This window comes from Notamacropus eugenii, chromosome 5 (assembly GCF_028372415.1).
Source record: "Notamacropus eugenii isolate mMacEug1 chromosome 5, mMacEug1.pri_v2, whole genome shotgun sequence".
NCBI classification, from domain to species: Eukaryota; Metazoa; Chordata; class Mammalia; order Diprotodontia; family Macropodidae; genus Notamacropus; species Notamacropus eugenii.
In genome coordinates this window covers 279,748,197-280,033,952 of record NC_092876.1, presented here as the reverse complement: position 1 = coordinate 280,033,952, position 285,756 = coordinate 279,748,197, and the positions used below count along the sequence as shown (strand labels likewise).

Sequence of the window (285,756 nt, the reverse complement as noted above, 5' to 3'; positions counted from 1 at the left end):
TTAGATGGTTATTGTTAAATTGTATTATCTGACAAATGTTATAATTTTGTTTCTTTTTTTAATATGCTTATTCCGTCAATTTCTCTTTCTTATCTAGAGAAACATTTCTGGTACTACGTTAAAGGTTCAGGTTGCTTAGTCTTTTTTCAGTTGTGTCTGACTCTTTGTGACCCAACGTGGGGTTTTCTTGCAAAGATAGTGGAGTCGTTTTCCATTTCCTTCTCCAGCTCATTTTACAGATGAGGAAACTGAGGCAAACAGGGTTACATGACTTGCCCAGGGTCACACAACTAGTAATTCTCTTAGGCAGATCAGAAGTCCTGAAGATGAGCCTTTCTGACTTCAGGCCTGGCACTCTATCCACTGCGCCACCTAGCTGTCTTATATTTTATTACACTAAGTAGTAAGTAGGTAGTAATCATAATGGGAAGTCTTACTTTACCCCTGATCTTATTAGAAGAGTCTTTCTCCATAACATATCAATCAATCAACAAACAATTACTAAGCACCTACTGTGTACCAGACACAGTGCTAAGCACCAGGAATACAAGAAACTTACAATCATATGATGTTTGCTCTTGGTTTTAGATAGATATCATTTGTTATATACAGGAATAGTCTGTCTATTCCAATGATTTCTAGAGATTTTCACAGAAGAGGGTGTTCTGTAAAAAAAAAAACAAAACAAAAACACCCCAACTTTTTCATAATTTATTGATATAATTACATGTTTTTTTGTTATTTATATTATTAATGTAATTTTTATTTGTAGTCGTCCATATGTTGAACCACACTTGAATTTCTGATATAAACCTGACCTGGTTGTAGTATATAATCTTTCTAGTATGTTTTGTAGCCTATTTGCTAAAATTTTATTTAGAATTTTTGTATTGTTATTAATTAAGGATATTGGACTATAGTTCTTTTTCTTGATTTTGTCTCATTTGTTTAGGCACCAAGAACATATTTATAGGAGATTGAACACTGGAAGAACATCTTCTTTTCCTGTTATTACAAACAGTTTGTATGATCTTGAAATTAATGGTTATTTGAATGTTTAACAGAATTTGCTTGTAAATCCATCTAGTTGTGGAGTTTTCTTCCTTTGGGAATTCATTTGATTCTTTATGACTCTTTCAATTCTTTTTTTCTGATATTGGGCTTTTAAATAGTCTATTTCTTCTGTTATTAATCTAGATACTTAGTATTTATATAAAAGTTCATCTATTTTCTCTATGTTATAAGTTTTGTTAGGATATTAGACAAAGTTGTTTCTGAAAATTTCATTTATTCCTTCTTCAATTTTTGTGAATTCTTCTTTTTCATTTTCAGTATGAACAATTTGTTCTTCCTCTTTGTTTTTAGGAATCAAATTAGCTATTTCTCTAACTTCTTAGTTTTTTCAAAAACCAAATCCTACTCATAATTATTAATTAAATTTTGATTTAAATTTTATTAATCTTTTCTTTAATTTTCAGAATTTCTATTTTGGCCCATATTTGGGAGGGTTTTTTTAATTTGTGGTTTTTCAAAGTATTTTTTAAAGTTGTGTGCCCAATTCATTGATTTGTTCTTTCTCTCTTTTGTTAATAAAAGCTTTTAGAGATTATCCCCAAAGAATTGCTTTAGCTGCATCCGTAAGTTTTGGTAAATTTTTATTATTGTCATTTTTATTGGATGAAGTTTTCCATTGTTTCTATAATTTGTTCTTTGACCCACCAGTTCTTTAGAATGTTATTTGGTCTCCAATTTGTTAAAACTTCTTTCTTCAAAGACTCTTTGTTGAACATAATTTTATTATATTGTGATTAGCAAATGATGTATTTAGTATTTTTTTTTTTACATTTTAGATGTGGTTAATTTTTGTGAGGTTTCCATGTACAGATGAGAGGTTTGTAAATTCCTTTCTATTCCCATTCGATAATCGCCAGAGAGCTATCATGTCTAATTTTTCTAAAGTTCCATTGAGATCCTTAACTTCTTCTGACTTCCTCTTTTGTTATATTTGTCTAAATCTGAAAGGGACACATTAAGGTTTCCCACTATTACAATCTGAATTAGGGAATTTTATTATTTCTTCCTACAAGTCAGTTAATTTCTCCTTTAAGTATTTAGATGGGTTAGTTGTTGGTGGGCACGTGTTTTCGAAGAGGACCAAAATGACATCACCATGATAAAATGAAGTTTCAGTGTGTCGGACTATAGCTGATCAGATCAGTACAAGCTTAGAATGCTCTACCACAGGTTGGGCACACATAGTCCTTGTGAATATTTGGGGTGAATACTCTAAATTTGTGCATCCCATATTTACTTTGTGCTATCTCAATTCTCCTTTGCTCATAGAGCACAGCACCCTTTCTGATGTGGGCACACCATGCTGAGCAGTCCTGTGTCAGTGTCTCCAATGTTGCACGGTCAAATCCTAGGTTCTTGAGAGTGTCCTTGTATCGCTTCTTCTAGCCACCATGTGATTGCCTGCCCCATGTGAGTTCTCCATAAAATAATCTTTTTGGCAAGGGTACATTTTACATTTGAACAACATGGCCAGCCCATCAGAGTTGTGCTCTCTGAAGCATAGTTTGAATGCTTGGCAGTTCAGCTCAAGCAAGAACTTCAATGTCTGGTACCATATCTTGCCATGTGATCCTCAGAATCTTCTTAAGACAGCACAAATGGAAGTGATTCAGTTTTCTGGCATGGCGCTGGTAAGACTATCTATGTTTCACAGGCATACAACAATGAGGTCAGCACAAGAGCTCTGTAGACCTTCAGTTTGATAGTCAGTCTAATACCTCTTCTCTCCCAGACTTTTCTTTGGAGCCTCCCAAGCACTGAGCTAGGTCTGGCAATGCGTGCATCAACCTCATTGTCAATGTACATCCCTACAAAATAACTACCAAGGTAAGTGAACTTATCCATAGCATTCAAAACTTCTCCATTTAGATGCTATGCTATTAGGTGAATATATATTAAATACTGATATTGATTGTTGTCTATGGTTTCTTTAAGCATGGTATAATTGCCCTGCTTATTTATTTTTATCATCTATCTTCACTGTAGCTTTATCTGAAATCTTGATTGGAGTTTACTGAGTGGGAGAATGATATGGTCAAACCATAACCTTTTATTGCCAAACCTCTAGAAAGATCGCTTTGCAACTGAGTAGAGAATGGATTATATTGGAGTAGGAAGATCACCTGAAGGACATTTGCAAAAGAGAAGTAAAGAGTGCGTGAACTAGTGTGGTTTTACTAGTATGTATTAGTGTAGAAGACTTCTAGCAGAGATACGAAGGTAGAAATAATAAGATTTGACCATTGGTTGGATATGTAGGGTAAGTACAAGTGAGGAGGAGGTAGAAATCTAGCAGCACCCCTTCCAACACCAAGATTCTGCGATTCTGTGATGAAAGGTAGAGTTTAGTCATCAAATAGTGCATATGTGATAACTTAGAAGAGCATGAGGTCCTTGGAAAGTAGAGGAAGGGAAAGCCATTTTGAGCCATCCAGCATGCCCAAGGCCACCTAAGCCTTTCTAGATAGAAGGCTAAGAACAGAGATTTGTAATAGATCAAGAAGAAAAACTTCTGAGTGATAAGATGTGTTTAGGGCATGTCTCTGACCTTTTAAGGAGGACATTTAGGAAGGCTGGGTCATCATCATCATCATCATTAACATGAAGCACATTAACTGTAGAAGCATCATCAGTAAAGAAAAGTGTAGTCACAGTGTACCTATCCTAACTCAGCTATGCTGAAACCTTACTAAGCTGGATTTTAGCTGGGAACTAGGAGAAAGCAAAAAGGTTCTGCCAAAATAGGAATGAGGAATGCTGATGATGACGCCAGCTAACATTCGTATGATGCTTTAAGGCAGGGGTGGGAACCTGCAGCTTCAAGGCTCCTTGTGGCCCTCCAGGTCCTCAAATACAGCCCTTTGACTGAATCCAAACTTCACAGTACAAATCCCCTTAATAAAAGGATTAGTACTTATTAATTACAATAATTAATAAAAGGTTCCCCACCTCTGCCTTAAGATTTGTAAAACACTTTGCAAAAATTTTCTCTCCCTTTTTTTTATCCCCACAACAATTCCACGAGGTAGGTGCTATTATTATCTCCATTTTAAAGCTGAAGAAACTGGGACAGACGGAGGTCCAGTGATTTGCCCAGGGTCACATAGCCGGGTCGTTGCTGGTTTGAACTCAGGTTTTTCTGATTCCACATCTAACTCTCTATCCACTGTGAAACTTATTCCTTGCTGTGAGAGACACTCCCCTGGACCTTCCCACAGAGGATCACGTTTATCTTATATATAATTAGAACAGATTTGGTTAACTGCTAACAACAGTTTAGAAGCATCAAATCAGAAGGGGGAGGAGAGGGAAAGTAACTATAAATAGGCACAGTGACAGAAGGAAAAAGTGACGACAAAATTATAAAAGATAGGCATAAAATAAAAATCAAATACCCCCAGAGCATTCCAGAGTCACCATGCAGTAGATCCTGTATCATCGTATCACAGGGTACTATTAATGCTTTTGAGTCAAAGATAGGTTAAGTTATGTGTCATGTATTCTGTTTACGAAGGTAGGATATGTGTAACAAATACATTTCAGAAAGATTTCTGTCTGAAATGCATGTTCCCCAAGGAGGTCAAAGTTCTCATTTCATACCAAAAGATTCATAGTAGAGGGTACAAAAAAGCCCACCGCATTAAAAAAAGGTGGAGAATAGCTAAATAAATCATGATATATGAATAAAATAAAACATCATTGTGCCGGGTCTGTGATTTGGCTGATAAGGGAACTCCTGATGTAGTACATCACAACCTATAACTAGGTTATGGCATCTATAACTTACAGTGGTGAGAGCTGTCTGAGGCAAAAAGGGTAAATAATTTGCTTTGGGTTGAACAGTGCATAATTGTTAGAGACAGGCTTTGAACCAGTCTCCTTAAATCCAAGTCTAGCACCTCTGTGCTGCCTCTATCATAGAAATGAAAATAATACCAAATGATAATGAAATAGAAACTAAATGAAATGAGCAGTCTGTTGGCTGATTAGAACATACCTTTCGTGTTGTTGTTCAGTCATTTCAGTTGTGTATGACTCTTCATGACCCCATGGTCCATGGGGTTTTCTTGGCAAATATAATGGAGTGGTTTGCTATTTCCTTCTCCAGAGGCAAACAAAGGTTAAGTGACATGTCAAAGGTTACACAACTAGGATGTTGCTGAAGCTGGATTATGAACTCAGATCTTCCTGACTCCAAGCTCAATGCTGCTTCTATTGTGCCACCCAGTTCCCTCTTGGTAGAGAGGTGGTATACTACAGGTGGGAAATGTGACCTACTCTGCCAGGTGCAGTCACTGTATTAGAAGGTTTTGCTTAACTGTTCTTTTTTTCTTTTTCTTTTTATATTCTAAGGGAGGATTCTATGGAGAATAGTCATTGCGAGGTGCTCATAGTGGGAAAAGCAAACTATGTTAATAAAAAATTCAAAAAAATCTTTAGTTCTTTTAAAAAGTAAATTCTTAGCTATTGGGGAAAATTAGCTCTGCAGAATGATTCTTGTTACCCAAGGATTTCAGAGAGCTAGACATACCCTGTGTGAACCACACTATAGAGACAGAGGCAGTGTGGTCAGTGGAATGAATGCTAGATTGGAATCAAGAGGTCTGGGAATGGCTAGCTCTTACACTTACTAGCTGTGTGACTTTGGGCAAGTCCCTGGACCTTCATCTATTTGGGTCTCAGCTTTATGTGTAAAATGTGGCTTATAGGACCTTCTTCACAAGATTGTTATGGGGAAGGTCCTTCGTAGATTTTATGCAGAATGTGTGTTGTATGTGTGTCCACAAAAGGTTTGTATAAGTGCACACACTGAAATTATTATAAAAATGCTAAATATCACTACATTTATCCCTTCCACATCATGGGGGTTAGTGGCACAGCACCCCCACAATCTGGAAAATCTGCATAACATTTTTTGGCTCTCCCATTGTACCAGAGAAGGTCTGAATTATTATTGTATTGAACGATAAAATATGTTGATATTATACAATACTATACATATATTTATGTATTTCTGAGTTTCTAACCTTTTTCTGTGTCATCTGCTAGCCTTCACCTGTCATCCGTGGCTTCCACAAAACTCCCCCCAAATTCCCATTTAATTTCTTATGTCGATCCCTGATATATTGAAACTGTGATAGAGAAACTCATGATGTGGAAGGGATAACAGTATTATTCTATGAAACATGGTCCCTGTTGTCAAGGAGATTATATTCTACAAAGAGGGAAAATACATATACCAAAAAAATACAAATAATCATACAAAGCAGCCCACAGTAATTATCAAATTAGTGGTTAATAGACAACAAATATCACAACTCAGCCAATCCACTTGTGCTAAGTGTCAGAGGAAGAACTGGACTGGATTAATCCAAAAATCTGACCTACCAGAGAACATTTAGCCTGGAGAGGAGAAGACTTAGTGGGGAGCATGATAGCTTTCTTTAAGTATTTGAAGATCCTTCATGTGGGAGAAGGAATATGTTTATTTTACTCACTTTCAGAGGACAGAACCAGGATCAATGGATGGGAATCACAGAGAAGCAAATTTAGGTTTGATGCATAGACAAACTTTCCAACAATTAGAATTATCCCAAAATGCAACAGACAGCCATGGATTCCCTCTTATCAGAGGTCTTGGAGTGATGGTTGGATACTGGTTGATCACTTTGTAAAGGAGGTTCCTGTTCTTATTAGATTGGATGCCTTCTGAGGTTCCTTCCTACAGAGAGATTCTGTGAAATATTATGATTTAATTTGAGCCATGCTTCTCCCCTTGGTCACCATCCCAGCTGTACCTTTACTCTTGCAGTATGTTAGTTATAGAAATGCTTATGTGCATGCCATCTTGGGGAGGGGGACCAGTGGGGAGGAGAAATTTTAGAACCCAAAATTTTATAAAAGCAAATGTTGAAAACTAAAAATAAATAAATATATTTTTTTAAAAGAAATGCTTAATCTGTGTATAGAGGTATTTGTTCAGTTTTGTATAATCCTCTTCTGTGTATAATCCTGCTTCTGTGCAAGTCTGGGCAGTTTTGTGGAAGGATAGCTCCGTGCTCTGTGTTGCATAAGGAGGGAGACTCCTGATTGACAGAGATCATACTGACAACAATGCAGTATACTTGTGTAAGAGACATCTATTTCAATGTGGAGGCTTCAGGGTAAGAGGTTTCAGAGAGAGATTTTGGGGGCACACATGGAGAAAGGAACCTCTAGGAAGGCAATTGAGAGAAACTTGAATGGCAAACTGTAGCCCTTGGAGCCATGGACATGTATGGAAGTAGTCCCATCACTTTCTTTGGCTTCCAGAGCTCGAGATACCAGAGCCTGCTATGAGTAGATCTCCCTTGAATGAGATCTTTCTGTCTTCTCATGTGTCTCTGAACCATCCCTCTGAACTCTTTCACCTGGAAGATGTTCCTTCCTGTTCCTTTCACAGGAACACGAAACTGCACTAAGAATTCTTTTTGCAAATCAGGAATCACACCTTCCTCCAGTAAGTCACACTAAGTACAGGACTGTCCCTCTGCAAAATAAACCCAGATTTGGGGCAGAAATGGGATTACACCGACTTCCACGATGTGTTTCTAATTTCCTGGAAGACAAAGGCACTGTTAGTATTTCCTTGTTCCCTGTGACACCCAGTAAGAGTAGACCCTAGATACCTGATTTTTACTTTGATGATGACTGCAATGGAGAAAACATTTTAACCCATCTTCCTTTCTTGGTGCTAGAGAATACCAGCTCTGACACTCAATCCAGAATCCATCTGTTGCTTTGAGATCCACTAGAGGTTTCTAACAGCAGTTTCATGTTTCCTTGGCTGCAGGGAAATCCCATTCCCCCATCATTCTGTATAGTATAATGGTGAAATCACCTGTACTGTCAGCTGGCTAACAGAAATACCTACTCTATATAGTATATGTCCTTATATCTTTTCCTTAAAAGGAGATAATACCGGGTTTTTATATGTGTATGTGGGCTGGGGAGGAAATGGGTTGGGAGAGGCAAGAGGAGATAACAAGAAGGGAAACTTTTAATAGAGACTCTATTTACTGATGTTTTCCAACTACATGTGATCCCTTGAATTATTTTCTTTAGTACTGAGACTCTAGCCTAGTTCTTCATCTGAATGGCTCATTTGCCATGCCATAGGACTGTCCTCAAAATATAAGCCATTTGGCACCAACCTGCCTAAATTTAATGACTGTCTTAGTGGTCTTTGGTGCTATGTATATTCCTTCCCTATGAGGCAAGTCACTTAACCCTGTTTGTTTCAGTTTCCTCATTTGTAAAATGAGCTGGAAAAGGAAATGGCAAACCTCCCCAATATCTTTGCCAAGAAAACCCCAAATGGGGTTAGAAAGAGTTGGACATGACTAAAAAATGACTGAGCAAAACAACATAGCAATAATTGACATTTTTATAAAACTTAAAGCATTACAATGTATTTAACATATATAATCTTCTCTGAGCCTCAAAACAATCCCAGGAAGTAGATGTTACAAACAGTGTCATCCCCATTTTACATCATTTTACATATGAGGAAATTGTGACTCACAGAGGTTAAGCAACTTACCTATGACCACAGTGTCTGTAAATACCCAAGAATGGATTTGAACTTAGGTCTTTTTTTTTAATTAATTTGTTTTCAGTTTTCAACAATCACTTCCGTAAGTCCCAAATTTTCTCCCCCTCCCTCTACCCTCCCTCCCCAAGATGACTTGCAATCTTATATGTGTTCTACACATACATTCTTATTACATACATTTTCACATTAGTCATGTTGCATAGATGAATTAAAATGAATGGGAGAAACCATGAGAAAAACCAAAACAAAGCAAAACATAACATAAGAGAAAATATTCTGCTTCATTTTGCATTCCGATTCCATAGTTCTTTCTCTGGCTGTAGGTGATATTTTGCATCATGAATCCTTTGGGAATGCAAGGGAAGGTCCTTGCTTTGCTGTGAAGGGCTAAGTCAGTCCTCACACACTATGGCCTCACACACTATTACTGTGTATAATGTTCTCCTGGTTTTGCTCATTTCACTCAGCATCAGTTCATATAAGTTTTTCCAGGCCTCTCTGAAGTCTTCCTGTTCATCATTTCTTATAGCACAATAGCATTCCATTATATTCATATACCACAGCTTGTTCAACCATTCCCCAATTAATGGACATTCCCTTGATTTCCAGTTCTTGGCCACCACAAAGAGAGCTGCTATAAATATTTTTGTATATGTGGGACCTTTTCCCTTTTTTATGATCTTTTTGGGATATAGGCCTAGAAGCGATATAGCTGGGTCAAAGGGTATGCACACTTTTGTAGCCCTTTGGGCATAGTTCCAAATTGCTCTCCAGAATGACTGGATCAGCTCACAGCTCCACCAACAATGAATTAGTGTTCCAACTCTCTCACATCTTCTCCAACATTTATCATCTTCTTGTTTTGTCATGTTAGCCAATCTGATAGATATGATATGGTATCTCAGAGTTGTTTTGATTTGCATCTCTCTAATCAGTAGTGATTTAGAGAATTTTTTCATTTGACTGTAGATAGATTTAATTTCTTCCTCTGAAAAGTGCCTGTTCCTATCCTTTGACCATATCAGTTGGAGGTACTCAGGTCTTTAAAAGGCCAGATTCAGCACTATATACTGCACCAGGCTGCCTCTGAATGAAATTTAGACTACATCTCTAGAAAGATATTTTCAGGAAATAAAGCTTATCTCAAAGTTATTCCACCCTCAAATGACTCAATCAGTATGGATATAGGATATAGACAATGAATATAGGAGAGAGTGCACCGGACTGGCCTTGAAGGAAAAAGATCCATTTATAGCTGTGTTAGACCATTCAAAGTATGGTCCTAGTCACTTCTTTGAAACTCATCTCAAAGACAGGGGGAACAATACCTGTTGCACCTACCTCATAGAGTTATTGTGAGGATCAAGAGAGAATTTGATCTATGAAGCACTATTCAAAGGCTTTACTTTGTATCCCCTGCGCTTAATAATGACACATAGTAGGTACTTAATAAATGCTTGTTGGCTTAACTAGATTTGGAAGCTGACTTCAAAAATTATAAGTAGGGGAACATGGAGGCATTCAGACACACTAAAAAAAGTTGGTTGCGTTGGAAAGAGTTATTAGGAGAAAGAGGCAGTGTTTACAGAAGTAGTGCTGACTAGGACATGTTGTTTGTTGTTTGTCCTTCATGTTCAAAGAGGACCAGTGACATCACAGGATGATGTCCTGATTCATGGGTGAATCAGATTTAAGTGAAGCAGAGTTGAGTCATCAAAGTCTAGTGGCAAGGCAAAAGTTAAGATGACTGGTGATACCCTGGAATGCAGTGGGTGACCTTGGTATCTTCAATGTCTGACCAAGCTCTCAGCCCTCCAAAGCACTTGCTTCAGCTGTCTTCATGGCTGTTGGAACAAATTGTTCTCATCCACTCATTCCACCAGGGGAAGTCTTCACATGCTTGGGATAGACATTCCCCAAACTCACCAACAGGCTTAAGACATGTCAGTTACCCTCAAAGTACGTTATAAACCTTAAAATCTATGCGAAAGTCAGTTATTATTCTAAAAGGAAAGGCAAGAAAAACTACAAATATTTAAATTCTCCTCGAATTCTGTCCGTGGAAGTTTCCTCAGAAGGCCTTTTGGTCTACCTCTAAGATCCAAGGAAGCAATTAACCAGTCATTTGAGAGAGCTGCCCCCAAACCCCTTTGTGTGTATTCATTTTTGCCTACATCAGCTGCTTTTAGAGTTTAACCATTTAAATAACTTTTCAAAAGATCTTGGTGAGTATGAAATACATTTGTGATAATGGCCTTCCTTGTAAAGGAGTCTCTTCTGGGGACAGGGAGATGACTGTCTTACAAAGAGGTAGACTGGAAAGAGCTCTAAATCTGGGGTCAGAGGATTTGGGGTCAGATTCCTCCTTGCCCATGCTTACTTCCTGTGTGACCTCTGGCAAGTGACTTAAGCCACTTGGCCATTGGTTTCTCATCTATAAAATGAAGAGCTTGGAATAGATGATCTCCAAGGTCCTTAATTTTTGATCCTTTGGCCTCATTTTCTTCCAGTCCTAGAATTCTATGAAATGAGAGAATCACAAAAAAAGAAATAGACACTCTGCTCATGGAAAATGCTTATGATTCTCAAATGACATCCCCAAGGAGGAGAACTGCCTTCTCTTTCTTCCAGACACAGACCATGATTCCCTTTAAGGAACCTTCCCAGACTAGGTTGGAGGAGGGGATGATCTCCTCCTGGTTCAGCCAGACCACCACTGCATCATTTCCTTTTATGATATGCTTACATAGATATACCCTTATCTTCTCCACATTTCATTATAAGATCCTTACAAAGGAGTTTCTTGTATGTCTTCTGCAATCTGTAGCCCTCCAGAATTTATTAATTTGATTTATTGTTACTTCATATCCAATCATATCACTTTGCCTTCAAGAGAGATGAGAAGTTAGACCAAATGAATGAGGAATACAGGGAGGCCACATTGAAGCATGGCTTGGACATAGAGAGTTGGCCTTCTTAGGAAGATCTCTGACATGTAGGCTGAGTGACCCTGGGCAAATACTTTAGCCCTTAGGCAACTCTCTAAGACCAAGTTATAGAAGCATCTATAAAGGGAATTTCCTTATAGGAATTCCGTGAGTCAGAGAAGTCACAGGTCTGGGCCAAAATTAAAGGGAACACCTTATTAGCAATTAGACTAATCCAAAAATAGAACTGGCTGCTTTGGTGGATAAAAAATTCCCTCCAAGTCGTTAAGTTAAAACTGAATAATCAAGGGGTCATGAGCATCTCATAGAGGTCAATTCATGCTTTAGTTATGGGTTGAACTAGATGACCTTTGAGGTTCCTTTCAACTAAAAAATGCTATGATTCTGTCACACATATGTAGTACTCTTTTGGGCAATCCCCCCAAACTTACACTTGCATATTGGGCCCCCTAGAAATAACTACTGTGGTTCTGTGTTCCTAAAACCATAGCTCATGAGCCCCCACCAATGTATTATTTACTTTCAGCCTGAGGATACAACTCAAAGCAAAGGCACTTACTGGAATATCATGCTAAGAAAAACAGCAACGAAACACCCCCTCCCCCATACACATGGGGTATACTCTTCCATAAACACACACTGAGTCAGTAGGAAGATTGGATGCCCATAGAGTTGACAAGTGGAAGGCACATCCACATGATGAATGTATGTTATTAAGACAAGTTGTATCTCCAGAATTACTGTTGCCCTAATGTCTTCTTGGGATGTCCTTGCACTTTTCCTTTTGGAACATGGCATCTCTGCTGGGTAAGTCATTCCACTAGATGCCCTGGCCTTAGTCTTGAGTGAGATGTGTGGTCCTGATGCTTGGTTGTGGTGTCTCCAGTATATTCAGCTTCAGGATCAGCTAAAATCTTGGCTTATGTAAATTTGGAAGGAACATAAACTCATAACTGAGCACCACTTAGACTCAGCTCTGGGGCTTGCTACCCTAAACAAGACTCTAGCTCTAGATCATGGACTCTCAACTCCTCTTGCCAGCTCTACTTAATTAGACTCTGTAGTTGGACTCCCTGGGTGCTCCCAGGTGTTTCTGTGGCTAGATGCCAAAATCAATAAAGCTGGGGGTTAGATACAGGAAAATTTTCCCTGCCCTTTGTCGTATTCTTCAATAGGTGAAGGAAAAGGAAAGGGTAATGAGTAAAGTTTTTTCAGAGCTAACTGTTGCTTTTTTAAAGGCTACCAGGGGTGGAGCTGATCCTTCAGCCTTCCCATTATTAGAACTTCTGTTTGTACTGTCAGTTGCCTTTATCCAATGGCCACTACCATAATTCCATAAGAACGATTAAGGAACTTCTTTATGCTTTATTGTCAGGCTGTTTAAGTAACTGTTTCATGCTTAATTTGGGGGTTGTTTAGGAAAATTCCTAAATGTTCATGAGACTTAAAATCCCCATAAAAACCTGATTTGCCATGGCCCAAAGAAATTTTCAGTCTTGTCTATATTGTTAGCAATACAAAGGCTATAGGCAATAAACATTTATTAAGCACCTATGTGCCAGGCCCTTTGCTAAGCCCTGGGTAAACATATCTAAAAGAAAAAAGATAGTCCCTGAACTCAAAATGCTTACAGTGTCATGGGGGAAGACAAAATACAAAAGGAAGCTGAAAAGCAGGAGGGAGGCAAGCAGGAGAGAAGGTACCTTGGGCAGGGTAGAATTGGGGAAAATCGTGGAGAATTAAGTCAAAGAAGTCCCAAAGTAGTGTATCCAGGTGGAAAATGAGTTGTTTGAGCTGGGTTCTCCCCTTAAATGGAGGTTTGGAATTCATGGCCCTACTCTTCTGTCAGGGGCTGAAGGTAGGAGTGAGGTGGAGGACTAAGGATGATAGAACCTTATAGGATGATGAGATTATCTTAATAATGAGCTTCCTGGGCCATGGTGGAGAAGTCAATAGAAATCCCAAAGTGCTATAGCCAGGTGAGAAATGAGGAGTTTCACTTATTCTCAGGCCTTTCTCTGGATTTGACTCATGTCCCTGGGGATTAGATCTGCTATCTAGTGTCTTGGTCAGTCAATCAACTCTAAACCCCTACCTCTAACCCTGTACTAGATACAAGGGGGAGATTACAGAGGAAGGAAATAAAATCCCTACCCTCATGAAGTTCATAGTTAAATAAGGGAGGGAAATCACACAATTCAATTAAACAACCATGTATTGCCTCCAATATGGCTCTTCAGGAGGCTCTGCACTGTGGGAGATGTGAAGACTAAATTGAGTCTTGCCTTCGTAGTACTTATAGTCAAGTAAGGAAGATAAGAAGGCCAACATGGAATGATGGAGGTGACTGGATTAGAAGTCACATGATGATAGATTTAGAGCTGGAGGGAATTTAGGGGTCATTAGAAAGGATCTCAAAGGCCATCTGGTTCAATCCCTACTTCATCCCATTTTATAAGTGAGAAAATTGAGGCCCAGAGAAGTTGAGACACAGCTGGGATCTGATCCTAGGTCCTCTGACTCTAAAGACATGCTCACCATTGCTCTTGTTGTTCAGTCATGTCTGACTCCTTGTAACCCCATGGATTTACTTATTCATGGGATTTTCTTGGCAAAGATACTGGAGTAGTTTTTCATTTCCTTCTCCAGTGTGTCACTATTTTACAGATAAGAAACTGAGGCAAATAGGGATGAAGTGATTTGCCCAGGGTCACACAGCTAGTAAGTGTCTGAGGACAGATTTGAACTCAGATCTTCCTAACTCTAGGGCCAGTGCTCCATCCACTGTACCACCTAGCTGCCCCGTTATATTGTGTTATATTGCTTCTGTTAGAGGTTCCCATCTCAGTTCTGCCACTTACTGGAAGTGGGACCTGGTGCAAGTCACTGAACATTTTTGGATATTTCTTTTTTTTTTTATTTTATTTGTTTTCAGTGTTCCACAATCACTTCCATATAACTTGGATTCCCCCCCCTTCCTCCTTTCCCCCTCCTTCCTCCTTTCCCCCTCCCTTCCAGTTCCCTCCCTGAGACAGCATACAATTTTATATAGATTCTACACATACATTCCTATTAAATACATTTTCACGATATTTCTTTTTTTTAAAGAACTAAATTTTATTGTTTTATGGTTACCTTTTATTTTTACATCACCTTTGTTTCCCACCAGTTTCTTCCCCCTATTGATCATTTCCAATTTATCCTGCATACCACTTTTCCTACATAGTTAGCTCAGCTTATTTCATTTTGCATCAATTCATGTAAGGCTACTCATTTCTAGATAATTGTTTCTTAGAGCACGATAACATTCCATTACATTTATGTACCATGATTTGTTTAGCTACTCCCCAATCAAAGGGCATTTACTTTGTTTCCACTTCTTTGTTCCTACAAAAAGGGCTACAATAAATATTTTGGGGTCTATGAAGACTTTCGCTTTATCAATGAGCTCAAATATGTGCCCAGTAATTGGGTCAAAGGGTATGGATCTTAGTTGTATACATATAAGTAACTTTATTTGCATGTTTCAAAATTGTGTGCCAAAATGATTGTACTGCTTTACAGCTCCACCAGTACTGCAGTAGTGTGCCTATATCTTCCTATAACCTCTCCAGCATTGACTACTCTCATCTTTTGTTATCTTTGCCGATTTTTTGGATGTGAGGTTAAATCTTGGGTTCCTTTGATTTATGTTTCTCTTATTATTAATGATTTGGAGTATTATTTCATATGGTTGTTAATAGTTTGCAATTCTTTTAGAACTATTAATATCCTTTAACCGTTTAACTATTGGGGAATAGCTCTTGGTTTTATGTATTTCTCTTACTTATCCATATATCTTGGATACCAAACCTTTATCTGAGAAATTTGATAGAAAGATACTTTCCCCTTTCAACTGCTACCCTTCTAGAAACCTTTCAGTTTCATGCAATCAAAATTATCTATTTTATCTTTTTGTATTTGTCTCTATCCATTGTTTGGTTAAGACCACATCCCCTACCCATAGCTGTAAAAGGTATGTGGTTCTCATTGTTTTTATGATATGATCTTTAATATTCAAGCTATATATCCCTTTTGAATTTATTGTGGACTGTAGTGTAAGATGTTGGCCTAAGCTTAATTTTTGCTTAAAAAAAAGCTGGTAAGGAAAGCTAATGTATTGAAAACAGAATCAAGATTTTAAAAAATTTTGATAGGCTAAATTGATAAAATGAATCTCAGAGGATGAAGTTTAATGGGAAGGACATGTGTGAAGACCTTCACTTAGGTTAAAAAATCTACTGCAACAATAGATGAGTGAAGATGTGGCTTTACAGCAGCATATATGGGGGACAAAAAAGCCACAACAACCAACCTAGGGTTATGATGAACTGCAAACTCAACAGTGTAACACAGTAACCAAAAGAACGAATGTCACAAAGTGACTACAACAATGCTGAGGAAAAGATCTCTAAGAGGAAATGGGATTCTTAGGAATGGAAAAACCAGTGGAGGTCCTGAAGAACAGATAATGAAACACATCTCTTTCATTGTGATGGAAAGGTAGGGGACTGCTAGGCAGAAAGAATACCGTGTATATTGTCAGGCATGGCCTCGACATCAGTTGTTTGTGCTGAGTTGTTTTCTTTGTCATAAGGGAAGGTTCAGTCTGGAGGAGGTGGGTGGAAAATGACTGTGATATAAAGACAGAAACCAGTAAAACATAAGCCTAGCATCCAGAATGAGGAGAGTGGTAGTCTGGAGATCCTCTGTCCTGGTTAGATAACGCTTATCTGGCACATTGTGGTCAGTTCAGAGTACCACATTGTAGGTGGGACGTTGACAAGCTAGAGTGAACAGCCCTGTAAGAGGGCTCACAAGCCTTTCTTATCAAGGGCTGGTAAAGGAAGGTAGCAGTATTTAGCCTGGAGAACACTGGGAAAGGGACAATATAAATGTCATCAAATATTTAAAGAGTTACTTATCATTTGAAAGAGGATTTAAATTTTTTTTTGCTTGATCCAGAGGACAGTATTAGAATCAATTGGTGGATATTTCAGGGAGAGAGATTTCAACTCATTATAAGGGAGATTTTTTTTTTTTAGAGCCAGACAATGGAAAGGACTGTCTCAGGAAGTAATGAATTACCCATCATTGGAGGAATTTGAGCAGAGACTGGAGCTATGTAGTGCATTGGAGAGAGTTCTAAATTTTGAATCAGAGGTTGTTGTTATTCAGTCATTTTCAGTGATGTCCACCTCTTCCAGACCCCATTTGGGGTTTTCTTGGCAAAGATATTAGAGTTGTTTGCCATTTCTTTCTCCAGCTCATTTTACAGATGAGAAAACTGAGGCAAACAGGTTTGCCCAGGATCACACAGCTAGTAGGCGTCTAAGACCATATTTGAACTCAGGAAGATGAGTCTTCTTGACTCAGGCCTAGCACTCTATTCACTGCCCCATCTAACTATCCTGAGTTCAAATCTAGACTCTGCCACTTACTTCCTGTGTTCCCTTTGGCAAATTGCTTAAGGTCTCAGAATCTCATTTTCTTCTTCCACGTAAAAAGGGATTTGGACTAGGTGGCTTATAAAATCCCTTCTAACTCTAAATCTGTATGATCTAGTCATCTTGTGACCACTTAGAGATACTGTAGAGATGAATCACACATTGGGTAGGGCATTCACTCCAACTGTAAAGTTCTGTGATTCTGTGGATAGTATTTTAGATGGAAATAAAGTAAATGAATAACCTTTTTAAGAATTAACATGGCAGCAATGTGCAGGTATGTTGAAAGAAGGGACAGATTGGACTGTGGAGATCAGTTAGGTGGCTGGTACAAATACACTCCATGAGAGGTGATATAGATAATCCCTAAATCAATTTGACTTGAATTACCAGTGCATTATATGATCATTTTCCTTCAGCTAATTTAAATGAAATGAAAAGTATTTCATGTCTTTTATGTATCTAGTGCTGTTATATGTTACTTAAGCTAATGTTGCCATTGATTTTCTTCCCATTCATTTGCCTTTCCTAGTTGGGAAGAAATTAGAACTAGAGTGAAAAATTATCTGCATATTTTTCACAGGTAAATAATCTAGAATTGACTAGTGTGTATATGAGTTTAGGATATACCAGAACAAGAAGATCTGGGCATAGAATTATAAGCTATTAGAACTATAAGGGGCATTGAAGTTCACTGGGTCCAACCCATTTTTTTTTCACAGAGAAGAAAATATAATCTCAATGAGGTACAAAATCATGCTGGTTCTAAGTAACAGAGCCTAGATTGGAACCAAGGTCTTTCAGTTAAATCTAATATTCTTTCTTTTATGCCTGTCTTCCTAGAAGATGTGTGTAACAGGGGTTTGGAGGAAGAGAGGGACTCAATTTTGTTTCAGGAAGAAAGAATTGCTATCTTGTCAGTAAGTCTTTTTCATCAAAGATTTGTCTACTAGTCTGTTTTATTGTTCAGTTATTTCAGTCATGTTTGATTCTTTGTGACCTCATTTGGGATTTTCTTGGCAAAGATCCTGGAGTAGTTTGTCATTTTCTTCTCCAGCTCATTTTACAAATGAGAAAACTGAGGCCAACAGGGTTAAGTGACTTACTTAAGGGTCACACAGCTAGTAAGTATCAGGCTGGATTAGTTCTTCCTGACTCCAGGCTCGAGCTCTATCTACTGCACCACCTACCTGCTCTAGTCTGTTTCACTGACAGGTATTAATTCAGATTCGTGTTATGGAAGGAACACTGAATTTGAAATCAGGAATCCTAATGAGGTCAAATCCTAACATATTTCCTACCTTTAGAGTTTATAGTATGGACAATTGTCATAAGGCATAGTAAGTAGTTGATCTACCTGTGTGACCTTGTACAAGTTGTTCCATCTCTCTGGGATTCAGTTTCCTTACCTGAATAGACTGAATAAGATAATAATATTAACATTATTGTTAAAACTAACATCTATATACAGCTTTAAGATTTGCAAAGTTATTTCCAAATGTTATCTCATTTGATCCTCATAATAACTCAAGGAGATGAATACCTTTATTATCCCTATTTTATAGAGGAGGAAACTGAGGCAAATAGAGGTTAAGTGACTTAAGGATCTCACAGTAGGTAATGTTGGAGGACAGATTTGAACCCTGGGCTTCCTGCCTTCATGTCTGACATTATCCACTGTATTACCTAGCAGTCACAAAATATTCTCTAAGGTGGTAGGCTCGTAAGACTTGATCAAAGCCATGCTGGGTAAAAAGAATAATTTCTAAGTCTGAGTTCACTGACTTTTCCACTCCATCATACTACCTGTATCTTGTAGCCCTAATATTCCAGAATTCTAGTATTTTACTCTGTGTAGGTCAAAGGCAGCAGCCTAAGCTGAGGTGTCTAAGATCATTCACACGTGCTAGCTGCATCTCTACCTCACTGAACTGTAGAGCAGACAAAGTTACCCAGCACTTGTTTGGTTACCACCAAAGAGATCCAGTTCTTGGTGCCTGGGTCATCCTGGCTGTGCAGAGGGAACTCAAGGGCATCTAGAGGTAAGAGGGGTAGAGAATTTCAAAGCAGTAGTTCACTGTAGCAGGAGACCAACAGACCAAGCAGTGCTTCAGAGAGGACCATTATGATAGGAGGATGGCCTAGGGCTCTCTGGAGTCTGGCAATAGGCAAATGAGGTTCAGGAAAGCCAGAGGGAAGAATATTTCTCTTTTTGACCTCCTCAGACCAAGAAAGAATCCCTGGAGCATGACCCAGACAAGGAAAGTGCAGTAGAGTTCTGGCCCAGGCCTCAACCTGGGGCTCAGTCCACTCCCCTTGAAGATGGGCTTTCCCAGCATCCACTACTTCTACCTCTGGGTTGCTGGGCTTTCCTGTGCCCATCTATCATGTCCGAGGGGGCTGGCTGGCCCCTGCTCATGATTCAGACTGAAATAGAGGCCTGTTTTGCATGGCTGCCCAGATGATATTTCAGTTCTTGTTTCTGTAAAGAGGTTCTGTCAGGGGTATAACTCAAAATGTCAGCTTCCGGTTTGGTATTCCCCATATTGCCCCCACTCCTACTCCATGGTGGGGGACCTTTACCATGGGGACCACAAAAGAGAAATGTAAAGTTCCCACACTTGGGGGGAACTTGTCTAGACCAGAAACAGCTGGCTGGTGTTAAGGATGGGAGCATCCACTTTTCACATGGTGAATCCTTGGGTTGGCAAAAGTCCAGAGAGATCATTTGTGACATTCTACTATCTTTTGGATCAGGATTCTGGGGTGAGGGTGGAGGAGTAGTTGTTAATCTCTTAAAAAAATCTAGAGGGAAATTATACTCTTTCCCACAGTCACCTGATTCAAAAACTCATTATTTTGAGTAGTTGGGAAGTCCTTCTTTATGTCTAAACTAAGCACCCTCCTTCACAAAACACACACATTCAATATTAACATTGAACAATATTAACATTAACATTCTATTCATCATCCATATGTTCAGTTCATGAGTGGATAGGGAGTGGGCTTTCCCAGGAGGACCTGAGTTCAAGTGTGGGCCACTGAAGCCCTCGCTGTCCCAGGCAACTCTGACTCTAAGCTGCAATCTGCATTCAAGTTTCTTCACTGGAAGTTCCTGGTACCACTGCAGTCACAGATCCAGTAAAACAAAACAAAACATCTATTAAGCAACTCTTTTGTGAGAAGCGCTCTGCTAGGTATGGGGTACACAAAGACAAAACCAAAACAACCTCTGCCCTACAGGAACCCCATATTCAACAGGAAGATGAAATAGATAAGGAGTGCAAAAAACCAATTACAAGGCTGGCATAGAGGCATAATAGAGTAGAGATGGGGACCTGAGTCAGCCAGACATGTGTTGGAGCTCCCCCTTTGCCAAAAATGGAACACTTCATGGCTGAAGGACTTGCTGTGATAATCATTTCGTCCTGTAAAAGGTACAGGAATCAACAAGAGATTCTATTTTGGATCTGAGTCTGACTAACAGGGAGGAATTAAAAATGATGGGAAGCTTAGAGGGAAGTGACTACTTCCTTCCAAAATTTGTGATAGAGGAGAGGAATTTCCAGATAGGCACCCTAGATTTTGGGAAAGCAGATTGCAAAGGGATCAGGGGGCTGATAGGTATCATCCTATAGATTAAAGTTCTATAAGGAAAGTAAGCCTAGAAGGGATGGGAAACTGAGGAAAGAAACTCCGAATGCAAAAAGGGAAACAATTCTTATAAGGAGAACCAGAAATTGCCTCGGAGACTAATATGGGTACAGGGAGAACTCAGCAACTAACTTAGATTTTTTAAAAGATATGTATGGAAAATGGAAACAAGTATTGGTAACAGAGGATGAGGAAAAAAGCATAGCACCAATTTGTAAGGACAGTGTTTTTTATTACTCAATCATAAATGACTCTTTGTGACCCCATTTGGGGTTTTCTTGTCAAAGATATGGAATGGTTTGCCACTTCCTTCTCCAGCTCATTTTATGGATGAGGAAACTGAGACAAACAGGGTTAAGTGACTTGCCCAGGGTCATACAGATAGTAAGTATCTGAGGCTGAATTTGAACTCTTGAAATGAGTCTTCCATAGGACCACCTGGCTGCCCCAAGGACAGCATTAGGCATGCTAAAATGCAGGATGAACTGAGTGAGGTTTTTGAGGAAAGTTCAGATCAATAAAAAGAGTTGGGGTTTGACTATTCTTTAGCTTTCTCTTGGAATTCTTACCCTTCTTTAAGACTCAAATGAAGTGTCACCTCCTATATAAATGTTTTCCTGATTCCTCCAATTATTAGTATTCTCTCCCATTTGAAATTGCTTTGTGTTTAACTGTTTATATTCTGTATCTCTGGGTACAAGGTAAGCTTTGAAAGTTGGCACCATTTTTGGTTGTTTGGTCTTTGTAGCCTTGACATCTACCAGATTATGTACCAGTATGTGGTCTAGATCAGTGACTTAACTGTGGTGAGAACTTCTAGTGGGGAAACACCCTCTAGCAATGCATATTAACTGGTCTGCCACTTGTAGCCTTGGACTTGCCTGGGACACTGAGGACTGAAGTAATTTGCTCAGGGTCACAGAGCTAGTCTGTTAGAAGCAGTACTTAAATCTAGGCTCTTCTGACTCCAAGTCTGGCTCTCTCTTCACAACTCCACACTGCCTGTGTGATTCCTTACCCATACATGATAGACCCTTATCAATGTTTGTTGAATTGAATTAAATTGAAAAGAATTGGACAAGTCATTTCTCTCTGGGCTTCAGTTTCTTCATCTGTAGGATCATTGAATCACAGACCTAGAGTTGGTAGGAATTTCAGAAATGATTGAATTCAAACCCTACCAAATCATGAATCCCATTTCCAACATACTAGACAAATGGTTATCCAGCCTGAATGATGACCTTTCTGTTGCATCTGACACCACTGGCCATCTCTTCCTTCTTGATGGTCTTTTCTGTGTTAGTTAATATGACCCTGTTCTCTCCCCATTCTCTGCCTGTTTATCTGACCTCTTTGTTGGTTTCCTTTCTTGGTTCATTTTCCTCTTCCTGGCTTTTAAGTGTGGGTATCCCTAAAGTTGTCTTATGCCCTCTCCTGTTCTCTTTCTTCATTCTTTCCCTTGAATAATTTCATCCATTCCCATGGCTTGAATCATCATCTCATTGCATATATCTCCCCAAATCAGAGCCCTGATCATTCTCCTTAGCTTCAGTTTTCCATCTCCACTTGCATACCAGACATCTCTACCTGGATGTCCCATAGTTACTTCAAATTTAACAAGTCCCAAACTGAACTCAATGTTTCACTCACTAAACCTTTACACACCCCACTTCCTTATTTCTCCTGATTGCATCACCATCCTTCCAGTCAGCCAGGTTTGAAATGTCAGAGTCATCTTTAACTCTTGCCTTTTCCTCATTCCCCACAATCTTCTGCCCAGTCTAGTCAGTTCTCCCTTCAGAAGGCCTCTCTTATCTGTTTCTTATCTTTTCTCCCACAGCCACCACCCTGGTTCAGTCCTTCATTACAATTCATTTGCCCTGTTGCAATAGTTTCCTAATTGAACTCCTTTTCCCCAATTTCTCCCTTCTCCCATTCATTAACCATTTTATGCTGCCACTTTTTAGATGCTCTGAACTAACCACACTGGACCCTTAAGCTGTTTCCTTATGTATTCTTCCATCTCCCTGCAATCACACAGGTCATGCCCAGCCTGGGATGCACTTCCTCCACATCTCGGCCTATTAAAAATACTTTTCAACTTACATGAACCACGAAGTAAGTAGAATCAGGAGAACAGTTTATATGACAGCAGCAATACTGACAAACCAACAACTTTGAAGGTTTGAAGAGCTGTGATGAATACAATTACCAACCATAATGCTGCTCAGAAAGGATACTACCCATCTCCTGACAGAGAGCGGATGGGTTCAGGGAGTAGAATGAAAGAGTCCAGTGTTTTCTCTTCTTGAAGCTGGATAAATTTCACCATAAAACAAATAAGAAAGAAGTTAAGGAGTTGGGTAGAATCTTAGAAAAATTAGATATGACAGGTTTCTGGAAAAAAAATGAACAGGAATAGATGAGAGTATACCTTTCCTCAGCTGCACATGGCACCTTCACAAAAACTGACCATGTATGAAAACCTCACAAATAAATGCAGAAAAGCAGAAATATTAAATGTACTCTTTTTAGATCATGTTACTACAAAAATTATATTTAATAAAGGGCAGTGGAAGCATAAATTAAGAATTAATTGTAAACTCAATAATGAAATCCTCAGGAACAAGAGGGTCAAAGAACAAAGCATAGAAACAGTCAATAATTTCATTAAAGAGAATGATAACAATCATGTAACGTACCAAAATCTGAGGGATGCATGTAAAAGTAAAAGTAAAAGATGCACAGTAAAAGAGAGAAAGAGCAGAACAGTGAATTGGATATGCAACTAAAAAAAACCTAGAAGAAGAACAAATTTAAAACTCCCCAATTAAACACTAAAATGAAAATAAAAGGAGAGATGAATAAAAGTGAAAATTTAAAAAAATCCATTGAACTAATAGGAATTGGTTTTATATTTAAAAAAAAACCCACCAATAAACTATTGCTTAATTTGATTTAAAAAAAAAAAAAAGAAGAGGCATGTCCAATGTGGGAATTTGTTTTGCTTGATTATGCACATTAATTACAAGAGTTTTTCTTTTTTTAAACCAGGAACAAGAGAGAGACAAATAAGAATGAAATTAAATAGAAGATGAAAGAGGAAAAAATAATTTTCTTCCTTGAAGGCTCAGTCCATACACCACCTCTTCCATGAAGTCTTTCCTGATCACCCCAGATAAAAATATTCTCTCCTCTGTTTTTAAATAACATTTTGAATCTCTCCTTTGCCCTTATTATACTCTACTTATATTATGCTTATTTGTGTAAGCTCTTTGAGGGCAGAAGTGATGTCATTTTTCATCTTTGTATCCTCAGAACTTAGACTAGTTCATTGGTTGTAGGATTATAGATTTAGGTCTGAAAGGGACCTTAGAGGTAGGTTATCTAGCTAGGCAGCTAGGTGGTACATGGAAAGAACAGTGGACTTGGAATCAGGAAGACATGAGTTCAGATCTGACCTCAGACACTGAATGCTAGAGGTAGTTATGTGGCACAATAGGTAGAGCACTGGATATGGGGTCAGTAAGATGAGTTCAAATCTGCCTTCAGGTACTTCATTGGTTATGTGACCATAGGCAAGTCATTATCTGTCTCAATTTTCTCATTTGTAAAATAGGGATTATAATAGCACCTTCTTCCATCATGGGGCTGTTCTGATGACAAAATGAAATACCATATATAAAGCACTTTGAAAAATCTTAAGACTAAAAATTACATAAATGTTAGTCCTCTTCCTCCAACTCTTTCATTCTATAGAAAAGGAAAGTAAGGCCCACAGAGATGAAATGATTTGCCCAAGGTTACATAGGTAGTCTTAGTGTAATATCCACTAATAAAATTTGGTCCTTTGTGATTAGATTGCTAGCATTTCTGACTCTTACCTAGTAACAGTCATTTCTATTCATGTTAGTAACTGAGAAAGCAGTTTTTTTTTAAAAAGCAAAAAGTGAACTACATTTGAGATTATTTAGCTATTTATAAATTTAGCACAGATTGCAAAATCTATTTACTCATCAGATCAGTTATATTTACCAATAAGTAAAAGCTGGGATTATTTCAAGAAGAAACTATGGTTTAATTTCAATGTAATAATTATATTTCTTTGAAAATAGCTCCTGACATTTAATAAGCTATTGAATCAATAACTAATATATTAGATTAGAAAATCAGGATTAAAATTTACCTTGAAAGGCCACAATGTTTGGCCAAAATCAAAAAGATCACATTTAAAATTGAAAAGATGAAATTTAAAATTGATTGTGTAAAAGAAGCTTACATTTAGGTTGAAAAAATAATCACCCAAGAATATCATATAGAAACAACCTGATAACAAGTATGGTATGGATTTGATGTGTAAAAGGCCTGGGGGGAGTTATTTGACTATAAACTCCACATCAGGGAATCATAGGTCCAGACTCATTCACCTCCCCACCTCAAAAAAAAAAAAAAAAGAAAGAGCTTAATGAGTGAATAGCAGATGGGTGGTTGTAATGACTAAGCTTGGTCCTGAAAGATTTGAGAAAATAAATCTCCCTTTCCTACTTGTAGAGGTAAGGGACTACAGACAGTGGTTAGTAAATGTCTAACAACCAGATCTGGAGGTAGGGGAGGGGAAGTACATATGGCACATTTAAAAATTTAATTTGCGTCATTAACATTTGCTCCATCACTTTCTTAAATCAGGCAATCAGTAAAATAATATGTCAAATTCCAACTTGTAGCATTTGAAGTTTTCAAGGGGTAAATGCTCATGCTGAAAATTAAATAATCAGTTCTTATGAGCCAATTCCTGGTTCCAGCACACCCCTGTGGAACAACACATATACGGTCAGACATAATTAATGTTGATTGGTTTGGCTGAACTGTTTTTTTTTCTTTCTTTAAAAAACCCCCGAAAAACTGGTTACAAGGGATGGCTTACTGAATAGGAGAGGGGAGGGGGATATATTTGGAAAATATATTTGGAAAGTGATATAAAAATGAAAGATATCAATAGAAATAAGATTTCTTAAAAGAATCACCAACAGAGCTATAAGTAGGAATTATGGCCCCAGAGGGAAATTTAGTTGAGCTAGTCGAGAGAGGGGTGGGGGCAGATGGAGGATGAAACAGACCACTTGTGAATGGGCAAGGTAGATTGGAGAGAGAAGTCATGGGAGTTTAGAAGGTTAAGAAAATGGGAAGCTAAATGAGGCAGAGGTTACAGTAGAGGAGAAGATTTTACAGTAGAGGAGAAGATTTTGGGTCAGATACTGAATGTACTGGGAAGGAGAGAGAGTGACCTGATGGTTCATAGATGACAGCAACCATGGTCTGGGCTGTGGTGACCTTTAAGGAAGTAAAGGTGATTGCTGAACGGATCTGAAGTATCCAATTTTTCCTCCTGGCTTTGTGTAAGTTAATATGTCAGTAAGGGGGAGAGTAGCAGCCTGCTCTTGGGAAAGGTGGCAAGAGGGCTGGTGACTTCAGGGGAAAGCTAGGTTTCTGTATGCACCAGAAGATGGGGACAATCTAAAGAATATGAGAGAATAAATGACAGGGCCAGGAGTCAAATTTAGGTCTGCTATACCCAATGACCTTTCAACTATACCACAGAAAGCTCTCAGAAGGCACAGTGGGAAAGGAGGGAAGGAGAGGTTAGTCACTGGGGTATGGGTAGGTCTGTCTGTTATCAGTGGTAGAGTCTGGGTGCCCAGTGGTGAGACACTTTTGCGCCTGCCTTCCCCCAAGTTACTTCTGCATGGATCCCAGCTGCGCCTTGAGTCCTCAGCTGGTAGTGGTGAGGGCACACAGTCTGCTTCCCTCTGGTAGGAAAGCACCCAGGGGAATGTCTCAATATCTATGGTGCCACAGAGTTGGCAGTCCTGGCCTTTGAAGGAGCAGGTTGGTAAATTGGCTGGCACCAGGAGCTGACTGGCAGAAAGAAGGAATGCCCTTATCCACACCCAGGAAGTTAACATGTAGGGAATCATCCCAGTTGCCTTATTCTAGCTTCTCTTCTGTCCTCTCTTCCCTCTCCACCCTCTGAAAACCTTCCTCTGTTGCAGTGCCTAATGGAATCATTGGATTTAGAAGGTGTTATTTGAAATCAAACTCTAGGGTCAACCATGTCCTGCAGCTGCTGAAAAGATCAGGTACAATATTCAGTGGCAATAATGAGCTCCTTGAAGCAAAAGTTCCAGAGTATCCTGCATATATGTAAGGAATTTATTCAGGCACTGAGCAAGACCTGTCCCTATGCCTGGATGCCACATTTGAAGAGGGCCATTGTGCAAGTAGATGATACCCAGAAGAAAGTAACTGGGGTGTTGGAGAATCTGGAAAACATGGCATATTCTAAACACTTGAAAGAACTGAGGATGCTTAGCATGGAAAATCTGGAGGCAGATTTTAGTTCAATATGAGGACAAATCATATTTAATCAATATGATTAAAAATGAAACAGTATTAAGTTCCCTATAACTGGGGGTGTCTGAGAGGAGACTTGTTGGCCTAATTGTCTAGAATAGTGTAGACAGCATGGCTATTTGGTGTTGAAGGGCTGAGACTTTCAAGGGTCATTTCATCTCTAAGACTTGGATTAAAGCAATGACCTGCAGAGATCTAGAGCTAAAAGATTCAGCAGAACTACTACCTAAGATCTCCTTATGTCTAAGCCAGAGTATGTAGTTAGAAAACTCGAGAAAAAGGAAACCTTAACTTTAAGCTAGAGACAGAACTATTTCTATGCATGACTAATGTAACCTGTAGCCCAGAGTGAAGGTCTGAATTTACAGGGACATGACTCAATCCTAGGGGGAAGGTGGGAAGAGATTTTCAATAATCTTATTTTGACTCAAGCCCCTACCCAGGGTTTCCCCTGAGAATAATAGAATTTATTGATTTTACTCCCAATCCAGGGTTTCCCCTAGAAACATCAGAATTTACCTTGTATCTTAGATGTGTGTGTGTGCACATGCATGCATGTGTGTCTCAGATCTTTACGAAAAAAGGAAAGGGAACTCCAATGCAAAGAAAGCTAGGTGGCACAGAGGATAGAGTGTCGGACCTGAAGTCAGGAAAACTCATCTTCCTGAGCTCAAATCTGGCCTTAAACACTTCGTTGGGTGATCCAACTGAGCAAGTCATTTATCCCTGTTTGCCTCAGTTTCCTCGTCTGTAAAACGAGCTGGAGAAGATGGCAAACCACTGCAGCATCTTTACCACAAAAACCCCAAATGGGGTCATAAAGAGTTGGACATAACTGAAAAATGACTGAACATATACAACTCTAATGCTTGGGCTAATAAATTTAGGAAAGGTTTTATTTAACCTAACTAAAGAACAAAAGAGAAGACTATCATATACCAACCCTATAAATAGTCAAGACAACTTTCTCTCCCTCTCCCATGAGCCTAGACTTTTCTCAGGGTATATAGAGTCTCTATAGTCTTATATAATGCCTGGGGTTGAAGCATTCCACAAGGAGAAAGTACATGGAGAACAGGAGAATTGAAATCTTTGAATAACTGGAGAGCTGAATTTCTTTCCTGGACCTGAAAGGCTTATATAAATTTATATATGTGTGTGTACATATATAACATATATATGTATATATATATACATATACATATAAAGTGTTACAGAAGGTACTATTAGGCCTGGATTTACTTTTCCAACCCATCCTCTTTTTCTTGAGTTTCTTTGGATCTGGTTCCTCCCTAGTCCAGTAACCCTTCTGTAGCTCTACTTCTGCCACTCCAATGATGGCCCAGGGTTGGGCCATCTCCATCTGCTGCCATCTGCAGGGTCATGTGGTTCTATATAGCACATGGCTCTGGAGGGATCTATATCTTCACAGGCTTCCTTCCAGGGAAATGAATAGGATGTAAATGATGGAGGGTCACCTACCTCCCTTTCTCCTCTGGGAGTCATCTGGGTGCAGTGGCAAGATATAGATCAGGACTACTGGAGATGCCCCCACCCCACTTAGCTTCTTAATCAGGAGACAAAAGAGGAGATCAAAGGACCTTTACTAGAACCCTTCTGGGCCCACTTCATGGAAAACAGTTTCCTGGTAATCAGATAGAGAGGAAGCTGACTCGAGAAGGACCATATTCAGAGCTCTCCAACTCCAGAGAAATGCTAAATAAGACAACTCCTAAAACCGAATTAGCTGGACTTGATCCCAATTGTCTATGCCTGTAATTGCCTATCTTCACAGAAATCTGATCAGTCCTCACCCTTGAGTTAAGCAGCTTTTGTAGGCTGAAAATAACTAACCCAAGTGTCTTACCATTGAGAAAGAGTAGGAGAGGGGGGCAGGGAAGGTACATTAACTAGGGCAAAGGCCTGCAGAGGAAGTCTCCAGATCCTGAGGTTACCGCAGAGAAAGAGAGTGGTCAGAACTGTCTCCTAATGGTCTGTCCTGCCCACCCACCCAGTCTCTTCTTGACATTGCTTTGCTTCCTTGCGTTATTTTCCCAATCCCGCACAAACCATCCCCGTTTCTTCCCAGCCTGTTCTGTTTTCTACCAAGTGCTAATCCCAAGGTTTCTACTTATCCTGTCTAGTAGAGAGATGACCCATCAGATAGATAAGTGATTTGAATTTAATTTCACTTTAATTTGACAAATATTTGAGTACCTGTTCGTGGACATGTAAAGTATGTGGAGGGTTGGTGTAAATGAATCAAGTGTGTTCACTGACCTCAAGGAGTTTACAGTCTAGTCGGGGAAATTAGAGGGGCATTTTTTTTCATGGCTTGTACACACATAATGCAAAACATCATGGCAGACCTCAGATTTCTAAATGGTCTGACTGAGAAGCTATAGTAAAAGGAGGGAGAAGAGGACATAGGGAAAGAAGTGCTAGAGTTGGAATTAGGAGAGTGAGCTCATCTGGCTCTGTGACCATGGACAAGCCACTTAACCCCCTGAGTCTCAGTTTCCTTATCTGTCAAGTGGAGATAATATTTGTACTATTTGTCTCACAAGGTTTCTATGATGTTTTATGTTCCTTAAGTGCTATGAAAATGTGAAACATTATTATTGTTTCTACTTGAGAATCGGAATATGCCCACCAAAGACCATGTTGCTTAGTTTCTCTAGGGTAGGAGCAACAAGCCAGAGAGAGGAGAAACATGACTCTTCTCATTGAGAGTCAGGTGCATCCTAGAGGAATCTAGGTCCATGTGAACCCAGAGGGTTCCTTTTGAAAGGAGTCTTGCTTGTTCATGGAGTTCAGATTCAGTGTAACTCCCCAACAGAAATCAATGAACGCTTAGAGGACTATGGATGAAACCAGTCTAGGGAGGGTACAAGGGAAGGAATTGCTGTTTACACAGAACAGAGGTAGGTCAGAAAGCCCATCAGACTAGTTTGCAAACATGGCCAGTTCTTAACTCTACATTTAACAAAGATGAAAACTGCCAGATGGCTGCTGAAGGTAGGCCCAGTCTAGCCCCAAGCTTGGATTTTCTATCCCACCTTTTCAGGGCAGCTCACCACAGTTAATTTACTCTTTTGGGGGAAGCTGGATACCCCAGAGCATCTTCCCATTCCCGATAGGTACCACCTAGCCTGCCTGTTAGTCCAAGTCCTTTAAAAAAGTAATATTTGTCAGATGAGCTCTTTTCCTTTTGCCCATGAAACCTAGCAATGCCCTGGATGCTGGACCCTGTGGAACACACTGCAGTCATTCAGAAGAGTCTTTTGTAGCATTTTCCCTTGTTTATTTCCTTTCAGCCTTGCCTCTTTTACCCCCCTTTCCATCTGTCCTCTGTAGTTGAAGGTTGGGGTCCTTGGACTCACAAGTGTGGAGTAAGATTTATTTGTGGGGGAGGGTTCTGTGTCCTTATGTCAACCCTTGGCTTCCCTTATCTTTTCCCTGCAGTGGCCTATGACTCAAAGCTATGACTCTTCCCTCCTCACCATTAAAACTTATCTAGCTCTCCTAGTTCTCACCTGCCTTTCAATAAAAATGACAATACTACCTAAATTAATTTCCCTATTTAGTGCCATACCAATCAAGTTATCAAGGAATTATTTTATAGCACTAGAAAAACTTATAGCAAAATTCATCTGTGCCTGGTACGTAGTAAGTGGTATATGTTACTTATTATTATTATATGGAGGTGTACTTCCTCCCACCCAGAAGCACATCATGAGCTCATGGCCCCCTAGGCAAGCCTGTGCCTGGAGTGGGGCCTTATCTTGTTTTGTCACAGGCTTAGGATGATCAAAAAAGATGGCTGGTATTTGATACTTCCCTGGCATCTGAGTAGGAGGGTGACTGGGAAGATGGTGCTGTTCTCAAAAGTCACAGGGAAGTTAGGAAGAGGGGAGGGTTTGGAGGGAAGGAAATTAGAATCAATAAACATTTTTTAAGCATGTGCCAAGGCAGTGTGCTAAACACTGGGGAATACAGAGAAAGACATGACAGTTCCTGCCCTCAAGGAGCTCACTGTCTGATGGAGGTTGTTGTGTTTGTCCTTTGTTGCCAGAGGAAGACCATGCCATCAGAGAAATGTTGACATGACTTGTACTTGACTTTGTTCTGAGTGAGGGAAGGCTGTGTAAGATCACCAGCCTCACTTCTCCCCTGGAGTCTCCTGGATCCAGTGACCAGATATTCATCAGGATGACTGGAGATGACCCAGGATGCACTGAGAGACCTTGGCCCCTTTAGGCCAAGGTCTTTGCAGGTACTCACTTAGGGTGAGGTAACACTCATTCATTGAATAGGCCTGTTTAAAGTAGCCAGGCCATGGCCCCTTTAATGAGGCAAAGAAAAGAAAGACATCTGGCTGGGAGGGAAACAGCAACAATGGGTTGGGAAGGGGAGGTCGCTGAGCATAGGATGCTTGGGGTGATGGGAAAGGATCTGAGGAGGTAAGACTTTCAGAGCTGATTTCATCTTGCAGAAGGATGAGTTTCTGGAGATGACAAAGTCCAGGAAAACAGCTGAATGCGAAATGATGATAATGAATTCAATTTTGGACATGTTGATTTTGAGATGTCTATTATTATTGTTCCCTTGTGTCTAACTCTGTGACCTTATTTGAGGTTTTCTTGGCAAAGATACTGGAGCGGTTTGTCATTTCCTTCTTCAGTTCATTTCATAGATGAGGAAACTGAGGCACATGGGGTTAAGTGATTTGCTCAGGATCATACAGCTAGGAGGTCAGATTTGAACCCAGGTTTTCCTGAATACAGGTCAGGGGCTCTATCCACTGCACCACTTAAAGAGACATCTAAGGCCATGGATTTTACTGCTAGTTTCTTTCTTAGATTTTTGTCTTCTGTGATTTTTCTGGGCATCAAATATTATTTTTCTTCTTATATGTAGTAGATAAGTGTAGTCAGTTTTCTCCATCTATCTTATCCTTTAGTTTAAAGTCCTTTTGATTAGATTTCCAAGATTATGGGTAAATACAGTTTTACCAGCCCTCATTAGGTACTCTTCATTCTTGCCCAAGAACCTATCACTCCTATATTTTGAACTGTGATTTAGAAATCTAAAACCTTCTCTCAGGCACCATCTTCTATCCAGTTCCTTTTGACTATTATCTTGCTAGAAGTCTGCCAAATGTCGATTCATGAATGATCTAATTGATTGATGTTTATTGAAAAAAGTTCTGATGGTTTTATTTAATTATGGACTTAATAGGAGCCAAAAGTGTGATTCAGCAGCAAAACGGCTGATTCAGCCTAGAAGTTTTCTATGGCTCTGTGTTTAATTCAGTGTTTCTATCAATGACTTGGATGATGGTGTAAAAGAAATATTATTGAATTTTCAAAATTTGGAGTAGTTAATAGTATAGAAGATAGAATCCTAATTCAAAATGATCTTGACTGGCCTGATCCAATAACTTTTTAATTTGATGATAGGTCATCTTATCAACATGTACTCTTTCTGCTGAGACAGTTCATGACCCTACCCATGTCTTTCTCAGCATGTAAGATTCTTGTCCATGCCCTTCCATTTTCTATCCAACAGCAACAGGGGATCTTTGAACAGTTATCTCTGAGGGTGCATCTGTCAAGGCTCACCACCCTGGAAGCTCATCAAGTTGACTGGGGAACTCCCCAGACTAGCCCCAATGGACAATAATAGCTGACATTTTAATAGCACTTTGAGGTTTGGGTCCTGCTTTATATATGCTATCTCCTTTGACCATGAATTCTTTATACCTCTTAGTCAATTCTGTGCTTATAGCAATGTGGTTGTCTGTAGGGCTGTCTGTAGGGCTCCTCATATTTTCATCAAGAGACTTTCTTTTAGTGCATACACAATAGAAAGCAGTTTGGTGGCTCTATTTATTGAGCTCTATGGCTGGATTCAAGAAGACCTGAATTCAAATCCAAACTAGGATATATTTCTAGTTGTGTGACCTTGGGCAGGTCACTGCTTGCCTCAATTTCCTCATCTGCAAAATAGAGATAATTACAGCACATACCTCCTAGGGTTGTTGCGAGGATCAAACAAGATGGTCATTTTAAATACAAAGTTCTTAGCACAGTACCTGACGTATGTTTTGTTGTTGTTGAGTCATTTCATTTATGTCCAACTCTCTGTGACCTCACATGGGGCTTTCCTTCTCTATCCCGACTCATAGTAGCACTGCATAAATGTTAGCTATTATTAGAATTGGACAACTAGGTGGTGTAATGGGTAGAGTGTCGGAACTAGAATAAGGAAGACTCATCTTTCCGAATTCAAATCTGGCCTCAGATGCTTACTAACTGTGTGTCCCTCGGCAAGTCACTTAACCTTGTTTGCCTCAGTCTCCTCATCTGCAAAATCAGCTGGAGAAGGAAATAACAAACCATTCTAGTGTCTTTGACAAGAAAACGCCAAATGGGGTCATGAAGAATTAGACGCAACTAAATATGATTGAACAACAACAATTATTAGAAGTTTGAGAACATTCTGAGTGGCATCCTGGGATTAGTAATTCAGAAAGACAAGCATTCCCTTTCAACCCCAAGAACAAGCTGAGACTATTGGAATCTTTGAATCAGAAGGCAGACTATGTGTATACCTTTAAATAATCCTAGGCATGATTCAAGTTGGTTCAAACATCTGGATAGCCCCAAATTATTCTTCGAGCTGAGAGGGAATGCTTGTCCCCCTGAACCACAAATCTCAGGATTCCAGTTGGGTTCCCTAAATCCTTATTACACATAGATGATTTTCGTAAATATTTTATGGTGATAAGAAAGCCATATTGGTCAATTATTATAATCTCTTTTCAGTCACTTAATTTTTTTTATCATAACAAGTTCCAGCAGGATCTACCAGCCTGGAAAAATTTTGTTGATGGTCCTGGTGACCAACTACATCTGCCGTCTGAGGACTAGTGCAGCTAAACAGAGAGGCCTATCATGAACAAGTTGAACATATGATGATGAATTTTTTTGGCTATGAAACAAACTAAAAGCAAAATAACCCTCAGCCTTACACAGTTTCCTGAGAAATGGTAGTGCAAAGGTAGAAAGGGGATCACTGATCCTTGGAATCACCATTTTAAAATTATCTACACATATTTAACTTTAAAAATGAGATCTTCATACAATGACTAATGAGTTGATACACTTTTGGTGGAACAAGATCGCATTCATATTGACAATCTCCCTATAAACAAACAAAAACACATAAAAAAATTGTAGCCATGTGGGAATGATGGTTCATAGGTTCTGATCAGTAAGTAAGAGGTTGTCTGAACATTCTTATCACCTATCCAAGGGCTTAGGGAAATATCACTTGATAAGACACTTGGTCATCTCACCTTGTGCTGTGGTAAGCAAGGGCAAGGGGCTCACCATGAAAAGAGTTACAGGTTCTGTCACATCAGCTACTGCAGAGGATGCAGAAAGATGTTCCATGAAGCCCTTGATAAAATCCTCCAGACCAAATCAAATAAGTATTGATACTTGGTAACTTTGATGAGAAGGTGTATATGGGAGAAAGGGGAAAAACGGGCCCAAATCTGTGTTTCAGGGCTGGGAAATGAAAGAGGCCAAAAGGTTTTAGGGCATTCAGAAGCTTCATTTCATGTCTGTGTATCCAGAGTTCTTTGTTTAAGAAGAGAATTGAGAGGGGCGAGATCGGACAAGTCCTGAAAATGACCAAAAACATTGACCTTATATTTAACCGAGTGGGAACAACTGGTGATCCATGTGGAAATTATTTGACAATCTACCCTCTGTTACAGTCAGATCATATTAGAGTAAAGGTCAAAATTAACATCAAATTAAGGGAGGGAAAAAGGATAAAACTTAGGAAAGACTGAGTGCCTTTATAATAGTTTTAATAGACCTAACCAATCTAAACAAGTTCTTGAACTGTAAAATGAACAGAAATAAAGATATTGAGCATGATCATTACCACTTCTGAGAAAAATTTGATTGATGTAAAACAGTTGACAAAAAGAAAAGAACAAAACTGTCTCAACTAGCAAACACTTTTTTTTCCTCCTAGCTCAAGAGATCTGAAAGCTTAAAGCACCAATAAATGGATATAAGGCTATCTGCAAAACCTCATGAAGGAGGGTGACTGAAGATTAGGTTATGTCTTATAAAACAGCAAAAGACTCTGACAAGGAAAAGAAAAACAACCCAACCCGATTAAGCCAAATTATCTGATGATTTTAGTGACTATCAACAATCTCCGATTTATCCTGGATATAGCTAGCTTTGTACATATTTGTTTGCATGTTGTCTCCCCTGCTTAGGTGGTGAGCTCCTTGAGGGCAGAGGCTATTTTTTGTCTCTCTTTGTATCCCCAACACTTAGCACATGGTAGGTGCTTAATAAATGTTTATCAATTGATTGATGAAACTAGAAGGGCAACAAATAGATGTTAGAACAGATTTGTCACGTTTCCAAGGTGATATCTTTTGAAAACATGTTGATAGTGTAAACACCCCATTTCTATTCTACCACCAAAATAAGCAATATGTTATTTAAGGAAGTTGAAACAGCACTGATGAAAATGAAGTCAGGAGGCAGCTGAACCTGATCAAAAACTTACAGGGGAAATCTATGCTGGAGGTGACACAATTTTAAGCACATGTGGCTATTTTGTTTTTAAGCAATCTCTAAGAGCAGAAGATCCCAGAACAAAGTCAATAACCGAAAAAATGAAATTGAAAATGCATCAGTGTAACATGCATTTGTTTTTAAAAATCAGGTTCAGAAATGCAGGTGTGAAGAGACCTAGCTTGGCAACAAGCAGTTCATATGAAAAAAAGTTCTGATGGGTGTTTTTGGATCACAGATTTAATGTGAGCCAAGAATATGATGCAACTGCTACGTTTTTCTCAAAACAAATTCATCATTTATTTATTTTTAGCTTTATTTTATTTATTTTGATTATATTTTACTTATTTTAAAATTTATTTAATTTTTTTTGATTTCCAAATTCTTTCTCTCCCTCTCACCCCTCCCACACTTATTGAGAAGGCAAGCAATATGATATTAATTATACATGTATATGTATAATTATACATATTATCTGTGTTACCATGGCTAAAAAAACAAGAAAAGGAAAGAAAGTGAAAAACTTATACATCAGTCTGCACCCAGACTCTCTCTGAACATTCATTTTTCATCATGAGTCCTTAAAAATTGTCTTGGATCATTGTATTGATCAGATTAGCTAAGTCTTTCACAGCTGATCATCACGAAAATATTGCAGTGCTGTATAAAATGTTCTCCAGGTTCTGCTTATTTCATTTTGCATCAGTTTCTATAAGTCTGCCTAGGTTTTTCTGAAACTATCCCCCTCATCATTTCTTATGGAACAGTAGTATGGCGTCATAGCCATATACCACAGCTTGTTCAGTCATTCCTCAGCTGATGGGCATCCCCTCAATTTCCAGTTGTTGGCCACCACAAAAAGAGATGTAGCTGCAAAATTAATAAACACGTATACAAACACACACACACACACAAACACACACATAAATGCAGTCTTTAGTGGTCTAAAAGTACAAGTGTCCAGGTCTTAAGAAATAATCTATGTGGTCATCCACCCTATTCTGATTAGATCATGTCTGTAATTCTGTGTTTACATTTTAAGAACAATATTGACAGACTAAAGACAGTCTCAGACAGAACAAGCAATATGATGAATGGCCTGTAAAACATCTCACATTAGGTCCAGGTAGAGGAATTAGTAACGTTAGTCCGAAAAAAGGAAATGTATAGGGGACATATAGTTGTCTTCAAAGAAAAGGGAATGGATTTGTTCTGTGTTGCCCTAGAAGGCAAAACTAGGTCCAACGCTTACAGGGAGGTAGAGATAAGAAAAACCCCCTTTAAAAAATAGCTATGACTGACCAACAATGGAATGTGCTTCTGAGAAAGTAGAACAGACTTGTCTGTCCCAGGGGACACCTGGGGCACTGCACTCATGTATGCAACCCACATTAGCTCGTGTCCATAGACCTGCAGAAAGAGGGGGTATCACTATACTACTGAACAACAAGGCAACATCATTTACTAATTTGCCTACCAGGTGACACTTTCCTCGAGCTTGCAGACCACTGAGGGGCCTCACCAAAGACTCCCTCTATGTACATGAGCAAGCGTAACAGGCCCCACTTCAAAACACCTGGCAGAAAAGAATTCTTCACTGAACAGGTTCTGAATGAATCTAAAATATGATATAAATTTACTCCTTGGGACTGTGAAAATAGGACAGATTGTAGCCCTAGGGTCCCTGTCTTGATGGTAGGAAATTTTCTAACTTAGTCTTAGCCCTCTGTGTGGATGTGCTATAGATATTTGACCTTTTTGTGGCCAAGTGGCATATTAAACATGCAGTGGTTGAGCAAAATGAAACGCTATTAACTCTTCTGGTTCCGTTGTCTTTAACTGTCCTCCAGACTGCCTTCTTACTTTGGGGGGTACCTGAGGAATAGTCATAACTCTACCTGCTCCTTCAGGTCATGGAAAGGATCAAGGAAGAGAGTGTGTATTTTTTTTATTGTATTTTTATTGCATTAGTCATGTATTGTATTGTATTTTTATTGTATTAGTCATGTTACCATGGCTGGTAACCTCCTGAATGAGAGATTATAAATTCTATATTGCAGGGGGAACCTAGGAGGCATCTCAAGCATTTAGAATGGTCTTTTCACCGGTCACTGAGATTTTTTGAAATCACTCTGGCTCTCCAGCTGATCTGGACCTGGTTCTCTGCATATTGATTCCCAGTCAGCTGGTCTTATTCTTTATTCCAGCTCTCCTGATTTGTGTTCTTGGTCTCCACAAACAGTAATATGGACACCCTTTCCTCAGGGGGGAACTCCTGACCTGCCACTGCTTTCCCTGCCCTTGAACAGTGGCCTTAATTTCCACTGTTTGTTGCCTATGGTATACATAGCAATTGGCTCCATGACTTCACCTAGCTTCAGACTACATCCATACTCCCATGTGGCAAGTAATAATCAGTAATGTTTATGTAGTCCTTACTGTGTGTCAGGCACTGTTTTAGTTATCTCATTCGATACCCACAACAACTCTGGGAGGTAGGGTTATTAGTATCCCCCATTTTGTTGCTGGTGTTCATTCATTTCAGTTGTGTCCATTTGGGGTCATTCTTGGTAAAGAATGACATACTGGAATGGTTTTCTATTTCCTTCTCCAGCTCATTTCGCAGATGAGGAAACTGAGGCAAACAGAGTTGTGTCTTGCCCAGAGCTGAGGTCTGATTTGAACTCAGATCCTCCTGACTCCAGGGCCTATACTCTTATCTACTGTGACTTCTAGCTGCCATTATCCCCATTTTACAGATGAGAAAACTGAGGCAGACAAAGGTGAAGTGACTTGTCCAAGGTTATGCAACTAGTAAAATATCTGAAGCTAGATATGAACTCAGGTCTTCCTGACTGCAGGCCCGGGGCTCTATTTACCATGTTACTTCTGTCCTCCCTCCCCCAACTATACACACATTTTTAAAAAAACAACCATCTAACAAAGATGCATAATCAAGGAAAACAAACTACTTCACTGGCTACGTCCAAAAGACATCTTGCACCCTGCGTCACTTCTCTGTCAGGAGGTGGGTAGCATGTTTCATCACTGATCTGGGATCATGGTGGCCATTGGGTTGATTGGAGCTCTTAAGCCTTTTAAAAATATCTGTCTTTACATTGTTATCATGTAAACTGTTAAGAAGAGTTTTCTCGACAGTTTATGGGCTTGAATACAAGTTTTTAGGGTTTTGCAATTTCTGTTGGATAAAATAAAGCCTGTCCTGTATCTGGTATCTTGAGAGGCTGAGCACTTACATGATTACTGAGGGCTCTTTACTTTTCTGTAGAGATCTAGATACAAACCAATCTTCATGCTCCAAGGGCAAACCCTAAGTAAGAACCCAAGCCAGAGAGATTTTTGAGAAATACCTTCTAAGGGCAAACCTGGTCAGAACCCAAGAACAGTGCACACAGTGATTAGAACACTGTAATGGAAAATAACTGAGAAAGACTCAGAAACTCTGATTGGTACTCTGACTAATCACTGGTCCATCAGAACTCCAGAAGATTGATGATGAGTCATGCTCCTCACCTCTTGGCACAGAGGTGATGAACTAGAGGTGAAGAAAGAGACACACATTCTCAAACATGGACGATGGGTAGATTTGTTTTATGTGACTACACTTATAACAAGGGAAGTTGATTTTGGGGGGAGGAAGGAAGGAGAATTATGGGGTGAGGAGGTAATGATATCAATATCAAAAAAGGGAAGAAAAAGTATCAATTATTCCTTAAAAGCAAATAAAAGAGAGCAGGAGAAAGGTTCAGAATGGAATATAAACAACCAGGGCAGTGTTGGAAATACTATATTGGATTTGGCATTTGTTATGTTCAGTTGTGTTTGACTCTTCATGACCCCATTTTCTTGGCAAAGATACTGGAATGGTTTGCCATTTCCCTCTCTTGCTCATTTTATAGATGAGGAAACTGAGGCAAACAGGGTTAAGTGACTTGTCCAGGGTCACACAGCTAGTAAGTGTCTGAGGCCAGATTTGAAGTCAGAGAGATGAATCTGACTGACTCCTGACCATGCTCTACCCACTGCACCACCTAGATGCCCCTAAATTTGACATATATTCCCCCAAAAATTCATGCACAATGTAAGGGAGATTCATGGTTTTCTATGTAGTCCTCTTTTTCTGTTTTCTATATAAGGAGATACTCATGCTTGTTAATATTCATCAAGTTCAAATTAATAAAAAGAAAAAGAAAAAAAAGAAACCAGAGAATGAGTAGACAGGCATTTCTCTCTGCAACTTGAAGCTATGCAACCTTCTGGCATAAAGATTTTGGGTTAAAAAAAAAAACCAAAAAACCATAACATAGCCAACAAGTTTTTTTTAAAAGAGTGAGCCTAGTTTGTGTAAACTCAGAGCTACTCTTCTAAGTCAGGGGTTGTATATATAAAATCAGTGACTTGGGTAGCTGTCTGACAACTAACACCATTACTCCCTTGGATTGTGACTTTCTTTCTAGGATGTCCCCATGCTCCTCTTAACCAGACTGGATTATAATGTTGAGTAGAAGGAAGGAACCTTCATAATATTTTCCCCTGGGTCCAGTACTCTCCAAGGAACAAGCCCTAGTCAGGATTTGGAGTAGAGATGGGTTGATGATACTTGGGACAAGGTTAGGTGAGGAAAGCTGCCTAGTTATCTTGGCCCAACTAAGTCTGTGAAAAATTGGTATCAAAAGAAAACCAGCACACAGAAGAAATCATTGAAAGATGAGCTCACAGTCAAATGGTATAGAAGTCCAAAAAGCCAATAAGGAGAAAAATACCTTAAAAAGCAGGATGGGCCAAATGGAAAAGGAGGTCTGAAAGCTCATCACTTTATGAGAAATCAAGAAACCATAAAACAAAACCAAAAGAATGAAAAAATAGAAGACAGTGTGAAATATCTCACTGGAAAAACTACTGACCTAGAAAATAGATCCAGAAGAGATAATTTTAAAAGTATTGGACTATCTGAAAGTCATGATCAAAAAAAAGAGTCTAGACATCATCTTTCAAGAAATTATCTAGGAAAACTGCCCTGGTCTTCTAGAACCAGAAGGTAAAATAGAAATGAAAAGAATCCACTGGTCACTTCCTGAAAGAGATCCCAAAATGAAAACTGCCAGGAATATTATAGCCAAATTCCAGAATTCCCAGGTCATGAAGAAAATATTGCAAGCAGCCAGAAAAGAAACAATTCAAGTATTGTGGAGCCACAGTCAGGAAAACACAAGATTTAGCAGTCTCCATTAAAGGATCAGAGGGCTTGGAATATGATATTCCAGAGGACAAAGGAGCCAGAATTACAACCAAGAATTAACTACCTAGCAAAACTAAGTATAATTCTTCAGAGGGGGAAATAGACTTTCAGTGAGATAGAGGACTTTCAAGCATTCTTGATGAAAATACCAGAGCTGAGTAGAAAATTTGACTTTTAAATACCAGACTCAAGAGAAGCATAGAAAGGTAAACAGAAAAAGGAAATCATAAGGGATTTAATAAGGTTAAACTGTTTACATTATTCCAACATAGGAAGATGATATTTGTAACTCATAATACCTTTTTCATTATTAGAGTAGTTGGAAGGAGCATATATAGACAAGTGGCATAGGTATGAGCTGAATATGAAGGGATGATATCTAAAAATAAAATTAAAGGGGAAGGGAGGAATGTACTTGGAGAAAGAAAAAGGGAGAGGTAGAATGAAATAAATTATCTCACATAAAGAAGACAAGAAAAAGCTTTTGCAGTGGAAAGGAAGAGGGGGGAAGAGAAGGAGGAGTAAGTGCACTTTACTCTCATCAGAACCGGCTCAAAGAGAAAATAAGATATACACTTAATTGGGTATAGAAACCTATCTTATTTACCATACAGGAAAATAGAAGGGAAGGGGATAAGGGAAAGAATGATAGAAGGAAGGGCAGATTTGGGGAGGGTGTAGTCAGAAGCAAAGTACTTTTGAGGAGGGACAGGGTGAAAGGAGAGAGATAATAGAATAAATAGTGGGGAGGAATAGGATGGAGGGAAATACAGTTAGTAAAAGTAACTGAAAAAAATTTCAAAGCAAGTTTCTCTGATAAAGGCCTCATTTCTCAAACATACCAAGAAGTGAGTCAAATTTATAAAAATTCCCCAATTGATAAATGATCAAAATATATGATCAATTTTCAGATGAAGTGATCAAAACCATCTATAGCCATATGAAAAAATGCTCTAACTCATTATTTTTTGGAGAAATGCAAATTAAAACAACTCTGAACTAAACTAAAACAACTACCTCATACCTGGTTGTTGTCCTTCGTTTTTGAAGAGGACCAAAATGACATCACCATGATAAAGTGAAATTTCAGTGTGTCTGATTGTAGCTGATCAGACCAAGAGGAGCTCAGAATGCTTTACCACAGGTTGGGGACAGATAGTCCATGTGAATTTTTGGGGTGGATATTCCAAATTTGTGCATCCTATGTTTACTTTGTGCTGTCTCAATTCTGCTTTACTCATAGAGCACAGCACCCTTTCTGATGTGGGCACGCCACGCTGAGTGATCCTGTGCCAGTGTCTCCCATGTTGCAAATTCAAACCCAAAGTTCCTGAGAGACACCTTGAAAGTGTCCTTGTATTGGTTCTTCTGACCACCATGTGATCACCTGCCGCATATGAGTTCTCCATAAAATAGTCTTTTTGGCAAGCATACACTTTGCGATCAAACAACATGGCCAGCCCATTGGAGTTGTCCTCTCTGAAGCATAGTTTGAATGCTTGACAGTTAAGCTCAAGCTAGGACTTAGGTGTCTGGTACCTTATCCTGCCAAGTGATCCTCAGAATCTTCCTAAGACAGTTCAAATGGAAGCGATTCAATTTCCTGGCATGGTGCTGGTAGATTGTCCATGTTTCACAGGCATACAACAATGAGCTCAGCACTACAGCTCTATAGACCTTCAGTTTGGTAGTCAGTCTAATACCTCTTCTCTCCCAAACTTTTCTTTGGAGCCTTCCAAACGCTGAGCTAGCTCTGGCAACTTATGCATCAACCTCATTGTCAATGTGTACATCCCTCCAAAGTACACTACCAAGGTAAATGAACTTATCCACAGCCTTCAAAACTTATTCATTTGTTGTAACTGATGGTTCCATGTACCTATTAGATTGCCTAATAGGATAGAAAAGGTAAATGACAAATGTTGGACGGAAGGTGGGAAAAATGAGACTTTAATACACTGTTGGTAGAGTTGTGAATTGATTCAACCATTCTGTAGCATGATTAGGAACTATGCCCAAAGAGCTATAAAACTGTGCACATCCCGTTACCTAGCAATACCACTACTAGCTCTGTATCCTAAAAGAGATTTTAAAAAAAAAAAAAGGACCTATATGTACAAAAATATTTATAGTAGCTCTTCTCTGGGGGTAAAGAATTAGAAGTTGAGGGGATGCCCATCAATTGGGAAATGGCTGAACAAGTTGTGGCATGTGATTATGATGGAATACTCTTGTACTATAAGAAATAATGAGCAGGATGCTCTTAGAAAAACCTGGAAAGACTTGCATGAACTGATGCAAAGTGAAATATACAGTGTACAAAGTCACAGCAATATTGTAAGATGATCAGCCATGAATGATTTAGCTCTTCTCATTAGTACAGTGATCCAAGACAACTCTGAAGGACTTAGGATGAAAAATGTTCTTCATCCCCAGAGAAAAAAACTGTTGAATACAGGTTGAAGCATACTTTTTTGACTTTGTTTTTCTTGAGGGTTTTTTCTTGTCTGTGTTTTCTTTCGCAACATGACTTATGAATATGTTTTGCATGACTACACATGTTTAATTTATATGGAATTGCTTGCCTTCTCAATGGGGGTGGGGTGGGGAAGGAGGAAGGGAGATGATTTGAAACTCAAGATTTTAAAAACAAATGTTAAGAATTGTTTTTACATGTAACTGGGGGAAAATAAAATAAAAGGAAAACAAAATCATGGATCCATGGATGGAAAAAAGAACAAAAAACGCTTGAAGAGATGGATTAATTGACCTCCAAAGGATTCTCTGAACCAAGGAGCTCCCCTTAAAGCCAGGACTCTTTGATCAGACATTTGACACCATTTCCTTCTCAGGAGACACCCACACACACACCTGGGCTGCACTTCTGACTGTATTCAGGTTACATAAAAGAGACCTTAATAACCATTGGTTTCCTCTCTCTGTATTCGTTTCTGAGAACCTCTTAGATGTATTCTGTACCTAGGTTCCCTTCAGGGGAAAATAGGGTGCTTGGAAAGCTTGAGAGGTCATTTTGGTTCCATCTCCTCATTACCCTTCCACCATGCCTGGCTTGAGATTCTCCTTCACTCTCCCTTAGCCCATGTTACTGCCCTATCTCCTCTGAAGTGATGGACACCTCCAGCAAGCCAGCTGGGCAAAGCCTTGGGTTGAACGGTTTTGGAAATATCTAGAGCAAGCATGGGGAAACTGAAGGACTTGAGGCCACATGTGGCCTTCTGGAGCCTTAAATTCAGTCTTTTGACTGAATCCCTGGAGGGCCTAGGTGCTGAAAAATGGCAGAAATGGTAGGTAATTCCATTGACTATCAGGTGTGTGATGGAACAGAAATGATCTCTCCTTCCTCAGGACTCCTTAAATAATTAATTATTCCGCACTCCATGCACTTGGGTTCCATTTCATATTCTTATTTGTATTTTTGTATTGTAATTGTATTGTAATAATTTGTATTATTATTCTGTATATCTTTTTGTGCAGGTCACCTTTTCCAGGGGGTTGTGAGCTGGTTGCCTGCAAGGGCCAAGCCTTATTTATCTTTGACATCCTGAGGCCCATCACAAAGTTTTACTTACTTAACCAATGTTTGATGAACGAATGAATGAATGCTCTCTAGAGTAAGCTAACCCTCTCTCCCAGCTTCTCCCTTGTGGTAATTGTGTTAGTAGGGTTTCAATAACTGAAGAAAGTTCAGTACACCTCTGTCTAAAACCCTTCAAGGTATTTGTTACACTCCTGAGGCCATACTCTTCTGGCTTTTGTACTGAGGTGCCAAGAAACATGTCACAGTAATCTCCCTAAAGCCTGGGAGTCCTATTTTTTTCTTTGTATCTCTTGGATCTTGCACACACTAGGTCATTAGTACATATTTGTTGAATTACATTAAATTTAAATTAATTAATAATAAATAATTAATTTAATTTTTCTGGTCTTTGAAGAATGACAGAAGATTCTAGGTTCTAACATCACTTCCAGGGAAAAACTTCTTTCTATCCATAACTCTTCTTGCTGCAATGAAGAGATGCCTTTTCTTGCTTCACTGCAATGAAGATGGTCCCTAGTAAAAATGGAATTGGGTCTGTATATTGGGATCTTCTCCTCTACTTGGGATAAAACCGAAGTCCAAATCGAGGAAGGGAAGTAAGAGGTCGTTAGGATATATCTCAAGAAGGTAGCCTGCATCTTTCTCACCAAATGGGGTTCTAGAAAAGGGAGTGAATTCTCACATTTGTCTCACTAACCTTCAGCTGCTCTGCTGCACCTGCTTATTACCTGGAAGCTAACAGGCTCTTGAGAGGTTGTAGGACTGTTACAGAGATGGTGACTCAAAAAATGATTCTTGTTGTTTTGCATCTCATTTGCAAGCTATTTCATCATTTCCAAACACAGTCTATGGAACCCCTTTTCTTTCTTCTTCAGCATTTTCTGTATCAGAGTGGGCTGGCTCCACCTGGCCTCATAGTAGTCAGACTCCAATACACTCACGAACTATATCTGTCCCTGAGGGAGAGTAAATAGGTCTTGTGGTCCATTCCCCTAGAACAGAGCCTCCTATTACCAGCATCACCACCCCATGCCCTCCCCAATTTCCTTCTTATTCTTCTCAACTATTGCCAGCTTAGCAATTCTTGTAACCTTGCCCTCAGGTGTGGTAGCTTCCATTTCTCACTTCCTCTCCATTTCTTCCAAGACCAGTCTAAGCTACCACCCTTTTATCTCTCTCTCTGCCCACTTCTCCTCCCCATTCATTCAGTTCTCTCAACTTATCCCCTAAGTGCTTCCTTGAGTGAATCTGCCCACATCTTGGAGGTGGGTGAAGGGCAAACCCTGAACCAAGCCCTCCTGTCCATAATGCTGTGTCATCTCAAACCATTTCTCAGGTATCCATCACTTGCCTAAAGACTGCTACATTGCAGCCCAAAGAGCTTCCTTCCTGAGGCAGCACTGGCCTAGTCATTTGGAAACCTCTCTCAGATGAGCTAAGCGATGGAAGGACTGATAAACCTGGCCTGGAGTCTGTTGTGCCGTCTCCCAAATCTCCGAGTTGAATTGTAAGGAGTTTCACAAGCCGCATGACCTTCTTATCTGAGGCTAGCTCACTTTCACTGAGGAAGGGAACGCTCAGAGCTTGTGGCTTTGAAAATGCCATTTCACTTTCCCATTCAGTCTTTCTTGTCTCCGAAAAGCACTGAGTCCTGGCCACACAGAGTCTCAAGTCAAGGGCTCAAAACTCACCAAAGGACTGATCCAAAGTTCCCCATCTCAGGCCCTGCCCAGGCTGCATGGACAGTGAGAAGAAATGAATGGGGGAAATGTATATTTAATTCATTTTATTCCCACAGGACCCTATGCCTGCATGAGGCAGGCAGGAGTTATTGGGGCCAACCAAACTTTGATACTTATTCTCAATATTTCCTTGTCTGTCTTTGTTTTTTATGTAATGGCAGGCCTGCCAACCTGAACATGCCTAAGACACTGACTATGTCCTTTTGTGACTCAATAACGTATAATATTTCTCAGCTTCATAGCAGAGTCGAATTAGAGATGGAGAGGATCCCTGAGGCATTCTAGTCCAATCACCTTCTTTCATAGATAAGCAGCTTGTTTAAGCAACTTGCCTATGGTCACACAGCTAGTATGTGTTAGAATTGGGATTTGAATTCAGATCTCCCTGTGTTATTACATCCAAACTCCCCAGTCTAGATTTTAATACTTCAAGGGATCCCACCACCATGTCAACAACCTCATAATGACTTACATTTATCTACAGTAGTTCTATAAGCTTCACAAATCATTTTTCCTTAAAGCAACTGTGTAAGGTAAGTAGAGCAAGTATTATCCCCATTTTACGATATAATAGGACTATCGTCATCATGCCTAGCACTTATACGATATCTGCTATGTTCCAGGCACTCTGCTAAGCTCTTTATACATATTATCATGTGAAGTAGGTATAGCAAGTGTAATTGCCATTTTACAGACATAATAGGTCGTCATCATCATTTATGTAGTGCTTCCTGTGTGCCAGCCACTCTGCTAAGCATTTTACAAATATCATCTCCTTTGATCTCACAACAACTCTGAAAGTAAGTGCTGTTATTATTCTTTTGTTTCCTACAGTTGAGGAAACTGAGGCAAGCAGAGGTTAAGTGACTTGCCCAGGGTCACAAAGCTAGTAAGTGTCTGAGGCTGGATTTGAGCTCAGGTCTTTCTGTGCTCTATCGTCTGCACCACCTAGGTGCCTGATCACGTCAGACCACATCTCGTCCAACTTCACTGCCTGCGAGGCTGATTTCTGTCTAATTCTGTTGGTCATAATGGCTGAAATAAGCAGAATTATGTACCATTTATGCCTGTACAAAGGGGTTGAGTCACAGGGCATAAACCATTTGAAAAAGAGGGCCATAGAGAGTATGCTGAAGATAGCAGAGTGTTTCAGTGCCTGCAGATCAAGACTTTCTGAGCAGGGGAGACTGGCATTGCTTCTGATAGTCACCAAGTTCAGGTTTCAGACCCGTGAAGGAGATGAATCCAGAGCAAATCCAAAGAGAAGCAATGGAGAGTCAATGGAGAGACCAATCCCTACACCCAAAAAGCTACTGTAGACCTTAATGCTGCTGCTGAAACCCAGGTTGTACAGCCACTGTGTGAGTTCCCCTGAGGAATGACTTACTTCCTCATGGGCATCTCCAAGAGGCTGCACCCTTTTTGTGTGTGGAATGGGGGACTGAAAATGAATCTGTTGTCCATACGTCTGTCTGCTACCCTGCTGTTTTGTCTCGATGAAATACTTTACTACGCCATCTTGTTTTATTTGTGGCTCCTGCCCAGTCTGTGAATTAGAAAGCACTCGCTTGGGGGCCTTTTATCATAATTACAATGAGCTAAAGCATCTAGGAAATGAAGGGTTCTAGAGTTGAGTGGGATCCTAGTTACACAAAGAGATGGGAGTGTGGTGAGCAGCCTCATTTCTCCCGACTTCCCTGTGTAGACCCTCTGCTCCATCCTTTCAAAGCTCTTGTATTCCACTATTACTCCTTGGGCACTTGGCAGCATTGCCATTGTGACTCCTACAGTTTGTTGAGGACCCTCTATACTTTCTGCCTTCAGTCTTCAGAAAGTGTCCCAGTAATTCACTGTCACAATCAGAAATGAGCCCAGGCCACAAGAGGGGGAGGGAGAAGGGAAGCTGGACATCAAAGGGAGCCAGGCACAAAGAGAAGCCAGAGAGGAGAAGAGATTCTCCAGCCTTAGAGGATATCAAGAGTAATCTATGCTTTAGCATCTAAGAACAGCTGGGGACAGAGGCTTGGCCTGCTAGCAGCAAATGGCCTGAACGAATTTATCAAACCTTGAAGAAACTGCAACCTGAGAAAAGGTTCTCAGCTGGAACTAATTTGTCTGCATTAAGATCATGACAATAACAACTGCTTACTTTATATGCATTATCTAATTTGAGCCTCATAACCCTATAAGGTAATTAAATACTATAGGTACTATCATCTCTATTTTACAGATGGGGAAATTGAGGCTCAGCAAACAAATGTCACCTATCCATGGTCACACAGTATCATAGGTGGAATTTGATCCTGGTTGCCCAGCAGTCTATCCAATATATCAACGATAGTTTAGCCCACACCAGAAGCAATTTCTTCCATCAAAATCATGTGTGAATTTCCCCTTTCTCCAAGAAACCCTCTCAGATGAACCCCATTTTATTGATCATAACCCCTTCCATCTACATCTCTTTCATTTTATTTCATTTTCAACAAACACTTATCAAGCAAGTTTCTCAGGGCAGCTGTTTCCTAAATGAATCAACTGTTCAGGTCTTGCCCTTACCTACAAAGAGTTTACAATCCAAATGCACATCGTAAGCACTTAATAAATCCTTGTTGATTGACTGACTGATGAGGGGATAGGAAACCAAACACAGGTAACCGTCACACATAATGTGTGATGAGTTCATTAGAGAGACATGAAGAAAAGTAGGAGGGAAAATCCTAGGAGTAACTGCCAGCACAGGGCATCAAAGAAGTCTCCTTGAGGCAGTTTGAACCGGGTTTAAACCTGGTTTGAGCCGTTTTGAGCTGGGTTTAAAAGATAAACAGGAATGGACTTATCAGAGAAATGAGCAAAGGAGATAGTCCTGCACAAGAAACACCATGAGTAGAGGTGGGAAGTACTTCTGTAGTCACTTTGTGCTAGACTAATTTGTCCTTGCTTGTAGTTACTTCGAATCCATGCCCCACCCAGGGGTCCAAATCTCCTTCTTCCTCTCTCTTTGTCCACTGTGAGACACCCCGCCCCCCCCCAGGAACTCTGTCTCCAGAGCTCACCTTCATCCAAAGCACTTTTTCATAATTTTAGGAGGTGATCAGCACATATTATGATGCTTATTTCACAGATGAGGAAACTGAGGGTCAGTAAAATCAGGTATCTTGCCTGTGGCAACACATTGAATGTCAGAGTTCACCTACTTGGGTCTTTATTTATTTTGGGGGGTTACTGTCTCTGAGTAGGCACTCAATCAGTCCCAGGCCCCTTCAGAGCTACTGTTCTCAAAAGTACCTTCTGCCCTAATAACCTTGTGGTAACCTTGATCTTGCCTAGGCGGCCTGTGCAGCACATTTTCCAACCCCAGGACTCTCTTACCTATAACCTGGCAAGACCAGAATGTGTGTGTGGGCGACGGATGCCTCCTGACAGTGACAGCCTTCACCAACCCACTTCCTGTGTTGATGTGCATTGTACAAGTCTTGGTTCTTCTTGTGCATTTGGTAGTTTGGGTGAGTCAGCAACAATCTGGACATTTCCTCCAACCATCCATAACCCCAGGGGGCTGGAGTAATGGGCAGGGTTTCCAGGGGCTCAGGTCACTAATGTTTCCTCCATAATATCCTTTGCAATCTCCCCAAAGTACAAAACTTACTTCAAATCTACTTAGAGAGGCACCTCAAATTCAGTGTGTTCCAAAGTGAGTTTATTATCTTTCCCCCTAAATGAGCTCCTAACTTTACTATTTCTTTCCAGTATGCTGCCATTCTCCTGGGTTTCCTATGGTAGGAATTTTGGGATCTTCTTGGGCTCTTCCCTCTCCTTTAATCATTACATCTAGTAAAATGAGTATGCCCTGACCACCTCTGCCAAAGCTACTACTTTTTTCCTTAAAAGTTCTAGGGTGGTTTCAGAGTTGGAGTGTCTTTCTGAAACACCATCAGTGTTTTTCGTCACTTTCTTGTCAGGGGACTAATGACTAGCACCCCAGTTCCATTTCACCATTTAACATCAGGTAGCTTTGACAAAGAGATATTTACTTCTAAGATACAGCAAGAACAAACCTATAAACATCTCCACCAAACTCAACTGATTATCAAATATCTCAAATTCGATGTCCAATAGACATCTTAAACCCAGTATGTCCACAATTAAACTCATTATTTTTCTCCCTCTACTCTCCTCACTTTCAGAATTCTCTTTTATTGTTAAGGTCACCACCACATCCCAAGTCCCATAGGTTCATCCTTGACTCCTCACTATTTCTTACCCTCCAGATTCAATCTGTTGCCGAGTCCTGGACATTTTACCTTTCTGATATCCTGTGATTATTCCCCCTTTTTTCCTCTAATACTGCCACTAATTTGGTGCAAGCCCACTTCATCTCTTGCCTGGACCACTGCAATAGCCTGCAGGTGGGTCTGCCTGCCACAAGTCTCTCTCCACTCCAATTCATCTTCCATTCAGCCACCAAAATCATTTTCTTAAAGTGACAATCTGACCATGTCATCTCCATACCCAATAAACTCCAGTGACTTCTTACCACCTCCAGGATCAAATATAAAATCCTCCACTTGTCATTCAAAGCCTTTTTAACCTAACCTGTCCCCCTTCTCTTGTCCATCCAGTCTTCTCACACCTTACTCCCCCGACATCTATTTTTCAATGCAATAACACTGACCTCTTTGCTCTTCCATGAACAAGACACTCCATCTCTCTTCCTGGCATTTTCTCTGACTGTGCCCCATGCCTTCTCATCTCCTTCTGCCCTTCCTGACTTCCTTCAAATCCCAACTAAAATCCCACCTTCTATAGGTCTGCATCTTCCCTCTGTTAATTATTTCCTCTTTATCTTGTATATAGCTTGTTTGCATATATTTGTTTACTTGTAGTCCCTCTCATTAAATTGTGAGTTCCTTGAAGGCAGGGGCCACCTCTTGACTTTCTTTGTATCTCCAACCCTTAGCACAGTACCAGCATAGTTAATGCTTAATAAAGCTTATTGACTGACTACTCCCCCCTATGCTACATTAGTTTCTGGGGGAGAAGACTCAAAACATCTCATTTCTTACATAGCATTGGTACCACCAAGTTCACACCCAAAGTTAACATCATTGATGGACAAGTCCTTCTCTGGGCTCCTGATGGTCATTCTGAAAGATTTCCTCCTTATTCCTTACGGCCTCAATGCCCACCATCCCCCAACTCATCTCTGAAACTGAGACTCTGGAATTCTGGGATGTGGGAACACACCCTCCTGATAACCTTTCAAATTCACCTGGTCATGAGTTTCCATACTCTTCACCTAGAATAGAAAAGAACAAATGGAAAAGGCTAAGGCTTAAGGGCCCCTTGCATCAGAGGGAGAGAAGGCCCTAAGACTGACCCTTTATAACTTGCTTTGTTACTGGGTGCCATTAGCAAAGGCATTATCAAATGAAGTGGGGGGAGGAGGGAGGGAGTAGTATCCAGGCTTTTTTTCAATGTCACCAAAGCCAGTTGTAACACCTTCACTTATTACCTTTTCTCTAAACCCCTCCTATTACTGTAGAAGGCAATATTATCTTCCCAGTCCCTCAGATTCACAACCCTGGAGTTATCTTAGATTCTTCACTATCCCTCATCCCCATATCCAATCTATTGTCTGTTGATTTCACCTTTGCAACATCTTTCTAATATCCCCTCTTACCTCCACTGACACTGCCACCACCCTAGTGCAGACCCTTATTACCTCCCACCTAGACTATTATAATAGCCTCAAGTCTCTCCCGCAAGTCTCCATTCAGCCATGGAAATGATTTTCCTAAAACAAATCATGTTACACCCCACCACATATTCAGTAAACACCACTGGCTGCCTATTGCCTGTAGGAGCAAGTACAACACATTCTATTTGGCATTCATTCATGACCTAGTCCCCTCCTATCTTCCCAGTCTTCTTACATATCCCTCCCCATCATGTACTCTTCAATACAGTGATACTGGCTTCCTGACTGTTCCACAAATGAGACATTCCATTTCTCATCTCCAGAAATTCTCTCTGGCTATTCCCCATGTCTGGTATGTTCTCCCTTCCTCTGTTCCATCTGCTAACCTCTCTGATTTCCTGTAAGTTCCAATTAAAATCCTACCTTTTGTAGGAAATCTTCTCCAGCACCTCTTAATTCTGGCACCTTTCCTATTTTAATTATTTTTTATTAATATTGTATATAGTTTCCTTTGTATTTATTTGTGCATTCTGTCTCCTCCATTAAATTCTAAGCAACTTGAGGGGAGGGATTGTCTTTTGTCTCTTTTTGTATCCCCACCATTTAGCACAATTCCTGGCACACAATAGGTGTATAATAAGTGTTTATTGATCGGTTGGTTTGCACACTGGAACCAGTACAGAATTTCCATGCATGCTACACCATCTCTCCAAAGTATGTCCCTGAGTGTCATTGCAATTTCCCCAAAGTAAACTCCCTTGCATCCTCCATGCATCAGCCAAGCAGGTTAATGGAATCTTCATATGCATCCTACCCCATTTACACTAGTTAATAGGTCCTTTTAACTCCATCCCCACATCTCTCTACTCTGTCCCTTCCTTTCTATAGCCACTACCACCTCCCTAATAAAGGCCCTTATCACTACCACATTACACAATTTTAGTAGCCTCCTAGCATACTGTCCTGCTTCACTGTCATCCCTCTTCACACAGCCAACAGACATCTTCCTTACACCCAGAAGTGTAACTAGAACAGGGCAATTGGAACTCTGTCTAGGACAGAGGTATTGAGGGCACCTGATATTGGGGGACATGCTTCTTCCTATATTTCACAGACCTCTGTTGCTGCCGTGCCCACAGCCTTCCCTACACCTATCTTACAACCCAATTTGTTCCCTCGCTTGGTCCCAGGCCATTGCCCTCTGAAGGTTTGGTCACTGTTTCCCCCCTCTCCTGGGTCTTGACCACCTTTTTGTACTGCATAAATCTCATCCCAGGATTGAGAAAAACAATTGCTACTCTATACCTTGCCCTACCATCCATCACACTCCTTCACCTGCCACCTCCTTCCACTCTGCCACTGTTCAAGGGGTTGAGATGAGGTGGCATCAGTTGTTACCAGTCAGATTCTACAGGTTACAAGCTGCTCATCACCTACTCCCCTGGGTAACTGTACCTTACTTGCGAGGAATGAACTCCATACTCTGACCACAATGGTGAAGTCCAGTAGTATCAAGAGTCCTTGACCCTGGAAGTAAGTTCTTCCCCTAAGCCAGTCTGTCTCCCAGTGACCTCTGGTGTCCTGAGTCCTTCATCTTCCCCACCATCCCCAACTAGCATTGCTAATTATGCTTATGCATTTTTGGGGATATCATCATTCTTCTGTTCAAAACCCTTAGAATGACCAGAATGTAGAATTGAGAAAGACCTTCTAATCTAATCTAAACACCTCATTTTACAGTTCAGAGAACTGAGATCCAGTGAGACTTAAGTGACTTACCCATGGTTGCAAAAGAAGTTAAGAGGGAGGCACCAAGCTGAGTAAAGTTCATACTTCTTTCTCTAGTATTTCAAGCTCTCTGCAATCTAATGCTGCCCTACCTTTCCAGCCTTAACTCATGCTACTCTCCCTTCACACACTCTTATGGTCCAGTCAAACTGGCTTCTACGCATACTCCATATTCTCCTTCCTCTAGCCCTTTGATAATGCCATTCTCTAAGTCTAGTAAGGGCAGCAAGGTGGTGTAATGGATAGAGTGCTGGCCCTTGAATCAGGGAGATCTGAATTCAAATATGACTTCAGACAATTGCTAGCTATTTGACCCTGAGCAAGTCACTTAACCCTGTTTGCCCAAAGAACTGACTAACTATATTTCCCTCCATCCTATCCTGCCCCCCATTTATTCCACTCTCTCTTTTGACCTTGTCCCTCCCCTAAAGTGTTTACTTCTAATTACTCCTTCCTCCCATTTGTCTTCCCTTCTATCATCCCCCCACCCCACTTATCCCCTTCTCCCCTACCTTCCTGTAGTGTAAGATAGATTTTCACACCAAATTGAGTGTGCATGTTATTCCCTCCTCAAGTCAAATGTGATGACAGTAAGCTTCACTTTTTTCCTCCCACCTCTCCCCTTTCCCCTCCACTGAAAAAGCTTTTTCTTGCCTCTTTTATGAGAGATAATTTGCCCCATTCCATTTCTCCCTTTCTCCTCCCAATATATTCCTCTCTCATCCCTTAATTTTATTTTTCTAGATATCATCCCTTCCTATTCAACTCACCCTGTGCCCTCTGTGTGTGTGTGTATATATATGTATGTATGTATGTATATGTATGTATAATCCCTCCAACTATCCAAATACTGAGAAAAGTTTCAAGAGTTACAAATATTATCTTTCCATGTAGGAATGTAAACAGTTCAACTTTAGTAAGTCCCTTATGATTTCTCTTTCCTGCTTACCTTTCCATGCTTCTCTTGATTCTTGTGTTTGAAAGTCAAATTTTCTATTCAGCTCTGGTCTTTTCATCAAGAATACTTGAAAGTCCTCTATTTCATTGAATGACCATTTTTTCCCCTGAAGTATTATACTCAGTTTTGTAGGTAGATGATTCTTGGTTTTAATCCTAGTTCCTTTGACTTCTGGAATATCATATTCCAAGCCCTTTGATCTCTTAATGTAGAAGCTGCTAGATCTTGTGTTATCTTGATTGTATTTCAACAATACTTGAATTGTTTCTTTCTGGCTGCTTGCAATATTTTCTGTTTGACTTGGGAAATACTTCTACCTTTTTTTGGAGGCATTTGGGGTTAAGTGACTTGCCCAAGGTCACACAACTAGTAAGTGTCTGAGGTCAAATTTGAACTCAGGTCCTCCTGACTCCAGTTCCAGTGCTATAGCTTCCTGTAGAAAGTGACTCTGGATTGAACTTTGCAGAAAGCTGGGAATTCAGAGAGCCATTAAATCAACAAGCCAGGATCTATGCTAAGGATACAAAGAAAAGTCAAAACAGTTCTTGTACTTAGGGGACTTGACCCTAATGGGGATGACACAATACAAACAACTATGAGCATATAAGACAGATACAAGATAAATTGGAGGTTAGCCCAGAGGGAAGGCAGTAGTATTAAGGAGGACTGGGAAAAACACTTCTTGCAAAATGTAGACGTTGGGCTGATTTGAAGGAAACCAAGAAATTAGAAGGTGGAGACAAGTGGGTGGAAAGAATATTCCATGTATGGAAGACAACCAGTGAGAATTTGTCAGAGTGGGAAAGAGATGAAATGTTTTGTCCAAGGAAAGGCAAGGAGGCCAGTATCAATGGATCTCAGAATATGTGGAAGGGAGGAAAGTGCAAGAAAACTGGAAAGTTAAGAAGGGGTTAAGTTATGAAGGGTAAGAAAAAGTCAAATAGAGAATTTTATATTTGATCCTGGAGGTAACAGGGAGCCATTGGAGAGTAAAGAGTAGGGCTTTAGGAAGATCTCTTTGGTGGGTGAATGGAGGATGGGCTACAGTATGGAAAGACTTGAGACAGGGAGACCAGCCAACAGAGCTATAGCAAAAGTCCATATGTCAGGTGATAAATATCTATGCCAAGATGGTGGCAGTGTCAAATGAGAGGTGACATATATAGGAGATATTAAGAAGGTAGAATCAAATGGATATGAGGACTGAGAAACAATGAAGAGTTGAAAGTGGCATTTAGGTTTTGAGGATGATAGTGCTCTCAACAGTAACAGGGAAATCAGAGAGAAGTAAGTATTTTGGGTGAAAAATCATGAATTCAGTTTTGGACATGTTGAGTTTAAGATACCTTTGGGACATCTGATTTGAGATATGCTGCAGGCAACTGGAGATATTGAATAAATGAATGTAAGAGTCATCTGCATAGAGAAGATAGTTGAGTCTATAGGCATTGATAAGATCATCAAGGGAAGTTGTAAGGGAATTGCCAACCCTCAGCTCTCTTGGACGGCGTACGCCAATCACGACTCAGGTAAACTGAGGGGAGATTGGTAAGGCATGAACAAGATGGTGCTGGGAGGAAGGGTTCCACCCCTATTTACCACCAGATACTTCCTGAAATGTGGCTGGAAAGTAATAGCAAAAACGTGCCTAAACTAGTTTAATCTTGCTTGAGCTGCTTACGGTAACTAAAGGGTACTTGAGACTATAAAAGTGCCTGAGCTAGCTGGAATAAATGGAGTTGCATCACATCCTTGCCTCCCGCCTCATCCATTACTCACAGCTTGCTCCCTCAGGGTCACTAGGCACTGCTGGTCAGACCTGGTGGCTTGGGGTGAACGGCCCCCAAAAACCCCGTTCAGAAAGTAGCATAGAGGGAAAATACAAGAGGGCTCAAGAAGGAGCCCAAAGGGGACTCCCATGGTTATCAGATGTAAGCTTCATGAAGATCTAGTAAAGGGGACTGAGAAGGAGCTGTCAGACAGGTTGGAGAACTAGAAGACAGCAGTGTTGAAAACCTAGAGAAGAGAGTTTCAAGAAAAAGAGGGTGATCCATAATGTGAAAGTCTGCAGAGAGGTCAAGAAAGATGAGGATTGAGAAAAAGCCATTTGATTTGGTAATTAAGAGATCACTGTTAACTTTGGAAAGAGATGTTTCAAATGAATAATGAAACTGGAAGTCAGAAGAAGAGCGAGAGAAGCGAAGGCAGTGAATATAGACAGTTTTTTCAAGGTATTTAGCCACAAAAGAGAGAAGAGATATAAGACTATAACTAGTTGAGATGTATGGACAAGTGAAGTCCATTTAAGGAGGGGAGAGACTTGGGTGTGTTGCAACTGAGAAACATCCAATAGGGAGTGAGTAATTAAAGATAAGCAGAGTGGTGATTATAGGGGGGCAATATGTTAAGAAGCATAGGATGGAATGGGATCATTTGTGCATGTAGAGGAGTTTGCCTTGTCAAGGAGAAGGGCCACCTCATCATGTGAAACAGAGGTGAAGTGATGTGTGATAAAGAGGAGAGGAGAAGATCTGGTGAGTGACTTCAATTTTGACAGTGAAATATGAGACAAGGTTCTCAAGTGAGAGGGTGGGGGAAGGGGAACTATGGAAGACTTGAAGAGGATTGGAAAGGTTCTGAAAAGCTGTCATGGTGAGTGGGATAGTGAATCAATTAGGGAGTGTGGTAGGGGATGGTCTTGCCAAGTAAGGGTCCACTTGAGATTATGTGATATATATTTGTAGTGGGCCAAGTCAACACAGTTTCATAATTTTCTCCAGCTTCACTCAACAGCATAAAAATGTGAGCAAATGGTGGAAATAACTCAAGTTTGGGCCTTGGTGGGGCATGATTGGCGATAGGGAAAGAGGAGAAGGGATTAGAGGATGGAAGATAGTGTAGAGGTTCACCAAGGAGTCAGAGTAAGGAAAGAAGGAGAGAATAGCCAGTGCAGGAGTGATATCCTGAAAAAGAACTGAGAAGTGGAGGGATTGGAGATCATGGTGAAGATAAAGAACAGGCTTAGGGGTCATAAGGCAGAAAGAAAGATGAAATGGTTTTTTAAAAACTATCAGATAAAACAAGGAAAGAAAGAAACAAGCATTATTAAGTACCTACTATGTACTAGACATTGTGTACAGGATTTTATTTGATTCTCACAATAACCTTAAGAGATAAGAGCTATTATTATCCCCATTTTACAGTTGAGGAAACTGAGGCAAAAAGAGAATCAGTAACTTGTACAGGGTTACACAGCTAGTGTGTGAGGCTGGATTTGAAGTCATCTCTCCCTATTCCAGATCGAGTGCTCTGTCTGCTGCTCCATGAATTTTAGAGTTCATGAACATAGCCATTTCTGACTGTAGCTGAGGTGGGGGAGAGGACTAGATCATGAGAAATTAGTCAGTTGAGAAAATGGGAAGTTAGAATTTGAGGGAGTATCTATATGGGTGCTGAAATTCCCTCATATGAGGGCAGTAGTTGATAGGAGAGCATGTGAGTCAGGCACTGAACTCATTGAGGAAGGAAAGAGAATGTCCTAGGTTTCAGTAGTAATCTTGATTGGGTGATGAGTGTGTTTGTCCTTCATTGCTGAAGAAGATCATGCCATCAGAGAAATGATGACATGACTTGCGCTTGACTTTGTTTTGAGTGAGGGAGGGCTATGCAGGTCACCAGCCTCACTTCTCTTTCAGAGCCATCTGAATCCAGTGCCCAGATATTCATCAGGATGACTGGAGATGACCCAGCATGAGACAACTGGGGTTAAGTGACTTCCTCAAGGTCACACAGCTAGTGAGTGTCAAGTGTCTGAGGTGAGATTTGAACTCAGGTTCTCCTAACTCCTGCACTGGTGCTCTATCCACTGCACCACCTAGCTGCCCCCAGGTGATGAGTAAAGATTGAATGAACTTCAGAAGAGAGGAATGATGATAATAGAGGGAGAGTCTAGAAGTGGCAATAGGAAGGAATGAGAAATGTGATAGCCCCACCATGACCAGTGAGTCTGGGGACATGAGCACCTAGGCAGCCAGTGCAGGAAAGCAGTGTCTTCCAGGGAACCAGGTCTGAGAGAGTACAAGAGAATAGAAGGAGAAAAAGGCCAATATTTGAGATGAAAACAACTTTCTTAACTATAGAGCAGGATTCCAGAGGGCACAGTGGAGGAGGAGGTGAGGAGAGAGGTAAGGAAGGAGTGCCTTTCATGGATACCCAATGCAAAGAGAGAAGGAAGGGAGATGGAATGATGTTAGGAGTCAAGACCAGTTTAGCTGGACAGCTAAGACTTGCAGAGAGGCAGCAGGGCATAGTAGATGGAGTGCTAACCTCAGAGCCAGGAAAACAGGGGTCTTCAAGGCTTACCTCTGAAACCCCCTACTCTGTAATCCTCAGAGAACCATTTAACTCTTCAGTGACCTAGACAATTCACCAACACTGTAAGTTGCTGAGGAGATGCTGACTTGTATTTGTAGAGATTTTTCTCATCTGGGAGTTTCTTATATCAGTAAAATCAGAGGTCCAATCCTTCCCTACCCCCTCAGAGTACATTAAGGGAAAAAGTATTTTTCAACATTCACTTTTATAAGATTTTGAGTTCTAAATTTCCTTCTTCCTTTCCCCCTTCCCAAGATGGCATGCTATCTGATTTAGTGATACATGTATGATCATATTAAACATATTTAAAGGAAGTAATATATAATAAGGCTAAAATGTGGAACAGAGGAGTCCCAGGGTATATGTGTGCAGAGTAGAGAAACATAGGGACCAAATAGAAAGATCAGTTTGATGCACAGTAAAAAGGCTAGACCACAGTGTAGCTATGGAAAGGGGAGTAATGTGTGAGAAGGCTAGAAAGGTAGGCTAAGGTAGGTTGTATAGGTTTTTTAACTAATTTTTTTTTCAATCAGTGAAAATCTGTCTTCTCTCCCTCTTCCTTAAGAAGAAAAAATAAAACCCCTATTATAACAATCATAGCTATTATTTATGCTACTATTATCTGTGCTAGTATTTTTACTTTAACATTTGCAAAGCACTTTACAGGCTATTTCATTTGATTCTTACAACAACTCTGGGAAGTAAGTTATTATTACCCACCCATGTTGAGAAAACTGAGGCAGACCAAGAATAAGTGCCCAGGATCATTCATTCATCTTGTGTCTGAGGTTGCATTTGAACTTAGGTCTTCTTTTTTTAATAGTATTTTTTCCCTAGTTACATATCAACAAAATTTTTAGCATTAATTTTTGCAAGATTTTTAATTCTAATTTTTCTCCCTCCCTCCTCTCCCCTCTTCTGAAAATGATAGGCAGTTTGGTCTAGTGATACATGTGCTGTCATGTAAAAAATATTTCCATATTAGTCACAGTTGTGAAAGAAGAAACAGATCAAAAGGGGGAAAAAACCACGAAAAAGGATAAAAAAAAAATGCTTCAACATGCATTCAGAGTCCTTCAGTTCTTTGTCTGGATATGGATAGCATTTTCCTTCCTGAGTCTTTCATATTTGTCTTGGACCATTTTGTTGCTGAGAGCTGAGTCATTCATAGTTGATCGTCATACAACGTTGCAATGCTATGTACAATGTTTTTCTGGTTCTGCTCATTTCACTTTGCATCCTTTCATACAAATCTTTCCAGGGTTTTCTGAAATCTGCCTGTTCATTTCTTATTGCACAATAGTATTCCATTACATTCATATACCACAGCTTATTCAGTCATTCCTTAATTGATGGCCATCTCCTTAATTTCCAATATTTTGCCACCACAAAAAGGACTGCTATAAATATTTTGGCACATGTAGGTCCTTTTCCCTTTTTTTATGATCTGTTTGGCATGCAGCCTTGTAATGTTATTGCTGGATCAAAGGTTTACACAGTTTGGCTGTCCTTTGGGCATATGAACTTAGGTCTTCTTGATTCCAGGTCTAGTATTGTATCTACTGTGCCATCTAGCATGTTACAAAGATGTACTGTGAAGCAAAACAAATTCCCTTACTGGTATGTCCTATACATATACATGTATATGTATGTATATCTGTCTGTCTGTCAGTCTATCTATCTATCTGCCCTCTGAGTCCATTACCTTTCTGCAAGAGGTGAGTGGCATGATTCATCATGAGTCCTCTGAAATAATGGTTGACCATTATGATGATCAGAGTTCCTAAGTCTTTCAAAGCTGTTTGTCTTGTTTAAATGCCAAACAGAGAGTATGTGTGTGTATTTGTGTACACGCATACACACATGTACACACATATACACATGTATATGTGTGTGTGTATAATCTTATAGGTAATTGGGAGTCACTGGAGTTTATAGAGTGGAGAATGACATGATCAGATCTATACTTTAGGAAAATCACTTTGGCAGATGTATATAGATGTATATAGATTAGATGTATATAATATAGGAATTCCAAAATATCTCTATAGGCTGAAACCAACAATATGAACTTTAAAAGTAAGTTTTAAGCAGGGGTTAGATATCTATCTATTATGTCAGCATTAAGTTTCCTAGACTAGATGACATCGAAAGTCCCTTCTAACTCTAGCTTCTATGATTTTTTTCCAATTTATTTCACAAGCATTTTTTCCATATTCAACACACTGTGAAAGAAAACACAGACTAAAAAAGAAAGAAAATTGAAAAGAAAAAAAAAACATTATACTTTGATCTGCATTCAGATTCCATCAGTTCTTTCTATGGATGTGGAGAGCATTTTTCATCCTAAGTCCTTCAAAATTGTCTCGGATCTTTGTATTGCTGAGAATTAGCTTCTCTGATGTGATCAAATATAAAGTCTTACACTGAGGTTCAAAAAATCAGTTATACAAGTAAAGGTTAGCAAGACCTGATTTAACAGTGAGAAAGACAAGGGGATTTTAATCTAGTATAAATTCAACTGGAGTCAACAGTGGGCATGGCAGAATGATGTAGAAGGAAGAGCAGTGAATGTAACAATCAGAAAGTAGCTAAACAAATTTTGATACATGAATGTAATGGTGCCTTCCCTCCTTGACTACCCCCAATTTATCCTGTACGTTCCTTCTTTGTTGTTACCTCCCCCATTAGACTGTAAGCTCCTTGAGAGCATGAACTGTTTATTGCTTTCCTTTGTATTCCCAGGGCTAGCAACAGTGCCTACCATATGCAAAGCAATTACTTAACTCTTGTTGATTGATTGATTAAGTGATCTTGCCAGTATAAATCTTCCTTCACCTGTGCACTTCTACTCTGCCCACAGTAACAACGTAATAAATGCATTCATTGAATACTCAGCTATGGTACTTGAAGTTTTTGCCATATAATTTAGTTTTAAACAGTCTAATACTTTTCTCCAGTGTTCTAGCTGGCCTTGTCTCCCCTCTTAGACTGTAAACTCCTGAAGAGTAAAGCTTGCATGTCTGTCAGATTTGTTTTTTGAAACACTCATTCTTTAGGATTGGATTATTTACTTTCCAGTTAATTTCTAATCTATACTTCCAAGGTCCCCTTAGCAGAATAACAGTGACCTGGTAGAGAGAGAGTCTGCCTCACCATCAGGAAGACCTTACTTCAGGTTCCTGCCTCTGACCCATACTAGTTCAGTGAACCTGAGTCAGTCACTTAATTTCTCAGTGCCCCTGGCAATCTCAAAAAATATAAGTAACTGAGAAAGTGTGCCTCCCTATACTGACAAAATCCCAGTTTGGGACTAAAAATTCCCCAACACAGGGCACAGGGCAATGTCAGGAAATATCAGAAAATGCTAAATTTTGACTCAGGAGAGTAAGGTTTGAATCTAGCTCTGACTCAAACTTTCTGTGCCTGGGTTCCAGTTTTGACATCTGTAGAATGGGGATAATAGTAATTTCATTACTTACTTCTCAAGCAAAATTGGCATAAAAAAAGTTTTTTGTAAAGCATGGTGCCTTGCCTACAGCTGACACTTCATTTATGGAACTGAATTGAATCTCATAGTGCCATATATACATACGAAATATGATTATTGAAGGCAAATATTCACTGATTAACTGATGAACTGAAGAAGAAAAAATATCCCAGGCACTAATATACCTTCTAATCGCTAATTTCCCCTCCCTTCTTTGGTCCCTTTCAGCTCAGGAAGGGCTCAGAGTCAAACACAGCAAGCGAACCTGGTGGTATGTACCACTTGTCCAATAACACACTGCTAACTGCCCTCAAATTATCTAGGGCTGGGGAACCTTCAGCTTCCAGGTCACATGTGGCCCTCTAGGTCCTCAAGTGTAGTCCTTCACATGTGGCCTGGAGGCTACAGGTTTTCCAGCCCTGATAGGCCATTGGTTTCAAGATCTGCATGTTTGTTTTAAGTTTCTGTCACTAATCTATTTGCTCAACTACAATCTAAATCTATTTCTCTTTACCACCAACACTTGTCAGTAGGATGATCTGAGCATCTAAACAACCCCAACCAAAAGCCGTGAAAGGGAGTTTGAGATCTAGTAGATTGTAAAGTCATTTAGCAGATTGTAAACTACTCAAGGACAGAGGTCCAGTTACTTTTTTAATATTTTTGTATCTCCATTACCTAGCTCAGTGCCTGGCATATAGCAGGCATTTAATAAATGTCAGATAAATTGAGATTTCTGACCTAGGCTGTTCGGAGATCAAGAGCTTCCAAGGGAGCAGCAGCTGCCACCATGGAGACCCTACATTCCACCCCTTCCCAGGCAGGTTCCAACATGGACCTAATTTCATGGCAGCTCCCATGGGAAAAGACCCAATATCTCTCTCAGAACCTTCCCATCTTTTCACCTTCCTCTCTGTCCCCAGGCTCATGCACCTGCTCACAAATGGAACCTGGGTTTGTTTTCATCACAGGCCAATAAACTCACTTCCAGCAGTTCCCACTTTGTCAAATCTTCCTCAGAGGTACATATAGTGGGCCAAGATTTGAGCATCTGAGAGTATCCTCTCCCCACGTCCCAGGTGAGAGACTGGGATCTAAGGACAGCTAAGATTCATGCTTTCTAGTTTTGGGATATAGACTATGTTTGGGGTCAAACATCTGCCTTTGACAGAGGCTTGGTGTTAGAGAGACTTTGTATGGGACCTCAGTCTCCATCTGTTCCCCCAGACCCTCCCAAACCCCCCGAACCTTCCCTGCTCAAGTTTAGCTTCTGGACATGTGAAAGCAGTGAACAAAGAAAGGTGGATGAAGAGAAGAAAAAGGAAAGATGAGTCTGAACAGAGGAATCAGATTCAAGGCTAAGGAATCTTGCTCATCTGAGGAACTTTCCTTTCTGGGATTGGGAGCCAAAGTAGAGAGGGAGGAGGCTAGGGAGGAAGAGTAAAGAGAGACAATTCGTTAAAGAGGATGAGAACACTGGGTAAAAATGGGAGAGGTTTTAGATAAGGAAGGGAGTTGCCCCCTCAGGACCCATCATAAACTCCAAAGCAGAACATTACCAGGAAAAAAAAAAAAACCTCAGTGCTTGGTTAGCACTGCTACTGCGGGGATTTTCCCTTTTAATTAAAAACACACACATATACATACACACACACAAATACACGAGACCCATCGGAAAAAAAAAAAGTGATGAGTTGTACAGGCAGAGAACTTTCAGCTCCAGGGACCGTGACCCGCTTGCTGATTTGTTTAAATTTGCAGCTCATTCTCCACCTCCTTTCTAGAGCCACCTAGCCAGAGGAAAGCCACCCAGTATCCCATGGTGGGGATGCAGCAGGTTCACATTCATGCTGCTATGAACTATCAATTCACCCTGGATATGGAGGCCATGAGCATAAACATGGAGGATCAGGTGAGTAAACAGGAGAGGGCAGAATTCATGGACTCTTCTTTCTATTTTAAAATTGTTTCTTGGGGAAGGAGTTGGGGGGAGACAAAGCTCAGAGGAGGATCTGATGGAAGGAGAAGAATGGTCCAGGAAACCTAACCTTCATTTCCAGTGGGATGGAGGCAGGGAAGGAAGAGGGAAGGGAAGAAGGGAGAAGGAGGAGGAGAGTTTATAGCTTATGGACTAGTTGCTGCTCCTGCTTGCTCTCCAATCTTATCAGCCCACTGGAGAGACCCATCCGTGGTTAACTGAAATAAACTTGGAAAGCCCTCAAATGGGACAAAGAGGTTCAAATCTTGGATCCATAGTGGAAAGAACGCCGAAAGTAGAGTCAGAAGATCTGGGCACAAATCCTGTAAAATGAGGGGGTGGGGGAATGGTTCCAAGGTCCTTTCCATCTCTAATGTATTTGTGACCTAAAATCTGTCCTCAGTTTCTCCACCTACGAAAAGGAGAAAATAGTCACTCCCTTTCTTTATTTCTTAGGAAGGGCTTCTTAAACCTGGGACGCATAGACTAAATTTCAAAGAGCCTAAGAACTTCGATGGGGAAAAAAAAAAATTACATCTTTGTTTTTGCTAATCTCTAACTAAAATTTAGTATTTCCTTCAATTATTTAAAAAGATAACTCTGATAAGTGGTCCATAGGTCTTCTTCAGACTGCCCAAGGGGGTCACTTAACACAAAATGTTAAGAACCCCTGCTCTAGGGCTAGAATAAGGAATAGGTGGGGAAACATTTTCTAACATCCTTTAACCTTTAGCATTTAGATTCAGTTGCCCACTGTTATACAGGACACCTCCTCTATAAAGCTGTGTGGGGCTACCCTCGAGGTGTTCACAGTTGATATCAGAAGGCAGAACTAACACATGAAATAAGTACTATAGTTCTGACTCTTTACCCAAGGGAAAAAATGGATATGCAATTCAATAAACATTTATTAAGCTTATTTTGTGCACAGAGCTCTGTGCTAGCAGCTAGGTACAACGCAAAGTTGAGATGACTCAGTCTCTGCCTTCAAAGAATGTATACTGACTGTCCGGTAAGGAAGCATCAGAGTGAGCTGGAAGAGTGGAAACCCAGTGAAAGTGAGATTTGAGACATGAATTCCTGTATTTTTAGAGGTGTTTGCCTGCCTAGGGAGAAGGTGCCCCATCATTACTTTTCACTCCCTCTACTCCCTCCCAAAGTCTCCTCCTCCCTAAGGTGTTCAAGTGGCTTAGATCTAGAAACCAGGGTTCCCTGCTAGAAAAAAGCTTTAATACCTGACTATAGGGAGCACAGCAACTCAGAACTGGACCACAAGACTCCAAGAGGGGAGAAGGGTGAAAGAGTGGGAGGAAGAAGGGTAAACCTCTCTTAAAAATCAGTTCTTGGTCTTATCTCCTTTTCTCTTCCAGTCAGGGACATTCTCCCTGAGGAAGGATTTCTCCCAAGCCGGGAGTGGGTGTGTAGAATTAAAGCTGTCCCGAAATTTGTCCCCCTTACCACCTTCAGACTATTCATGCTTCCTCACAATCCTCTAGAGTTCTAGCATTTACATCTAACCTTCCAAGGGAAGAAACTTGAGTTGTGGGTGGGAGGGAAAGAGAGGACATAGAAATATAAAAAAAGATAGGACAGGCTAACTACTACTAGTCTAAGGATTCAGTCCACTGCACCCTTCCCTGGCTTCCCAAGGTGATAGACGGTCCAAAAGTCTCAGTATAATTAAAGTCCAGATGGGAGATGGGCATGATAGCCAAATTCACATTGAATCATCCCCATCACCTTGACATTCAGTTCCCTGCTCCCACCCTATTTAGGTTACTTAAATTCAGTCTCTGCTCACAAAGACAGGCTGACCACAGGAGCCCCGACCCAGTTGGATAACATCACACTTACCAGCCTCTGGACTTGGTCTGTCCCCTGATTTCTGAGAAGTCAAGGGTTTCCCCTCCATTGTATTTCTCAACACCCAGCATGAATCTCCTGGGAGACAAGCAGTTGACTGAGGAGTGCTCCATAGAGCCCCACAGAGGGGGAAAACCAGTGACTACCTAAGCTACACAGTGAAACTAACCACCCCACCACCACCACCACCACCCCCCCCACCCCCCTGCCATGAGATAGTCCCACTCCATTTCCCAGAATCTACAAGAGGGGTCCTAAACCTTTTGTGTGAGTGTCAGGGACCCCTTGGGCGGTCTGGTGAAGATTATGAACTCTTCAGAATAATGCTTTTAAATAATTGAAGGAAATTTTAAATTTCATGTAGAGGTTAAAGAAAATAGAGATGTGATTTTTTTCCCCATCCAAGTTCAGGGACCCCCTAAAGTCCATCCAAAGGGTTTATGGACCCCAGATGAAAAACTCCTGGGAAAAAGAGATAGGAAGTTGGGTTGTGGAAAGTGGTAATGTACTAGCATTGGAAGCAAAGTCCACTCTCTAGCTGGACTCCAGCTCAACAGACCATCTTGGGACAAAGTCGTAAAGGAGACCTGGAGGTATAGCTACATCATCAGGTCAGGACAGACAAACTCTCTAAATGCCAGACTCAAGGGCTGGGTTGGAGCTGTCCGGTCTTGAAGCCTCTCTGAACATCTCCCTCCTTTTTAAAAAAAAAATTTCCCAGCATCTCCCTCCACTCAATCCTGAGGGCAGGGCTAGGAGGCTCTAGATCTTTCCAAGCCCTAGCAATGTCCTGGGAAGCTAGCCAGGACTAGGACCCAGGCCTCCCATCTCCCTTCTTTTCCAGCTACTCATTTTTCTTCAAAGGGGGGAAAAAAATCTCCAGAAAGAGTAGAGGAAATGTGAAAGGCACTAAGGTTTATTCTTTGGTTCTCTCCACTCTCTTCTCTGGATTAGTTTCCCCAGGGTGTTGTAGTCCAAGGTGAGCAGACCTCTCCCGCTACACACAGCTGGGATCAGTGGTTTTTTTTCTACTGAGGTACCAATTCCCATGGTTGAGCACTCTGAGGGAGGTAGAAAGATGACCCCAAACTGAACCTTGTGGTCACAGCTTCATTATGCTCTGTTAAGGCCTAGACTGATCTTTCTTGTTTTTTAATGTTCCCTTACTTTTCTTGGCTCCTCTCTCTGCTCAAACCAAGCATGGACAATGGGAGACAATCTCACTCAGTAGCTGAGAATGAAGAAATTAGTCCTCTTTTGTTTCCTTCTCTCCTGTTTGGAGCCTCACTGAATAGATTCAATAAACATTTATTAAGTGCCTGCTGTGTGCAGAACACTTGGGGAGGGGGCGGTTAGAGATGGAAAATTTAGGTAAGATGTGATTGCTGCCTTCGCAGAGCTCACAGTTTGGTAGGAGGTTTAGAAACTAACATAGCTGGCTGACCATGACACAAAACACTACCTGACAATTGTAGCAATGGCAGGATGGAAAGAGGCCCACCTGGATCTGGAGGTATAGAACTCTGCCTCAGCCACTTAGCAGAGCCTTCTTCCTGGCTGTGCGTGCCCCGTGCCCTTCATCTCTGCCATCTGGCTTCCTTCAAGTTCCAACTAAATTCCTTCCTTCAACACAAATCTTTCCTCATCCCCTTCACTGTGAGTACCTTCTCTCTTTTGATTAGCCCCAATTTGTCCTGCGTAGATGTTCTTTGAACATAGATGCTTGTCTCCTCCTCCCCTTGAAAGCAGGGACTGTCTGCCTTGCCCTTTCTTTGTATCCCCTGCACTAAGCACAAATGCCTGCACATAGCACTGAATGTTAGTTAACTATTTGGTGATGACCAAGTCATTTAAATCTTTCACAATCTCAATTTCCTCAACTGTAAAAAAAAAAAATTTAAAGGGGGGGGCCAGGGGAGGAATTGGACTAGATGACTCTAAGATCCTTTCCAGCTCTAAATCTCTGCCATCATGATTAGAGTTGCAAATCCAAGTGTTCCATGAGATCTAATAGGGGAAGCAAGAAGCAGAGAAATCATTACAAACTCGCTGAGTGACTCCAGCACTTAATTTCTCTGCCCCGTGAAATGAACTATACATCAAGTGCTTGGCACATCCTAAAGGACTATACAAATGCCAGCAATAGTAATAATATTTGTTATTTTTAAAATATTATTTATTATTAATAGCATTACCCTCATCTGTGAAATGAAAACAATGATAATGCTTATCCGGCCCATGGCACAAAGCTGCTGTGAAAGCAGTTTGCTGAGTAGAAAGCACTTCCAAGGAGAAGGGTGATTTTTTTGTAAATTATCATTTCCCAGAACCGTTCATCCCTATGTGCCATTGTTCTCTTTGTCCTTACAGGGACAGCTTCTGGGATCCAGGCTGATGGTGGGACGTAGGTGGCCAAGGCTAGAGGCTAAACTTGTGGCCTCGGGTCTTTTAAAAAATTGTTCCAAAGCGGTTTTTGTTGGTTTCTTTGTGCCTCTTAGCCCAGAAGCCCAGAGAGGGAAGGGATCAAAAAATTGGAGCTGAGGTGGCCAAAGGCAGAGGGGGTGGAAAGGAATGCAGTCTTGCCCTGGGCACAGGGATCCCTAGGCAGGGCTCAGCCCACAGGAATTCTGAGCTTGTCTGCTAAGAGCCTCAGGCTCCTCCCATTTCAGTCTGAGCAAATGCCAGGGAAGGGCTGGGATTGGGGAGAGTCAAGGGACCAGTTAATTTCAGAGGCTAGCCTCCCTTTCCCTCCTCAGTCACTATTGTCTCTGGTGGAGGGTCAGACCTGCCTATAGGTGAACCGATCATTGTATCTGAAATAGCGTTCAATTCTAGGTGACACAGTAGTCAATAGACATTCATTAAGTACCTACTATGTGCCAGGTACTGTGCTAAGCACTAGGGATAAAAATATGAAGAAAAAAACCAGGCCCTGTCCCCTAGGAGATTATAACCTAATTTGTTGAGTTGCTTTCAATCCTGTCTGACTCTTCGTGAGTCGATCTGGGGTTTTCTTGGCAAAAATATTGGAGCGGTTTGCTATTTTCTTCTCCGGCTCCTTTTATAAACTGTAGGAATAGAAGCAAACAGGGTTATACAGGGTTGCGCAGCTCAGGCAATTTGAACTCGCAGAGGAGTCTTCCTGACTCCAGCACCTGCACTTTATCCACTGCACCATCCAGCTAATAGGGGAAGATCATCATAAAAAAAAGAAAAAAAGCTGAGAAGGGGAAGGTGCCTGTGAAAGTCAGAGAAATCCCAAAGTAGTGAGGGCTAGGGGGGAAGTGAAGGCTACCTCCTTAAATGGAAGTTTTGATGTTTGCGGCTCTGAGTTCCAGAGGGACAGAAGATGGTAATGAGGTAGAGTACCAAGGCTGCTACCATTTGGGCAGGTGATTGGTTTTCCCAATGATGAATATCCTTGGGACATGGCATAGAAGTCCCAAAGTACTGGAGCCAAGTGAGAAAATTAAAGCAAGTTTTAAAAGTGCCCCTTTCAGCGCAGGCTGATGAGGATCATGAAGAGATAGATAAGTAAAGAACAGGCGGTGGGAAGATCAACTGAAGGGACTGGCAGTGGTGACCTTTTCAGGGTGGAGAACTAAACAGAACAAATTCCTTAATAAAAGGATTTGTTCTATAAAACTTGGACTTGGTCAAAGGGCTACACTTGAGGATCTAGAGGGCCACATGTGGCCTCAAGGTCACAAATTCTCCACCCCTAGTAGATGATCTCCAATTTATATCCTTCATGTATATTGTTTGTATGTTGTTGTTTGCATTTTGTCTTCCCCTATCACATTGTGATCTTGAGATCTGGGACTACTTTCCATCTTTCCTTTCATCTCCAGTGCTTAATACAATACCTGGCACATGGTACATTGCATAATTAATGCTTGTTGACTTGATTAGAAGAAAAAACTAAACACAAGGGGTAGAAATGACAGGTTACAGCAGATTTGGGCTTAATGTAAAGAAAAGTTTTCCGGCAAATAGAGTTGTATAAAAATGAAATGGATTGTATCAGGAGGTAGCAAGTTTCCTATTGGCAGTTAGGCAGCCCAGGGGATGGAGCACTGGACCTGGAGTCAGAAAGACCCAAGTTCAAATCCAACCTCAGACACTTATTAGCTATGTGACCCTGGGCAAGTCACACCACCTCTCTCTGCCTCAGTTTCCTTGTCTGTAAAATGGGGATGATAATAGCTTCCAACTCCAAGTGTTACTTTGGGAATAAAATGAGATAAAATTTGAAAAGTAATTGAAAATATAGCACTTAAGGTGCTACATAAATGCTAGCTATTATTACTATCACACAATATCTTTAACTGAAGACTATACAATCACTTTAGGGTGAACTTAAGAAGGAGAATTCTCCTGCTCAAGGATAGGTCAGACTAGGTAGGCTCTGAGGTTCTTTTCAATTTGGTGTTTCCATGATTCTGTAGCTCTGGGTGAGGCCAGGCCTGTTTGCCAGAAGAGCTGATAGACTGGTCCAGTCTTCTAGATACCCATAACTGGTTAATTGGATACTTCTGATCATTCCTCATGGATCACTGAAGTGTATAAAGGAAACCAAAACTGGTTTAGGTCGGCTGCTCGTGGAGAACTTGGGGCCCAGTGAGGCATCTCCCAGCTGCAGGAGAGAAATAAAATCCCCCTCTCCATACAGACACAGGGGCCCATCCAACATTGGGGCCCAAAGATCCAGAGACCTAGGCAGATTGATCCCTAACCCCCACTGGAGTCATGAGGTATGTTTATTACTGGATTCTACTTACTTTATTTTTTATCAGTTCAGGTAAGTCTTCCCATCCTTCACTGTATTCATCATTTCTTGAAAGGCAGAGCAATATTCCATTATACTTATGTTACCACAATTTAGGTAGCCATTCCCAATAGATGGACATTGGCTTTGTTTCCAGTTCTTTATACCACAAAACAAGCTACCAGAGATGTTAGAAATGAGCTAGACTTCAGGATGCCTACGATGGAGGGGCCAATATTCTTGAGTATTATAAAGCCCAGGAGCAGGAAAAGGGTGGTGGAACTTAAGGTCTAGAACTATCTCTTCTAGGCCCCTCATTCCCCTATGTCAAAGAGAAAGATCTTAGTTAAAACCAGGAGGACATGTAGGTTTCTAAACAAGTTGGGAGCTTCATAGTGTTTCACCTGAGTAAGCATGAGCTCTGAAAGTACTTGCTTAGGGAAAACTGATGAGTCCCATTATTACTGACAGAGGGTGGAGAGATTGGACAGGTGGGCACTAAATTGACGCAGACATTCCCACCAAGCAGGAGAGCTTAGGAGTCCACTGCTTAAAGCTTCTAAAATCTTCCAGCTGCCACCATGTTGCTTGCACAACCTTCTTCAAGACTGTGACCCATACTTTGCATGCAGAGGCCTCCCCCAGACAAAATGACTCAGCACTCATGGGAATTCTGAGTTTCATCCTGGATTGAGTCATGAGCCCAGTAGAGTGGGCAGCCACCCACCCCACTGCCAGGCTGATGTTGACTGATGGAGCCAACCTGGCCAAATCTTCTCACCTGCCACAGGGTGATCCAAATTGGTAAACCAGTTTCCTTGGTACTGAGCCTAGAATGAAGGTCCTGGGAGAAACATGTAGCTATAGGGAATAACAAAATATTAGGATCTAAAGAGATTTTATAAATCATCTAATCCAATCCCCTCATTGTACAGATGAGGTAATTGAGACTCAGACAGGCTGCAACTTGCCAAGGTCATATACAGAGCAAGTGGCAGAGAAAGGTTTTGAACCTAGGTTCTCTGATTCCAAATCTGTTTCTCTTTTCACTGTCTTATGTTGGCTCCATCGAGACCATTATCCATCTATCCCCTCCCTCCCAATGCAGGGTTCTCTTGACCCTCTACAAAGTCTTTGATATATAAACATTCAGCCTCTAGCCATTTCCAGTGACAGAGAGCTCACTACTTTTGTGGAGATGCCAGTTCTATATTTTTAACAACTCAAACTATTAATAAGTTCTTAAGATTTAATTACTTATTTGATAATCATTAATTTAATATTTAATTCTTAATTAAATTAACAATTCTTTATGATGTCTTTAATTCTTTGTTAAGTCAAAATCTCCATTCCCCTAATTTCTACCCATTAGTCTTAGTTATACCCTCTAAATCTATAGAGCTCAGAGGTTTCTCTGATGTTCCTGTACTTGGGTTCAGATTCTGTCCCTGAAATTCCCTACTTTTGTGACCTTGGGCAAGCCACTTAAACTCCTTGATCTCAGTTTTCTTATCTGTAAAATGAAAGACTAGGACCAAATGGTCTCAGAGGTCTCTTCCTAGTCATGGAATGGGAAGCCTTTCAAAAAATGAAAGTAAATAGATTGCTAAATCTCTTCTCCAGGGTAACCATCCCTAAGTCCCTTTAGTGATCACTATGACATAGTTTCTGTTCTCCTCAATGTCCTGGTCACTCTGCAAACCCTTGGTAAGTGCTCATGGGCAGCCTCAGCCAGGGACTTTCCTAGCCCTAGCGGCTGCCTTGGAGTCAGGGATGCCTAGAATTCCAGCTTCTACGTTTAATGGCCAAATGATCACCTGACCTCTCAGAATTTGTTTCCTCACCTATAAAACGGGCACGTGAACTCTGTATCTCAAGTATTATTGTAGGGAAAGTGCTTTGCAAATCTATAGAAATACTATTGGAAGGTTATCTATTATACTCTTATTATGCTGCATCATATTATAACATTGTATTTTGTTATAAAATGAGACAATATTTGAAAAGTTCTTCACCAACCTTAAAGAGCTATATAAATGCTAGCTATTATTATATCATTGCTATTAATATTATGATTAAGTATACTACAACTTTTTAAAAAATGTGATTCCTAAGGCGATGTATCTGACCAAAATAATTGAACTGACCTTGTTCTGGACACTTTACCTGAATACAGGCTAAGACGTCCGGGCCCCCATGTCCCATTGTTGATTCACATTGAACTTGCTAAAACCCTCTAGTTCTTTTTCATATAAATGGTTATCTTGTCATATCTCTCCTGGCCCATGTTGTGCTGCTGATTTCACTAACCTAAGGGAAGGATTTTCTATTTGGCCTTCATAAAACTCTTTTCAAGTCCCAATCTCTATGATTGTGACTACTCCTACTCAGTCTTATCTTGTTGATTTTGAATCATCCTTCTAACTTGTCAAGCAAGATATTTCTGAATCTTGGTTTTTGTCCCCCAACACAGTCATTCTCCCTCTCCCTCTACACCCTCAGTTTTGGACTCTCTGCAAATTTGACACGTGTCGTCTAGACCTTTATCCAAGTCACTGATTAAAACACAATCAACAAGGCAGGGCTGAAAGCAAGAGTCCTATGGCATATCACTAGGGACCCTATCCAAGTTGACATTAACTCATTCATTAATCAATCAATAAACATTTATTAAACATACTATATCCCAAGCTCTCTGCTAAGCCCTGAGAATACAAAGGAAAAAATGGAACTGGCCTGCTCGCGCTCAAGGAACTCCCATTTTAATCCACACTCTTTGGGCAGGGCTCAGAGTCCTTTGGCCCTGGGATAAAGAACTGAATTTAGTATCCTGATTTCATTCCACCACCTACATCTTCACGCCGATTGTGCTCATTCTTCTCTCTGGAGATTATCCATCTTTCCATTTCCTCAGGCTCATGATATTTCACTAACCAAGGTCAGATAGAACTTGGCTCAGTACTCTTGTATTCAGTTCCCTTGTTTTTTTTCTTCCTTCTATGCCAGGGCATGCCATGTGATATTCCATGCAGAGTATACATGTAGCCCATGGACATGTTTCTTTTGTGGGCATGACCATATACATATGTATAATTGTGTTGGAGTTGCTCTATCAGAGTGTGCGTGTGTGTGTTCATACATACATATATGTATGTATATATGTGTATGTGTGTGTATATGGAGCTCATGTTTCTGCCCACTAAATAAAAGTCAAATTCTTTAGCCTGTCCAGATAGTCTTAGTGGAGGATTGAGAGACAGAACACCCTTCGGAGGTCATTCAGTTCAATCCCCTCTTTTTCCAGATAAAGAAACTCAAGCCCAGAGACAGGAAGTAAAATGCTCTGTGTCACACAAATAAGAAAGGGGCAGAGTTGGGAATTGAACCAGATCCCTTGGCTGCCCACCCTGTATTCTTTGTACTGTGCCACCCTGATGTCAAGGCCTCCTGTGATCTGGTGACCACCCCCACCTTTCTTCTTTCATTTTTTATTATTTCACATCTGCTATGCTTCCGCCCAAAGGAACTTCTCACCACCATCCTCAGTCCACATCCCATGTCTCCAGTCCTTGTGCCCTCACCATTCACCACACCTCAAATCTCCTTCCCTGGATGTCTGCCTGATGAAACGCAGTGCATCCACAGCAGTAAGATACTGCCTCCTCCATGAAGCTCTCCTTGTCTTGTGGAGTAAGAATCCTTCTCCTCCAGTGTTCAAGCAGCAATTTGTTTTGTTCCACTCCAACACACTGAGCACGTTCAGTGGTGCATTACAGTCATTTTTACAGGTGCCAGCCTCCTCACTGGAGGCCCCACAAAGTCAATAATGTCTGTCTCATTTAATATTTGAATGAACGGCAAGGATTCCTGCCTGGTTTTCCATCTCCAGAGCTGGGTAGGGATATCTTTGTCACCCACGCTCCTCCAAATTTGTTGCAGTAAAGGAAACCCCTTTCCCATCCCCTGGGCTCTCCTAACATGGTCACCACTCCAATTTGGACCCTTCTCATCTCTTGAATGGACTGTGACAAATACCTCCTAATCACTCTTCTTGCATTCTGAATAATCTTTCCCTCAGTTGCCAAATCGATTTTTCCTTTAGGACACAGGTCCAACAAAGTCACTTCTCTCTAAATAAACTCCAATGGTTTTATTGCTTCGAGGATAAAATATAAATTCACCTGTTTGGCATCTAAAGCTCCTTAAAACCTCATTCCAAACAACCTTCCCAACCTTATTAGGCATCATTCCCCGTCATGCCCTCTTCATACACTCTTCACATCCCTCTCTTCACACATGGCCTTTCCTGTACTTTTGCAAAGGCCATCCCCCATGCCTGGAATACCTCCATTATTTAGAATCATTACTTTTTTTTGAGACTCAGCTCAAGTATCACCTTCTATATTAAGCCTTTCTTTATCCCCTTGCTGCTAAGTATCTGCTCCTCAACATGCCTGATATTCATTTTTGTATGTTGATATGTATGTGTATATATATATATATGTGTGTGTACACATATAGAAAGAAACACATACATATATGGGGTATATATACATATATGTATATGGGTATATATAGATTTACATATATATTACATATATGTTCTACATGCACTACTAATTGTAGTACTACAAGTCTGCACTGCTTCCCCCTATGGAATGTATGCTTTTGTGCCATCTGTATCCTCAGCCCCTAGCACAGAGCCCAGTCCATACAGACTATTTGTTCACATGGATCATTTGTGCCTGATCTATGACAGCGTTACAAGCTCATATTGTTCTGTTCAGCCACAGTCAGACACACTAACTTGACTCCAACAGTCATGGTACTTCAGTCCTCTTTGAGAATGAAGGACAACAACCAACCAGTCAAAACAGTGGGAATCATCCATATTTGTTGACTGATTGACGGATTGGTTGGTTCCCCTATCACAGCACTTTGTACACAGTAGGCAATTAATAAGAGTGTTGACTTGAGTTGCATTCTGTTGTTTTTAATACCAAAAGTTGTGTGCGAATAGCTCCTGACTGTGTTGCCTACTGCATATGTGTGTTTATATCCCATGTCCTTATAGACTTTCTGGAGGGAGAAGGGATGGATTCCTTAGGATAGTCTCTTTGGTCCTTGCCCCCGCTACCTGAACTCCCTAGCCTGGGTCAATATCAGCCTGTGTTTCTTCCGCAGAGAACCATACTCTGTGCCTCTCCTTGGGGTGTCTCCCAGAGCAGGGACCCCTCCTTCAACCGTTGGCTGAGGCTTTTACACTTGTCACTCTTCATCCCCCAAATTGCAGTTTGACACCTCCTGCTGAGACATTATATCAACTCCTCTCCCCACATATCAGCTTCCTTTCCTCCCCTCCCTTCTCACCCCCTCATTCTCCCAGGGTGTCTTCCAAATCATAACTGTATGAACCAAAGAAATCCTTCCCTTTCCTCCCACCTTCAGGGAGTTAGGAGAGAACACAAACCTATCATCTCACCTTGCCCAATTTTCAGACACTTTGACATTAAATAAATTACCCACAAAATGTAAGATAAATCTGGAGCTGTAACTAGCACAGACTGAACATGGTTTTGTCTCAGAGTACTGACATCCAGGGGAGCTAATCCCTCTTTCAGAGACTTCCCCCACCCCAATCCCAATAGAGAAGAGGGCCAAATTTCCTGGGGATAGAATAGACTACTTCCCCCTATCCCCATACTCCACCAACTGAATTTGCTCTGATTATAGATGAGGCTTGTTAGGATTCTAGGCAAATCAATATGGAAATGAGCCTTGATGTTTTGGGTCAACATTTTGGAGGTCACACCTATCAGGCAGGCCAGTCTCAGGTTCTCTAATGAGTAGTGGTACTTCACCCACTGCCAGAATTCTATCCCTATACTCTGAATCTTCATTCTCTGTCTGTTTGCCCAGTCTTCTCCTATATTCCTGGTTTTCCCTTCCAAATTCTAGTAAGAGATGATGGTTATTAGAGGACAGTGTGGGTGAGGCTCCAACTCAAGAGAAAGGAATTCTAGGCCCAGGGCACAAGGGCTCCAGAGCTTCCAGGGTCATAGGCCATCACAGGATTGAGATTTTAGAAATCATAGACCAGGGCTGGCAGGGAAGTCCAAACCCCTCATTTTACAGATGAGAAAATTAAGGCCCAAGGAGGTCAAGTAACTTGTCTGACATTCCAGAGGAAAGTAAGCACCCTACCCGCTTTTTCCAGTTAAGGAAACTGAGAAGGGAAATGAATTGGCTAGCAAAGTGCTGGCAGGCCAAGATTAGTAACCATCTTCACACTATTCTACCTGGATTTCATGCTCCCATCCCCCTCCCCACAACCATCCTTTTCTTCAGAGGGTAGAAAGACCATGGCCTAGCAGTGCCCCAAGGACCAGGAAAGAAGGGAGGACCCACTCTGGGGAAGGGTTCCTGTTTAACAAGGTGAGATTATGTTCAGATGTCACAGCTCTGAGATAAAGGGCACTGAGGCACTAGATAACTGGTAAGCAATAGAAGTTGACTGATTAACTAATCAATCAATCAACAAGTCCTTATTAAGCACTAACTACAGAGGTGCCAGGCTCTTTGCTAAATTTGAGAGATGCAAAGAACAACTGAAAACAATCCCTGCCCTCATGGACTTTCCGTTCCAATTTGGAAGACAGCATGTACATCTATGTCTATGTGAGATACATACAGGGTAAATACAAGGTAGTCTTAGACGAGCAGCAGGCCCAGCTTTTGGGGGAGCCAGAAAAGGTCTGGCTGTGGATGTCTGAGCCAAACAGCTGTCTTCCCTCCATGGGATCAGATAGGAACAATCCTCACATCGTGGGAAGATGATCATTTGAGACACGGCCTTCCGAGCAGGGAGAACAAGGGTACAATACATCCTTACCTCTCGCTCCCTGGGGACTTTGCCATTTAGAGAATTACCTTTTTTGCTAACACAGTTGGGTTATAATTAGTTATCAATTGCAAGGCGGGGTTGGGGAGGGAGAGGTAAGAAGGGGGGCCATGTGGGGCAGGTGCAGCTGAGGCAGCTGTGAGTGAAAGGTATGAAAACACTGATGAGGGCCTTCCTCTGTGGTTAGCTCGGTAAACAGCCTGAATAAAGGGGGTGGGGGAAGGGGGAAAGAGGAGGTCTGAAACCACAGCTGACATTGCCCCTCCACTCACTCCTTCCCCTGCATCCACTCTTCCTCTTCTCCTCCCTGTTTTCTGAAGTCATTTGGCTCTATTGAAGATGGAGGTTGGGATGGGAGTATTGATGGTGACAGTAAGGGAGAGAAGGGTAGATCTATTTTATCTCCATGAGCCAAAGAGGAAAACTGAGGTAGAGAAGGTAAGCCAGGATTGGGGAAAGGCCCAAGGGAGTGGGAAATAGAACAGGTAGGTGAGGCTGCTGAGAGTCCCCCTTCCCTAAAGCAAAGTGGGACCCCATCCCTAAGAAAGACTGGGTCAATGACCAGGGGTCAAGTCCTCCTCCCCAACTGGAGAGATTCTCTAAGCAAAAACTACTTTGCCACATCTTTGCATTTACTTGCTTGTGTACAGATAGATCTTTCTCTAGGAGACTATAAGCAACTTGAGGGGAGGAGTTGTGCTGTTTGGCATCTATATCCCTGGCACCCAGCACATTACCTTAGACTGTTTTACTTTGTTACGGAGAGGTGGGTGTTTGTGGCAGTCCAGGACTCTCATTTCAACCATATAGGGAATTCCTGGTATGGAAACTCTCTCCACTGATGCAGATCAGTACCTTACCAATAACTTATAGTCTTAGCAGTTTGCCTGAGGGTAATGAGTTGTTAAGTGACTTGCTGTGGTCTATCAGGGGCAGGACTCCAACCTCAGTCCTCCCTGTCTCAAGGCCAGCCTTCTGTACACAACATTAGGCTGCCTCCCTATGAACAAATGAACGAATACATGAATGAATGAACCGTTTTTTCCCATAAGACTTCTGGCTCAGCTCTTCCCTGATCCTCACAGGCATGAATGATGCCGTCACAAGAGCAAAGGGCACAGATGAGGCGACGGAGTTCTCAGAAGCAAAGGCTCGGTCCTCACCTCTCTTTCTTCTGCTTCTCTCTCCCCACCCCTCTCCCTCACAGTTTACAATTCTGGATTTCAGTAACTACAGTAACTACAGCAATGCGCTGCCAGAGTCCTGGGATGACTACTTATGCCCTGAGGTCCAGGGCTGGGAAGATCAGCTGAACTTCAAGTCAGTTTTTGTCCTGGTGGCCTATAGCGCCATCTTCCTCTTGGGCATGACAGGCAACGCTTTGGTGCTAGTGATTCTCAAGAGTCATCGGACAGCCCGAAGTTCCACTGAGACCTTCCTGCTCCACCTGGCTGTGGCCGACCTCCTCCTTGTGCTCACCCTGCCTTTTGCTATGACCGAGGGAGCCGTGGGCTGGGTGCTTGGGGCTTTCCTCTGTAAGGCTGTGAGTGCCCTTCACAAAATCAATTTCTACTGCAGCAGCCTGCTCCTGGCCTGCATCGCCGTGGACCGCTACCTGGCCATCGTTCATGCTGTCCACACCTACCGCCACCGTCGCCTCTTATCGGTCCGCATCGCCTGTGGGGCTGTTTGGCTGGCTAGTGTGCTCTATGCCCTGCCTGAGCTCCTCTTTGTGACAGTCAGCAAAATTGGCACCAATGATTCTGCTACCTGTAGTTTCGCTGGCCAAGGCCTGGCGGGCAGTGATGCGCGGCTCACCTCACGCTTCCTGTACCACATAGGGGGCTTTCTCATCCCTCTGCTGGTGATGGCCTGGTGCTACACAGGGGTGGTGAGGCGCCTGTGTCAGGCCCAGCGACGACACCAGCGGCAGAAAGCGGTCAAAGTAGCCATCCTGGTGACAGGGGTTTTTTTTTTCTGCTGGTCCCCTTATAATGTGGTCATATTCCTGGACACACTAGTGATGCTAGGTACTATCCAAAAATCCTGCCAACTAGATGATCACCTGGCAACAGCTATCATCACATGTGAGTTCTTGGGCCTGGCTCACTGCTGTCTCAACCCTGTGCTTTATACTTTCGTGGGTGTGAAGTTCCGAAGTGACCTAATTCGTCTGTTGGGGAAGCTGGGCTGTGTGGGCCCTGCTGCCCTCCAACGATTTGTCCCTAGTTGGCGTAAAGGCAGCAGCTCAGAATCAGAGAATGCCTCCTCTATCACCACCTTCTAAGGCCCAACCCCTTCTCTCCCCTTCCAAGGGTAGAGAGGGATCCCAGTCTCTTCTGGACACTATAGATGAGGATCTGCCTTGGAGTCTGATTATTGCTCTGGACAAGTACCCCCAAAGAGGATTTTTACGGGCCCAGGAGATGTGGACAAACTGAACAAACCCTTCTCTTTAAAGGACATCTCCATCTGTTCTTCCAGATCCAGGACCAAGGATTGAGCCTGGGGTGGGAATGCAGAACCTAGAAACAGAAGCCAAAGCTTGAAAAGCCCTGGTTTGCTGAATTTGGTGTAAAGGAAAGTGTCACGTATCCTCCTAGGCCTTCAGGGATAAACTCTCCAGTGGGAGCCTAGAAAAAGACTCGGGACGATTCTGTCACTTTTATTCCCTCCATCCTAAAATATTATCTCCCTGGTCATACTCTATCTCCCAAGAGGAAAAGAATGTTTAGTCTTTTGAGGGAGTTCGCCCTGGGTGTTGTCTCTGTGAATCACAAATGGAAGTCTAGAGACTATTGAGTGAAAGGCTCCAGTCTGGGCAGAGACTCTTCCACATCTGCCTTCCTTCCCCACCTGTCCATCTACTTGATTCTTTCAGCCCTACTCACTTAAGCCCGTTTCACAGTGTTGCCATCTGAGGGCCCTACTCAGGCAAACAGGAAGTTCAGATTGACCCAGTTCAGGCACCTAGAAGCCTGGCTGAACGCACCTTTGATCTTGACCACACACAGGCACCCCCAAACCCTTTCTAGCTCAGCTCAGTCCAGGCCCAGGTGAAGGCTCAAGGTTGGGATCCTGATGCTGGCCAGAAAAATGAGGAATGTCTCAGGCCAGGTATGAGGGAAACAGTTCTGATAACCTGAGTGCCACAGTTGTCTTTGTGTCAGTGGAGGCAGGGATTGAGTCTAGGTTTAGACCTATGCTGGGGGCAGGGAGGAGGACAATTCAGGGGTCTTCTACAAACAGGAACAGACTTTGCATACCTACTGCTCTTTACCCAATGGATAAATTCTATTCCACTCTGCAATTTGGGAAAAACGCTTTACCTTCCAGAACAAGGAGGAGATTGTCCTGACCTCAGAGAAGGGGATACAGCCCATCAGAGATGAACAATACAACTGTAGAGGGACCCAATAATTAGAGGCTCTTCTAGAAGGGAGAAGATCAGGAGAGAAAGTCTGCTAGAAGGGCCATCTGGAGGGCATCTGATCAGACCAGCGTCTGACCAGTCCCCTTCACAAGCAGAAAACTAGGGATCCTGTGCAGAGAACACCTACCTAGCTGGGTGATTCTGTGAGCCTCCCATTACACTGTAAACTCTTTGACAGCAGACTGATTTTCGCCTCCTTTAGTGTCCCCAGCGCTTAACGTAGTGCCTGGTATACAGCAGGGATATAATAAATCTTTATTGACTGACAGATTGATATGCCTCACATGAAACAATTCCTGAACTGGGACCTCCTCAAAGGACCATGCTCAGAGTTACTGGTACCTAGAAGGAAGGTTCCAATTTCAAGTGCAGAATGGGGAGCATAGACTGCCCCAGCCCCCCAGGACCAAATGTATCTCTACTAAGGGAAGTGAGGTGGGGGAAGGGACAGGATGGGGCCCCAGCACCAAACTCTGGGAGGGAAGTCCCCAAACCCCTAAGGAAGCAGCAGTCCACTCTTCTCCGAGGGGCCTGCTCAGACGGAACCAGAGGAAGCTGCTTCTCGCTTGACCAACTCCCCCAAGGCCCTGCTCCAGGCCTCCACACCTCTTCTACCTTGGAGATGGGGGCTGGCAAGCCTGGATCTGCTGGACAACCCCAGATCAACACTCTCTGTCTCAGAACAACCAAGGCTCAATGCTACCCTGCGGGATCTGCCTGATGGGGCAGAAAAGCTCCGTGCTCCTTACCTGACAGAGCCCGAGGCCTCAAGCCACCCTTCCTAGCCCAAGCAGCAGGGCGGATGGTGGATCCATCGGACACAAAGGCACGAGGCAAGAGGCTGGTTTTTGAAGTTTTTCTTTTTAATAAAAAGGCACCTATAAAACAGGTCAATACAGTACAGGCAGCACAGAGACCCCCGGAACAAGCCTAGAAATCGTCTCAAAATAAAAACCAAGAAGGTGTCTTCACATAGCGTATTTATATATTTATATTTATATATATTTATATGTATTTATATAATGATACAAAATGGCTGGGGGCAGGGGCGCGGCCGTGAATCGGGAGGGGGGCAGAGGCTGGAGGGTGTGGGGAGGTGGAAAAATGCCTGTTGTGGGCAGTGGGGAAAGGGGCAGGAAACACTAAGAATCGCCAGGGCCTGGGAAGAGATAAGATGGTGGTAATCCCGGGGTGAGAAATCAGACAGGGTGATGACCCAAGTTGAGCAAGACCCAGAATGAGCGGAGTGCCCAGTGGGAATGGGAGGATAAGGGAGTCTGATGTGAATGAAGGTGTTCAGAAATAAGAGAGCTATGTCCTGGACCCCCGGGAGCTGTTCCGGGGGAAGGATGGGGAGAAAGAACTCTATTAGGCTGACAATGGGCCACGTGGACAGCACCGAATGCCAGGGAAGGGGGGGTTGGGTGGAGGAGGCCATATCCCTTTGTATCATGGCTACTGACCTGGGGCCCCATCCCTAGTGGGACAGGAAAGCTGGCAGAGAGAGGGGCATGTATCCCAAGGGGAAGAGACACCTCTCCTTCTGGAATTGGCCCTCAGCACAAAAGGCCTTCCCTGAAGGCAGGAAAGGAAAAAAAAAAGGTTCCTTTTTTAGGGTAAATGGGAGACAAAACACACAGCTGTCTATGGCTTTTGATTCACCATGTCTATCCCCCCGACCTCCCAAGAGCTTTGCCCTGCTTGGGAGGATGGGGAGAAGTCACTTAGAAGAAAAGGGACAGGAGACTCTTTGGGGGTAGAGAAGGAAGAAGGGGGATTTTGAGCCTACAAAAAATAGGATCAGGAGGCTTGAGGTACAGGAGGGTCAATGGTCAATGAACTCAATGCCCGGAAGGGAGCCGTGAGGCTTTTCCTCCTCAGACAGTCCCCATGGTGGGGTGGGCTACTGACTCAAAGACTTCCCCTCTTTTCCTTCCCCCTGTAGTAAGAGGAAGTAGGGGTGGCTTCAGGAGGACATTGACGTGTGGCACAGTCCCATGGTCTTAAGTAACAAGGTCAGCTCCAGCAGGGGGCAGTTCTTGCTGGTGCTAGGACAACCTGTTCCACAACTGGTGGTGCAATGGGACTCAAGAATCCCAAGCCATCAGGATGGGGAGAGAAAAATCTTCCATGATCCTAAATGGGATTTAGGAGGGACTGACTGGGAAGCCCCTGCCCAAAGTCCCTATCCTGGCCTCTCCACTCTGGAGAAGCTTTTATGTTGGGGTTAGGATGTAGTAGGAGGAGAGGTAGCTGGGGCAGATACCCCAGATGTGCAATTTGGGGAAAACAAGGGTCTGGCACTGGGCACCTAGGGAGACACACATATTCAGATACATGTGGCTCCTGAACGTCTCAGCAGTACAGCCAGGTTTCAGGACTCCCAGAATCCTAATCCATCCTGCTGGGCACCCCGAGGATGGAAGCCTGCCTGGAGAGCCAGAAGCACATTTGGAAAGGGGAAGGCTATGGGGCCACTAGGGTCTTGGGGGGTGGGGGTGGGGGTTGACCTTGCACTAGAGACCTTTCTGCAAATGGTGAGTGTGGGTGTTTGCATGTTCCTGGGAGAGATGTCAGAGAGCTGGGTTTTCTTGGAGGGGTTGGGGGGAGGGGGGAGGGGATTGGGAGGGAGAACACAGGTTAAGGAAGGGGGGATTTCTTTTTTCCATTTTTTTCCGAGTCATCTATTAAAATACAGAAATACAGCACGCACACACACACCGGCACAAAGCGCAGGCCTTATTTACAGCAATGATGGCCAATGACATCCATCCACCTGTCTGCATGGGGGAAGCGAAGGGGTGGAAGCAGGAATAGAAGCATCAGCTACACCACTGAGGAATCTGAGGCAGTGGTGGGATGGGAAGACAGGAGGAAAAAGGGAGGGGGGCAGCAAGAGAGGAAAACTAAGAGACTTGAGAGAGACAGAGACCTAGAGGTGGCAAGTCAGAAAGACGAAGAGACCAAAGTAGAAAAGGAAGAAGACAGACCGCATCTTCTCCTTCCTGGATAGGTCTTACCCTGCTCCCAGCACAGTTTGGGACCAACAAACGCATGTTAATTCACTGATGCTGAGTAACCAACAAGCAGGGAGGAGAGTGAGACCCACAAACTCCCAGAAACTGGAATAGGGAGAAAAGGGGAGGAAGAAAGGGAGTCCTGGGGGCTGAAACCGAGTAAAAACCCAAACCAAAATTAACCAACCCCCCTCCCACCCCAACTATTTCACCCCAAGCCAACAGCATTATCTGGTTTCCACAGACGCCACTCCAACACACAAGGCCCCCCACCCCCCACCCCATGACACTAGGCCATTCAAAAGTTGTAGGGGATGAGTTTTTAAAAGTTTGTAAAATTTTCCATACCAGATCCTCCTGCACCCACATCCCCCACCTCCCTATCCCAAGATGGCTAGAAGGGTAGGTTGGCCATGTTGCCAGGACCAGGGAGGTAGCCCATCTGGCTGTCCAGAGACACACTGCGTTGTCGCAGGGGGTGGGACACCATAAGGTTCTGCTGGGGTGGGGGCCCCATTAGGGAGCCTTGGGGAGAGAGCATATGCGGGGGTTGACTGTATACCTCCCCCCCTACACCCCTCTGTTTCATCAGCATGAAATTCTGCTGGGCCATGAGGCCTTGTGGGGGGGACATGACCCCCTGATGGAGGCCATGGGGCATCATGCCTTGCTGGGGGGGCACACCTGTCCTGCCCAATAAGGGCATCTGTCCGGGATGGCACATGGACATGTTGAGACCCCTCTGAACACCCTGCTGACCTGGGATGTTGGGGGGCCGGGAAGGGGTCTGCTCAGCCATCATGTTCTGAAGGTTCATGAGGTGGAGGTTGGGGGGCTGAGTTTTGGGAGGCTGGTTCTCGCTTTTGGGGAAGTATTGCAGCGTGCTACTGGGTTTCTCCGAGGGGATAATCCGGGACAGGTCAAATTCAGGAATGCCTGTTGGGGTGGGTCGGATCACCTCACTCAGCTCAGGGTCATTCAGCACTGATGCCACACCTGGCAGCACTCCTGGAGGGTACGGCTCGCCCATTCGCCCTGCCAGCCCCTTTCCCATCAGATGTTGCTGAGGTGGCATGGGGCCTGATGGTTGACTAGGTAGGTCCTCGGGGGGCAGGGGCATCCCGGGTGGATAATGCTGCTGCATGCCGGGACCCCCACCCCCACCTCCCCCAGGGGGTATGGCACCATGGGGCTGTTGAAGCCGAGGGGGGAACACCAGCTGGTTAGAGGACATCATTTGGGATGCGTTGGGCATGGGGCCGCAGGGAGGATTCAGGGAGTCTGGGGCACCCGGGGGCATCATCATGGAGTTTGGTGGGGGGCCACCAGGCCCCTGTGCATTGGGGTGCAGCGGAATGTTGGAGCCCATCGGGTTGGGTGAGGGCAGCATGGCAGGTGGGGGCTCATGAGACAGGGGCTGTTGGCCAGGCAGGTTCATGCCCATGGGGCTCTGGGCAGCTGCCGAGTTCAGGTGCAACTGGTTGGGCTGGTTGGTGTTGATCCCTGAAAGGAAAGTACAAAGGGTCAGACATGCCTTCTGTGCTAGCAGAAGCAAGCAGCCAACCCTTCCAGCCTTCATCTGTCATCTCTCCGCTTGTCCTCCTTCCAAATCAGTGTGGTTGGCTTTTAGGGTTCTGATTCTTATCCCCCCACGAGCACCCCTAGGACAGCAGCAAGCAAGCATCTAGGTAGTCTCTTTGGACTTCCAGTATCCTGTGTCCCTAACAGCCCTATCCCTCCCTGGTGGTCAGAGGTCTTAAAAGGTTCAAATGCATACCTATGTATATATAATGTATTACTTAATTTTATATTTTGGACAGCTAGGTGTCACAGTGGGTAGTGCTGGCCTTGGAGTTAGGAGGCCCTGAGTTCAAATCTGACCTCAGATACTGTGTGACCCTAGGAAAGTCACTGAACCCTGTTTGCCTCAGTTCCTCATCTATAAAATGAGCTGGAGAAGGAAATGGCAAACCCCTCCAGTATCTTTGCCAAGAAAACCACAAATGGGGTCAGAAGAGTTTGACACACCTGAAACAACCCAGCAACAATGAGATTATATATATTTACATATATAATCGCATATACATACAAGTAGGTAGATATCTACATCTATATCTCTCTGTGCCCTTGGCAGGGAAACCCCTATGTAAATTTTAAGGATTACTAATGGTTATTTCTGTTACTGCCATAATTCTTGCCAGCATCACCATAATTCATAGCTTATACCCATGGGGTAGAGGACATTATCCTCTCCTGGCCCATTAACTCCATCTATGGTTGTGGGCAGCCAAAATTCCTTTCTTCCTATTCTGCCTCGAGGCCCAGAGCCAAAAGGCCAAGGCTCCAGGAATGTTGGTTTCCCACCTGGCATGGTCCCTGGTGGAAGCATAGGCCTATCGGGCAGGAGCTCGTCATCCGAGGTGGCAATGGTCTTGATGGCATTGTGGTATAGGGGGGTGGAGCTGGGCATGGCATATTTGGACATCTGAGACATCATCAGCGACAAAGGGTTCTGGGAGGGGGCAGGATCTGGGGAGGAAGTAAAAGGCAGGCTGGGGTTCATGATGCCTCCAGGGGGATTGGCAGGTGGGGCAGAGGAGCTACTCCGAGGGCCGCTGGGAGGGAGGGCACCTACAGGAGAGAGGAGAGAAAGAGATGATGCCTCTGGAAGGTGTCCCAGAGCTGGAGCAGGGATCACTTCCCTCCTCCCACAGTACCAGCCTGACCACTGCTCTGATACCCACTGACTTGACATCTCCTTATCCCACAGTCACCCACATGGTTTTCTAAGACAGATCCCAAAGTATTATCTAAGAAGTTCTGAAAGGGCCAGGAGACTAATGTCTCCCATCAACAATGGGGAGATTTAGGTGCACATCCTTCCTACCTACAGCCTTTGGGAAATGAACAAGGCAGTAGAAAGGCCACTAGATTTGGAGTCAGGACTTGAATCTTGGTTTTTCCATCTGTTCCCTTTAGACAAACCTTTTAAATTCTCTGAACCTCAATTTGCTCGTGTGTATAATGACTGTTCACCCAGAGTCCTTCTGACTCTAGGTCCCATGATCCTACGCATTTCTGACTCTGAAGCAAATCGACCTCCCCCTTTGAATCTGTCCCAGTGTTTCTGGGATAACCATCTTGGATCAGTCTCCAGCCCCATGTGAGCAATGAGCAAGGTCTCCCCTCTGTTTGAGCCCTGACGGCAACTCACCTTGCTCCAGACTGCTTAGAGTATTGGAAGAGTTCATGTTGAGAGGTGGCTGCTTGTTTTGGCTGACTCCTGGACTCGGCATGGCTGTCTTAGGGGAGGGCACCCAGCCTGGGGAGGGCACTGCCATGGAGGGAGACTTGAGCCGGCTAGGTGAGCCAGTAGGTGAACGGACGCTAAGGGAAGAGCTGAGGACCTGGGGAGATTTGAGGGGTCCTGGGGGGTTCGCAGAAGGCAGAGGCACCATCTGAGAGGGCGTTTGGGGCGACTTGAGGTTGGCAGAAGGTGAAGTGACCAAGGGCGAGTGCACCTGACTAAGCGTAGGTGATTTCAGGTGACCCATGCCTGGTGAGCCCATTTGGTTAATACTGATGGTGAGGTCTGAGGGCCGTCGGCCCAGCCCTCTTGCTGGGGCTGGGTGCATCTGTGCAGGAGGGGGAGGGTTCGGTGCTGGGGGAAGGGGCATGTGACTGAGCCTTGTGGTACCCAGGTTGCCCACAGGCATTGAGCCCTGATCGGGACTGAACATGTCTGGGGCACTACCCATGTCCTGAGGCATGGCAGGGTAGGGTCCTTGCCCACTAGAGAAGCCCTGTTGGCCCTGGTTGGGGAACTGGGAGGGCATAAGCATCTTTTGGGGTGCCCCCATCATGCCACTACCATTTTGGGCCCGGACACGGGCCAGCTCCTCAGGAGCCAGGCCTTGAGGGCCCATCATGTCTGCAGGGCCCCGCATCTTCTGGGACATCAGCATCTGCTGCTGAGGGGTCATCTGCACATTGAGATTCATGTTCATGTTCATGTTGACATTCATATTCATGTTCAAGTTGCCAGGCCCCATGGGGGCATCCACATCCCTCAGGCCAGACTGTCCCATTGGAGGGCTCAGGAGACCCCTACTGCCCCCAAATTCCATGCTCATGGGGGCACCTGCCAGGCCCTCTCCACCTGTCATCTGCCCAGGGAACATGGTCGGTTCCATCTGTCGGTGGGCCTGAATCATACGCTCCATCTCCATGCCCTGTCCCATGGAGTTGCCTGCCATCCCCAGCGGGCGCTGCATACCCATCGTCCGCTTCTCTAGTAACTGGTGCCGCAGCAGCTCCTCACGTGCCCTTGGGGTCATGAATCTCTCTGCCTCACTCTGCCCACCGGGATAGGGCACCGCCCCCTGCACAAAGTTGCCTGGCCCCCCCATTGGGGGCAAGTCTTCTGTCCAGCCCATGCCTGGCCTTACAGGCCTCTGCATGGCATTCATCGGCACGTCCATAGGCATGCTTTGCATACCTCCAAACCCGGATACCCGTTGCATCTGGTTGCCAGGGAAACGAGGTCCAGGAAATGGATGCCCTCCTCGGAGCTGCATTGGGTCCTGGACATCCATGGGTCCCCGAAGCTGGGCCCCCATGCCTGGAGGCCACTGATCCCCAGGTTTACTATGGTAAGGAGGTGGGGGACCCCGGACCATCATGCCCCCCATGCCCTGGGACAGCATCATCTCCTGCAGGGGTCGGCCCCCATGGAGGCCAATCTGTTCCTCTTTCCGTCGCTTCTCCTCATAATATTCCTCCTGCAGCTTGCGCCAAGCCACCTGTTCAGGTGTCAAACTGTCCTGGCTCAGCCGCTGCATCATGATGTTCATCTGCTGCCCCATGTCACTGCCTGGATGGTGACCCGGAGCTTCATGCTCCAGCCCAGGGCCTCCCAGGCTCTGGGTCTGGGAAATCATAGACTGCAGGGGTTCCTCATACTTCTTCAGTCCTCCAGGTGGAGGTGCTGGGGGCTGCTGGGATGCTGGGGGAGCTGGTGGTGCAGGCCCCCCCTCACCTGTGGTCCCTGGCGGGCCCTTGAGGAAAGGTTCAGTCTCCCCGCTTCGAAGCAACAGCCGCTCGATGTCACGCAGTGTCTGTAAAGAGCGCTCCCGGTGTTCTAGCTGTTCCTTTGAGAGGCCCTCGGAGCCAGGCAGGGCTCGCTGCCCATTGCCTGTGGGAGTGCCCTCCCCTAGCAAGGTGGGACCTCCAGGAGCACCACCAGGGTCCCCTCCTGGGGCCAGGGGGTTTGTGGCAGTGGCAGCTGTAGGGGTGTTGGGATGGGTTCCCCCTGTTGCGTTGCTACTGGTGGCACCCACAGAGTTGGGTGTTAGATCCCTGTGTGTATCTTCAGGTGGCCCCTCTGGAGGCAGGGAGGCAGGCAGAGCTGGAGGGGCACTGCCAGGGGGTGGTGGAGGTGGTGGTAGTGGGGGTGGCTGGGACTGAGGGGTGCCTGCTGAGGCTGTGCTCAAGGGAAGTGGCTCCGATGTAGGTGGCACCTTTGGAGCCTATGAGACACAAAAGCAAAGTATGAGGTAAAAGGCAATAGGCAAAGGAGCCCACCTCTCAGACAGTATCAGGCTTTCCCCCAGGACTGCACCCTGATACCACTTCCTAGAAAAGATTCTGGATTGGCCCATCTCTAGGCCTTAAAAACACTCACCTGGTCGAGCTTGGCACGGGGTACATTTTGCTGGTGGTAGGCCAGAATGGAATCAACTCGGCCTTGCAACACTGCCTCAGCTGCCCTGGATCATCACGGAGTGGGGAGAGGGGAAGGAGAAATGCCAAAAGCAAAGAGTGAGGAGGGGCTAACTGTACTTAGGAGGAACACCCTGCCCCCCCCAAGCTGATCTTCCCATGTTGTCCATGCTAACCCCTGGGCCCCCAAGTGACTGGCTAAGATATCGGGATGTATGTGCTCCCAGGTGAACTCTCAAGAGTGGCTGAACAAAAGAGATGCATTTGACCTCAGCAGCACTTACGTGTTTGCAAGGTGGGTGGTGAAGACATAGACAAACTGAGCAGTCGGCTTTCCCGGGCCTCCCAGACCGCCAGGGCCCTCTGGCCGAAGGCCAGCTGGAGGGCCATGGGGGGCCCCAGGGGCACTACTCTCATTGAGAGGTGGTGGTGGGGCTGGACCTGGGCCTAGCTGTGTGGCGGCCATGGCTGGGTCTGCTACATTACAATCTGCAATGGGAGAGGAGGAGAGAAAGAGGTAAGCAGGCTGATGACCTCTGCCCCAGCCCAGCTCCACTGAAGGAGACATTGGGACCTGGAGAAGTCAGGTACTGAAGGAGATTGGAGCTGGGGAGGATCACGGCTTATTAATCAAAACTAGGCTGGACCTATCACAAGCAGTGAAGACACCTCTTCCTAACCAGTTCACAGTGACAACCTGGTCACAAATGCCCTAAATGTTGACAGTGCCATTTCAGCTGCTTTCTCTTGGCCAATTTTTAATAAGTGGTCACCATGGTAGAGACAGAAGGGATGGTGGCTGAATATATACTGTACTCCAATCCATCAGTCCACAAACACTGGACTAGTAAATCACTGAGTGAGGAGACAGGAAGTCAGAAAGAAGAACATGAGGCAAATCAGACATGAAAATGAAGTTCCAGGCCCAGTTCCTCTCGGGGATTTGCTGTGTGACCTTGAAGAAGTCACTTGAACTCTAGATACTTTGGTTTTTCTCATCTATACAACAGTGATAATAATACCTACTCTATGCCTTCTGGGAATGTAGTGAAGATAAAACAAGTAATAGCTCTGTGGAATGTAAGGCATTATTAGACTTTCATAGCCATGACCCAGACTAAAAAAACTGGAGGAAGATCTGTGTTCGAAGAATACTAACATAGTCAGGATCACAGTTTCTACTTCAATATAGACCAGCAAAGAGAAAATTTCTGTTCCTTAACTCTTACTTTCATTCGGTCACTTCTCAAATAAGCTGATCACAAGGATAGTGGTGGTGGTGGGGAAACATGAGAGTATGGATGGCTTGGTGCCAAACCACCCCAATAGCAGAAAAACTATTCTAAGTCTATCACCTCCTAACAGTGGTTCCCAATAATATCACTTAAATCAACAAACACATCCTGAATGTATGACGTGTAAGGTGCTAAGTTAAATACTGGTGGAGGTACAGAGATAAATAAAAACATGGCACCTGCACTTAAGAAATTTGAAATCTAGTAGAAGAGACGACAGAAAGAGAGAAAGAGAGAAAGAGAGAGAGAGAGAGAGCGAGCGAATGATTATGATCCAAATGAGCACACAAGTACCTAGAAGTATCCAAAGAGTATGAGAAGATTTCCGTTGGCTGGGGTGAAAGGGGAATTATGGAGGCGTCACAGGAGTGGATTTGAAGGATGGGAGGGTTTTCATCTTTGTACATAACCTGGAATGTATGGGATTCTCCCCCTCCTCCTCTGCAGCCATTCCACATCCTGCACTACAGCCTACCTCAGCCTCCTCTCCTCAAACAAGCCTGCCCAGACTAACCAGGGGTGACCCTGCTTCAAAGGTGTTCAACTTGAGCCCTGGTAGCTAGAACAAGATTAAAATGTAATCGGAAAAATGTTTAACAAAAGAAATACAATAAAACATCAATTATGTTAATTTGTGGCTTTCTAAGATGTCTCTATTTGTGTCTGACACCCGCTGCTAGACAACATGCTCAAAGGTAGTCTGGTCTTCTAGTTCATTCATTTGGCAAATGTCTACTCTGTTGGATGGTGCCAGAGACTCCAAGATTAGAAAAAACCTGATCATGGACAGACATCACGTAGTTTACAGTCATACTAGTCATCTTTATATGTGAAAATCTTTTCTTCCTAACTACTTTGTAAGGTCCTTGACCTGAAGGAATTTGCGTTCTCCGTGCACTCAATACTGACTAAATGAATGATCAATCAAGCATCAGGCATTTAATAAATGCCTGTTATATATAACAGGCACTATATAGTAACAGGGAAAAATTTTTGTACTGGTCCTGCCACACAAACTTCAAGCATCCCTTGAGATTTTTGTTGACCCATTTCTGAGATGGTCAGAAGAAAGCAGTTGGTGCCCAGGAACAGTAAATAACCCACACCCTGGCTGAAGCCCTGCCTGGGGCTACCCAGCACAGCCTCTAACCAAATCAGAACGGGCCTATCACATCTCAAAGAAAAGCATGAGCCAGCATTGCCCTCCTTGATCACACCAGCAGGTGGCAGCATAGGCCAAGGATCCAGGGTCATCACTCAGGCTTTCCAGGGGTAAGGGTGACTCATCACCCCCAGTTCCCTTTAGACAGAGGGAAAGCGAGGACCAGGGGTGGGCCGGATGATGCCCAGTGTGTTGGAGCAGCAGCAGGGGAGGGACCTCTGGGACACCTTGGTTAGAGACAATCTTCACTAGGAGAAGTGGTGGGGAGAGACTTGCCCCTTGGGGTACCTAGGACACCAGAATGAGAGAATGTAGAAAGGGTCTTGGGGGAGGGCTGATTCTGGGCATCTCTGGGCCTGACACTAAAAGGTTATAGGTAAGACTGCCCTGTCACCTACTTTCCCCAGCTCCAACACTCTACATGGTTGGATGCAGGCTCCTGCTAGGGTCCCAGCCTCTATTTCTAATCAACACCTTGGCTAAAGATGAAGTCTCACCCCTTGTGGGAGGAGATTGGGGGCCTCTTTTCCCCAAAGCACCCTCCCCCACACACACATACAGGGCAAATGCCAGGGAACCTTTCTCTCATCTATCTAAAGGTCTGTATCCTTGCCCAAATGAGAACTCACTATGGGTGGCCCCAATGGGCTTGTCATCATCATCACTGTCAGGCCCCGAACACCATTCGTCCCCACTGTACGGCTGCTTCCTCTCCAGCACACAGCGACGTTTACTCCTCGGGGCCACCTCTATCCAGGGGAGGCAGAAGGGCAGCATCAGTGTGCAGAGGGGAGAGATGTTAGTGTCTGTTTCTAAAGTCCTAGGCATTCACCCAGTTCACTCCTGATCTGTGTTCCCTTCTCAAGTTTGCTGGCACTGCCCAGACTATTGTGGGAACCATGCCAGTCTCCCACTCCACCCCCATGCCACTAGCCCCCAACGTACTACCATTTGTTTCTGATTTTGCTCCAAAGCTAAAGCCGCCCAGAGCCCCTCCCCCCCACCCAATACCAAGCATAGAATAATCCTGACCACAACTGTTTCCAATTAGGACTGGGGGGGAAGAAGGGGGAGGGGGGAGCAGCTACTCATCTAGGCCCCTGTGCCTTCCCCAAATGACTCCCACCAGTTCAGGACACTAGGAATGCCTAGGTGTTAGCACCTACCTGAATTTTACACTTTATCCTACAGGTAGTCTCTCCCACCCCCCATGGCTCACCTAAATATACTTCCCCTATCTTTTCCATAGGGTGAGGAGAGAAAGAAGAGACAGTACTAGAGACCCCTTTACTTGAGATTCCATCATCCACAATGTGCCCCATTGGTGACTGGTACTGCCCAGATGCAGATACTATCCATAATACCATAAAACCCAGTTCCTAGCCCCTGCCTACTTCTATTCCTAGTCCCCAAACCAGAACAAAAAGAGGAGAAAATGCCCAAAACTCATAGTATGGGATGCTGGTGGCTGAGGGCGATAGGAAAGAACAGGGAGGATTTTCTAGATGAGGACTTTATAGGTACCTTTGGCCTCCGGGTCCAGGGATGGGGTCCCAGCTTCCCGCTGTTCCCCTGAGTCCACTGACACACTCCTCTCCCTCTTCACCTTCCCCTTGAGTGAGCCAAAGGGAGGAACAGATGCCTGGGGGTTCTTCAGACTGGAGTTGCTGGGGGAGATCTGATTGGCTTTGGCCCCATGATTCCCTGCCCCCACGCCCTTGGAGCCCAGGTTACAAGTGGGCCCTTGGCTCACATTCTGGTGCTGTGACTGAGCCCCGCCATTCCCCGTCTTGCCATGATTGGTCAGTTTATTTTCTGGGTGCATTGGCTTGGCTGGGGCTGGAGGGCCTCGGAGGGATGGTGGCAGGATCCCAGGGGCTCCTGTCCTGAGGTGGAGATACCTAAGAGAAGGTGAAAGAAAAAACGGACTGTTAATCTTGTGGGAAACTGACTTATCCTTGGAGTCCAAGTAGTCCTCAGGTCAACTCAACTGTATAGTTCTTTGTTTCCATCAAGACATCAAATGTCTTGAGATGGATCAAGCTAATTGATGGCCTTGATTTACTCCAGTGACCCATCAGACTGAGGGGGTATCTCCTTTGGGCAGGCATCAGCAAAGGGCCTCCAATTGTGAAGACCAGATCCCCAAGTAGGCATCGACCTCAAATCTCAAATCCACTGACCCCCTGGACTTGCTGGTTTCTGTGGCAACCCCTTCTTCATTCCCATAAACCCTCCATACATCAATGAGAAGAGCTATGTCCAGTAGGTGCTGGATCACCTCAATCAACACTTGAAAGAGAATTCAAACCCAGGCCCTCTTCCTGGACCTTTTCCCCTTCCCCTCATCAATCCCTAGTTCACTCCTGGTTTCCCCCAACCATCCCATCCCCTTCCCAGCTAAAAGGAGGAGAATGACAAAGGGGTATAAGAAGGTCTGGGATCACTGCTTATAGAGGTCTTCCTTAGGAAAATGGAGGAAATGACCTAGAGGGCAGGGGTGCACCATCCCAGTCCCCCAGTGGGAAATAGGCAGACCCACAGACAGGCGGGCGATCAGAAGGCAGGGGAGGGGCAGGGGTGGGATGGCCAACAAGGCTCCCAAAGCAAGAGCAGGGAGCCGTGAGCCAAGGATTCCTGCAGCCAGGGCTGTGGGCCCTTTAAGCCCCAGCCCTGCTCCCCCACCAGCCTTCCCCCCTCCCCATCCCTCTCCCCGGAGACCTATTAATAGCCGCTGGAAAGATCACATCACGGGGAGAGGATATTTATCCCCCCTCATTCCACACCAGTTCAGATTTATTTCAGCTCGGCTGTCCTCCTGCTGCTGCTGCTGCTGGCGGCTACAGCCGCCACTGCTCCTGCCGCCGCCTGGCCCTGTCTGCCTGCCTCTCCGGGGGAGGGGGAGGAGGCAGGTGCCCACCCGCCAGCAATATGCCCCTTAGCTAGACCGCACAAGCACGGTCTGGCACACGGAGGGGAGGGCAGTCTTTTCTCAGCCCTTGCTACAGAGCTGGAGGTCTTCAGAAAAGGGCAAAGCAGGATTGGGGACTAGGGGGGCCCCAATGGAGAAAGCCAGCACCAAGTGCCCACAAGACATTGTCCGATCAGAATCACCAGCTTCCCTGAATCCTTTGGGTTAATGCACCTAGCCGGCCGTGCCACTGGTAAGAAAAGAGGCTGCTTCTTTCCAAGGTCTCCCCAGCCCAGCCCCAGCACGTCCTGCAGGTACCTCAGGGCTCTCTCACTCTCTGAGACGTGGACATTCCTCAACCCTTTGGGAATCCCAGACTGTCTTCTCTTCCCCTTCCTCCATCTGGGACAAACGTCTGTCCATCACACACAGACACTATTCCTGTTAGCTGAGGGCCCCCTATAACGAGATAGAGGCCTGGAGGCCAGATGATCGATCTAGGGAGCTAACAAAAAGGAAACCTCCTATAAAGTTAAGGGGGGGGGGGGCTGGTGGCTCCAAACACCCAGAAGCCTCTAGGGTTATAGAAACTGGGTGAAGAGGACCCAAAAGGCAGGAAAGTTGCAGGAGGGAGAAGGGGGGTGGTCCTCATTAGGGCCATATTCATCATCATTTACAGTCAAAAGCCCCAGAAGCCCCTGAGCCTCCACAGGGTAGAAGCCCCTACCTTCAGGGAGTTTATGGTCTTAAAAAAATTATCTTGAGAAGTTAACACCTGAGGCAACAAAGGCAACAGGTTGAAAGGAAAGAGCGAATGGCTTGCAGTCAGTGGACCTGAGTTTGAATTTTGCTTTATGACCTTAGATAAATGACTTAGCCCCTCCAGGCCAGTTTCCTGTCCGTAAAATGAGGCTGGATTAGACCCTCTCTTTCAGCTCTAAATCTGTGATCCAATGATCCGTCATATTTCCTGCTATCAAGGGCTTGCTCTGCCGAACCTCACTATATGCCCTTCAGTGACGGGGCTGAGGGCAAACAATCCCACCCCACCCCAAGCCCAAGGCCTGGTCCCGGTCCTAGCCCATCCCCAGCAGGCCTGTGCCGGCAGAGAGTCTTGGCCTGGCGGGGCCCCGGGGCTGCAGCTGGGCTCCTCTGGAGACCAGTAATGTTGGCTCAGATTCCTCCCCAGCCGCAAGAATGCAGGAGCCTCCCCTCTCCTCCCTTCCCCCCGCCCGCCCCGTTAACCCCCCCTCATCCAGTAGAGCTAGAACCAAGAGCTGAGCTCCTGCTGTATAGCGAGACTGGCATGACTGCAGTATAATTTCTCAGGCCGCAGGCACGTGTGCATACACACATAGACACAGAAACACATACGGACACTGAGAGACAGACAGAGAGATACTCTAGAGACAGACTCACACATGGCATCAGGAGACTACCAGATCCAGACAAACACAGACACACATGGGAACAGAAACAAAGCCAGTCCAGGGACAGAGAGAGAGAGAGCTCCACCTGCACAAATGACCAGGGAAACTAATCTACCAGAATAGAAATCCACTGGCGGACAGAAGAGTCATGAATCCATATACTGAAAAATATAGGGGGAACTTCAACCCAAGCACACAAAAATACACAGTCACAAACACGTGGTGACAGACAGACACCCAAGTCCAGGGGCTTCCTCTCTCTCCTTTTATGTCACTTCTCAGATCCCTGGTTCTCTCCCCTGATACTCTCAGGCCCCAGGAAAAAAGAGACCACTTAGGCATACATCTCTCAGTGGTCTTCAAGCAGATTAGTGGGAGGAGACAAAGGAAGACCCTCCCTTCCCCCAACAGGATAAGTCCAGACCACAGGTCACCACTACTTTCTCCCAATTGGAAAAAGCGCACAAATGTGGTGTGCAGCCCCTCCCCCCTCCAAGACAGACACCCTCAAAACATGCTCCACTACTGTCTAGGGGAGTCTCTTTCCAGGGTTCAGAATCAGGAGCCTTGAGGCTCCGAAGAGTTGTCGTAGCTTAAAAAAAACTAACAGTATTTATTTATTAAGTACCTACTACATGCCAGGTGCTGTGCTAGGGTCAAAGGTGTGACCTGCACAGTTCATCTGAAACTGTCCATCATCCAAATTACAGATACCAAACCTAAGGTATCACTTCCAGTTCTCACATTCTATGAGAACCTTAGAGAATACCAGTCCCCTTATTTTACAGAAGAGGAAACTGTAGTCCAGATTAGGAGAATGACTCGCTACTACCATACCTCAGGTTAGATGCAAAACCTTCCCAGGAAAACAGGTCTCTGGACTCCTAGCCCAGCACCACACTGCCTTCCTGGAGGATGTCTTCGAGAAAGAGCACTCTGCGTCTACTTTATCCTGTTCCCCTTATAGTGTGTCTCAAAAGACCCCTCCCAAATTCCCTTCACTACCGTTCCCCCCATTTTAGGGCTCAAAAATAGGGAAAGAGGTGGAGGAAGACGGAAGATGGATAGCTGGAATTCGTACTATCTGCACTAGGCACATCCATTTCCCCACTCTAGTACCTGGCTAACTACCACACCCTCTGCATAAGAATGCCATTCAGGGCCCCAGTGACTAGGACCTCCAAGACTAGGGATAAGAAAACAGCTACAGGGCTAACTGATGAAAAATTGCTCCCCTCACCCTGTACCCAGCCAACCATAAAACAAAAAATACAGAGAGGAGCTGAGTGTGCCCTCCAAACCCTTCCTGAGCTGTCTTCTAGACAAAGCCCAAAGGTGTAGTGCCAACCCCCTCTTCCCAAGCTCTACCCTCCCCCTCCTCCTCCTCACCTCCACCCGGTCATCAGGCAAGTTGATTCAAGAGCAGATGAGTCAGACCTTTTCTGTCTCCCCTCCCCTTCCCTTCTTTGCCCTCTCCAGGAGCCCATCCCCTCCCCTTCGGGCTCCCAGGGTCCACCCACCCCAACCCTAACACATAGTGTGAGCACTGAGGCGATGAGGAGCTCTAGCCCAGCCACCATGGGTCAAGTTCTGAGCCCAGTTGTCTAAGTGGGAAGACTTCAACTCCAGTGCCTGAGAGGTCAGAAGCCTCCTCCATAGGTGAGGGGGAGAGGAGAAGGGCTCAGATGTCCTAGGAAGAGAAGCATTGCCTCAGCAGGGGGGAAAGGAGCCAATGTGTACATAAAGTGGGTGCAGGTGTGAGTCACCTGCGCAGAGGAACAGACTCATATCCACTAGAAGAATAAGCCAGAGGAGTGGAGAGAAAGACAACAAGAAAGACAGTGAGCTTATCTACATTTCCCTAGACTCATGAGAATTGGAGGGGGGAGATCTCCTCCCAACGTGCTATAGCTGGCTCAGTGTCTGGATCCTCATCACAGCCTGTTAGTCAAAGTGTGATGCCAAGGAAACATCAATGAATTTGAAGTCCAAAGACCTGAGTTCAATATCTACCCAAGTCACCTAACTTCTTTCTCTGGTCCATAGCTTTCTCATTTAAAAGGTAAGGAAAATTAAATTAGAATTTAGTTATTAGATAAATAAAAAGCTCCAGGCATTCTTTCTGTCTATCCCTCATGCCTGGAATGCCCTCCCTTCTTCACCCCAATTACTGACCTTCCAGGCTTCCTTAAGGTCCCAACTAAAATTCTACCTTCTACACTAAGCCTTCCCCAAACCCTCTTAATTCTAGCGCCTTCCCTCAGTTCAGGATTTTCTATTTATCGTTTATATAGCTTGGTGTGTGTGTGTCTCCCTTTGAAGGTAGGAACTGTCTTTTGTCTCTTTTTGTATCCCAGAGTTTAGCACAGTGCCTGCCTAGCACATAGTAGGCACTTAATAAATGTATCTTGAATTGAATTAGTGGCTAAAGTCTCTTGTAGCTCTGCTTTGGTGACCTCACAAAAATGATCCTGCCCGTTTGCCCTATTAGATGACAAGAGGTCTACTGGACATAGCTGCTGTGCCCTTCCCCAATCCTTCACTGACCACGCAACTATTTTCTAAGGACAGATATGAGTTGCAGGGATCTAGTCAAGTTCCAGGCAGCTCAATGTAGTGAGCAGTGCTGGACTTGGGGTCAGGGAGAACTGAATAGGAATACCACACTAGCTGTGTGACCTTGGGCAAGGCACTGAGCTCCTCTGAGCTCAGTTTCAACATCTGTAAAATGGAGATAATGAAAGCACCTTTCTCACAGGGTAGTGAGGATCAAAGAGATGATACACATAAAGTAATCTACCAAACTTAAAGTATTATATGATTGCTAGCTATTATTATTAATATCATTTATCATATTCAGCCTCCTTCCCAGGCCCTGTTCAAGAATGAACCAAATAAATTTGAGCAGAGATTTTTAACCTTTTTGGGGTCATGGCATGAAAAGGCCCTCTGGTAGTCTGGTGAAGTCTATGGACCCCTTCTCAGAATGATTTTTAATTCACAAAATAAAATACATACAATTACAAATGAAGCAAAAGTTAGTGAAAATTAAGATGTAATTCCTCTTCCACCTAAGTTTACAGAATTCCTGAAATTTAGTCACAGGTCTGTGGTCCTCAGTTTAAAAGCTCTTTAATTAGAGGGAGGAAATCAGGACCCAAGACATAGCATAGTTATGTCCCCTGGGACAGAATGCTAGTCAGGGAGGAGAGGTCACCTTGATGGGGAAGGGGGGCAGCCACCAACAACGGACTCCAGTGAGGCGTTGCTGCCCTAGCAAACAGTGGATGCCCAGCACAGCAGACCCCCAAGACAGCCAGGACTCCTGGGTCTTTGCTCTGTCCCGTGAAAGCCCCAAAGCAGGAGGTCACTTCCTCTTCCTGAGCAGGTGATGACTCAGACAGGGGGTGGGGAGGTCAAAGGACAATTAGCACAGCAGGAAACTCCGTGGGGGGCCTGGCTTGCTGTTCTGGGACCCAGGAACCTCTGCCTGGGGACTTCCAGGCTCTGGGGGCCTTCCCCTTCTCCCACTTCCCGGCATCACTCCCTTCTTACACCTAAAGAGAGCCATGCAAATGAGGGCTATTTCCATGGGAAGGCCCAGGGTTCTTGACCATGAGGGGCAGAACAATGCTGTTTTGGGGGTCCCAGCTGGGACATGGAAATTCCTCCCTGGTCAGGGTACTTTTAGACAGGAGGTTGGGGAAGAAGCAGTGGGGGAAGTTCCCCAGCTCCCACCACCAATACTCATCAACCATTCAGAAGGCCTGGAGTGAACTTGGGATTGCCTTGAAGTCTCCTCCCCACCCCCACCGGCTAGGCTGCAGTAGTGCCTTCCAGACAGACTTAAACTTTGGGGGCCCAGGGATACCCCCTGGGCCATCAGGGAATTCCCCAGTATGAGAACAATGCAGTCTACGGCTTCTCCCTTTTCTCAAGGACCCTCAAATGCCGCTGTCCAAATCCCTGCTAGCTCTCTCCCAGGGGGCTTGGTAAGGGAAAGGGTGGGGGTGGGGAAGGGGACTGGGACGGGACAAGGAAACAAGACAAGGCAGGAAACCCAGGGGGAGCCGGGTACAGCGGGCACTTGGGGCCAGGCACAAACAACCAACACAGGAAACCACAGCCCACCCCCGCCCACCCCACCCGCCCAAAGACTCTGGGACGGGGAGCTGGAGGAGACTGGTAACCCAACCTGAGACAGGGGGCCTAGGGTTGGGGGGAGGGGCTGGCTGGGCTAAGGGAGACCACGGGAGCCCAGAAGCTCCTTCCTGTTTCTCCCTAATGATGTCTAAGCAAGTTGACTATGTACCTAGGCTCTATCCTTCCCACCACCTTTGGGTGAATGGGGGGGGGGGGGGGACAGAATGGGGGGGTAGGGGAAGGAAAGAGGAGGATTTCCTCCAGCCTAAGGGTGGGGAAAGGGGCTAGCAGAAATGGCACTGTCCCTTTAAATCCACCGAAATCCTGAGCTAGGCCCAGCCCAGCTCTGGTTACACAGGAAGGAAGGGAGCTCAAGATCCAGTAGGGCAGGCAGTGGTAGCTGGAATGAATGCCCCAACCACCCAAATATATCTGGCCCCCACCCGAATGCCCCACTGGCACTTCCTGCCCTTGGCACCTTTGCCAAGATAGTGGTGGGGTAGGGAGGTGAGAACTGCCCCCAGCCCTTGCTAGGAGTTCCCTATGTTACAGCAGAAGGAAATGTCCTGGGGAATGGGGAAAGAGAGGCATGGAAGAAGACATAACCTGGCTACCTCAGCCCTGTATTAGGAGGATAAATGAGGAAGGCCAAGCGACTTCCTCTGGTATGAATGCAGAGATGATGGAGGGATAGGTAGCACCATCAACTCAGATGCCTAGAAAAGTAAGTCGAGGGAAGAGTTCCCGCTTGGCTCTCCTGCCCAGCTCCTAGCCCCTAAAGGGTTAAGCTTGCCCTGGTTTTGGGATGGGGGGATGGCCAAGGAGCCTCCTTCAAGCTGCTTGCCTCCTTGGAACAATGGAGCCATTGTGGGAGGAGAGGAGTTCGGGTAGACCGCTGGCACGGGCTGCCCGCCACGGGCCGAAATCTCACCCAACACCCGTTCTTTCTCCAGGTACTGCCCAAGATGGGTAAACCCCCCAGCAAGGCAATATGCTCTGCCAGCACTAATGGTCTACCTCTTCTACCACATCCCAGACACAGGGCACCTAGGGTTCCCCTAGGGGCCTGCATGTCCTCACATACTTTGGCATCCAGTCTGCCATGACCCCTTGTAGAAGGTGAGGGGCATATGGGCTGGTACTGGGAGAGCTGAGCAGGGTGGAGACCTGGGTCTCTCTCTTCTCTAAGGAAGATAGAAAATCTAGCAATGTCACATCCTGGAAAACTGAAATTAGGGATTCAAAGTCCATTGACCCTAACACCCACCTCTCCTCCAACTCTGCCCACTTCAGCAACCTCACATTCCCTGCCCTTCCTAAATTCCCAGGAGTGGAATCATCTCATAGGAAGGACTGTGAACCAGAAGACCATCTCTCACAGCTTAGCAGATAAGGGTTTTCTTCATTTCTTCCTACCACATCTTTACTGGTCAGCTCCCCAAAGCTCAGTGCTAACCCTTTCTGTATCTCTCCCTCTTCTGCATAGACCCTGCTGTTATTAGTGGTTCTTGGCCTCCAAGGATTCCCCCATATTCTCCAGACCTAATCATGGACATCCCTCTTTCTTCCCCTTAGAAGACTTGAGAAAGAGATTGGAATTTCCAAAAGGATCTAACCAGCCTCAAAATATAACATCAAATGACTCACAAAGCACAAAATTGTTAAGCTCTAGAAGGTACGTATCCTATCAGGATGGAAACAGTGAAAAGAATACAAGGATTTGATGTCAGAGAACCTCACTTCAAATTTCATCTCATCACTTGCTACCTATGTTATCCTGGACAAAATACTTAAATATTCTGGGCTTAAGGTTCCTCATCTAGATAATGTGGGGGTTGGAATAGATAGGTATTAAGGCTCCTCCATCTCTAGAGCCATGATCCTTTGCCTTGAACCCAGTCATCAGCAGCAGGTACTTTTGTGGACCAGCCCCTGTCTCCCATCTACCCAGTGTCGGGGCTGACAGCAGCATCTGAAGTCAGTTTTCTTCACATCTGACTTCCAGCGATAGGATTCAGGATGCCTGGTGCACAAACAATGTGGGGGTCTGACACACTGGCCGGGAGCCCCCATCAGGGCCTAACACTTTTCCTGTCATTATACTCAGGCTGCCATCAAAGTAATAAAAAGTACAGAACCTAGCCAGTCAGTTCTACTCCTGAGGCAGTAAGGAGGTAGCTGTGAAGTGCATATAGGGTCATGGCTTACACGCTGCTGCTGCTGCAGATGACGATGACAGCTACCCAGCTATATACCAGGCATTGGCCAAGCACTTCATAATTATTATCCCATTTGATCCTCACAACTGCTTTGGGAGGTAGGAGGTTATTATCCTCATTTTAGAGATGAGGAAACCGAGGCAAACAGATTAGGTGATTTGGCCCAAGGTCACGCAGTTAGTAAGTATCTAAAGCTGGATTTGAACTGAAGTCTTTATGATTCCAGGCCTGGCACTCTATTCACTGTGCTACCTAGCTGCCTCTACATATATGAATAAGAATGGGAAGACCACACACACACACACACACACACACACACACACACACACACACACGCTTGCATGCAAGTCTTTTATAATACCAGTCACTCACATTCATGTAGCATTTTAAGGTTAAAATAAGTTAGTCTCACAACCACCCTGTGAGATGCTGCTGGTAAGCAGGCTCTGAGAGGCTCAGTAATTTTCCCAGGTTTACACAGCTACCTGGCAGGATTGAAACTCAGGTCTCCTGAGTCCAGGAACAGTTTGCTGATTCCACTGAATCTCTATTGGGTGCAGAGGGTAAAGGGGAGGTCCAACGCATCCTTTCTCAGAGGTTCGCACCCTCCACTTTATGTTATGACTGCCTGTACTTCTCTAGTTATCATGGCCAATGACTACTACCCTGCTCCTCATTGGTCTTCGCAGCTCTTTTCATGCTTCCTCTGCCCCTCTGAGTATAATGGCCATTCAGATGATAGAAGTTCCTGGGTGGGCACCTCTCTCTATCTTCCCCAGGTCTCACTAAGTCTTGAAGAAAAGATGTGGCCTGAGGGAGTTTTGGTGGAAAGGTGGAAGGAGAGAACTGGGACAGGGCATCTAGACCTGACCTCCCCTATCCAGGGAACCCTGTATATTTCTGGGTGGCTCCAACCAGCCCCCCTAAGGGTTAATGAGGTCCTATAAATAAACTGCTCCAGGGTTGATGATATGAACCCTCTAGCCATCTGTTCCCATTTTCTTCTGCTAACATTGGAACATCTGAAACCAGCCCCAGTGCCCCAGCCGGCTACCAAAAATAGCCTTAGCCTGCCCGGTGAGAGAGCCTTGGGAGACAGGCACAGATGGGCATGACCAGCCCAGCAGGGAGCAGTGGTCAGCAGGAGGCAAGCCAAGACCCTGGAGCCAAGCCAGATCTCTGTCCACTCTCACTCTCACCCCATAGTGCCTTAGGGTTAGGGGAAGCACGTGATCAGGTAAATAGCTTGCTCTAGCCTAGAAGGCTAGCTGGTGGAGTCAGGGGTCTCATGGCATCTAGCCAGAGAGGGCAAGGGCAGGGCCTAGCCTTGGACAGCAGGCCCAGGTATCCTGGCATCCCAGGAGTTTCCGCCATATCCTAATCAGCTTAATCCTGAAATAGGGACACCAAGTCCTAGGGATGGGGGGGGTGGTTCAGAGCTCCAAGGCCAGATCACCTGTCTCAGCCTAGTTCACCTCATGTAGACTGACCCACCCTCCTGGGCCCTTGCTCCAAAGAACACAACCCAAGAGGAATCCAGAAACCCACAGAGAACAGAATCCTAGGATTTGGAACTAGAAGTCATAGACACAATGTAGTTCAACACTTCCATGTGATGGATAAAGAAGACTAAGTCTGAGAAAAGTTGGAGGAATGACTTGCCCAAGGCTACATAAGAGCTAAACAGCAGGTCTTGAACCCAAGCCTTCTGACTCCAAGTCACGCTCCTTGCACAGGCTACAATTTACATGTAGCTGAGGGAGCATTATTTTATTTGATCTTTACAATATTTTTATAAGTTTACAGAACAGAAAACAGACTCAGAGATTAATCAATCAATAAACATTTATTAAGAACCTATTATATGCCTGCCACTGTGCTAAACACTGGATTAAGATTAAGCAATCTGCTCAAGACCACACAGCTAGTGTTAAATCTGGGATCTGAACTGAGGTTTAGGCAGACAAATTTCAGTGCTCTTTCCACTACAATCTGTTTTGTAAACTCCCAGCCCCAGTCCCACCCCTCTGTTGCCAAAGGCCCCTCTCTTCTACCTCTCCTTCTACCTTCAATATCATTTGGAATTCTGGGAACTATGCCTGCGTTCAGTCAGTTTTCTTCCTACCCCAGAATTCCAACTAGTATTTACTCACCTGAACCCATGTTTTTCCCCACTGCCCTAAACTTCACCCCTGGGCATGAAGTGGATATCCTCTAGAATTTCCTTGCCAATGACTGGCACCCAGTCATAATCATTTTGGGCCTCCCCAAGGAAATTAGGAGAACTGGAAGGTGTCCCCAAATCCTTCACTCAGTGTTGCTACAGAGCAGTGTCTAGGCTGAGTTTTATACAATAGGTTGGGGGAGTTGTCAATCAATGCCCTCAGATGTGTTCAGTCCCAGTTCCTGGAAAGGGACAGTGCTCTGACAGTTCCTCACTGGTACCATCTCTCCCTCCACCCCACCTCCCACCTCCTACCCTTCCAGGAACAGAGAATCATCGGGGTTAGAAGGGACTTTACAGATCATCTATCCAACCTACTCACTTTAGAAATGACAAAACTTCACTCAGAAAAGTGAGTTGACTTGCCCAAGGACACACAGCTGGTTGGTGGCAGCCAGGTTTAACAATAACTCCCATTTCTATAGCCCGTTTCCCCACAACAACCCTCTAAAGTAGCATCTACTTTACAAATGAGGAAACTGAGGATCAGAGAGGTAAGATGACTTATCCATGGTTAAGCAACTACTACATACCATTGCTATATTCAGCTTGCGACTTCCTAATTTCAAGCCCATCATTCTTTTCACTTCCCCAGGTTACCAGTCTCAGGTTTAAGGTCACATGTAACTATATAGACCATGCTTCCCAGGGCAGTCTCGGGGGAAGTGGAAGAGTAGGATGTATCAGCAGGTAGGAAATGGGGGCATGTACTTCAGATATTTCTGGGACAGCTCTGAATCTAAGTAATGTAAAGAGATCTTTTAATGAGTCTTTGCAAAAAGAATGTCTTTTGTCAAACCATACATCTACAATTTTTGGTTCAAACCTAGGGAAAGTCAGTAGAGTCCTAACTCAAAAAGGAGGACCTGAGTTCAAATTCCAGTTCTTACTTTAATCAACTTAACCTCACTACAATTCAGTTTCCTTAATGGTCAAAAGTGTTGGGGGGGGGGGGGGTACTGAACCACATGGCCTCTGAGGTCCCTTCTGCTCCTAATATAAGGAACTAGGAACTTCAGAAAAGTATTTCAAAAACATTATCTAAAGTCACCCTGAAGAGGGCTGAGATGTCATGGGACAAGATTTCAGGCCTTTTGGGGTTTTGGCCACTCCCAGAATTTGACAATAAAGATGTCACCCACAGTGGTGGGAAAACTGAGGCATGAAGGAACAAAGTGTGTGTGTGTGTGTGTGTGTGTGTGTGTGTGCGTGTGTGTGTGTGTGTGTGTGTGTGTATGTAAGGTATGAGTTTCTTAGAAATCTATATTCACGGCTTCCCTTCCCCCACACCCACCCACCTATTAGCTCTTTCCCAGCTGGAATGACTGGGAGGACCACAGAGCCAGCATGTCAAATCAGCATAAATGTCCAGAAGCCATAATAATGAGGAGGAAGAGAAGAAACCTAAAGAAAGAAGAAAGGTCGGTCTCATGGGAGCAAATGAGATCAGGAAAAAAATCAAAACAAGCCAGGCTGTCCCCATTCCTTCCTTCATGCCCATCCCTGCCCAAAATGCAGGGGCCTGGGAGGACAGTGCTCTGAGGACCCCTTCTCCTCCTCCTCAGGCTCTGGTATGGGGGGAGAGCAGGGAGAAAAGAGCAAGACCAGATAGGCTTTCACTAGGGAAGGAGCCCAAGGTGTTCCTGCCCCTTCCTCCTGCCCCACCTCCTGGGTGTGGGTGTGGGTCAAAGGTCAGGCTAGGGCGGGCTAAGAGTGGTATTCCAGCCCCTACCCTGCCCCTTCCCAGGCTGCTGGTCTTCTGGATTGCCCAATACCAACGGTCCGTCCATCCTTCCAGCCCACTTGTCCCAACCCACCCCTGCCTTGCCAGGTCCTGACTTCCTCAGCCTGCTGCCCCCTCTCTTCTGACTGGTCAGGGAGGGGGAGTCAGTACCTCACTCTTGGGGACAGCTGGGGGAGGCATTTCCCTTTCTGCTCCTTCCCCCTCTTCCCCTCCAAAGCTCCTCCAGCTTTTCCTAGTCAGACCAGGAGCCCACAAGAGTGTTTGTTATGAATTCAGGGAGCTGTTGCTAAGTACGAAAGAAGGGGAGAGGGAGGGAGAGGGAAAGTAAAGGGGGGTGGGGCAGGGGCAGAAACCACGTTATCATGGCTGGTTGCCATCCAGCCAGCTTGGGCTGGGGCCAGGAGAGTGAGGAGTGGAGAAGGGGTTGGGGTGAGCAGGGAGGGACACCTTTGCTCCAACATGAGATGGGATAGTATAAGATAGTAGCTCTTCCCCCACCTCACACCTTGGGTGTAGAAAAGGGAACAGGTATGGGCAGGAAGCGCTTGATGCCCCCTGCCCTCTGACCCCTTTCCAGCTGTCTCCTGGACCCCAGTGTGGGCTGCCCTGAAGCTGAGGGAGAGTGAGGAAAGGAGGTAGAGATGTGGACACCCAAGAAGGACAGACAGAGAGATAGAGACACTACCAACCACAGAGACACATTTACACACTCTCCAACTCTGGAGTCTAAGTCAGCGGCTGGGGCTAAAGGGTGTGGATTATGGGGTGGTGCAGAGCATCCAGCCACACCCTGATGTGCCCCCTGTGGTCTCCCCCTAGGAGAGAAGGGAAACCTAAACACTTTCCTTGGGATCTGGGATTTCCTGATACTGCCTCTTCCCCTCTTATCCCCTCAACCTTCAAAGCCAGACACTGGAGGACTCTTGGGCTCCCTGCTCTCTTCTAAACACTCCATTTTCATCCTGCTCTCTCCTTCTACATCCCCCCCCCCTCCCCGACTTCCCCACCCCACCCCCACACACCCTACAGCTCCAGGAAGTCTCTGAGCTGCACAGAACCCCCTTCCCACCCCCCACCCCCACCAGGGCCTCTGTGGATTGGCTGGGGGCCAGGCCTGAGTCGGCCTCCTTGCCACACCACTCTCCCCCCAGTTCCCCCACCCCCATCCTGGAAGCAGGGAAGGAGGCAATGAAAATAAGCCTCAGTGCCTTTCTCTACTGAGAGACTGAGATGGGAGAGGCCTCTTATGGTCTGACCCAATCCAAGAAGATCGGTTAGGGGTGGGGGGTGAGGGGAGGAGAAGGAGAAGGCTAGATTGGTAGATAGCAAGACACTCGTCTCCAGGGGAAGAACCCAGGAGTTCTAGCCAGGGAACCCTCCAGGGGAGGCTATCGCACGCCCTGCTCAAGCACAGAAAACAGAGGGGAGGGGGTAGGGTATGGACCCTTGGGGAGGGGTAAGGAAGGCACCCAAGAATCCCACATCCCAAAGTTTCCCTTAAGAACTTCAGGCAGAGAATGGGCAGATGCCTGGCCAGAGAGATGCTCCTCAAAGCCCCCTGGGGTGCACATTGGCAGGGATGGAATGTTGCCCTAACAGGGCTTCAGTGGCCATGGGGAGGGAAAACATGGCGTAGGATCAGGATTGAGATGGGAGGGAGCTGGGTGAAGCCCAGAGCAGGCGGCTGGGCAGGCAGTCCTCCCTCCTCCCCTCTGGCGGCTGGGCTCAGTTTGTACTGGGGGTCAAAGGGGAGTTCTTTTCCGAAGCATTCTGGGAGAGACGCCAACTAGAGCAAGCTGCTAACCACCCCTCCCGGCACCAATCCTGGGGGTGGGGGGGTGGGGGGGTGGGAAGAGAACCAGGGTCCCAGCCAACCAGACTTAACCCTTTCAAGGACACACTGTTCCCAGTGGACTCTAGAAAAGGGGTGGAGATGGGAACGGCAAAGACGAGTAGGGATGAAGACCCTTGGCAAACCTATTTTTCCATGCCAGGTAGGAAGACAAGGGACAGAAGCCTTGGAAAAAAGGGATTCTATATATCTTAACTTGGCAGCACTTGTCAGAATGTTGATGCCAATACCACGGTGGTGATTTTTCTGGGATCAGATTCTGAAGGTTTATGAGGGTGACACATATGAGTGTCTCAGAACTGGAGGCTGAAAAACAGAGACCATCCTTGGAAGTTACCCTGTTTCCCCCTTCCTCCCCCATTCTTCTCCTAAGTCACAGGAGATGGAAAGCTGAGTTCAGAGGGTCCTCAACACTAAAACATTTTTAGTGCGGCCTCACCCTCCCAACTGTTCCCCCATCCCTGCTTTTAGGATGAATGAGGCCACCAGATTTGTCCAGAGATCAGAGAGGAAAACCAGCTACAGAAAGGAGCAAGATTTCTAGTATCTAATCCCCAATCCTCTCCCCCCCTCACCACATGGTCCTTATCAGAGAAGCTCCCACCCACCTTCTGTCCTTCCCATTTTCCCCAGCATACTCCAGTGTTACTTTCTAACTGTAACAAGAAGGAAGGAGATTAAACTGGAAGATGGACTTCCCCCTTCCCAGGGCTAAAAGCCACTAGAATTCCAGGAAATCTTTCTTTGGGAGACTGCCCCCCTCCCTCCCAAAACACACTCAATAACTTGATAGCAAGCCCTAAGGCAGTTCTTAATGAGGGGGTGGAGGAGGAGTCTGTGAACTTGAATGAGGAAAAAACTATATCCAACTGAAATTTAGCATTTTCTTCAATTATTTGGAAACACTATTCTGAAGCATCTATATAGGACACCAGACGACCAGATGGGTCCATGACACAAAAAAAGGCACATCCCCCTCAATATTTCAGGATACCCTCTTGCTATCCAGTCTGAGAATCAGAGTGCCTAACACTTTATTCTACTTTGTGACCTTGGCCTCATCACTTTTCCTCTTTGGACCCTGATTTTGCCATGGGTTTATGGATCTGAGGCTGTTACAGTCCCCCATTCTAAAGCTGCCCAGAATTTAGTAAAGGTATCCAATTCCGGAACCAGCAGGCAACCTAGTAGTTTTATAATTGCCCCCTGCCTTTTTCCTCATCCCTCTTCCTCAGGGGATATGACCACTGCCCTGGAGCTGTTGGAAGGGTGCTCAGTAGGCTGACATCTATAAATCACAGGGTGGTCGAGGGAGGGCCCCAAGAGAGGGTGATAAAGAGCAGAGCTGTGGGGCTTGAGAAGCCACAAGAGGGAAGGCACTCCCCAAGGAACAGGCTCTATTATGACCAAAAATCCCAGGCTTGGGAACAGTTCATCCCCAAATTTCACCACGCCCCACTAGGGACCACAGCATGAGCAGGCACCTCAGCTCTACTCTGGGAACCTTTCCTTCCAAAGAACAAAAGGACTCCATGTCCCAGAGAGTTTCAAGGAGACATGTGACAAAATAGCCACCAACCTCTCCCCCACCCCCACACATAAAATCCCCAGATTCACTCTCCCCTCTTACTACCCCAGTGCGTATACACCAGAGTGCATATGCTAAGTACACACACACACCTATGTAGACATACAAAATAGTTCCCCCCCACCTCAAAAGAGACATGAACTCACAGTAACCCCAACATACACAGACAGGCATCCCCCCACAGACACGTACAACCAAGAACTACACTGCCCCCTTCCCCCTCCCCACTATGTACTCACAAATAATACACAAAGACAGCCTCAGTTACACAAACATAGCAAAGAAACACTCATATTGATACATACATTCACACTCAAAAGTTGTATACAAGCAGCCACATGCTTTCTCTCTCTCTCCCTCTCCCTCTCTCTGCTTCTCTCTCTCTCACACACACACACACACACACACACACACACACACACACACAACCTTGCAATCCACAGTGGTGAAGTCAGATTGGAGGACAATACTCCTGCAGCCCCACTGGGGGGTGGGGTGGGAGATGGGGGGGTGGGGAGAAGTACTCACAGATTTCAAAACAATCCTGGTTTCGAAATCTTGGATTCAGGGCTATTCCCAGCTAGGGAAGGGGGCTGGGAAGGGAAGGATAGAAGGCAGGGGGCATAGTGAAGAGCTGAGAGAGGCTAGTCTAAGCCCATCCCCATCATCAGGCAGCTTGGAAGGAGAATGGATTGAGGGGGTGCCAGCCCCCTGGAGAGCCAAGGTTAAAGGCTGAGCCTGGGGTAGGTGGGGCAGTAGGCAAGGTGCCAGGCAGGGAGGGGCCAGGCAGGGAGAGGAAAAATCAAAAGGAGCAAATAGGCCTGGAGACAGGAAAAGTGAGAGTGGGGGGAGGTTGGGCCCCTAGGAGCCACAACTTAGAGGAAGAAGGGGAGGAAAGGAAGGGAATAAAACGTTCGGCCCCTCTGCTCTCATCCTGCTCTTTGCTGCCAAGCATTTCATGTTGCCCTCCTATTTTGTGGGCATCTAAGTATGTCCCCCCTCCGCCCCATGCTGTCATCTTTCTGTCACCACTCCTTTTGTAGCCTTCCCTGAATGACCCCAGATTGCACAGGACTCTTAGACCCAGCAAAGGGAGAATCCTGGTCTCCTGCCTCCCAGGCAGAGGACGCTTCAGCACCATGTGAAAGAAGTAGATATGTGAAGAACCCAGGACCCAGGCCTGCCCTCCCCTTGGGGAGGACTATCTTGGGCAGTTGTGCTCAGTCCTTGGAAAGGTTCCCCTCCCACAGTCTGAGCCTCCTCTTTCTCCCCACCCCCTCCCCAGCTCCAGTCTGTCCCAACTTCCCCCCACCCTCCCTCCAACCTCTGAGGAAAGGCAGCCTGAGGAAGGGAGGGGAGGTCAGTCAGGCCAGGCTGGGGGCGGGGCTACGGGCACTCGGCAAAGGAAATTCCAGGCTGTTACTCCAGGCAGGGCCTGGCACCCAATAGCTCCAGGGCAGCCAGTCAGACAGCTCAGCCCTTCAGGAACCCTCATCTCCATCACCTTACCCCTTCCTCCCCAAGCCCTCAGCTCCTTTCCTTGGGCTCCAGGCTTCTATAATGGTCCAGCTCCAAGGGACAGTAGGGAGGGTGCCAAGCAAGAGAGATGGGCTCAACAAAGTGAACTCTAATTGGATCAAAGACAGACCCACTTGTTTTATTCCTCATCCTCACCCCCACCCTGGAGCTCTTAAGTATCTTTTCTCATAACCAAGAAGCAGCCCTCTCTGACCCAGAGATGAACAGTCATCGGTCAGAGATGGGGATTAGGGGGATGGGGAGCTGGGGGAAGACAGGTGCCAGGGCCAGAGGAGGCAAGTGTTCAACAGGTTGGGCCAGTCTCAGAAACAACCCAGCCCCGCCCCGAGGAGAGCAGAGCCTGGCGGAGGCTCCCCTGCCTGGGGCGCCTGGCCTGCACCAGCCCAGCTCCCACGGCTTCCCGCTTTCCCACGGTGCCATCCCCCACTTCTGCCCCCACCCCCATGGGGTCAACAGCCAGGCCAAGGTACTGGGCTTGTGGCATAGAGGGGGGAGGGGAGTGACTTCTGAGTCACCTTTGGTGCCCTGCCTCCTACTACCTAGAGTATACACATCACAGCTGGTACCAGCAAAAGTACTTGGGTTGGCAAAAGTAGATATGCTCCCCCCAACACACACACACACACACACACACACACACACACACACACACACACACACACATACAAACACACACATTTTCTCTCTCTCTCTCTCTCTCTCTCTCTCTCCCTCTGTCTCTCTCTCTCTCTCTCTCTCCCTTGCCAGACAACAAACCATCCCCCATCCTATGCTACTTTGGTGGCCCCAGGTGGTCCCAGGATGAGCAGGGACAGGAGGCTGGGACTATAGAGAAGGTTCTTTCCCACCTAAGAGCAAGAAGGAAGTGCTCAGCATGTCCCAGCCTCCAGTGATCCTTCTAGATACCCTGGCACCTTTTTCATCCCTCTGTCAGTTCCTGATGCCTCTCCACCAACCTATTCGGACCTTCCCCACCACACCTCAATGGAACCAAGCCCTCTGATATCTGAGACTTCTTAGCTTCCTTTCTGCTCGGCCCAATGCCAGCTGGGAAGTAAGAGGTTATGGCTTCTTCCTGAACCCCCTCAGGTGGTCCCTGAACCACCCCACCCCCTTCTTCCCACAGGAGCCCCTGGGCCTCTGGATTAGGCAGTCTCCCCAAACCTTGGCCTTGCCCCTTCCTCCTCCTCCCTCTCACAGGCTCCATGCAGCTCCATCCCAGCCACTCCGCCTGCTGGCAGGCAGCCCCCTTTTACGTGGCGTCTCCTTTAATCTAAAGCAGGTGCCAGGCGTCCTGGCCTTTGCTCCTGCCATCACCACCACCCTCCAGGCCCAGACCCAGGGGCATAATGCCCAGTTCTGACAAAGGCTCTAAAGTTTTAGGAGAAGGGGAACCCCCTTCCCCATTCCAACCACACTACAACTCCAATCCAGCTCCCCTGAGCCCTGGAGTCCCTTGTGAGTGTCAGGGCCCAGGAGTCAATGGGAACTGGAACCAAGGAAAGCCACAGCAAGATTCTCAGGTCCCCGGTCCTGGACCTCTCCTAAGTCACCGTATTTCTGACCCAAGAGTTCCTTTTTTTATCACCAGATTCCTTCATCAAGATCACAAACCCTTGATGTCCTGACCCTACCCCCCACCCTTGTTCCACCTTATGCTTAGTCTCTAGATCACCAGATAGCAGCTGTGGCATCGTGTTACAACCCCCAAGTCCAGGAATCACTTCAGATCTCTGAATATCCCTATCCCTCCTCTACTATTTCCCCAGAACTCCCTGTGCTGTACCCTCCCCCACCTCCAAACCAAGAACAATCTCACATTCAAGTGGTGGAGGCCAGCTCAGGCAAGGATGGCCAAACTGCCCACTTTAATCAACCAGGACACCTGAGTCCAGGACCCCATATGAGAGTGAATACCTCTTTCTTGAGACCCAAGGCACTCTACACTGTCATCACCTTTGCCCTGCCTACCTACTCTAAGCTTATCAACAACACCTTATCAACAGCAAATTCATTCAGTCCTACCACACTGAGAGAATCTTATCATTTTACCCCTAGTACCAGGATCAAAGACCCTAGAGCATCCCTTCCCCTAGACACAGGGTGGTAAGAGCCACTGAATCCTGAGCACCAGCATTACCCTCAGAAATACTGGTTAAGTGTGGTTAGGGGGCACTGATCAGCAACATGACAGACAACTCTGTCCAGGAAAACAGCGGCCACTTCCTAGGGGGTCTCCTGATGGAGTCAGAAGGAAAGCAAAGGGACCCCTGGCCCAGCCACCCTAGGGATCTCTGACCTCCATCTGGCAGTGATAACTGAACAAAGTGTCTGTGACAAAAGCAAATGAGAGCTTTGCTAAGTAAAACAAGAAGCCCAGAGACAGAGAGGAGGCAAAAGTAAGAGGATAAGAAAAACCTCAGAGTTCCTTTCTGAAGGCACCAGGTCCATGTCACAAATTCTTCCCACCCCCCAATATCTTTCCCTACCAATCTGAAATCCTCCACCTCAAAACCCAGTCTTAGACTGACAAGATAGAAGCAGGGGGCTGCTGGGGACATCAGAAAGACTCCAAAGAAAGGAAGCTGAAATGACAGACCTTCTACTCTCCCAAGGAGAGCCTCCTCCTTCTACTTCCCAAGACAAGATGGAAAGGAAAAAGAGAGATTTCCCTAAGAATTGATCATTTCAAGTGTCCTAGGCAATGCCTCTCAGAATGCTCAACATCAGACACCATGACCTAGGGGGTCCTGTGCCCCAAACCTATCCAACCCATCATTCAATGCCCAGTCTTCCAGAAAACCTAAGGGGAGGGGAGTGAGTACCTCCCTTGTGATAGTGGGGCAAGCAGGGATAAGGTAACAGGAACCTCAAAGTGCACCAACCTGCACAAGCGTCTCACACTTCTGCCAGGCGGGACAGGAGTGCAAATGCTGAGTGGTGAGCAGATAGAGGTTACATGCCTCCTCTTCTACACCACAGGTTGCAGATGGTGGGCAGGGCCCAGGAGTGGAGGGAGGACCCCAGCTGTGCACAAGTCAAATCCATTTTCCCAAAGAGATATCCTAGTCATCAGATACAGGGGTATGGGGTATAGAGATCAAGGGTGTAGGGAAGTATGTGTGTGCTGGGGGTGGGGGGGTAGGGGGTGGGAAAAAGACTACATCTCCCAGAAGCCCCCAGGGCAGGGTTACCCAGCCCTCGGGCTGGCCCCAGGCCGGCCTTGTTCTCTGTGTTAAGGTTGCGGCTCCCCCCACCCTTCCCAAACTCCCCCCACGTCAGACCACTAGGCTGCCGACCGCCCTAGCGGGGGCCCAAGAAGGGTGCTAGCCCGGTAGTTCCATCTGGGGTTGGAGGGCACAGATGCCCCGTGAGAGCCGGAGGGCAACCCCCGGGGTGCCAGACCACAGTCCTGCTGCCCCCGTGTCTCCGGACCCCGCTTGCCGGGCCCCTCTTACCTGGACGCTGGCGTCGGGGACCTTCACGCCAGGCCGCGGGGGGCGCCCATGATCGGGTCCGGGGGCGCTGGTTCGGCTCTGGGGGGCAGTGGTGCGGACCGGCCGGAATGGGGGGGGAGTCGGTCCTGTTGGGTCCTGGGCGCTCGGAGCTCAACAGCGGCCGGGCCCCGAGGGGAGGGTCCGGGGGGCGCACCGAGCCTGGCTGCCCGCCTCCGAGCCCCGGGGCATGGTCGTGGGCACTGGGCGCGGGGCGCGGGAGGGGCCTGGGCGGCCGCGCGTCCTCTCACTTTCTTCCGCGATCCCGGGGGCGGCGCGGCCGGCGGGCCGGGGGGCCTGGGCTTCCGGACGCGCGGCGTCGCTCAAACGCCCCGAGCGCCGGGCCGGCGGGGGGACCCTGGCGTCCGGGCGTCCGGCAGGGGTCCGGCGGGCCGGGCCTCGGGCATGTCCGGCTCCCTCCTCCCCCTCCTCCTCCTCCTCCTCCTCCTCCTCCTCCTCCTCCTCTTCCTCCTCCCCCTCTCCTCCTCCTCCTCCTCCTCCTCCTCCTCCTCCTCCTCCTCCTCTCCCGGTCCCTCTCCTCTCCGCTCCGCTCCTCTCCCCAGCCTGAATAAGCATCGGGGCTCTGGCTGCCTCCTTCTGCCTTCATACCAGAGCCCGGAGAGGCCCCTGTCAAAATAAGAGCTCCACCATCTCGCTCGCCTTCTCGCCCGGGCCGGCTCCCCCAAGCCTCCCAGTGGTCTGGCTCGGTAAGGCGCCCAAGGTGGATGGCAGCTGGGAAGGGATGGGGGGAGCGGGGGGCTCTTCTCCCCCCCTCCTCCCCTCCTCCCCTCCTCCCTCCGCAGGGCTGAGCTGGAAAGCGTGGAAGGAGGGGAAGACGGGGAACCCTGCCGTGCCCCAAGCTATGCCAGGGTTGAAGAAGAGCTCCGACTAGACCCCTCCCTCATCTGTTCCCCCCGAAGCAGCCTCCCTCGGTTCGCCACGAAGCCAGGAAGGGGCAGCGATCCTCAGGAGAGAGGACCGAGCCCAAGATCCAAGTGGGGCTGATCTTGGGAGGAGAAGACTGTGCCGGGGTCCCACGGACTCCCCTCTGCCCAGCACCAGGGGCAGCCCTCCTCACCCAGCCTACACCCAGACTGTTGATCTGTGTGGCAGTTCACCATCTCCAACACATCCTGCTCCCTCTTGCCCATCTCCCAACCCCCAACCTCCTTCAAGGCCCAGTTCAAATTCTACCTCCCCCAGGAAGTTTTCCCAGACTTGGGCAGTTCTCACCGCTCTCCCCACGGCTCCAAAAGTCAGTACACTCAACTTCACACTTAGTTTATAGTATTTTGTACCATCCTTTCAAGTAAGTCTTAGCCTGGTCTCCTCACCTAGAAGATAAGTTCCCTGAGGGTAATAAAGATGGCTTACACTTTTAATAGCCTCTCATGTTCTCCAGGGTCACAGTGCTGGGCACAAACTAAATGTTCGATAGGTAGAACATGTCAGCTGATGGGCACAGCGCAAGAAAGCCCCTAAACCTAACCCTAGCTGGGAGACTGAAATGGTGACTGAAGTTGGGATAGAAAGAAGCTGATCTCTGATAGGAAGTAGGGAGTCCAGAAAACACTGAGGGCTAGGTAAGATTTCTGGGTTGCAGTATGCAGGGAAGTCCACCACCTCCAATCTCACAGATGGTTCTACCATATTGTATGTTCCACAGAACACAAATATGGAGTTAATGAACATAAAGGGGTCCTTATCAATGCATCATGAGACTTATGTGAGTTTGTTCATTATATGATGTCATGCAAGGCTAGATGGTAAATGTTATAGGAGTCCTTGGCATGGTCTATGAAACCATGTGCCTGTTCTCCAGGGTGGGGCTGTGACTCATTCCCCTAGGACTGTGGGTTCCAGGTTGGGATACAGAACAAATCTCATGGAGCAAGTAAAGCGTATAGGTGGACTGAGAGAGAGAGAAGATTGAGGGGAGATTGAGTGAGAGAGAGCAAAAGAGGAAAAAGATAAGAGAAAGGAGGGAGGGAGAGAAAGAGAGAGAGAGAGAGAAAGATTTGGGGGGGATGTCTGTGAGTGCCCATTTCAGGAACAGAGTAACCCCCTCTACTGGCTAACATGGGTCGTGTTTTCATGTATGCTAGTGTTCAAATGTGGCATTGTATACTTCACTGTGTCACTGGGTATCTGTGTCAGTGTTTAATTCTGTTTTTGCCTGCCTCAGTGCATGTGTGACATTGCAGCCTAAAGTCCTTTCCTGTCCCATGATTGTGAAATACACAAGATATGGCCACACACACACACACACACACACACACACACACAGGCATAGTTTTTCATAGTTTTCTGATGGGCTTGCCAGAGTAGCAGCTCCTTGGAACCTTAGCACCCCTGTTTTCCAGGCTTCCGCATCTGTGTTCCCCTCTAGACAGTCCCCCTTCTGGGCCCTTTGCACACAGATGGAAGAAGTGAGAGGTCTCACTCTGATGACCCATTCCCCAGGACGGACTTCAATCCCTTAAAATCACAGAGCCAGGGACTCAGAAAAGGGTTAAATCTAAGCCCTGTGATAACTCCTGTTATTGGCTCAGGGTGCTGTCAGTCAGAGGGAAAGGGGGGCCAGTTTGCCAGTTTCTTAGCATGGTAGCTAGACTGCCCACCATCTCTCAGGCTCCCCCCTTCAATATCTCCTTTCCCTGCTCCCATCATATTATGATGACACCCCTTCCTTGGAAGAACTCCAATGCGGAGACATCTTCCTGAGCTCTAGAGAAGCAGCAGAGGACCCAGGTGTCCTAGCTCTGCCACTAGCTCCTGCTGCCTAGCTAGCTTCCTGATAGATGGTGATTATTATATAATAGACCAACAGGACAGGACTGAGCCAACACTCATTACCCTTTGCCCCAGCTTGGTGCCTGCCCCAGGGCCAGCTCCTGCTCTTCATTCCCACTCCCCACCCCTTTCAAATCCCTTTATCCTCAGGGAACTGAAGTCCTTTGCCCACCTTCTTATCCTGAGGGGATACCACTACAGGCTGTGCCCTCTTACACACGCGTGCGCGCGCGCACAAACACACACACACACACACACACACACACACACCAGGGTGCCAGGCTGGAAAGAGAGGTTAGGCATCATGCCAGGTATTGAACTAGGAGCTGTCTACTGAATCAAGGTTTACTAACCCCTCTCCAGAATTCTTCTGCCAGCCTAGCTGACCCCCTCCAATTACAGCAGGAATGGTAGGGGGGAAGCGCTAGAGGAGAGGGAGGGGAATGAAGTAGGGGGGAGGCGTTGGGGGCAGGAAGTAGGAGGTGGGGGGGTTGCTGAGTAGGGGGGAAGGGACTCTTATCCTGACAGGGCTTCTGCCTTCCCCAACTGGAGGGTTTGGAAAAACTGAACAGGCAGCCAGGGCTGGGCTGGAAATCCTGCAGCCCACCCTCCTGGGGACACAAAGCCAGGGGGAGCCTGAGCTGCTGGGAGGGAGAGAGAGGGGACCTCAAGGGAGGGCAGGGCCCTTGTGAGGACTGGGAGGAAGGGGGCAGCCAGCCCTTTAGGGAAGGGGGACCTGAAGCTGTCTCCCAACAATCCAGGAGGCTCTGGCTTCCCCTTCTCTCTCCACCCCCAACCTCTCCCCCCCATCGGCATCAGTCTTACAGATTGCAGGCAGACTTAACTCATTCCATACTAGCCTGGATTCCCAAGCAGTTCTGGTGGAAAGAGACTAGAGGCATCCCAACTCCCAGACCACCTCCCTCTACTCTTTTTTAACACCTTATTGCCTGGAACTCTGATGCCATGGGGGGGAGGGGGCAGTATCCTGGCTTGAATTCCTGAGAAATGCTCCCTAACACAGAGTATCTGTGGAGAGTAATGAGGCAGTGTCCACCACTCATCTGTTCTGACCACCCTGCCTTCTCACTCTCACTCCTCAATATCAATCATCCCTCCCCTTCTCTGAGCACCTCCCTGCAATATGCCAGTAGTTGTTACAGAGTGTGCCCTGAGAGCCAGGAAGCCTGGGTTTGGTTGCTCATGCTTACCCCCAGCCCAGTTCCTGAGACTTAACCTCCCCCTGCTCCCCATACATACTCAAACCTACTAAAGATCTGGTCCCTTTCTCTGTTCTGAGGAAGCATGGTCAGCAAATCCCCCCACCCTACTGCTGCCTCCTCTTTCAAACAATTTGACCAGACCACTCAGACTGCTTTTTCTCCCCACCTCTAAAGCCTATCCTCACCTCTCTCTCAACCTTTTCTACTCTGCCACTCTCAACTCCCTCCTGATTAATTTAGTCCCACCTCATCTGGAAATTTTTTGGCCCAGCCCGGGCACGAAGGGGTTACCTGGGCTGCTTCAGGATGTACCTAGGAGCCAGGTGAGGCCTCCACCCACCTTGGCCACCAGGTGTGTTCTTTGGGGAGGGGAGGGGCTGGGGGAGGTGATGCTCCTTCACCCCTCCTGGTGGTTGCATTTGGGTTTGCAGTTGAGAAAGGCTCTTCTGGGGCTAGGCTGAAACAGGAAGCTGATCCAAAGAGAAATCCCGAGCCTTCCCTTCTGCCTGCTGTCCCAACAGTTCCTCTAGGGGGAAACTTACCTCTGGGGATTCAGTGGCAGAAACTGACTTCTGCTTAAGGGATCTTCCTCTGAGTAAAATAGCCTGCTGTAGTGGGGGTGGGAAAGCTGAATTTGCAGTCAAAAAATCTAGATCCAAGTGCTGGCTTTTCCACCCTCTATATCTGATGCATTTAACTTACCCTAGTGTCATTATTCTCACCTGTACAATGGGGACAGACAATGGGTGGTAGTGGAGAGAGAATTGGCATCAGAGTCAGGAAGACCTGAGTTCAAATACTGTCTCTGACCTATATGGGCTGTGTGATCCTGAGTGAGTAACCCTGAAACTCTAAGTGACAGAGAAGGTGACAACCTGAATTGGTCGAGGGAGCTCCCCACCCAGAGCTCTGTATGCTGATGAAACGAGAGACCTAGTCTCCCCCGCAAAAAAAGGATGATAATTATTAATAATGAATTTTTATCATAATATTTAAATATTCATTATAATATTTGACCCCTACCACTCAGGGTTGTGGCAAGGATCAAAGGAGATAAGATATATAGAGCCCTTTGGGACCTTAAACCAAGTGTTCTTAACATTTTTTATGTCATGGATCCCTTTGGTCTGGTGAAATCTGGTGAAGCCTACAACCACTTTCTCAGAATGTTTTTAATTGTATAAAATAAAATACATAGGATTCCAAAAGAAACCAATTATGTCAAAATACCTATTTTTAAAATATGTATGTATATACATGCATACATATATATATACACACATATATTTAAAGTTCTCATACCCCAAGTTAAAGATCCTAATATGAATACTGAATGAATGCTAAAATGAATTGAGTCCAAAGCTGACTGAAAGGAGAAAGGTCTCTCTTCTGCCTCTCCACTCCCACCTCCAAGGACAGAGCCTGGTACAGATACCTGTCTAGGTACTATCAGAAGACACAAAATGCAACAGACAATATTGGCCCTGCCTTAGTACAGGCTTTACAGAGTTATCATGTAAAGCACAAAAGAAATGCTATTTCTCGTGGTTACTTCTGGGTGCACATTTTATGGAGAACTAGGACAAGCCAGAGGATGACCAAGATGGCGAAAAGCCTCATAAGCAAGGCATGCAAGGGTCTGTTAAAGGAAGTAGGGATGTTTGGTTTGGACAAGAAGAGACTTAGGGAAGTCTTGATATCTGCCTGCAAGGAACAGAAGACCATCTCAAGTAGAAGAATAAGATTGGTTCTGTAACCCCAGAGGACATAACCAGGAGTGGCTGTTTCAAACAATCATATTTAGACTCAATTAAGGATACAGGCAGCTAGGTGTCACAGTGGATGGAGTGCCAGGCCTGGAGTCAGAAAATTATTATTTTTGTTGCGTCATTTTTCAGTCACATCCAGCTCTTCATGACTCCATTTGGGGTTTTCAGTAGTCCGGAAGACCTAAATTCAAATCCAGCCCCAGACATTTACTAGTTATGTCCCTGGGCAAGTCACTTAATCTTGTTTGTCTCAGTTTCCTCCTCTGTAAAATGAGCTGGAGAAGGAAATGGCAAACCACTCCAGTGTCTTTGCCAAGAAAGTCCCAAATGGGGTTGTTGGACATGACTGAACAACAACAACAGTTTCCCAGAATGATGAAATCACCTGGACAACGATAAGTTTTTTTAAATGCTCAGGGCCTTAGCAGAGGCAGAAATTTTTTTTCTATTCTCAACAAAGTCTTCATTCTGCTACTTACATACCTTCCAGTGGTGTGAGGGAAATGCTTTACAAACTTTAATGTACTATAGATTATATAGAGAGCTTATAAATATACATATAAATATATTTATAGACTAAATATTATGAATACACATAAATTATGTCATATATTGTATATAATATTTAAATATATGTTGTATATTATAAATATAGGCATTATTTTCATCACCAGTGTGTGTGTTTGTCCTTCATTGCCGAAGAAGACCATGCCATCGGAGAAATAATGACATGACTTGCATTGGACACTGTTTTGAGTGAGGGAGGGCTGTGCAGGTCACCAGCCTCACTTCTCCTCCAGAGCCATCTGCATCCAGTGACCAGATATTCACTAGGATGACTGGAGATGACCCAGGATGAGGTAATTGGGGTTAAGTGACTTGCCCAAGGTCACAGAGCTAGTGAGTGTCAAGTGTCTGAGGTGAGATTTGAACTCAGGTCCTCCTGACTCCTGAACTGGTGCTCTATCCATTGTACCACCTAGCTGACAGTACAGTAAAGTCTCTAGTTAGAAAGCAAGTCTCAAAGTCAGGACCTGAGTCCAAGTCTTGTCTCGGACACATACTGGCAATGTGACCTAGGACAAGTCACTCAATCCATCAGTGCTTTGGGGAATGGTATCTCAAGCAAGAAAGCAGGTGGTCAAGGTGGGCCCTTGTTCAACAATTCAATACCCCCACAAAGCCTCCTTTCCCATCAGGTCCCATATCACCATTGCACTTTATATCTACCTCTCTCATATCATTACCCTATATTGCTGTGTGTTACCACCATCTGCATTTGACTCATCTTCCTACTATAAATTTCTTGGGGGCAGGAACTAAGTCTCAAATTAATTTCATATCTTCCCCAGAGCCTAGTACCGAATTGAACTACTTTAAATTAGTTAGTGTGACTAACTCAGTATGTGTCTGAGGCTAGATTTGAACTTGGGTTTTCCTGACACCATACCTGGCACTCTATCCACTATACCACCTAGCTACCCATATGGGAAACTAACTACTAGAAAGCAAACTACTCCTCGATAGCTTCCATAAAGATGTAATTTCACTTCAAAGTTAAATTATGAAGCCTACAGTTAGTTATACCACCAGTGTCAGGAGTGAGATTTGACCCAGGGTCTTCCTTCCTCCAATCAACCATGTGGTTTATCATAGTAGACACTGAATAAATCATCCTTGAACAGCAGCAGTTCCCATTTCAATAGGCTTTAAGGTTTACAAAATGATTTCCTCACAACAATCCTGAAAATGCCTTTCAGAGCTTCTCTCCCAGGGGTTGTCCAAAATGGTGGCTCTATCTGTCTAGCTTTCCCCCTTCTATTCAATCCACTGAAATTAATGGCCTTGTACTTCCTTTCTCCACTTTCCTCCCATACCTCATGGTGGTGTCTCAGTTATTTTGAGCAATGTTTCTTCTTCTGCCCATGACATGGATGGCCATGTCTATCTTCCTTTACGTGAGTCTAGTGGAAAGACAGGGCAGCTAGATGGCAAAGTAGATAGAGCAGCAGTCCTGAAGTCAGGAAGACTCCTCTTCTTGAGTTCAAATCTGACCTCAAACACTTACTAGCTATGTGACCTTGGGCAAGTCACTTAACCCTGTTTGCCTCAGTTTCCTCATCTGTAAAATGAGCTAGAGAAGGAAATGGCAAATCACTTCAGTATCTCTGCCAAGAAAACCCCAAATGGGGTCACGAAAAGTCAGACATGATTGAAATGATTGAACAAGTGGAAGGTTCAATAACTTACAGACAGAAAGTACCTGATTTCAAGTCTAGGCTCTGCTACTTACTAGCTGTGTGACCTGTGTTTTCTACAATAAAAATAACTTAAATTTCTTTAAGAGCTAGGTCTCTACTATGAATAGAAAGACATCTATTCCTCCCTGTTCTAAGTATAAAGCAAGTCCTAGTTTTAGAACTGTAAAACGTATGTACCTCAGAAATCATCTTGTCTACCCTTCTCATTATCCAGATGAAGAAACAAAGGTACAGAGATGAACAGAGATTTGTCCAAGGTCACATAGGTAGTAAATTGCAGAGCCAGGATTTACAACCAGGCACTTTGACTTCAAATCTAGGACTCTTTCTACTGTAGTATGGCCCTCTCGAACCCCTTTTTCCAGTTTCCTCTCAAATTTCATTATTATTTTTTGGCAGGCAATCAGGTTTAAATAACTTACCTAGGGTCACACAGCTAGTAAGTGTCTGAGGCCAGATTTGAACTCTGGTCTTCCTGACTCTAGGACCAGTGCTCTATCCACTGAGCCACCTCAATCTTACTCTTATTTCAAGTAGTAGTTGCATAGAGAGGCAGCCTGGCAAAGAGGATACAGAGCTGGCTTTGGAATCAGGGAGAACTGATGGGCATTCAAGGCCTGCCACTGGCAGGCTAGCTATGTGTCCCTGGGCAAGTCACTTACCCAGTAAATGACAACTCTTTAACACTACTGCATCAGCTACAAACAGTGGCTGATTTCTGTGGTGAAAGGAGATTCTCCTCTGTTTTCTTTTAAGAACTTAACAGTCATCAACAAATATGAACATTTCAATGTAAAAGAATTACCAAAATAAGAGAAGACTGTAAATGAAGCCAGGAACATTTCTTATATGTACTTTTTTAAAGTGTATGTTAAATTTAACAAATAACAAAAATTGCCCAGTTTGTGTACCTTCCTGAACTTGTTTCTTCTGGCTTTTTCATATTTAATTCTAAAAATTAAACACTTCTTGTTTTTAGATTATCTGTACTTCCCCCATTAGCCCTCCCCCTCCCAGAAAGTTATCTCTTATAATGAAGAATTTTTTTTAAAAGAGAAAAAAAAATCAGAAAAACTAATTAACTTATAAAATTCTGATGCTATATCTAATGTTACTCACTCATTAACCTCCACCTCTGGGATGTGAGTACAGAGTGGGGAGAGAGATATTTTCTCACATCTCTTCTTTGGGGCTAAGCTTGCTTTTTATTATTTCAAAATATTCAATTCCAATTATTGTATGATTGTTTTTCTTTCCATTTACATTGTTGCAGTCACTGTATATATACTTTTCCTGGCTCTGCTTGCTTCACCCTGTATCAGTTCAGGAAAGTGTTCCCATACTTTTCTGAATTCAAGTTCATCATTTCTGACCACACAATCGTATTCCATCACATTTGTGTGCCACAATTTGTTCAGTCATTTCCCAACGGATGAGCATCTACTTTGTTTTCAATTCTTTGCTACCACAAAAAGTGCTGCTATACATACGTTAGTGTCTATGGAATCTTTTTCGGTGTTAGTCTTCTTGGGATATATGCCTGGCAGCAGAACCTCTGGGTTGAAGGTTTTAGAAAGTTTAGTCACTTTATTTGTGTAATTCCAAATATTTTAATGTTTGGCTGATTTCTTCTTCTCCTTCTCCTCCTCCTCCTCCTCCTTCTTCTTCTTTTCCTTCTTCTTCTTTTTCTTCTTTTCTTCTTCTCCTTCTCCTCTTTATCCTCCTCCTTTTCCTCTTTCTCCTTCTAACTCTATCAGTACTCACTAACACGTCCCTACCCCTCAAATATGGCCTCTAAATGTGACTTGTGGGTTGGCATGAACCTCTGGAATCTTGCCTACCTCTCTCCAAGTAAGGTTTTGATTCCTGCCTGAAGGAAAATAGGAGAAGAGGCCTCAAGGTTGGCCATATTGTTTTCCTCTGCTCAAGAGAGATATCAGACTAGAATTACAGCTATCCCTTCCACGTTGCAACGTTTTCCATTGCATTTTCAATATATCATGAGTTAGCATAAGAAATGAAGTGGGAATTTGGGGGGAGTTTTGCAGAAACCACAGATGACATGTGAAGCCCAGCAGATGACACTGAAAAAGTTTAGAAACTCAGAAATGCATAAAATATATGTGTGGTGTTGTATAATATCAACAAGTTTTTTCTTTTAATACCATAATAATTCAGACTTCTTCACTGGTACAATGAGAGAGCCAAAATATTTTATGGAGATTTTTCAGATGGCTGGGGTACCCCACCCCTAATCCCCATAATGTGGAAGGGATAATTGCATATTTAGTCTGCCCCCCTAAATATTGCTAGTCTAAGACAGAGCGGGGAAACCAGGGCCTCAAGGCCACAAGTGGCCCTCTCAGTCCTCAAGTGCAGCCCTGGTCTAGGGAAAAGATTTTTTTTTCCCTTAGGTCCAAGCCACTTTCTTGGTCATGTTCCTTAAAGAAGAAAGGGTACCCTAAGCTTATATCTGTATAACCACCAAATGCTAGTTACACAAAAGATCATCACAAATAGTACATAGCAAATAAACCAATTTATCCAAGCAGACAGCAAACAGAAATCAGAGAAGTTCTACAGAGTAGAGTATACCCAATCACACACAGGGTGAGAGAGCTCTTCTATCAGGTGTGAGTCATCTTAGCTCAACCAAGAAAATGGCCTCCACCTTAGCCCAGGTGAAATTTCCTTCAGTCATTAGGGAGACAAGCTGGAAATCAGAGACATTTTGAGAAGCTGGCTTCTCCCTACATATCTGCCTGCCAGTCAAAGTCTGTTCTCTCTCTCTGATGGTGTCTCCCTGAAGAAAGTCTGAAACCATTTATGCCATCTGTCTAAGAAGGGTTCAACGTCTCTCCTCTCCAAAGAACTCTACCCATCACACAGAGTTGCATCATTATTCTCTCCACCAATCAGGAAAGACTTATGTAAATGTTCCAGTTTTCAGACCTAGGTTAACACATACAAGACCCACAGTGGAGCATCCTCTTCCTAAAGCCTACCCAGATTAACCTGACATAGATAATTGAAGTACTAACATACGTCTTCATTTGCTTCCTTCCTCTGTCCTTCCCCCAAGATGGAGCTCTCTTCACCTCCCATATTTCTCCAATTCAGATGCCATACTACAGAGTAGTCAAACCTCTTCCTTTCTCACATTTTGCTATCTTCTACCTTTGACTCTTGCCCACAGACTATGAGGAAAGAAGTTATATTTATGAACCTTGGGGGTAATTCCTATGTCTGGCTAAACTAGTCTGATTTTTGAGGTGATGGTACCGTTTGCATTTCCTTTTTTTCTCTTGATTAGATGTAGGGAAGAAAGATATTGTTAGATAAATATTTCTGTAGCAATATGGATGAAACACCATGCAGCAGAGAGGCCTTCTGATTGATTGAGAGTGGGCCAGGGAATGTGAAATGTGTTAATCCACTCCCTCAGGTGGGCTAATCTCTCAAAATGGCCTTGGAGATGTTCTGGGGCCTTGCTTGTCTAGTGGCTACAAGGGAGTAGCATCTCCAGAAGAGAGAGAATCATGACAGGCTGAGCGAAATCTGGAGAACTATAAGGAAGTAATACTACTAAGAAATTAAGTACCATCTAGTCTGGGACCGGTTACAGTTCTTTTATTCTCACTTCTAATGGCCTGTATTATTTCTAAATTTGCATATTCTCTTTTCTCATATAAGTAAATCCTAGAAAATATTCTCATGTGATCTGGAACCTGTGGAGATGCCAGAGAAGAGAAAGAGGCAGACAGTACCAGAATCAGACAGCCAGGTATGATGGCGTCTGCAGGAGAAGGGAAATGGGGGAAGAGAGAGGGCGAGGTAATTAGGGATCAGGTGCAGCTGATCTCTGAACCCAAATAGTCTAAGGGTCCAAGAAAATGCAGGGGGCTTATTGACTTTGTTTGGGGTTTGCTTTTGAAATTAGTAAAGGAGAAAGTCCTCAGGACAAATGCAAAGGTCCCCTAGATAGACTTTCCCCAAGAGCTGATGAGATTATAAGACTTGGGGGTGGGGATCAGAATCCTTAGAGAGGCCATTCCCTACGTTGGAACCTTCTTCTGCCTCCTGTTTTGGGTCATGTTCTTCCTTTTCTTTAAATCCATGCCCAACATTCACCTTCTCCAACGATCGATCTGATTCTTTCTTTCTATTCCAGCATCCCCCAGGCTGTAGGTATAGTTACCATATATAGCTTAAGACTCCCCTTCCAAACTATGCCCAAAGGGCTATAAAAATATGCACACCCTTTGACCCAGCAAACTTCTTGGGCTGTATCCCAAAGAGATCATAAAAATGGGAAAAGGTCCCACTTGTGCAAAAATATTTATAGCAGCTCTTCTGTGGTGGCCAAGAAGTGGAAATCAAGGGAATGCCCATCAACTGGAGAATGACTAAACAAGTTGTGGTATATGAATGTAATGAAATACTATTGTGATATAAGAAATGATGAACAGGCAGACTTGAGAAAAACCTGGAAAGACTTGTATGAACTGATGCTGAATGAAATGAACAGAATCAGGAGAACATTATACACAGTAACAGCCACAGTGTGTGAAGACTGTTTCTGATAGACTTAGCCCTTCCAAGCAATGCAAGGACCTAAAACATTCCCAAAGGACTCTTGAGACAAAATACCATCCACATCCAGAGAAAGAACTATGGAATCAGAATGCAGAATGAAGCAGAATATTTTCTCTTGTGTTTCTCTTGTGTTTTGTTTTGATTTGGTTTTTCTCATAGTTTCTCCTATTTGTTTTAATTCATGTATGCAATATGACTAATGCAAAAATGTATTTAATAAGAATGTGTGTGTAGAGCCTATATAAGACTGCAAGCCGTCTCAGGAAGGGAGGGGAGAGGGAGGGGGAAGAAATTTACAACTTATGGAAGTGATTGTTGAAAACTGAAAACAAATAAATTAATTAAATAAAAATAAATAAATAAAATGTGAACATTTTGAGGGCCAAAAAAAAAAAAAAAAAGAATCCCCTTCCAAACCTGGGACACAGAAGCTGTAGAAAATCTGAAAAGACTAACGTGGAGCTCCAAACACTGACCTTGTCTGATAAAGAATTTCATTGGGAGATGTCTAAGGATCAGACACAACTTATCATGCATTGCCCATTTCAACTCATATCTTTTGTAAGTTGTGGAAGGCACCTTTCCAGAGGATCGAGCATGGACTAACTGAGGGACGTGGGCAAGCTATCTAATCTCTCTGTGACTCCATTTTCTCACCTATAAAATGAGGATCTCTAACATCCTTTCCAATTCCAACAGTCTATATATCTATACAATCTCCATGAGATGACCATTTACTCGGCTACAGATATATTCCTTACCCCCAAAGGTTCTGGTTTACAAGGAAAAAGTTGAAAGCCAATGGAAAGCAAAAGAGAGTCAGAATAAAAGAGATGATCCCTGCTTACTTTTCCTCTTTCTGGTTCAAGTCAACAGACTCTTTAAGCTGGACCTACTATGTGCAAGGACCTATGATCAACATTCTTTGAGATTCAAATATGACTCATTCCTGTCCTCACACTGATAATCCAGGTAAAACAATGAACACACACACACACACACACACAAATAAAACTGAGTACTTCTCCCCTGAAGTTTTCTTTTTGAAGCCACATTGTGGTAGGGAGGTGATCCCAGACTCTGGAAGGTTATACACCAATGGAACCCTAAGTTCTAGCAGACTTTACCAAGTTCAACAGGCTTCCAGTATGGGCCAAGATTAGGGGTGTATTGTTCCTAAGGACCAGATGATTTAAATTTAGACACACTCAGTACTAGAATATTGACTGCCAGATGTTGACCTTTCTTTTTCTTTCTTTCTTTTTTTAGGCAATCAGGTTGAAGTCACTTGCTCAGGGTCACACAACTAGTAAGTGTCTGAGGCAAGACTTGAACTCAGGTTCTTCTGACTCCAAAGCAGGGGCTCTATCCACTGTAATACCTAGCTGCCCCTAATGACCTTTTTAAGTCACAACAAATAATGAAATTGATATCAAGGCTTATCATCTGCATAATAGAGATCATTCCCCTCAGTGTAACCTTTTCAAATCTCAAAGAAGTGATTGAAGTCATGTAGATGTCAAGAAAAGGTAAAAGATGGAACTCGAATGATTTGTAAGTTCCCTTCCAGTTCTTCTGACATTCTCATATACTAGAAATATAAAATTCTACGTTTGGCATTCAAAGGCCTTTACAACTTGGATCTATCTACCTTGTTATACCTTACAAGCCCCATCATGTACTCTGCAATCCAGTGACACTGGTCTCTGTACTGCTCCTTGAACAAGACCCTACATCTCTAGACTCTGAGCATTTTCTCTGGCTGTTGCCCATGCCTGGAATCTTATCATTCTCTCTACCTTCTGGCTCCCCTGGCTTCCTTCAAGTCTCAACTAAAATCCTGCCTTCTATGAGAAGGCTTTCCTAAACCACATTAATGATATTATCTTTCTTCTATTTGTTGTGGGGCAGCGAGGTGGCACAGTGGATAGGGTGCCAAGCCTAGAGACAGGAAGACTCATCTTCCTGAGTTCAAATCCAGCCTCACACGCTTACTAGCTGTGTGACCTTGAGCAAGTCACCTCACCCTGTTTGTCCCAGTTTCCTCATCTGTAAAATGAGTTGGAGAAGGAAATGGCAACCTGCTTCAGTATCTTTGCTAAGAAAACCCCAGTCGGGGTCAGATATGACTGGAACAATACACTTTGTGCTGTTACACTCCCCTGTTAAAGTGTGAGTTTATTGAGAACAGCGACTGGTTTGGGTTTTTTGTTTGTTTGGGTTTTTTGACACTTTTTGTATCCCCAGCGCTTAGCACAATGCCTAGTATGTAATGGGTGCTTAATAGATGCTGAATGAGTGACTATTAATGAAGGTTGGGGTTGCCAGGGGTCAGGGAAGACTTTATGGAGAAGGGGGGATTTAAAGGATAGCTGCAATTTTGATAGAGGGGTAATGGGAAAGTATGGTGAAAGGAATATGCACAATTTAATAAACATTTATTCAAAATAATGACTCACGTTTTCATAACACTACATACATTGTCTCATCTGGACCTTACAACAACCTTGTGAGATGGGTATTATTTTCTCCATTTTACAGATGAGGAAACTGAGGCTAAGATAAGTTAAATGAGTTGCCCAGAGCCACACGGCTAGTGTCTGAAGTGAATTGAAAGCCCAGTCCTCCTTACTTCTAGCTCAGAATTCTATCTCCTAAGCCACATTGCCTGTATATAGAAGGCTATTCAGACTGGCAGGAAGATGGCACAACATCTTAGGGGAAATAGAAGCTTGGCCTGTCTAAAGCAGAGGGCATATGCTAATGAGTAGAAAGAAATAAGATCAGGCAAGTAAGGCAGAACCAGATCAAGAAAGACCCGGGTAGCCAGTCATCTAGGAAAAAGGGATCCATTCAAAGTTTTTGAGTGTCATGATGAAAATAGATTTAATCTGACACCTGCATGGAAGATGACTTTGAGAGGAGATGGGAAGCAAGGTGACTTGCCAAAAGGCCCTTGAAGTAATCTACGCTGGAAATGATGAAGACTTGGCCTAGACTAGCAACAATGGGTATGGAGAGGAAGGAATAGATAGCAGACATTTCAAAGGATGAACCCCCAAAACTTAACGACTAATCCCATAGAATGGATGGAGGACAGTGAGGCATCAAAGATGACGCCAAGGTTTTAAGGTTGGGAGGTTGAGGCTGGAAGGGTGTTGTCATTGATAGATACGGTGAAGCTGGGAAGGGGACCTGGTGTGACTGAGAGTGAGGTTGGGGGTTGGGAGGGAGAATGACGACTTTGGTTTGAGAAGACAAACTTGAGAAGAGTTGAGGAAATGCCCTTTCATCCCCCTTTACAGAGGAGAGAAAGCCTGAATGCCACATGTTGCAAGCTGACTTGTTGGTTGGTTTTGCTGAACTGATTATTTTTTCTTTATTAATCTTGGTTACAAGAGATGGTTCACTGGGCAGGTCAGGGAGTCGTATACTCAGAAATGAAGGTGATATAAAAACAAAAGATAGTGATGAAGTAATATTTTTTTAAAGTTTAAATAGAAGATAAGCTTGAGGCAAGGGTGGGATGTCCGAAAGGAAATATATAATAGTCAGATAGAGACAAGATAGATCCTTGAGGGAAAAGACACATTGAAATTATGTATGTCATCCAGTGCCTAGCACAATGCTATTAACAGCAACTAATTCATGTTTCTTGAATTAAACTGAGTCACAAGATTAGAGGATCAAGAGAGGTTAGGACTGAGGGGTAGCTACATGGCCCAGTGGACAGAGCACTGGCCTTGAAGTCAGGAGAACTTGAGTTCAAATTTGACCTCAGACACTTACTAGCTGTGTGACCCTAAGCAAGTCACTTAACCCCAATTGCCTTTAAAAAGCAGGGAAGAGAGGTTAGGGCTGGAATTAAAGCTATGAGACCCATCCTCAAAATGATGATAATTGAAGATAACAGAGGGACAAAAAAGGGACTAGGATAATCTTTGGAGATACTCACAGTCATGCAGGGGAGGGAGATAAGGAGCCATGGAGGGAAACAGATTTTGATTCCCTCTGAAGATTCGCTCATGTAATTTTCATTGACTGATTTCTGACTTTAGGGAGAGAGAGGGTACTAGTTTGTCTCTCTCCTCCCAAGGCTGGCATCCTCTTCTACTGATTCAGGGCTGTGTTGGTTAGAGAGGCCTTTTATCCTTTCATTTCCACATCCCAGCATCCTTGTTCAAAGTTTAGAGACCACAGCTGTACTCAGCCCCTGTTTCATCAGGGCTCTGTTTCTCTCTCAGGACCAACCAGAAGCACAAACCCTTTTTTGGTCTTGCCCAGATTCCCCAGCTCTGAGCTGGCTGGGAGAACATAGTAAAAGCCATGGGGTTGGGCCCTCCCAAAGGGCATCTGGGGACTGCTATGTACCAGGAGCAGGGAGGCAGCCAACAGGGCATAGAGAAGCAGAAAACTGAGACAAACTGACAGCTCCTGGGGGTTTCCATCTGCAGGGCCAGTGTCCCAGCTGGTCCCAAGGCCCAGGTTCTCCCACCCCCTATCACCCCTACCACAATCCCATCTCAAGGGGCAGTCATTGCTCTACAGCCTCCATGTGGAGAAAAAGGTGGAGGAGGAGGAGCAACAAGGAGGGAGCTACGGAAAAATCAATCGAAATAGAGACAGAAGGAGATGTTTAAAAGGGATAGGGAAGAAAGAACAAGAAAGAGCAAAAGAGAAAGAGAAACAGAGGGAAGGAGGGAGAGAGAGGGTGTGAGGGAAAGAGAGAGAATGGGAGGGAGTGAGAGAATGAGAGGGAGAGAGAAGGGAGAGAATCAGAGAGAGAGAGAGAGAAACAAAGAGACAGGAGGGAAGAAGGGAGAGAGAAAGAGAGAAAGGAAGAGGAAGAGAGGAGGGAGAGAGAATAAGAGGGAGAGGAAGAATGAGAGGGAGAGAGAAGGGAGAGAGACATACAGAGAGAAATAAAGAGACAGAAGGAGGGAAGGAGGGAAAGAGAGGGAGAGAAAATAAGAGGGAGAGAGAAGGGAGAGAGACACACAGAGAGAAACAAAGAGACAGAAGGAGGGAAGGGGGGGAGAGGAGAGAGAGAGAGAGAGAGAGAGAGAGAGAGAGAGAGAGAGAGAGAGAGAGAGAGAGAGAGAGAGAGGGAGGAGAGGGAAGAAGGAAGAAATTTCTCTAGGAAACTGATGAAGTGCAGCTGAGAAAACTGTTGCCATGGTGATGGGTCCAGAGGAGGGAGTAGGAGTATAAATCGGATTATGGGGGGGGGGGGGGCGGATGAAGGGGGTGTTTCATAGAGCACTTCTCCTGAGCAGACATAGAGGCAGCCTTCCTCTCAGTCTCCCTGGCACAACCCCAGACTCTTTTCTACTTTTCCCAAACCTGCCAGGGTGGACATGCTCCCAGGAGTCTGAGCCACCAGGCAGCTGCTCAGTGACTCTTTCCCCTTCCTCTCCTGGCACCTCCAAGAGGAAGCTGAACAAGGAGCACAGACAGCTCAGGTTCCAAAGAAGCCACTTCCAGGGCTTGGGGTTGGGGCAAGAGCCCTACCTGCTTTTTTTTTTTTTTTTTTTTTTTTGCCATTTCCAGGCTCCTTTCCCTTTATTGCCTAAGTCCTTTCTCAAGTGAGAATTTTCAAGAATTAAAGTCATCCTCATCCCTAACTCCTCATCCCTCTATTAATGTTGCTTCATCTTCCCAGGCTTCCTTGGATACCACTTATGGGTACCTTAAACCAGTAAAGGAGGAGAAGACCCCTGGCTGTCATTCCCCTTCTCCCCAAAGCCCACACCAAAACCGAGTTCCACTGCTTCTAGGTATTTCCCAGAGGTCGGCTGGGTGGGGAGTTTCCAAGACAATAAGTCAGTTAAGGGTCTTTGGAGTTAAGGGTCAGAGCCAAGGGAAGCTGGTGGTAGTCCTTTCTCCCTAGGACAGGATAGAACAGGACAGGACAGGTGGAGTTAGTACCAGTCTCTTTCCTTTCTTAGGACTGTCTCCATACCTTTGCACTCTCAATCCGGTTCCTGGCCATGCATCTTGCTCTGAAGTCTCTGAGACCATGAGCTTGGAGAGTCTAAGGAGAAACTTCCTGTTACACAGACTGGAGATAGGACACAAGTATCAGGGACTAAAGATTGTGTATATGTCTTTGGATGGATACCTGGGCTGTGTCTAAGGAGCTGGCTTCCCCAGGCTGGAACTGTGGGTTGGTATTTGGCATTAGGGTCCTGGTCCTTGCAGGAAGAGATCATAGGGACCCGAAGGAAAAGAGGAGGGCAGGGAAGGGAGGAGACAAAAGGGGAGGGGTCTTTATATTTCTTCTCTTCTGCCTTCCCGTCCTTCCTCTCTCCTACCTCAATCCTCTGTACAAATAGCAGATTTGCAAAGGGCACTGATGTCTGATGTGCATATCAAACAGGGCTCAAGGGAGACAGGCAATCAGAGTTAGGGGCATCAGCAGGGGCAGCCAAGTAGAGCCGAGGGAACCTTGCTTCAAACTCTGCACTCTCCTTTCCCTCTTGGTGGTGGTGGTGGTGGGGGGCGGGGGAAGAAGGTTGTGATCTAAACTTGACCCATTAGGTTTTTCCTGCTATTCCCAATCCCCCACAGGGAACTCTTGTTCCCAACAAACTAGATTTGGAGCTCGTACATTCTGTAGGGGGTGGCAAGCTAGCCCAGAGATGACTTGGGACTGCACCTTTGCTTCACTGAGCACTGTGAGGGAGGGATGCCTGGGATTAGGTCATCCACGATAGTGCTGGGGGGGAGGGCAGGTCTGAGACCCTCTGTGGCCTCTGCAAGCACAACTATTCTTTCCCAAACCTCTTGGGACAGGGATAGGGATAGAGATAGGGGTAAGGGAAGGATGGGCTTTCTCCTCTGCAGGCATGGACAGCAGGCTCATTAGCAGTCAGCTCACTACTCCTGCCGCCTCTGATTCACACCTTCTCCTACATGCACGACCGGACTTCTTAGAACACCCCGCCCCCTTCATCCCCATTGGGTTCCTCCCCTCCCCTCCTACAGAGAAGCTAGCGAAGCACTAACTGATGGGGAGGGAGGTCAAGCAGGACTCTAGGGAAAGGGGCAAGGGGGGTGCTACCCTATCTCTGCTGGCCTCAGATGAATGCGGAACAGTAACTGGGGTGGGATGGGGGAGCGCATAGGAAGAACCGATCCTCCCTTGCTTCCAAACGTATCCATCACCTTTACTGGACTCACCTCCACAAGCCCCAAGCTCCTTCTCCCTTGGCGCTGTCCCCTCAGACATGCAACCCCATTACCTCTGTCTCCCTTAATCCTGTCCGTCCATCAGCCCATTCCTACCCAGTCTTCTCCCCCAGTGTATACTTCTACTCTGACCATGTCTCCCCTCCTCCCCTTCCTTCTCCCAACCTGGAACCTTAGTCCACATAAAAATCTCAAGGGAAGCATCCTGTTTCAGTAGAAAGAGTGCTGAGTTTAGTTTAACATAAGGACTTGAGTTCAAATATGAGTTCTGTTACATACTACCTTACTGGATGACCTTGGATAATTCATTTATCCTCTATGGACCTTAGAGTTTTCCTCATCTGTCAAATGAAGAGGTTGGATTAGGTGGCATCAGAAGTCCCTCAACTTCTAGACCTACGTTCCCATGGTCTGTCATCATCTATCGTCTCCATGCTCCCACAGGAATTCCATGTGAAATGGAAGATAAAGCTAAAGCCCTGAACTGAGGTGTGTAGCTAGGAACACTTGGTTCCAAATTATCCAAACAGGTCAGGACTGTGTGTATTTGACATTCCTGACCTACACTGCCCAGGCCCTTATATCTTGCCTCTCCCCTTCTTGCACCTAGCTGTGTGACCCTGATCAAGTCACTTCACTCTGTTTGGTTTATCTTCCTCCTCTGTAAAATGAGCTTCAGAGGGAAATGGCAAATCACTCCAGTATCTTTGCCAAGAAAACCCCACATGGGGTCACAAAAAGTTGGACACAATTGAACGAAAAAAAGTTGCTGAGTTAGGATTTGAGGCTCGGACTTCTTGACCCCAAATACTCTTTGGGGGTCAAAGTCAGGGGTTCTGGCTCTAGTTCTTTCTCCCTAGAACAGGACAGCACAAGTGGGGTTAATCCTAGTCTCTCCCCATGAATCTCTCAGTCTCTCTGAACCAAGAATAGGCAAAAAAAAAAAAAGAAAAAGAGGTAAAAACATTTCATGTAGGCCTATGATTGAGGAGTGCCTGAATTTTTTTAATGAACATTTTTTACTTATAAAAACAATTTTTAATCTTTGTTTTCTTTACAATTCTGACTTCCAAATTCTCTTCATCCTTCCTCCCCTCCTTCCTCATTGAGAAGGTGAGTAATTTGATAAAGGTGATACATGTAAAGTCATGCAAATATATTTCTATATTAGTCACGTTGTGAAAAGAAAGTAAAAAAAAAAACCCAGTATGCCCTGATCTGCATTCAGATTCTATCAGTTCTTTCCATGGAGGTGGATAGCAATTTTCATCATAGGTCCTTCAGAATTGTGTTGGATCTTTGTATTGCTGAGAATACCTAAGTCATTTCACAGCTGATCATCTTAAAATATTGCTGTTCCTGTGTACAATGTTCTCCTGGTTCTGCTCACTTCACTTTGTATCAGTTCATGTAAGTCTTTCCAGGTTTTTCTAAAAGCATCCTGCTCATCATTTCTTACGAGTGTCTGAATATTCTAAGACCACACATTTGAGACCTCTGCCCCTTTTCAATGACTCTTCTAATTCAGGACTCAGTATCCTCATCTGAAAAGTGAGAAGGTTTGATTAGATGACCCTTCTAACTCTATGAGAAGAGCCTTAGTTTTTAACAGTTGGAAAATGGGGGTAACAATTTCTGTATCTTCTATTTCACAGGTGTTACTGTGAGGTGAAAGAGGAAGAGCAGAAGGGATAAGTTTTATATAGCATCTACTACATGCCAGACTCTGTGAAAAGTGCTTTACAAATACATTATTTAACCCTCACAACAATCCTGCAAGGCAAGTTCCATTATCCCTGTTTGACAACTGAGAAAACTGAGGTAAACAGAGATTAAGGGACTTGTCCATAGTCACACAGCCAGGAAGTATGTGAAGCTATGTTTGAACTCAGTTCTTCCAGAGTCTAGGCCTATCCTAGAGTTCTACCCACTGCACCACCTAGCTGCTTCTAACATGAAATTATGAGAATGTCAATACATGTGAGCGATTATTGTTGTTGTCGTTAATCTCAGTCTGGTTCTTACGTTTCTAAGAACAGGCTTCACAATTTTTCTTTGGGAACCTGTTGTCCCCACCCCACATCCCAAACCTAATACAAGGGGAGGAACCTAGTGGGACTTGGGAAGGCAAGACATCAGGGAACCTTTAGTTTGGAGAAAACTTTAAACTTGGATCCCTTCCATCAGAAAGCAAGGGAAACTGAGTCATGGGGCATCAGATGATCCCATGATCTCTACTAGTCCCCAGAGGAAGAAATCTCTACAGGGACTAGGGGAAGTACTTCCCCTGGTCCCTGCAGACTGACCAACACTGTGTCCTGGATCAATGTTACAAGATTATGCCTGACACTGGCAAGTTGTCCGTTATTTCCACACACTCCCATCATAAGCACATGCATCTTCAGAGACCACTTAGTCTAACCTCCTAATTTTACAAATTAGAAAACTAAGGTCCAGAGAAATAAATGTCCCTTGCTTTCCCCTTTCCTATCATTAGAACGTAGTAGTGATAATAACCTTTCACGTTCTGATAGCAATATGTCCAGAAATACTTTCACATTTTACAATCCTCACCATTTTATCAAGGGAGAAACTAAGACTCAGGAAACTGAAGTAATTTACTCAAAGTAAAAAATATTCTATCAATTCCTTGCTAGAGTGGAAAGAACACTTTTATTTCAAGTCAGGAGCCTTGTTTTAAATCCTGGTAGAAATTTTTAGTAGCTGTGTGATCACAGGCAAGTCACATGTACTTTCCAAGACTCAAGTTTCCTCATCTGTAAAATGGAGATAGCAAATAATGTTTCCCCTCCCTATCTGACTGCGGTCGTCATGGCTAGGTGGTGCCAGCGATATATTCAGGATTGGACAAGTCAGTAAGACCTGAATTCTAATTCTGCCACAGATGCTATGATGCTTTAGAAAAGTCATTTAACTTTTCTCATCCTTAGATTTCTCATCTTTAAAATGGGGATAATAATAGTTTCTTTCTCCCAGGATCATTGTGAGGATGAAATGAAGTGATATATCTGAAATGCTTTGCAAACCTTAATGTATTATATGAGAGCTATTATTATTATCGTGAAAGGCACTTTATAAACCTCAAATTACTAAGTAAATGTGAGCTGCTGCTATTAAAGAAAGCATTTCTTGAAGGCTTTTGATGCACAGGACTCTGTCACAGAGGCAGAGTGGAAAAACGAATCCTAATGACCCTGATACTTCCTAGACAGGCAAGGACCATGAGTCTCTAAGACTCAGTTTCCCCATCTATAGAATGAGGATAGTAATGCTTCCAACTTACCTCAAAGAATTTGCAAGTCTTAAACCACTAAGGTAAATATGAAGCATTTTCATTATGGGCAAAGCATTGTACTAGACTCTGGGGGACACACAAAGATGATATTCACCAGTAGGAGGGCAATGATCCCCATCAGGAACTGACACTGCCACCTCCCCCTCAAGACAAGCAGACACACAATTAATTTATCAGATACAAATGAGCCTTTGCTCTCTCCCTGTAGTAGCTGGGCAGGGGTAACTTCTCCCTTTGTGATTGTGGACAAGTCTCTTTGAATCTCTGGGCCTCAGTTCTCTTATCTTGTAAAATGAAGGGGCTGGACTAGGTGATCTCTGAGGATCCTTCCAACTCTCAAAACTGAAAAGCTTATAATTGAAAAAAGAAAATTAAGGGACAGGATACCAGAGAGATCTGATAGCTCACCTGTTAGTCTTGGCAGAACAGTATAAGCACACAAAAGATGAGGTTGGGGGTGGTGGGGTGTGAGGGGGAAGAGAGAGCAGAGATGGATATTTGGGAAAGCAGATCCTAAACAGAGGCTGGAGCTTAGACTGGGACCCCAGGAATGCAGTTCTATTTCAAGCACTCCAGGGAATCCCCCCTAGGAGCAGGCTGTGTGTCTTTAAATGACTTCAGTCTTGTCAACGCATCAGTTCCATTAAAAGAGTTATCCTTTGGCTCCTCTGCTTGGCCTCACCCCCACCCAACTCTTCCCGGCTCCCCAAACCCCTCTCAGCCACTGTGATGGGATAATTAGATGCGAGAGCGCAGCACAGATGATGCTCCAGTTGCTTAGCAACTAATGGTTTCCATGGAGACCGCAAAGCACAGCCTCTAGAGCAGCGAGTGAGCAGCCCGGCAGGGCAGGGAGAAGACAGCTCCAAGTCTCTGCTCCTCCAGAAACCCAGAGAGGGCTAGGGGTAGTGAGGAGGGAGGAGAATGAGGAGTGGGATTCTTAAAGGCACAAAACCCTCTTTTCCTTTCAGAGGACCTGAGTCAATTTGTAGCCCACTCACACATCTCAGTCCCAGGCTCTGAGTTCCCCCAGATCAGAGGCAGGTGAGAAGCACTCAACCCATCAACCCATTGCCACATTTCAGTTAAGCAGAATGATGTAGAGGAAAGGACGCTGGATTTGCGATCAGACCTGTATTTGGGTCTCAGCCCTAAAATACCCTCAACTCTGACACTAGTTGTTCTACCTTGGGTAAATCACATAAGGTCTGTGAGCAATGGTATCCCCACCTGTAAAATGGTGGTGGTAATCGAATCAAGCAGCCATTCTGAGCCTCAGCTTTCTCATCTGCAAAATGGTCTGCTTACCTTACCTCCTTCACAAAGTTGTTGTGGGGAAAGCAGTTTGCCAAAATTTGTAGAAGTCAGTGTTGTTATAAGATCTCTCCTCCCATTTGCTTGTGGCTAAGCTGAGGGTAGGTAACTCTATCCTCACTAGCCTCCCAACAGGGACAGCTTTACACCAAAATTCCTCCTTAGCTAACTGAAATATCAGCATTTATATCTGAGTTATACAATGACCTTTCCCTAAGGTACTCTTTTAAAATAGAAATGGCCCTAAGAGATATTCAATTCATTTTAACATTTATTAAATATCTACTAGGAGTGAGACACTGTAGGATAGTACCTCAGAGACAATCTAGTTCAACTCATACCTGACTAAGAACTCCCATCTAGCAGCCTCAAAGTTCTATCGAACCTTTGCTCCAAGACCCTCTAGAATGGGAGGACCTACTATCTCCTGAGGCAGTCTGTCTTAGCTTTGGACAGCTCTGATGATTAGGAAATTGTTCCTGATATTAAGCCTGAGTCTGTCTTAATTATGCCACAGGGCCAAACAAAAATCTAGTCTTCATTTCTATTTGATACTCCAAATACCTGAAGATAGATAACATATCTTCCCCAGCCCCTACCCCAGCACTCCCCATACCTTTTTTCATCTGGACTAAATAGCCCTATTTCCTTTGAGAAAGTTTTCTATGGATTTCAAGGCCCTTCCAAACACTGGTTGCCCTTTTCCTGAATGTTCTCCAGTTTAAATATGTCCTTTCCAAAATGAGACATCCAGAACTGAACATAATACTCCCTAGGTGGTCTCACCAGAACAGAATATAGAAATGTTAACACCTCCCTAGTTCTTGATACTCACTGTGCTTCTCAGTAGTGAGTTAGATTAAGAGCCATTCCCCAACAGAGAAATGGTTAAAGGATGTGAACAGAGAGTTTTCAAAGGAAGAAATCAGGCTATCAACAACACAGGAAAAAAATGCTCCAAATCACAAATAAAGAAATGCAAATTAAAGCAACTCTGACGTTTCCACTTCATACCTATCAGACTGGCAAAGATGACAAAAGATGAAAGTGACAAACATTAGAGGAGCTGCAAGAAAATAGCCGCACTGATGCATTGTTGGTGGAGCTGTGATTGGTATAGCTATTCTGGAAAGCAGTTTGGAACCATGTCCTGAAAGTTCTCTAAACTACAGATATGCTTTAACCCAGTTGTACCATTACTAGGCCTATGTCCCAAAGAGATAAAATAAACAAGCAAAGAATTCATATGTGCAAAAGTATTTCTAGTAGCTCTTTTTGTAATAGCCTCAAACTGGAAACTATGGGAGCATCCACCTAACCTAGTAGAATAGTGGCTAAAGAAATTAGGGTATGTAAATTAATAGGATGTTATTATGTTATAAGAAATAAAATGGGTAATTTCAAAGGAAACTGGGAAGAACTTTATGAACTGATGCATAGTGAAGTGAGCAGAACAGGGAGAACAGTTTACACAATAACATTATAATGAAAAACAACTTTAGAACTCTGCTCAATACAGTGGTAAACCTCAAGGCCACAGGATGGAGAAGAAGCACGCTACCTATCGCCTGCCTGAGAGCTGAGAGACTTAAAAAGTATAGAATGAGATATACATTTTTAGACATGGCCAATGTAAAAAATGACTTTTCTAGACTCTGTATATTTTTATGAGGGTTATCTTTTTTCCTTTCCTTTTTAAAATTGTTCAGTTGAAGAGGGCAATGGGGGAGAAATTATAAATGCTTGTAAAAATGTTTTTAAAAGGGGAAAATATTGAATCAAGCTAATGTATCATATTCATATTCAGCTTACAGACTACCAAAACACCCAAAAGGGATCATAAATACAGTGGGCTAGAATGATGAACTTGGATTCAAGAAGGCCTAGGTCCAAATCCCACTTTATTTAATGGTTGTATGACTATGGATGAATCACTTAACATCTCTGAGACTCAGTTTTTCCATCTATAAAATGGAAATAACCATACCTGTTGTAAGGTAGAAATGAGATCATCTATTTAAAGTGCTTTATAAACCTTAAAGTGCTCTATATAATAGCCAGATATTGTTATTTTTCAGGCAAACTGCTGTTTAATCATGTTTCTCCATCTTGTACTACTGAGGTTGATTTTTTTTTATCCCAAGTATAAGACTTTATAGTTATCCTCATTCCATCTCTTTAGATTTGGTGCCATGTTCCAGCCTGTCCACATCTTTTTGGAATCTGACCCTATCACTGAACATAATGATTATTCCCAGCTTTGAGTGATCCACAAATTTAATAGGCACATCGTCCACTTCTTTATCTAAGTCATTGATTAAAATGTTAAACACTACCAACTGTGCTAGGCAGGAGATAGTAAGGGGAAAAAAGAATCAAAAAAAGAAACAACCGTATGACGTATGTAGGGAGATAAAACGTAAATAGAGATAAATACAGTACAAGGTAATTTGAGGATGAAGAAGGCACATCCATCCATGGGAATCAGGGAAGGCGAAAGAGACAGAGGTACTAGAATAGGTAGCATGGATATGGTACTTTAAGGCTTCCTAAGCATTTCACATATTTTATCTCATTTGAGACTGGGAGTTCATTCTAGGCGTGGCTTTGAGAAGGAGGGAGACTGAATCAAGAAGGGAGACAGTTCAAGAAGTAGTTGGTAGCCACTCTGTGCATTGGTTATCATGGGTTTCTCCTGTTTCTCAAGGGTCATCAGACAGTGACTGGTTACTGTTTCAGGATCACCTTGGGGGGCAGGGGGAGGGGACATACTGAACTTATCATGGACAGCAATTGTCACTGTGGGGGCTAGTTACATTGAGCTCCTAGGGTCCTTCTCCCCCTTCTCAGTATATGAGAACCCTGAGCTGACAGTCACTCTGGCCCCAGATTTTGCCAAACTACTAGTTAATTGAAGTTTTGGGTGTGTCTGATGTACGTAAGAAAAAAGGAAGGAAGGAAGGAAGGAAGAAAGGAAGGAAGGAAGGAGGAAAGGAGGGGGAGAAAGAGAAAGGAATGGAGAAAGAGAGGAAAGGAGGTAGGGGGAAGGAGAAAGGAAGGAAGTGAAAGGAGGAAGAGAGAAGGGGAAGGAGGAAAGAAAAAAGGAGGAAAGAAGGGGAAGGAAAGAAGGAAGGGAGGGAGAATAGAAAGAAAAGAGAGAGAGAAATAAACATTTCTTAAGTGCCTACTAGCACTTTACAAATATTGTGTCATTTAATCCTTGCAACAAGCCTTTAAGGCAAGTGTCATTATTATCCTCATTTTACAAATGAGAAAACTGAGGCAAAAACTGGTTAAGTGACTTGCCTAGCATCACACAGCTACTAAGTGTCTGAGACTGGATTTGAACTTGGGTCTTCCTGATTGCTGGCCCAGTGCTCTATCCACTTCACCAACTACATGAAATGAGTACATGTATTTGAAACAGGACCTAGAAGAAAAAAGAAAGGTTCAGAGCACTTAAAGAGATGGTAGAAGAAGGAATTCATAGCAACCCAACCTTCTCATCTATGTCCAGCCCCTTAATCCCCCTTCCACTGGCACTACAGAACCCTGGACCTCAGCCTTACAGAATGTACTTCTAGGATGTCTCTTCGTGCCTTACCCCGCCCCTCTTCCAGCTCTGTCACAGTCATCTGTACACTCCCCTACCTTACATCAAGTTCCTTGATTCTCAAGACAAAAGGATGGTTCAGGGATCCCTGTCCTGCTCCCTGGGCAGGGCTGAGTCCTGTCCTTTCCCTCCTGACCAACTCAGTGATTAGGACCTGAAAGGGACCTCAGAGATGATTCAGTCCAATCTTTTCTCTTCCCCATCCCATTTTACAGATGAGAAAAACAAGGCCTTGAGAGGTTAGAGGAACTTTGCCCCAGATCACACAGGTAAAGCAGCAGAGCCAGGTTTCAAATGTAGGTCCTTAGCTCCAAATAGAGGTCTTTAAAAAATTTTCTTAAGTTAAATTTTGTTTCAATGAACAAAAAAAGTATTTTTTCTTCCTCTCTCCTCTTCTACACCAACGAAAAAAATAAACAAAATAAAATATCCAGTTGGTTTTGTTTTGTTTTTTTTACACCATACCATACTGCCTCTCAAACTCTATATACTACATGTATGACCCTACAAGTTCCTCTGGGGGAAAGGAGGAAGACTTGGAATGGTACCAAAGAGCACACAAGTAGGTAAAAGGCTACAAAAACAATTTAGATTTTTTCTGGGAGTGTCCCTGTCTCTAGAGCCAATGAGCTGTGATCTGGGTGCTGTACCTAGAGACTGCTGCATCTTAATGTGCATACCTGGAGACCTTGGGAGGCGTCCTCCTCCAAACCCTGTAAGAGACAGAAGATGCCTGCTCTCTCATAGGGAAATCCAAGTACCGGGCGTTACTTTAAAGTTTTCAAAGCACTTTCCACTGTCCCCTTTAAGCTCTACAACAACCCAATAAGTTGGGTACTGTGATCCCCATTTTATAGTGGTGAAATGACACTCAGAGAAACTGTCACCATGTGGTCAGAGTAAGTGGCAGAAAGCAGGTCTGAAGCCAGTTCTTCCTTACTTCAAAGTTCTGCTTTCTAAACAGCACCAAGCTCCAAGCTGTCCTACAATCTTGGAGTCTGACACTCCTTATTTTAAATGTTGGCACCATTCTTTTGTCTCCCTTTCCCCTCCCTCTCCCCCAGAGAGCTCTCCCACAGTTACATTGTTACTGGACAGTTACCACCTTGACTGAAAGCAGCATTACTGGGGAAAGATTCCTGGGAAAGTCTGTGGGGGTGGAGAAGCTGGGGTGAGGGGTAGGTAATGGAGAGGAATGGATCATCCCCCACCCACTGTCGAAAGGAGGTACATGTGGGGCCTCTGCCTGGGATCTTCTGTGGCATCTCTTAAAGCAAAGATCTCTGGGAGGGGCTTCCTGAGCCAACTTTTAGACCTATACTCCTTCCCTTCAGCCCTGAAATGGAGCAAAGAATGGAGGAGTTTGGACAGAATGGCTGCCCCCTCCTGTGGGGTCTTTCTCTCTTCCATATGCAAATCAATTTTTAAAAATAACTGACTGTACAGAACAGGCTTTCCTTCCATCTCTCAAGTTGCTCCAAAGGACATCTTCACCATAATGCCTGCCTAGAATCAGTGTCCCTTCCTGTTCCCCCCCACACACATTCCTTCCCCTTCCACTCAATCCAGGAGTCACAGGCAGCTTGAACAGCCCAACCTGGCCACTTTCTCCTTTCACTCTCAAGGGGCTGTGAAAAGAGGTGGGAGTGGGGAGCCATGGAAGGAAGAGGGAATGGGGCTCCCAGAGTCAGTCAATCTGCCTCTCAGAGAAAGCTCCATTACACTCCAGTCCAGGGGATGGCACAGACCTGGTCATGCCACTTCAGCTGGGCATGTTTGGCTTCTCCTCTAGGTTCTTTGTCTCACTTTTCTGTCTACTGTGGCCCTGCCCAGATTCTTCTGTGCCTATTTCAGGGGTCCCCAAGGAACCCTATTCCTATCTCCCTGAGTTTAATAGTACTGAGGCACCTGGGAACACTGGAACTCGTTCCAACATGCCTGATGTCCTGGGCACATAAAAACACCCACAGCCCTAGGGACCCAAATCAGCATGAACATGCCAGGTCCTGAGGAGACACATACAAGTGCCTGATTTCATGGGCAGACACTTCTGCAGTCCCCACATATGTGAGACTACACTTAGGAGGAATCAGACTCCAGGGGAAAGACAAGAGAAGGAAAGGAACATAGATGGATCCTTTAGTCATTCCATTCTCACTACCAGCTTGAATAAGAGCTAGCATTTCTACAGAGCTTCAAGGGTTGCAGAATACTTTACGTATATTATCTCATTTGATATTCACATCGCTGTGAATCGCTGCTGTTTTCATCATTTTACAGACGCAGAAATTGAATCAGGTAAAGAGTCTTCATCACTTAATCACAGCCTAGTAAGTGACTGGTCAGGATTCAAACTCAGTCCTTCCCGGCTAAGTCCACTATACCACCTAGCTGCTTAGGAGTCACCTACCCCATAGCTGAGCCCACAAGGGGTAGTGGAAGGGGGCAATGGTCATCACCAGAGAGAGGTCTTTGTGACCCTGGAGGCTGGATGACCAGAAAAAGGTTGGATTAGAAGTCCTCTGAGGTCCCTTCCAACCCTGAGCCTTTGTAAATCATTGCCAGGAGCTGGGGAGTCCTCCCCCATCCTTTCAGGTCCTCAGGGCCTGTTCCTCTTCCAGAAAAACCAGTCCAGGGGCCCCTGCAGGCTCTTGGGGCAGAGGGGGCAGGTTAGGTGAGATTCCCCCTCTGGCCCCTCCCATCACTCAGACAAAATCAGCCACCCCAGGGACTGAGCAGCACATGCCTCGGGGACAAACCTCCATTGACTGACTGCCAGATCCCAGCCCTTTCACCATGTTGTTTCAGATGCCAGCCCTGCTTCTACTGGTGCTGCTGGATCTTGAGGCTGCAGGTCTTGGTTCACCCTGCCCCGATTTGGGTTGGAGGGGGTAGGAATTGGGAAAACTGGCTCAGGGGAGATGGCTCTATATTTCATGTAGGGTGGGGCTGGAGATACCCTGCTTTCAGAGATGTTCTGAAGTCGCATTGGCATTGGTAGGAAGGAGATGGATAGGAAGTACTGAGAGGATATGAGGGTGCTGGGCATCCAGGTACTAGTCCAGTGATAGTGAGCACTCCCATAGTCCTCTTCAAACTAGAAGGGGAGGATGGGAGAAACAGGGAGGATCTAGAGCTGGCAGGTCCAGAATTCTGTTCTACACCTTATGTTCTGTATCCCTAGGGTTAAATCCCAATACCTGCTGTGCCTTCTCAGTCTGTTTCCCCTGTCAGAGTGGCCCAAGTCTGCCATCTGGTGGTCAGGTGGGCACTGGCTGGATGCTCTCTGCTTCCAGGGGCTCTGTCCATTACAATTCTGTGAAAGAATGCCAGTGTCAAGGATGGAAGCCAGACCCTTAGTTCCTTTGAAGTATAGTCAAGGGAGGTTTGGAGAACAAGGCCTGGGCTGTGTAACATAGTTTAGAGTCTTTTGTTGGGGTTATCCTTAAAGTCTCAGTTTCTCCATCAAGCCTTCCTTTCTCTGCCTTTCTACAGAATTCAACATCTCCAGTCTCCCTGGTCTACTGTCCCCAGCCCTGGCAGAGAGCCTTCTAGTTGCCTTACCCCCCTGCCACCTCACAGGGGGCAAAGCCTCTCTGACTGTCAGAAGAGTCAATGAAACCAAAGGTTTGGGTCCCTCCTTCTCTTGAATACTTCATCCTAACCCCCAGTCTTTCCTTACCCTGGGTACTCCCTTCCCTTCCTTTGTTCCTATCCTTTCCCCAGGAGTATCCTATCCCCATCCCACTTCACCCCTGTCTCCCAACTTAATTCCACCCCTTTTATCCCCTCTTCCTGCCCAGGAGTAACACACAACTTTACTGTAACCCCCTGCCGAGGGCAAAGGGACCTGGTGAATGTGGTACACAGCAGCAGCAGCTTCACCGTCACCCGACTCAGTGCCTACCAAGTCACCAACCTGGTACCTGGCACCAGCTACTTGTAGGTGGACTACCTGGGAGAAGCAAGCACCAGTAGGGGAAAGTAAGGGGTAGAAAGAGGAATGGTGTTTTTCTATAGGAAGTAGGCAGGATGGATACCTCTTGGGGAGCGAGCAAGCTCTGGAGGAAGGAGGGCACTGTTGGAAAGGCTGTTGTTGGAGGAGAGTCCAGAGACTGGGCACAGATCAGAGAAGGGATCTTTGAACAGAGAGACGTCTAAGAGGAACAGCTAGGACTTAGGTTCCCCTCCTCCTGAGTTCCTTCTTCCTCAAATTCCCCTTTCCCTCCAAGTGTCTCCTACTCCGTGGAGAAAGGAAATGCTGTAGAACACAGTAACAGAGTCCGGATGGCCACATTGCCTCGTGAGTAACCTCTCCCAAGCTGAACCCCCTGTCATGTGCCTCACTCTGGTGTGCAGCCGCAGACACCTCCCAGGTCTTAGGACTGGACAGAGAGCTCCAGCAGGGGAAATCCACATACACCTGCCCCCTCCCTTCAGCCTCTAAATCTCTCTCTCATCATCCCACAAAGGAAAATGTATTGAGTTCAGCTTTGCAACAGTTTCTATACATTATTTCATTTAACCCTGACAGGCAGGAAAGTGGAGACTTTGGGGCTGAGCATGGCTCGCACCGGGGGCATGATAGTCATCACAGTGCTGCTGTCTGTGGCCATGTTCCTGCTGGTCATGGGTTTCATTGTTGCTCTGGCCCTGGGCGCCCGAAAATGAGGCTCTGAGCGAGACTGGTACTCCTTGGAGACAGAGATGGAGCAGCGTTCACTCATTGCCTGGGAGCTAGAGGTTCTACTCCCAGGGACCCAGTCCTCCCTCCCAACCCTTCCTCATGCCCCCTGCCCTCGGTTCAGCTGCACCTCACCCTGCCACATTGACTTTTCTCCCCTGGATCTCTCTCCCCCTCCCCCACACTCCTCCATTCAATTGGTCTCTCATTCACTGAGGTCAAAATCAAGCCAAGCCCGGAACTAAAGAGGTCGGGGGATGGAAAGTTTAGATAAACCCCAAGGAGTTTACAATCTACTAAATCCCCCACCCCTATCCCGAGATCCTTCCCCATCTACCCCAATCTTCCAATAAAATCTTAGAATTGTCAAAGAAATGAGTCTCACACTTGTAGTCCTCCCTAGACCTTCCCGCTCCCATACTTCTCTGCAGCCCCTCCCCACCCCCTCTCCTTCCAGTACTCCCTTCCCAGATCATGACCACCTGTCCACCTTCCTCCTCAGCTGATTTCCTGTAATAAAGTATGGATGCTGCCTCTGTCTCCTAAGTCTCCTTTTTCAGTTCTTTTACTTAAATGCAGAACACTAGAAGCAGCAGAGCTTTTCCCACCTGGTGAACAGCAGCTACAACCACAACAACACCAACTCCCAGGCTCTTCCTTCAGGTTTCTTCCTCCCCATCAACCTCAATTCAACGTTTAAAAAGTTATTAGTTTGAGAGGTAGCTAGGTGGTACAGTGGAATCAGGAGGATCTGAGTTCAAATTGGCCTCAGACTCGAGTCACTTAACCCTGATTGCCCTCCCTCCAAAAGTTATTAAACTGAATGATTCCTATGTTCAAAGTTTTGGGGGTTCAAAAACCCAAATGTCCTGATCCTTAGGCTGAGCTCAGTAATGAAGGGCAGTTAAATTAGGTTGTCAGACAGGTCCATGAGAGCCCCCAAGCCTGAACTTTGGGGCATGGGAAGTCTGAGGAAAGAGAAGCACAGGTTGGTAAAACCTAGAGGAAACAAGGGACCTGGTGGGAAAGAACCCCCAAGGAGGAATGAATGGGGTTCTAGAAGAATAGGCAGGACTGGGAAGAGAGAAATTGGATGGGGGAGAGGCAACCCAGAAGACAAAGGTTGTTTTTGTTGAGTCATTTCCAACCCTCCCTGACCCCATTTGGGGTGTTCTTGGCAGAGATACCGGAGTGGTTTGCCATTTCCTTCTCCAGCTTATTTTACAAATGAGGAAACTGAGATAAACAAGCTAGCGTCTGACTCTAGACTTCAGCTCACGAATATGTCCTTCCTGCCTCCAAGCCCACTCAAAATATTTTTAGAAGATGTTCTGGACCCCAGGTTAAGAACCCCTGATTAAATACTAGACTTAAGGTTAATGACTAGGTGGAGAGGAGAGAGGAGAGGACTGTTGTAGACAAAGAAGAATGAAATAAAGAAATAGAAGACAGAGAAAGATACATGGATGTGGAATAGGGGAGGACAGTAGAAGACAATGACTAGGAAGGAGTTTTTACTCTGCTTAATCCAATCAATTTATCTTGGGACTCATTTTAGGATTGACTGCTGCCAGAGACCATAGTTTGATCCTACCCTCCCCGCCTCCCTCCTGTTTTACAGATGAGGGAATCTGAGAAGATCAAAACAGAATGTGCTTGAAAAGTCAGGCATGGTTGAAAAATTGTGATAGTGAGTATGTTGTACCATAAGAAATGATGAAAGAAATGGTTTCAGAGAAATCTGGAAGAGGTCTACGAACTGAAGAAGAATCAAGTGATCAGGAACAGAACAATTTATACAGTAACAATATTACAAAGGAAAAAACTTAGATTCTAAGAACTGATGAACGCACTGACTAATCATGACTCTAGAGTAAAGGTATCAAATACACCAGGCACAGCTCACAATATTCCCCAGTGCTGCTGAGTCAGATTAAAATGTATTTGGGAAATATTTAACAAAATAAGTAAAAATACAAGAAAACAGATAATATTACACTTTAAACTAAGTCATTAAAAGGTCCCCAGGGACCTTATGTATGGATTAGTGGGCCCCATTTATTGTAAATAGAAACCAAGGCTTGCTGGCCCCACTTTGTGTTGATTTGTACTTTTTTTTAATTAGAGGTGGGGGATTTGGGGACAAGAGGGAAGTTAACAGTTGCCAAAAGAAAAGAAATGAGGTCATTGAAATATTTTTTTAAAATATATAGAATAGAAGGAAGTTTGGAAGGAGACAAACTAGACAGGAAGTACAACTGAATTTATTACAAAATATTTTTAAAAACAAGTTGTATAAAAAAAATAAAAAAATAAAAACAAGTTGTATGTAAAAGAGATTGACATTTATACATACAATCCTTTCTCTGTTCTACTTTGTACATAGGAATTTTCTCTTTTTTGTGTTTGTTAGTAAAAAAAAAAATAAAAGGTTAAAACAAAGCTGGGTTTTGGGGTCAGGAGACTAGGGTTGAAATCTTCTCTCTGCTACTTGGGTTACTTTGGGTAAGACACTGCCTCTCTGGCCCCAGTTTCCTCAATTATACAATTAGGGGAGTTGATGAGAACAGAAGAATCAAACTCACAGCCCCCAAAATTAGCTGGATCCAGACTAATGTAATTGGGAAATGTTTAACAAATTAAGTAAAAATACAATACAACATAGGTAATATTCAATTTGTGATTTTCGAAGTCAATATGAGGCCGGGCTATTTCTATTTGAGTTTGACACAGCTGAACTAGAGGACTTTTACAGCTCTAGATTTAGGATCCCATGGTCAATCTGCTCTGTAAGGATTAACTTCACATTAAGGAATCATCACCTTTGGGATAGAACGCAACTAGACGATGACATTGAAGACCTCCCCTTAAGAAATCAGTCTATTTTATTGAGAGAGGAGGAGACAGTGTCTGGTACCTTTGCCCTAACCCACGTCTCTCTCCCTCCCCACCCCCACCTCCATTCCCTCAGGCCTGATTGTCCCAAATCAAAGAACCGAAAGGATTAGTTTTGGTTTAGGTTTGGTCACACCCACCCACTCAAGTGCTCACAGCTTCCTAGGCACCGAAGTAGAGTTCTGAACCAAGTTTCAGGGAATCCTGATCCTATGCCCCAGTATTTTATGAAATACTCTCCCTACAGACCTCCTTCTGCCTCTTGGAATTCTAGATTTCCTTCAAAACCTTCATGAGGCCTTTCCTGGGGCCCTTGACTGCTGGTGTCTTTTCTTCCAAGGTTACTTTTTAATCTGCTTTACATGTGTTTTGTGTACATTGTGTAGGTGTGTGTTGCCTATCCATAAGCTCTATGAGGAGGACTGTGTTCCCTTTTTCCTTTGTATCCTCATCAGATAGTATAGTAGATGGTAAATCAATGTTTTCTAAGGTGCTTGATTTTGTTGTTGAGTAGTTTCAGTCATGTTCAACTTTTTGAGAACTCATTTGGGGTTTTCTTGGCAAAGATGCTGGAGTGGCTTGCCATTTCTTTATCCAACTCATTTTACGGATAAGGAAACCGAGGTAAACAGGGCTAAATAACTTGCCCAGGGTCACACAGCTAGTAAGTATCTGAGACTGGATTTGAACTTGAGGCTTCATGATTCTAAGCCCAGTATTCTATTCACTTCACCACCTAGCTGCCCCATTAATTGATTATCCTTTGACAAATTACTACACAAAAAACTCACTAGGCCTTTATTTCCAAATGGGAAACATAACACACTGCTCCATAAAGTTGTTGTGAAAACTGAATGAGGGTTTTGGTGCGGATGCCCCACCAACCAATTCCAAGCCTTGGAAGGTGATGACCTTCCTAAGCTGCTGTGGCCACAAAAGTGGGTCACCTGCTGGTCAATCAATGTCCAGTTGATAACTGTTAGGCTGATTCTTGGACTGACCAAAAACTTCATCACTGACCTAAACTAGAAGTCTTCCTATCTCAGCAGAACCTATCAGAGCTTCCAGTCTGAGGACTCCAGACCATGAGGGCAGAATAAGCACTAAAGGAGGTCTTTAGAGGAAACTTAGGAGACTGTTTGGATGAATGACAAGTACCCTAAAAAGGTAATGCCAACATACAGCAAAGGGGTCATTATTATAGGACCTCCAAAAAGGGAGGAGAGACAACCTAGGAGCTTGAAGGAGGTGGGACTACAGCCCATCTGAAATACAGTCCTTGGAATCCAACTATCATTTTAAAAAATGTTTTTAATTTAACATCAAATAGAATAGTTCTTTAAATCTTAAACTCAATATGTCTAAAACCTAACTCATTATCTTTCCCCCTAGCCTAGTCCCTTCCCACCTCCTAATTTCTCTATGACTATAGAGGGCAACCTCATCCTCCCAGATGCACAGGCTCCCAACCCAGGACTCATCCTGGATTCCTCACTATCTCTCATCCCTCATATCCAAACTGTTGCAAAGTTTGCTGATTTCACCTTTGCAATGTTTCTTGAATATGCCACCAGCATCACTTTGGTGCAGGTCTCATCACCACCCACCTGGACTGTTGTAATAGTCTGCTGGTAGGTCTGCCTGCCTCAAGTCTCTCCCCACTCCCATTCATCTTCCATTCAGCCACCAAAATGCTTTTCCTAAAGCACAGGTCTGAGCACATGACCTCTCACCTAATTAAGAACTCCTGTGGCTCTGTGTCACACCCAGGATCAAATATGAAATCCTTTGTTTGGTATTCAAATCCCTTCATTACTTAGCCCCACTCCTACCTTCTCAAATGTTTTTACCCTTAGCATCTCACCTTTGATCCAGCTACTGACCTCGGCTGTTGCTCCCCCAATATACTTCATCTCTTGACTTGGGCTGTTCCCCATGCCTGGAAAGCTCTCCCTCCTCGTCTCAGCTTGCTGGCTTCTCTGGCTTCCTTAAAATCCCATCTTTTACAGGAAGCCTTCCCCAACCTCTCTCAATTCTGGTGCCTTCCCTCAGCTGATTATTTCCTATTTATCCTGTATATAGCTTGTTTGTACGGATGTGCTTCCATATTGTCTCCTCCATTAGATAGTGGAGGCTGGAGGGTCTTTTGTCTCTTTTTCTGGCCAGCACTTAGCACAGTGCCTAGCATATAGTAGATATTTAATAAATGCTTATTGACTGGCTGTATTTGCATATGCATAATGGGATAGAAGAAAAGGCTTAAGTATGAAACTACTCATCTCTATTATGCACAGCTTCCCTTTAAAAAAAAGTATATAACGGGATCAACCAGTGCCTTTCAAAGCTGTTCTGCTTATCTGGCCTTATTGGCCTTCCTTCTGCTCTTTTCTCTCTATAGAACCAAGCATTTTTACCAAAAAGCCTTTTCTTGCCCCCTTCTCAGGCTCTGTAAATTAGGGCCACTCACTGAAGCAGTTAAAAGGAAGGGTCTCTATGGGTATTCCCTGAGTTTTAAAATTAGAGCAATTGATCTGCTTCTCTGTAGGAAAAGCCCCTCCAAATGAACAATTATGTGATTACTCAGCATCCAGACTAGACAGAGAAGGGGGAAAGGGCAGTCCCCAAGACAGATGGGTCCAAAAGGGATCCTTTAGAGAATATGCTTTACACCTGTGGGCTGGCGATGAGAGCAGGGTGTTGTGCTCCTTCAAACGTCGAGACAGTTTTTCGAGATTCTCCCAATTTTTTCCCTTTGTATGGGGAAAATTCCATCTCTGGTGTAGATGTTACAAATGCTCCCTCTTTTGGGGTGTGGGGAGGGCATTCTAAAATGGTGATTGGTGGGGGTGGGGCAAAGTAGTATCTATTACTTCACTTCCAGACCTCAGTTGTGGGATCTTTGATGAAGGTATTTTGTGGTGGGACATAAGTATGGGACCAGCAAATTTCCCAGTATACCCAAAGTTGGCTAGTAACTTCCCTCACCCAGTTTCTAGTGCCTTTCCTCCCTGTGATATGTTTCACTGCTTTGTGTTTATTTCTATTTACTCTCTCTATACACATTTTTGGTATATGCTTATTACGTACTAGTTGCTTTCCCTCCTTAAAATGTAAAGTCCTTGAGAGGAGGGAATGATTCCTTCTTTGAATTATGTCAGGCATACAGCAGGCACTTAATGTTTGTTGATTGATTTGTTGATTAATTTGTTGATTGACTTTGTATTCCTAGAGCCTAGCGTAGTGCTTTGTACCTAATAGGAGATTAATAAAAGCTTGTAGCTTCTCCCTTTCAGATAGCCTGAGGATTCTTAATGTTCCTAGGGCTTCTACCCCCACAAAAATGGAAGTCAGGGGTGGGCCAACTGGGATTAAGAGGGAGGGCTTACTTGATTGAATCACACTGAAATACTGAGAAGTTAAAGGCTTTGCCCTCCACCTGTGTGGAGCTAAAAGCAGAGGCCAAAGAGGTTAGATCTCTCTGCTGGGAGGTATGTTTCTTTCCCCACTCCTCCCAAAATGAATCCAAACCTCCAGAATCGTGAGTTCTGGGAGAGCCTACATGGAAAGATCCCAGGTCTGCTGGACTGGAAGATGAATGAGGAGCTGAAGCTAGCAACCACCACTGACCAGCTACCCAGAGGTGAGTGAGCAGTCTTGCCAGGGAGTGAAGGAAGATAGGATAGGGCTAGGGAAAGTGAGATTATATGAGAAAGGAGAGGTGAAAGGAGGGAAAACTTCCTCTTGACTCCTAGCCCTTTCCTACTTTTTTGAACCTTAACATCTTAAAAAAAAAAAAAATCCTGTCCTGAGTATCAGGAAGTCTGGCTTTGTTTCCTAGCTCTCCCATTAACTTTAGCTGTGTGATCTTGAACAAACTTTCTAGGCACAGTGTAACTAATGGTACTAGACAGTGAGGCAGGCAAGTATGAGTGGCTAGACTATAAGCCCTATGAGGCCAGGGACTGACAGTAACACCTACTATTCTCTTCATTGCCTAAAATATAATTTGCAGTTGGTGTTCCCTCCACCTAAAAAGGATCCATGTCCAGTCTTACTAGATCTGGGTTAGTTTAAATGAGTAGGTTGAATTAGTTATATCGAAAGTCCTTTTCAGCTCCAACGTTCTGCCTTGCTGTTCTTACTGAGGGCAGAAATGACCCCTTACAGGATTCAATACCCCGGACGACCCCAGAAACATAGATAGTCAGTTGGAAAGGAATTTAGAGGTCACTGAGTCAGCCCTCCCCCACTCCCACTCCCTGCCCAACACATGCTCAAATCTCTTCTAGCCCAAAAAGTAGCAATAATCATAATAGCTAACTCTCGTAGAATGCTTTAGATTAAAGTTCGCATACATTATCTCATTCTGTCCTCACAAAAATCCAGTGAGGTGGGTATTCTAAATGTTACCATTTGCATTTTCTGTATGAGAAACCTAAAGTGACTCCGTCCAGGATCCAACAGCCAACAAGATTCAAACCTACATCTTCTCAGGGCTCTTTTCACTGTACTTAACACAGTGCCTGGTGTTAATACATGCTTCTGGATCGATTGTTACATCTCCAAGTCATTAGCCCCCATTCCTGACCTCCCACACCACTTAGATTCTGTACTTTACCGTTTTGCACTGGAATATCTGTCTGTCTTGTTTGGTTCTCATTGGGGTTTGACACCTTGTCTCTCTTTATTGTAAACAGTTGAAGCAAAGAGACCTTTAAAAACCCTGGAGATCAAGGATTCTTAGCCCTTTTTATGTTATAGATCCCTTAGGCAGTCTGGTGAAGCCTACAGACCCCTTTTCAAAATGTTTTTAAATGCATGAAATAAAAGTACATAGGGTTCCACAGAAAGCCAATTTTATTAAAAGTTATTTTTAATTTAAAAAGTTCAAGGACCCAGGTTAATGCTTAGTATACAGCAGATGCTCAATATGGACTTGTTGACTAATTTATTCTAGGTTTTCCAATTTGGGATTGGTACAAGGGTAGGCAGGCAAAGTGGCAGCCTTGCTTGAGGATAATAGAGATAAAGCTGAAGAATATATACCCTGGGTCAGACTTGGAGAAAAGAAAAGGGAAAATCTTTTTCACCAGCATTTACTCAGTATTTCACTGTGCGCCAAACCACCTTTGGCCAGGACAAGTAAATCCTGGTCTTGGCCCTCTGGGAACGTGTTCGGATGATCAAGAGAAGACTGTTCTCTCTAAAGAAAGCAAACCCCCATGTTACATAGACAAACAGCAAACACTCGTGTATAAAGCACTGTGTCAATCACTAGGCAAGCAATTCATTTCATCAGAATTTGATAAGCACCTAATACGTACTAGACACTTGGGATACAAAGGCAAAAATAAAACTGTCTTTTCCCTCCAAGAGGCTTGCTCTGTTGCTGCTGGAACATAATACGTACACAGAAAATTAAATATCTAATACATACAAAAGTGATTTTCAGGAAGGACAGTACAGATCTAATATGAGGGAAAGCTAATTATTAACAACGGTTAATGTTAACAAAGGAGGCACCTAGGTGGCTCAGTGGATAGAGTCCTGGTATCTAGAAGATCTGAGTTCAAATCCAGCCATAGACACTTAGTAGCTGTGTGACCCTGAGCAAGTCACTTAATTCACTGGAGAAAGAAATGTCAAATCACTCCAGTGTCCTTGTCAAGAAAATCCCATGGACACTATTGATATACTATGGTTCACAGGGTCACTCAGTGACTGAAGAACAACAAAATATTAACAATAGATATGGGGTTCCAGAAGGACAACGGTAGGGTAGGGTAAAGGGGGAACAAAGATACGATAGACCTGAAGCAGACATGGATGAGCATGATGGAGTAGGGAGCTTAGAGGAGCATACCATAAAACACAATCACAGACCACTTGAGTAATACAGGATTACAAAATAAATTTATTAGAAAAGGATCAAAGTGTTTTGTATGTGTGTGACATCTAGGAGGAGATGGCATTTTAGTTGTACTTTAAAAGGTGAGGGCATGGGGCTGGTTAGCTAGGTAGAGCAACGGATATCGTGTCATCCCTGGAGTATGACCCTGGGCAAGTCACTTAACCTCAATTGCCTCCAAAAAAAAGTGAGCAAGGATACAATAGAACAAGGTAGGGGTAGAGGCCTTCGTGCCAATATTCCCTTTCTCACATGCCCCTTCATTCTGCCCCTTTATCTACTTTCCCTGGATTCAGTTACTTCCCTGTCTGGCTCCTGCCATATCAGAAGAAGAAAAAATCCAGAGCCCTTCCTTCCTAGCTCCAAGGGGGTCAGTGCCACAGTCAATTTTAGAAGAAAAGGGCTCACAACATTGGGCTCAGGATGTCCTAAGAGACTGAACCACCAGGTACTAACACCAGAGTCAGATACCAAAAACCACCCAGGATCTCAACCTAAGTGTCATCCTCAACTCTCACCATCCCTCAGTCCCCTACATTCAATCTATTGCCAAGGCTTGTTGATTTCACCTTTACAGCTTCTCTTCAATGTGCCTCCCCTTTCTCTCTGACACTGCCCCCGCTCTGGTGTGGGCCCTCATCACCTCATACCTGGTTTACTGCAAGAGCTGCTGATGGGTCTGCTGGCCTCAAGCTTCTCCCCACTCCAATCCATCCTCCATTCAGCCACTTATGAGATCTTCCTAAAGTGCAGGTGCAAACCATGTCACTCCTCTACTCAATAAAAGCCAATGACTCCCTATCACCTCTAGGATCAAATACACAACCATCTATTTGGTGGACAAAGTCCTCCATAAATTCCTCCACCTTTCCAGTCTTCTTATACCTTATTCTTCCCTGTTTACTCAATCCAGTGATGCTTGCATCCTTGCTGTTCAAGAACAAGACCTCCATTTTTCAACTTCTAGACATTTTTCTGTGGCCATCCCCATTGTCTGAAATGTTCTCCTACCCCATGGAGGACTAATGCTTCCCCTGATTTCCTTTCAATCAATCAGTCAATCAATAAACGTTTATTAAGCACTTACTATGTGTCAGGTACTGCTCTAAATCCCAGCTAAAACCCCATCTTCTAAAAAGAGCCTTTCCTGTTGTTGTTGTCATTTTTTTCCTTCTTCAGTTCATTTTACAGATGAGGAAACTGAGGTAAACAGAGTTAAGTGACTTGCTCACTTACATCTAGGAAGTGTTCGAGGCTAGATTTGAACTAATGAAGATGAATCTTCTTGACTCCAGGTCCAGTTCTCTATCCATTGTACCATCTAGCTATCTCAAAGAAAGCCTTTCCTAACCCCTCTTAATTCTATTGTCTCCCTTCTTTTTCCTATTTATCCTGCATGTAGTTGTTTGTACAGATTTGTTTCTCCTTTGTACAGATTTTAAACTCCTTGAGGGCAGGGACTGTCTTTTGCTTCTTTTTGTATCCCTAACACTTAGCACATATTGTTGTTCAGTTGTGTCTGATTCTTTATGGCCCCATGGACCATAGCATACCAATGTAGCCCATAGGGTTTTCTTGGCAAAAATACTAGAGTTTGCCATTTCCTTCTTCAGTGGACTAAGGTTAACAGAAGTTAAGTGACTTGCCCAGGATCAGGATCTGAGCTAGTATCTGAGATCTGGATTTGAACTCAGGTCTTCCTGATTCTAGCACCAGTACTCTATCTGCTGAGCCACCTAGCTGCTTCTTTTATTAACGTCAACCATTGTTAATAATTAATTTTCTTTAAGCCAACACTGGGCTTGGAATCAGTTCAAGTCCAGCCTCAGACATTTATTAGCTATGTGACCCTGGGCAAGTCACTTAACCCTGTTTGCCTCAGTTCCTCATCTATAAAATGAGCTGGAGGAGAAAATGGCAAAATCACTCAAGTATCTTTGCCAAGAAAACTCCAAACAGGGTCATTAAGAGTTAGAACAGGACTGAAAGAACTCAAGAGCAACCACAAATGTTTATGGACTGACCTCTCAGGTCCCCTGAGGAAGATCAGTGCTTTGGAAAGGAGACTAAGTTTGGCAAAGGAAAGTTGGAGAGATGGTACTGCTGGGTAGCTAGGCAAGGAAAAGTCTGACAGAGGCCATCAACTTTCCTATTCTATGCAGATACTCCCTTGGAACCTAATTTATGGATGTGGGTGGATCTCAACATAGTATGTCCTCCTGCTGGGAGGCAGGCTTCAAAGGAGCCGGATTTGGTCCATAACCCTCCATCCCCTAAAGAGGAAGAAAATACCTCTTTCTCAGAGGACAGCTTGAAGCCCCAAGCCTCCACCAGCCAGCAGCCCGAGGCCTTCACCAGCCAGCAGCCCCAGGCCTCCACCAGCCAGCAGCCCGAGGCCTCCACCAGCCAGCAGCCCCAGGCCTTCACCAGCCAGCAGCCCCAGGCCTTCACCAGCCAGCAGCCCCAGGCCTTCACCAGCCAGCAGCCCCAGGCCTTCACCAGCCAGGAGGCCCAGGCCTTCACCAGCCAGGAGGCCCAGGACTCCACCACAGAAAAAGAGGTATGGATAGATATTCTTGTCCCCTTAAGGACAGGGTAGAATTAAGAAATATCCTCAGCCTCCTATTTCTGTCTTTAGCCCTCACCAAGGATAAGAAATGATTAATAACAGCTACCTTGTCCCATTAGACAATATTCATCCCATGGATGGTCCCATACCTGACCTGAGGGAACATTTTCTACAGAAGAATCATTTATTAATGCCTGCCCTGAAATGCTAGATGCCTACAAATATTACCTGAAGTAGAGGAGAGAGGTGTTTAAGTCAAACCAGTTCCAAAATCTAATCCTGCACCCTTACTCTCTTAGTTCACAGAAGAGGATAAAGATGAGAAGACCTCCATGAGCCTCCAATCACCCCAAAAACTAGGATCCCTTCGAGGCTGTCGGCGACAGGTGGGCACCCAGACGGGTCCCCGATGGCCCAGACCTCCCCTTAATTACTGTCACCTGATTGCCCTGGCACTGAAAAACAGCCCTTCTAGAGGACTCAATGTCCAGGAGATCTACAACTTCACCCGGTATGTCCCCAGGGTATGGGTGAGGATGGAGGGGTGGGAAAGAGAGGGCAGAGTGGGAATGGAGGAGCAGTCCAGGACATGGCCTTTGTCCTTCAGCTGCCCCAGTGTCATACATACACAGAATGGGTGACCCTCTACGTATGTGTCGTGCTGGGAAGAGACCAGACTCAGTTAGGATTGGAATTCTCAATATGGATTCATTTCTTTGACTGAATCTTTGTTCCAGGTTAAAATATAATTTATCTTTAATTGTCAAGATCAAACTAAGCCTGATTGGTTGGCTATATCTCACACAAATGAGCATCAGCTTCTTTCTTGAGAGTAGATTTTATTGAGGAAAGTCAATCAACAAGTATTTTTTTAAGTGCTTATTACTATGCTGAGTGCTAGGGTATACATGGCCCTTGTCCTTGAGGAGCTTATGTTCCAGTGGGGGAGATAAAGTGCAAATAACTGTATATAGATATAAATGGTAGAATATAATATGTATATTCTACATATGAAATATATATTCTATAGAATATCTATAATACAACACAAATATATTTACATTAAATAACATGCTATTCCAAATAACATTTTCTCTATATAAATATATATCCTATAGAACATCTATAATATGTAATACTAAATAATGTATAAGATATATTGTATTTAAGATATAAATAATATAGTCTATTTGAAATAATATAGTCTATATGCAAATATCATATAGAATATCTATAATATATAATATTATATGATAAGTAAATATATTTGATTCTAAATAATATATTCTATATATAAAACACTCCATTAAATATCTATAATAGCGTATAGAAGATAATCTCTGAGGAAAGCACTAACGATGGAAAGCACTGGAATTTAAGTTGAGTCTTGAATCAGGAAGCCTAGGAATCCTGGAGGTGAGCAGGAAGCATTCAAAGCATGTAGAACAGCTTGTGAAAAGGCAAGTCCAGGGCAAACGCTTGAGGGACAGACACAAGATTCATGAGTGTGACTTGGATGAAAACCCAGCAAAGGAGACGGAGAAGGACAGGGAGGAGAACCTGGAGAGAACAAAATGATGAAAACCTAGGGAGGAGAGAATGCTCAGAAGAAGCAGGTGGTTGACAATGTAAAAGATCTACAGAGAGATCAAGAAGGATATTGGTTGAAGAAAGGCCATAAACTAATGACCAATTAAGAGTAATTATTAATAATTTATTAACAGATCACTGGTAACTTTGAAGAAAGCAATTTCATTTAAATGATGAGATCAGAAGCCAGATTGCAGAGAGTTAAAAGAAAGGAAATGGAAGTGTCAAGTATACACAGCTTTCTCTAGGTTATTAGCCTTAAAAAAGAGACATAGAGGATGGACAATAGTAGGCATGGTTGCATCAACTGAGTGTTTTTCTTAAAAAAATAAATGTTTAGTGGTATCTTTTGTTTTTATATCACCTAAATTTTCCCCAATATCTCTATCTTCTTGCCCTCTCCCAGAGAGTTGTCCTATATAAAAAATATTTTTAAAGAAAAAGAGAAAAAGAAGGATGAAGAGGGGGGAAAAGGAAGAGAAAAAACTAGCAAAACTGATTAATTTTAAAAGTCTGAAAATACAATATAAGCAATGTTCCATATTCATGGACCTCTCACAACCACAAATGAGTAGAGCAGGGGTGTGTCTTCTCATATATTCTCATATCTGTTCTTTGCAACAATATTTGTCATTTATAATTTAGCAACATTTATTTTTGATTATTTTGTGGTGGCTCTTCTTTCCATTTACATTATTGTAATCATTCTGTATGTGGTTTTCTTGGATCTCTTTACTTCACCCATCATCGTTCATGTCAGTCTTTCCATGTTTCTTTGTATTCATCATATTTGTCATTGTTTATATCACACTACTATTCCATTACATCATGTATCACAATTTACTTAGCCATTCACCACTGGATGGATCTCTACTTGGTTTCCAGTTTTTTGGTGCCGCAAAAAGTGCTGCTATAAATATTTTGGTACATATGGGGACTTTCCTTTTATCGATGCAACTTAGAATTTTTTAATGATAGAGGAAACATGAACGTTTTTGTAAGCATCAGGAAAACAGCCAGTAGGTAGAGAGAGTGAAAATATGTGAGTGGAGATGAAAGTGAAGGCATTGTGGAATGGGATTCAGGTCACATGTAGAGTTGTTTGTCTTGGAAGGGATAATCCACTTCTCTGTGAGAGAGTGAAATTAGAGTGAGGAGGGGACAAAAAAGGGACCGGGTCCTAGAATGACATGTTTTTTTAAGTATGAAACAAGGTTCTCAGTTAAGATGGTGGAGGGAAGATGGTACCATGAGAGGCCTAAGAAGAGATGAAAAGGTTTGTAATAGCCATTATGGTGAATAGTGGAGTGAATAAATTAGGGAGCAAATAGAATCTTTGCATGGTTGCTGGGAACCCAGTCAGTACAGTTTTGTGATGTTTTTCTCTAGCTCCATTCATTAGCACATGAACAGAAAGAAGGTGGTTGATCACACAAGTAATTAAAGGTTGAGGATAGGCAAGGCATGATTCTGGGGTTCCACTGAAAATTACTCTCTCCAAAGTTACTAATGATCTCTTAGTTGCCAGATCTAATGGTTTTTTCTCAGTCCTCATTCTCCTTGACCTCCCCTCAGCCTTTAATTCTTACTCTCTCCTCCTTGATACTTTCTTCTCTCCAGGTTTTCAGTAGACTACTCTCTTGATCCTTCTCCTACCTATCCAATCACTCTTTCTTTGTTCCCATTATTGGATCCTCCACCAGATCAATCCTCACACCATCGGTATTCCTCAGGGTTCTGTTCTGGGCCTTTTCCTCTTCTCTCCCTACTATTTCCCTTGATGATCTCATTAGCTCCCATGGATTTAATCACCATCTCTATTCTGATCATTCTCAAACCTACCTTTCCTGTCCCAGTTTCTCTGCTGACCTCCATCCAGTCTTGAGTCTCCAACCGCTTTTTAGACATCTTGAACTGGATGTAGATATCTTGAACTCAATATGCCTAACTCATATGCCAACTCATTATCTTTCCACCTAGTCCCTCCCCACCTCCTACCTTCCCTGTCACTGTAGAGGGTAACACCATCCTCCCAAGTCCCTCAGGCTCCCAACCTAGGAGTCATCTTGGATTCCTCACTCTCTCTCACCCCCCATATCCAAGTTGTTACCAAGGCGTGTCAGTGTCACCTTTGCACCCTTCTCTCCTCTGACACTGTCACCATTCTGGTACAGACCCTCATTACCCTGCACCACCTAGATCATTGGTGGATCTTCCTGCCTCAAGTCTCTCCCCACTTGGATCCATTCTCTACTCAGCCACTAAAGTTGTTTTTCTAAAGTGCAGGTCCAATCATGTCACCCTCCTTACTCAATAAACTCCAGGGGCTTCCTAATCACCTCTGTTTGGCATTCAAAGCCCTTCATAACCTAGCCCCCTCTTACCTTTCCAGCCTTCTTACATCTTACTCCCAGGTATAAACTCTTCTCTCCAGTGACCTCCTGGCTATTCCATGAACAAGATACTTCATTTCCAGGCTCTGGACATTTTCTCTGACTGTTCCCTGTGTCTGAAATGTTCTCCCTCCTCTACTTGTAAAAGCAAACACCCCAACATAAACAGGGGGGCCTGTTGTACAGGTTCTTTGATCTGCTTTTCTAAAAGAAAAGGCAACATTTAAGGGGTCAACAGACACTTTAATCAAGCACATATATCATATACTTAGCTCAGAGGAAAAGTCAGCACCCTGAACTTCAGAGAAAATACAAAGAGGGAAATAAAGATCAACCCACAGACAGATCCAACTGTCTGACCATACATACACAGTTGCCAGAGAGAGAAGCACCAACATCTGGGTTTTCAAAGCTGGGGGCTCTTTACGGGCCGTCCAGGGTCTCACTAAACAGACACTTCCAATGAGGAAGCCCCAAAGTGTGTGTGTGTGTGTGTGTGTGTGTGTGTGTGTGTGTGTGTGTGTGTGTACACACTTTTCAGAGGGCAAAATCCTTGAGAACCAGTACTTCATTAACAAAAGGTGTGGGCCTTCCTACAAATTTCCCCTAATCAAATTCCCTTAATGGGAAGGCCCTTTAATGGGTGGGGAAGATCTTTAATCTTATTAGCATTACAGTGTTCCAATAATACTTACTTCCCTGGTTTCCCAACTAAAATCCCACCTTTTATAGGAAGCCTTCCCCAACCCCTCTAAATTCCAGTGCCTTCCCTCTATTAATTATTTCCTATTTATCCTGTATATAGCTTGCATTGTATATATTTGTTTGCATATTGTCTCCCCATTAGCTTGTCTTTTTGAATCTCCAGAGATATGCCTGGCACATACTGGGTGCTTAATAAATGTTTATTGATGGATTGAATGGGCATGCTGGAGCAACTCTTTAAAGACTTGGCAGAGTGGACTATTAAATTTTCACTGTGAGCATTTACACCTCTGGAATTGGTCAGTCACTACAAATCAGGGCTTGATTTATTATTTTATTGGTTTTCTAGACTTAAGAAAGTGTTAAAGCAGATTAAACTTAAAAGTGCCTACCTACATTTCATATCCCCCTCACCCCTAACCTCCAATGCTGGTTGTTGAACATTTACCAGCAAACCTCTGGGGGTGGGATGTGGAGACAAGGATAATAGTAGAGTTAGGCTAGGTGACAGAGAAGAGAATAACCAGTGCAGTGGATAATGTCCTGGGAAGGAACTGAGAAGTAGAGAAGCTTGAAGGTTATTATGAAGATGAAGAACAGGGTTGGGAGGAGCAGGGGGCGGTCACAAAGCAGAGAGAATGATGGCATTGAAAAAAAGATAATGATGATTTAAAGGAAGTTGGGGGTTTGTGAAAACATAGAAGTAGAACACTTTATATGATGGCAGGACCAGGGGTAGAACCTTCTCTGTATGTAGTTGAGGTGATATGAAGGAGTACTCCGTGGAATAAGGAACTGGAAGGTTAGGGTGTTTGGGGAGCCTCAGCGTATATGTTGAAATCCTCTGTTATGAGGGGCAAGAAATGGAGAAAAGAGCCTGAGCTGGAAGGAGAACATCTTGGGTATCAACCAATAATCACCACCAGAATCTTGGTTGGGAATGAATTTGGACTGAATAAATCTCCCAAGAGGGGAAATTACTAAGTGATAATGGTAGAGGGAGAATCTGGAGGACGCAACAGGGAATGAGGAGTGTTCCGACTCCTCCACCAAGACCAGTGAGTCAAGATGTGTGAGTGAAAAATGCAAACAATACTGAAAAAGGAAGCCAGAGGAAAGTGTATGAAGTTACTGAACGCTCTCTGAGACCAGAGCAGTTTAATAGACACAGACTTGGAGGCTGAACTTAACAAACCTCTCCTCAGCTACTACCTATTCATGTGTTTTCCCCCCTCTGGACTTCAGTTGCTTCATCTGTAAAATCAGTGGTCTAGAAGGTCCTTTCTAGCTCTAAAGTTATATAATTCTTTTTAGAAGAAACATTATATTTCCCCCCAATTACATGTAAAAACAATTTCTAACATTTTTTAAAATTTTGAGTTCCAAATTTTCTTCCTCTCTTCCTCCCATCTCCCCTCCCTGAGATGGTAAATAATCTGATATAGACTGTACATGTTCAATCACATAAAACATATATCTGTGTTAGTAATTTTGTGGAATGAAACTCAAACCAAAAGAGAGAGAGAGAGAGAAAAGGAGAGAGGGGGAGAGGGGAGGGAAAAGGAAGAGGTTAAGGGAGAGAGGGAGGGGAAAGAATGTGAAAAGTAGTATGCTTTGGTTTGAAAGCTGCATATGATTCTTAAAGCCAACATAGACAGGAAGTCTATGACTTGTTTGTGAGAGTAATGCAAGAATTTTATTTTTTATTTTTTTTGCTGATTTTTATTTTGCTTGAACTCATATTCAAATATCTGTTCCCTGAACAAGGATAAACTGATATTGAGGATAAATAGCATGCTCAGTGATCAGGGAAGCCAACTTGAACTTTTTTAAAAGGAGAAAAAAAAATACGATTAAGCCACATTTAGACAATCAAGAATTCCCTGTCACCTCTGACTACTGCTTCTTAGCATATAACCTTGTCTGAGTCTACAATGTAAAATCTCCATAAGAGTCTAGCCCTCTTAAACTCCTTCACCATTCAATAGGCAAGGGAAAATTGTACCAAGCTGGGTTTGTATGGACCAGTCCTTAGTAAGAGACTTCTGGCAATTGGGGAAAAAACTTGTTCTTAACAGAAAATATTAAAAAAAAAAATTAATACCCCATACTATTAATGAAATACAGGTCCCATCATGCCCAAGGCAAATAAAAAATTGACACTTGCACATTAAAAAAAAAAAAAGAGGAAAAGGACTGATTCTCAGAATGAAATCTTCCAAGAAATGTCTGAGTGAATACTTTTGCATAGAATAATAGTAAAAGTTGACATGACAACGAATTTATTAAAGGTAGTAGATACTAATTTTGCTATTAGATGAAACTAATGAAATGGTTAGGGTCTGAGAAGAGATCTAAAAGGCCCTCTGTAGGCGACATTTATATGAACTCAACCAGCTAACTCTAAGTCAACCGAGTCAGGAAGATTCCTCTTTAGAAAAAGAAGGGGTTTATGATGTTGATGTAAGACAAAGACATTGACATCCAAAATCATAGAAAGGTCACCTTTAAGGCAGGGCAGCTAGTGATCCAGTGGATAGAGCGCTGGGCTTGGAATCAGGAAGACTCATCTTTCTGAGTTCAAATCTGACCTCAGACACTTACTAGCTGTGTGACCCTGGACAAGTCACTTAACCCTGTTTGTCTCTGTCTCCTCATCTGTAAAATGAGCTGGAAAAGGAAATGGCAAACTACTCTAGTATCTTTGCCAGGAAAACCCCAAATGGGGTTATAAAGAATCAGACATGACTGAAATGACTCAACAACACCTTTGAGGCTTCATTTATTGATATATATTTTGCAAGGAAATGGTAGAAACTATGCAACATATCACTATTGGTTGCAAAAATTTAGCACTTATCCAATACCTCAAAAAACAGAATCAAGATTATGGAATTATATATATCAGAAGCTCACTATTTTTCACAAACTAACAGATAACAGATCCTTATACAATATCTCTGAGAAGTCAACAAATAACTGTTACTGGGACTTGAGCATCATTTAGGATGAAATTAGTATGTTGTGAAAATGTTAAAAAAAAATTTTTTTAAAGAGACATCTTCATACTAAATACTCTAAATTTCCAAACTACATGGAATGAAAAGCTTTCTTTTAAAAATTAGTTTAGTCGAGTACTGTTCTTGCTACTAGGAAATAAGAAATACAGGTAATGGGGTATAGAAAGTTATTTGGCCCTACAGGACAAAAGAGAAGATGGGGACAAGGGAAGGGAAAGATGATAGAAGAGAGGGCAGATTGGTGGTAGGGGCAATTAGAATGCTCGGGTTTTGGGGTGGGGGGAGGGGACAAATGGGAAGAAAATTTGGAACCCAAAATTTTGTGAAAATGAATGTTAAAAGTTAAATAAATTTAAAAAAAAATAGTTTCACTGAATTTTCTTTCAATTTGAAAGATTTTTAAAAATTTACCTTCTATCTTGCCTCTCTCTACCACTACCCCCACAGAAAAAGAGAGAAAAACCCACATCCTTGAATCAAATACATATCATCAAGTAAAACAAATTTCTTCATTAGCCATGTTCAAAAACAAATGTCTCAAGCTATGCTTTGAGTCCATCCCTTCTGTGTCAGGAGGTGGTTAGCCTGGTACATCATTAGTCCTCTGGAATCATAGCTGATCATGGTATTGATCAGAGTTCTTAAATCTTTCAAAGTTATTTCTTTTTACAGTGTACCCTGTTCCTTGCTTCCAGACTTTATAAAAACATGTCTCTCCCACCGGTTCATCCTGGATCTTCCCTTGGTGCTTGGGGCCTCTTGATCCTCAACATCCATCACCCTGTGACCTTCTCAACCTTGAATATTGCTTTGTAAGCCCTGACCCCTTCTCTCATTGGAGAGTTACTCCTGAGGTCTTCCTATTGTGGAGGAGCCCAAACTGGTCATCCTTTTCCTCTGAACCCTATTCTTGCCTTCCAGATTTCAAAAGCACGCTTACTCTCCAATGGAACCTTCATTCCACACTCCAACCCTCCCTTTTCATCTCCCTTCTGTAAGTTAGAATTTAAGAATTACATGAGATTGAAAGCTCCTTGAGGATAGGAAATATCTTTTTGCTTATACTGGAATTCCCAACACTTAGTACGTAGTAAGGGCTTAATAAATGTTTCCTTCCCAACATTTTTGTGCAGTTACAAAAAGGAATCATTTCATCCATCTGTGTAATACTCTGCTGAACATTAAGCACAAAAGAACATTGGTAGGGTAGCAACTTCTCCCAGGACTGTTTCTTTCTGAGCTCCATCAGATATAAGATGAGAAGAACTCCTCACTCCCGTAGCATTTTTAGGTTTGCAAAGCACTTTCCTCTCAACATCCTGGAAAGGGGAGTAGTACGAGTAATATGATCCCCATTTTACATATGAATAAACTGAGGCCCAGAGAGGTTATAGGGACTTATGTTCATACCATAAGTGAGTCTTAGATTTCTTTAAAAAAAATGTTTTGGGTTTTCTTTTAAAGTTTGATGAATGGTTTTTGTTTTTAGATCACTCATTTCCTAATGTACCACTGTAACAAAGAAAAGTCCAAACCAAAACTCAACTTATGTGCATATGCAACGTTTCACACCCCAACAAAAGGGAGGAGATATTTTTTTCCTAGAAGCAATTGGAGTCAAATGACTTGCCCAGGGTCACACAGCTAGCTAGCTTGTAAGTATCTTCAGAGAGATCTGAACCCAGGTCTTCCTAACTTCAGGGCTACTGCAAGACTCTGTCTACTGCACCACCTAGCTGCCCTTGGGAAGGTAGTCTTGGCTGGATTTCAAATTCAGATCTCCAGGCTGTGTTCTTTACACCACAATATGACAGCTAAAGGATAGCGATGGAGTTTTGACCTCCTTAATGAGTAGGAGACATTGGGGCTCTGGGTTCAGCTAACTCTTTCTTTTATCCCACTGCAGACAGCACTTCCCCTTTTTCCAGACGGCTCCAGAGGGCTGGAAGAACACTGTTCGCCACAACCTCTGCTTTCGAGGCAGTTTTGAGAAGGCTCCAATGAGCCCAGAGAAGGGAACAGGTGGTAGTAGCCGTCCTCGCTCCTACCGTTGGCGGCTCACAAAGGAAGGGTACCGGCGCTTTAAGGAGGAGGTCAGGGCTTTGGCATCAGCCCGGCTCCACAACATCCAAAAGTGTATGAGTCAGCCCGGTAAGACAGCAGGGGAGCAGGGAAGGGGATTCTTCTGGACAAGTCCTGGGCCAGGACCACAGAGAATGATCAGCCATCGGAATTGGCTCTGCAAGAGGGATGGGGATTATGGAGCTTCCTCTGGGGACCTGCTTTGTCTGAGCTCCTGGTAGAAGGCAAAGAAACCAGGAGACCTGACCTCGCCCACCAGAAGGCAGTGTAACCTTGGATAAGGCACTCTGCCAGCCTCGGGAAAGCCCATTCCCCTGGGCCATCTAGCCAGCTGCTGGGGAAAATTGGGAAATTACTTTTGTTCTTCTTTCTCCCTTGCAGAAATGATGTCTACGCTCTTTGACCTCTGAATGGCCCGCCAAGGATAAGCCATGCCCAAAGTCCTGGTTGTCTCTTATTCTCCTCCTCCATCAAACTCAGAGCTGGCACTCTGTATGATCTCTTCTGAGAGAGGAAGGAATATTCTTGGAGGGAGGAGGGCTGGCAATTCTGCCCAGTCTTTCATTAAATTCACTAACTGGCATTCTCTCTGTGGAATCTCTTCATTGGGGGTGGGGAGGTTTGGATTTGGTTCTTAAGGAGTAGTTTAAATTGCTGATTTTTGCCTAGTGGCTAGAGTCTGGGGGAAGATGTTGAATGAATACAAACATCAGCCACCTGCTAGGTGCAAGACACTCTGCTATGGAAGATACTAAAATTTAAAAATGCCTGCTTTCAATTCAACAAAGGTTTATTATAATATGTGTGGGGGAGACAGCTCGGTGGTGCAGTGGGTAGAATGCTGGGCCTGGAATCAGGAAGACTCCTCTTGAGTTCAAATCTGGCCTCAGACACTCGCTAACTGTGTGATCCTGGGCAAGTCACTTCACCTGCTTTGCTTCAGTTTCCTCATCTGTAAAATGACTGGAGAAGGGAATGGCAAGTCACTCCAATGTTTTTGCCAAGAAAACCTCAAATGGGGCCACAAAGGTTCAGACATGACTGTAAAACATTTAACAAATTAGATTGTCAGCTCATGGGGGGCTGGGACTGTTTTTTTTCTCCACATTTGTATCCCTAGTGCTTAGAACAGTGTCATGACTGAGCGACGGCAATGATGAGCAGGGGAGGCACTGTGCTCTAAGCAGGTGCTAGGGGTGCAAAGACAAAAATCAAAAAGCCCTCAAGAAGGTTAAGTTCTGCTGGGGGGTGAGGAGGTAAACAATAACACAGCAAGCACATGGGGAAGCATCCTGTTAGGAAGTATGAGAGCAACGGATTCAAGCAAATTTGAGGAATGAAAACCATCACTTGGGGATTGGGGAAAGGGTATTTATGGAAGAGGTATCTTCTAAACTGTGCCCTGAAAGAAAATACATATTATGAAAGGTAGAGATAAGAAAGGAATGGCCAACAGATGAATGCAGAGTGGAAGAATGGGAGCAGGTGAAATATAGTGGGAAAAGGGGATTGGGGCTAGATTGTGGAAACCTTACACTCAAGGCAAAGCTTTTATGTTTTATCCAAGAGGCAACAGGGAGAATTTTTTAAGATGGGAGTTAAGGATAGACGGATGGACAAATCAATCCAGTTCAGACTCAGGGTTGGAGTCCTTCATTCCAGTGGGAGAGACATAAAGATGATGGGACAAAAGCAGAAGGCTTTGTCAACAGGGTGAATCGTGGATAGGAGAGAAAAAAACTCAAGCCAAGGAAACCAGTTCAATCACTGTTATGATAGTCTAGGCATGTGGTCATGGCCTAAACTAGGGTGGATGTCTGCATCAATAGAAGATGTAGAGGCAGGAAGGATTGAGTTAACAGGACGTGGCATCTCATTGGATTGGGGACAATGGTGAGGAAAAAAGAACCAAGATGATGCTACAGTCTTGAACCCAGGTCAGGGAAAGTAGCAGTTTTATGAACAGAAATTGTTTCAGGCACTTTGCTATTAGAATAAAGACAAAATATGAGAATAATCCCTACTCTCAAGGAGTGTACATTTTACTGGAAACAAATATCAACAGCTAAAGAGAGTTCAAGGAGAATGACATCAGAGAAAAATACATGGATGTAGCATTAAGAGAGCAATAGCTTCCAATCCAGCCATGGAAACTGACTTCTCAAAAATTACCAGATTACAAAGTGTTAAAGAGTTGAGTTAATTGACACTTAAAGATTTCAGGATGCAAAGCAAGTTATTTAATCTGACTCAGTTTCTTCATCTGAAAAGTGGGGACTAATAGCACCTACCTTCCAAGGTTGATGTGAGGATCAAATGAAATAATATTCGTAAAGTGTTTCCCCAACTTTAAAGTACTGTATAAATTCTAGCTAATGTTATTCTAAGCCAAATACTTTTTTCAAGAATATAGAAAGAGTCACTTTTCTCTTGTTTCTTTTTTCAATCTAGCAGAGAAAAAGGGGATAAACTCTTCTCATATAGGGTGACCTATACCCAGAAATCACTAACTTAGAATTTTTTTTAAAAAAAAGTTGTAGAAGATAAGAATAAAAGGTAACAGGATGGTATTCTTACACACACTGTAAAAATCGTGTCAAGGGTTCTAAAGCTCAGAATTGGTTAAACAATCAATAAACATTAATTAAGCACTTACAAGCCTGGTACTGTGCTGGCATCTGGGAATACCAAGACAAAATAAAACAATCCATGCTTTCAAAGAGCTTTACACATTGGTAGAAGATGGAAAGAATGAATACAAAATTAACGTAAGGTAGTTCAGGGAGAAAGGGCGCTACTAGCAGGCAGATCAGGAAAGCAGTGTTTGAGGTGAGTCTTGAAGAAAGTAAAGGATTCTTTGATCTGAAGGGGACGGGGAAGAGCACATGGGCAAAAGCCAGCAACAAGACATGGAAACAAGGACTGTTGAAGTGCGCTGGGTAAGGAAAAGTCAGAATGCTGGTTTGGCTGAATCATGGAGTGTTGAAAGGGGAGTAATTTACAAGAAGTTTGGAAAGATAGGTCAGAGCCAAGAAATGAAGGGTTTTCAAAGCCAGAGAATTTTATATTTTATTCAAGAGGTCATTCAGGTTTGTTGAGGATAGGGGAGTGACATGATGAGATCTGTACTGAAAGAAAATCACTTTGGTATCTTCATGAAGGGACACATTGGACTATGGAAGCTGTGGTAGGAACAATATCCCTTACATGGGTTACTGTAGCTCTTCCTTAAAAAACCAGAAAGATAGGGGCTTACTGACTGGAAGTGTTTGTTTGACCATACGAGAACTCTGGGAAGCCGCTAAGGAGCCTCCTGGCTTTGAAAACCCAGATGTCGGTGCTTCCCTCTCTGGTAACTATGGTCAGACAGTTGGACCTGCCTGTTGAATTGTGATCCAAAACTGAATTATATTGACTAGAAAGACTGCCTGCACTGGGAGAATCAGTTGATGAAGATTCAGCTCAACTATATTGCTGAAGTGCTACTTCTCGGTGCCCCATTCCTATGGTTTACATTTCTCAGACAACTGACTTTATACATTCATATTTATTATATTTAAGTTCTGTTGAAGCCTCTTGGTTTTGCATCATAGTCATTTCTTATGACACCTTTTCCTCATCCCCTACAAATTAGTCTTCTCTTGTAACAAATGGGAAAACCAGGACACAGGAGGTGTCAAATACAATCTTATTCGTCCCTAGTCTCCCACCTCTACAAACATCAATCAACAAGCATTTATTAAGGTGCTACTATGTGCCAGACATTGAACTATGTGTTGGCGACACAAAGAAAGACAAAAGCAATCCCTGCTCTCAAGGGGCTCACAGTTTATTGGGAGAGAAGACAGAAAATCATCTACAGCAAAGGAAGGAAGGTACATTTCCATATTTCTTCTTACCAACTTTGGTCATTATAGTGGTATGGTATTCTATTTAATTTTTATTGTTTTTTATTTATATTTTTTGCTCATTATGTATATTTTACTTTGATTCAGCATATTTAATTTTGCATCAGTTCATAAAATTTTTCCTATGTTTCTCTTAAAAAAAAAACAACAGAAAGACTCTTCCTGATATTTGATTGGTCCACAGAACCAGGGCTCCAGCCCTAGGTTTTTGGGTTGCCTCTGCCATAAAAAGGTCAGTCCATGAGATATCAGGCCCCTTCTGATGCTGTCAGAGTCACTACCCACTTAGCCAACATACCCTGCTGACCATACTCATTTCAGTGTGGAGACAAGGAGCATAGCTGTATCTACCTGAATCAGTGCGGTATCCTTGAGGAATATCCTCTCCATGTTCTTGTTTAGTTATTTTCTTAACTATCGTCCCATTTCATTCCAAACCTGAGCTTGAGTCACAGAATTGATGGGACTCAAGCTTGGCCTACAACAGAAACCAATTAGGAGGTCATTGTAATAGTCCAGTGAGCTGCCTGAAACTGAGGCGGCAGCTGTGAGAGTAGCAATGGATGGGAAAGATACTGTGAAGGTAGAAACAGCAATATTTGGTAACTGATTGGATATGTAAAGGAAGGTGGTGGTCTCAGCTAAGAAAAAGGAAGGAAATAAGAATTTATTAAGTGCCTATTTGTTGTGTTTTACAAATGTGATCTCATTTGATCCTCACAACCCTAGGAAGTAGGTACAGTTGAGTAAACTAAGGCAGAGGAGGTTAAGTCACTTGTCCAGGGTCACATAGCTAGTTAGTGTTTGCAGTTACTTTTGAACTCAGGATTTTCTGACTCTGGACTCGGTATTCTATGCACTAAGCCACCTAGTTACTTCTAGGTGGGAAAACAGAAGTATGGAAGAAGAATAATTCTAGAGGCAAGGATAATGATTTCTCTTTAGCATGTTTTGAGTTTAAGATATCTATGGTACATCCAATTTGAAGTGAGTGGAAGCTGGTTAAAAAAAATAACTTGGTCAGGTCAACAAAAGAAGTTGGTTTTAGTTTTGGTTTGTTTTAACCTGTAGGGGGGAAAAGGAAAAAGCAGTCAGTGAAACAAAAGACCTACTTAACAGACAGAATGGAGTTTGGCTTCTGGATTTTTTCCTCAAGGGAATAATTTTTGGACTGAAAAGGGCAGAATTAAAGTAGATTCTAGGGAGTTGAAATCCAATATAAAGAACAAGATGATGAAAGAGAACCCAGCCCACGTGAAGGCCATCCTCAGGTAATGTACAATCTTCTAGGAAGGATTAGTGAACTACTGTTAGTAATCTTTGAGGGATCATGAAGAAAAGGAGGGGTACTGCCTGACTGGAGAAAGGCAAATGTCCCAATATTTAAAAGGGAAGAAGGAGACTAGAGCTTGTGGATTATAGACCATTGAGTTCAACTTCTTTTCCTAAGAAAATTCTATAAACATAGAACATACTAGGAAAGAAGTGCGAGATGAATGTCTAGACAAGGCCTCAGTGATTGCAAAGAGCCATCTTTATTAAGATGATGATCCTCTTTGTAAGAGGCAGTTCATACCACACTGAACTTTTCTTCTTTATTGTGTTACAAAGCTGGTAGATCAGAATAATGCTGTAGATGGGATTTACCTAAGTATCACTAGATTCTAGTATCACCAAGTAACATTAGCTTCTGTTATGTTTATTGGATATTAACATGGTCACTCACCTTTATAATGCCTTACACCTTTCACATGGGGGTTTCTCATTCTCTCCAACATGGCCTCTCCAGTCTAGATTCTAAGAGAAGGAACTCTAGCACACAGCTACACTCAAACTCTCTCCAGGTCCTAGAGGGAAACACTTTACCTCTTGACCCTCCCCAATATACTTCCATTTACACAAAACTAGCCCTTCACAATGATGATAATTTAGATATTAAATAGAACAGCAATAAGGTAAAAGAAATAATAATGTTATCACAGGAATTTTTGCATTTCTATAACAAAGGCAGAAATAATAAATACATGGCAATACTTTCCAACTAGTACTCAGAATCTGTGGGAAAGGGTAGGCACACACTGGCAGAAACCTGCCAAGAAGAACATAAGTGAAGAACACTCATGTGGTTGGGATAATTCACAATTCTGGAACTGTAAAGTATGGTGTATTCTTTCTGTCTCATATATGAAAGTTCCTTGGTAAATGTCACTTCTATGTTGAGTAGACACTTCTACTGCAAAACTGAACTGATCCATTAAGGCAATAAGGTCTCAGTCAAACTGGTAGATCCATTAGGTGACTTCTCTGATACTATTCAACTGGACTGACTACTCAACAACACTATAATAGTTATCATTTCCAGCTTATAGATTAGATGTTCTGTTTTTTCACTATTTTCATGTTTTAACTTTCTGGGTTCAGGCTCTGGGTCCTCTTTATGAACAACCCCACCTTAGCTTTTTGCTAGTAACCAAATTATCATTTTCTATCTATGATCAGGTAAATTACATTTATCCCATTTCAGAAGAGTTTTGATATCCATATTTCCCCAGTTATTGACCTAATTCTTCAATTTTTCACATGCACATAACTGAAGCACACTATGTTCCCTTTTTACTCCAGTATTCTACAGTTGGTTACATTAAAAAATTAGTAACTTCTGTCTCAGAACTCTGCATCAGACTTAATTTTAGTAAATGATCCTCTTAGGATTCTGAGCACACCTATGCCTCAAATTAGTGAATTGTCACAGCAGACTTAATTCAGAAAATGGTTTTTTTTTTTTCCCTCAGAAGCTGACTTTTACCCCAGACTCCCTTACACCTACATCTTATTTTCTTGATTTAAATTTTTAAATGAGAATACTCTATACATGCTTTAAGTACATAATCAAAGAGAATTTTAGAAGGAAACAGCTAGTAAGAGATATTACACAGTGGACCAGAGATTTGCCATAATACAATTGACTGAAAGATATACAAAACACTAGATTCTGTTATGTCTATTGGATATCACTTATGAAAAATGTTTGACTGAATAGAACACCTTCTAGAGTCTTCCTCAAAAAGATGATTCTCATTAATATATCAAAATCACGCAAAATTCCTTGAAGTATATAGTAGAAATAATCTTACTCAATGACCTTCTGATCATAAACATCAGGAGAGGTATAGAACAACTGACTAAAGGTGTTTTGCCACTGTAATGAAGGAGGTTCACAGAAGAGTCCAAGCTGAAGAGCTATTCTCTGTGGATGGAGATGTCCTCCAGCTGGTCCTGCTTGCAGATGATTTGATTCTGGGCTCATCAAGCCCTGGAAGAATTTGGCCTGACCACCCATACATTTCATACGGGCCAACGGCTTCATCTCAAAATTAAACAGGAGGAGAAGTTGTTTCCAGGCAATTACAGGGTTCCTTTAATGACCCCAGACTTCTCCAGAAGTAAAGGCCCATGGTCTTAAAATACAGCTTTACTGATTTTTTGTGGGGTTTTTTTAGCTCTTTATACTTAAAAACAAGTCTCCTTTTTTTATTATGAGCTTGACAAACATCAACAAACACGGACACTTCCTTGTAGAAGATAAAAGAAACATGTGAATGTGTCAAACTATGAATCTCTATTAGTACTTTAAGTAAATTTTGAATTTTAAACCATAGTATTAATACTGGTCTGCTTGTCTATGTCTCTTTTAGAAAAAAAAAGTTTCATTGATGTTCTTTTCTTACCTTTTAAGTTTTCTGCATTTCTAGAAGTACTCTTGTCTTTCCCCAAAGATACAAAAATCCAGGAATCCAAGCTAGGTGTTCCAACTGACCCGGCAATGATATGCTGGAGGGCCATCTCCAGTCATCCTGATCTATATGGGGCCTCTGGACTCCGTTGCTCAGGAAAAGAGAGTGAGTCTGGTGACTTTGCACAGCCCTCCCTCACTTAAATCTAGTTCATTTGCATATCATGACATCATCTTCCTGATGTCAAGGTCTTCTTCAAGAATAAAGAACAAACAATAGCAAAGATATGCTAAAGAACAAGAGTCCTAGAACTCCAGACCAACAGAAGCTGGCACTGATGCCAACTTTGGGCATGGACTTTGTGGGACTAATGTTATTTAAGAACTGAGCTAAGTGTGAGCCTATTCATGCTGCCCCCCCAACCCGTGACTGAGGTAATATAAGGGGGATTATGCCCCCTTGAAATATTGGGGGAAATGTGCATTTGTATTTGCTATAAGTAAGTGTCCCTTTGTAAAGGCTAATCCGATGTTAAATGGTTAAATTAAATTGGGGTGCTAGTCACTGGACCCCTAAAAGTAGGGGAACACAGTTGCTGGGGCCGGAAAATGGCCGGAAAAAAGAGACAATCCCCAACTCCTTCAGAAAGCTCTGATTGGGATCAAATGTTACAGACCTGGCTTTTAAAGAGTGGAGCTAGAGCCACCTTGTTCCATATAATAAAAAAAAAGTAGTTGGGTTTGTCAGTCTTGTGGTGAGGGAGAGGCATAAGTGGCAAACAGCTTGAATATTCCACTGGTATCTTCATGATCTCAGGAGAAACTGAGGAAATCCTCCAGCATATTGAGTGGACCCCTTGGACAAGATCGGTACAGAGCAGAAAGTCATGGATGGCTTGGAGAGAACTTCTAAATCAATGAGATCTCAGATCTATCTGAGTGTTTGAATTAATGTTAATTTTTAACAGGTTTTATTGATACCCTTTGATTTTACATCACAGTAATTTCTAGTTGAACCCTGTCCCTTACTCCTACTTCTGTAGTAAGTTTTCCCTGTGACAAAGATAAACAAATAAAACCAATGGACATAGCACCTGGGTCCAACAGCATATGTAACTTCCACCCACTCAGAATCCCTCCTTTCTCCAAAGAAAGGAAAGAAGTATTTCTTCACTTCTTCTCTGGGACCAAGAATGCCCTTATAATTGTAAAACTTTCAGTTATATGTCATTGTTTATATTATATGTTATAGATCTGGAAGGAAACGTAAAAGGACAAGTCCAATCATTTTATGGATGAGGAAAGAGACTTGCTGTTTATCTATAATCTCCTTGACTGCAGGGACATCTTTACCTCTCTTTATAACCCCAGCACTTAGCAGAGTGCCTGATGCATAGCAGGCAATTTATAAGTTTGTTGATTGACTGATTGCTTCAGGTCACACAGTGAATGAGTAATTGAAGCAAGATTTGAAACGATTCCAAGTTCGGTGCCCTATCCACTACATCACACTGCCTCTATTGTTTTCTTGGTTCTGTTTTCCTCACTCTACATCATTCATACAAGTTATCCAGTATTTCCCTAAATTTCACGTATTCTTGGTTTCTTCCCACACAATAATATGTATTTCATTCCATCCCACTACCATTTGTTCAGCCATTCCACAACAGAGGGACACTACCTTTGTTTACAATCATTTGTATCAGAATAAGTACGCCTATGAATAGTTCCGTATATGTGGGACCTTTCTTCTTGTCTTTGATCTTCTTGGGGTATATTCCCACGAGTAAGCCCTTTGCATCAAAGATATTAAGTATTGAAGTCATTATTTTCTAAAATAATTCCATAATCCCATAACTAGGTTTTAAGCAAAGCATCTGATGCCATTCTTTTTCTCTTCTTATGGAAAAGATAAAGTGATGTGAACTAGCCAATACAATTAAATTGATTCTGAACTAAATGGACTCAAAGAGTAGTCATTAATGGTCCCATGCAAGAACATACTAGTAAATGTTTAACAACCAGCTCTCTGAAAAAAAAAATGTACACATGTAACCTGGGCTTAAAGCTAGTCTGACTGTTGTTGCTAAATGGAACTGGGGTTCAGAGGACCACCCCTAAGTTAATGGAACAGTGATTACCTTGGCCTTTAACTGCCTCAGGGCCAAGTATATTACATTTTCATTCTTCCCTGGAGTTCTCTGGTACCTTTAAGGGGATTTGGGGTTGTCTTAGTTGGGATTTGGGGATTGTCTTATACAAAGAAATATTTACTTCCCCACAAAATATGGGTGGCATAATTCTCCACCAACACCACCTCACTCTCTGGGTAGGAGAAAGGGATTAGTTTCATAATTTAGCTTGGTTCTCAGAGAGTACAGTCCCAGTTCTACGTCCTAAACCCTCATTCAGCTTCCTAGCACTCTGGCTCCATAGTGCTTCCATGTTAGGTTGGCTTACCGCACCATCCTGCCTGGCTCCAAGGTTGCCATGGTTCGAACTCCCTCCCAATCCAGTGAGGATCACCAATGGCACTGACACTCAGGACAAACAACACAGAACAGAAACAAACACCCCCAGGCTAACTTCTCTGAACCAGGGTACAAGAGAGGAAGCAGGTCAAAGGAAAGACCTTCTCATCTTACTGGTTCAGTTCATGGTGTGTTTACTGTGAGTGAATTGGTATCTCCACCCTCTGGATGAAGCCAATAAGAGAACAACAGAAGAGAATAGCAGAAGAGATAGCAGTCGAAAAAGAACGCATGGCTCAGTCTCACCACTTTTAAAGTTGAAGGCAGCCAACAAAGAAGGCTCACCACCGCCCACTTCATAGAAGATGCACTTGGTTCCATATTAGGTAAACTAGACATGCTTAAAAGCCCCCTCAAGACTATCTCCATCTTAGAGCTGGACATGGACAGAGAAGCCTGGGTTACACACAATTTTTATGCTTAATCTGTATTAATAACATTTTCTCCATCACTCTAAGTCTTGAGTCTATACAATCAACAAAACAATCAAGCCCTGATTTGTAGCTGTTGCTGACTTCTGGGGTATAAAGCTCACACTTACAGTGTTTGAGTAGCAGGCTCTCTGAAACTGGTTTGAGCTGGCTCCAGCACATCCCTGGTGACATATCAATTTGGAAGGTCTCCAGTGGAGTTTCCTAGGGATCTGTGCTTTTACTCAAGCTGTTTAATGTTCAGTTCAGTGATTAGGACAAAGACAAAGCACATTGCTCAAAGTGACAAATGACGTAAAGCTGAGGGGGATAATTAACACACTAGATGACAGGGTCAGGATTTCAAAAGAGCTTGACAGGAGAGAACATTGAGTTGAACCTAATAAGCTGAAATTTAGTAAGAACATATTTAAAGTCTTACAATTGGGTTTAAAAATGGACACACAAGTAAAAGATGGGAAAAATATGATTAGAGAACAGTTTCCAGAAAAAAGATATGGGATTTTTTAGTGTACCACAAGCCTTATATGAGTCAGCAGAGTATTATTTTGAGCAGCCAGAAATTTGAGATTGAAGAAAAAAACCACCTAGAAATTAAGTGTGTGCCCATTGATTGTTGTATATTAATATAATGAAATATTGTTACCGTAAGAAACAATTATTAGGATCAACAATGATACCAATTGATATGTATCTATTGATTTAAGGTCAAATGAAATACTATCAGTAAAGTGTTTAGCACAGCCCCTGGCGCATAGTAGGTGATATGTAAATACCTATTCCTTTCCCTCCCTAAAGTTTGCAAAATGCTTGATATAGTCTCATTTGTTCCTCACCACGACTTTATTGGCTCAACTTCAAATCTCTTCCCACTTCAGTCTGTCCTCCACACAGCTGCCAGATTGATTCAATAACTCAATTCAATAAGCATTTATTAAGCTCCTACCATGTGCCAAGCATTGTGTTAAGCACTGAGAATACAAAAAGAGGCAAAAAATGGTTCCTGCCCTCAACAAGAGCGGGGCTCCTTCTAAAGCACTATGTTACTCCCCTTCCCAACAACCTCCAAGATTAAATATAAAGTCTATTTAGCATTTAAAGTCCTTCACATTCTAGCTCCTATCTGCCTTTCTGGGCTTATCAGACTACCCTTCACGTGTCCTACCATCCAGTGAAATTGGCCTTCTCACACAACATTGTATTTTCTATCTCTCTGTTTTTGTACTGGCTGTCTTCTACGCCCAGAATTCATGACCTCCCCCTTCTTGGAATTCTTATTTTTCAAGTCTTGGCTTAAGCATCACTTTCTACAAGAGACCTTTCTTCACCACCACCACCCTCAGCTACTATGTTGCTTCCACTGAGAACAAGATAACTCAACTCAACAAAAAGAGAGGACCCAATCCCACCCAAGGGGAAATCTCTAGGGAGGCAATTTGGATATCATTAATATGTTGGGGAGCTGAATTGCCCCTACATATCAGTGGCTTCCCAGAGCTTCTTCTCTCTTTCTCCCCAGGTCTCCCTGGAACCACCTGTCTTTCTCTTGAAGAAGGGATGAAAAATGTGTCTCCTCTCCAAAACTCTCCCACCAAATCTGTTTCTTATGCAGGTATGCACTGTGGAATAATCGTCATCTCCATCAATCCAGAATCATACCTAAGCACCAGCTCTGAAAACATGAACAAAATGAAGCCAGGTTCCCCATGTTCTAACTTATTTTTGTTGTGGGCAAAAGTACAGGATTTAGCGAGGGGTATAACAAGATTACAGTGTTTTAAAAAGAACTGACATTTTGTCCAAGTCTGTGAGCATATGGAAGCTATTTTGCTATCAAAGCAACATAGATCATAAAGGACTAGGACTGAAAAGAATCCCATAGATTATCTAACCTAACCATCTTATTTTACAAATGAAGAAATTTAGACACAGAGAAGTTACAACTGAGATTATATTGTTAGTTAGTGGCAGAGTCTCCTGGTTCCTGGCTAGATTTCTTTCCATTGGCCTCATATAATCTGACAATCTGGTTGTGGCTGGCTCCCACTCTTCACTAGAGGTACATTCCCTTCAAATCTCAGAACAGTCTCTACCAGGGTAACATTCCTCACTTGACCCTGTCTCATTCTGTTTTCTTACCCTTTACTCCTCCAGATTCCCATGGCAGTCCTTGATGTTTTTCTTCCTTCCTTCTCTAGGACAGGAAGGAGCAAGCCTGGTACTCTCAAGTCTTACCCTTATATGCTGATAGTTTTTGAAGGAATGATTGGTTATGAAAGTCAACTAAGGTCAATAAGCATTAAGCATCTACTACGTGCTAAGCACTGAGGATGCAAAGAAAGACAAAGATAATCTCTGCTTTAAAGGAATTCACAGTCTAATGAGGGAGAGAACACGCAAACAACTACGTACAAACAAGTTATATACAGGACAAATTGTAGATAATCTCAAGGGGAAGTCACTAGCTTGGGAAATGCTTCTTGCAGAAGGCAGAATTTTAACTGAGTTGAAGGAAGCCAGAGAAGCTAGGAGGGGGAGATGAGTTAGCATGAGGGAATATCCAGTCAGGAGATGAGATATCTTGTTCAAGGAACAGTAAAGAGACCGGGGTCACTGGATTACATAGTATATGGAAGAGAGTAAGGTATAAGAAAACTGGAAAGGTAGGAAGGGGAGAAATTGTTTTAAAAATCAGAGAATTTTATATCTGATTCTGCAGGCAATAGGGAACTACTAGAATTAACTGAGTAGAACAGTGACATGGTCAGACCTGAGCTTTGGGAAGATAATTTTGACAACTGAAAGATAGACTAGAGTAAGGAGAAATTGGAGGCAGAGAGCCCAACCAGCAAGCTGTTGCAATAGTACTTGTGTAAGGTGCCGAGGGCCTACATCAGAGTGGTAAGCAGTGTCAGAGGATAGACTTTGAAGATATAGTAAAGATGCTACAAAAGTAGAATTAATAGACCTTGGCATCTTATTGAATATGGGTGGGGTGGGAGTGAGAATTTGAGGATGACACTCAGTTTGCGAACATGGGTAACTGGAAATGGGGGTACCTTTGACAGTAACAGGGAAATTAGGGAGAGGAGAGGGTTTGGGGGGAAAGATGAGTTTAATGTGTCTATGAATATCTGTTGATTATGTCCAATAAGTAGTAGGAGATGGGAGACTAGAGATCAGGTTAAGGCTGGATAGATAGGTCTAAGAATCATCTGCATAAGGATAGTAGTTGAATCCATGAGATTTAATGAGATTATCAAGAAAGATAGTGTATTTTTTTTGGCTCTGCTTCCCTCACTCTGCATCAGTTCATATAGATCTTACAATGCTTCTCTGTATTCATCACACACATCCTTTCTTACAGCACAGTAATATTTCATTACATTCATGCACATGATTTGTTTAGTCATTCTTCAACTGACAGCATCTACTTTGTTTCCAATTCTTAGTTATCACAAAAGGTGCCACTATAAATATTTTGTAGTATATGGAGACTTTTTTCCTTGCTGATGGTTTCCTTGGTGTATGTTATGGAGTCTGGTTCACTTCATTTGCAAAAATCCGAATTGCTTTCCAAAATGGTTGTTACCACTTCACAGTTTCATTGGCAATGTATTAGTGTGCCTACCTTTCCACCGGTATAAGACTAAGTTCCTTGGTATGAGAACAAGATTTGAGGAGGAGAAAGACTATGAGCTGTTGAGTGGCCAATGAGGCACTGGACTCCTTTTGAAAGGAAGGCTAAAACACCATCCTTACTGTTAATGATTCTAGAAAAGTGTTATCCCTTAATATTTATATAAGACCAAGCCTTAAACATCTTCATAGGCCCAGGTTGGAGAAATTTCATTTCACAGAGATCACATCATCTCAGAGTTGAAAGAGATAGAATCCCAAAATCTCAGAGTCATAAGGGATCTGAGAAATACTTTATCACAGAATAAAATGAAAATCATGAAGATCTCACATCCAATTGACCTGTTTTATTTTTATTATTCTTTAATGATTATTTATTAATTATAATTGATCATTAATTATTTTATTATCAATGCTATTTATTTCTGCAATTGATGGAAACCTGGGCTTAATGAAGGAAAAAAAAAGTAACATAGTGAATATCAAAAAGTGTTGGCTTTTTGTTCAGGTCTGAAACACACGGAAATTCTTTTGCTATGTACAGAGTGCCCCAAGATTGGCTGGAGAAAAGAGAAGAGAAATTTATGACAAAAGTGCCTTCTTGACTTCACCCAGACTCTGGTTTGTATAGACTACAATTCACCTCAAGGGAGACGAAAGGGAGTTGAAAAAAAATTTCTCCCTCCAAATTAGAGTTTAGACTAAAATTCCCCAACAGGGGTAAAGGAGTTCAAAAGAAAGACTTAATCCAAGCCTGAGGACCTCTTGCTGGCTAACTGGTTCCCCAGGTGGGCGTGATGACTCCCGGAGCTGCAGTTAAAAGAGCTGAGCGTTGTTCCTGCTGGGGAGAGGTTGTACAAAAATGGGAAGAGAACAGCCAAAGCAGCAGAGCACAGAGGACTCGGAGAGGCTGAGCAGCGGGCAAAGACCAGCAGATGGCAACAGAGAGTGTCAGCCCACCTGTCTAACCCAGAGAAGCAACAACAGTTGCCATAGAAGACTCCCGCTCGTTTCGTCATCAGGATACATCACCAGACCATGTGAGCTGCCCTGCATCAGGGAATGAGTTGCCCTGGCCATGCAGGTCCCCTGCATGTGTGTGTCTCTATGCATTCATCGGTGCTCTCTGCATATTTCTGTCTCACTTGGGTTGTAGAGTGCTGTCTGTAAATAGAGTGGGTCTTTATCAATTACGTTGTTATGTTGTTTAATAAATGGTGTTTGCTTTGAACTAATGTATTCACTGGTTAGCTGGCAGGGAAACATTGCTGGAAAAGTTCATGAGCTGGGGTTTTGGGTGGTTGCTGACCCTAGATTTAGAGGAGTGTTCAAGGGGCTCGTGTGAGTGGAGGTTTAGGATGACAATCTCAGAGCATACATTACATCCGGGTTTGGCAGAGAAGAGTTGTAGTTACTTAATAAGTGCTATGTTCCTACTACCTAGGCGACATCTCTTACATCTGTCCCCTTCTCTCCACTCACACAGCAACCACCCTAATTTAGATCCTCTTTACCTTTTGCCTGGGGTATTGTAATAGCTTTCTAACTGACCATCCTGCCTCAAGTCTCTTTCCTCTCTTCTCTAATCCATCTTCTTTGTAACAATATTCCTGAGTCATTTCAGTTGTGTCACTCTTAGTGCCCCATTTGGGGTTTTCTTGGCAAAGATGGAGTGTTTGGCTATTTCTCTCTCCAGTTCATTTTACAGATGAAAAACTGAGGCAAACAGGGATAAATGACTTGCCCAGGGTCACACCACCAATAACTGTATGAGGTCAAATTTGAACTCACGAAGAGAGCCCAACAACTCTATCCACTGCACCAGCTAGCTGCCCATCCATCTTCCACACACAGCCAAAGTAATATTATTACCAAAGAGTAGATAGGAATTGGTGACTTCCTTTTCCCTTGCTTTATATATTCTAGAGGCTCTCTTTTACATTCAGGACCAAATACAAAGTCCTCTGTTTTAGCATCTGCATGTCTTCTCAGTCCGACTCCAATCTATGTTTTTAGCCTTTGGATTCTCTCTTACCACAAGCTCCTAGCTTTAAATCTGGCCCGATGTCTTCTTCTAACAAATGGGAGAACTGCCCAGGTTCATGCACCAAGTTAAACGTCTGAGGCAGGATTTGCATGCAGGTCTCCTTGACTCCAAATTCAGTACTCTATCTACTATTTACACTACAATCCAGTCAAACTCACTTTGCTGTGTCTCACACATGGTATTGCAATGTTTTGTCTTCATGCCTTTGCTCAGGCTGGAGTGCACTTCCCCCTCACCTCTGCTTCTTAGATTATTATCTGTGTCTGTACAGAGCTGACTCCATTATGCCAAGTTAATTCAACTATTGCTCACTGAAATATAGTAAATTCATAAAAAAGGAAGGGGGTTCTAATCAGAGAGTGATGAGGCTTGGCACAGTCACTGTGGGGAATGAGCCAGATAATCAATAAGATGAAAAAGATTACTGAGCAGCTCTAAGGGCCCCAGATAAGGTTATGCACAATAGATTTACAGCTTGATTTCATGGCTTTCTCCTAGTGTTCAGAAGCAGAGAAATACATTGGGCATTTTCTAGAGTTGAGAATTAATCAGCCTAGATTTAAAATGACCAAACATCAGGGAGGCAAAGGACTCCAGGATTGTGGCTGGTCAGTCACTTAAGTGGTTTCATTGTTCAATTGTTCAGTCATGTCCAACTCTTTGTGACTCCATGGACCATACTGTCCATGGGGTTTTCTTGGCAAAGATACTGGAGTGGTTTGCCATTTCCTTCTGCAGTAGATTAAGGCAAACAGAGGTTAAGTGACTTTTCCAGGGTCATGTAGTTAGTAAAGATCTGGTCTTCCTGACTCCAGGCCCAGGGCTCTATCCACTAAGCCACCTAGCTGCCTCAGTTAAGTGGCAGATCATACCCAAGTATAGGTATGGAGACATACAAACCAAGAATTGGGGGTAAATTGTGATAGGGAATAATAAGAGCTGTGTTTGCAAAGTGTTTTATACACCTCATCTTCATTTCCCCAAGAACCCTGCAAGTTACATACGATTGCCATTATTGTCCACATTTTACAGATGAGGAAACTGAGGTTCAGGGAGATTGAGTGATTTGTCCCTGTTCACGAGGCAGGGGCAAGAATTGAGCCCGTGTCTGCCTGACTCCAAAAGCAACATGATACCCTATCCCAAGCTGCATAGGACATAGGTTGTTGAACATGGTAATGTGGCAGTGTGGGGACTCCTAGATACAAAGGACAAAAGCAAGTTTTGTATTAATGAGGACACGACAAAATCAGAAAGGCAGAACATCATTAGAGAGTGAAATTTTGGAACTGAAAGATCTAAAGTGTATTTATCAGATTGGAAGGCATGACTACACAATTACATACCTAAAATAAAGTGATAAAGTCACTAGAACTGAAATTGAAAGAGCTTTCAAAAACTGTGAACCTAAAACACCAAATAAAATGCAAACTTCATTTACAAAGTAGAATGAAGAGTTGTAAATGAAGCTGTGAATCTCTGGTTTTCTCCTGTTCTACCACCAGGATGCCATTCCTCCCTCTCTCTTTCTCTCTCTCTCTTATGAGTCTCTTACTCTCATAGCTCAGTTTCACAGGTTTCTAAACATCCTTATTCTCTTCCTTTATCCTTAACAGAGTTCCTTTCAGCCACTGGGGTTTCAGAGAAGACACTACCATATAGAGCTGTTGGCCTGCCTAGAAATAAGTAGGCTTTAGGTGGAGACTGTCAGCTGGTCAGTATGCTGGAGCCACCTTACATCAGCTGGCTCTCAAGATTGTTAAAATCTTCAACTGTGAGCATTTATACCTCAGAATTTGGCAAACACTGCAAGTCAAAGCTTGATTTCTTTTGTGCATCATTTAGACTGCCCTGTCATATTGACTTAGAATATCACATATTAACATTGTGTTCTATTGCATTTTTATTTATTTTGCTCAATATTTCCCAATAATATTTTACTCTAGCTCTATCTAGTCCAGTGACCTGTGGGCCCTGTGTTTGACTCCTATTGTCTAAACTTAAAGGAGAGAGAAGATGTCAATGATTGAGATTGAACTTAAAAGTGCATACAGTTTCTTCTTTGGAGAGCTGGTCGTTAAGCTTCTGCCAGTACACCTCTGGCTGTGAACTACACTCCAATCTATTGTACTCAGGATAGTTTAAAAAAGAGCTGAAATCACTGGGATCGAGGCCTTCTGAATCACAACTTAAGACAATGGAGACCAGCTTGGAAAGCAGAAACAGCAGCCGTAGATCAAAAGGAAGCCTGCAGAGAGGAAACTGTCAGCTGTCTTGAAACCCAGAGAAGTGGTGAATGAGGGAACAGGAAATCCACCCTCTTGCCTCATGCTGCCCTTGCCTTCCTGTTTCAACTCTGAGGCCCAGAACTGGGACCCTATGCACATCTGTCTGCCTATTCCCTTTCCCTGGGCTATAGGGAGGGGTAGCTCAGGTCCTTCTCCAGGCATCTGAGAGAGGTTAGTCAGGGATCTGAGAAGACGTTGGTCAGAGTCTCCTTACCACCATGGGGAACATTTGATTTTCTTTTCTTTGTTTTGCTATTTAATAATCCATAAAGCCAGAGTGGATTGAGTGACTGTATTCTATGGTAGGGGGAGGGTCACAGAGAGGGGAAATTCCATAAGAGGAGAGCTAGTGACATGGATTTCTCTATTTTTAGTATCTGAGCAGTTTTTTGTCATTTCCCTAGTCTGAATACAACTTCTAAATGCAGTTTCCTGCCAGGACTGCTATGTGAAGCTGCTCAGATCAGCAGAGTTGGGAGGAAAAATAGGGTGAGCTCCAACCAATGTCCTGAAACATTCTGGCATTCTGAGTGGGGGATGTGGATGCCCAGGCTAGCTCTGGAAATCCAAGTCTGAAGCCAATGGGATCTTATAAGCCTCTATACATAGACACAGGTCCAGGCAGTAAACTCCTCAGATGTGGCTGTCATAGCCAGTATTGTGTATTGTTGGCCCTTGAGAACAAGGCCCATCAGGACCACAGGAAGGGACAGAACCAGCTCCTGGAGGAGGAAGAAAACAGAGAAGGGCCAAGACCAACACCCACACTGGGATGCCAGAAGATCTGGCAGAAGCCAGAGACTGTGCTGGATGGCAAGGTCCAATCCCAGGTACTCCAGTATCATCACAGTTCCTGAGGAACTGAACAGCACCTGCTCACATGTGTTAGGAGCAGAATCCTAACCTCTTCTGCTGTGTAGAGAAAAGCTAATTTTCCTTAAAAGGTATTTTTTCCTCCTCAAGACTTGGTCAGCTCAGGGGACTAAAGGTTCTTCTCCTATGCAGGGTAAAGCTAGTTTTCCTTAAAAGGTATTTTTTTCCTCAAAACTTGGTTGGCTCAGGAGACTAAAGGCTCTGACTATTGATGTCACTTCCTCATCATCTGGGTACAAAGCAGCCACAAGAAGCTGGAGAGACTCCCAAATGCCTGACTTTATGGGAGCTTCACTCAGCTAAGTCAACTCAAGGAGTTCTCAATGCCTATCCTTGATAAATATCCTTCTCCTGTTACGGCTAAGTAAATCACCGTTTGTTAACTGTTGAATGACCTACAAATGTCTCATTTTGTTCCAATATCTGACCTAAACTATTAGGGGACTGGACTGAATCAGGCCCAGCCCAGAACACTATCTCATTCAAGAATGCAGGATAAGGCAGAGCTTGACCTTAGCAAAACATTACAATCTAGAAACTGAGGTTGGGATATGAGCAAACAGAAAAACTCTGAATATAAGGAAGAAATACTATGGGTCAAGAGAAGTCCAGGTGGTTAATACAGAATAAAAGTAATTTCACAACAAATATAAGAAGCACCTTAGAGAGATGCTTGGTCATGACAACACCAAGAATGGCTGGAAGAGACAAAGCAAGAGATAAAAGGTGAGATTAGAACAAGTGAGAAAAAAAAATTGGAAGAAAAGCAAATATCTTTGAGCCGAAGGCAGAAAATCTTAAACCAAATGGTGGGGAGAGGTGGTGGTGGTGGTGGTAGTACTTAAAAATAGAATGGAGCAATCAGAACTCAGTGACTCCATTAGGAAAATAAGAATATTAGAACAAAGTTAAAAAAAACAACAGAAAAAACCTAGAAGAATATTAAAGATCTCTACTATCAAAAACAACTGACCTGGAAAATATAGGTCACTTAAGAATCAGACTCCCTAAAAATCATGACCAAACAAAAATTTGTATACAATATTTCAAGAATGCATAAAACAAGCTGCCCAGATCTGTTGAAACCAGAGAACAAAGTGAAATCTACTGGCTACCTCTTGAATGAAATCACAAATTGAAAATATTCAGGATTATAAGAACCAAAAATATAGAGCTTCCTGGTCAAAGAAAAAAATTGCTATAATCTGGGAAGGGAAAGGAAACAGCCAAGCATTTATCAGGCATCTACTATGTGCCAGGCATTGTGCTAAGAGATTTACAAATATTATCTTATTTGATTGTCACAACAACCCTGCGAGGTAGGTGGAAACTAAGGCAGCCAACAATAAAGTGACTTACCCAGGGTGTGTGAGGCTGGATTTGAATTTAAGATTTCTTGACTACAGGTCCTGCATTCTATCAACTGAGCCACCTAGCTGCCCCTAGGATTACAATAACTATTACAAAAGGAGAGAAATTATTGGAATATAATATTCCAAAAGATAAAAGACAAAGGCATACAACAAGAAATAAATTACCCTGCAAAACTGACTATCATCCTTTGTGGGGAGAATGGATCTTCAGCAGAATAGAGGCCTTTGAAGCATTCTGATGGAAAAAATGAGAGCTGGGCAAAATTCTTGAAAGGCAAACACTGAAAACAAGAGAAATCTAAAAAAAAAAGAGAGAAGTCTAGAAAGGCAAATACATTTTAAGCAATTTGAAGGAAAAGTGATGATGTACATACATTCTAAATAACAACAAATGAATGCTTATAGATTGGTTGAAAAAATAAATTTCACTGTGCTTAGAAAAACTGTAGAAAATAAATGCTACCAATACTTAATAGATATGCATTAAACGGTGTAGGATCAAAATATTTAAAGGAAAAGCAAATATAATTATAGAAAAAACAGCAAAACTTTCATATGTGGGGTCATCATTGTACCCCTTTAGGAACTAGACAAATCTAACAAAAAAGAAAAGAAGTTAAACATTTGAATAGAATTTTAGAAAGCTAGATAGCATGTGCTCAGGTGATTGCTAAAGGGGAGCTAAAAGTAATAAGCATAGCACCTTTACAAAAATTGACCATGTGAGGCATAAAAACCTCATAAAAATGGCAGAAAAGCAGAAATTTTAAGCATGTCTTTTACTAAACACAATCTGAAAAAAGTTATAATAAATAGCCTTTAGAAATAAGGATTCAAATTTAGATGGTGATTAAACAATTTAATTCTAAAGAATTTGGGTCAAAGAACAAATCATATAGACAATTTCAAAGAAAATGACAAGAATGAGATAAAATAATTTTTGAAATTCAGTTAAAGAAGTCAAAATTTAAAAGAATAAATTAATGAATTAGACATACAAAAAAAGCAACAAATAAAACACCCATTTAAATATGAAAACAGAAATTCTGAAAATCAAAGAAAAACATTAGAAAGAAAAACCATTTAATTTTTAAACTAATAGCTGCTTTTACAAAGTAATAAAATAGATAAATTATTAGTTGATAAAATGAGCAAATGTTTAAGGTTGAAAAGGAAAATTCACAACAAATGAAGAAATCTTTTAGAAATAAATTTGCCTAATTTAATAAACAAAACTGATCAATTAAATGCATGAATGTCTACAAAAATGTAAAACATCCAGACTAACATAATAATAAATAGGAAATTAAAACAACACAATCTCAGAAAAATAAACTGAGTAAGCCACAAAGACTCTTTCAAAGGAAAACAAAACCAAATAATATTAATTTGCAAATGATTCTATCAAATATTCAAAGTATAATTAATTCAAATAAGTTGTTTGTAAAAATAGGGAAAGAAGGGATTCCACCAAACTCCTGTGAGATAATGTCCTGACACCTAAACGAGAGAAATTAAAGATCAAAAAATCAACATCAATACAAAAATATTAAGTAAAATATTAGCAAAGAAACTATATAATTTATTAAAAGGTAATGCATTTTAGTCAAGTTAGATTTACACCAAGAATGAAGCATTAATTCAATATTAGGAAAATTGTAAAAGCAATGGGCTTTTCCAATTGGAAAGGGATAATGCATAGATAGCCATTTTTACCAATATTGTGTGATATGGATCTAGAAATTCTAGCTACAGCAATAAGGCAAGAAAAAAGTTGGGGAACTAAGGACAGGCAAAAACCTAACAAAGTTATTGTTTCCTGTAGATGGCAAATTCAACTAAAATTAACTGATAAAATTAACTTCAGCAAAGTAGCAGGACACAAAATGAGCCCCCAAAACCATCATCCTTTTAGTATATTAACAACAAAACACAGCAGGAAGAGATACAAATAGAGACAAATAATTGGAGACATTAATTGTTCATGGTTGGACCCTATCAACCTTAGTAAAAATGACAATGCTACCTAAAGTAATGATTAAAGGCTATACAAAATTATCAAAGAATTATCTTAAAATGGGGGAAGGGAGACGGAATCATCTGGAGGAACAAAAGTTCAAGAATTTCAGCAGAAATAATAGGGAAAAGTGGAAAGGAAGGGTATCTATCTATATTCTACACTATACTTCAAAACAATAGTCATTAACATTAGTTGGCACTAGGTTAAAAATAGAAAAGCTTAACAATGGAACACACTAAGTACCCAAGACTCAGAAGAAACCAAATATAGTGGTATAACATTCAGTAAACCCAAGGACCCCAACTACTTGCTTCTGGGAAAACTAGAAAGTAATCTGGTAAAATTTTGTGTTTTGACTAATGAATCATCCCATATTTTCCCTAATGACTGCTCGAGCTGCATTTCAAAAGTTACATTACATTATCTTACTAATGAAGCTTTCTTTCAGTCTATTTATTACTTATATGCTTTGTTCTTTGATCCATATTTTTCGACCATAGGTCACAATTACCTCCAAATGGATGCATGAACTAGACATATAAGATCATATCATAAACAAATTGGAGGAGAATAGATTGAGATAGCTTTTACAACTATTGATAGGAGAAGAGTTTTTGCTCAAACAAGGGACAGAAGGATCACATGAGATAAAATGGACAATTTTGGTTACATAAAAGTAAAAAGTTTTTGCACACTCAAAATCAAAGAAAATGGGAATTGGAAGTAAAACAATCAACTAGAAAAAAAAGGCAACAGATTTCTTTGATAAAGGCTTGAAAGCTAAGTTATATTGGAAACTGACAGAAATATATAAGAACAAGAGCCATTCTCAAATAAAAAGGCTAATGTTATGAATTAGAAGCTCTCAGAAAGTATCAGCAACCATATTAAAAATCCTCCAAATCGCTCTGCCCAAAGCAGGATAAAACCATGTACACTTTGACCAAGCAATACCATTACTGGGTCTGTATCCAAAGAAGCAAAAAAAAAAAAATTAAAAAGATCTATATATACAGAAATATTTATTTTTTAAAAAATTTATTTATTTAACTTTTAACATTCATTTTCACAAAATTTTGGGTTCCAAATTTTCTCCCCATTTGTCCCCTGCCCCCATCCCAAAACACTGAGCATTCTAATTGCCCCATCACCAATCTGCCCTCTCTTCTATTATCCCTTCCTTCCCTTGTCCCCATATTCTCTTTTGTCCAGTAGGGCCAGATAACTTTCTATACCCCATTGCCTATATTTCTTATTTCCTAGTAGCAAGAACAGTACTTAACAGTTGTTCCTAAAACTTTGAGTTTCAACTTCTCTTCATCCCTCTCTCCCCACCCATTCCCTTTGGGAAGGCAAGAAATTCAATACAGGCCATATCTGTGTAGTTTTGCAAATGACTTCCATAATAGTCATGTTGTGTAAGACTAACTATATTTCCCTCCATCCTATCCTGCCCCCCATTGCTTCTATTCTCTCTTTTGATCTTGTCCCTCCCCAAGTGTTGACTTCAGATTGCTCCCTCCTCCCATTGCCCTCCCTTCCATCATCCCCCCCAACCCTGCTTATCCCCTCCTCCCCCACTTTCCTGTATTGTAAGATAGGTTTTCATACCAAAATGAGTGTGCATTTTATTCCTTCCTTTAGTCGAATGTGATGAGAGTAAGCTTCATGTTTTTTTCTCACCTCCCCCCTTTTTCCCTCCACTGAAAAGTCTTTTACTTGCCTCTTTTATGAGAGATAATTTGCCCCATTCCATTTCTCCCTTTCTCCTCCCAATATATTTCTCTCTTACCCCTTAATTTCATTTTTTTAAGATATGATCCCATCCTATTCAATTCACTCTGTGCTCTTTGTCTCTGTGCGTGCATGTGCGTGTATGTGCGTGTGTGTGTGTATGTGTGTAATCCCACCAACTACCCAGATACTGAAAAGTTTCAAGAGTTACAAATATTGTCTTTCCATGTAGGAATGTAAACAGTTCCACTTTAGTAAGTCCCTTATGACTTCTCTTCGCTGTTTACCTTTTCATGTTTCTCTTCATTCTTGTGTTTGAAAGTCAAATTTTCTTTTCAGCTCTGGTCTTTTCATCAAGAATGCTTGAAAGTCCTCTGTTTCATTGACAGACCATTTTTTCCCCTGAAGTATTATATTCAGTTTTGCTGGGTAGGTGATTCTTGGTTTTAGTCCTAGATCCTTTGACTTCTGGAATATCCTATTCCACGCCCTTTGATCCCTTAATGTAGAAGCTGCTAGATCTTGTGTTATCCTGATTGTATTTCCACAACACGTGAATTGTTTCTTTCTAGCTGCTTGCAATATTTTCTCCTTGACCAGGGAACTCTGGAATTTGGTCACAATGTTCCTAGGAGTTTCTCTTTTTGGATCTCTTTCAGGCGATGATCAGTGGATTCCTTGAATACTTATTTTGCCCTCTGGTTCTAGAATCTCAGGGTAGTTTTCCTTGATCATTTCATGAGAGATGATGTCTAGGCTCTTTTTTTGATCATGGCTTTCAGGTAGTCCCATAATTTTTAAATTGTCTCTCCTGGATCTATTTTCCAGGTCAGTTGTTTTTCCAATGAGATATTTCACATTATCTTCCATTTTTTCATTCTTTTGGTTTTGTTTTATGATTTCTTGGTTTCTCATAAAGTCATTAGCCTCCATCTGTTCCATTCTAATTTTGAAAGAACTATTTTCTTCAGTGAGCTTTTGAACCTCCTTTTCCATTTGGCTAATTCTGCTTTTTAAAGCATTCTTCTCCTCATTGGCTTTTTGACCCTCTCTTGCCAATTGCATTAGCCTATTTTTAAAGGTGTTATTTTCTTTAGCATTTTTTTGGGTCTCCTTTAGCAAGGTGTTGACCTGCTTTTCATGCTTTTTTTGCATCTCTATCATTTCTCTTCCCAGTTTTTCCTCCACCTCTCTAACTTGATTTTCAAAATCCTTTTTGAGCTCTTCCATGGCCTGAGCCCATTGAATATTTTATCTGGATGTTTGGGATACAGAAGCCTTGACTTCTGTGTCTTTCCCTGATGGTAAGCATTGTTCTTCCTCATCGGAAAGGAAGGGAGGAGATATCTGTTCACCAAGAAAGTAACCTTCTATGGTATTATTTTTTTTCCCTTTTCTGGGCATTTTCCCAGCCAGTGATTTGACTTCTGAGTGTCCTCTCCACACCCACCTCGCCTCCAGATCTGCCCAGCCAGTCATTGGGGTCTGAGATTCAAATGCTGCTTCCCAGCCTCAGGCTTTCGGCAGGGTTAGGGCTGCTATTCAGTGTGAGATTAAGTTCAGGTGCTCAGGTGGGGGCAGGGCCACCTCACGGGGCTCAGTTCCCTCAGGGGGTTTACATGGAGACCTTCAACAATGGATCCAGGCTCCTGCCTGCTTTGCTAGCCCTTGTCCCCTGCTGCCTCTGCTGCTGCCTCCTGAGGGGCCTGAGTTATGGAGACACCCTGCTCCCCTCTCAGCAAACTGAAAAGACTCTGTCACTCACCCCTGGTGCCTGTGGGTGGAGGGACCTGCAGAGCTGCTGGCGATTCTGTCCCTGAAGCCTGCTTGGATCAGCTCCTCTTGGTGCTGCGTGGCCAAGGCACAGCTGAGCTCCGCTCCGGGTCCAGTGTGTGATGGACCTTTGGTGTCTGTTTTTCAGGGCTGTCTGGAACAGAAATTTCCCCCTCTCCATTACTCTGTGGCTTCCGCTGCTCCAGAATTTGTTAGGAGTTCCTCTTTACAGATATTTTATGGGCTGTGGGTTCGGAGCTAGCATATGTGTATCTTTCTACTCCGCCATCTTGGCTCCTCCCCTACAGAAATATTTATAGCAGCTCTTTATGTGATGGCAAAGAATTAGAAATTGAGGAGATGTCCATCAATTGGGAAATGGCTGAACAAGTTGTATATGCTTGTAATGGAAAACTATTGTGCTGTAAGAAATGCTGAGCAGCATGCTCTTACAAAAACCTGGAAAGACTTACATGAAGTGAAATGAGCAAAACCAGGACATTGTATATAGTAACAACAATATTGTATGATGATCAACTGTGAATGACTTATGAAAAATTTTATCCATCTCTAGATGATGAAATCTGAACGTATATTGAAGTAAACTTTTCTTTATTTTTTCTTGTTTCTTTTAATGTGTTTTCTTTCACAACATGACTAAAATGGAAATGTTTTGAATGACTGCACATGTATAACATATCAAATTGCTTGTCTTCTCAATGAGTGGGGATGGAGAGTGAGGGAGAGAATTTGGAACTCAAAAAGTTTTAAAAAATGAATGTTAAGAATTGTTTTTATATGTAATTGGGGGGAAATAAAATATTAATGTTTTCAAAAGAAATCAAAATGCTCCAAATCACTAATAATGAGAGAAATTACATTAAAACAACTGCGGTTCTACCTTATACTTCTGATGTTGGCAAAGATTACAGAAGGAAAATTACAATTGTTAAAGGGCCTGGGGGAAGATAGAAACACTTATAATGTACAACAGACCTGTGAATTAATACAACTATTATTGAAAGTTGCTAAAAGGAATAGATCCTAGGAGGTCAGTCAGCATAGATACTTCACTTCAGGGGAAAACAACTGGCAATGGAGATTCCATAATGATAGGACATAGAAGAACATGCAGCTTTGGCCACATAGAGCTCCTAGACAAGTGTCTTACTACTATTGTACTCTACATTTGTATGCCCTCTGCCCATGGACACTGTATATTTGTAGGAGAATATGTCCCAGATTTATAAGTAAATATTTTGTAGCTACAGTTTTTACTATATCCTCTTAATTAATGCTCTTGCTAAGACCTAGTTGTTTCTACTGGCTGACTGTTAATGAAAAGTACACTAGTTGGGGTTTGTAAGCTACTGTAGTATCATTAGCTACCCACACAGTACCCTTAGAACCAAAGGAAGTAGCTGTCCTCCATGGAACCCCAGCCATTAGTGACTCTGAGTTAGGGAGGGGATAAGGAAGAGCCTAGAACAAATGCTGAACTTCTAAAAAGCTGTAAATGATAGATTCCTGGTTTCATGAAAAAAAATGGGGGATGGGAAGGAGATGATTGTACATGGAGAAAAAAATCATATTTGTTGATGATTGTCAAGTTCATAATTTTTAAAAGGGAAAATTAAGATTTGGTATATGTTTTTTCATTAGTCTGAGACAGGAGAGGTATACATACATACGTACCCATCTTCAGCCTCATTACTCCTGGGTATACAATCCGATATGGCTATTCCCTAATAATCAGTTCTAGCCCTTGGAATGGTATGGGGCATGGCACTCTCCACCCTTTTCCCTTAGAATCTAAGTTGCTTAGACCTTTCTTTCATTAAGTAAAAGAGTGCTTAGAAGGAATAGCATCTTTAGTCTACCCTTTTTACTCTTAGTTGAACCTGAAGGAAAGTTGAGAACCGAAGAATTAATGCTTTCAATTATGGTTCTGGAGAAAACTTTTGAGAATCTCTTGGATGACAAGATCAAATCAGTCAATACTTAAAGAAATTAATTCAGACTTCTAATTAAAAGAACAAATACTAAAGCTTAAGCTTAAATACTTTGGCCACATAATGACAAGACAGGACTCATTGGAAAAGACCCTGATGCTGGGAAAGATCAAAGACAAAAGGAGAAGGGCACAGCAGAGGATGAAACAGATATGTCATGGAAATGACAAACATGAGCTGTATTGACTTTGGGAGAGTGAAGGACAGAAGGCCTTGTGCTATGGTCCGTGGGGTGAAGAAGAATGGGACAGGATTGAACAACAAAATGATTGGCTTAATGACTCAGCCTAGAGAAGGACAAGGACTGAGATTTTACTAGTCCACAGAACAAAAGACAAAGGTTTCTAGCTGCACAGGTCCCTTTTCAGTCCTATTCCCAAATAGGGACATTCATGATGGGCAAAAAATTCTTCTCACCTCATTTCTAATCTGACTCTTTGCAATGTAACAAAGTGTTATTCGCTGTAGGAGGAGTTAATAGGGACCCAGTTAATGTGATAAGTTCATGTAACTAAGATAAAGGTTTAGACCAAGGTTTAAAGAATTAGAAAAAAAAGGTGTTGCCTCAAATCACCTTGAATTTATTCCGCATATTCTTGTATCTGTCCTTGTTTGCCCAGCAGCTAACATGGTACCTGGTATATTTGCTGTTATTCAGTCATTTCAGTTGTGTCTGACTCATTATGACCCCATTTGGAGTTTTCTTGGCAAAGATACTATAGTGGTTTGCCTTGTCCTCATTTTACAGATGAAGAAACTGAGGCAAACAGGGGTAAGTGCTTTGCCCAGGGTAATATGGCTAGTAAGTGTCTGAGACTGGATTTGAACTCAGGTATTCCTGACTCCAGGCATGGTATTCTATCAACTTCACCACCTACCTCTGATATATAGCTGGTGCTTAATAAATGCTTATTGATTAAGTGATTAATGAAGGACCAGGTGGTGGGTTCAACTTTTGCCCTACTTCCCATTAGTAATCAAAATCTTAGAAAAATTTCCAGAAAAAGTCCTAAAGAAGGAGAAATAAATTGTTAGGCTTCAGACTTAGGGAGAATGGACAGACATTAAGACTAAAAAATAAAAAAATAAAGGTTTGAAGCTTTATTAAAGTTCACCTTTGACATTCACATCATGATTAAAAACTAGGTACAGCAGCAGCCTTGACTAGGCATGGCTGAGACTGTTACCCTGTGATCAGGATAGTCCTCTCCCTCCCCTTGTCCAACAGAGTAACAACTGTCCAATGTAATTGTTCCATATGCTAAGGATTAGGTCTCACCCCCTTCAATAGGTATTGGAACCTGCCCACTCTCCTTAACAAAAATACCCTGTACTGGTATTGACATTGAATCTGCTACGACTACCCCCCAGTAGCAGCTGCAGAGTCTTGCTTCTATAGATGGGCTTTTTCAGATGACTGGGACTGCTCTGGGTTGCCAAGCTCTAGAATCTCTAAGAGGTCTTCTGAATTATCTTCCAAGCACTGTGAAAAATTCAATAAGAGTATAGACAGTTCCTTGATTTGACTATCGGCATCAGGACTTGCTTCCTGGTCAGAGGGCATCTGAGCTGCTGCCATATGGCCTCTCTCATTCTGGCTGTGGTCAGACATGTGCTCATCTGGTTGCTCAGGCTGAGGGGACATCCTAGTCTCATCTTTGCCAGCCATTTGGGTCCTTGAAAAGTGTTTTAAATAGACTCTCACTTCTATGATAGATTGCACCAGATTTTCAAATATAGCCAGAGTCTCCTTCAGGTTGCAGAAGGAATTCAGGTTGTCTTCTTGGGAGACTCTTAGTGTTTGTGTCCCTGGGGAGGATGCCTGGATCATATACTCCAGAGAAAGCCTAAAGATTCTCTGCCCTACTGTATAAAAGGTGATGTCTGTCTCTTGGATGTCATCCTGGTTATCAAAGAGAATCTCAGCTGCTCCTGAGGCTGCTGCTGCTACTGCTACATCTACTGCAGCTGCTGCTGCTTCTACTCTTGCAACTACTTCAGCCACACTGCAATCTTTTTTGTCTGGGTTGTGTCCTGGAGGGGGATCTTCTGCTGGGTCAGCCTGCAGTGTCCTCTGGGTTTCCTTTCCATTGGCAGGAATGCCTTCCCCAACCTCCATGAGCATCAAGGCCAGTTGAATTGCACAAGTTTGCTGCTCTTCAAGGTGGTCCAGAAAGGTTTTGCAGCTTGTTATGGCCTTCTTAAGGGCTCTCATAGTCTCCTCCTTGTCCCCCTGTACAACTGGATGCTCTTCTGTCCTTGGAGCTCTGGTGACCACTTGAGTTGTGGTTGAGGCTATAGGCTGAGGACTTTCTTCCATCTTCTGAGCACTTAGTTCAGGGAATTGGTGCACCTTCAAACAGTGAATGCACAAAGGCCGAGGGACGTGTGTAGGATAACTTAGATCTGAATCACTTGTTGACTTCTTTATTTTGGCCATGGTGGAGAGGCGGAAATATGGTGGTTCACATACACTCAAGGGTTCTGCTACAGAGTTGAAGGAGTTGGGGGCATATTTTGCAACAATGCGAGACAAATCCTTTAAATCCAACCCTCGACAAGCTATTGCAGGAATTTTCCATGCGGCTTCTGGTGGGAGCACTTGGTGCTCTGGGATGCTACAGATGTGGAATTTAAAAGGCTTGAGGTGTTTGCAGAATTTCTTGGGGACAACATGGAAATGGACAGGGTCATGATTTCTCTGCAGCAAGTTGGATGAAGTGCTAGGTTCTGGAGAAAAAATGTAAAAAGGTTTATTCTAACCAGGCCTGAGATCCTACTTGTCTATGTCCTAGCTTGCTTATCCCCATTACAGGCTTCCAGAGATGAGCCCACGGAGTCAATACCAACCTTATAGGTGCACAGATGGACTTATTAACCAAAAATTTCAGAGACCCAAAGATACCCCTCCTTCCACTAGAACTTCCCTTTCTCACAATACCTTTAACATTAATTCAAAGGTCTGAGGGCCTACTATGTGTTAGGGCTCATGAGGCCTGCCCTTCAGAAGAAGGCAGATAAAATATGTCTGCATGTAGATTATAATACAAGGCAGAATATGATAAATGCATAAAGCAAAAGAAGAAAGTTGAAACAAAACTTTCGTTCCATAGTTAGCAAACAGGCTTACGTTGTCCCTGGGAGAGGAGCCAGTGAAATCCTCGTTCCTTTCTTTGGCTTATCAGTACTTGTGTGGAATCTCAGAGTTGGCAGAGCCCTCACAGGCCATTAAATCTATCCTATAACTAAATAAGGATCTCCTTTTACCACATACCAAACAAGTGACCGTTCAGCTTCCAAGGCTACTTTTCAATTAACTCTAGTTGTTGTAAAGACTTGCTTCCTGAAGTCTAAATTGTCACCTGTGCACCTTTAGGTGCACCTGGAGACATCTGGGAGGCACAATGAACAGAGTACTCAGCTTAGATTTAGGAAGGCCTGAGTTCAAATATAGTCTCAGATACCGAATAGCTGTGTGACCCTGGGAAAGTCATTTAACCTTTGTCTACCTCAGCTCACTCATCTGTAAGACAGAAATAATCATAACACCTCCCTCTCAGAGTGAGAATAAAATGAGGTCATATTTGCAAAGCACTCAGAGTGCCTGGAACATAGTAGGTATTTAACAAATGATAGGTTCCTTTCTTTACCTACTGCTTCTAGCTATGACCTCTAACTTTCTTCCCTTATCATCCATTTAGTCACAATAAGAATGTAAATGTTTAATAACTGAATGGTGGGGTGGGATGGGGGGGAATGTACACATAACATATTTTTAAGTTTATTGCATTATTAACATTTTCTTCATCACTTTCTTAAGTCTAGACCAGCAGCAAACATAAATTCAGTTCTAATTTTTGGTGTTTGCTGATTTCCAAGGTGTAAATACTCATGCTTAAAATTTAACAATTGGCTCTTGTAATCTCATTGTCACTAATTCTAGTACATCCTTGGTTATTAGAATATAGAGTTGGACTAAGTTCACTTCTATGTTTCCTTACAACAACTTTCTCAAACAGAGATTTCCAGCTTCTGCTCAAACAAGTATTCCACCGTTATTCAGACAGACAATTCACTGTTTGACCAAGTAGTCCATTCCCCTTACAGAGAGTTCTAAGAGGTGGAAAGTTCTTCAACTGAATGAGCCAAAGCTTGTCTCCACATAACTGTTGCCTATTGACCCTGGTTAAAAATTTAATCTTATGTCTTGTTCCAAGACCTCTCCCAGACAAAACAGCCCTTGTATCTTCCTGTGATATTTTCTACATTTTGTTCAACTTGTCAGTTCCTTCTTTCTCCTTTCTCCTCATATCCTCAACCCTGTGAGATGGTGATCTCCTTTACTCTAGTTTCTGATGAGTTTATCCTTCTTGCTAAAGTAAACCTCTCTATATGTACTCTTGATTCATCCTTTGTCTTTTCTAGCAAATTGGCCCCTTGGTCATCCCCCCTCATAGCAATCTTTCATCTTTTCCTATCTATTAGTTCCTTCTCTGCAGTCTATATAGATGTTCAAGTCTCCCCTTTCATTTCTTCCCCCCCAAAAAGCCTTAAGGAATCCTACCAATATGCCAATGTCTGTCTTCTTTTGTCAGTGAAATTCCTTGAAAAAAAAAAATCTGTCCACAGTCATTATCTCCACTGCCTCATTTCTCTCTTTTAAGCCTTCTCCAATCTGATTTCCAACATAACTACTCTCTTCAGAGTCACTAATGACTTCTTTGTCATATTTAATGGTTTTTTCCTCAACCTCATTGTTCTTGATTTTTGCCACATTTAACACTGTTGGTCACTTTTCCTACTGGATATTCTTCTCTGGATTTTTTAATGACACAATTCTCTGCTACTTATCTGATCATTTCTTTCAGCCTCCTTTGCTAACCTCACCCTAAGGGTGTCCCCCAGGGCTTTGTCCTGGATCTCCTTCTCTTTCACTTTAAATTCTTATGGATTTTATTAACTCCCATGAGTTCAATGATCAGATGATTTACAGGTCTATGTACTCAGTCCAAGCCTTTCTCCTAGTCCTCCATCACCAAATGCTTAGGAGACATTTTGAACTAGATGTCTCATATGCATCTCAAAAATCCCAAAAAGAATTTAGTATATTTCCCCAAAAAACCTGACCCCTCTTCTAAGCATCCCTATTTCTGTCAAGGGTACCACCATCCTTTGGTCACCCAGGTTCTCAAACTCAATTGATTCTCTATTCTCCTTTACCCTACATGTCTAATTGGTTTAACAAATGTCTCTCTCAAGGAAAAATGTACTGCCAGGCACACTTTTAAAGTTTAATCTACCTTATTTAAGACTTCCTTTAATCACTTAAGTCTAGTCAATCAAAACAATGTACCTATTGTTCCACTTGAACCTAGTGTTTGCAGCTCCTTGGGTAGCAGGGACCACAAAGGAACTTCTAGACTCTAAATGGTCACTCAGTCAATAAGCATTTATTAAGTGCCTACTCTATACCAGTAACTATGCCAAGCACTGAGGATACAAAGAAAGGCAAAAATAGTCCCCGTCCTCAAGTTGCTCACAGTCTAATGGGCGAGACAACATGCAAACAACTGCTTACAAAGAAGAAACAAACAGGACATTTTGGAGATAATCAACAAAGGGAAGGCACTAGCATTAAGGAGAATCAGAAAAGGTTTCCTAGAGAAGTTAGGATTTTAGCTCAGATTTGAAGGTAACCAGGAAGTAGAGCTGGGGAAGAGCATTCCAGATCTGGAGGACTATCCAGAGTTGGAAGGTGGAGGGTCCTGTTGGAAGAACAGAAAAGAGGCCAGAGCCACTGGATCACAGAGTGTGTGGAGGGAAGGAAGATGTAAACAGACTGGAAAGATGGAGAGAGGGATAAGGAGGAATGCCAGAGGGTTTTAAATTTGAAGATGGAAATGACAGGGAGTCACTGGAGTTTACTGGGGAAAAGTGGAAGGAGAAGGGTGAACAGGGTCAGATTCATGCTTCAGGAAGATCAGCTGGACAGCTGAGTGGAGGATAAACTGGAGTGGGAAGAGACTTGATGAAAACCCTATCCACTATTTGAGGCCTACTCAAATACCATCCCCTCCACAAAGCCTGATCTGATTACATAAATATTTCCCCTTTCCGAACTCCTACAGAATCTGGCATATGCTTTTCTTAGGGATATAGGTTATAGTTCGTAAATAATGCATGTGGTCCAAAACCTGAACCATGGTCTTTATATAGACTGGCTTCAGTCTCCAGGGAATTTTCACAAGATCTAACTTTGATTCATGTTCCTAGAACAGAGCTTTGGAGCATGCCTGGATCACTTAACATGGAGGCAGCTGCCAGGGACCTGCTTCTGGGAGAAGACAATTTGTGGGTAGAAGCATCTTTCCATGAGCTTTGTAACTGGAAGAGACTGCATCTTTAAAATTACCAAACGGACATATTCCTATACATATTCTCATTCTCTCTCTCTCTCTCTCTCTCTCTCTCTCTCTCTCTCTCTCTCTCTCTCTCTCTCTCTCTCCTTATCCCTCCCTCTTCCTCCTTCCCCATCTCCTTCTCCTTTTCTCTTTCTCACTCTCTGGTGTCCAGAAAGGATAAGGGTCCTATTCATCCACAGAATGAACACCATGAACTGAACATGGTGAGGGGAAGTTCCCTCCCCACTCCCTGTTTTTATCTGTGACCCTGATAACCAGAATTGGGGTTTTGTTTTTGGTCAGTTTCATTTGTACATTTCAGGTCAAGTTTCAAGCAAAGGAAACCTTAACCTAGAATTGAGCTCTCCTGGCCTTGGAGGCAAGATTCCAGGTTAGATGCTGCAGCCAGGTGACCAGGAAACCCTGAGAAGACTGGGTGCCTGGGACTTGAGCCCAAAAGGGGCTTTGGAGTTGGAACTTGGTGGGATTATTCTGTATAGGAACTGAGCTAAACTGTGAACTTTATGCCTATTCCTTCCCAGAGACTAAGGGACAAAGGAAAGGGATTATGTATTCCCCAGGTATTTGGAGAAGGGGAGTTGGATACATTATACCTTTAAAGTAAATATTCCTTTTTAAAAGCTACATGGCTAAATGGAACTGGCATTCAGAGGACCACTAAAATTTGGGGAGATAGCCTCAGTGGGGGCTGGAGTGAATGGCAGAGATGAGATACCTCCAAACTCCTTTAAAGGTCCCAGAGAATCCTAGGAAAGGGCAAAATATAAGATACCTGGTCATCAGGCACTGGGGGGTCAGGGTAGTCACTATTACATTCTCAACTATTGTCTCTCCTAAAAACAAGAAATTCAGTTCACATTTAGTCTTTATGGAAAAAGTAAAAAGGGGTCCTTTAACTCCCAGGCAAACTAGTAAAACCTTACTGAATATAGGTTATTCTACCAAAGAACAAAAAGTATGGGATAAAAAGACTAAAAGAAACCTATAATACATAATATATAACATATACAATATTATATATAATTTCATGTATAAATTATACATAATATAAGATCAAAATAATTCTCTAATTCTCCTTGTCCCTGAAAGGGGAATTTAGGCTTCTCAAAGAAAGAAGAACATATGGGATAATCAGAAAACCAACCTCTTATCTTCTAATGAGCACAATCTCAACTATAGACCTATACAGACCTCCAGACGAGAGGTGTCAAATTTGCTGCTGGATGACAAGGAGTCTTCAAAACTCAAGTGCCAGGGAACCAGATTAAAATGTAATTGTGAAATGTTTAACAAAATAAATTAAAATATAATATTACATACATAAAGTTAATTTGTGGTTTCCTAAGTCAATATGTTATCCCTTCTACCTCTTCAGTTAGGGGTGTCATCCCCCTTCCATGTGGAAAATCCCCTAAAAAATTTAAAATCCCCTTCTTTCATACCAGAGAAGAAATCTGAATTACTATGGTATTAGAAGATAAAACATGTTGATGTCATACAATACTATACACACATTTTATGCATTTCTGAGTTTCTAAACTATTTCTGTATCATCTGCTGACCTTCCTTCAGATGTTGTCTGAGACTTCCACAAAACTCCAAAAAAAATTCCCATTTCATTTCTTATGCCAACCCACAATGGGGAAAGTCATGTTGTGGAAAGGATAACTGTATTTGAGTTTGGTACTTTTGCTTTAGGCTCATGATGTTACCCCCTAAAGTTGTTTCACCCAACAGTGTATTTTTTCACTTGAGGTTAAGAAGATTCAACCCCCTTTCCATTGGATCAGTACGGTGTCCAGCACATAGTAGGTCCTTAATAAACATTTGTTGACTTGATCTGTACAGTCTACCTAACTCACAGTACAGGGAAAGGTCCTATATCATGACTGGTCCCCTAGTTCCTCCTCAAACTCCAGGGCCATGTGGTTACTGTTATTCTCTTTAGGAGAGCAGATCTTGGCATACCTCTTCTACCACTGTTCCTGTCTCTTGGCTCCTTCTCCAAAGGCCCTGAGGAATCTCCTTCACTACTCTGCAAGTGCTTCTTCCTAACTAACAGAGTTGAGGCCTAAGGAGTCTGTTAGGGATGAGGTCAGCACCCCCCAACTCTGCCCCAATCCTCAGGGGCCCAAGTCTATTCTCCAGTTGATACTCCCTCAGCTCTTCAACTCTACTGAGCTCTTTAAGAGGCAGAGTCTGAAGGTAAGGCTCAGCTCCACATCAGCTATGAGTAAGTTATCCTCAGTGGACCCACAAGCACCCAAGGCAAGAGCATTTTTCATAATCCAACAAAGAGACACAGCTAACCTACACTCCCTGAGGGCAGGGACTGAGTCTAGTCATAGTCCCTACATCACTTAGCAAATAACTAATAAATATGTTGAATTAACAACATAAAAAAAGAACATCAGGAGGATATAGAAAATGTTTCTTAAGAGTAAAGTATTATTTACCATAAGTGGGTCAAGATTATCACTCAAAACCTAGTCAAAAGAAAATGTCACCCAACTAGCTTTGCATACTCTTTACTCCAAGCTCAGACATAAAACAGATCTTTTTCCAACCTTACTCCCACATACACATTTTTCCCCTTTCTCCCTTCCCTGAATGGCACAAATCTTGCTGATATCCAATTTGAAACATAATACACTGGTTTCCATGGGGTCCAAGAACCATTTCTAAGGCCTCAGCCGATAGGGAAGGGATTCTTAACCTGGGCTCCACAGATTACCAAGGAGTCTATTTTAGGAGGCCAGTGAACTGAATGGAGAAAAATTTACATCTTTAGTTAGATATAGTTGATTTCCTTTGTAATCCTATGGATTTTGTTTAAAAAGAAAAAGGACTCATAGACTTTTTCACAAGATTGGCAAAAGAGTCTATGACACAAGAAAGGTTAAAGAGCCATGCATTAGGGAATGGCCAGCAAATCAGAGAGATAAGGTATTTTTTAGTGGAGCAGGGTTTAGAGGAAAGAAACTTTCTCCAGCACTAGCTGCAGTTAAAGAGACATAAGGACTATTTATATCTCATAATCAGTCTATTAATTCAATTAATGGAAAAAATTGGATGGGACCACTCTTTTTATATTACCTTATAAACTACCTACTACGTGCCAGACATCATGGATACAAAGACAAAAAAAAATGGAAATATCTCTCACATCCCTCCCCTCACTCCTCATAATTTTTGCTTTATTCTGTATATTTTCATCTGATTTTACCTGATTTATAGGTGTTGGGAGATGAGAGAGGCTAGATGAGAAGCCACTAAATGTGGATTACTTCTGGTCTACTTAATTCATTTAAGAACAGTGTTGGTGCTCGCTTTGGCAGCACACATACTAAAATTGGAATAATATAGAGAAAATTAGCATGGCCCCTGTGCTAGGACAACACGCAAATTCGTGAAGAGTTCCATATTTTTAAAAGAAAAACTCCTAGGAATATTGTAGCCAGATTCCAGAGTTCCCAGGTCAAGAGGAAAATATTGCAAGCAGCCAGAAAGAAACAATTCAAGTATTGTAGAAATACAATCAGGATAACACAAGATCTAGAAGTTTCAACATTATGGGATCAAAGGGCTTGGAATATGATACTCCAGAAATCAAAGGAACTACGATTAAAACCAAGAATCACCTACCCAGCAAAACTGAGGCAAAATACTTCAGGGGAAAAAATGGCCATTCAATGAAATAGAGGACTTTCAAGCATTCTTGATGAAAAGATCAGAACTGAATAGAAAATTTGACTTTCAAACACAAGAATCAAGAGAAGCATGAAAAAGTAAATAGGAAAGAGAACTCATAAGGGACTTACTAAAGTTGAACTGTTTACATTCCTCCATGGAAAGATAATATTTGTAACTCAAGACTTTTCTCAGTATTTAGGTAGTTGGAGAGATTATATACATATAGACAGAAGATACAAGATGAGTTGAACAGGAAGGGATGATATCTAAAAAATAAAATTAAGGGGTGAGAGAGGAATATATTGGAAGGAGAAAGGGAGAAATGGAATGGGGCAAATTATCTCTCATAAAAGAGGCAAGAAAAAGCTTTTTCAATGGAGAGGAAAAGTGGGGAGGTGAGAGGGAAAAAGTGAAGCTTACTCTCATCACATTTGGCTTAGGGAAGGAATAACATGCACACTCAATTTGGTATGAAAATCTCTCTTACACTACAGGAAAGTAGGGGAGAAGGGGATAAGTGGGGTACAGGGGGGAATGATAGAAGGGAGGACAAATGGGAGGAAGGAGTAATTAGAAGTAAACACTTTTGGGGAGGGACAAGGACAAAAGAGAGAATAGAATAAAAGGGGAACAAGATAGGATGGAGAGAAATATAGTCTTTCACATCATGACTTTTATGGAAGTCTTTTGGATAACTACACATGTATAGCCCATATTGAATTGCTTGCCTTCCCAGTGGGGATAGGTGGGGAGGAAGGAAGGAAGGGAAGTTGAAACTCAAAGATTTAGGAATGAATGTTAAAAATTGTTTTTGTATGCAACTGGGAAATAAGAAATACAGGTAATGAGGTACAGAAATCTATCTTACCCTACAAGAAAAGGGAGAAGATGGGGAAGAGGGAAGGGATGAGTGTGATAGAAGAGAGGGCAGATTGGGGGAAGGGGTAATCAGAATGCATGGTGCCTTGGGGTGGGGGAGGGGAGAGATGGGGAGAAAATTTGGAACTCAAAATCTTGTGGAAATGAATGTGGAAAACTAAAAATAAATAAATTTTAAAAAAAAAACCAGTTCTGGGCCTATCTAGACCCCATTCTACTGCTAACACCCACTCCCAAATATTCCTCCACCCAACACTGGTCTTAAAAAGGTTCAGACGAACAAATCTCTGGTCCCTAAATTCATTTAACAGGACCTAGAAATCACCTTATTGCTGCTTCACCTCCTGCTCCTCCCCATCCTCTTTTCTCTTCCCCTCATGCCCCTCCTCACTTTCATCATCTTTCTCAAGCCTAGTTTCAGGTCCAGGTTCAGTTGCAGATTTAGGCACATTTCTGGGTTCAAGTTCAGTTGCAGATTTAGGTACATTTTTGTCTTTGGGTTCAGGTTCAGTTGCAGATTTAGGCACATTTCTGTCTTTAGGTCCAAGTTTGGTTGCAGATTTAGGCACATTTTTGGCTTCAGGTTCAGATTTGGTTGCAGATTTAGGTACATTTCTTTCTTTAGGTACAAGTTTGGTTGCAGATTTAGGCACATTTCTGGGTTTGGGTTCAGGTTTGGTTGCAGATTTAGGCACATTTCTGGGTTCAGGTTTATGACTGGTTGCAGATTTAGGCACATTTCTGGGTTCAGGTTCAGGTTCAGTTGCAGATTTAGGTACATTTTTGTCTTTGGATTCAGGTTCAGTTGCAGATTTAGGCACATTTCTGTCTTTAGGTCCAAGTTTGGTTGCAGATTTAGGCACATTTCTGGGTTTAGGCACATTTCTGGGTTCAGGTTCAGGTTCAGTTGCAGATTTAGGTACATTTCTGTCTTTAGGCCCAAGTTTGGTTGCAGATTTAGGCACATTTTTGGCTTCAGGTTCAGATTTGGTTGCAGATTTAGGCACATTTCTGTCTTTGGATTCAGGTTTGGTTGCAGATTTAGGCACATTTCTGGGTTCAGGTTCAGGTTCATTTGCAGATTTAGGTACATTTCTGTCTTTAGGCCCAAGTTTGGTTGCAGATTTAGGCACATTTCTGGGTTCAGGTTCAGGTTCAGTTGCAGATTTAGGTACATTTCTGTCTTTAGGCCCAAGTTTGGTTGCAGATTTAGGCACATTTTTGGCTTCAGGTTCAGATTTGGTTGCAGATTTAGGCACATTTCTGTCTTTGGGTTCAGGTTCGGTTGCAGATTTAGGCACATTTCTGGGTTCAGGTCCAGGTTCAGTTGCAGATTTAGGTACATGTCTGGGTTCTGGTTCAGATTTTGGTATGGGTTTGGTGTGGGGCTCATTTTGGACCCTGGTCTTAGCTTTGACATTTTTCTTCTTGCCTTTGAACATGTCTTACCTATATCTGGGACCTCAAACACCACAGGACAGAAAAATTAGCAAGGAAAGGGTAGGGAAAGGAGATTAAATGATAATAAAAACAGATAAAATTCTAATATCAAGAGACAACTGGGACCAGGAAAACGATATGCTTGCCAGCTCTGCTGACTTATAAGGATTTGACCTCTCAACTCTCCCTCTACCAGACCAGCTGGCAATTGATGCTGTTAATTTGTGGTTAATTGATCTCACCCTTGTTGGTTAATTGGTCTCACCCTTGTTGTGTCTTTTCTGAGCTAGTGAATACCCTTTCTTTCCTGACCTCCCTCTCAGTCCTGTTGACTGCCTTGGGGTGTGGAGAGGGGAAGAGGGAAGGAAGAAATGGTGCACTTCAATAACTCAAATGACTTCTGCCACTCTTTCCTCTTTCACTCTTGTCTCACATGAAGAGGTGACCTTACTCCTTATCAAAGCTAACCCCTCTACCTATACAAGTGATCCCATTCGATCCTATCTCTTCCCCCTCTGTCATTCCCACTCTATCATTTATCTTCAGTCTCTCCCCATCTATCGACTCCTCTGTTGTCCACAAACACATCCCTCTTTCTCTCATCCTCAAAAACCCTCTCTGGATCCTTCCACCCTTGCTGACTGTTGTCATATATCTCTTCTGCCTTGGGTAGCTAAAGTCCAAGAGCCTTCCACAAGAGGTGCTTCCACATTCTCGCCTCTCATTCTTGAACTCCTTACAATCTTCAACCTCATCATTCCACTAAAACTGCTTTCTCCAAAGTTACCAATGATCTTTTAGTTGCCAAATGCAGTAGTCTTTTCTCAGTCTTCATTGTCCTCAACTTCTCGGCAACCTTTGGCACTGTGGATCTTTCTCTCCTCCTTGATACTCTCTTCTCTGTAGGATTTTGGGGCACCACTCTCTCCTGGTTCTTCTACTAATCTACCCACTCCATCTCAGTATCCTTTGCTTGATCTACACCCCGATGACATCCTGTAACAAAAGGTGTCCCCTCAGGGCTCTGTTCTGAGTCCTCTTCTCTTCTTCCTCTATATTATTTCACTTGGTGATCTCATCAGCTCCCTTGGATTTAATTATATTTCTATGCTAACAATTCTTAAATCTACCTATCCTTCTCTCATCTCTTTGCTGACCTCCAATCTCCAACTTTCTTTCAGACATCTCAAACTGAATATCCAGTAGACATATTAAACTGGTGTCCAACACTGAACTCATTATCTTTCCCCCTAAACTAAGGGTGGGTAACCTGAGACCTCAAGGCAACATGTGACCTTCTAGGTCCTTGGGTGTAGCCTCTTGACTAAGTCCAAGTTCTAAAAAATAAATCCTTTTATTAAGAGGGGTTGACTTGGCCCTTCACAGCAATCCAAGGACCTAAAACATTTCTAATGGACTCTTGATGCAAAATGCCATCCACATCCAGAGAAAGAACTAAGGTGTCAGAACACAGAATGAAGCAGACTATTTTCTATTTTGTTATGTTTTGTTTTGGTTTGGTTTTTCTCAAGATTTGTCCCATTTGTTTTAATTCTTCTACGCAAATATGACTAATGTGAAAATGTGTTTAATAAGAATGTATGTGTAGAACCCATATAAGATTGGGTACTATCGTGGGGAGGGGGAGGGAGAGGGAGAAAAATTTAAAACTTATGGAAGTGATTGTTGAAAACTGAAAGCAAATAAATTAATTATAAAAATAAAAAAGAGAGATTAATTCTAATGCCTTCTCCCTTTTAATTATTGCCTATTTATCATGTATAAGGGCAGGTAGGTGGTGAAGTGGATAGAATACTGGGTTTAGAATCAGGAAGACTCCTCTTCCTGAGTTCAAATCTGGCCTCAGATACTTACTAGCTGTGTGACCCTGAGCAAGTCACTTAATCCTGTTTGCCTCAGTTTCCTCATCTATAAAATGAGCTAGAAAAGAACATGGCAAACCACTCTAGTATCTTTGCCAAGAAAAACCCAAATAGGGTCATAAAGAGTCAGACGAGACTGAAAAATGACTGATGACCATTGTGTATAAAGCTTATTTGTATGTATTTGTCTACTTATCTCCCCCATTAGATTATGAGCTCGAGTGAAGGAATTGTATTTTGTCTCCTTCTTGTATCTCCAGCGTTTAACACAGAGCCTGGCATGTTTTAGGTGCTTTGCAAATGCTTTTGGACTGGCCTGTGTAGCTCCTTCTGTACCTAAGTCAATAAATCTTGAATAAAGGAAAGAATGAATGAATGAAAGTATCAGAGCACTGGTCCCTCTGAGAGCAGCTTAGCAATTTCTTCTAGCTGTGCTGCTGCTTCACTTAGTGGGAATAGTCAGGAAGCCATCATAAGCAGAACTGCAGCTACTTTGCTTCCTCCATAGATGTGTGGGAGCTTGTCAATGCCAATATCTCCTCTACTCGGTAGTAACCCATCTACTTCTTCTCTTCCTCCATGTCCTCCCAAAAAACATTTCTGAGAGCACAAGGGTCTACCTAACATGCTGAGAGCCATCCCACAGATATCTTGACATTGTTGATATCCTAATGGAGCAGGTGGCTCTATTGTCTATAAAACCCCTATCTTTCCAGACATTACTCCCCATCGCTAACTTTCCATTCTAACCAAATTGGCCCTTTCATTCATCTCCATAGACAATACTCCATAGACAATCTTCCATCTCTGAGCCTTGGCATAGGGAATCCTCTGATCCTCTCCCCTTCCCCCCAAAAATATTCCTTCTCATTTACACTGTGTGTATTTTCATTAGGCTTATCCATACACATGTTGTTTCCCTACCACCTCTTTTACCCGAGTAGGAGTGTTTTCCACATCCTACTTGAAGGTGGAGAAGAAATGTTCCATTTCTTCCTTTTTATCTCTCTTCAGAGTCTAGCATGATGCTTCTGGCACATAGTAGGCAGCCCATAAACATTTGCTGGATTGAATTAAGCATTGTCAGTGTTTGAAATAAATACCAGGGAACAAATGGATGAGATAAATGTGTTCCCAAGAGTCTGATTTGAGTCCTGTCTTTGCTCCATACAGCTGTGTGACCTTGTGAAATTTACCAAGTTTTTATTTCCCATCATATTTCATATTAATAGGGCACTTTAAGAGTCAAGAAAAAGATTTCCTTCCAACAACTCTTTGAGGTAGGTAACGTAAATACTATTATTCCCATTTTACAGATGAGATCATTGAGGCTAGGAGAGTGAAGCCCTGTGTCAGAGCTAGACTTTAAACTTAGATGCCTCCTGACTTAAAGGCCAGCACTGCCTCAGTATATTTCTTCCCATCTATAAAATTAAAAGATTTGATGTGATAGATAACTACAAGCTCTAATACTCAGTGATTCCAAAATTAGCTATCACAGAATCACAGAGTAGGGAGAGACTTTGGAGGATTTATTCATGGAGACTCATTAAGCCCCCACCACTGCGACCCTGAAGCTGATCCCTGCTTGTAGGGTTGGGGCAATGGGAACAGGTTAAGGGGTATCTCCTGAAGCAGCAGAGCACCCTGAGGGAGGGACAGGAGACAGCACAGGTTAGGTAAATCAAATCACCACCACCTGGACCACCATCTCCCCTGAGACCCTGATGGAGATAAGGCAGGATCCTGAACTCTGGACCCCAGCAGCCTTGAGAATAACACTTCTAGCCCATTGTCCTCAGACATCATTGTGGGAAGCAACTCCTTCAGAATGGAGTCTGGCCACTGCTCCTCAACTAGTTACCCAAAAAAGAAAGTTCTTGGAACATGGTCAAAATGTTCAACATCAGAAATGGATAGATTTTATCAGTGGAAATGGCATTAAAGAAGAGGCATTCTCATCTTCTCCCTAAGGACCGTGGGAACTGTGCCATCCAACTTGCAGCTGAAACCCTACATGTGTGGTCTCTCCCATTTTTAGAATGTGAGCTAAAAAGCAGAGACTCTCTTATTTTTGTATCTGAATCCCCCAGGGCTTAGCAGAGTGCTTTGCACATAGTAAATGCTTAATAAATGCTTTATTCATTCATTCACCCATCTACCAGGAGATAAAGGGAGATCTTGAGTCTCTGGGAGATGGCAACAAAATTAACTTTTAGGTCTGCAAGAAAGATGGTATCAATTGCCAAATGGATAAATAAGTTATAGCATATGAATTTAATGGAATATTACTGGGCTATGCTGTAAGAAATAATGACTTATGAACAAACACATGGGAAGACATATGTTGTCAGCTTGGGACTTGGCATTAGGAAGACCTAAGTTCAAGAATCGTGCCTCAGATACTCACTGGGACCCTGGGCAAGTCACTTAAATCTCTCCCAGCCTCGGTTTCCCCATCTGTAAACTGGGGACAATAATAGTACCTGTCATGTAGCATATTTAAAAAGCAATTTAATTATTATTATATGAACTCATGCAAAATGAAGGACGAAGAATAACAACAGCTAATAATGAAGCTAGTATTTATATAGTTTCTTTTAAGGTTTTCAAAGCACTGCACATATTCACTTAATCCTCACAAGGAGGATTACAAGCTGTGAGTAAGTATTATTGGCATCCTTATTTTACATATATGAAACAACTGAGTCAGACACATCAAGCGACTTGCCCAGGGTCCCACAGCTAGTTAAGCATCAGGGCTTCCTTCTGCCACCAGGTCCAATGCCGCTGCCTCTTTTTTGTATCCCTGAGCTTAGCACATTCCGAGACACGTAGTAGTTGCTTAATAAATGTTTATTGCTTGATTGTTGCGCCACCTAGCGGCCATAAAAGCAATAGACACAATGACCTACAGGTTTTCGAAGTAGACCACGACATCAGAGAAATGATGACATGACTTGCACTTGACTTTGTTTTGAATGAGGGAAAGCTGTGCAGGTCACCAGCCTCACTTCTCCTCCAGAACCATCTGAATCCAGTGACCAGATATTCATCAGGATGACTCCAGACAGCCCCCGATGCAATGGGAGACCTTGGCCTTTTATGCTAAGGCCTTTTCAGGTACTCATTTAAAATGAGGTAATATCCATTCAGTAGTATCATTCAAAGTAGTCAGGGGATGGCCCCTTTAAATAGAGAAGAAAAAAAATAAATCAAGACGGGAGGGACAGGAGTCTCAGGGTTGTTGTTTGGACCAGAAACAGTTACTATTGACATTCACTCTAAGCCAGGAGGGTTCAAAAAACCTCCAAGGGTCCAAATGACTTACAAGAAAATAAAAGAAAGAACAAGACAACTGAAACTACTGAATGCTGGAAGATTTATAATGACCATGCTTGAACTCAAAGAAGAAATCTAAGAAGTCACCTCCATCCCAGGTCTTTGCAGAGACAGGAGACTAAGGGTGTGGAACTGGATACAGTGTCAGCCCTGCACTATATTGGTCAGTTTCACTCAATGGTTTTTTTCCCCCTTTTTATTCTGTTTGTAATGGATGGTTGGGGTGGGGAGGGATGTAAAGTGTAGATTGTGGAGAAACAAGATAGCAGTCATTTTTTAAAAAGACAGATGGGAGATGATACTGTGACCCCATTTGGGGCTTTCTTGGCAAAGATGTAGGAGTGGTTTGCCATTTCCTTCTCCAGCTCATTTTATAGATGAGGAAACTGAGGCAAACAGGGTTAAGTGACTTGTTCAAGGGTCCCATAGCTAATAAAGTGTCTGAGGCCAGATTTGAACTTGATAGGCCCGGTGTTCCAATTCGACACTAAGCTGCCTGTCAATAAACATTCGGCACCAATTATGTGCCAGGCCCTGTGCTAAGCACTGAGGATACAAAAGAGGCCAAAGACAGTCCCTGCCCTCCAGGAGAACTACAATGGAGAGATAACAGGCAAACAAAGCAAGCCACATGTAGGCTAAACAGGAAATAATGAACAGAAAGAAGGAAGGCACTGGAACTAAGAGGCTGAGCAAAGCTTCCTCTAGGAGGTGAGACTTTAGTTGGGACCTGGGAAGCCAGAGAAGGCAGTCAACAGAGCAGAAAAGGGACAGCGTCTCCAACCTCTTCTAACATTTCCCATCTTTCCTTTGCTGGTTCTACTTTCTTTGAGCAGAGGCAACCGAGTCTAGCGCACAGAGCGCGGGACCTGGGAGTCGCTGAGGACTGGGTTCAACACCGCCATCGGCTACCGGATGTGTGACCCTGGGTAAGTCACGTAACGCCTACGTAGGACCGGCATTTCTATTGAGCCGATGGCCGCCAGCTGACGTCTAGCTCTAAATCCAGGATGCCCTCCACGGGCTGCTGTTCTGCAGCACCTAGCAAAGGGCAGCGCTGTACATAAGGCGTTCACCGAGCGGACTAAACGTACAGCGACGCGGCGCATGTTCGAATCCTCCCTCCGCTACGGACAAGACTCAGCGTACGTCACTTCCTGCCCTAGTTTTGAACGCCACGCCCCTCACCCCGCGGACGCAGACGGCGTGTCCGCGCAGCCGCGGTAAGAGGAACTCAGAGAGGCCCGCCCAGGCCGGAAAGAGCGGGGGCTCTTCCGGGTCGCAGGTCGCGGGGAGGGGTCTCGGAGGAGGAGGCGCTAGGAGGTAGAGAGGGAGCGATGGCCCCGGCACAGCGCTGCCCTCTGTGCCGCCAGAGCTTCTTCTCGGGCCGCGGACACGTCTACAGCCGCAAACACCAGCGACAGCTGAGGGAGGCCCTGGAGCGGCTGCTGCCCCAGGTCCGGCCCGGGGAGGATGGGGGCGGGGCCCGGGCCCGGCGGGGGTGGGGGTTGTTGGGAGGGGCGGGGCGGACGTGAGGAGGGAGCATCTCGGGAGGGATCAGGATGACAGGATCGGGGGAGAATCCGAGGGAGCGCGAGGTGAAGGGACTGGGAAAGAGAAGAAAGAGATCGGGCCTCGTGGGTGGGGGCTGGAGGCAGACCTCCGCCCTGCTCGCTTCCCACTGGTTTTCTCTGCTAAAGAGAAAGTCCTCTTACTGGAGAAGCCAGCCCGAAGATGACCGCTAGCTTTTCAGTAATGGAGCCCCGGCCCGAGTCCTTGGCCCTAGCACGTCCTCGGGTGTTGGGATTGCGGAGGCGCGGTCAGTGACGGAGGTCTAAATATGGTATAGACAACAGGAGAGGCGCTTCAGGACTAAAGGATAAATAATGATCTTGTGTTTTCTTTGGGGGAAGTCAGTGGTCTGCAAATCATAGGCCAGGGAAGGATATTGGCTTAAATTATTGCCAGGATTCTAGAATGAAATAGTCTCCTAAATTATGAAATAAATAGTAATAAATGCTTGTTGACTTGATGAAAGGGATGCTTAGTGAATACCTGTCTGGACAGGAAGTGATGATCCCAAGGAGCCAGTGTGACTTCTGCAAGGATAACTATCTAAATTTTTAAAATCTTAATGATCAATATGCCTACCAACATGTAGTAGAAGAAAAGAGAGACAGGTCGCTAATCAGTATCAGAATACAACATTGACGTGATAGCCATTTTGTATATTATTAACAGAGAGGGGTCAGCTATGAGGTGACAGATAATAGAAAAGAAAATGAGATCATCGGCATTGACAAAATATTAATAAAGAATTATCTGGCGAGCAGATCATGCCAAAATAATCTAATTTACATTTTCACAGGGCTATTAAACTGGTAGATCAGGGAATTAACATAAATTACCTACCTTTAGCAAAAGTTTCCTACTGTTCTTGTGGACCAGGAGAAATGTGGTCAAAGTGAATTTGTAGGTAGATGACATTATAGGTGGATTCAGAACCAGTGGAATGATAAGTCTAAAGGAGTAGTCATGAAATGGCTCAAGGGCCTCTACTGTGGTTCCTCATGACTCTGTGCTATTTAATGTTTTCCTCAGTGACTTAGATAGGTGGTATGCTTACTAAATTTGCAGGTATCCCAAAGCTGAGAAGGGAGGGAGAGCTGTGTTGTTGGGTGACAGAGTAAGGATCTAAAACGACTAGAAAACTGGGCTCAGTCTAATACGGTGAAATTTAATGGAGACATGTATTAAATAAATAAATTTTTACACATGGGTTCAAGAAATCAGCTTCCAGAGTAGAAGATGAGGAGGCATGGGTTACATGACAGTTCTGAATGTGGACTACAAGCTAAGTGAGAATCAAAATATCATATGGCAGTTTAAAAAGCTAATCCAGTTTTACAATGAATTGAGAGAATTGTAGTGTGCAGAACTGGTTGGTTGGTTGTTGTCCTTTGTCTTCGAAGAGGACCAAAATGACATCACCATGATAAAGTGAAATTTCATTATGTCCAACTGTGGCTGATCAGACCAATACAAGCTCGGAATGTTCTTCCACAGGTTGGGCACAGATGATCTGTGTGAATATTTGGGGTGGATAACCCAAATTTGATCATCCTGTGTTTACTTTGTGCTGTCTCAGTTCTGCTTTGCTCAAAGAGCACAGCATCCTTTCTTATGTGGGCATGTCATGCTGAGCGGTCCTGTGCCAGTGCCTCCCATGTTGCAGTCAAATCCAAAGTTCTTGAGAAAGACCTTGAAAATCTCCTTGTATCGCTTCTTCTGGCCACCATGTGATCGTCTGCCTCGTGCAAGTTCTTCATAAAATAGTCTTTTTGGCAAGCATACATTTGGCATTTGAACAACGTGGCCAGCCCATCAAAGTTGCTCTCTTTGAAGCATAGTTTGAATACTTGGCAGTTCAGCTCAAGCAAGAACTTAAGTGTCTGGTACCTTATCATGCCAGGTAATCCTCAGAATCTTCCTAAGACAGTTCAAATGAAGCAATTCAGTTTCCTGGCATGGTGCTGGTAGACTCTCCATGTTTCACAAGCATATAACAGTGAGGTCAGCACAGCAGCTCTGTACACCTTCAGTTTGGTAGTCAGTCTAATACCTCTCCTCTCCCAAACTAACTAACTAACAAACTAACTAACTAAGCAGAACTAAGGTTATAAGTATCACATTGCACTGTTTCCTGGTCAGATGATATCTGGACTACTGTACTCACTTCTAGGCAGCACATGTTAGGAGGAATATTGATAAGCTAGAGAATGTCTAGAGGAGGGCAGCTTGGATGACTGAAAGGCCTCACAGTGATACCATCTGAGGATCGTTTGAATGAACTAGTCATGTTTAACCTGGGAAAAGAGAAAACTTAGGAGAGATCTGATCACTGACTTGAAGCATATAAAGAGATGTCATGTAGAAGAGGGATTAGATTTATATTAGGCCTAAGAGGACAGAATGAGGAATAGTTAAAGAATGAGGCAGATTTGGGGTGGATATAAAGAAAAACTGCAGTTGGAGTAGTTCAGAAAATAGAATGGTTTTGTCTTGAGATATAGCAAGATCTCTTCCAATGGAGCTTCTCAATCAAAATCTTGACAACTACTTTTCAGGGATTCAGAATAGATTCATAGACTTACAGATTGAAGTAGATGTCATCCTGTGAAGGTAAAGAACTTGAAAAAAGGGAATTGAGTGGCCAGGGGCTAGGGAAGAGGTCATTGAATGAAAGGATGAAAAGATTGACTTTGAGCTCTCTCCATTCTCTTTCTCTTTTTCTCTTACCAGGTGGAGGCTGCCCGAAAAGCCATCCGGGCTGCCCAGGTAGAGCGTTATTCCCCTGAGCATGACCAGTGCTGCTGGTGTCTGTGCTGTGGCTGTGAGGTTCAGAAACACCTGAGCCATGGAAACATGACTGTGCTGCATGGAGGTCTGCTAGAACATCTGGCCTGGTAGGTACAGGGAGCTGAGAAAGGATAGCCAGGAGGCACACGCACAGTCACCAGGGCTTCTCCTGCCTTCCCTTAATATTAGCCCAAGAAGTAGCCTGGCCAGATCAACCAATTAGCAAAGTTGTTAAGTGCCTGCTAGGTGTCAGGCACTGTGCTCAACACTGGAGTTACAAAGACAAAAGGAAAACAGTCCTTACCCTGTCAAGGAGCTTCCATTGTCTGTCTGTCTCTCTGTCTCTCTCTCTCTCACACACACACACACACACACACACACACACATACACACATACACACACACATACGCTATATGTACAAGACAAATACAAGAGAGGTTAATCAACAAAGGTCTCATGAAGAAGGTGATGGTGAAATTAAATCTTGAAGGGGAAACCTTCTAAGGTTTCTAAGAGGCAGAGGTGAGGAAGAAATACTTTCTAAGGTTTGGCTATAGCCACTGCAAAAGCACATAGATGCAAGGTGGCATATTATGTATGAGGACATTCAGTATCACTGAACACTGTTTTTCTTGTACCAGAGAGGGAAAATAGCCCAAGGTTCCTGCAGTCCTTAATCATGCAGTGTGAATCATAGGAGTGATGATTTACCATGGCATGACTATAGCAGAGGCTTCTCTGTCCATTCGTTTAGAAAGAAAAGCCTAGCAATAAAACTCAGATCACAAATAAAGAATTATGTTAATAATTATCATTGATTGTATTTCAATCTATTTCTTTTTTGTTAAGAATCAGTAAAGCTGAAAATAACATGTATTATCATTAGCAGTCTATCAGGCAGCTTTGTTCAACTGATTTCTAGAAATGTATTTTATGGAAAGTTGATTAGATGAATCTGTCTTGAAAAATATATTAGAAAAAAAGGAAGAAAGAATCCTTAATCATTGTTTATCATTCTCTTCATCCACAGTCCAGACCACAGGAAAGCAACTAGTAAATTTTGGTGGGAGAATAAAGCAGATGTCTTGCTAAAAGAAAAGTTCCTAGTCTCCCAGCAAGATTACAGCCGGTAAGCCATTATGAGGATGGATATGTGGGGACAAAAAATTGTGAACCAAAGGTGGCCTTGGTATTGTAGAAAGAATATTGGCCCCGATATAGAGTCAAAACAGTTTTTAAAAGAAAAATTTTCAAACTGTCAACAACCACGTGAAAGATTGCTCCAAGTCCCTAATTATAAGAGAATTGCACATTAAAACTGCTCAGGTTTTTTCTCAGATCCAGCAAATTAGAAGATATGGCAAAAGTCAGAAAAAAAATCAATATTGGAAGAACTCCAGGATGACTTTAATGTGCTGTTGGTCAAGCCATGATTTGAGTCTGGAAAACAGTTTGGAATTGTTGTAGAAAAGTAACTGGATCGCTCATACTCGTTGATACAAAGATCCTACTGCTGGGCATATATCCCAAGGATGCCCCCAAAAGGCACCAAGCGTACCAAAACATTGATAGCAGAACTTTTTGTGGTAGCAAAAACTAGAAACAAAGTAGGTACGTATTATTATGGAATAGCTGAACAAATTGTGACATATAAATGTCATGGAATATTACTGCACTGTAAGAAATGAAAATAAGGAATTCAGAGAAATAAAGGAAGACCTCTATCAACTGATGTAAAATGAAGTAAGCAGAAACATAGAAATAATATCAATATTCAAAATTACTATAATTACATATGACTAATACTTATATAACACTTTATGTTTACAAAACCCTTACATGTATTATCTCATTTGATCTCTGTGATGGAGGTGCTATGATTATCCTGTTTTATAGGGTAGGAAACTGAAGCCAAGTGAGGCTAAATGATTTGCCCAGGATCATATAACTTGTGTCTGATTTAGGACTTAAACTTGTCTTCCTGGCTCCCACATCAAGAGCTCTATAGGTCACTGCTAAAACAATGCCAAATATTAAGTATTCTTGCCTTTGAAGATTAGGAAATGCACTTCATTTGGGGGTGGAGGGAAGCCCACTGTATTGAGTCACTGTATTGATTGGTCACACTTAACTGCCTTATTTTCCAGAAATTACTGTGCTTTAAAAACAAACTTCATCAGTAAAACTTACTTTTTTTTCCAATTAATTTATTTTTAGTTGTCAGCATTCACTTCCATGTTCTAAATTTTCTCCCCTTCTCTCCTCCCTCCCCCCAAGATGTAATCTGATACGGGAGCTACACATACATTCCTATTAAACACATTTAAAACTTATTTTTTTAAAAGCCCACTGGGCTCAGTGGGAGTCAAGAGATTTGAGTTCTTGTCCTGATTGACACCAACTAGCTTTCTCAGGCAATTTGTTTAACCTTACTTTATAAAATTAACTTTTGAATTAGATGATCTTGGAACTCCTTTCTGGTTCTAATATTTCATAATCCTATAACTTTTTTAAATAAACAGTGCCTCATTTGGTTATGAAAATAACGCTGGGTTGTCAAAAGGCTATGCCAAGGAAGTAAAAACCTTGATGGGTCAAGATGCAGATGCAGAGTCAGAGCCTGGTGATGCACGTCATCTTGTCTGCCCTGCAAAGGCAAACCTGGCTAAGTTGAGAGAGACTCAATCGCTATGGTTCATCAGAGGATGACATTTTTTTGGCTATAATGTGCATTTTGTACATCAACTAAGGCATGGAAGGGTAATCACAGTGTATCAAAGGAAGAAGTTACCCACATCAGGAAAATCTGAAGCACTGAATTAGCACTTAGTCCACCTCAGTAATGAGATAACCAGTCTAATTCAACTCAATTGGGTATCTACCAAGCCACTAATAGGCCACTGTATTACTTTATATGTAACTTTTTGTGATAGTGAAAAGGATACAAAGGAAATGTTTAATATATTTCCAAAATTATGAGAAAGCATAAGATACAATATAATGAAGCTAATTTTTTAAAATTAATTTTCACTAACATCTGCCTTCTTTCCTTCCATCTCTCATTGAGAAAGTAAGAAAAACAAAATCCATTAGAAACATGAAAAATCAAACAAAACAAATTACTGCATTAGCCGTATCCAAAAAAAAAAGGTGTCGGTCTGCACTTTGAGTCTGTCACCTATTAGGAGGTAGGTAGCATATTTCATCCAGTGCTAAATGGAATAAAATAAAGTGCTAATATGCATGATACAAACCATGTTGTGACCTATCCAGAAGTGGGAGAGGCTGTTCACAGTAGGGAGGAGGCAGACCTACTATCAGATTCTCAGTAATGGAATTTGAAAGCTAGTGCACACCTAGGAAACTGAAGCCAAAGTGGGCTGGTTTAAGAGGAAGTGATAGGTAATGCTTCAGCTATCTCAGGCAGCTGAGGTGATAAGCAGCTTTTATCAAAGCTACTACCATCTGGTGTAGTCAGACCAGCCATGGGCACGGGAAAAGGAAGTCTTGTGTCAGACTCAGAACCCTGAAATGACAGGAAAACAGGTTTTTAGTTGTTCTTGCTAATTGTACAGTGAAGGAAATAATACCAGCTGGGGCTGGTCTGTGCATTCCACAAAAAGGTGGATGGAAATCCTAGATTATTTTTCCTCAAATGATTTTACTTTACTCTTGACTAAGCATCACTCAGACTGGTGGGAAATGGAAAACTGAAAACTAGAGGGTCTCTCCCCACCCGCATATTTCCATGAAGTGGCCCAAGTTGGGGTTTTTTGGAAGGACTAATCAAGGATGCCAAGGTAATGGGTGCAATCAAAAACTCTGAATTTCATTTGGGAAAGTGTGTAATTGGGGAAGAGATTAGACAAGGCAGGAAGAAGTAACTGAGGGAGGAGAGGATTGCTAAGCAGAATGGGGCCAAGTAGGAGTTTGAGATGTGTAGATTGGTTAAGGAAAGAGGACTTCCTTTTACTTCTGACTGGGGGGTCTGAATGGCCAGAACCTTGGAGAACAGTTCACTTGGCCATGCCCACTAGATCAGGATGACTGGTTCCCCCATCCCTGTAATTTCTTTCTAGATTCAAGAAATCTATGGTAAAGGCCCTGGACTCCTATGAGGAAAAAGAGGATGAAATGATTAAAAGGGTAAGTTAGGGTGAGGTTGTAGGAATTCCCTGTGCCTGAGTTTCCTGTGCCCTAGACAGCATCTTAATCTTCCCTGCACTCTCCACAATGACCCCACAGATGGCAGCTCAGATTCGAGAGGTGGAACGCAGCCGGCAGGAGGTGGTACAATCTGTCTTAGAGGTTGGTTTCCAACCGAGGCTCCAGCGCAGTATCCACCATGGCTGGTCTCTGAGTTGCTTTGAGCTCCCCAGCATCTGACCTCCTTGAGAACACATGCAAATTCTGTTCTGCTTGGAACCCTACAACTGAAGGCACCTTGGCTTCCGGGGTGTCAGACTGGCCAGGACAGTGGTGATTGACAGAGGGGGCTCACCATAAGATAGCAGGGAGGGGCATTATCCTGGCCAGCTTCCTAAGTCTGGCTGGAAGTTAACTGGGGCAGGGAGGGATTCTATGTATTGAGCAGCTCAGCTTAGCTGCCAATCTGTCCTTTGGGTATGGGGGTGGGAGGGGTGGGGAAGGAATCACAGGCAGGCATGGAATTCTAGACACATTTATTTTTCCTGAATCAAACTCAGCCTCAGGCAGTGCCGGACCCAGAAGAGGGCTGTTCGGCGCCCTGTAACTGGAAAGGAACAAACAGGTAAGAGTACCAGAGTCTGAATTAAAGGGTCTTATGTCTCCAGGAGATTGCTTAGGCTGGGAATGAGAGAATAGTGGTGCTATTCCTACATATACATGCAGGGGGGATTTGGGCACCTTAATCCGTGAGGTGAGAGCAAGTTCTGTTTTGGGGTGCTTGTGGCTAGCACCTATCAATCTGATACTGGGTAAGGACCTCAACCTCCAGGCCCTCCCCGGTTTTCTTTTGCAGCATAGCCTCCAGCTCACAGCAGCTCTCCTTGGACCCACTACCTGCCCCAGAATTGAACTGGATGGAGGCCGCACAGTCCCTGACTTTCATTGGACATCAGGTACTATGGAGAGGGGGTACAGTGAAAGGGCATTTAAATAAATTTCCCTGCCAATCCCCTCACATCTTGTGAGTCTTCTTTCCTCCATCCTAAACATGACTCTCTTGTTTTTAATCATAGGACACACCTGGAGTTGGCAATGTTCATTCAGGTAAGACCCAAGTGTTACTCCTGACCTGATACCTTCAGTAGGGTATGAAATGATATGTCATTTCTCACTTGGCCCTCCCAACAACTTTGTGAGTGAGGTAAGTACACCATTTCAAAATAGGCAAGGTGAGGCAGGATTCAGAGGCATCCTGATACCAACATACTATGCCACTAGTCAACTTTAGTTGCTTTTAGAATTAGTGGAAGCTAATTAATTCTGGTTCTGAGGGTATGCACAAACATTCTTGGACCTAAAATTCAAAATCCCATAATGGACACTTCTGTGTGATTATGTGCACGTCACTGAGCTTCATTTGTAAGATGGGGGATACCCTCACAGCCCTGTTTCCAATAGGGAACATATGTAAAACTCATAATGGTTTTTCTTGTTTGTTTAGGGGCTACCCCTCCATGGCTGTTGCAGGATGATGAAGACAGCAACAGCTTGGCACACCAGATTGGACCTTCCTATGAAGAATTCCTCAAAGAAAGTGAGTGAGTTGGAGGGGTAAGATTGGTTTTTCTAACCACACTTAATGCTCTAACCTTCCCTATCCCCTTGCAGAAGAGAAGCAGAAATTGAGAAAGCTACCTCCAGACCGAGTAGGGGCCAATTTTGATCACTTCTCTAGTACAGGTGCAGGCTGGTTGCCTTCCTTTGGCAGAGTTTGGAACAATGGACGTCGATGGCAATCTCGGTAAGTAGGGCCAGCCTACCCTAGTTTTCAGAACTTTTTTTTTTACCTGACCTCAACCTCATTTTTTAATTTCTCTCTTTCTAGGCATCAATTCAAAGCAGAAACAAAGCAATAGCCTGCCATCAAGTAAATATTAACTTTCCCCACAACTTAGCAATATTATGGTTATTGTAAATAAAATCTGTTTTTTTCTAACACAGTCCAATTCAGTTGTGTTGTGGCACCAGGAAACACAGTCCAATAGTTTTTAGTCCAATAAGTTTATTTTTGAAAATGTACATAAAAATATTGAACCTGCAAAGAAAAAAAAATCAGAATTAGAGTAGCACATTTATAATGTCATCCTACAGCCTTTTCTTCAAGAAACGTGTCTAGTTTTCCCCTCACCATGTTATGCATCTTCAGCAGCTGGAGCGTCTCCACCCTTGGTGTTCCTGGTATATATCACTTGTGCTCTGTGTTTGGAAACCAGCTTGATCAGACCTGGAGGGGGAAGAAAGGCTATACTATGCTACCAATATCAATATATAATGATATGTAATGATTTTTTAAAATGGCCCCAATTAAAGTTTTAGGTTCTAAAAGAAGACTTTTCAGGCCCACTTGGAAAAGACTTGATCACCAAACTTTTGGTCCTCTTAAAAAATAAGTCTAACTTTGAATAAAAAAGTTCAAATACTGGATTTAGTCATGCGGAACATAAGCTATCGTTTAGTTTCCTAATCAATGAAATGTTAATGCTAGCTGGAAAGGCCAACTTTTATCACCTCAATTTCATGTTGGGAACCATTTCCTTTTGCATGACTATTGCCACCCTTTCTTCTTCCTCCTTCCACTGCTAAATAATAGCTAACGTTATATATATGGATTTACTATTATCACTTTAATCACATTTATTCCTCCTAACAGCTCTGGGAAGTAGTGCTATTATCCTCATTTTTCAGATAAGGAAGCTGAGTGAATGTAAGTCACTTGCCCAGGACCACACAGCTAGAGTCTAGGTCTGACTTTAAATTCCGATCTTCCTGACAAATTCTCTGTCCACTGTACCATCCAGATGCCCATATCATAAGGCCATAGATTAAAAGCTGGAAGGCAGTTCAATCAACAAGACTGCCAGGCACTGAGAATAAGAAATTCCTACATACAAGGAGCTCTCATTCCAATCCGAGAGATCAATGTGTAAAAATAGGTGCAGCATGAACATACAGAATAAGCATAAATGCACACAAAATAATAAATAGGGGAATCAGAAAAGGCTTCATGAAGATGGGTCTACATCTTAATAGAAAAGGACTCTGAGGAAGAGATCAAAGAGGCATGCAGGATAGCTAAGACCAAAAGCATGGACAATAAAAGATGTAGAGAAACAGAAAGACTAGACTGACGAAGTTAAAGTGCAGGAAGGGGAGTAATGTCCAATGAGAATGGAAATGGAGGGCACCAGGGAGTCACATGATCTTAAGGAAAATTACCTTAACAGCAAAGTGTAGAAAGGACTAGAGTGGGCAAAGATCTGAGACAGAAACCAATGGTCAACGGAAGACCTGAACTAAAGTTGTAGCTGTTTGAGTTACAAAGGGATTGAATGGAAATGGCAACTGATTGTGTATGTGGACTGAGGATGTGGAGTCCAAAATAAGAAAAAGCTTACAAAAACCCAGGAAAGATGGTGGTAACTCAACAAAATTTTTTTTAATATATGGGAGTTGGAAGAGATTTAGGGGAAAATATAAATGAGATCAGTTTTGACCATGTTACATTTAAAACATCTCCAGAACTTCCTACTTGAAATATCCAATTTGGTCCCCTTTTCCCCATTTTACAGATGAGGAAGCTCAGGGAAGTTAAATGAGACTTGCCTGAGGCCACAAGTAGTAAGGATTAATACATACCCTGACTCTTACAAGCCTACATTCTTTCCATTGTACCAGTTTCATATTTGCAAATGATCATTGGTCATCCCAGCACATCAGTACGTACGAAATACCACCCCATCTATTAATTTGGCTAATAGAATCACTCTTTACTTTTTTCCTCATATAATCAGTTGCCAAATATTATTCTAGCAGTCAACTTCATACATAGCCTACCTTCTTTATTCTCACAACTATACTATTTCTAGCCCTCCCATATAGGCTCCTACAAAAACCTAATCTTCCTGCCTAGAGTCTGTCCTCTCTCCAACCATTTTTCACTAATTTTTCTGCCACTATAATCATCATTCCTCTACAATGGCTCCCCAATGCTGTGATCCATGCACAAATCCACTACAGGTATTCAAGGCCTTCATAGTCCTCACACCCCCACCCTCCCTTTACTCCCATTCTCCAATCCCTATTCGCACCCATTTAAATTGTTCCATAAAGGAAGGAAATTTAGATCACATCTTCCACGAAACCTTCCCTGAAATCTCCCCTTAAGAATATCTACCACACCTCAAATTACTCAAAGCATTATGCCTGTATCTTACTATTCTGTCCTGTATCCTAGGTGTATACTTCTATCTATCCCTCTTTAAACCAGGTCCTTGGACCCTTCTATATTTGTTTCTCTAGCACATATCTGCTGCCAAGGCCTACTGATCTTACCTTTGCAATTATATCTGAAATACGCTTCCTTCTCTCCTCTGACACGATCACTGCTATAATGCTGGTCCTCATCACCACAAGCTTTTGACTATTTTACTAAGCTGCTAGCAGGTCTACCTGCCTCAGATATTGCCCCACTCCAATCCATTCAGACACTAAAGTGATTTTCCTAAACTGAAAGTCTGACCATATCATCCCCCTACTCAACAAACTCCAGTGATTCAAGGATCTAATATAAAATGTCTACGTGGGCATTCAAAGCCCTTCATAAGCTAACTTCCTCCTATCTTTCCACTCTTCTTCCATCTTATTCCTTTACATGTATTCTTCCACCCAGGGACACTGACCTCCTCCAGCTGTTCCATTTAGAGTCACTCTACTTCTCAGCTTTGGGCATTTTCTCTAGCTGACCCCTATGTCTGGAACACTCTCCCTACTCTGCTCCAACTACTGACTTCCTTTAAGTCCTAACTAAAATCCCACCTTATACAGGAACCTCTTAATTCTAGTGCCTTTGTTAACCATTTCCTATTTATCCTATACATACATACATGCGTGTGTAATCTTATATATATCTGCGTGCTACCTCTCCAATTTGAGGGCAAGGGCTGCCTTTTGCCTCTTTGTATCCCCAGCACTTAGCAGAGTGCCCAACACACAGCAAGTGCTTAATAAATGTTGACTGATTCAGTATCCTGTATACATAGTCAAACTTCTCAGAAAATAGTTAAGTGGACCAGTCTGATGAAGCAGGTTGAACAACATGTGATTCTGACATTGCTTTCCTTTAGATCTTCAGAATGACTAAAATAAGACAGAATGGTTAATGCAAAAAATCTGTGAGCTGATCTTTCCCAGATTTTACCTTTACTAAGCAGTTCCTGGAGGGCTGCGCGGGCTAGAGAACCCCGGATCTTCAGTCTCTCTGAGACTACTGCAGGGGTGATAAGTTTATAGTTGGGGACCTCCTTGCACAGTTTGTCATATGTTGCTTTGTCAAACAAAACCAGATTGTTGAGCTTGTCTCGCACTTTTCCCTTGGACCACTTCTGCTCGAGAGTGAGAAAAGGGTCAGAAAACATACTATTAACTTCAGAACCCGGCCTGTTTACAATTACTTAATTTTTCAATACAAAGCCCTTTTGGTATAGTCTCATTGAAGCCTGAAAATGTAGACCTTTCTTCAGGCAAGGATTCAAATTTAAGTTAAGTAACTTTCCAAAGGTCAAAGGCATCACAACTGGTCCTTGAATAACATAGTGTAGTAGCTAAGAGAACCAGCTCTGGAGTCAGAAATCCCACTTCTGGCAGAGAAGGGCCGCATCAATTCCCCAACTTCTCTGCCTCGGGCCAACACCTTTACCTGAGTGAGTTCATCGCAATTCTAGCCTCACAAAAGCACTCACAAATCCGTAGCCCGTCCCCCACCCAACACGAACCCTGCCTACAACTTTGCAAACATGGTCGCCTGCACTTTTCAGGAGGGCTTCTATCGTTCTAATTTACCCAAAGGCGTTACGTTCCAGGACCATACCAGGCTCCCGGTACAAGGACAGTCAGAAGCCCGTCTGTCTCCCCCGGGCTCGAGGAGCCTGGTACGGTCCTGGATCACACGGACGGAAGTGACCGCAAAGTGCCCGTAACTTTGCATCCCGCCAGAGCGCTCTCTGAGGCCAAAAAGAACAAACCTGGTCAATCTTCTGTGAACTCGGACCCTGGGGCCTGAAAAAGCCTACGCGAGACCCCCAACCCCGACCGCCCTCACCTTCTTCTTGGCTTTGCCCCCAGACTTGTTGACGGGATCTTTGTCCTTCTTGGCCGACTTGCCGGCATCTTTCTTCTTCTTATCGTCCTTGGGCGGCTATGGGAGGCAACGAGGGAAGGAGGCTCGGTGAGGAGGCGCGGCAGCCCGACAGTCCGCACGCCGTCCCGAGGCCTCCCCTCCCCCGAGCACATGGGCCTGGGGTAAGCGGCTCCCGGTCCCGGGCTGGGCCCCCCCCCCATCCCCATCCCCCGCGGTCTCTATGCTTTAAATCTCCCCTCCTCTTCTCTTGTCTCTTCCTCCCCTCCTTCTGGAGCCCAGTCCCAGGCCCCAAGCCCTCACCATGGTGAGACTTCAGGAACTCCTACTGCGGCCGCCTCCAAGGTAAGATGTCGGACAAAAAGGAAGTGGGTGGGAAGAGTGGCGGCTGAAACTCAGTCTTTCTCTAAGCGCTTCCGGGGTTATGCCGAAGGAACTGAAACGGAGCGAACTACAATTCCCAGCAGACACCTTACACCGTACGTCTCAGGCAGATATGGTTCAAGAGGCGTGGACTACAATTCCCAAGATGCATCATACCAACGCAACACTGCATAAACCGCTACTATGGTAACACTGGGGGAATCTGATGCAGTTAGGCTTATGTCTCTACGCCCTCTTCGAGGAACTCGAGGCAAAAAAAGGCAAAAAGGTACCCTTGCACTCAATAATTAATCCTTACGGGAATGATAAAATAGAGATGGGAGAAGAACCAATAAATATGCGTTGCACTGTTTTTGCTCTCCCCACAACCTCCACAACGCAGAATGGGCTGGTCAAGGATCACGTGTTCCGGGCTTCCTGGGTGGAGCAACGAGGGAGGGAGGGGAGCTTTTAGGACTTAAGAAATCGGAAACAGCGGCGAATGGAGCAATGGCGATCTTCAGTGTTTATGTGGTGAACAAGGCCGGCGGCCTCATCTATCAGCTGGACAACTACACGCCTCGAGCCGAAGCTGAGAAAACCTTCAGCTACCCGCTGGACCTGCTACTCAAGCTACACGACGAGCGCGTTCTCGTTGCCTTTGGCCAACGAGACGGCATCCGGGGTGGGCGGGCTCTTAGGCGCGGGTCTAAGCGCTGGGGGCGGGGCCGAGGAGTGTTTTCTCCGGGCGGGGGCGGGGCTCGAGACTCCTGGAATCCGATTTGTTCCCTCGTCGGGGGCCGGGATAGAGGCCGGGAGGTGGGGCGAGCGCGAGAATCCTGAAGGCGGATTTGTTCCGGCCCGAGGGGTGGCAGGTTCCAGGGCTCTGGGCTGGTGGCTCCTGGAGTCGGCTTCGGTCCTGGAGGTGGGAGGAGTGCGTCCCGGGCCGGCTGGGATGACCCGACCCGTTCCTCCGCAGTGGGCCACGCGGTGCTCTCCATCAATGGCGTGGACGTGAACGGCAAGTACACCGCGGATGGGAAGGAGGTGCTGGAGTACCTGGGCAACCCGGCCAACTACCCCGTGTCCATCCGCTTCGGCCGACCGCGACTCACGTCCAACGAGAAGCTGATGCTGGCCTCCATGTTCCACTCGTGAGTTGCGCCCTCGGGGGAGGGGGGCCGCTGACCTGGTCGCCTGGGAAGGCAGTGGGGCCCTTCCCCTCCCCCAACCCCTGTGCCTCCATTTCCACCAAAGCTGGTCACACCGGCACCTCATTGTTTGCCCGCAGGCTGTTTGCCATCGGCTCCCAGCTGTCTCCGGAGCTGGGGAGTTCTGGCATCGAGATGCTCGAGACCGACACCTTCAAACTCCACTGCTTCCAGACCCTGACAGGTGTGGAGCCCAGAAGGGGAAGGACTGGGGCTGGAGGCTGGCTGGGGGGGACCGAACGTGGGGCCCTGGTTTGGTAAGCGGGGGCCGTTGTCCTTTTTAAACAGAGAGGTGAGCCCCGAGTCGTCAGATTTCCTTTACCTTCTTTCACATAGATCACATGGATCATTTAATCCAAGACTGACTCTCACAGGGGGCTCAGATTCCCTCCTTCCCCACTCTCCAGGGAAAATTCAAACGGCATAACTTGGTGTCTAAAAAAGGGATATAGAAGTCAAACAAATATGTGCTGTTGGCAGATGTTACGGACCGTTGTTTCCACTCCTTAACTAAAATAGTTAAACTGAGTGCTTATTGGTTATTCACTTGACACTTGTTTCCACTCAGAGATGGACTTCTCAGAGCTTCCTCCTAGTCTACTGGGAAATGCCTAGCCTACACTGGATTTGTTCCTTACAAAGGTCTCTTGGTCTTTTTCTTCATCTATAAAATGTGTGTCCTGTCCTATTTTCCTAGAAAAGTTTTAAGAACAAAAAGGAGATAAGATTCAAAAAGACTTTGCCAAGGTAAATGTATATAGATACAAGATGGTAATTTGCCACATTTTATACTCATCAGATTCTGGGAGTTGAAAAAGACCTTTGAGGTCCTGTAATCTAGAAACGCTATTTTACAGATGAGGAAACTGGAGCCCAGAGAGCCAAAGGAAATTGTCCAAGGGCACATAGCTAGTTTGTGAAAAGCAAGATTTAAAAAAAAGGGGGGGGGGGGGGGAGTTCCTTCTTGGCGTTTTTTCTACTATACCATGTACTGTGTGACTTTTCCTCTCAATCCACAGGTATCAAGTTTGTAGTACTGGCAGATCCTCGACAAGGTGGGATTGATTCTCTCTTGCGAAAGATCTATGAGATTTACTCAGACTTTGCCCTCAAGAATCCATTCTACTCTTTGGAGATGCCCATCAGGTAAGTTGTCCCTTCCCAGCCCCTTTCATTTAGCCAGTTGTGTTGAAAGGACATCACCTCCTTTTAAAGCAGGCAGGAATAAACATCTTAAATGTGATGTGAAACCAAGTGAGCAGTTTCTTGGAGGGGAGTGCCAGTTCTCACTGAGGGTCTTTCTGCCTTCAGTAAATTAAGTACCACTTCAAGTCCCCATAATCCTTCACCTCTTACTTGTGGTTTCTGGCCCCAACCCAGGTGTGAGCTGTTTGACCAGAATCTGAAGCTAGCCCTGGAAGTGGCTGAAAAGGCTGGGACTTTTGGGCCAGGATCATAGGCCCTCCAGCAAAGACCAAAGCTTGAGACGGACTCAGCCATTTTACTAGGATGGAGATCCAAATCCCCATGTTAGAGCACATCAAGAAGAGTGGGGTTTGAGCAAGAGAGGGTAGTGTGGTGCTTTTAAGAATCAACTATTCAACATACCATCCTCTCTTCCTGTATATAATGGTCCTTCCTCCCCAGTGCTGTACAGATCTATTTATGGAAGGAGTGGGACCTGATTGAAGATATTGTAATAAACATTCCTCTGAACTCTGGGGTACCTGGTTTCCTGGTTTGGGGCTGCTGAAAAGCATTAGAAGGCAGCAGGATAAGCAGAGGAGAATACTAGAAGGAAATAATGAGAGCGGGGGGAATGTCTAGAGAAATAGACAAGGGAAAAACGTGATTCAGTGGAAAGAGCACAAACCGAGTAACCCAAGATCTAGTGACTACTTCTGACTCTAGAACTAACTAGGTGCTTGACTTTAGGCCAGTCCCTTAACTTCTAGATAACTCAGTTCCTTCATAGGCTCTTTTAGCAGTGGAAGGACACCTGACCCAGCATCCATTACAACATTCAGGCAGGGGCCAGATAGCCACTTGTTGTGTGTGAATGGACTAGAGGCCAAGGAAGTCCCCTTCTCAGTCCCATTCCATATGATTTTTGTGATGTAACTAGCCTTCTCTTAAAGACCTCCACTGACAAGGAACTTCCTACTTCACTAAGGCCACCCATTCCACACTGGAACAGCCCTAAGGATTTGCATTCCTTTTGCTGAACTGAAATCTGAACTTTAGGACCAAGTAGAACATATAAAATATTTCCCATGTCTCATATCTGACACCTAGAATTTTCACCCCCAAAACCCTAAGGTTTCAGGTAATCCTCAAGTGATAGGATTCTCAATATGTTCCCTCTTGTCAATGTCCTTCCCAGAAATGTGATGCAATCATAATTCCAGATGAGTGATCTGATCAGGGAAAAAGACAGTGGGATGATCACGTTCATTTTGGACACTAAATCATTAAGAGTAAACAGAGCAAGGAGACAATTTGTTCTAAAAACCAACACAACAAAACAGAACAATTTTCTGAACAAAACTACCTTTACCTACCTCATGGGGAAGTTGGGATGCTATTTGTCCTCGAGGTCATAGTGGGGTCATTCATGACTATTAAGTGAGGTAATGAAGGTATTCTGAAACGTTCTACATGCTCTAGCACATCTTACATGTAGGAGGACAGATTGAATGTGGAGCTGGCAGGCATTAGTCTCCCTTCTCTAGCACTGCCAGACCCTCCCTCCCATTTTGGAAAGGGGAGTAAACACAAACCAGGTCAAGATTCTTCTACCTATTTTGAAATAAATTGCTGACAATGCTTAGTATCAAATCTAGTTTTATTTTTTCTTTTCCGTTAAAATGCTTGAGTTCCAGTCCTTCAGAGTACAAAAGGTAAAAGTGCCACCTCTGTGAGTCCCCGGGTTTTAATTAGAAAGTCCTCAATGTTGGTGTCTGTGGGTATCCTCTGCATGGAGGGAGTATGGTGGGCATGGCTCCTGGACTGACCAAACTGCTCTATTCTAGTCAGGGCGCTACCTAGATACTGAATTGGGAGGCAGTCGGGCACAGGGGACCTAACCCTGACGCAGGCTCGATTGTGTAACTGTTTGTTTTGGGCACAGGATGGAGAGCTGCTACAGCCTGGGAACAAAGGTTATAATTTAAATAAACTGACAGGCAAAGGGTGTTGGGAACTGGAGCCCTGTTCTATAATGATAACCCCAATGCCTTTATGAGGCAAAGAGGCAGAAAAGGAAAGCCAGAGGCTCAGTGCCAAGTAAAGAGCAAGGAGCACACACAGGCACCAAAGGATGTCTCCATGCTTGCCTTCAATCAGCTTTCTTCGGCAGCCGACCCATCTTGGTTCGGATGTTTCTGAGAAGGAAGAAGGCTATGGTACAGATGGCACAGGTCACCTCTGCCACCCAGAAAGCAGTGCTCCAGCTGTAATGCTTGGCGATAGTGCTGAAAGGCAGCCCAGCCAGGAATCCACCCACTGTGGGGAGAGATGGAAAGGCCAAACTGAGTAGAGGCTGCCCTAGGGGCGTACACCAAAGAGAAAGGTACTGCCACAATAGAACTCAGAACAGGGCAGTAGAGAAACAAGTTGGTGCGGATGGGGGAAGGACTCACCATTGGCCATTAGCCCTACGATGGCATGGGAAGTACCACACAAATTGGGAGGTGCACTCTCATTGGCAATGACCCCAAACAGGGCGATAGGACCATAGGAGGAGAAACCAAAGATGGCACCCAGCACCAGGATCCAGAGCTGCAAGAAAGGTGACATTTATAACCAGAGAGAACTGGCATCACCATGAGGAGGGAGGAAAGGAAGCCCAGGGATGAGCGATAACAAGAAGATACCCCTACAGCACCAGGTCATGATGGGTACCAAGACCAACCCAGGTCTGTGGGAGAAGGTGCATGGCTCAGTGAAATGAGTGATAGCGATACCAAGAGTTTGCATCAGCCAGGGGCAAGAGAGAGGGAGGCCAAGGTAAAGGTGTGAGGCAGACAGAGACAGATGAGACACCTCATGCTCCATGAAGCCTGTGAGCTCAGCCAGAGGGTGTAGAGCTGGTGTCCAGAAGGCAGAATCCTAGAAAGATTAAAGAAAAGGCAAGAAACCCAAGATAATTCAAGAGGTCCAAAGAAAGAGGAAAAATGAGGTCTCAATAGAATGTTAGGGGAAACTAAGACACAAAAATAAAGTGAAGGAAAGCTGGAGTTCAGGAGAAGGCCAAATGTGTCCAGAGAGCCACCCCTATTTCTGTCCTAGACCAGTCCCTCTTACCTTGGGGGAGTCACTGGTGACGGTGACACGGAAGAGGTACATGGACCCAACCATCCCAGCCATCATAAAGAGTAGCAATCCATGGCGTGGGTTCCCATACACCGAGAGCCCCACCTGCATGATATCAAGAGCAGCATTACGCCCTGGAGAGAGGCAGGGAACCTCCTCTTGTGGACTCTGACACATCAGGGCCTCTGAGGCCACGAGGAAAAGAGCTTTGGCAATCCCACCCATGGTGCATCCCTACGGGGAGCCCTGAGTTGTTCATTGTCTTGGGGCCAAACTCCACTGTCCCCCTCCCCCACTTCCATCGTAGAGCACGTGCCCAGCAGCTGCTACTGCTCACCTCTGCCTCCTCCACACACTCTCTTTCACACAGTAGCACCCACAGTCGATACTCCTGCCCACCCTGTTTTCAAGGGCTTTCATTTCCACTCCCCTAAGAAGGGGAACAGCTGCTCCACAGCACCATTCTGTCTGGTATCTCTGGGTTCTTGTGCCTACTCTATCCTCAGGAATAAAAACTTCCCCCATTCTTACCCAACTGATGCCTGTGCCAGCTATCCTGGAAGAGGTCAGATCAAAATTTTGTTTTGAGGTACTTCTACCAGTGCCCATCCTCTCTGTGCCAACTTACCTTTGCCATGGACCGGTCTGAGAGGTAGCCAGCTGCAATACTCCCCACAAGGCCCCCAATCTCCAGGGCACTCATATAGGAGCTGCCTGTAATGGAAAGAAAGGTGCTGGTGGGCCCAAGAAGGCAGAGCCTAGGGGTAACCTGCCTTAGACCCAGAGGTAGAGCTGGTGCTCAGACCTATATCTTGCCACTGCAGTCCAGGAACAAAGTCAAGCTTCAAGGCAGAGACTATGGCCATGCAGGGAAGGCTGTGCCCTCCAATCCACAATGTTGTCTATCCTTGAGTCTTTGCTCCTAGAGAGCTCCTATACTTGTCCATTCCCAACCCAGTATCTTCTGGGAATTGGCTAAAAGTTCCTCTTACCCACGAGGGCTGACTGTCCTTTCTCTTGGATAAGGAAGAACTGGCCCCAGTCAGTACAGCAAGTTTTTACTCCAAACACCACCAGGTAGCCAGTGGAGAGAACCCACAGGTATGGGGACAGCAGCAGTTCCTGTAAAGTGCTCTCATCATCCTGGGAGCCTAAGGGAGGAAGCAGAAAAGGGGTTTGGGGGAGACCAGGATTTAGCCTTTTATCTTCTTTCCCTGCCTGCTCCCAAGCCCCCAACATTCATTAACCAGCTGCTGGAGCAAAGTCCAGCTGCAGAACCCGGGGGTCAGCCTGAAGGGACAATCCCCCCTTTAGTATCCCATATATACACCCCTCTAGATATCAAGTCTAGAAGAAACAGGCCCAGGAAAAAGGAGTGGAGTGAGGGGGAAGCAAGGGTCTTCCTAGGGAAAACATTCTAGGCTCCAGGAGATGGGCAGATCTCTAGTGCTGGTGGGAATTAAAGCCCAGTACAGGAAAGAATAGACAAGGAGGGAGACCACTGGGGCCTGGATTTGGCAAGTTCCTGGTCAGGGATTGCAGAGTAAGGACTGGAGCAGAGAATTCAGTACATTAATGTCTTCACCACTTCTCTGGTACTTTACAGAAAGACTGCTTTGTGATATCAGCTGGATTGTTCTATATTATGCTCCTGGAGGACTAAGACCTTGTTTATACATTTTTTTTTTTTTTGTGCATCAGCATACACCTAGCACAGGACTGGATGTTTAGTAGGCCCACAACAGACACTTGAGTGAATCAGTGAATGAGCAAGTAAGTTAATGAATGTTCAAATAAAGATGACTGAAGGATGGGAGTGGAGGGTCCTTACCCTTCTTGCCCTTTTTGGGGGTGGGGTCCAGGTTCTGTAGCCCAACATCTGCTGGCTCATTCTGGATGAAGAGGAGGCAGAGGACGGAGACAACCACGCACATTGCCCCTGAAAGTGCCAGAATGCTACGCCAGCTGTAGTTCTGTGCCAGGATGGTCACCATGATAGGCCCCAGCCCTCCAGCCAGGTTCATGCTGGTTGACAGGATAGCCCACCAGGTGCCAAACTGGGACGGCTCGAACCACTGAGGGGCAGAATGTGGCAAGGTGGGTGCCTGCTCCATCCTCCAAAGTGGATGCTAATCCCTCAAGGAGGGGTTTCACACTGTACCCCACCACCACCACCTAAGTATTAAGGCCCTGGCACACTGTCAGTTTAGGGGCATGCAGATGGACCCAGGAGATTGAGTTACAGGCTCGAGTCAAGGAGGGAGGGAGTAATAGTGGAAAGCCAAGACTATGGCTTCTTCTATCTGTACCCAAGCCCCAGGCTGTCACCTGATCCCTGCTACCACCCAAGTGCCTGAAATATCTCGATGAGCAATCTGAGCTGAGTTGAGTTCCTGAGAAATTGGCCCTGGAGGAAGGTAGAAGATAGAGTACTCCTGATGTCCTCTGAGCATCTCTTGGGTCAGCCTAAGCACAGGAGCTGAAGCCTACCTTTCGAAGCACCTTCCCACACGGGGGCCAGCCCAGCCCTTGGGCCAGCCCATTAAGGAACCACAGGGTGGCAAAGACTGACACTGTAGAACTCCAGGAGAAGGCCACATTGACCAGCCCAACCAGCAGCAGCCCAGAGGAGAAGAGCCATCGGGCACTCATCTGGTCAGATAGCACCCCACTCACAAACTTGCTGATGGCGTATGATGCTGATTGGCTGCTGGTGATGAGTCCTGCAGGAAGGGTACAGGGGGTAGAGTCAGGGAGCAAGAGATAAAGGAGCCGGGGAAGGGGGAGGTATATGGTGACTGGAACAACGCAAATGAAAAGATCAGTAAAGAAGCCCAACTGTGAATAAGTGAAAAATCATTAACAGTCCCAGAAAACAAATAATGAAACATACCTTCCTCCCTTCTCTTGGCTGGGAGGTACGGGACTATTAGAGAAAAGTATTGTGCACAACTGCCAGACATGGTTGGGGGTTTTTGCTTAAACTTTATTGCAAGAAGAGGGTTCCATTTCAAGTACAAAAGAAGGAGTATTTCCAGAAATGATTAAAAGGCATCAGTGAAGCTTATTTTTAAAAATAAAGGGGAAGAGCAGTTAGAATGAGAAGTCAAAGGGCACCAGGTCAGAGACCATGAGACTGGAGAGCACAGTCAGAGCATGAGGCCTGCCCATCAAGGTAATCCAGTTCTTACCCTTTCAAAGGAAACCACGGTCTCAAGAGTTCTGCCCCCTGGGCCACAAGGGCAGCAAGTAAAAAAGATGCAAGCAAGTTGTGAGCCCCTGGAGAGCATGAGGGTGCTCCAGAGCTCACCAGAGATGTGTCTGCTGATACCAAGGTACTAATTCTCACCCATCTCCCCAGCACAAAACCACCCTATTCTCATTCCCTCCATGTCCTCTGCCCTCCCGCTCAGCACCAGCCCCAGGATGACCCTTGACCTTTTCAGCCTCTTGGAACTGTCCGGCCCAGCTGTCAGGGACTGTGAGGCAGAATAGCTCTTCCTTCCTGGGAGCACATTTTACTCATCTGCCACCTCTTGACAGAAGGCACAGCCCTGCTACTCCATTTCTAAGCCCCAGGGCAAAGGGCCTGAGATCTGAGCCAGGGACCTTTCTCCTCCCGAGGAGCTAGGGTGAATGCCCAATGCCTGGGCCCACCTGATCCTGAACACAGACTCACACCAGTCTGAAGATCACATACTCAGCACCCCTCCCCAGGCAGAGATCACATACACAACCCCTGAATGCACATAAGGCCTCCTACACCAAGCTCTCTCACATCTGCCTGAGTGGGAAGCATGGGGTAATGGAAAGAGAACTTGACTGAGAGTCAGGAAACCAGAACTGAAGTCCTGACACTTATTAACAGTACAGCCTTGGGTAAGTCACTTCAATGCCCTGAGCCTCAGTTTTCTCATCTGCAAAATGGAGAGTTTACACAAGGCTTTTCATCTTGCCCTCATTTTACAACCCTTCTATATATAAACATACATACTTCCATAATACCCACTAAATATGCAGGCCTTTCCCCATATAGGAAAGGACCGTCCCTCAACTTGTGCTTTTGCATACATCTATCCCACAGACCCAACATGCACTAAGTACATGCTGTACCCCGTACACGCCCACAAATACCCACCATCTCCCATGGGCCATGGGCCCAAGCCCTCTCAGAGTCCTTACCCAAGTCATCCTTGTCTAGTGAGATCTCTTCTACCAGTGAAGGCATGACAAAGGAGAAAGTCTTCCGGTTGAAATAATACAGACTGTAGCCCCCAAACATGGCAGAAAAAATCACAGTTCGGTAATACCCATAGCTCCGGGTAACCATGATGTCCAGTGGGTGGGAGCAGGGGGTCCTGCCCTGCCTTCTGGGACTCCAGTTGCTCTGGGCACCACAAGCCTGCCTGCCTCTTCTTGGTCACACACCCAAACTGCTGAGTTGGGGCTTTCAGTCTCTGTCTCTAGTGCTGGGCTCCCCAGCTCCCTTTATAGCCACTGTCTGGGCAATCATTAAGCTCTTGGGCAGCTCCCTAGGAACCCAGTGTCCTGGAAGAAAAGGGAAAACAGTGGAGAAAGCAAAGAGAGGGGGGCCAAGTGAATAGGTAGGAAGGCAATGCTGTCTGGTCCAATCAACGCAAGGTGCCCCTCCACACAGGGGTGCTGGAGGAGTTGCTCCTCACCCTCATACCAAATATTGCTTTGCCCACTTCTTTCATCCCCTCCTGCTTATGAATCCAGCTGTGATTAACAGCATAATCTAATTACTCTTGCCTGCCAAGGGGCCCAGGGGAGGCTGAAGAGTCCCAAGAAATCAAGTGAATGGGGTGTCAGCTTCCCCTTGTCTGGCTCCACTCACTCACCCCCACTACCAAGCCTGACTGCCCAGAAACCCCTCCTGCCTTCATGCTGCTGAATCCCTCCTTATTTTCAGAACTTCCCCTTCTCCCAGATCCTGTTATCTCCTAATAATCTACTGTGCCTCAGGGGACACGAAGATCAGTGGCCAGAAGCAGGTGGACCACACCAGACTTGGGTCACTTAGACCTTCCAGGTCTAACATTGCGTGAACCTAAGTCCACACCACCTCTGTGGAACTGTTCGTCTGTGATGGTGATGATGATAACACTGACATTCACAACCCACTTGTGGCTGTCAGGAAAGTGTGTTGTAAACCTTTAAGCACTTTATCAAGCTGAATTATTTCTTTCACTTCCCGTTCCCTTAATCATCTCTCTACCCAATGAAATTGGTAATAACCTACCTTCCTGCTGCTCACTGCCCCCATCAAGGCCACCAGGGGCATCACCAAGGACCCCAGTGAACAGGAAGAGTGGGGAGGGGAGGGGGCAAGGGGAGATTCAAGTTCTCTCTCTCTCTGTCTGCCCCGTGTGCGGGGGTCATTAAGGGTGGCTGAGCAGTGTCAATGTGGCCACTGGGCCATGCACATCGGCAGAACAGTGATGCCCTGTGCTCCAGGACAGGGCAAGGGCTTCCCTCGACAATGGGGGGAGTAAGTAGAGCGTAAAGCAAAGGCGAGGAGGAGGAGGAGGAGGAGGGGGCGGCTTTGTCCGTGGCCTGGAAAAGGGTGCTTCTGTGGCCCGGTTGGCCGCTGCCGGTCCCCACGGACGCTGGGCATGGCCAGGAGGGGCTGAAAGCCGGTGCGGGAAGAGGCGTGGGTAGGAAGCAGGCTGGCCGCTCTGGGCACCGAGCCCGGCGCCAGCGTCCTCGTACTGCCCGGCCCGGGGCGGAAGGGGCCCGGAGCTGTGGGCACAAGGATGTGGGGGCGACGGGCATGCAGAGGGCCGGGTGGAGGGAGGGGGCACAGCGCCGCTGCCGGGGGAGGGCGGTGCAATCCCGGGGGAGGCGCTGAGGCGCAGCCCCTGTCCCTGCCGCCGGCCTCCCGCACCGCACCTTCCGGGACAAGGCACCGGAGCGGGGCGAGCTCAAGGCCGCGGAGCCGCGGATGCAGCGTCCCCGCCCAGCCCAGCCGGCAAACGCGCCGCCAGCTTCCTGCCTCCCCACCGCCCTCCTCGCCCGCCTAGCCGCCTCCTACCTGCTCGCAGCCACGGAGAACCGCAAGTAAGCGTGCGGCGGCCAGGCCCCAGGGCCGGGAACGTGCAGGCGGGGGGCGGGGCCGAGGCCCGGGCGCCCAACCAGCGTTCTGGCCCCGCCCCCGCGCGGGCAAGCCCCGCCCACGGAGCCCGCGGGGGGGGGGGGCGTGGCCTGCCTGGGATTGTGCATTTAGCCCCGGGGGGAAGGTGCCCAACTCACCGCGCGGCGCAAAGAGCGAAGGGACGGACTGACCTTCACTCCGTCCGCGGAGACCCCGGAAAAGTGAGGTGACACCTGCTTCCCCTTCCAGACCGAGACTGAGAGCTGAGAGCTGAGACTGAGAAAAGTTATCACAAACACATAGCCGTCCAGAAAAGGAGAGCGGTCAGATAAACGTGTCCCTGGCCTGGAGCCCCGACAACCCAGGGTCACACTCAGGTGCAAAGTCTAGGCCGGCCAGTGACCGTGACCTGAGCCAGGCGGCCTGGGGCGGCCAGCGCTCGGCCGCGAAGTCCTGACGTGGTGCGGTCCGGATTAGCGGAGGCCCTTCCCACGCCGGGAGGCCCGGAGGCGCGGCTGTGCCCTTGGGTGTCACGCGATGAAAAACAGGATCGTGCGTGCGTGTGTGTGCGTGCATAGATAGAGACCTCCGGTGCTTAAAGCTTAACCAAGTAGAACCAAATGGGCTAACACCACACCAGACCCGCGCACACGCGTGCTGTGCCCCCCTTCAGACGGGCCCGAAGCCCCCCGCCTTTGGCCGGTCTCCTCCTTGTAATCGTGTCCAGCGCCTGTACCGTTCAGGTCTGGCCGGCTCCTTCTTGTAGGCTTTTCCACCTTTCTTGCATCCGCGCACATCCACCCCTAGTTTCTTAACAGCACCGGAACAGCCTGTCACTTAGCTAGTGTATAATTCAGCCATGCGCCTGGCACGGAACCTGGGTTACTTCCAGGCTTATTACAAGTAAAGGAGCTATAGATGTTTTTATCTGGAGAGGTCCTTTTTTCCTATCTATGATCATTTTTAGGATGAAGTTACAGCCATGGAATTGTTATGTCAGAATGTACACTTAGTTTGGAGCTTCCTAGTTTGGACAAAAGCAGGAAGGTAAGGCCTCAGTGGGTAGTGCTGGGTCTGGAGCCAGGACCACCTGGATTCAAATGTAGACGGACCTTCAGGAAATAAAAGCAAGTCTCTTCACCTTTCCGGACTTCAGGCAACTTCCTAGGATTTATTTAGTATATATGGGGCACTATATACTGGTTGCTAATCTGGGTTCCCTACAGGGACAAAATCACAGATCCCAGTATTCTTTATTTCTGTATTATGCTACCAATTACTCTGTTCAGTTCTGTGATTTCTTATGTATCTTGCTGTTAGGTTTATCATATTCTGATAGTAGCGTATTAAGGTCTCCCACTGTTAATGAGTTTTAGCTTCTTGCAAGATTGCAGGACTTTCTTTAACAAATTTTATGGCAGAGTTATTTAATGCATATATATTATATGTTGAGTACGTATCTAAATATATGCATATCTGGGTACATATTTTTAAGTTTTTGTATAGCAAATATGGCCTCACATACTTATTAGCTATGTGAACCTGCCTCAGTTCCTAATCTTGTGAAATGAGGTGGAGGAGGAAATGGCAAAACACTGTAATATCTCTTTGAAGAAAACTCCCAAATGGGCACAAAGAGTCAGACATGACTGAACAACATAGCACGTAATATAATGTCCTTGTTTATCTCTTTTAATATGTACTTTCTGATACAACAGCCAGGTCCCAAAGAAGATATGGGAAAATCTATGTCCCTCCTTTCTGTCCCAGCTGCATCCTGTGCCACCTCCAGTTGTCCTGATCCATATCTTGCCCCTGAACCCAGATGGCTCCGAGGAAGAAAGTGAGCCTGGTGACTTTGCACAGCCCTGCCTCACTTAAATCCAACTCACTTGCATATTGTGGCATCACCTCCCTGATGTCACGGCCCTCTTTGAGAATGAACGACAAATAACAACCTCTGTGAGTAGAGAAATTACCGTGTTGGGCAACACAGCTTCTTTCTTCCTGTCTTCCTACCTTCCTTCCTTTCTTTTCTCCTTTCTTTCTTCTCTCTCCACATAGGGTATCACACATACCCTTACCTGCCCATGCTCTGCCCAAAAGGAGTGTGAATTTTAATCTCTGAAATTTTGGGGGGGACTGTGTTTTGGTTTTTCCACTTAAAGACCAGTGACTTAGGATTCCAAGTCACTAGGGTCCCAGACCAAACCCTACTTGGTTATTGTTTGGGTCCTGATTGACTCAGAATGGAATAAATGACAATTGTTTCTGTTTTGGCAGAAACCCTGAGGGTCTTCCCCTCTCAGATCTACATTTTTTTAAAGAGGCCATTTTTTGCCTCATTTTATTAAACTTTAATCAGGGAATGGGCTCTGCCTCAATTAAACTAAGACTGGTTAAAGACCTTAGCTTGAAAAGGCCAAGGTCCCCATTGCATCCTGGGCCATCTCCAGTTGTCCTGATACATACCTGGCCACCAGATCCTGATGGCTGTGGAGGAGAATGAGGCTGGTGACTTTGCACAGCCTTCCTCACTTAAATCCAACTCACCTGCACATGATGTCATCACTTCCCTGATGTCACGGTCCTCTTCAAGAATGGACGACGAGCAGCAGCAACTTGCAAGTCGGGATTCTTTTTCATTTATGACATTTGTATCTCCTATACCTAGCAGTGCCTCGGACACAACAGGTGCTTAAAAAACACTTCTTGATAGATCAGTTGATTCTTTGCAGAGGTGAGGGACAATGGGTGAAGAATCCTGTATTTACAGTCAAATCCGGTTGCTGTCTTTACTTCTGTTGAATTGCTTTGTTTCCTTTCTCACTCAGTGTTCCAAGGGATGACTCTGGGGAGGATATTTGGAAATACAGGTGATGTAAAAAAAATCAGTAAAAGTTTGAAGAGAAAAATAAATAAACTGACAACATCAAGAGTAGTTTCTGGGTCGACTTCAGCTTTGTCTAATGTCACTAGAGCTAATAATTGAGGCACTATGGCAAATTTAAAATCACCCTTTCATTTTTTATCTAAATTTCATTTTTTTAATCTAAATCTATTTTATCTTAGGAGATAGAGAGTAAGGGATAGCATGTAGATTTCACTGGTGTAGAAAGTTGCTATGAGTAACTTCTACCAACACGTCAGTCTTAGGGACAGCTAGATGCATGATGGATAGAACATTGGGCCAGAAGCTAGAAAGGACTGAGTTCAAATTTAACCTTAAATACTTAGTTGCTGTGTGATCCTATTTCTTGCTTCAGTTTCCTCATCTGTAAAATGGGGATAATAAGAGCACCTGCCTCTCCCAGGGTTGTTGTGACAATCAAAAGAGATAAGTGTAGTGGGCACAGTTATAGAAATGTCAGCTATTTTTCTTAGAGTTACCTGGAACACAGAGAAATTGTGATTTGCCTAGCATGACACAGCCAATATGAGCCAGAAGCCTTTTCTTTCTTTGGGTGAGAACTTTACTGCTGTTGTCCAATCATGTCTGACTCTCCTTAATCCCATTTTGGGGTTTTCTTGGCAAAGATACTGTAATGGTTTCCTTCTCCAGCTCATTTTACAGATAAGGAACCTGAGACAAACAGGGTGAAGTGACTTGCCCAGGGTCCCATAGTTAGTAAGTGTTTGAGGGCAAGATGAGTCTTCCTGACTCCAGGACCAGCACTCTACACTATCTACCACACCACCTAACTGCCCTCATTACTGAGAACAGTTCTATTCATTTACAACACCCTCCTTCTCATTTAAATCTTATTGAATTAAATTTGTTTTCTGGAAAGCTGAAGACTGGTTTTTAATTTGAGAGTCATTATATTGGAGCAAGTTATGGGTTGGTTATTGTATGCATATTTGTTACAAGAATTTTGTTTTGTTTTTTTTCTTTCAAGGGGGAGATGGGAGAGAGAAAAATACTTGTTAATTTAAAAATAAGATGAAATTTTTTAAAAGCTTGTGTAACTTAAACAAAACAGCATGGTATAGTGAAAAGAATACTGACTCAGGAATTACAAGATCTTTAAGTCTCACTTCTCACTTTACTGCTTGTGTGACATGGACAAGTCACTTTAAGCCCCTAAACAAAATAAGGTAGTCTCTGGCATCCCTTCCATCCCTGAATATGTGATCTTATTGCTTTTTTATTTTGTTATTAACTCGAACTCACCAATAATCTAAGAAAATATCATACGAAAAACTATAATTTATATGAACTGATGCAAAGGGAAGTGAGCAGGACCAGGACAATGTTGTATACAGTAACAGCAATATTGATGGTGATCAACTATGAATGACTTGGATATTCTCAGCAATGCAATGAGCCAAGTCCAAAGGACTCCATCCACCGATGGAGTCTGAATGCAGGTTGAAGCATACTGGTTTTTTACTCTCTTTATTATTTTTGGGGGGTGTTGGGTTTGTTGCTTTTTTTTTGGTCTGTGTTTTCTTTCACAACGTGACTGTACATGTATAACCTATCAAATTGCTTATTGTCTCAGGGAAGAAGGGAGGAAGAAAATTTGGAACTCAAAATTTAAAAAAATGAATGTCTAAAATGTTTTTTACATGTAATTGGAAAAAATGAAATATTATTCAAAATGTGTAAATTTACTTTAACTTGATCAGTGATAGGATTTTCTTTTGGAAATGACCATTCCTGTTCCTTCTCTTAATTCCCTCCATCCTTCCCCCCCCCATAATTTTAATAATTTAGCCACAATATTCTAGGAGTTCTCACATGCTATTAGTAACTGGCTTATCTCTCTAAAAATTATTACAAATTTTACTGTCAACAAAAACAAAGAATCAAGTCAACATTAAAAAATATGATCTATAATGATAACAAGAAATTCTGAGCATTTAAAAGGGCAGAATTAAATGAACTGAGCAAAAAAAAGAAAAGGAAAGGAAAAGGGTTTTAGTCTGTCTTTCCATCTGAAGGTCACTACACGTGTCTTGAGCATCCAAATGTTCACAGCTCTCAATGGTCATTCTGCCCCCTTGTGGTAGTTCTCTGAAACCCCTTCTACAGTACTGACCCACCTTGACCGTTTCCTTAGCTTGACTGGATCCCCTGCTTAGAGAAGCCAGCTATATAGACAATTGACATTATATGGTAGTCTAGTTACAAAGCATATTCCTTTGTGAGGTAGGTGATGCAAGTATCATCACCATTTTACAGATAATGAAACTGAGGGTCGGAAATTAAGTGACTTAGCTATGGTCATACGGGTGAGAAATGTGGATTTGGGAATTCAGGGTTAGGTCTTGACTCCGAGTCTAGTACTCTTTCTATTACATTATTCTTTAAAATGAGATGATAAGTCCTAGAAGACTGGAGGACATAGCTAAAAGGGACAGGCATTCAGAAAAGAAAGATCTTTGTGGGGTAGAGTCATCTGAGAAGGCTTCAAGAAGAAAAGGGGATCTGGGCTGAGTCTTGAAGGATGGTTTGGATTTGACAACATTTCAGGTAAACTAGAGATTGGGGTGGGGCATAGCAATGAGCAAAAGTAGTGAGACAGGAAATAACAAGGTGCATCAGTGAAAGTAGATCTCCTTGGTAGGAGAAGGTTCAAGAACACAGCCAAGGGCAGGGGTAGGCAAGGTAGACAGGAACCCAGGGTAAACTATGAAGTGAGGAAGGAAAGAAGTGGCACCGTGATAGATAACTTTTTATAAACTTTGGAGAATTTCTGGTCTCATTCTTGCGTGTACTTCCTCTGTCTACTACAAACCAACCCATACTTTTTCTTCCTATGTGATTCTTGTCCAGAAATCTTCCACACAGGAGCTATCCAATATTTTAGAAGCCTTCTTTTAGGTAATTTGAGAGTTCATAGATATGAGTTCAGTATCTGAATTTTCCATCTCTTTTCTATGATTCTTGTTAAATGACATGACTAGCCCACATCTTTTTTAAAATTAGATTTTTCTTGAATAATTTCTTTCTTGTTATTTTTTGTGTGTATATCAATAAAGAAATCAATTAATAAACAGATGAACCAACTAACAAACAAATACTTTGTTATGTGAGAGACAAAAAAAAATGAAGTTCCATTAACTCAAGGAGCTTATATTACACTAGGGAGATATATGTTCACAGACAGGTAAATACAAAAAAGTGGAAATCTGGAAGAGGCAACAGTGAAGAAATAGATGGGGAATTATGGACAGAGCCTAGAGTTACCCAGTCTACAGGTGAATACTTCTTTTGTGGGACTACATTACAACATGGGGGGGTATGTGATGGGGGAGAAGGGAAGGGGATAGAGAGGAGCGACATATTCTGGGCTCAAATTAAAGGATAGTAAGAGGGGAAGGCAATCTTTGTGGTCTCAAGAAGAGAAGAGCCCATAGAATTCCACTGATGAACACTATTATGATTAAAGGAAAATGAGGACTTTACACTGGATGAGGTGTGTATGTAGGGGGGAGAATTTGACCCCTGAAAAGTCTACTTGTCTGGGAAGGGGGAGAACTGAAAGCCCTGGGAGCAGCTGGCACCTAGAGGAGTGGGAGAGCATGGACCCTAGAAAGAGATTTCCAGGCAAAATGTAGGGGGGAAAGGGTCTACAGGATCCTTGTAATCTAAATCAGGGGGAGAGAAGTACCCTATCCTAGCTTTCCTGACACCTACAATAATTGGCATTATTCTGAGAGTGAGGCACAATAGAAAAGGGGAATACACAGGGTAAACCTACAAGGCAGTAACAGAAAGAATGTAGAGGGAAGATTTCAGCATGGATTCTTTGGAAACTTTGATTGTATGAAGAATACAGAGAAAAGTGAGAGATCCTATGTTTATCATGAACCAGAGAATAAAGGTCTAACATAAACAGAAAGAGAAAGTAGATAATGAAGAGAGTGAAAGAAATCCTTTTTCAAAAGGGGCACAAACAAATGACATTTTTAAAAAGTAATGAACAGGTTAAGTATTGAACTTACCTGGCTGAGAGGGAAAAAAAGGGGATAGAAATATATAACCAGATAAAAAGCAGGAAAGAGGAACAAAATCCTAAAGGAAAAGGGTAACAAACAAAAAGAAGCAGATGAAGAAAATTATTTTTAAAAACCCCAATAAAATGAAAATGAATGACAGATTACATAAGAAACCAAAACCCTACAATCTGTTACTTACAAAAAATAAGTTAAAAAAATACACAAAATAAAATTGAGGGAATGGAAAAAAGTTATTGTACCTCAAGTAAATCCAAAATATCAGTAGTTGCTATCATGCTATCAGACAAAACAAAAATAAACAGTCAAAAAAGAAAAAAATGAAACTATATTATATTGAAAAGAACAAAAGACAACAAACCAATATAAGTAATAAATGTAAATGCTCCAAATGCCTTAGCATCCAAATTCATAAAAGGAACATTACCTAAGCTTCAAGAAGACATAGACAGCAACACAAAAGCAACAGGAGACTTCAGTATTCCTCTATTAGTTTTAGATAAGTCTAAGAGAAAGATAAACAAAAGAAAAAAGTTAAACTGAAAAAATTCCTGGAAAAACTAAAGTTAAAAGATTTACAGTGTCCTCTAAATGGGACAGCAAAGGAATATACATATTTCTCTGCACCATATGGAAATTTTAGAAAATTTGACATTGCACTAGGGCACATAGGTATTGCAAACAATTGTAAAAAGGCAGAAATGCCCAATGAATCCTTTAAAGACCATAATGCAATAAGAATATAAATTGATTTAGGGACCACAAACAAAAGATAGAGACGTAAATGGACACTTAACAATGAACTCTTAAATAATGTGTGGCCAAAAAACATAATTAATAACTATTTAAAAGAAAGTGATAATGATGAAACAACATAAAATTTCTGGGATGCAGCTAAAGCACTCCTTAGAGGGAAATCATATCCTTACAATCATATATTAACAAAATAGAAAAATAAGGTTAATGAACTAAATATGCATCCTAAAAAAAATTAGAGAATTAACAAATAAACAACCCTAAAATAAGCACAAAGGAAGAGATATAAAAAAAATTAGGAGAGAAATAGATAAATTGGGGAAAATAGAAATGATAGATAAAAGTAAAAGCCATTTTTTTGAAGACTAATTAAAATGATAAACCCTTAGCTAATTTGATTAAAAAGAAGATAGAAGAAAATGAAATCAATAAAAGAGCAAATGAGCAAGGTGAAATAATTTGTTGGTGGTGGTCCTTCATTCTTAAAAAGGACCAGTGGTGTCATAGGGGTAATATCTTGACTTGGGTGTGAATTGGATTTAAATGAGGCAGGGCTGTGCAAAGTCATCAGCCTCACTCTGTCCTCAGGAATCATCAAAGTGCAGTGCCAAGACAAAAGTCAAGATAACTGGAGATGGCCCAAGATGCAGTGGGTGTCCTTGGCCTTTTTAAATTAAGGTCTTTGCCTGGTCTCAGTTTATCTGAGGCAATGTCCATTCAGTAACTAATGACAAGGTAAGAATTGGAAAAAAAAAAAAAAAAAGGCCTAGCTTGCAATCACAAAAGTATCAATTTGGAAGGGAAATATCCTCGTGTTTTTGGCCAAAATAGAAAACAATTGCTATTTACACTACTCTAAACTATCAAAACCCAAACAATGAGCAACAGAGGTTTGGGCTGGAGCCTACTGTTGGCTATTTGGTGAAAGCCAGAGTGATTTGGATTGGAAAGCTCAAGTAGCTCAATTGAATCACAATGGGCTCTTATAAAATGTTTTTTTCAGAGCTATATTTCAAGAGATCATGAAAACAAACTGCAGGACAAAGAATTGTCCCAGATTTAAAATAAATAAATACAGAATTTTAAAAAATCTATCCTCCAAACCCCAAGATATTTTACAAAATATAAGTGACCAAAAATTATATTTTTTGGATAGAGCACCTACAAGTAACGGCATGATGCCCCAAGTGGAAAGAGGGACCACATGTGGTGAGGGAAAAAGAAAAGAAGAAGAACAGGAGGAGGCGGAGGAGGAGGAAAAAAAGGAAGGAAGAAGAAACAGAAGAAAATAAGAAAAGTAAGGGAGAAACAGCATCATTCTCCAATGTGAACTGGCAGGTTGGGTCCCCTGAGAGGGATGTTAGTGAACAGGATTTAAGTGAGACATCAGCCTCATTCTCTCCAGAGTTATTGCAGGCCAGTATTAAGACAAAACTCAAGAAGACTGGGGATGAAGGTGAAAGCACAGTAAAACCAAAAGAAATGAAAAGAATAGTCAGAATATTATGTGCAGTAATAGATTAACAAAACTGAGAAAATTACAGAAATAAAGGAATTAATTTCTTCAAAAATATGAAATAACCAAACTATCAGAATGACAGACAGAGATCTTAAATAATCCAATCTCAGAAAAGGAAATAGATCTAGCTGTAAAGGAACTCAACAAAACCACTGGACTGGATGGAGAATTCTATCAAACTTGTAAACAATAGTATTCATACTACCCCAATTATTCTCAAAAATTGAGAAAGAACCCTAACAGAATCCTTTAATGAGACAAACATAATCCTAACACCTAAGAGAGAAATATAAGACATGGAAAGAAAATTATGGACCAGTATCATTAAAGAGTATTTTCTCAAAAAAAAAAAATTAAGCAAAATGCTATCAGATTACTTGATTTATCCAAAATTTATACCATGAATTTGAAGATGGTTCAACATTAGGAAAGCAATCAACATAATTAATTGTGTTAAAAATCAAAATATCCAAAATTATATGATTATTTAAATAGATGCAGAAAAATCTTTGACAAGGTACCGCTTTCTTTATACTAAAAACCCTACAAAGTATTGGTATAGACCATAGAGGGACCTTTTTTTTTTTTAAGATTCTAAAAACTGGCCTATTTAAAACCAAAAGCAAGTACCACATACAATGGGAATACATTAGAAGCTTTTCCAATAAATACAGGAGTGAAAAAAGGGTGCTCACTCTTCTCATTATTATTAGATATAGTTCTGAAAATGCCAGTATTAGCAAAAAGATAAGAGACAAGAATTTAAAAAATAAAGACAGGTAAAGAGGAAATAAAGCTGTCACTGTTTGCTGATAACATAGTAGTTTATGTGGAAAATCTCAGGGAATCAACCAAGATAGTAATGGAGACAATAGCCTTAGCAAATGCGCATGTTACAAAACAAATCCTTGAAAATCAACAGCATTTCTATAAAACACAAGAAGCAATAACAGAAAAAGAAATCCCATTCCAAATAACTATAAGACGCATAAAATACCAGGAGATCAACCTCCAGAAGCACACAAAAGACTTACATAGATTCAATTACAAAATACTCCTTAAAGAATTGGACAACAACCTAAAGAGCTGAAGGAATATTCAATGCTCATGGCTAGGTTGTGCCAAAATAATTAAAAAGACAACACAACCAAAATTAATTTACACTTTTAATATGTGGTCAATATGTTGTAGAATATATGTAGGATATGTTGTAAAATAAGGCCGTGTGGTTCTGAGACCACCATGACAGTCTCTCCTCAAAGAAAACTGTAGTTCATAGAATCTATGCATGGAAACCATTGCTGTAGATTAGGTCATAGAAAAATACTAATAGTTATATTTTTAAAGTTAGTACATCTGTGTATCCAAAAATAATATCCTGCCAACTACCAGTTTGTCTTTCCCCTCTGCACCTGTGTACTTCTAAAATCCCCTGCGTGCCCTGAATCTTGACATGCAAATTGACCAGCTTCAGTCAGTCACCAAGATCACGGTTTAAGTATCCCACTCTTAGAAGAACACTTTGGAGTACATCTTCGCTCCTCTAGAGCATTTTGCTTTCATAAAATTTAGCTCTCCTCAATGAATGGAACTGTGTTTCTGTCTCCCCCCATCATGGAACACCACTTTTACTTGAAAACTAGGAAGTAGTCTTGCAGAAATTAGACTTAGACCAACATCTGACACCACACTGACAATACATTCTAAATGATATATGATTTTAATATTAAAGATCATACTATAAATAAATTAGAAGAGAAACAGATCATGTACCTTCTGAAGCTATAGCTCATATATGTATTCTTAACCAAATGGAACAGAGACAATCACAAAAGATAAAACAGAGAACTTGGATTACTTGAAACTGAAAAAGCTACTGCACAGATATTTTTAAGGCAACTAAGATAAGAAGGGAAGTGGTCAAATGGGAAAAAATCTTTGTGTCAAGTTTCTCTAGTAAGGATTTGGTATTCAAGGTATATAGAAAGAGTTAATCAATGGGTTTAAGAATAATATATGTACATTCCCTATTAGATATGTGACTCATTTCCCTCAACTGGGGATAATAACAGCACTCACTTCACATGTTTACCATGAATGAGGTAATATTTGCTAGAACACAGCACAATGATTGGCACAGAGTACACACTATTTCAGTAAAGGCTCATTCCCCTTCCCTCACCTCTTTGTATACATCCTGTGTAATAGTGGACCATATAAAACAGCAGGATCTTGCATTCTCTATATCTCTTAGTTAATGACACGACTGAATGTGTGATTTATTCTAGAAAATCAAGCATTGCTTTTTCAGAATTTCAATATGGGTGTCCTTGAGGTGTACCTAGAGCACTCGTATGAAGAGAAGTGAAAAAGCTGACGTAGATAAGTATTTTACAGTTAGCCTTTATCACATTTTTTTTTGTTAGAGACATGCTTGACAGTAATTAGGTATCAAGGAAGATTTATCATAGCAGAGTTTAGAGGAATGGAATACTTTGGCCAAAGTGGCCCCCACACTCTTTTCAGGAGGAGGGAGCACTGAGTACAGAAGTGAGAAGAGCTTTTACAATTAATTCAAAACAAATCCTCCTATCAGGGCATGGATTGGTCTGTTCTCCTTTAGGTCACCACCTTCTTTACACACCCATTACATACCTCCTTTATATGTTTTCCCTCTTTTCTCTACATATGAAATGTGCCTAATTTTGTGCTTTCTCTCCCTGCTGGGCAGAGAAGTTAATATACAAGTAGCTTATTAAGCAAGTGCAAAAAAGAAAAGTTTACTTCCGGTTATTCCTGGTCATATTTCTGAACCAGTTCAGGCCAGATCGACCCTATCCTGATTCTGGGGTTTTCTGAAGGCTACTTGTCTGTCTCCTGAGTGGTTGAGTCCACCTGTAATCTGCTAGCCTTCTTATCATCCAACTTATTCTCAGTGACTTCATCAATTAAAAATAACTTCTGTGGAAACTTAACTTTTTGCTGTCTCTCACATTTGGTAATAATATTGTCCATCAGTCAATAAGCATTTGTTTTATTATTTATTATTATGCCTAATAATAATAAGTAGCATTTATATATAGGTTTAAGGTTTGACTTATGTTATCTCATTTGATCTTCCCGACAACCCTGAAAGAGGTGGATGCTATCATTATACCATTTTCTAAATGAGAAAACAGCCATTTCAAGGTTACTTAACCTTGCTTAGGATCACACAGCTATTAAGTGTCTGAGATGAAACTTGAAGTCAGGTCTTCCTGACTTCTATCCACTGGGCCACCTTGCTGCCAGGGACTATACAAAGCACTGGAGATACAAAGACAGAATTGAAACAGTTCCCGCACTCAAGTAACCTACATTTAAACAGGAGAGCCAAAATGTGCATAAATAAACCTAGATGAAGTTTGTACAAAATGAGTACAAGGTGGTTTGCAGAGGGAGGGCACTAGCACTTGGGAGAACCAAGAAAGGCTCCGTGTTGAAGAAGGTGGTGCTTGAGCTGAGTTTTGAAGGAAATCAGGGATTCCAAGAGGCAGAGGTAAAGAAAAAGAATGCACCAGGATGAATGGAGTGTCTTATGTGAGGAACAGGAAGCAGGGCTCCTGAAGAGAAAAGTAACGTGGAAGAAGGTTGAACGGTAGGAAGAAGGCAGTCAGGTCGAGAAGATAAAGACCAGAGGAGTTCTATCTGATCATAGAGATGTAGGCTTCGGGAAAATCACTTTGGGCAAATGTGTAGAGAATGGATTGGTGTCCAGAGAGACTTGGGATAGGGAGAACAAATAGGGGGTTATTGTAATGCTTTGGGCCAGAGGTAATTTGGCCTACACTAAGGTGAGAGTTATTGTTTGTACTTCATACTCAAACAGGACCATGACATTAGGGAAGTGATGCCTTGCTTTGCAAGTGAAATGGATTTAAGTATGGGAGAGTTATCTATGCAAGGTCAGCAGCCTCACTCTCTCCTCCAGAACCATCTGTGTCCAGTGGCAAGATATGGATCAGGACAATGGAAGATGGCCCCTAGGTTGTGTGAGTATGGAGGAGGGAGATATGCAAGAGATGTAGAAATAGGAATGAAAAGGCTTTGAAGTGGACATTATTTCCCCTCCCCCCCAGAGCCCCTGGGTTGAGAAATGTCTGTTGAGTTTCTAGGTAGGGTAGGGCCTAGTAGCCACTTTCTGTTGGGCCCCTTTGCCTAGTAGCCACTTTCTGTTGTGCCCCTTCACCTAGCAGCCACTCTCTGTTGTACCCCTTTGCCTGGCAGCTGCTTGGGCCCCCCTCTCTGTTGTACCCCTTTGCCTGGCAGCTGTTTGGGCCCCCCTCTCTGTTGTACCCCTTTGCCTGGCAGCTGCTTGGGCCCCCCTCTCTGTTGTGACCCCTTGCCTAGCAGCACCTAGGAACCCCTGTCAAAACTGTTTTGTGAAAAATGTGTGCTATTGGAACCACAAGGCTGTACCAGGAAGTGCTAAGATGCTTAAAAGGCACACACACCTTTGTTTGGGGCTGCCTCCTTTGTGGACAGCTGCCAGCTAATAAAGACGCTCCCAAATTCTCAATTGACTCTTGCCTGTGCCTGTCTCGGTCCGTCCATTTCAGGTTTCAGAACTGATTGGATATGAGAGGAGAGAAGAATGAGTAGAGGATGACGCCAAGGTTATGAACTTGGGTGGCTAGAGAGGTGGTGATGCCCTCCACAGTAATTGGGGAGCTCAGAAGAGAAGTGAATTTTGGAGAGAAAGATGAGTCCAGGAGATTCTTCCAGTTTTTTGGTATTTTCTCCAAAATATCTTGAGGATGGATATTTCATTGCTTCCAAAATTGCATTGGTTCCAACATGGATCTCTTCCAGGTACATATGGTCTAGTCCTATTGCTGACTCTAATTTCATCTTCTTAAAAATCATATCAGGTTACAAGTACAAAAGTGGTGATTCCAATGTCATAGATAAGATTCCATTGCAGAAATGGTGGCAAGCCTCTTCCACTTTCTGTGTTTGTTTTCCTCTTAGTTTCATCTATAAATACTCTTGGGATAATCTCAGTTGGATATTGTCATCATGTCAAACTTCCTATGACTGTTCTTTTTCTTTCATTTTCTTTTAATCAGTTTATAAAAACAAAAAAACAAAAACACCAGCCACATTAGCTCACAATCTCCTGCCATCTTCTTCCAGGGAGTTTTATAAATAAGTTTACATTTAAACCAGTGATACATTTGGCAAAACTGCCTTTAGATAACTTGAACTTAAGGTCTTATAAGGAATCTCAAACTCAACATGTCCAAGACAGAACTCCCCCAAATTCTCTTTTCTTCTAAACTTTTTTCTTTTTAAACTGTCCAGGATACCACCATCATCCCAGTCACCTAGGCTCAAGATCTCTGTGCCATCCTTGACTCCTCACTCTATCTCATTCTTATACCCAACCTGCTACCAAATCTTGTCATTTCACAGCATCTCATACATGCCCTTGTCTTCAATCACACATACACCACCCTAGTTTGCCTCTTTGTCACCTCTTGCCCAGACATCTTTAATGGCCTCCTTAATTGGCTTCCTGGAAGCTTCTCCCCAATCCAGTTCATTCTTTACTCAACTACCAAAGTGATTTTCCTAAAGCATAGATCTGATCATCTCACTCCACTACTCAATACGTGCCAGTGCTTTCCTGTTACCTTCAGGACCAAATATACAATTCTCTATTTGACTATTAAGGCCCTTCACAACCTGGCCCCCTTTCTGCCTTTTCAGTTCTCTTATTTATTCCTTCCATCCACAAATTCTATGATCCAAATTCACTGGCCCACTTCCTATTCTTTTTTTTTTCCTTTTTTGTTGGGGGGGTAAGCTCAGTTCCATGTGGACAGTCTCGGGCGGGTAAAGGTGAGGACTTCTAAACCTTAGAGTTCTCATGAGGCCCCCCAGGGAACAGCAGGGAATTGAGGTGTGAGACCAGGCTATCTCGTGCATTTCCGCCTCTTCCTGTGGGAAACTTGCTGGGAGATAGCATTCCTGCCCTTGAGATTGGCCCGGGGGTCTGAGCACACCTATTGTTGTCTAACAGGCACGGTATTCAGGAGCAAACTATGCGGTGGGAGAGCTTAAGTAAGGTCAGGAAAGCCTGAAGGCGCTCTTAGCGCTGAGGGGTCCTTAGAGGACAGAAGGCCCCTCTTCCTTCTCTCCTCTCTTTTTTCTTCCCTCTCCCCTCTCTCCCTCTTCCACTTCCACTTCCATTCTCTTACTGTAAGATCTTTGCCTCCTTGGGAGATTTCTCTCTCCGCAGGAAAAGTTCCCCCTGCACATGTAACCAAGACCCTGAATAAAGCCTAACCCTTGTTCAACTCTGGAAAATCTCTTCTCTCATACGTTTATCCGGTTTGGCCAGCCGAAGACCTGCGATAGGTAAGGTAAGACTCGGGTAGCCCTTAGGCCTCTAGGCCTGGCACTTTTTAATTTATTTATTTTTAGTTTTCAACATTCATTTCCACAAGATTTTGAGTTCCAAATTTTCTCCCCATCTCTCCCCTCCCCCACCCCAACACCATACATTCTGATTACCCCTCCCCTTAATGAGCCCTTCCTTCTATCACACCCCTCCCATCCCTTATCCCCATCTCCTGGGTTTTCTTGTAGGGCAAGATAGATTTCTATACCCCATTACTTGTATTTCTTATTTCCCAGTTGCATGCAGAAACAGTTTTTAACATTCGTTTTTAAAACTTTGAATTCCAACTTCTCTCCATTCCTCCCTCCCACCAATCCCCACTGAGAAGGCAAGCAATTCAATATATGGTTACATATGTGTAGTTTTGCAAACGACTTCCATAATAGTCATGTTGTGTAATATTAACTATATTTCCCTCCATCCTTTCCTGCCCCCCATTTATTCTATTCTCTCTTTTGACCTTGTTCTTCCCCAGAAGTGTTTACTTCTAATTACCCCCTCCTCCCATTTGTCCTCTCTTCTATCATTCCCCCCTCACACCTCACTTATCCCGTTTTCCCCTACTTTCCTATAGTGTAAGATAGATTTTCATACTAAATTGAGTTGTGCAGATTATTCCCTCCTTAAGCCAAATGTGATGAGAGTAAGCTTCACTTTTTCCCTCTCACCTCCCCACTCTTCCCCTCCATTGGAAAAGCTTTTTCTTGCCTCTTTTATGAGATAATTTGCCCCTTTCCATTTCTCCCTTTCTCTTCCCAATATATTCCTCTCTCACCTCTTAATTTTATTTTTTTAGATATCATCCCTTCCTATTCAACTCACCCTGGGCCCTCTGTTTATATGTATATAATCTCTCCCACTACCCAAATACTGAGAAAAGTCTCAAGAGTTACAAATATTATCTTTCCATGTAGGAATGTAAACAGTTCAACTTTAGTAAGTCCCTTATGACTTCTCTTTGCTGTTTACCTTTTCATGCTTCTCTTGATTCTTGTGTTTGAAAGTCAAATTTTCTTTTCGGCTCTGGTCTTTTCATCAAGAATGCCTGAAAGTCCTCTATTTCATTGAATGACCATTTTTTCCCCTGAAGTATTATACTCAATTTTGCTGGGTAGGTGATTCTTCATTTTAATCCTAGCTCCTTTGATTTCTGAAATATCATATTTCAAGCCCTTTGATCCCTTAATGTAGAAGCTGCCAAATCTTGTGTTATCCTGATTGTATTTCCACAATACTTGAATTGTTTCTTTCTGGCTGCCTGAAATATTTTCTCCTTGACCTGGGAACTCTGAAATTTGGCTACAATATTCCTAGGAGTTTTCCTTTTCAGATCTCTTTTAGGAGGTGATTGGTGGATTCTTTCAATATTTATTTTACCCTCTGGTTCTAGAATATCAGGGCAGTTTTCCTTGATAATTTCATGAAAGATGATGTGTATGCTCTTTTTTTGATCATGGCTTTCAGGTAGTCCCATAATCTTTAAATTGTATCCCCTGGATCTATTTTCCCGGTCAGTTGTTTTTCCAGTGAGATATTTCACATTATCTGCTATTTTTTCATTCCTTTGGTTTTGTTTTATAATTTTTTTTGATTTTTCATAAAGTTATTAGCTTTCATCTGCTCCATTCTAATCTTTAAGGACATATTTTCTTCAATGAGCTTTTGGATCTCTTTTTCCATCTGGGCAGTTCTGCTTTTGGGGGCATTCTTCTTTTCATTGACTTTTTGGATCTCTTTTGCTATTTGGGTTAATCTATTTTTTACAGAGTTATTTTCTTCAGCATTTTTTTGGGTCTCCTTTATCAAGCAGTTGACTCATTTTTCATGATTTTCTTGCATCACTCTGATTTCTTTTCCCAATTTTTCCTCTACTTCTCTTACTTGATTTTCAAAATCCTTTTAGAGCTCTTCCATGGCCTGAGACCCATTCATATTTTTCTTGGAGGTTTGGATGAAGGAGCTTTGACTTTGTTTTCTTCTGTTTGCATGCTTTGGTCTTCCTTGTCACCAAAGTAAGATTCTATAGTCTGTTTCTTTTTCCGGTTTTTGCCTATTTCCCATTTACTTGACTTTTGAGCTCTTTGTCAAGGTAGATCTCTGCTTCCAGTGGGGGTGGGGGATGTACTGTCAGCTGCTTGATTCCCCCACAATCTGTGGGCCTAGAGCTCCAGAAACAGTGACTGCAGCTGCCCCTGCTGCTGCTGTGGGTTCCTCTGCCTCCTTCCCCCTTTGCTGCTCTGGGGCTGGACTATTCCTCTCTCCCACACTGGTTCCATAGGCTTTTTCCACTGACCTTCCAATTTGTCCTCAGCAAATTTTGGGGGTCCTGAAGTCTGGAAACTGCCACAGGTGCTAGAGATTCAGTCTCCCCAAGACCTGCTCAGGTCCTGTCTGTGCTAGCATGGCCCACACTAGACTGTGCCCTGCCCCTGCATGGCACAATAGATGCTTCCCAGCACCCTTCCAGTCTGTCATGAGCTGGAGATATGCTTCACTCCATCATTCTGTGGGTTCTGCAGCTCCAGAATTTGTTTAGAGCCATTTTTTACAGGTATTTGGCTGGGCTTGGGGGCAGCACTCTAGAAAGTGTGCACTGTTACTCAGTCATCTTGGCTCTGCACCCCCACACTTGCTATTCTTTATATGACACTCTTCCAGACTTTGCCCTAATTGTTTCCATTCTTGAAAAATTCTGCTCTCACCTCCACATCATAGTATCCCTGACTTCCTTCAAGACTCAGTTCAGATTCTATATTCTACAGACTCTTCCCAAGCCCATTCCCTGCCCCTGCCCCAGTGTCCTATACTCTGAAATTACCTTCTACGTACTCTGTGTGTGTCTTGTATATACATAATTATTTACATGCCATCTCCCCCATTCTAACCAGACCTCCTCAAAGTCAGGATCAGCGTTTTTGCCTTTCATCGTATCCTCAGCACTTAGCACAGTGCCTGGCACATAATAACTGATATGGTTTAGGGTTTGTAAGGGTACAATGTGTGTTGGCCTGGAAAGAATTCAAGCACTCAAGCCTTCTTTCAAAGTAGCAGGGTTTATTTTAGCCAATAGTTCAGGCTAGATGCCTAATGAATCTGAGCCTTTGATGGCGTGAGATTGATACTTATATACAAAAAAAGACAGTGAGATCTAGATGGGATTAAGGAGTGGTAAATAGCCTGGGGAGGCAGAGGTTAAAGGAGTTAACTGGTCTGCGGTGGATTAAGAGCCACTGTGAAATGACTGTTGAGTATCTAAGTGGGCTGGGCCAGATGATTCAGAAAAATAGCCAGTGATCTGGGCTGCAGAAATGTATGGGAAAATTCAGGGTCCAGGTCCCATCACTCCATCAGTTAGTACTGAACACTCATTGACTTTGGCTGCTTTTTCTTTTATTTAGTATTTGCTGAAAGAGGACTCTGGGGTTTGTTGACCTTCTCCTTCCGTGCGAGGTCAGCTCCTGAAAGGCAGGGATTATTCTTTTTTTTGTGTTTCCTCAAGGCTGGTACATAGTAGGTGCTTCTGAGTCAAAACACATTAGAGTAAGGGAGACAAGGTTGATGTAAACTTGAAAGAAAGACTTTTTTTTTTTTAATTTGGTCTTCATATGTCCAACACAGGTTCTTAATTCCTATTGACCCATAGAAAGCTGCAACAATGACCCAGAGGAGTTAGTGATGGGCCTGAATTAAGGATGGAGGAGGGGAAACAATGAGAATGAAAAAGTACCAGGGATTCTCCCCTCCTTTCAACAAAACTGCACTGTTACCACACCATACCTTTAAGAAGGTGGGAAGACCTTTCAAGTTCCTCTTTTCCCTTCTCTCCTCCATGTTTTGTCTTGGTACAAAAGGCATTATGTATATTTTTTCTCTTATTAATAACCTTCACACTACTCCTCCCAGCTCCGCCCAGCCAAAAATAAAAACACCATGAAAAATAAGGCCGTCAAAACATAGCTTCATAGTCCCACGTTAGCCAAGCACAAAATGTCTTCTCTTCATTTTCAATTCATCTCTCAGCCAGGTGAAAGGCCTTCTTCCTGATTTCATTCTTTTGGACTTATGCTTCAACCCTCGCAGTGATCAGAGGTTTCAGTCTTTCCAAGTCGTCTTCGTGTTATTAGTGTATGGCTCAGCTCACATCCCTCTCATCAAATCAGAGAGGTCATCCCAGTGTCCTCTAAGACTGTCCGTTTTGTCATCTTATGACAGAATAATATCCCATTATATCCCTGCACAATTTGTTTAGTCATTTCCAAGATGACACTTCCCTCCCCCCCATTTATTTTCTAATTTTTGGCTACCACAAAAGAACTCCTGTATTTTGCACATCATGTAGGCACTTTTCTTCTTCTCCTTTGTAGTATAGGTTTAGTGGTGGTTAATATACCTGGGTCAAAGTGTATGCAAGCTCCAAATTGCCTTCCAGGATGGCTTTAGCCTACCAATTCAAAGCTCATTCAAAAGTACACATAATGTATGTTTTCTCAAAGCCCCTCAAAATTTAGTTTCTTCTAACAAAAGGGCTATAAACAACATATTTCTTATAGAGCCAACTTTGGGGGTTAACTGACAAATCTCCCAACTACAAAAGCTAAAAAGTTATGCTAGATTCCTGTCTTCCCTTCTACAGGGCTTAGTCCTTTCCCTTACCTATTTTTCAGGGCGAGTGAGGTTTAAAGGAAAGAAAACTGACACTTAGAGACAGGTTGTAGAAAAGCGAATATTTTATTGAAACCATTTCTCAATTAACAATGTCTCAAAGTACAATTTGACTCAAAACCATCCAACCAGCCTCAACTCCTAGTCAAAGAACCCAAATGCATAGGAGGGGAGGGAAGGCAAGATCACTAGAGGTCCCTGTTTCTGCCAATGTGGCAAAAAAGAAAAAAAAAGAAAAGAAAAAAAAAAATGGAGACACAGACACAATGTGGCTTCCCTACAGCTGGAGCAATATTCCTTAGCCCCTGGTGTAGAGCCCTAGAGTTGGGCCCCCGCAGGCAAAGCTCACCCATAGGGAAGGGATCCCACTCCTGGATCTACATCAGATGCTAAAAAACCTTCACCCCTTCAGGAACTGAGTTAACACCCACCACCTTCTTCCAACTTCTGGCTTTCCTGGCATCCTAGAGGAACCAAAAGGCCTTTGGCCATGGTCTTCCCCCACACCCAGGGGGCTGGGACCCACAGTAGAAAGCACATTTTGGTCTGCCCAGGGGGAGGCTGTGCCTGGGAGACAGTGGCAGAAGGGGAGATCAAATAATTAGGGCATATGAGGGACAGAACCAAAAGGATGTCAACAGTGCCTGCTCTGACCTTTCACCCCATACCAATCCTCCTTAGTCAGTATCATTCCTGTCTATCCACCCACAACCCAAAGTCAGTTTTCCTACCTATCTCACAGTGAATGAGCTCAGTACACCTAACTTCTTCAAAACAGAACTTCTAGATTTCTAACTCACCCATCCCTGCTTCCCTGCCTCAGCTATGGGGGATGTCCTAGTTGTATATGGGTCAATTTATGCCTCCTCAGCTCCTAACCCTCTGCTCCAATATGAAGTGAGGCCAAGGGTGAGAGAGCAGAGCCCTGATAGTAACACCTGGGAGCAAATGCAACTGGGCTGGCTCTTTTAGGGGAAAAAACATGGAGGGATGGAGGGGGAGAGGAAGGAGAAATAGGGTATGGGTGGGAAGCCAGATACTCAACTTAGTGACCAAGAGGACACTGGCTCCTTTAGTCTCCCTCCCTCCCCTCCCCCCAAGTAAGTGCACATGGGACAGCATTTTGTTTAGTGGCCATGGAGATTTGGAGAGAATGGGGAATAGGGAAGGTGGGGAGATCCAGAGGGGAAGATCAGACACCCCAGGCCAGCAGTCCCTCATCTCCCCTGCAGCCCTTCCAGTATCCTTCACCTCTCCCACAGGCAGACCTTTATTTTCAAGGGTACAAACAGGAGTCCCTCCCCTTCCTAGTGTACCCCTGTACCTGGCCCATCAGCTGCCTGTTCACATGCTAGTCCCTGTCCACTTCCCAGTGTATCAAAGATAACCTGGGGTATTTTGAAACATTCAAGATGTTGTGTTGTCAGGGCCTGGGAAAGAGGTGGCAGCTCCAATTTAACCCCTAATGTCCTCCACCAGAAGAAAAAGGGAGCCGAGGGCTGCTTCTTCATTCTCCCTCCTCAGGGACCCCTGGGGGAAGACCCACTCCCTTCCCCTCAATGGACAATAAATAGAGGTGGTTGAGAGGAAGGGAATGATAGGGGAGGGGGCAGCTATAGCTCATCATTTGACCGGGTCTCCTGTGGCCTTGGTGGTGGTGGTGGTGGCTGCTCCTTCTGCTCTGAATCTATGGAGGGAAGGAAAGAGTGAATGAGGCAGAAGCAGAAGGACACTGTCTCTTCCTGATAAGAGATCAGCCTTACCAATGTTTCCCTAGAGACTTCTATCCCTCCACCCACTGAGACATGTACTTAGCTCAAGGCTTACCTGTCCCTGGTCCACTCAATTCCAAAGGCTCAGTGTCCCCTAGATCAAGCCCTACAGTGGGAAGAGGAAAGATCAGCACCAGCTTGGAGGGGATGGGAGGAGCAAGTTCTAAGCCAAGTTTCCCTGTCCCGCTCACCTAGGTCAGGAATCTTTGCCTTCTCCCCAGCAGCAGGAGGCTCTAGGATGGGCTCCACATCTTCATCTGTGTGTCACATGGAAGGGTAAGAAATGAGTGGGAAGGTGGCTCCAGGAGATGTCACACGCCTCCCCCTCCCTTTCCCCCAAGAAGGGCCACAGGGTATGGCCAAACATCTCTCACCCAGTGGCGGAATAATCTTCTCCTCCTGGGCACTGGTATTTTGACTTTGTGATGGGTCAGTCTGGGTCTTGTTCTGGTCCCGAGGCCGAGGCCGAGGCTTGGTGAACTTGGCCTTATTGAGCAGGTACTGAACTTCACGGTCCAAAGCCAACATCTTTGCCTCGATATCCTTTGAGAGCAGAACCGGCTTCTCGGTGGAGGGCAGTTTGGCTTGTTCTGCCAGGGTGGCATTCTTCCAGGCCTGCGGATTGGGGACAGGGCTCTGTCAGGTGCCGAGGATGGAAGTCTACCTAGGTACTCATCTCCCAACGGTGTGGCTGGCCCCTTATCTCTGATATCATTGTTACTGGCACTGAGAGGTTAAGTGACCTCGCCCAGGGTCACAAAATTTTATGTCAGAGAAAAGTCTTGAACCCAAGTCTCTTGGATTCTGACAGCAGCCCTCTGTTGGCTAAACCATACTGTCTTTCCCTCTGAGCATTGGCTAGGTTAATTTTTTTTTATATTTGTTTCTATCCTGGAGAACGTAAACTCTTATTGATTTTGTATTTGTACCTCTAGTGCCTAGCAAAATACCGGCACAGAGCAGACTCTTAACTGCTTGTTGAAATAAAGAGAATTTTCATCATATCATATCCCTGCACAAGTCTTTGACAGGTACCTGCTGTTCTCTCCAGATTCAACAAAAAAGGAAAAGAAAAAAAATCCACCTTCCAAAACACCTCCCTTTCCTTAATCCTTCCATTTTTTCCCCCTTTTCTCCTCAATCTCATGATGTCCATTTAACCACTCATCCATAATAGCTTCTTTTAAGTGGGAATAAATCTCAACATGAAGCTGCATAAATGATAACTTTTAAACCTCCACATTTAGATTTGAACAATCCACTGTACAAAGGTAGAGTAGGGAAGTTATGATCAGGGAAGCTTATGTAAAAAAACACCAAAATGCATCAGCGCATAAACTCCCTTGTTGAGTGACTACAAATTCCACTAGACATAGAGGCCAAAAAAACTAATGTAATCAGAAGACAGTACTGAGAGAGATAACGCCTTGATTAAGAGAAAGAATAGTTCCACTGTATGTGTACACTGTCCTCATCAGGTCCTGTCTTGAGTGTGGTGGTTAGCTCTCTGCACAGTTTAGAAGGGACACTGACAAACCAGGAGTCTGAGAGGATCTGAATCCATCACCCAGTCAGCTGAAGGAAACTGGCAGGACCCTGACTCATAGAAACCTAGATTTAGAGACAGATCTGGTCTAACAAGTTTTTCTCATTTTACAAATGAAGAAACAGAGGCTGAGAGAAGGTTGGGATCACACATGTTCTGTTTGCCTGAAGAACCAGGAGCAGTTACAGAGGTAGATTTTAGCTCAAATCCAAAAGGAAAAGCTGTCCAAAAATGGAGCTGGTTGACGAGAAACCCTGAGACCCCCATCAGTGAAGGGCTTTAGGCGAAACCTGGATGATCTCTGCTCAGTGCAAGACTGGATCCCAGACTTCTGAGGTCCCTTCCAGCCTTGAGATTCTGTGATCTACCCCCTGTAATCAAGTCACCGAAATCTCCTGGTTAGCGTTTTAAGAATTTAATAATATACATGTATATAGTACTGTTGTATATACAGTGTGTGCGTGCGCGTGTGTGTGTATGTACAGTTTACACACACACCCAATAATATAGAGAACCACTTAAATGGTCCTCTAGTTCCATTAATATTTTGGGTAGGACCATTCTTGATCAAGACAAGCTATCTAGGCACTAAGTTCCTTGAGGACAGGGTAATGTGTCCTGTATTTCTCTTGGATTCCCCCCAGTCATACTACAGGGTTAAGTGCATAGTCTTGCCCCTGCTTTCTCTCTAGGACCCTCATTCAGTGGGGATTTAGGCTCTCCTGTCTCTCAATTTGCTCCCTGACTTGGTGATCTCATTTGCTCCCAGGTTTCAACAATCCTAGCCTTTGCTCCAAACACTTTTCCCACTGAACCCCATTCTCCTTGCCTTGAATGTCTTCTCCAACACTTCGCAGATGTGAATAAATTCTCCCCCCTCCCTTACAACTTCATTTCCAAATGCTTTGGATACACTCGGCATTCCTGTCTTCTATGTGAACCAGTTGACTGATGAAGACCGCACACACTGGTCCCTGGAATCTTCCCTTGCCCAGAGTACTCTCTCCTGCCTCTGAATAGTGACCAATTACCATACCACTCAACTAGTCCTTAGCATGCAGCTCCAAGATTCTGGAAAAAGCTGGGGATTTTGGACCAGGGTTTGAATACAGGCTCTGCTGCTTACTACTTGTGCAAAGCATTTTCAGGACCTTCATTTCTTCATCTCCAAAACAAAGGGGTTCAACTACCTCCTACTGAAAAGGTCCTTTCCTTCTAAAAGAGCCCCAGATTTTGTGTCCCTAAGGCACAGAATATGAAGTCAGCAGGACCAAGGTTTGAGGCCCGCCTATTTGACTTAACTCGTCTTCTACTTTTGACAAATCACACAACTTTATCTGTAAAACAGAAAAAGAAAATGAAGGCTATGAACTAGCACCAACTGCCAAACCTCATGGAGAAAGCACTTTATAAACTGTACAGCAATACAAATAAGTGGGCCATTATTTCCTTTATCCTATAACTTTTATCTCTTACATGAGACTAAACCCCTCAAGGACACAGAATCTTCATCCTATTGGCCCTCATAACAATATAACCAACAATTTAAATGGCATTTTAATGTTCACAAAGTGCTTTCCACATGATTTCATTCAATCCTTTCTTGTGAGATAGGTATTATTCTTCAAATTTTACAGAAGAGGGAGCTGAGAAGAGGAGCAGTAAAATGACTCGGTCAGGGCCACACAGCCAGGCAAGGCTAGAGACAAGCTTTGACCTCAAGTCTCTGACCCCAACTCCAGCCCTCTCTTTACTAAAGCTCGATGCTGGGTCCTGACAGCCCCAGAGCGGCTAGTCTCAAGCCATGCCCATGGCTGGAGCAGTATGCCTGCATTAATTACCCCTGTCTCATTGATGACTATTAATTACCCCTGTCTCATTGATGACTTTCTCCAGTGTGCTTAGTTCCACCTCTGTGAATATCTGGTCCATCTCTGGGATTAGCCGGGCACCCCTAGAAGTCAAACAAGAGCTGGTCAGCTCAGAGACAGAAGGCTAGGAAGCAGTAGAAAAAGGAAAAGAAGATTTGAGAGGATAAGAGTGTAGTGCAAACATCACTGATAGACAATCAGGGGAGCCATTCAAATCCTGTTCAGTCCCTTGTATAAAATGTTGGTGTGAGATGAGAGGATCTCTTATGAACGCTGGAAGTCGGGGTGGTCAGAGATGGAGGAAGACAGGAGAGGTTGGGGCAGAGGTAAGGGACATGGGGCCCTTGGCTGTTCACCTGAGGAAGATGTTTGAATGGTTGAGGAGGCTGTCCAGGGCTGCCAGCCGCTCAGGCCACTTCTTTCGCTCTTCCACACGGAAAAACAGCCCCCGACACAGCTTCTTCAGCTCAGTCAGCTTTTCTTTCAGTTCCTGAGGGATGGTGGCAGGGAAGAGCAAAGGTCCTGAAGGTCCCAGCCTCCACTTTTCTGAGTATTTCCCCTACAAACCTGAGAACCACAGCCCTTGCCCCACCCTTAGCAACTGTATTATTTTATGGGGAGGGTTGGAGGGCATCAGACATGTTTTTGGAATCCAAAGCAGTGATCTCTGACCCCTGTGCTCCTCACCTTGGTGCTGGCACCAAAGCCCTCATCCTCCAGCCAAGTAGAGGCTGAGCTAAGCTTCCCAGAGATCTCCTCTCTTTCTTCCTCAGTGGACACCTCCTGGTACTCCGACTGGTAGAGCTTATCCTAGGGACACAGAAAACACCTATGCGGAGGGCAGAGTGGAGATGACCTCCCAGATTGGTCCCCAGGCAGGCAGAGAAGGGCAGCCTGCAGGCTGCCTCAGTTACCCTCTTCCACGCCACTGACCTGGGTTTCAAAGATGAAGGCCTCCAGACTGTTGGCTGACTTCTCCCTTTCCTGTTTCTCCAGGTCTCGAAGAGTCAGCTCCTGAAGCCTGGCGTGGGGATAGGGGTAACAAAGGTGTATCAGCTCCAGGAAGATGCAGAGTCGGAGGGCTCCCCATCCCTGACCCCCCTGCTGTGACTCACTTGTGCACAGAACGTGCCAGCTCATCCTCTGGGAGGTCAGGAAGGTCAAGTACAGAGAGTTCAACTCCAATTTCCTCAACCATCTTCTGCTTTCGGGCCACTTTTGGCTTCTTTTCCTCCTCAGAAGCTTGAGTTTTGCCCTCCAACCCTGGCTCTCCTTGGTCACTTGGTTCCTGGCAATTGGAAGGTAACATGAAAAGCTCTGGTTCGTACCCAAGCATCGGTCCTCCTCTCCAGACCTCTTGGTAATCTTAATTCTTCCCTTAAGGCTCACCTGGGCCTCAGTTTTTTCCACATCACCCTTCTCTGCTGCAGTCTCTCCCTTGGGAGCTGCACCATCAACTGGCTCAGGGGTTGGGGGCTGAGTGTCCCCTTCGCCTGGGATCTTGGCTTCCTCTCTGGGTTCTGCCTGCTCCCCAGGTTCCTCCTTGCTCCCCTCAGCTGGAGTCTCCTCTTCTTCCTAAAGGGGGTGGGAAGAGAAATCACACTCTCCCAGAGGCAATTGGCTGGGCCCAGTTACAGACCCTGAGCTCACAGCTTAGGTCACCAGATGGCAAAAGTGCAGAAACAAAAAAGGAGCCAACAAGACCCTATTTGTCCATAGTCTTACAAAACCAAAACCAAAACCACATCTTTACAGCATTTTTCTTCTGTTGATAAAGTAGCAAAAACCACTCTATGAAGAATAAAAAAGGTTCACCATCCAAAGGTCAATGGCCCAGTGGGCCTGGATGCCGCTGCATGTTAGCAACACATTGGGCATGAGAAGTAGAACCAAAAACATCCAAGAGACAGACAAGCACAACTACCAGAGTGTGGGAGAGTGCCGCGGAGCAAGATGGACAATGTAGATGCTGCCCTGGCACTCATGTTATGTCCAGACTTCGAGCAATGTCCCCACATGTTCAATGGACTGCCCTGTGCGTACAGGTTGTGGTGCCCAGAGTACTTCTCTCTCAAGAACAGCACTCCCCGAGCAAGGAATAGTGTATTTGTCAGATTTATGGAGAATGGAGAAATTTATGACCAAACAAGAGACAGAGAACATTATGAAGCGCAAAATGAATAATTTTGATTAAATTGAAAAGGTTTTGCACAAACAAACTCAATGCAAACAAGATTAGGAGAGAAGCAGAAAACTGGGAAAGAATTTTTGCAGCTAGTGTCTGTGGTAAAGGCCTCATTTCTAAAATATATAGAGAACTGAGTCAAATGTACAAGAATACAAGTCATTCTCCAACTGATAAATGGTCAAAGGATATGAACAGGGAGTTTTCAGAAGAAGAAATTAAAGCTATCTATAATCATATGAAAAAATGCTCTAAATCACTACTGATTAGAGATGCAAATCAAAACAACTCTGAGGTACTACCTCACACCTATCTGATTGGCTAACATGACAAAACATGAAGATGATAAATGTTGGAGAAGATGTGGGAGAGTTGGAACACTAATTTATTGTTGATGGAGCTCTGAGTTGATCCAACCATTCTGGAGAGCAACTTGGAACTATGCCCAAAGGGGTACAAAAATCTGCATACCCTTTGACCCAGCAATATTGTTTCTGGGACTCTATCCCAAAGAGATTATAGAAATGGGAAAGGGTCCCACATGTACAAAAATATATATAGCAGCTCTCTTTGTGGTGGGCAAGAACTGGTAATCGAGAGGATGTCCATCAATTGGAGAATGACTGAATAAGTTGTGGTATATGAATGTCATGGAATACTATTGTAATATGAGAAATGATCGATGAACAGGAAGACTTCAGAGAAGCCTGGAACTGATGCTGAGTGAAAGGAGCAGAACCAGGAGAACTTTGTACACAGCAACAACCACAGCATGTGAGGAATTTTTCTGGTAAACTTAGGACTTAAAAAAATTTCGAACAGACTCTTGAGGCAAAATGCCTTCTACATGCACAGAAAAAACTATGGAATTGGATTGCAGATAGAAGCAGACCACTTTCTTTTGTATTATGTTTTGTCTTATTTTGTTTTATGATTTCTCCCATTCATTTTAATTCTTCTATGTAACATGTATTTAATAGGAACATACATGTAGAGAACCTATATAAGATTGTATGCTGTCTCAAGGAGGGAGTGAGGAGGGAGGGGGAAAATATCTAAGATATATGGAAGTGATTGTGGAACAGGGAAAACAAAATAATTTAATTTAAAAAAAGAGAACAACACTCCCTGGATTAGAAAGGATGAGAACAAAAATGACTAATCAAGATCTGAAATCCAGAACTGAATAAGGAGAGAATGAGGACACTTTGCTGCCCTGGACAAGTTCGAGCCAGCAGCCTCAGACTACCAACCACATTGAAGGATGCTGAGAAAACTCAATGCTGTGGCTGCTGAGCTCAAGGCAGCTCTCATTCAAAGAACTAGGGACTGTAGGCCTAGAGGAGGGGAAGTTCAAAAAAGGAAGGAGTTGAGTCTGCAAACAATAAGCCAGTGAGCATGCCTCAGGATCCTGGCAACAGCAAAGAGCATCTTACTCCAAGATAAGAGTAACTGAAATCTCAAAATGCAGCCATGCACAGAGTCAGGCTTAATCAGGAAGAGGGGAAACCAGGGAACTCAGAGCCCTGACAGTCTAACTTCTATAGGAGGAGACAAGCAGAAAGGTGGAGGCATAATGATCTACTATCTATTATCTATATTATTTACTTCTCGATTATACTTGTCCTGTGAAAATGCAACCCAGAGACAGAAAAAAAAAGGGGGGGAAGGGTAACTGGACAACCTGCCCCTTTGTAGAGGTGGGGGAAGCCATAGGTGCCACACGTTGCACATTTTTGGACTTTTTTCCAATGTATTGATCAGTTCTAATTATTTTTCCTTTTCTTTTTTGCCTTAAAAATTATTTGTTATATAGGATGACTATTTGGGAGAGGGAGAGATATTGAGGGAAATTATGGGGACAACAACAACAAAAAGACTTCCATAAAAATCTATTTCAGAGAAAAGGATTGGTGAGGTCAGAGTTAACCTTACTTCTCTTTCAGGGGTACAGTTACTAGAGAGGAAGATGGGGGAATACTGTGTCACTGACCCAGATTTCAGCAAAGCATTTGAGATACAGAGGCTGGATAAGAGCATTAATGAGATGGATTCCAAACTGGCTGATTAACTGGGTAGTCAGTACTAGGCCTACGTCTCCTCCACTTTGAGAAGGCCCTTCAGGGGAGTGCCCCAGATTCTGTTGATTGTAAACCAGGCACAGTGTTGAACGCTAGGGATATAAAAGTAAAAGGGAAATACTCCCAGTCCTTAGGGGTCCTACATACTAATGGGGAAGATAACATGTACATATAAAAATGTATACATAATACACATAAAATGAAGGTAATTTGGGAGACTAGCAGCAAGGGAAAAACTTAGGCTGGAGAAGAGATGACTTGGGTAGGGCTGAAGGGAGAGACATAACAGCTACTTCCAAGTGTTGGGAAGAATTAGGAGCAAAGGGTAGAAACTGCCAAGAAGCAGATTTGAAGTTGAAGATGCCCTGAAGGACAGTGGAGAGTTGCATACATGGTAGCACTGAGCAGGTGGCTCTACACTACAAATGCATCATTCATTACTCAGAAGAATGGTGTATAGGATATCATCAGAGAAATGTATGACCAAAGGAGAGAAATAGATGGGCCTATCACGTACTCACAGCAGAGATAACCAAGTGACTAAGCTTCAAGTGCAGTCAAGAAACATCAGAAAAATTTGAGCGAGGGCCCACAAACACTGAATAGATTGGTGACACGGACTATGGCTCACAGAAAGGACAGGCCTGGTCTATCAGAGAACTAGATTAAATTAACACCTCCTAATAATTAGAGTAATTGGCTCTCTTGAGAGGTAGCATGTTACCCCCTCTCTGAGAGGTCTTTAAACAAAGATCACTTACTGGGGAAGGGATTCTTGTTCATATAGAGGTAGAACTAAAGACTGCCTGAAGTCTTGCCTGCCTGAGATGCTGTGATTCTGCTTCCTTCCCTTCTCCTGCGATCTCATCCTCACCCTCTGGGAACAATAATCAGCTCAGAACTACCATTACTTCCAGAAAGGGCATGACTCCTACAAGGCTCCACTCACTATCCCCGTGACTTCCCTGACTGAAACTCTGGTCACCTCTCTCCTAACAGCAATTTTGTGATGGTAGCAGCTCACTCACTCTTTTATTTCTATCTCCAGGACTAAACACAGAGTTTAGCACATGCTAAGTGCTTAAATGTTTCTGATTCATTCATTCTCCCCACTTTGGCTTCACTAATGTCCACATCCAGCCCTGACCTATGGTCTGCCTCTTTAATAATCCATTAGCTACCTCCCACCTCCCCAACCCCACCGGCCTACCTGGTAACCCTTAGATAGACCCTTCTTCCTAGCCCAAGACCAGTGAATTAGCCTTTCTTATGGAATAAGAGAAAACCAGAGTTGGATGGACCTTCGCCTTCCAGAGATACATCAAGGCAGCTGGCTTTGGATGGGCTACTTCCAGAACTCCCACGGCACAGCACAGAGTTCCATGTCCTAATCAATATTTAATCGAATTAACAGCTCTTTGTGAAGACAAACAGTTTAGAAAGATTTACATCCTAGTGATATAAATGGATTTATAATCATGAAATTTTAATTGGACACAACTTATCTAATCCAACTTCTTCCTGCCTGGGTATCTCCAACAAAACAGTCAACAAAACCCCTGCATGAACCATTCCAACAACAAAGGACTCTGTATCTCAAGGCTAGACAGCCCTGACTGAAATAAAGTTCATCCTTGTATCTGAAAAAAAACCAATCTCCCACATTTGAAACCTTGAGGTTATACTTGGCTATGAAATAAAAGGGAGAAAGAAGTCAGCTACCAAGCACTGTCTCTGCAATCTCTCTTACTTTCATCCCTTCCTCTCTATTCCCATGGCAGCCACCCTAGTTCAGGATCTCATTTCCTGTGACTATAACTTTCTAACAGGTCTTCCTCAAATCCTCAACCCCACTTTCATCCATTGCCAGAATAACCCTCTTCATGCACACATCTGGTCCTACCACACTTCTGCTCAGAAGCCTTCAGTGGCTCTCTACTGCCTGTGAGTCAATTTCCAAATCCCTGGGATTCGCTCAATCACAAAAGCATAAAACGAGACCACTGCAGAGATTAGCTACTCCAACAGTCTTGTTTAGCAGTGGATACGACTTGCCTAAAGCAAAAAGTGACCAGACCAGAACCTCAATCAGTTTTCTGGCTCCCAGGCCAATGCTATTTCATAGTGCTTTCCTCTCTGTCAGGGATTATTTACAAAGGGATGACTAGAGTCTAGACACTGGGGATACAGAAAAAAACAGTGCAGCCTCTAGTTTTCTATTAGAACACATGTGTATGTATGCTCCTAATACTAAGTAATCAAGCTAATCACCACACTCCACCAAACACAGCTCAGGAGTAAGCCCATTGCTCCACTTGTGATCCTTCCTGGGGAATCCTGGAGGCCCTAAGTCTAGGCCTCCATCCACCACCATGCCATCAAAAGGACACATGAGCGGTCTCTGTGCCTCTGTAACATTCCTATTGGACTCTAGTGCTTAGCAGTCAGTGCCTACATTGCCCCAAGGTCTGTGTGGGAGTTCTCTCAGCACTGTACTTAATTAATATTTGCCCAACTGAACTGGCTCAGAGATCACTCGGCAGGTGCTGGGGTTTACAGAAGAGGGCAGAGTCCCAGGCTCACCTGCACAGTGTCTGTCCCATTATCCTTGGCCTCTGGGGTGGAACTGCCTCCAAAAAGGCTGGAAATGGTGTTGCCAAGTTCTAGGGAGCAGAGGGTGCAGGATCAGAGGACTGTAAGGTGGCATTACTCCCCTTTCCACTTCTAACCCACCAGGTGTTTCCCCAGACCCGTGCTCAACAGCACAAACCCTTGACACCAAGTCTCCAGTTTGGCCCCTTCCTTACTGGTGAGAGTGGACTCCTCTTCAGGCCGGTCTTCCACTGTTGTCTCAAATACAGACTCCACCTAGAAACAGAGATTACACAGCATTAGGATTGTATGGAGTTTCCCCAAATTCCCCCATACAGGTTAGATTTTTGTTTGTATTTGGCCATTTCTTTCCTTAGTATATCTTATCTGCCCATACAGTTAGGCATTTTCTGGCATCCTAATCCTCCTCCACATATCTTTTTCAGTGTCCAGACAAGGCTTTACTTGCCAAGGAGCTGGCCAGGGGCTGAATGGATGTTGCCCCACCCCCTTTTCTCCATCAGAAGTCAACCTCTTACCCGATCCAGACTCAGGACACCACTCTCATCCAGGTTGAAATGGGCCTTGATACCCTTGGACTCATAGTCAGGATACTTCTTAAAGCTTTCACCCACTCCTTTCAGTTTCACTGTGGTCAGGTTTAGGGAGCCAAACACCCTGGGGAAGGGGAGAAAGAGGTGGGAGTCATAAGGAGATCCCATCACACCCTCAGTTCCAAAGTGGCCCAAGACAAATCTCTACCTCCCCAACCCATCCCTTTGGCTCCCTCCCCTCCTCCAGTGTCAGAGTGTAGGACTTCCGAGGGGCTTGCTATTTAGACTGGGAGGCTAGATTAGAGACCTTCCATAGGGCCCCTTTCAACTTTATTATTATTTATTATTTTGGTTGGATGGTCTGTGACATCTTGCTTCCCCTATCACTTTCTACAGGCCTAGGCCTGCCTCACACTCAATTGGTCTCTTTCAAAGCATCAATTTCAAAGTATTTTCTAAAAAGACATATTAAACAGTTTGAAATATATTTAAACACAGAAACTCAAAACACTCCCCTGTTAGAAGGAACATTATCTATGTAGGGTTTAGCAAACAATTTCTGAGTTTGACAACAGATGTTTCACTGCATTTTAAGTATTCAATGATCTACTTTTTTAAATGGTCTGAATTTTGCAATTTTTATCTGAATTCCTCTGGTCATCAGGTGTCTATGCCCTCCCCTCGTTAAAAGCATCCAAGCCCCTGAAAGCCTTCCTTTCAACACTGTGCAGTCCCAGGCCCAGTCCTCAGACTCATATCCCACAACCCATGTCTCTCATGCCTCTTCACCTAAGATCCTCAGGCCCCAAGAAGCCCATGTCACCATAGTTCACGTGGAAATGGAAGTCGTCGCTGTAGCGGTTAAAAGTAATGACTTTTCGCTGGGGATAGGGTCCCATTCGAGAGAATAGTACCCGTTTGTTATGTTTCAGGCTCCGAGGGCCAGCCTCCTCTACTTCTCTTGTGAACTCCACCTAGGAGATGGGCAAAACAGAGTAGGGGTATGAGTAAATGAGAAGGTGGAGGAGGAAAGGGAAGCACAGCAAACCAGACCAGATGGCAGAAGGTAGAGACAGACAGGACCTGTGATTTCACTAACACTAGGAATTCCTAGGCAAGGAAACTTCTTCTACCCATTCAGATAAGACACTTTCTCTGCAATTTATAGAGTCATTCATAACAGAGGTATCAATCTTGCTCCCTGTTAAAATATAACTGGAAAATCTTAAAATAAATAAAACAATACAACATGGATAATATTAATTTCTGGCTTTCTAAGTCAAAGAAGGCCCATAGGGATCCCATTTGAGTTTGTTCTCACTGGCCCAGGAGACAGAGGTTAAGTGACAGTATGTGTGAGGCAGGGCTTTTAAGCTCAAGTCTTCCTGGCTCTAAGATGGGCCCTCTATTAGTGGGTAGGATGATGTGCGACTAGAGTGTAAGCTCAATGAGGACAGAATCTTTGTTGTTTTTGTCCTTATAACCCCAGCATCTATCACACTGCCAAGCACATAGCAGGTATTTAATAAATACAAACCCAAGAGAAGAAAGGCTAAAGGAGACAGAGGCTGCCGTCCCTGAGGTGGGAGGAGAAGCGGGCTCACCTGAATGGGATACACTGTGGCATCCCGAACGCCAAAGGGTTTCACCTTGAAGGCCTTGCTCAGGGCCGCAGCCTGGTACACAGCACCCATGGCGGCTGCCTCATCAGCATTGATGTTCTTCCCCAGCTCCTCCCTGGGGTTGAGGGACAAGGAAGGAGAAGGAGGAGGTATTTTCTACATGTTCTGCACAGCCCAGCACAGCCCTTTTGTCCCCCATCTCCAGTGCTCCCTCTTCCCACCTAAAGAAAACAAAAGTAGCCCAAGCCTCCTAGTACTTACTTGCCCACCGCTTTCAGCAGCACCTCCTGTACTTTGGGGACCCGAGTGGCTCCCCCAACCAGGATCACCTGCTCAATCTCTTCCTGAGCAGGAGAAAGCACAGTGTGAATAAGGGGAGATGCAACACCCTCCTCCCTACCCTCCTCTGCTCACTCCTGACAGCTTCTCTCCCTGAACTCCCAGGGTTCCTCCTCTTTCCACTCCCCTGGCCCCACAGCACTGCTCACCAACTCCCCTCACCAAGTTCATTTCAGCACTGCTGAGAGCCTGCTGCACAGGGCCAGGCACTCGCTCAAACAGGTCCCCACACAGCTCCTCAAATTCTGCCCGTGTCACTTTTGCCTTGAAGTCCACATCATCCATCAGTCCTTCAATCTGGGGAAGGGACAAAAGACAATGCTAAGGACTCGTTCCTGAGGATCCCTTTTCTGGGTTTGGCAGGGCAGGAAAGGGAGAGAGGGGTGAAGGGGGAGAGGAGTTTAAAAGTGGGATCAGGAAAAACCAAGGCCCCACAGTCCAGTCAAGAGACATAACTCTGGCCAGGGAGCCTGGCTACCAGAGGAAGGAAAGAATGAAGGGTTGAGGCCTTGCCCAGTTCTCCAAGTGACACTCTGGGTTTGGCTGGCACCTGTGCCATGTGGTCAGCATTAGCACTCAGGATGGTTTTGAGCCGATTGGCCTCACGAAGCAGCTTGGCCATGGCCCGAGGATTTCCCTGAACATCCTTTGCCCCCTGTCCCTTGCGTTGTTGATTGAAGAGTTTTGCCAAATGCTTCTGCAGTCGTAGTTCCATCTCCAGGCCCCCCAGAGTTCGGTCAAACCTAGGTGGAAGGAAGGGAACATGGAGAAAAAGAAACCCATTTCCCCTGTGCCTCCCCTCATTACTTCAAAAACAGAAATCTTTAATCTCCCCACCCCCACCCCCAAATGTGTTGACCACTCACCCCACACCACGGATCTGCAGCTGGGGCTGAGTACCAGCTTCCTTGGTTTTCACTGTCTGATAGGTTACGATGGTGCACACAGTACTACCTGCGCCCATGTCATAGAACATCACATTCTGAAGGGAGAGAGTGGGCAAGTGGGTCAGCACACACTATCCTTAGCGGTCTCACTAACAGAGAAACCCAACTAAGTTGTTTTTCCAGACTGTCCCACACCTCAACCTGACAAACACAGACCAAAAGACTCACTAGAGAGTTGTTTCTGCGTTCTGACACCCAAGCCATACTAACTGGAACCTCCCCAGTCCAAGTGCTCCCAGCTTCCCTCCCTTCTCAGTACCTGGGCAGTGGCATTGATGTCTTTGCGGCGGAAGACTCCGTAGCTGAGGGCAGTGGCAGTGTTAGCATTAATGAGCTGTAACACCTTCAGGTCAGCCATACGGGCAGCCTGCAGCACAGCCCGGCGCTCAGCCTGGTTGAAGAAGGCTGGCACAGTAATCACTACATCTTTGATGGGTTGTTCTGTGGAGGGGAACAGAGGGACTCCTGCCACTTTCACACATCCTCTCTTCATTTGCACCCCAAATTCCACATTTACTGCCCATACTCAGATCTATCCATAATCTAGTCAACACCTCCATCCTTGTATCCCAACTCCTTTACCCAGTCCCTCCACTTTTACCCCTACACCCAAGCCACCAGCCCTCCATCAGCATCCCTGCCACTCACCAGCAAAATCCTCAGCTAGAGAACGAGAGTAATTGAGAACCATGCCCAGCACCTCCTCAGGAGAGAACTGTAGCTGCCTAAGGGAAGGATCACATAGATGATTGAGGGAACACTCAGATGCTATGCCAGAAGGATTGTTTTCACAGACTTGAAAGGCAGAGGTGGGCACTTTGAGGAAACCAGTTTGGGCAACTGTTACTATCTACCCCTCCTCCTCCCCTGCACAGAGAAAAAACATTAATAAATATTTAAGTATTTGCTGAATAGTTACTCACGGGCTCAGCTGGAATTGAACAGTCTGCCTATGTGGGTCAGTGACCAGCTCCTGCTCAGGAAATCGTTCCCGGTAAAGTGCCACATGTGGGTTGTCAGTCCGCTTCCCCAGTAAGTCCTGGAAGTATCGAACTGTGGCCTTTGGGTTCTTGATGGCCTGGATGAGGACAGAGGTGTCACAGTAACCCCAAGATACTACTTCTCCAAGTCCTTTCACACCCTCTGCCCTTTGGGGTTTAATCAAGTCTGGGAGTATAGCATCAAATTCCCTCCATTTCCCATAGACTATGGAGGAGTGGATATCTGGAGGCCCCTATTCCCAGCTCCCTACCACCAATGGGGATGGAAGGCTCTCTAGCTCACCATACTTGCTGCACTATCCCCAAACAATCTTTCATTCTCTTTTAGGGTTACCACCACAGGTGTTTTTCTTCGGGACTCCCTAAGAAGAGAGGGAAGAGAATCAGAGACAGACACCTGAGGGAAAAAAGTTAGAGCCCAGGCTCCCTGTCTACAAAAAGAATTATACAGCTGATGTCTGGGAAGGCAAGCCCTATCTCCCCTCCCCCAAATGAAGGCATCATCACCTCTTGTCCCTCCCAGCCCCTGCTCCCCAAGGGACTGCCCTCACTTGTTCAGGACGATTTCCATTGGTACACCAGGCTTGACGATGGCCACCTTCATTGATTCGCTGCCCAGATCCACAGACATCACGGCAAGTGTGTCTAGGAGACAGTCAGAAAGCGCAGAGAGTGTGTATGTGTGTATAGCTGGAAGGGAGGTGTAACAAAGCAGCACCTTCACCCACCTGCTCCAGACGGGGAAGACGGGGGTTTACATACGTACCAGTCAACGCCAGCAGGTTTGCCAAGAACACGGCGGCCAGGGCCCAGCAGGGCAGCCACCCAGGTCTCCCTTTTCGGTTCATGGTAGCCACTGAGCGCCTGGGGGGAAGACAAAGTAAAAATCTGAAATTCCAAGGTGGGTAAGTGCGTGTCTGTGTGTATGGGGGGTAATGGGGAAGGTCAGAGCCTCACTTGTCCTCCCTCACCAGGTCAGGCCCCCTCCTCTCCCCAAGTCTGAGGACCCCCCCAAAAAGACCCTACAGTCTGAGTTTAGGAGCCCCCAACCCTCGACTCCACTGAGTGACCGATCAAAAAGGCGGCGGGGGAAGTCGGGGTTCTTAAATCCACCCGAGGGGCTGTCAAACAGGGGGCAGCCCAGGGGGAGGGGGGCAGGGTGGGGCTGGGAGCGATCCTGGGGGGTTGGGGGCGGCCCCGGCGCCCAGCAGGTGCTCGCTCCCCTGCGGAGAGCGGACCCCGGGGCCGTTCCCAGCGCCAGCGGCTCCGGGGCTACACGCGGGGCCCGGCACTCACCGCGGGCCGCGCTTGCACGCCGCTGCACCGGGCCGGCCTCGCTACGCCCCCGTACCGGCTTCTCCGCCCACCCGCCGCGCCACCTCCCGGGCTCGCTCGGCCGGCCCCGGCGCGGGGGCAGCGAGCGCCGCGGACAAAAAACGAGCGAGCCGAGCCGCCGAACCCGCCGCAACTCCCCACCTCGGGCTTGCAAACTGTTACATGAGCCACCAACCTCTCCCCGGCGTCTCGCGCACCAACCGGGCCCGGACGCGGCGCGCGCTCATTGGAGCCTCCGGCACCCGGACCTGCGCCGCGCGCCCAGCCCCACCCCCTCACCGCCCGGCGCGACCTCCCATTGGGCCACGTTGAATGCCCGCCCCCTGCGCCTCTCCTCCAACCCCTGCCTTGGAGACGGGGGGGAGGGGTGGGGGAGGCCCTCCGCCTTGGGATACCGCCGGAGCCTCCTTCCTATTGGTCCACATCACAAGACGGAAGGCCGCTCCTCCCTCCCCTCGTCTCCACCCCTTTCCCTCCCCTTCGCATCCTCCCCCACCCCCTTGGCTCCCACCCTGCGCTAAGGAGGCTGCCGGTCGCTGGAGCGCGTTGCTAACCTGAAACCTCCAATTGCCCCGGGTTCCTCCAAGGAGAAGTCCCTCTGGTCCAGGCGGGCTGGGGTTTGGGACTGATGCGCTGCCCTGCTCTCCCCACGACTCGCCTTCTTGCGATGGCGCACCCAGAACTTCTGCACTCAAAGTTTTGGCCTGCAGCAGAGTGCTGAAGTGTCCCAGCCTAGCTCGGGCTAGCTCCGTCCGGGCTCTGTGCGCCCCCTTCCCTTTACCAGCTCTCTCTCACCTCCCAGATTCTGCCCCGAGCTAGCCTTGTGTAGCTATCGCCGCTCTCGGGGCACCGCGCTAACCCTTTTACGGTGATCTCAGCTGGGGAGGTAGGATCTATCATCACCCCCTTTTACAGGAGAGGGAACGGAGGCACAGGGGGGTTCAGTGACTTGCCCAGGGTCACACAGCTATTGAACTCGATTCTCCCGACTCGGCCACAGGTCTAGCTCCAACTGCTGAAATCCTAACCATCCCATCGAAATTGCTCTCCTTGGGGAAGCTTTTCCTGACCTGTGCAACATTATGATGCCTTTGATTTAATGCACTCCCCTTATCATGTTCTAGTTCACTCATGTCATCTGTTTCTACAAGCACATGATTCCAAAGCAGGAGCGCTCGCAAATACCTCTGCACGTGCTTGATACAGGCTTCATCACAGAATTTCAGGGCTAAAAAGGGCCTTGCAGATCACTTAGTCCAACCTCTCCTTTTTACAACTTAGGAAACTGAGTCCTGAAAAATTTAAGTGACTTCTCTGAGCATAACTGGTCAGTAGCACAGCCAGGATAAGAAACCCAGGTCTCCTAACTCTTAGTGCTCATTCCACAAGAAGTGTCTACGGTAGGTAGTACAAACTCTGTACACAACACGTAGTATGCTTCTGGATACCTAATCAATAAATACTTGACCAGTACAACAAAGACCACTATATTTTGCAATATGATTTGGTGGGAGTGAGGTAGCTGCTGCAATGAAAAGAGCCTCTCCCAGCTTTGAGAATCTGTTCCCCAAAGAGATGTGGCTGGTATAGGTGTGCCAGAAGGACAGCTGCTTTGTTCTCTGACCCTGAAGAAGAACAGCCAGTTTCACAAGAAGAGGTTCCAGTACAGTATAATGGAAAGTTTTGATTGTCACATCTAGGCGGTCATATCAGAACAGGTACTTCCTGTTCTGAATTATCACCCAACACCATGCAGGGCCCACCATATCCAGCATACCATGAAGGGAATCAGCACAAAGGATACAGTCCCTATCTGGTGGAAATTCATCGGTTTAGGAAAACAGGAGCCAAGACATAGATGAAAAAGGAAAAGAATCGTGTAAACAAGTGTACCATGTAAAAAAGGCACATTACTAAGTTATCATGAAAATCTCATACCTAAATATGAGGGGAACCTGTTAGTTAAGAAACTGGAGCTTGGTAGGATTGAGAAAAGCTTCTTAGAGGGGGTGAATGTTCAACAGAGTAAGGAGAAAGGAACAAGGAGTAGGGACAAACTCCACAAAGGAAGGATTTTGTAACTTGGGGGTGTCAAGGACTGTCATACACCAATCCTGAAGTCAACACCATGAGAAGCAAGTATCAAAAAAAAGACCTATTCAAAGGACTGCTTGACCCAAGTAAAGAACCCAAAGTCCTAGCCAAGAGAAATGAAGGGCAAAGGTGTGCAGACATACCAAATTAAGAACAAGAGTGCTTCTTTGCAAACTATCTATCTACAAGCACTTCCCTATGCCAGGCACTGGACAACATGCTGGGAATACAAACCTAGGAAAGAACTAATTGTTAATCTCAAGGAGCTTGTTTTCCTTTTCATAGGCCAGGATTTTAGAGCTGAGGGAAAAAAAAAAGTAGGGAAATAAGCAATTTTTAATTATTGGTTATGAAGCATTAACCGGTGAGCTGTTCCTTTCCCCTGTTTCATCTCAGCCTCTGAAGCCTTGGTTTCCTTTTGCAAGATACCAGACTTAAAATAACCATAATGCTTTTAAGGAAGAAAGTATGTGGTTCTCTCTCCCCCAGTGCCTCACCGGAAAAGGAAAGTTCTTGAGAGAAGATAAGTCTTTGAAGTCCTGTCAGTCACCTCCATAGCGATCTCTACCCATTGAAATGGAAAATCTGAAAGCCAGAGGAGAAGAATGCTCATTAGAAAATTTTCCATCTGTAACCAGCAAAGAGTATTCCTGCTCAGCTGCAGTCAATTCAGGTTTCTCCGAGTAGAGGCAGCAGTTTGGGGGAGGAGAAGGGACAGTTGCCAGAAGCTACTTGTGCTACTGCTCCTGAGTGGCTACACCTGTAACTAAAAAGGAGACCAAAGTTTTTAATTCCAGTCCTAAAACATTCTCTCCTCCTGTAAGTGAATTTGAACAAGCTTGGTGATTCTGCTTTGAAAATGTTTTCTGTATTGTATGTATCCAAATATACATATACACACACCTTTCTTTTTGTTAACCATTTCAACTCTGAGGCTGATAATAATACCGAAAGCAAACCCACGATAGTCACCCTGGGAAGTGCTAGTGCACACCCACACCTACCAGACGTAATTACAGAGTATAGGAAGAGGAAGTCTTATTTAACTTCTGAAGAACTTTGATGTTTTGGACTAAGGATTCCCAAAAGAGATCCAAGGGTCAGCTTTTTGGGTGGACCATTTCTACAATGGCTCCTCACATTTTCCATTACAGTTACAAAAATATATACATTTACAGGCTGTCTTGGGATGGAGGGAAGGGAAGGAGGGGAGAAAATTTAAAACTCATAATCTTATAAAAGTGAATGTTGAAAACTAAGTATAAAGTATACATATACTTTATATACTTTATGTATACATGTATATAAATGTACATATATGTGTGTACATACATATATATATACACATATATTTCTATCTATACATATATCTCTATAATAAGACTTGCCAATGGCACTTCCCCAGGGATCTGTTGAGAATCTATCAAAACAAAACTCCAAGACTGTAACAGGTTCAATACTGGTGTTATGACTCTAATATGATCAGCTAGATGATGTGGGATAAGTGAGAATTTCTCTGGCCCCAATTTCTTTATCCGAAAAATTTAGCTATTCATATTTAGCTCTTAATACACCTCCCCTTCATACTGGACAGATTCAGAGAGTTTATGAGAATAACTGTGGGTAAGAAATGAAAACAAAGTGAGAGCCCACAGACTGAGGAGTAGCTGAACTGTGAATGGGTTGTTTCGGTGCTCAAAGGTCATTTATTGTCTTATTCCCTCTTTTTACTTTTATTTAATCATACAAGCATTTATTATCTCTCCCTCCACCCCCACTGGTCAACTTTACAAAAACCAGCAATTTTTAAAAATTTAAAACAAAATAAATTAAACCCTCACAATGATAGGGCATATTCTAGTAGAAGAAATTCTCACATTGTTCATGTCCAAATATGCTAGTCTCATTCTGGATTTTAAATCCCATCCTCTTTCTGGCAGAAGATGGGTGGAATTAGTCATCTTTAGTTAGTCCTCTGGACTAAAGAGTTATGATTTCATTAATCAGAGTTCCAAAGTCTTGCAAAGTTGTTTTTCTCTATAATGTTTAAACTCTTCCCCTAGTTCTGCTTACTTCACTCTGCATCAGATCATAAAGGTCTTGCTTGTTTCTTATGGAGCAATAATATTCCATTACATTCATATATATGGTATGTAAATGTAATGGGAATGTCATCATGCTACAAGAAATGACAAATATGAAGAATTCAGAGACATGGGAAGACATATGACTGATACAGTGGATAATCAGAACCAGGAAAATAATTTTTATAATCACCCCAATAATTTAAAAGAAAACAAGATACCAAAACTCTCATTCATGAAGTGGGCAGTCTTAACTGTGGTATGAGGCAGTGGACTGGGAGTAAAAAATGAGATATACAATTGTTCTTTGTTAAAACAGTCATTGGAGAAGTCAAAGTCCCAGTGTTTTTAAATATTTACTTAATTTTAAAAAAGATGTAAACATTTCCAACCCCCCAAAATCCCCTTATATAAAAACAAAGGCACTAGATTTGGGGATAGAAGACCAAAATTCAAATTCTGGCTCTGATTTGTGATAAATATGTGATGGAGGACAGTCATTTTACTTCCTTATTTTTTTTTCTCATTTTAAAAGTGATATATCATTATATTCATATACCACAATTTGGTCAGTGACTCCCCAGGGGATGAAATCTTAGTGTCTTCATCTGAAAAATTAGTTAATTGGATAGGATCTCTAAGGTCCCTTCCAGCTTTAAAATTTGAACCTGCAAAATTTCTAGGGGCAGCTATATTGGGCTTATAAAACTTCATGACTTTTAATCCAGCCTCAGAGACTTATCAGCTGTGTGACCCTGAACAACTCGCTTAATCCTATTTGCCTCAGTTTCCTCATCTGTAAAA

General features: G+C 43.6%; 10 protein-coding genes, 1 long non-coding RNA gene and 1 other non-coding gene across 27 annotated transcripts; 7 read left to right on the top strand and 5 right to left on the bottom strand.

Moving 5' to 3' along the window:
• Positions 1 to 31,242: 31,242 nt before the first annotated feature.
• On the top strand, positions 31,243 to 35,573 carry LOC140506172 (uncharacterized). Its single transcript, XR_011967802.1, has 2 exons — positions 31,243 to 31,443; positions 35,223 to 35,573. It is a non-coding gene; the product is annotated as an uncharacterized lncRNA (long non-coding RNA).
• A 22,439-nt stretch (positions 35,574 to 58,012) lies between these two features.
• CXCR5 (C-X-C motif chemokine receptor 5) lies at positions 58,013 to 82,565 on the top strand. 2 transcript variants are annotated; one of them, XM_072613025.1, is made up of 3 exons: positions 58,013 to 58,602; positions 64,436 to 64,563; positions 79,369 to 82,565. In XM_072613025.1, the coding sequence occupies exons 2-3, from the start codon at positions 64,471 to 64,473 to the stop codon at positions 80,446 to 80,448; spliced, it is 1,173 nt and encodes a 390-aa protein (XP_072469126.1). In that variant the 5' UTR covers positions 58,013 to 58,602; positions 64,436 to 64,470; the 3' UTR covers positions 80,449 to 82,565. The 2 variants fall into 2 exon arrangements, with proteins under 2 accessions (XP_072469126.1, XP_072469127.1); XM_072613026.1 differs by lacking the exon at positions 58,013 to 58,602 and having other exon boundaries at positions 62,570 to 64,563.
• On the bottom strand, positions 82,437 to 177,614 carry BCL9L (BCL9 like). 4 transcript variants are annotated; one of them, XM_072613022.1, is made up of 8 exons: positions 177,492 to 177,614; positions 94,314 to 94,690; positions 93,419 to 93,538; positions 90,617 to 90,821; positions 90,295 to 90,379; positions 87,826 to 90,139; positions 86,976 to 87,242; positions 82,437 to 86,114 (listed from the first exon to the last, which is right to left on the bottom strand). In XM_072613022.1, exons 2-8 carry the CDS (start codon positions 94,612 to 94,614, stop codon positions 85,006 to 85,008), a joined length of 4,401 nt encoding a protein of 1,466 aa, XP_072469123.1. In that variant the 5' UTR covers positions 94,615 to 94,690; positions 177,492 to 177,614; the 3' UTR covers positions 82,437 to 85,005. The 4 variants fall into 4 exon arrangements, with proteins under 4 accessions (XP_072469123.1, XP_072469121.1, XP_072469122.1 ...); XM_072613020.1 differs by lacking the exon at positions 177,492 to 177,614 and adding an exon at positions 115,898 to 116,029; XM_072613021.1 differs by lacking the exon at positions 177,492 to 177,614 and adding an exon at positions 115,325 to 115,578.
• UPK2 (uroplakin 2) lies at positions 146,724 to 149,225 on the top strand. The gene is made up of 5 exons (XM_072613005.1): positions 146,724 to 146,863; positions 147,505 to 147,636; positions 147,813 to 147,951; positions 148,242 to 148,312; positions 148,544 to 149,225. Exons 1-5 carry the CDS (start codon positions 146,806 to 146,808, stop codon positions 148,678 to 148,680), a joined length of 537 nt encoding a protein of 178 aa, XP_072469106.1. The 5' UTR covers positions 146,724 to 146,805; the 3' UTR covers positions 148,681 to 149,225.
• Positions 155,001 to 170,438, top strand: FOXR1 (forkhead box R1). 2 transcript variants are annotated; one of them, XM_072613028.1, is made up of 5 exons: positions 155,001 to 155,228; positions 159,659 to 160,056; positions 160,365 to 160,576; positions 169,680 to 169,924; positions 170,237 to 170,438. In XM_072613028.1, exons 1-5 carry the CDS (start codon positions 155,105 to 155,107, stop codon positions 170,263 to 170,265), a joined length of 1,008 nt encoding a protein of 335 aa, XP_072469129.1. In that variant the 5' UTR covers positions 155,001 to 155,104; the 3' UTR covers positions 170,266 to 170,438. The 2 variants fall into 2 exon arrangements, with proteins under 2 accessions (XP_072469129.1, XP_072469128.1); XM_072613027.1 differs by having other exon boundaries at positions 155,036 to 155,228; positions 169,680 to 170,438.
• Positions 177,615 to 199,303: 21,689 nt separating the features above from the next.
• Positions 199,304 to 210,858, bottom strand: LOC140506166 (uncharacterized). Of its 2 annotated transcripts, none has more exons than XM_072613018.1 (2): positions 209,603 to 210,858; positions 199,304 to 200,947 (listed from the first exon to the last, which is right to left on the bottom strand). In XM_072613018.1, the coding sequence occupies exons 1-2, from the start codon at positions 210,651 to 210,653 to the stop codon at positions 199,611 to 199,613; spliced, it is 2,388 nt and encodes a 795-aa protein (XP_072469119.1). In that variant the 5' UTR covers positions 210,654 to 210,858; the 3' UTR covers positions 199,304 to 199,610. The 2 variants fall into 2 exon arrangements, with proteins under 2 accessions (XP_072469119.1, XP_072469120.1); XM_072613019.1 differs by having other exon boundaries at positions 209,537 to 210,786.
• On the top strand, positions 207,962 to 208,068 carry LOC140509307 (U6 spliceosomal RNA). Its single transcript, XR_011968639.1, has one exon. It is a non-coding gene; the product is annotated as a U6 spliceosomal RNA (small nuclear RNA).
• A 6,260-nt stretch (positions 210,859 to 217,118) lies between the features above and the next one.
• On the top strand, positions 217,119 to 226,381 carry CENATAC (centrosomal AT-AC splicing factor). The gene is made up of 11 exons (XM_072613013.1): positions 217,119 to 217,333; positions 220,179 to 220,342; positions 221,267 to 221,365; positions 224,316 to 224,382; positions 224,482 to 224,544; positions 224,943 to 225,007; positions 225,239 to 225,338; positions 225,459 to 225,489; positions 225,887 to 225,979; positions 226,054 to 226,186; positions 226,271 to 226,381. The coding sequence occupies exons 1-11, from the start codon at positions 217,214 to 217,216 to the stop codon at positions 226,299 to 226,301; spliced, it is 966 nt and encodes a 321-aa protein (XP_072469114.1). The 5' UTR covers positions 217,119 to 217,213; the 3' UTR covers positions 226,302 to 226,381.
• Positions 226,382 to 226,430: 49 nt separating this feature from the next.
• Positions 226,431 to 231,029, bottom strand: RPS25 (ribosomal protein S25). The gene is made up of 5 exons (XM_072613017.1): positions 230,882 to 231,029; positions 230,543 to 230,638; positions 229,643 to 229,826; positions 226,574 to 226,669; positions 226,431 to 226,480 (listed from the first exon to the last, which is right to left on the bottom strand). The coding sequence occupies exons 1-4, from the start codon at positions 230,882 to 230,884 to the stop codon at positions 226,578 to 226,580; spliced, it is 375 nt and encodes a 124-aa protein (XP_072469118.1). The 5' UTR covers positions 230,885 to 231,029; the 3' UTR covers positions 226,431 to 226,480; positions 226,574 to 226,577.
• Positions 231,030 to 231,145: 116 nt separating this feature from the next.
• Positions 231,146 to 233,868, top strand: TRAPPC4 (trafficking protein particle complex subunit 4). Of its 2 annotated transcripts, none has more exons than XM_072613016.1 (5): positions 231,146 to 231,230; positions 231,921 to 232,095; positions 232,233 to 232,336; positions 233,172 to 233,298; positions 233,533 to 233,868. In XM_072613016.1, the coding sequence occupies exons 1-5, from the start codon at positions 231,146 to 231,148 to the stop codon at positions 233,609 to 233,611; spliced, it is 570 nt and encodes a 189-aa protein (XP_072469117.1). In that variant the 3' UTR covers positions 233,612 to 233,868. The 2 variants fall into 2 exon arrangements, with proteins under 2 accessions (XP_072469117.1, XP_072469115.1); XM_072613014.1 differs by lacking the exon at positions 231,146 to 231,230 and adding an exon at positions 231,452 to 231,626.
• Positions 233,869 to 234,979: 1,111 nt separating this feature from the next.
• SLC37A4 (solute carrier family 37 member 4) lies at positions 234,980 to 242,926 on the bottom strand. 6 transcript variants are annotated; one of them, XM_072613012.1, is made up of 10 exons: positions 242,522 to 242,609; positions 240,649 to 241,014; positions 238,957 to 239,189; positions 238,298 to 238,541; positions 237,459 to 237,617; positions 237,095 to 237,180; positions 236,458 to 236,571; positions 236,197 to 236,262; positions 235,794 to 235,932; positions 234,980 to 235,656 (listed from the first exon to the last, which is right to left on the bottom strand). In XM_072613012.1, exons 2-10 carry the CDS (start codon positions 240,794 to 240,796, stop codon positions 235,490 to 235,492), a joined length of 1,356 nt encoding a protein of 451 aa, XP_072469113.1. In that variant the 5' UTR covers positions 240,797 to 241,014; positions 242,522 to 242,609; the 3' UTR covers positions 234,980 to 235,489. The 6 variants fall into 6 exon arrangements, with proteins under 6 accessions (XP_072469113.1, XP_072469111.1, XP_072469109.1 ...); XM_072613010.1 differs by lacking the exon at positions 236,197 to 236,262 and adding an exon at positions 241,730 to 242,229 and having other exon boundaries at positions 242,522 to 242,578; XM_072613008.1 differs by lacking the exon at positions 236,197 to 236,262 and adding an exon at positions 241,730 to 242,229 and having other exon boundaries at positions 234,980 to 235,535; positions 242,522 to 242,578.
• A 20,050-nt stretch (positions 242,927 to 262,976) lies between these two features.
• Positions 262,977 to 283,471, bottom strand: HYOU1 (hypoxia up-regulated 1). Of its 4 annotated transcripts, none has more exons than XM_072613001.1 (26): positions 283,366 to 283,471; positions 280,206 to 280,303; positions 279,991 to 280,084; positions 279,723 to 279,801; positions 279,362 to 279,516; positions 279,087 to 279,163; positions 278,698 to 278,879; positions 278,358 to 278,473; positions 278,042 to 278,234; positions 277,654 to 277,788; positions 277,414 to 277,496; positions 277,135 to 277,267; positions 276,320 to 276,504; positions 275,516 to 275,654; positions 275,192 to 275,252; positions 274,968 to 275,047; positions 269,508 to 269,693; positions 269,234 to 269,406; positions 269,052 to 269,139; positions 268,806 to 268,928; positions 268,475 to 268,608; positions 268,117 to 268,201; positions 265,076 to 265,316; positions 264,893 to 264,958; positions 264,757 to 264,807; positions 262,977 to 264,616 (listed from the first exon to the last, which is right to left on the bottom strand). In XM_072613001.1, the coding sequence occupies exons 1-26, from the start codon at positions 283,422 to 283,424 to the stop codon at positions 264,543 to 264,545; spliced, it is 3,090 nt and encodes a 1,029-aa protein (XP_072469102.1). In that variant the 5' UTR covers positions 283,425 to 283,471; the 3' UTR covers positions 262,977 to 264,542. The 4 variants fall into 4 exon arrangements, with proteins under 4 accessions (XP_072469102.1, XP_072469105.1, XP_072469104.1 ...); XM_072613004.1 differs by lacking the exon at positions 283,366 to 283,471 and adding an exon at positions 280,937 to 281,037 and having other exon boundaries at positions 280,206 to 280,327; XM_072613003.1 differs by lacking the exon at positions 283,366 to 283,471 and adding an exon at positions 280,950 to 281,037.
• Between the last annotated feature and the right edge of the window lie 2,285 nt (positions 283,472 to 285,756).

What these genes read in the sequence shown, in the direction of transcription:
- FOXR1 (XM_072613027.1), top strand. Translation starts at nt 155,105, where the DNA reads ATGAATCCAAACCTCCAGAATCGTGAGTTCTGGGAGAGCCTACATGGA. An exon ending in CACTGACCAGCTACCCAGAG is followed by an intron (nt 155,229 to 159,658) that starts GTGAGTGAGCAG and finishes TATTCTATGCAG; the next exon opens with ATACTCCCTTGGAACCTAAT. An exon ending in GAGATCTACAACTTCACCCG is followed by an intron (nt 160,577 to 169,679) that starts GTATGTCCCCAG and finishes ATCCCACTGCAG; the next exon opens with ACAGCACTTCCCCTTTTTCC.
- TRAPPC4 (XM_072613014.1), top strand. Translation starts at nt 231,452, where the DNA reads ATGGCGATCTTCAGTGTTTATGTGGTGAACAAGGCCGGCGGCCTCATC. An exon ending in CTGGCCTCCATGTTCCACTC is followed by an intron (nt 232,096 to 232,232) that starts GTGAGTTGCGCC and finishes GTTTGCCCGCAG; the next exon opens with GCTGTTTGCCATCGGCTCCC. An exon ending in CTGCTTCCAGACCCTGACAG is followed by an intron (nt 232,337 to 233,171) that starts GTGTGGAGCCCA and finishes CTCAATCCACAG; the next exon opens with GTATCAAGTTTGTAGTACTG.
- UPK2 (XM_072613005.1), top strand. Translation starts at nt 146,806, where the DNA reads ATGTTGTTTCAGATGCCAGCCCTGCTTCTACTGGTGCTGCTGGATCTT. An exon ending in AAGAGTCAATGAAACCAAAG is followed by an intron (nt 147,637 to 147,812) that starts GTTTGGGTCCCT and finishes CTTCCTGCCCAG; the next exon opens with GAGTAACACACAACTTTACT. An exon ending in CCGGATGGCCACATTGCCTC is followed by an intron (nt 148,313 to 148,543) that starts GTGAGTAACCTC and finishes TAACCCTGACAG; the next exon opens with GCAGGAAAGTGGAGACTTTG.
- SLC37A4 (XM_072613012.1), bottom strand. Translation starts at nt 240,796, where the DNA reads ATGGTTACCCGGAGCTATGGGTATTACCGAACTGTGATTTTTTCTGCC. An exon ending in GTGGGAAGGTGCTTCGAAAG is followed by an intron (nt 238,542 to 238,956) that starts GTAGGCTTCAGC and finishes TCTGCCCCTCAG; the next exon opens with TGGTTCGAGCCGTCCCAGTT. An exon ending in CCCCAAAAAGGGCAAGAAGG is followed by an intron (nt 237,618 to 238,297) that starts GTAAGGACCCTC and finishes TTCCTCCCTTAG; the next exon opens with GCTCCCAGGATGATGAGAGC.
- CENATAC (XM_072613013.1), top strand. Translation starts at nt 217,214, where the DNA reads ATGGCCCCGGCACAGCGCTGCCCTCTGTGCCGCCAGAGCTTCTTCTCG. An exon ending in TCCCAGCAAGATTACAGCCG is followed by an intron (nt 221,366 to 224,315) that starts GTAAGCCATTAT and finishes ATTTCTTTCTAG; the next exon opens with ATTCAAGAAATCTATGGTAA. An exon ending in TGAAGAATTCCTCAAAGAAA is followed by an intron (nt 225,980 to 226,053) that starts GTGAGTGAGTTG and finishes ATCCCCTTGCAG; the next exon opens with AAGAGAAGCAGAAATTGAGA.
- RPS25 (XM_072613017.1), bottom strand. An exon ending in GGGGCAAAGCCAAGAAGAAG is followed by an intron (nt 229,827 to 230,542) that starts GTGAGGGCGGTC and finishes ACTCTCGAGCAG; the next exon opens with AAGTGGTCCAAGGGAAAAGT. An exon ending in CCAGGAACTGCTTAGTAAAG is followed by an intron (nt 226,670 to 229,642) that starts GTAAAATCTGGG and finishes TTCCCCCTCCAG; the next exon opens with GTCTGATCAAGCTGGTTTCC.
- CXCR5 (XM_072613025.1), top strand. Translation starts at nt 64,471, where the DNA reads ATGGTGGGGATGCAGCAGGTTCACATTCATGCTGCTATGAACTATCAA. An exon ending in GCATAAACATGGAGGATCAG is followed by an intron (nt 64,564 to 79,368) that starts GTGAGTAAACAG and finishes TCTCCCTCACAG; the next exon opens with TTTACAATTCTGGATTTCAG.
- BCL9L (XM_072613022.1), bottom strand. Translation starts at nt 94,614, where the DNA reads ATGCACCCAGAAAATAAACTGACCAATCATGGCAAGACGGGGAATGGC. An exon ending in CCCGTGCCAAGCTCGACCAG is followed by an intron (nt 90,140 to 90,294) that starts GTGAGTGTTTTT and finishes TGTGTCTCATAG; the next exon opens with GCTCCAAAGGTGCCACCTAC. An exon ending in TCTAAGCAGTCTGGAGCAAG is followed by an intron (nt 87,243 to 87,825) that starts GTGAGTTGCCGT and finishes TCTCTCCTGTAG; the next exon opens with GTGCCCTCCCTCCCAGCGGC.
- LOC140506166 (XM_072613018.1), bottom strand. Translation starts at nt 210,653, where the DNA reads ATGTTCAAAGGCAAGAAGAAAAATGTCAAAGCTAAGACCAGGGTCCAA. An exon ending in GCTTGAGAAAGATGATGAAA is followed by an intron (nt 200,948 to 209,602) that starts GTGAGGAGGGGC and finishes TTTTTTCTCCAG; the next exon opens with AACCTAGCACTTCATCCAAC.
- HYOU1 (XM_072613004.1), bottom strand. Translation starts at nt 281,001, where the DNA reads ATGAGCGCGCGCCGCGTCCGGGCCCGGTTGGTGCGCGAGACGCCGGGG. An exon ending in ATGGAAATCGTCCTGAACAA is followed by an intron (nt 279,802 to 279,990) that starts GTGAGGGCAGTC and finishes CTCTCTTCTTAG; the next exon opens with GGAGTCCCGAAGAAAAACAC. An exon ending in CCACAGTGTATCCCATTCAG is followed by an intron (nt 276,505 to 277,134) that starts GTGAGCCCGCTT and finishes CCCATCTCCTAG; the next exon opens with GTGGAGTTCACAAGAGAAGT.